We start from the raw sequence: 270,520 nt of genomic DNA on the forward strand, positions 1-270,520 counted from the left end.
ACCTCTCGTCCAAGGACATCTCCGAGGAGACTTCTGGGAGGAGAGAGGTTCATCCAGAGCACACTTATGGCCATCAGACCTCATCAGAACGGAGCAAAAGGGCAAAAAAGGAAACTACCCCACACCAGTGAGTCAGTCACCAGAGACCCCGACCCTTCCCCGTGACTCCCAGCGGCTCCCAGCCCCCACTCCTCTCACCCAATCTCTCCTCCAGGACCCCAGCACCTTCCCCCACTTTGGGGTCCCCCAGCCTCCACCCCCTCATCCAGTGCCCTCCTCCGGCCTAGCCCTTTCTTCTTCTCTCGCTCATGTCTGCCCCACTTCCCCAGGGTCCCTCATCCTCCTTCAGGATCCCCCAAGTTCCTGCCACCCTCATCCGGGTTCCCCCAGCCTCTACCCCGCTGCAAGCCCCTAAACCTAATGAATCACGCCCCAGCCGGAAGCGTGGTATGTTGGCCTCGCTGGGCTAAACTCTTCGACCCTTCAGCGGTGCAGAGGTTCCTGAGCTGGGGGCTGCCCGTCTCCTGTAGCCGATTCCTGTGGCGCCAGCCGGGCGAGTTTCCGGTCAGTGCTCTCCTGCTGGGGGCAGGCGCCGGGGGGCTCCTGGCCATAGGTGAGTACAGGGCAGACGTCAGGGATGGGGCCCATCTTTTTTTTTTTTTTTTTGCGGTACGCGGGCCTCTCACTGTCGTGGCCTCTCCCGTTGCGGAGCACAGGCTGCTGACGCGCAGGCTCAGCGGCCATGGCTCACGGGCCCAGCCGCTCCGCGGCATGTGGGATCTTCCCGGACCGGGGCACGAACCCGTGTCCCCTGCATCGGCAGGCGGACTCTCAACCACTGCACCACCAGGAAAGCCGTAGGGCCCCATCTTTTGACCTTTGGCTTCACCCTGTATCCTTAGGTCTCTTTCAGCTCCTGGTGAACCCTATGAACATCTATGAAGATCAGAAGATGGTGACATTGTACGGCTTGGTGGGTTAGTGCCGGGCTAGGGACAGGGACACAGCCCAGCTCTGGGTGCCCAGGGAGGAGTCTGCACTTGTTTCTTCTGTTCCCAAGTGTCCCTTGTAGCCTCAGCCTTGTTTTGGCCTTTGAGAGGAGGGAAGAGGCCCCCAGTCTACAGAAGAAGACACAGTCCTTGCCCACTAGAGTCTCCCCAATCTGAGGGACTCCCTATTACCCCCATGATATGGTCCAAACCCCACGACCATTCATAATCCCCATCTCTCCTGACCTCTCTGGTCTTGTTTCCTGCTGCTCCTGATAAATTCAATTCATTCACTCATTCATTCATTTAGCACTAACTGAGCACTTGCTAAGGATTCAGCAGTGGACAAGGTTGACAAACACCCGGCACTTTTAAAAAAAATTTTACACTCCTAGAGCTTATAATATATATAACACATATTACACACACATACATACATTGTAATGTATAGTGCATACTTGTATATATACATGTGCAGTGACAACTACAATATAAATCTAATGATTTCTTTTTTTTATAATGATTTCTTTTTTTTTCTAATTGACATATAGTTGCTGTACAATATTATGTTAGTTTCAGGTGTACTACACAGTGATTTGACATTTTCAGACATTATGAAATGATCACCATGATAAGTCTAGGAACCATCTGTCCTTGTGCAAAGTTACTACAATATTATTGGCCATGTTCTTTTTTTAATTGAAGTACAGTTAATTTACAATGTTATATTAGTTTCAGCTGTACAGCATATTGATTCAATATCTTTATAGGCTATACTCCATTTAAAGTTATTATAAAATATTGGCCATATTTTGGTCAATAGGATATTGGCCAAATTCTTTATGCTATATATTATACCCCTGTGACTTATTTATTATATAGCTGGAATTTTGTACCTCTTAATTCCCTTCAACTACTTCCCCCCTCCCCAACCCCACACCCGCACACCCAGCTCTTTCAGAGTTTACGTTCTCTTTCAAGTTTACATTCTAGTGGAGAGAGTTAGACAACACATGAACAAGAAATAAACAAGCGCATTTCTGATGGTGACAAGTGTTATGAAAAAAGTAAACCAGGGGGATGTGATAGAAAGGGATTGGGAACTAGCTTGAGTAGTCAGGGAAGGCTTCTCAGAGAAGGTGACATTTGATTGGAGACGTCGTATCAGGAGGTGTTGGGCCACAAGAACAGAAAACCCACCTAAAAGTGGTTTAACCATAGAGAGAGTTTATCATCTCATATAACAAGTTTCAAGGTAGAGTGGTTTTGGAGTTTGGATAATTCAGCAGCTCAGTAAACCCACCAAGACCCAGCTTCCTTTTGACTTTTTTCTCTGCCGTCTTTGGTCTGTACATCATTCCTCTTCGGGTCATGAAATGGCTGCAGCAAATCCAGGCATCACATCCTCATACAGGAGTGTCAAAAGAGCAGAACGTTCCTTCCTCATGTCTCTTATAAGAACAAAGAAAACTTCCCGTAACCCCCCAGCCAACTTCCCCCACACCTCTTTGGTCAGAGCGACAGCACGTGTCCCTTCCTAACACTGTCCCAGGCAAGGGGCTCGGACATGGCATCATCCCCGGTTCACTGAATGATCTACCTCTATGGGATACCAACAGGAAACTACTTTTTCCCTGACCAGTGTATTCCAACCTTTCTCCCACTGATGACCTCTCACACAGACCCTTAGCTTTCTGGTGATTTTAATCTAGAAGACCTAGTCCTGCTTCAGTAATTATGACTGTTTTTAGGGTTTAAGAGGTCCAATCCAGTCTACGTCAAGATTTCAATCTCACGTCCATTCTCAAACATCTTCCCTCCTTACCGCCCCCTTGCCCCGCAGCTCAGGCCTGATCCCTGGCGTGAGGTCCCGCGGTGGAGAAGGGGGCATGGCCTGCTCACTCACTGTTTTTCTCCACTTCCTTCCCTTTCTGGTTCTTCTGATGTCAGAAAGGGGATTAGAAGAATTAGAGGAAAAGGGACAAAAGTCTGAAGTCATCGATACTGTTTGAATTCCACCGCCTCTGTGCGGCGAGTGCTCACATCCTGGCTGTCTCGAGGGGCCCATTCATGGTCCCGCTGGAGGCTCTGTGTGGACCGCACAGTGCCCAGTTTCCTGCTGAGGGCAGTTCTCTTTGACTGACTTCGAATGAAGCTCCCTGTAGCTCCTACAGGCCACCTGCAGCCTCTTACCTTTAGATGCCTCCACCCAAGCAGGCAGAGGGTCCCCATCCCAGAGGGATGGCTTGAGGCCTGATGCCCTCCACACGTCTGCTTGTCCCAAAGGAAATGCACACATCCTTGCCCTGCCAAACTGGGAAAGCAGGGCCCCTTGCAGCTGCCCTCTCCCCTGTCACGATGAGAAGCGAGTACCACTCTCCATGTTCACGTTTCCCTGACACTCCCGGGAGGCCCTGCTTAGCACGTCCGTGAACTCTCCTCCCTCTCTGTGCTCCAGTGACAGCCCTGGGGTGGCCCTGCCAGGCTCTGCAGCTCAGCGGGCGTCCAGCTGGGAGGGATGAGCCGGGTTCCCCTTCTTGCAGCACCAGCTTCAGAAGGGTTCTCTTGGAGTCTGTCACTGGGCATGAGGAAGTGAACACCCATCCTCTCCTCAGACTCTCCTCCCATGTCTGCCTACTCTAACCACTTCTCTCTATGTCCAGAAAACTCAGATTTCTGGTCTTGCCTTTGTATAGACTGGTTGGGGTAGAGGGGTGAAAAACCAGTTTTGCTCTTTTGGTAAAGCCCAGACTGGGACCAGCAAGCTCCACGGGGCTCTCTTTCGAATGTAGAGCAACGCTTGGTCAACAGTCAATCATCCTCAGAATGTAGGACAACTATTTATCCACTGTCGTCCTCAGCTTGAGTCTTGGCCAAAAGGCTGGTGGAGCCGGCCAGGTGAAGACTCTAGGAGGACGAGTGCTCCTGGCAGGGGGAACAGCGAGGGCAAAGACCTGAGAGGAGGAATGAGCTTGGCAAGTTCTAGGAACAGCAGTAGGCCAGCGTGGGCGGACATGGTGGGCAAAGGGCTGAGGAGCATGAGATCACTTCAGAAGGTAGTCAGGGGCCAGATCACGAGAGTCGGTCGACCGTATTAGGAGAGTCTGGATTTGTTCCCAAGTGAGACGGAAAGTCACTGCATGGTTTCCAGCGGAAAAGGGACATGATCGGATTTCATTTTTACAAGATCCCTCTGGCTGCCTTGTGAAAATGGAAGTTTAGGTTAGCAAGAGAGGAGCTAGGGGACTAGTTAGTCCCAGTGAGAGACGCTGGGGACTCTATGAGGGCAGTGCAGATGGAGGGAAGAGTCAGGACTTGGGATTTGCTTTGGCGATCCTTGGGAGAACGCTCTATCCACACAGGAATCTTCTAGGTTCCCTGACCAGTTTATGCTGTTCCTTTGGCCTGGAATGCCTAACAACACTTACTCATCTTCCAGGCCCAGCTGACACATCACCTCCTTTGTCCAGCCTTCCCAGCCCCACCCGCCCCCGCAGAAATACCCGCTCCCTCCTTGGCTCCCACAGCTCTGTATAAGCACCTCCCTGTGCACTTAGCACTTGGTGTTGCAGTCATTTGTTTACCCGTCTGTCTCTCTCCCTGGATTACTAGCTTCAAGGAGCTCACTGTCTCCCTGCAGAGACCACAGGGAGACACATGTGAAACTGCTAAAACATACCAGGAGGTACACGATTAAGGGCTAAAATTAGGGACCGAGATGGTGAGTGCTGTAGGTGTCAGAGCACGGGGAATATTGAGGTGGCTGTGGCCTCTCTTCTCACTGCTTTGAGCACCAGTGCCTGTTTCCAGAATTTTTCTCTTGCTCTCTCTTCTCCCTCAGTACCTAGGGTTAGTGTGACTCCAGCCTGGAAAAGGGAAGTGTTGGCCCCCTTCCCTAACACAAACCCACACACTCATACACACACCAAGTCAATCACCAACCATGGCTTTTCAATCTCTAGCCATCTCTCCAAGCCCTTCCACAGGCTGCCACACAGTCGAACTCCGTAAATGGCTCTTCAATAAATGAATGAATGAGTGGTCTAGAAGGCCTATCAGAGTCAGTGTAAATGGGACAAGGGCAGTACAGTGATGGTTCTAGAAGGGAGTTGTGCGGGGTGGTGGGGGGGCGGTGTGTGCTCTGCTAAACCTGGTGGTTTAGCGTCCTGACTCTGCCTCACCACCTCCTGGGCTCTCCTGACAGGCTTGGGGGCCATAGGCTGGGGTACCTCCCCTCACATCCGCTGCGCCAGCCTCCTGCTAGTACCCAAGATGCTGGGCAAGGAGGGCCGGCTCTTTGTGCTGGGATATGCCTTGGCCGCCATCTATGAGGGTGAGTGTGTGCCCCTGGGTACCAGTTAGTGACACTTAAGCAGTGACCCTGGGTGGGCCATCCATTGAGAGCCAGGCCTGGAGAAGGAGAAAGAGTGGGGGTCTAATCCCAGCTGTTCCAACTTGCTGTGTGTCCCTGAGAGAGTTCCTCCACATCTCTGGGCCACCTTAGTTTACACAGAGAAAAACATCAGGGGTTGAATGAGATGACCTCTCACCAGCTTCTGAGCCCCATCAGTGTACAGTTCTAGAAGGTGGTCACTGCCCGCAGAGCAGGAGCTAGGGATGGGCTGAAGAAAGTTAATTGGCTCTAGAGGGAGATAATCTACCAGGGCATCTTCCCCCAGGACCAGTGGCCAACCTGCGGCACAACCTCAATGAGGTGATAGCATCGCTCGGCTGCACTGTGGAGCTACAGATCAACAACACCCGCTCGGCTTGGCGTGTCTCCACAGCCCCCCTGCGGGCAGTGTTCAAGGACCTGCTGGTCAGGACCCTACACAGGCAGGGCCTAGGGGTCCCTCTCCCCGCAGGGCCTAGATGACCTGAGCTGGGACCCTGGACTTACAGTTTCCCAATGGGGGCGGTACTGGCATTTTTGGCAGAACTGTTCCCAAACATTGCAGGATGTGCCCTGATCCCTGGACACTCAATGCCAGGAGAGCCCCTGCCCGCGGCCACTGGGACACACCACACACACACTTCCAAACACCTGAGTAGGTGGTACTCTGCGCAGATGAGCTAGAACGTCAGGAAACTGGGGGCCCTGGCCTTGAGGAGTTTGGAAACTTTGAGGATCAGGGGATGAGGGAATTGGGTACTGGAGATTAGAAGAATTGGAAAGTTGAGGAGTTGGGGAGAGAGGGGCTGAGGGGCTTGGGAGTCAGGGACGTTGAGATGGCACAATGGCCTGAGAGGTTAGTGATGAGGGGTGAAGTCCAAGGACCTGGGGAACCCCTCCTTGACTAACCAGGACTTGGGATGGGAGGCCTCAGGAGGAGCTGGGAGCCTGGGATGTAAGCAGAGCAGAGGCACCTGGGGAGGAGAGGGGGCTCCCAAGCACTACGAACAGTGGACTGTTTGAGGCGAGAGGCCATCTCTGGGCCTAGGCTCCCTATAGGCTTGAGGTAAGAGCCCAAAGCTTGGCTAACAGGGGAAGAACAGGCTGTCTGGCAGCAGAAGCTCTAAGCTCGCATGCCTGACCCCTTTCCTCCCTCCGACCCCAGAGCAGCAAAGAGTCATTGAAAGCCAAGACTCAGAACATCACCAACACCTTTGAGGAACTGGATGCCCAGGTGAGCAGTGAGAGTGGATATGCGCCCGAGGATGCCGAGGGCTCGGAGGAGACAGCCCCAGGCAGAGAGACCCTCCGCGCCTCAGCCTTCAGACACCGCCTCTCTACACAGAAGATGTATGAGCTGAAGACCAAGCTGCGTTGCTCCCGTGAGGGGGATCCCTGGGCAGGGGAGGGCGGGGAGGGCCGCCGGGCCAGGGCTTCGGGTCAGGGTGTGGGGACCTCAGACCCGCACTGCCCCTTCCCGCAGATGTGGTGAACAAGGCCATGATAAACTGCCGCCGCTGGTTTGACCAAAAGCACAGAGAGTGCCTTCAACGCATCTGGGTCCCACTGCTCAACCACCTGCTCTGCCTGCCCATGAAGTTCAAGTTCTTCTGTGGCATTGCCAAGGGTCAGCATAGTGGCAGGAGGGAGGGGAGCAGCAGGGCTAGGGATCTGAGTCCTTGGGGACCACTGGGTAGGTGCAGGGCAGGAAGGCATTCAGGAGGGGAGGCTTTCGGCTCTGAGGACGCAGCATCCTCAGGGTCCAGCCCTTCCAACTGACCAGCTTTGTGACTCAGGTGAGTTTACAGCAAGGCTCTCAGCTTCGTCTCTTCATTTGAAAGATGGGCGTAATGATAGTACTCATGCCATTAGGGGTTTTGAGGATTTAAGGGGATAATACATGTAAAGCAGGTAACAGAACTGGCCCACAGAGGAATGGCTCTATTAAGTATCGGCTGTCATAATTAGTTAGTGTTTGGTATGGTTATAGACAGGTGGAAAAAATGGGGGAAAGAATTCAAGGAGAGTAAACAGGGGAAAGACTCGGGGTGGTAGAAAGTCATGGGCGGGGACTTTCAGTGGTTAGGACTCTGCACGCCCACTGCCAAGGACCCAGGTTCAATCCCTGGCGGGAGAACTAAGATTCCACAAGTCACATAGTGCAGAAAAAAGAAAGAAAGAAAGTCATGGGCAGAGAGACAAAAAATCAGCATGAAGAGGATCACGGGAAGGGAGGACTGGAGGCCGGGCCCAGGGAGGCCCCTAACCTGGCCCCCCTGTCCACCAGTGATGGAAGTTTGGTGCCGTAGTCGCATCCCAGTAGAAGGCAACTTTGGGCAGACCTATGACTCCCTCAATCAGTCTATTCGCGGCCTGGAGGGGGAATTTTCAGCCACTATTAACCTCAAGGTAGGAGAGGGGCAGTGTGAGGGTGGGGGGCACAGGGAACAGGGCGTGAGGAAAAGAGCAAGGGAGCAGGCACAGGAGGGAGGTGGCTGGCTGTGAGGGAGGGGGAAGAGACGAGGAGTGGTGCTGGCACTGGGTTACAGGAGAGGGAGGGTGCCGAGCCTGCGGCGGGCACAGGGACCTGCCTCTGGATGGGTGGTCGGCCAGGTGTGAGGAGGTGTCAGCTCATACAGGTGAAAGACTGTGTCAAGGAGGGCAGCGAACAGAAGACAGCGGCAACTCCTAAAGGTCCTGGGAAGAGCTGGGGACAGGAGCGGGGCATCAGGGGAGAGAAGCCACAGAGAGGCTGGGAGGCTGGGTCTGGGCCTCTGAGTCAGCACCCGGGCCGTCCACCAGGAAGAGAAGCGGGCTGGGGTGCTGGGCCTCAACACGAGCTGGGAACACGTGAGCACCGAGGTGCGGGACTACGTGAGACGCCAGGAGGCCCGGCTCGAGTGGATCCTGGGGCTGCTGCACGTGCTGCTCTCCTGCACCTTCCTGTTCGTCCTCCACGCGTGAGTCCTGACCTCCACCCAGATGCCCCTTCCTCCGCTCCAGATTGGAGACCTGCCCTGAGGGAGGCCCTAAGAATGGAGCTGCAGGGCCCTCCTCCGACTCTGAATGTGAATGTTCTTGCGCCTTTAACTTTGCCTTTTTACAGAGCTGGGATCGCTGTTTACCCAAAGGTAAGAGAAATGTGGACATTTTGTCAGAAGAAACAGTTACCCATGTTCCCACCACCTTAAAAGGGCGACCGTCTTCATTCATCTACCTCCTTCCGGCCTTTATCCCAACGCTGACTTTTTTTTTTTTCCACTTTTAGCTTTGACTTTTGATTTTTTTTCTTGCCCTTCATATTCCCCTTGGCTCTGACTTTGTGCCATTTTTATCGTCCAACTCTGCTTTCATTTTCTCCCGCCCGCTGCGTTGGCTGCTACTTTCCCTCCATTTGGACCAAAGTCCTCAACCCCACCCAGCCTGGCATCCAACTGGGCTGCCCTGAGCCTCACTCAGCTTCCCTGCTGACCTCTGGACCCTTTATTTCCTGTCTCCACCCCCAAATGCCTGAGATGGGCAGGGGCTGGGCAAGGGCGGCCACAGGGGCACCTGCTCTCTCTGCCCCTGTTTGTGGGGCTTAGAGTGACAGCAGGTGAGTGGTTATGTGTGTGCCCAGGGCCCTGTGGGACGACGAAGATCAATGAGCCATATTCCTGCCTTCAAGAAGCTCAGGGTCTAGGGGAGGCAGGCGAGGCATCCACAAACCAGAGATGGTTCAAGGGCTGTACTATGGACTGGCTCTCGGGACTGGTATGGGAGCCAAGGAGGGGCCCCTGCAAGGGCCATAACTGGGCTTCAAAAGGCTGCAGATGGGGAGCTACGGTCAAGAAGAGGAAAGGTGTTCTCTTGGACCAGGAATCTGGCATTTGTGGGATGTGGAAGGCAGAGACTGGGGTTGAGGACTGGGCTGAAGTGGGCATGGCCAGAACAGTCTGGAAATCCCTGCAGGAGGGCCCTGAACTGCCCCACAGTTGCAAGGTTGCAGGGTGGACTGGGACAGCCTGGAGGCAGGGAGGCCAAACTGGGTCAGAGATTAGGGAGCCTGAGTGGAATGGGGCATGGCAGGAAGTTGGCCTGAGATGGAGGGAGGTAGGGGGAAGGTGCAGCAGGTCTCAGAGCCAGCTTGGGGAGGGAAGGAAGGAGGCACAGAGTCAAAAGCCACTTCCAGGTTTTCAACCTGGGTGAGGTCACTCACTGAAGGGGCTGAGCTGGCTGAGGGGCGGAGACCAGACTCAGGAGGCCCAGGCCCAACAGCGCTAGGTCTCTCCACAAGGGGGCGCCCACAGTCTTTCTTTGCATTTATAGTTACTTCTAAAGGCAAAGATGTGGATTTTTACCGGGTCCCAGAACCAACAGCATTGGAACTTATGTTTCACGGTTTACAGAGCTTATTTAATGTACTTATACCGTTTTAAACACATTTCCAACAATTAACATTTTTTCCTCAGGAAACTGAGTCATTATGTGGGACTTTGGGAGATACACAGAGGAGAGTTACATTTGCACGGGCACACACACGCACACACGGAAAACATCGCCACACGCAAGGGTGTGTCAGAGGAGAAGGGAAATGATGCTTGAGACGAGTTTTGCTTGAAGTGACCTCCGGGAGATGTTTTGAGGGCTCGGCCAAGAGGCAGGGACTTGAGAGGTGAACGTGGGAGTCAATGGATCAGGTGATTTCTTCAACCTCGAGGGGTTTCCTTGTCTCCGTGCCTTTGCTCCTGCTGTTTCTTCTGCTTGATATTTATCCTGGAAGTTCCATGCCTGGGAAACCTTCCCCTACCTCCCAGGCACACGCATGCACTTACACGACGCTCCCTCCCCTCCTCACCTCTGTTATGTCTCATCCGTGTGTATGTGCATGTCTTTCACTGGACCGTGGACTGCTGGAGGGCAGGGCAGAGCCTTCTAGGACGCAGGTGGTGCTCGGTGCATGCTGGGTGGCCAGCTGACTGTGTGTCAGGGAAGCCCATGGTTGGGGGTGGGTGAACCTGGAGGCGATGGAGACACCCTCGTCCACAGGTGCTTCTCCTATGTGGACAGCTATAACGGGGACATCCGCTTCGACAACATCTACATCAGCACCTACTTCTGTCAGATCGATGAACGCAGGAAGAAGCTGGTGAGTGGGCACAGCCCTACCCAAGGGTGCCCTGCTCTGTGCCCTGTGTGGCTTCACGCTCCAGGAGGGCAGAGGGGAAAGGGAGAGGGCGCTCAGTGCTCTCACCATGTGGACGTTTTTCCCAGGGCAAGCGGACTCTGCTGCCACTCCGCAGCGCTGAGAAGAAAACCGTCATCTTCCCCTGGGACCCCACTATCCAGGCCACAGAAATGAGAAATGTGGTGAGGATGGCACGAAGGGGAGGCCCCTGGATCCTACTAGAGGCGGGATCTGCAGGAGGGAGGGCAAAGGCGTCAGAGGGGACTCCATGCCAGGGCCAAAGGCGCTACCCAGCTCTGACCCTCCTGCTCCCTGGGCAGATGAAGGAGCTCATGGAGACACTGCCCGTGCTGCTGCTGCTACTACTGCTGTGTGGCCTGGACTGGGCTCTCTACTCCATCTTCGACACCATCCGCCACCACTCCTTTGTGCAGTACTCCTTCCGCAGTGAGCCCAGTCCCCACTCCAGGCTCCAGGCCCAAGAGACACCCCCTTGGAGAACTCCCACCCTTGTGCACACACCCCTCCCCAATTCTTCCAATTTCGTCACCTCCTTCTGCATCTCGGCCCCTCCCTGTCCTCCTTAGGGTCAAATATCAACCCTGCAACCTGACAGCTATCACTGGGGCCCTCTGTTTCCACCCCCCTTTATATCTACCAAAAGGAGGAATTAGTACTCAGTGAAGGGATGGAAAGTCCTGTGCAGTTGAGAAGTATTTGTATGCCTTGACCTCTCCCCTACATCCAGTCCCCAACCTGCCCCATCCCCTTAACTCCAACTCTTTCCTGACTCCCCGCCCCACACACACCACGTTCCCTATCCTGGCTTCAGGCAGTCATAAACTGGAGGTGAAAGTCGGGGGAGACTCCATGCTTGCCCGGCTTCTTCGGAATACCATCGGAGCCCTGAACACCTCCTCGGAGACGGTGGTGGAATCCAACAACATGCGTGAGTGATGCTGAAAGTTTGGATCAGAGGAATTGAGGGCTGGGAGGGCCAGGGTCTTTCCAAGACAAAGAGTTGGGGGACTGGGCTTTGGCTGTGGCAAGATGGGGGTTGGTGTGCTTGCATTGGAGAAATTAAACTAGGGAACATCAGGTCAGGCTTGAAGATTTGGAGGATGACAGACTTGGGTCAGAGGAGTCTGAGGGCTGGGGCTTTGGGGCCAGATGGTCCCAGCCCTCTGGAGCAGTGCTGTTTAACAGAACTTTCTGCCGTGATGGAAAATTTCTACATCTGTGCCAAGTTGAGCAAATAGCCTCATGGGCCTAGTGGCTATAGTCCGACAGCACAGCTCTGCAGGGTGAGGGGCAGGCAGGAGGAGAACAGGGTAATCAGAGATTTAACCCACACCCCACTGGCATGGGGAATTCAACCCAGAGCCGCGGCCGGTCCTGGCCAGATCCCTGACACGCCTGCCTCCTCTGCCAGCCTGCCTGCCCCAGCCCGTGCCCCTGAGTACCAGGGCCTATTTGAGGGCTGCACTACCAAGTGGCCTGCTAGTGTGTCTCTGCCTGCTCCAAGCTTTCAGCTACCGGCTCCGGAGGGTCATCGTAGCCTTCTACTTCCCCAAGGTGCGCCTCACCCTGCCCTCTCCACCCCTGCATACACAAACACACCAGCCTAAGCCCAGCTCCCCACAAGCCCCATCTTTGGGGAATGTCTTCCTCCTCTGTACTGTCTCCCTGGCCCCAGCGTGAGAAGAAGCGGATCCTTTTCCTCTACAACGATCTCCTGAGGAAGAGAGCAGCCTTCACCCAACTGAGGAGGGCCACCATCGTGAGACGGGCACGACAGCAGAGGGCTCCTGTAAGTCCAGGCCTGTGCCCCTGGCTGGGTCTGAGAACTGAGGGGGAGAGGCATCTCCCCTCAGTCCACCCAGCCCCCACCAAGGCCCCAGGCCTACTGATGCTCAGTGAGTTCTGATGGAATGCATGCCAAGGGCCCTGGTCATCCAGCTCCTGGAGGTCAAGGCTGTGTCCATCTCTGTGCCCCAGGATTCAGCCCAGCCTGAGATCCTAAGTGGACCATTGGGAAGCAGGCAGAAAAGGGGAATCAGATTTGATACCATCAGGTCAAAGGAGAGCAAGAGGGGTTCGTCAGAAACAAGGGACCCAAGACAAAGCCACAGGTTCTTCTGAGAGGGCTTCAGACCAGAACCTCAGTGCAGTCCCATCGGTGGGTGGGGTGGGAGATTGGTGGATGAGGGGAAGCAGGTGGGCTGGGGATCAGGGAGGCTTCATGAAGGGGCACGCAGTGTACAGAAAGAGCACACCGTGGGAAGAAGCAGGCTCCAGTCCACACTCCCTCATTAAGCTGTGTGACCTTGGCCATGGTCTTCACTGGACCTCAGTTTTTCCTCTGAAGAATGGGGAGTTTGGACAGATCTGTAAGGCCTGCTCACTAGAGATCAGTAATAGAGTGGTGGTCAGGTGTGGGGCTCTGGTGCCAGAGAGCCTAGGTTTGAATCCTGGCTCCTCCCCTTATTACTATGACAATTGTGTGATCTTGAACACACATAAATGTTGAGCCTTGGTTTTTCCCTTCTGTAAAATGGAGTTAACTACTCCATCTAGTTGTAGTAAGGATTAAATGAGTTTCACTGTCACGGTGCAGGCACATAGCAAATTCTGTACGCATGTTAGTTGTCACTGTGTGATCCTAGGCAAGTGATCACCTCTCCAAGCATCAGTTTTCTTGCCTGAAAAAGAGATGATAACAACAATATCTGCCTTACATGGTTATTGTTTGAATTGAGTTAATTTACTTACAGTTTCTTGGTACAGTGCCCAATACTATTTAAAAAACAAGTGGCAGTCACTCTTATTTAATCAGCCCTAACAAAGCTCATAAAAGTGAGAGACTGTGTTTGCTTAACTTTTTCCTCCAGTGCCTAGATCCCCCAACTCCCATGACACACAGTAGGGGCTGAATGAATGTCTGATGAAAAAATGAACATATTACAGGAGGAGGTGAGCTCCATGTCCTTCTATTCCACCATCTTGATCCAGCCTCCTAAGAAACTCACTGAAAATGAACGTACTATGATTCCATGACCAGATCATGGAGTTAACTGGATTTTGATGGGTAGATGGAAATGTGGAGAGCATTCATTCCAAGCTAAGGGAACAGAATGTGCAAAGACTCAGAGTCCAAAGGGAATGCCAAGTGCCAGAGCTAGTCTAAGGAGAAAGTGGCACAGGAGATGCAAATTTCAGGGAGGGGTAAGTTGGAGCAGAGGCTAGAAAGAGACCAGACTGTGGAAGGCTCAGAAGGCCAAGCCCAGGAGTTCTGCCTTTGTTTGGCAGGCAGTGGAGCCCCTGGAGTTTCTTTCTTTCTTTTTTATTTTTTAATATTCATTTATTTATTTGGCTGTGCCAAATAAATAAATGGCTCTTAGTTGAGGCACACAGGATCTTCGTTGCAGCATGCAGGATCTTTAGTTGCGGCATGTGGGATCTAATTCCCTGACCAGGGATTGAACCTGGGCCCCCTGCATTGGGAGCATGGAGTCTTAGCCACTGGACCACCAGGGAAGTCCCAACCCCTGGAGTTCCTTGTTTTTTTCTTTTTTTAAAATATTTATTTATTTATTTGGCTGCTGCTCTGGGTCTTAGTTGCGGCACGCGGAATCCCCATTGCTGCCTGCGGGATTTTCTTTGCGGCATGCGGGATATTTTAGTTGCAGCACGCAGGCTCTTAGTTGTGGCATGTGGGATCTAGTTCCCTGACCAGAGATCAAACCTGGGCCCCCTGCGTCAGAAGCGTGGAGTCTTAACCACTGGACCACCAGGGAAGTGCCCCCTGGAGTTTCTTGAGCAAAGAGCATCTGGTAAGGTGGCCTGAGAATTCCTGGCAATTGTGCGGAGAGAGGGTGGGAGAGTGAGAGAGCATAATGAGCCAGGCTTGTGATTTGGAATCAGGGTACCTGCGTCCAGGCAGGTTTGATTGTTCAGTCTGTGCCTTTGGGGAAGTCACTTAACATTTATGAGATTCATCTTTCTCATCTGTAAAGTGGGGGGAACACAACAGTGATAGTCTTATCTGTTCTACTCACTTCTCAGCCCCACGGTGAGAATCGAATAAGGCGATTTATGGTAACATGATGCTGGTAGTTGCTGTTACTGGCTGGGAGAGAATCGAGGCTTCATCCTCCCACTCTCCATCACGGAGTGAGGGAGGCTCTCTAGGACCCACTTGCATAGCACCCTCGCCCTCCAGGGGTCTTCTTTGCCCAATCTAGCTTCCTCCAACATGTGCGCATAGTCAGGCCTTGAGACTTCAGACAAGAAGCGCTAACAGGTTCTAAACCCCCCTTGCCTCCCAACAGCGCCGCCACCTGGCGGACATCCTGCACCGCCGCTGCCTGCCCCTCTTGCGCCCCTGGCTGCGCAGGCGATGCGTGGTGTGCCAGGCACCCGAGACGCCCGAGTCCTACGTGTGCCCTACGCCGGATTGCGAGGCAGTGTACTGCCGGTCGTGCTGGAACGACATGCGGCAGCGGTGCCCGGTCTGCACACCCCGCGAGGAGCTCTCCTCCTCCGCCTACAGCGACAGCAACGACGATGCTACCTACGCGGAGTGAAGAGGCGTCCTGCTGGCTCTCCCAACCGCTCCTTCCTGTTTAATAAAATGCTTTGTACACGCCTGCTGCCCGCGCTTCGCGGGGGTCCGGTACGGGAGGGTGAGCCGGGCAATAGGGAGAACTGGCCCGCCTGATCCGACAAAGCGGGGCGGCTGACTTGAGGCCAGAGGGCAGTGAAGCTGCTAGGAAGGCGTCGGGACCCAGGGCCGGGTGGAGGCGCGGCTCCCAAGGCGGTCGGACCGGGCCTCGGCTCCTATTTTGCACAGTAGCCGGGAAGCCGCTGTGCAGATCAGCGCTGGCGGTGCGGGAGTCGGAGTCATGGGCTAGGTCCACGCCTCTTTGGGACCCGGCGCGCTGTGGGGGCGGGGCCTTCCGAGGGCGGAGCCTGGCTCTGGGGGGTGGGAGGGGGCGGGGCGGGGCCTGGTGGCTGCGCCGAGCCGCTAGGTGAGCGAAGCAGACCCAGCAGCCGCGGCTCCTCGGCACTCCGCCCAGCACCTGCTGCCCTCGCCCGACCCCGGGCGCCGCTGCCATGCGGCTGGCGCTGCTCTGGGCCCTGGGGCTCCTGGGGGCGGGCAGCCCTCTGCCCTCCCGGCCGCTCCCAGATATAGGTGAGTACCCTGCCAGCAGTGGGCCGGGGGGCGGACTGGGAGGACGCGCAGGGAAGTCGGGAAGCACTGGGGTCCTGGGGTCGGCCGGAGACCCCAACCAGAGTGCAGCCCGCCCTGGTCGGCTGTCCTGGGCCGAGGGCCCAGAGACTGGGCGATGGAGTGGGAAGGGAAGGAGGAGGGATGCCGGCGCCCCCTACTCTGTCATCCTCTGCGCAGTCCCCGCGGACACTTTGAGGCTCCGGGACCAGGCACCGCAGGGCCTGGCCCAGCGCCCCCTCAGGATCGCGGTAGAGGGTCTCTGCTCCCCAGGACTGATGTCTTCGCTCCTCTGGGGCCTAGCTGACCGTTCCACCCGGTGCCAGGGCGCCGAGTAGGCACGTCTCCTAGGGTTTGGCGAAGAGGATACTTCCTGGCCCCCATCCCAGACCTGAGCGGCCAGGCACCCCTCACCCTGGTGCTGATGCCACCAGAAAGCTGGCTGAACGGGAGGGGGCCCGGGAGGAGCCAGGAGTGGGGAGAATTGGCCAGGAAAGAGGCTGGGACACCAACTCCTCCTTGGAACTTTCACTTCCCGCTGCTGTCTTGGGCTGGGGGCCGAGAGGGCAGGCGGGGGTGGAGTGTCCGGAGGAGAGAGGGCCATTGTGGGGATGGGGGGCGGACTCCGGGAGGAAGCGGAGGCTGTGGGGAGCGGGTGTGCCTAACTGGGCATGAGGGATATTTAGGGAGGGGGGTGTTTGCAATGTTCACCCAGAAATGGGCGTTCCCGGCATCTCTGATGTGAGGAAAGGGAGGGTGAGTGGGCACCGGGCCACAAGTCTTCGCCCAGTCCTGAGAGGGGGCGTTCCTGGGCGGAGGTGGTTGGGAGCGGGTAGGAACAGGCGGAGGGTCCCTGTGAGAACCTGGGATGGGCCTGAGGGGGACGGGGGGGCCACAGACTGGGCAAACTGAACTTCTTTCTTTGGGTACTTGTGGATGGGTTGGTGGGATGAAAGGGAAAAATTGGAGAGAAGCCCCCGCCCCCTCCCTCTAGTATTCTTTAAGTCCCAGCATGCAATGCAAGGGTCCTTCAAGCAGAGAAGGGCCTTGATGTGCTGGGAGCCAGGTGGGTCAGAGGGCACCAGCCACCCCCAGCCGTGGTGCTGATTCTCTCAGCACTCTCTTGGGGTGTCCTGGGAACCCTGCAGGTGGCACTGAGGAGAAGCAGGCAAGGCCAGAGAGGGCCCTGAATGGGTCTTCGGAGCCCCAGATCCTTCAGGACAACCTCACGCTCAGCCTAGCAGAGGTACTTCAGGTGAGCCTCTCTCTCCCCTCGAATAAAGAAATACACCCACACCACCCACCACCCTGAATAATCAGGTGTCTCCAGGCAAAAACTGGCTGAGGAGTGGGTGAATGGACCTCACTGTAGCATGGCCATCTCAGGTCTGGCTGCCTCTCCCTCCGCACCCCAGCACCTGGCTTCACTTATCTCGCTCTCCCCACTGCACACACATCTGTCTGCCTCAGCCCCACCCAACCCTTCCATCTCCACTGGGAAATTCTGAGGCCAAGCTTGCTTTCTTGGTCTCATGTTGTCAGCTTTTTCAGTGGGGAGACTTGGAGAGGGTCAGGGCCTCACCAAACACCCTCCCCTCCCAATTCTAAAGCTGAGTCAGAGGAAGGGCTGGGGCCTGCACTGGGTCCTCCATGATGCTTCCTCTCTGGGCAGGAAGCCGAGAAGGGGCGGCTCGGATACCTTCCTTGACCTCCCCACACAACCCCCCAGAACAATACCCCAGGCCAGGCAGGGCTTCCTGGCCCCTCCCTCAGGATCCCCCCACCAATGATCTAATCATTGGTACTCTCCTAAGGGCCTGAGGTTTTCTGGTTAGAGAAGATAGGAGTTTCAGACAGGGCCAGGGAGGTGACATGCCCTCTGGTGCCCACAGACCAGTCTGCCTGAGGCTTTGCGGATCAAATTGGAGTTGGATGGTGAGAGTCATATCCTGGAGCTGCTACAGAATAGGTAATAATGATAGTGGTAACATTAACAATAACATGGCTAACAACTTATATAGCATCCACGGTGTACCAGGTACTAAGAGCTTGAACTCATTAAATCCTCATAACAACTCTATAAGGTAGATACTATGATGTATTATTATCGGTCTCATATATGAAGAAGTCAAGGCACAGAGAGGTTAAATAACTCTCCCAAGGTCACACAGCTAGTGGGTGGTGAAAACTAGATTGGAACCCAGATAGCCTGACAGAGTTTGTGGCCCAACCACCATACTCTGCCGTCTCCAGGGGAAGCAGGAAGCTTGCAGGGATTGCCCAGCCCCCAGCCACCCCTCTACCACCTCCAGGTCTCAGGCTGTGACTGCACCACCCTGGGAGCACTGCCCTCCTTCTTCTTCATTCCACAGGGAGCTAGTCTCAGGCCGTCCAACCCTGGTGTGGTACCAGCCTGATGGCACCCGGGTGGTCAGTGAGGGACACACTCTGGTGAGTCAGGTCATCTTGTGCCCTGTTTCTGGCCCGAGGGAAGAAGGAAAGGGGCGACTGGAAGGTGCCGTTCCTGGAGAATGGGAGGACACTGCCTATCCTCACCCACAGGCTAGCCTCCTGGGCTCAAACCTTGGCCTGGCCTTCCAGTTGGCACTCATGTTTCTCTGCTATAGGAGAACTGCTGCTACCATGGAAAAGTGCAGGGCCACGCCGACTCCTGGGTCTCTGTCTGCACCTGCTCCGGGCTCAGGTACAAGGGGTCAATTCCACGAAGGTGGAGAGAGTGGGCGTAAACGAGGCATGGAGCTGAAAAGTTTTCTGACTTCCTGCATCTTTGCATAGGGGCTTGGTGATCCTGTCCCCAGAGAGAAGCTACTCCCTGGAGCTGGGGCCTGGGGACCTCCAGGGTCCCCCTGTTATCTCCCGGCTCCAAGACCTCCTCCTGGCAGGCCACACTTGTGCCCTGAGCTGGCCTGCATCTGTGCCCACTCAGGCTCCACCAGAGCACCCCCTGGGACAGCGTCACCTTCTCCGGGTGAGGATGAATGGCAGGAGGGCTGGGCTTCTGTTGTCCCCAGGGCTGGCCCCCGGGCCCTCAGAGCTATTTGTTCACAGTAACAACTGCTCCTGCTAATGGAGCAACTTCCCAGTACCAGGCACTTTGTGAACATTATCTCCTTTACTGATCCCAGCAACCCTGGGAGGTAGGTGCTATCTGTAGCTCTATTTTAGTGAGAAAAGTGGCTCAGAGAGGTTAAGTGACTTGGCCAAGGCCATTCAACTAATAAATGGTATATCCAGGGTTTGGATGCAGGTACTTGACTCAAACTCCTCATCTGTCTTATGATCCAAATGCAGAGAGCTCTCACTGGGATATAGCAAATACATAGTTACTGATCATAAAGCAATAAGAAGCCAATTTCCTAATTTATTCAATGGGGATAATAAAACTACTTACCTTATAGGATTACTGTGAAGATTAAATAAATCTATATACATACATGTATATATGTAAATGCTTAGAACTCTGCCTGGCATACGTTAAGTATTTGATGGTGTTGGCTGTTATTTTTTTTTAATTGGGAAAAAGCACTGAATTTGAAGCCAGAAGAGCAGGGCCCTACTCCCAGCTTCTAAACCTCTTCTTCGTCTATCTTGGGCAAGTCCCTGGCCTCTCAGGTTCTCTGTAAAATGGGCTCTTCACTCTCTTGTCTGACCACACAGAGTGGTCGTGGACACAGCCTGGTCAGCCCTACGCGGCTGCTGGTGGGGTGTGGTGGGTGTGCCTGATGCGCCTTCCCCTTGTCCACAGTGGAGGCGGGACGTGGTGACAGAGACCAAGATTGTTGAGCTGGTGATTGTGGTTGACCATTCCGAGGTGAGCCTGCTGACCCCTGCAAGTCCTCTCCCGACCTCTGCCTGCCCTGCTGCCTTTCACGGTCACCTCTCTTGACCCACAGGTCCAGAGGTACCGGGACTTCCAGAGCCTGCTGAACCGCACCCTGGAAGTGGCCCTCCTCCTGGACACAGTGAGTATGGGACCCAGCAGCATCCTTATGGCCCCCGACCATGGGAACCCCTCTCCTGAGCCCCACTTCTCTTTCAGTTCTTCAGGCCTCTGAATGTCCGGGTGGCGCTCGTGGGCCTGGAGGCCTGGACCCAGCGTGACCTGATAGAGATAAGCCAGGACCCAGGTCTCACACTAGACAGCTTCCTCCGCTGGCGCCGGACAGACCTGCTGCCTCGGTTGCCCCACGACAGTGCCCAGCTGGTGACGTAAGACCCACCAGGCTCAGCCAGCGGGGCCCAGCTCTGCTCCGGCCCTGCCCCGGCCTGGCAAATTTCACATCCCAGCTCCCTACCTGAGGCCCTGAAGCTCTGGCCACCTTGGCTTTGGGCCCTAACCTTCGCCCTCTCAATCCCGCAGTGCCACTTCATTCTCTGGGCCCATGGTGGGCATGGCCATTCAGAACTCCATCTGTTCTCCTGAATTCTCAGGAGGTGTGAACATGGTGAGCTAGTTCCACGTCTCCTCCCCATTCCCGTTCAGCTCCTCCCAAATGTGGTACCATGTATTCACTGAAACCCCCAGCAAAGTTACCAACCCCAAAGCTGAGGGTATAGAGGGCCGGGGTGCATGACGTGGCCTCTGCTGTCAGGATACCCTCCGCCTGTGGCCCGCCCATTCGTGTCTTCACCTATGAGCTCTTCCCATTTCTTGGGGGCGGAGGACGTAGCTGAGGCCCAAAGAACAAAGGTGCTCGCCCAGGGCCATATAGCTAGAGAGGGGTAACAGAGGTGAGCTAGAACCCGGGTTTCCTGCCACCCAGGCCTGGGCTCTTCTCCTACTTTAGAAGCACTTAAGGAGGGAGGCGGTGCTTGCTCAGTACCCAGGAGGTCAGATGAGGAGAGAAGAGGAGCAGTCAGGCTGGTGCTGGACCTGGGGTATCCCCTCCCCAATGACAGGACCACTCCACAAGCATCCTGGGAGTCGCCTCCTCAATAGCCCACGAGTTGGGCCACAGCCTAGGCCTGGGCCATGACTCACCTGGGAATAGCTGCCCCTGTCCAGGTCCAGCCCCAGCCAAGAGCTGCATCATGGAGGCCTCGACAGAGTGAGTAACTGCAGGATGGAGAGGGCAGGGGGCAGGGGGCAGGGAGCCGTCCGCAGCCCCAACCTTCCTTGCCGCCATCGCCAGCTTCCTGCCAGGCCTGAACTTCAGCAACTGCAGCCGACAGGCCCTGGAAAAAGCCCTCCTGGGTGGAATGGGCAGCTGCCTCTTTGAACGGCTCTCCGGTCTGCCCTCTATGGCCAGTGTCTGCGGAAATATGTTGGTGGAGCCCGGCGAGCAGTGTGACTGTGGCTTCCCAGATGTGAGCCCCTCACCCAGAGCCTTGCCCCACTCACTTCTGTGCCCTCACCCTGGCTCATGAGCCGTCTCCAAGCCTCAGGAACCCCTCTCCCCACCTCCCTGTCTGCGGGGACTGCACATAGATTGTTGGGCTCTGGTCTTCATTTGCTGTGTGCATCCTTTTGGGTTCAGGCTCTGGGAGGGGGTTAGGGCATGCTCTCAGGCCCAGCCTGCTCTGACACTCGGCCCCTCTGTGCCCTTGCCCATAGGACTGCACTGATCCTTGCTGTGATTACTTCACCTGCCAGCTGAGGCCAGGGGCACAGTGCGCGTCCGATGGACTCTGTTGTCAAAATTGCCAGGTGGGCACAGACTGGACTGGCTGCCCAGAGCCCACCTGCCAGGGGCCAGTGTGGAAAAGGTCATTCTGACTCCCAGGGCCTGGCTGGATTTGCCCAGCACCCACATTGATGCTTACCCACCCTCCACAGCTGCGCCCGGCCGGCTGGCAGTGCCGCTCTACCAGAGGTGACTGCGACTTGCCCGAGTTCTGCCCAGGAGACAGCTCCCAGTGCCCCCCTGATGTCAGCCTGGGGGACGGTGAGCCGTGTGCTGGTGGACAGGCTGTGTGCATGCAAGGACGCTGTACCTCCTATGCCCAGCAGTGCCAGGCTCTCTGGGGGCCTGGGGCCCAGCCCGCCGCGCCACTTTGCCTCCTTACTGCCAACACTCGGGGGGACGCCTTTGGGAGCTGTGGGCGCAGCCCTGATGGCAGCTATGTGTCCTGTGCCCCTAGGTAAGTGAGGGAACCTGGCTCCTCCTCTGGGTTTGTGGGAGTCTTGGCTCCGCCCCCACTGACCCTACACCTCCTCCCTAACCCCAGAGATGCCATTTGTGGGCAGCTCCAGTGCCAGGGAGGGAGGGCCCAGCCTCTGCTGGGCTCAGCCCGGGATCTTCACTGGGAGATGCTGGAAGCCAACGGGACCCAGCTGAACTGCAGCTGGGTACACCTGGACCTGGGCAACGACGTGGCCCAGCCCCTGATGACTCTGCCTGGCACAGCCTGTGGCCCCGGCCTGGTGAGCAGCCTAGGTGGGCAGCACCAGGTGGGGAGGGATATCTGGACTGCTGCAGGCAGCGCCCAGGCCTCACTAGCCACCGGTGAAGAAGGTGCAGGCTCCGGGGGGAGTTCAGATTCTCACTTCAGATGGAGCAGAGTCCCGTTACCCTCTGAGCCTTGGTTTCCCCATCTGTAAAAGCGGGGTGGGCTTCGTTTGTGTTGGCCTCCCAGTGCCAGTAAAGCTCCTGAGAAGGTGATCTTTGCTCTTCTCTCGCCATCGGGCAGGTGTGCATCGACCATCAATGCCAACCGGTGGAGATCCTGGGAACACAGGAATGTCGAAGCAAATGCCACGGGCATGGGGTGAGTTGGCATGGGGGGAGATGAAAGGGGAGCAGGGAGCCTCTGGGAAGGAAAAGAATGGTGGGCTTTGGAAACAGACACACCTGGGTTCTAATCCGTGCTCTACCACATCTTAACTGTTGGATCCAGGGCAGGTTGTTAACCTCTCTGAGCTCAGCTTCCTCCTCTAACTAACGGGCATAATAATAGTACCCACTTCCTGGGGGCACATGAGATGAGTATGGAAGCTTCTAGCACAGTGCCTGGCAGATAGAAGGCACTCACAATGTGAGTTCAATCTAATTTTCTCTGGCCCAGATAAAGAGTCTCTCTCTCCAGAACGCTGGCGCCCTCCACACTATCATTCTCAGCACGCCTTCCAGTTGCGGACATCTGAGATCTTGAAAAGCTGGGGACAGGGAAACACGGCCCCAGAGGGCACAGCTCCTCACTGTTCAACCTGTACCTCCTAGGTCTGCGACAGCAACAGACGCTGCCACTGTGAGGAGGGTTGGGCGCCCCCAGACTGCACCACCCACATCAGAGGTAGCATGAGGTGGGGGACAGGGGCAGCTGAGACGGCATCCTTCACTGCCCCTCTTTTTCTGACCCCTTCGCTGCTGATTCCCTGACTCTGTGTGACCCCTGACCCCTTCACCTTCTCTGATCACCTGACCTCCCTGCCCCCCCACCTCTTCCTGGGTGTAGAGTTCTTAGCCCTGCCCACCTTCAAACCTGCCTTCACCCACAGCAACCAGCTCCCTGACCACAGGGCTGCCCCTCAGCCTCCTGTTGTTGCTGGTCCTGGTGCTGCTTGGTGCCAGCTACTGGCACCGTGCCCGCCTGCGCCAGAGACTCTGCCAGCTTAAGGGACCCAGCTGCCAATACAGGTACCAGCCTCCCCACTACTAGCTTTCTCCACATCTCTGTTAAGGACAACAGCTCTGGAGCCCCACCCCCGCCCTTGGGCAGCCTCTGACACCTGATTCTGAACCCAAGCCCCCCAGACCACACCCCACACACATCTCCCTTCCCTACAGGTGCCCCGTAACCCTTCACCTCACATGTAGACCCAAGTGGGGAAGCTGGGGTGCTAGGATCATTTCTCTCCAGGAGCCCCAGTGCTGAAGTGGGGCCCTCCCTCAGGCTGATGAGCTTCCCCTTCCCACTTCTGATTTGGCCTACACTGTGCTCCACGGGGCCACAAAGGGTTAACCCCATTCAAAGGCTGCAAATGGGTGGAGAACAGGGTCTGAGGCTGGGCCCTCTCTCTCCTTGCCTTTCTCCATGTTCAGGGCAGCCCAGTCTGGTCCCCCCGAACGCCCAGGACGCCCGCAGAGGGCTCTGCTGATGCCAGGTGCCAAGGTAAGTCTGCATGCCAGAGGAGAGAGGGCCCAGTCCTGGCCAGGCATCCAGCTTGGGCCCTGGTGGGGGGCGGGTATTGAAGGCTCTAGACTCAGAGAAAGACTTGCATTGCCCAAGAGTCAGTCAGAGGAGTCAGGGCCAGCCCTCCCCTCCCGTCCCCTGGCTGCAGGCTGAGAAGCAGGGTCCAGCCTGGACTGGGGAGGGGCAGTCACCTAGAGGAGGGAGTGCTGTGCTCTTTGCGCTGGCCTAGCCAGTGGCTTTGAAAGGTGGGTCTACCTGTGCTCCCAGCAGTGATGTCCCCTGGAGGGCATGAGGGGGTGGTGCTCAGAGTGGCCTTCAGTGTGCCAGGACCTGATGAGGCCCTGGTCGCCATGTGTAGAAGGGCTGGTGAGTGCCCCTGCCCTGAGCCCTCTGGATCTGATGACAGAAGTGTGTGTGTGGAGGTGGTCTGCACGCCCACTCCACCACTTGTCACCCCCTCTGCATGAAACTGAATAACCGCATGCACAGCCCCACTGCCCCCGGGGCCCTGGCTGCCCATCCCTGAGCACTAACACCTCTCTGCCCACATCTGTCTCTCCGCTCCCTCTCCCCCCCCCCGCCCCCACTCTGCCTGTCCGCTCCTCCTGCTCTTTCAGCAGGCTAGTGTTCTTGGCTTCCCGGCCCCTCCCTCCAGGCCGCTGCCTCCTGACCCTGTGCCCAAGAGACTCCAGGTAAATCTGGGCCAGCCCCTACCCTGGCCCAGGGCAGGTGGGAGGCTTGGTGCCCAACTGCAGTTCTCCCCCCTGTTCCCTGCCAGTGGCGCTTTTCACTAGGGGACCAGGGTGCCCCTCAGCCTTCAGACACTCCCCAGAAGTAGCAAAGGGTGAGCCTCCTGCCTTGGTTTCTACCACCATCTGGTGGTCAGTGGTGGGACTGCAGTCTTCCAGGGACACCACAGGTGACCCACACCTTTCTCCCCTAAGGCATCTACTGGCATGCACTCAAGCCCCATTGCGCATGCCCCCGTTCTCTCCTGCCCCCTGGCTGACTTTGCATGTTGACCTGAACCCCTCGGGAGACCCACTGCATGCCCACTGCTCCTGGCTGTTCTCTCACAGTCACTGCCCCTCTCTCTGTTCAGGCTGAGCTGGCTGACCGACCCAATCCCCCCACCCGCCCTCTGCCCGCTGACCCGGTGGTGAGGTACCCGAAGGTAACAGTGGGGGGAGAGAAGGGCACAGCCTCTCCCCCCACCCAGGGCTGTGGTGCTGGTAGCCTTGGCAGTGGTGCTGGTAGTAAGATGCCCCCTGTGACTAAGGGCACATACCCCAGTGGCATCTTTAATGGTGACAGGTTTGTTTGCAGACAAGGTGTCCTCTGGTGCCGCCCCTCAAGCTGGTGTTCCCCAGCACCAGTGTGTGGGAGGTGGGCAACATGATACCCCCTCCCAAGCTGGCCTCCTGCCTTCTCTCTCTCAGTCTCAGGGGCCCACCAAGCCTCCACCCCCGAGAAAACCACTGCCTACTGACACTCCGGGTCAGCACCCTTCGGCTGACCTGCCTGGCCCTGGAGCTGGAATCCCGCCCCCAGTGGTACCCTCCAGGTAGGGGAGGAGGGGCGCTGAGGATGGGCTCGTGGGGCGAGTGGTCTGGGGGGACCTCTGACCTTTTTTCTCGGCCTCCCACACCCCAGGCCTGCGCCGCCGCCCCCAGCAGTGTCCTCGCTCTACCTCTGACCTCTCCTGAGGTTCCGCTGCCTCCAACCTGGACTTAGGACTTCAACAGGCAGACCCCTGGAGTCCCCTGCGGTGACCGAAGGAGCTGGGGCCTGGACACTATGGAACAGGAGTCTTAAAACACTGACACCGGGCACCTCCACTTGCTGTCGAGCAGCACCCTGGGGACCCGCCCACGCAGTGGCATCTTGGGGTTGGGGAGTGTCTGGGAGCTGGACGGAGCTGAGGGAGGTGCGCACAGCCTGTCTCTGCAGAACTGCAATAAAAGAGAGGTCTTGGGAGCGTGCCTCGAAGTTTGTCTGCTTAGGGAAGGAGCGTCTCCCCTGTCGCGATTCCAGATCTGGCCGCCAGGAGACGCTGCTCCTCAGATGAAGACAGGATAGGGAGGGCGAGAGCCCCAGGTTGGGTCAGAGGGTGTCCCTGGGATGCACGCGGCTTGTTTCTGCCCAGTCTGGGATGACCTTCTGCACAATCCAGTACCACAAAGGGCGCTGTACGCCCTCTGCCACCCCCAGTAGCCAAGTTCTCGCCCCCAACGCTGCGCGGCCCCTTGGCGGCGACCATCGACAAACCGGCCAAGCTGTTGGACTCGCTGTCCCCACCCTCTGACCAGCGGCTGGGAAAAACGGAACTGGCTGGCGTTCTCAGAGCCCCGGAGCCGGGGCGGGGCGCGGCGGCGGCTCCCACGATTCCAAGGCCGCGCACCTGCTTCTCCCCTCCCCCACCCCACCTAAGGGTTCGGGAACAGAAGTGCTTTGTATGGGCCGCAACCACCTCATTACTTCGTCTTTGAGACTATGGCCTTCGTTCGCCCAGAACGAAGGTATGGGGCGGAAAGGGACAGGGCCCAACCCCAAGGTGGACATCGAGCTCGCCATCTGAGGTTCTGTAAAGGGGGGTTGGGGTGAGGGGGTGGTCCCAGGAGGTGATTTGTCCCTTCCCCTCGCTATATCCCTAGATGTGCAAAGAAAAAGGAGCAATGGTGCCTAAGATGGCTGGACAAATTCGTGGATCCTCTCCCGTGCCTCACTTGCCTCTTTCTGGGCAAAAGGCGTGGGCCCATATTTAAATCTTCCAAAGATTTAATAAGGCTTTCTACCCTGTACCAATACAGACACGAAAGACACGACCTCCCTAAAACAACTCCTAGACAGTGGAATACGTCCCTCCTCGCCGCCCCCTTGAAACGCGGTCTAGCCTCAGCAAGACCTTGCCTAAGCTGGCGCGCCCGCTACAGCGCACAGAAGGTTAACAAGAGTTGGCTTTGAATGAAGAGGCGGAGACGCGCCCACATTGGTGGAAAGTTATCCAGGGGCGTGGCCTGTGAGTCTCAGCACCCCACCCCCCTCCCCGCAAGTCCCCCCCACCCCCCCGCACTTTGTACCTTTCTCGGCGCGACTGCGAAGCGGGACGGGCCGGGCCCGCCCGGGCCAGAGCAGACCAGACCCCGGGGGCGATGCGGCTGCAGCCCCTGCTGCGGACTGTCCTCTGGGCCGCGCTCCTCAGCTCCCCTCTGCGAGGGGGCTGTGGCCTCCGCCACGAGGTCTACTGGAACTCCAGTAACCCCAGGTAGCAGGGCTGAAACCTGCGGGCTCCGAGCCGGGCCTGCGCGCTCCCGGGCCGGGCGCGCGCCCGACACTCGCACTGTGCGCGGCGCCGCCTAGACCCGGCCGCGCGCCGGGGCTCCTTTGTTTGAGCCGGCGGGGGAGGAGGGAGGGGCGAGGCGTGCCCGGAGTCTCCCACCCCTGCCCGCACGCGCTGGGGGCCGAGAGGGGGACCCCAGCCCCGAAGGCAGTCGGTGGGGTCTCGGAGCCGGCAGCCTGCACCCGAGAGACCTCGGCCTGCACTCCGAGCCCCGCCCCTCTCGCTTCTCTCTTGGTGATCCCCAGCCTCCCAACGGCCCGAGCTGGGGCCGGCGGACTTGAGGCGGGGTGGGGGGGGGGGCTTTACTCTTGTGAAAAAAGGTTACTCCCCTGCTCTCTTGGCCTTCCCTTTGGTGCTACTCTTTCTCCTGATCTCATTCTGTAACTCTGCTTTCATCTCGTCATTATCAGTCCTATTTCTGTGCAGTCTCGGCCCTGCCCTTCTAGCTGAATCACCTTTAGGCAAGTCGTTTGACCTCCCTAACCTCAGTTATCTCATCTGTAAAATGGGCTAATAACGCCTAGTACCCTGGGAAGTCAGGCGGACTAACAGAGGTCATGTGTGTGAAAGAGGTGCAGGCTGCACAGATATAAACTATTATTTATTTCTCTCTCCTGAGCTGCCTGCCTTTGAACGTCGATATTTTTTCCTGTTTCCATCCTCCTCCCCAATTCTCCCTGCCTCCCTCTGCTTTCTCCATCTGTTTTTCTTTCTGATTTTCACTTAAGACAATCTGTGACGCCGTTTGTTCACTCACATTTATTAAGTGTGTACTCTGTGCCGGGATCTGTGCTAGGGTGCTGGGGGTTAGAGATAAGACCTAGGCTCCGCCCTCTGGGAGCCCAAAGAACCCCTGGGCCAGCAAGCTTCGGGACAGGTCATTACAATACCAATGCTGTGTGATAAGAGCTATTGTTGTCCCCCAGCTCTGAATTCCTCACTCTCTGTTCTAGACCAGTGCTTCTGCATCACTTGGAGGTTTTGTTAAAAATGCAGGTTGCTAGCCCCTAAGCCTGAGGTTTCTGGCTCATTCATTCAATCCACAAATATTTGTGGAGCGCTGTCCTTGTGCAAGACACTTTTCCAGGCACTGGGGATGCCGTGGAACAAAATGTACAAAGGCCCAGCTTGTGTCCCAGTAGGTCTGAGCTGAGCCCAGGAATCTGCATTTCTAATCAGAACTCCAGATGCAGGTGATCTTAAGACCACCCATAGAGAGACAGTTGGGGGCCTTTCATAAGTCAAGTTGGACTCTGTGTATGGTGGGGATGCGGGGGGGGGGGGGGGAGAGGGAGTGATTCATGCTCTGTTTGATGCTGGAGAGGGACAGCATGTCCCAGGTTTTCCCACCTGTACTGGCTCCCCCAGGCAGGTGGAAGGGAGTCCTGAGGAGGCCAAAGATTGGGGGATATGTGGAGGGGGCCCCCCTCTTCGTATGACACTTGATTGTTCTGGCCAAAACAAAAAAAAAAAGGGAGGTTCCCACCATCCACCCTCTCATTTTTTTTTTTTTTTTTTACTATGGCATTCTTTTCAGCATTGAATTGAGGTCTTAAAAGGCAAGCCTTCCTCTTTATGCACCTGTTAATGAGGATACTGTTCCCAGGCTCCATCTCTAGTCTGTGACTGCTCTGTGGGCCCAGATCTGTGTCCCTTGCCTCTGTGCCCCAGCTTCTTCACAGCAGCCATCCACCTAACATTTATCAAGCACAGGTGCTACACCAGGCCCTGTCTTGGGCACTAGGGCTAGATAGGTGGGTGGCAGCTCCCACCCAAAAGCTAGGCTGTGGTGAGTGGCCTTCTCACATTTGGGCCATGTGGTTGTAGGCACTGCAGTCCCTTAACCTCTCTGAACCTGTGAATCGGTTACCTCATCCTTTTCTTGCACTCTGTCTCTCAAGAGGTGTCAGTCTGGAGAACTCAGGCCTTCCTAAGCTGCTCCCTCCCCAGCAGGTGAGGGATTGGCTGGCGGGGACCATTGGGAAGGGGTATCTCTGACCCTCGTGCCGCAGGTGTGCCGTGCCATGAGCCCCTCCGCCCTCACCTACCTTATGCCTGCAGGCTGCTTCGAGGAGACGCCGTGGTGGAGCTGGGCCTCAAGGATTATCTAGACATCTTCTGCCCACACTATGAGGGTCCAGGGCCCCCTGAGGGCCCTGAGACATTTGCGTTATACATGGTGGACTGGCCAGGCTATGAGGCCTGCCGGGCCGAGGGGCCGGGTGCCTTCAAGCGCTGGGAGTGCTCCCTGCCTTTCGCTCCCTTTGGCCCTGTTCGATTCTCAGAGAAGATTCAGCGCTTCACGCCCTTCTCCCTTGGCTTCGAATTCTTGCCTGGAGAGACCTACTACTACATCTGTGAGTGAAGATGGGCACACTGGCTGCCTCCTGGGGAAGGTGGGGAGGGGAATGGGGCTACCTGCCATTGCTAGCAGTCAAGGCAGAGATCCTGAGGGGTGGGGGAATGAGAGGACTGGGAAGGAAGGCTAGGCCTAGGAGGGGGGAGTGGACAGGGGGCCTGAGTCCAGGACCGAGTAGGGGGACATCTAGAGTGAACCAATAGAGAGGAGGGGAAAGGAAGAGGAGCCAGGAAAGAGGACATGAGTAGGGTCACAGATGGGCCCCTAGATGGGGCCCCAAAATAAGGAAAAGCTTTCCAGGGAACTGGAGAGAAGAGAAGCTGGGAGGGTTTGAAACGCAGTCTGAGGCATGCAAACTAGCCTGTGCTAACTTCTTCCTCCCGATTTCCCACCACCCAGCAGTGCCAACTCCGGAGAGTCCTGGCCAGTGCTTGAGGCTCCAGGTGTCTGTCTGCTGCAAGGAGGACAGTGAGTGGGTTGGGGCAGGGGAGCAACCCTTCTGGCTAGTGTGGGGCCCTCAGGAATGAGGGGAGGAGTGGGAAGAATCTGGGAGCATCAAACTCTGAGGAACCTCTTCCCCCCCCCCATTTAGCCTGTGGGAGCCTCCCCTACACAAAGGGAATGGCATCTCCAGGGGCAAGGCTGTCCAAGCCTTAGCTGAACTGGTGGTCTCTAATGGCAACTGGGAGGAGACTTGGAAGTTGGGGCTTAGAGATGATGAGGTGATTATGGGAAGGGATTGGCCAGTTCGGGAGACCCCTTAGAAAGGGGTGGGAGTGAACAGGTAATGGGGAGAGCAGGAAGGAGGCTGCTGAAGCAGGAGGACCCATCAGTGCTACCCCCTCCCCCTCACAGAGCCTGAGTCAGCCCATCCTGTTGGGAGCCCTGGAGAGAGTGGCACGTCAGGGTGGCAAGGGGGGGCCACTCCCAGCCCCCTCTGTCTCTTGCTGCTGCTGCTGCTCCCAATTCTGCGTCTCCTGAGAGTCCTCTGAGGCAAGCGGACCCTTCCTGCCAGCCCCAGGAACCAGAGCCCTCCCAGGACTCCCCAGAGGAGGGCCCTTGCCCCCTACCTGAGCTGGGAGGGCCAAGCCAGACAGACAAGATGGAATAGTGATGGGGGAGGCCAGAGGGTCTGGGGTGACCCTTCCAGGTGCCGGCCTCCTCATCACAGGCTGAAGAGGAGCTGCAGGGGAGCTGCAGACAGCCCTGGGCACCCTGGAACAGAGGCAAGACAAACATAGGGTCTCTGTCAGCTGCTTTGATATTCTCATCCCATCCCCCAGGAAGACTGGGATTTGATGGGATCGGATCCTTGAGCCTGCTGGGGGCCAAGGCCGAAGACCTGGGGACAGGTGATTGCTGGACCAGGTCAAGCAGGAAGCCCAGGCTTGCCATCTGTGCCCAGTGCCCTGTGGGCCTCTTCCCTGGGGCAGCACCTTTCCTCCCCGGGGGGTCACCCACTTGTCTTCTGTGAAGACGGACTTGCCATGAGGTCGAATTTCATGCCAATTTGTATTTTTATAAGTGTCTGGACCAAGCCTTCAATAAACCACCCATCTTTTTGTTGCTTTCCCCAACCTACTGCCCTCTGGCTCCTTCCCTGACACGGCGGGGGCGGTGGGGGGGGGAGGGGGACGGGGACTCCCTGCAGCCTCTGCTCTCAGCTTGGCTTGGCCTGACCTCCCTGCCAGCTGTGCCCAGACCATCCATGCCAGGCCTCAGTAGGCACCCTCTGGGCAGTGTGGGGTGGATGCCAGCAGCAGCTGTGGAGCTTGGCACCCTCCACCACCTCCCTAGCTGGCTTCCTGTGCTGGGGAGGGGACAGGTGCTCCTGGTAGCCCACCCACTTGGGGCACTGCGGAAGCTGTGGCAGCACCAAGCAGGACCTTGGGGCAAAAGCAAGGAGTAGTAGAAAGACAGCACCTGGGTTTCAGAATGCCTGGGTCCCTGAGAGCTGGGCGTCCCTCCCCCGCCCCAAGGGCAGTCTGGGCGGTGCCTGGCCTAGAACTGGGAAGGTGGGGTCAGATCAAAGCCTCCTTCCCCAGCAGCCTCTTTGTTCTTCTCTTTTATAAGGAGGAGGAGGTGGGGCCGAGGAGGGAGGGCCCCCTTTGCTCTCAGCCTGTCTCTTCCACCTCAGGCAGGCAGAGGTGGCAAGGCTATGATCCACCCCAAGACTAACCGGGGTCCTCTTTCTGAACGGTGTCCTGGGTGCAGCCAGGGAAGGGGTGCCCCTTCCCCCGAAGCTATGCCCTACCCGCCCCGGTGCCCCACAGTCTGCACTGGCACCATGCCGGCCCGCCTGGCACCCAGCCAACGATCGATAGGTGGATGTTGTGCTGATTAGCTCGGCGGGGCTGCGGCGGCTAGAGGCGGCGTGTGAACATGCGCGGGGAGGGGAGGGGCGCCGCTGAGGGTGCTGGGGGTCCAGAGACTGACAGACCAGACCGAAGTGCTGGAGACTGCGAACCGCTGCCCCACCCCCTTGCACACCTGGGTCGGACCCCGGTCCCTCTGGGTCGGTTCCATTGCTCTGGCTGAGGCCTGGGATGGAGGACAGCGCCGCGGACGGAGCATACATGAGTGGACCCTCCCGCCCCCCATTCAAGGCCACTTTCATAAAATGCCATGTCTGTAGGTACGTGTGCCTGCGTGTCAGCGCCCTCACCCCAAAACAAGATCCTTAGCGGGGGCGAGGGGCTGGAGTGGAGAGGGTGAAGTCTGAGCTGAAGCATGAACTATGGACTCGGTCTTCTGGTCCTGAGTTCGAGTTCAGCCTCTACTGTCCTCCAGGAGGGTGTCTATATGTCGCCTTGGAAACCGACTGTACTGCTACCTCCGCCCCTCTCCAGTGAAAGCAGAGGCGGCGCAGGCCGGGGATGACTGGTTAGCCTGGCACTGAGGACCGTGCGGGTCACATCCTGCTCCCAGCGGCCCCAGACATGCTCTCTTCGCGGACCAAGCCGGGCCCGCTCGCTCCCGAGTCTGTGGCCGGCGCGCGGATCCGCCGCTCGTAACGCATGTCCGAAAGAGACCCGGGGCCCAGTCGGCTTTCCCCGGCACTCAGACACACGCCCTCACTCTCAGGCAGACGCGCGCACTTGACACAGACACACACCCTCGCCGGCCGCCTAAGCTCCCTGCAGGTGTTAAGGGTGGACACCTGGGCAGCCACGCACTTGGCCTCGGGGCCGGGGTGGGGGGTGGCGGTGAAAACTCAGGCCCGCCGGCCGCAGGCCTCAAGCCAGCCCCTCCCTACACTCACTTTCCTTACAGCCTGGGCCCTGTGCGGACAACTGTTTCAGTCCTGGGGCGCCTTTCCAGCGAGGGCGAAGTCCGCTCATGGGACCTAGACGGGCTGAAGGCTCTGGGCCCTACCCATCAGAAGTCCTTGAGGCGTGTTCCGGGGCGCGGTTCCAGGAGGCTGGGAGACCTGCAGGTTTTGGGGAGTCACTGATCTCCCCAAAGCTCAGCGGCGCTAGATGGCCAAGGGTGGGGCCCTCAATTTGCTGGGCCTGCCCTGGTCTTCTCGGAACGATGCAAAAACTCCCCTCATCTTTGCATCACGCTATCTTGCTGTCCCGAGAACCTGAGAGCCCGAGTCTCCGACCTGGATCCTGCTCCGCACTTTCTGGGGTTGCAAGTCTTTCCCTAGAGGCTAAATCCTGGAGTTTTGGTCTTTTTATGTGACCCCACCCTCTTTTCTTCTTCCCTTTCATTAATCCCTTCCTTCCTTTCCTTATTCATTCATACAGCAAATTGTGAGCTCCCAGCGCGTCCTTCTTTCACTCGGCCACACCAGCTGGGGTCGTCGGGGGATCCCCAGCGGTGACGCAGTTGGAGAAGGGCACTCTGGCTTCCAAATAACCAATAGAATCCCGGGGCCTGGGGCATGAGGTCATCAGTGGTGATGCCCATTGGTTCAGGCCTGGACGTGGAGGGGGTCCCCATAGCAACCGACGGTGCGTCCGAGCGTAACCTGGAGAGTGGTCTTTGCTTGTGCTTCAACGGCAGCTTGGGTGGTGCTTGGGATGGGGGCGGGGAGGCGAGGGTGGAGCCCTGTTTCCCAGGTCCTGCAGTCCTAGCCCAGCCAAGCTCTTATTTTTCTTGAGATCATCTTTCTCACTCAAAGTAATGGGCAGTGCCACTTAACCCAGGAAGGTTAGGAGGGGAGTATTGGCAACAGCGTTGGGGTCCTGGGTATGGAGCTGATGCCACCCGGAATGTTAATTATGAGCTCCTCGCTTTCATCTGCATATCGTCTGCATCTCATTTGCATTCTCTTCATTTAAGGTCAAATTGGGCAGACATCTCCACATCCCCAGCTCTGTTGCCTGTCTGTATCCCAAATCTATCCCTTAGTGGCTCTCTAATCTACCTCTCAGTTGTCCAATTCCTTACCCCACCTCTCCTCCCAGCCTCCGGTCTCTCCATGGGTGGGAAGGGGCACAGCCTAGCGAAAGGAGAAAGGATAAGAAGGCTGCCTCTCCCTCTGGATGTTTGGTGACAGATGGGGAGGGCTGGTCTGTACTGCCTAGAGACTAAATTGGCAAAGAAAATGGTGGGGGGAGGTGCCCCGGGCTGAGATGAGGGTCTCCAGGGCCAAATCACCCACATGCCCGACAGGGTACTGGAACTAGGGATGCCTGCTTCCAGCAAGGGGTAGGCCTGCCCACCTGTCTGGTGCCAGGGCAGCTTCCTTCCTCCAATTAAGCACTAATGAGGTGTCATTAACCCTTACCTTGCCTGCCAGCCCTCAGGTGGTACTCAAATTCATGGGCTCGCACCGAGCAAAGAAGGAGAAAGGAGGGACTTTGAGGAAGCTAAGAGGCAGTAGGGTCAGGGGACCAGCAGACAAGAAGGTGGGACCAGAGGCCTGAGTAGCCTGCACTGGTTATGCTCTGTGTGCTTCTGAGGGATTCTAGGCATGGGTGTCTCACTATCTGAATGCATTTATTCTTCTGTTCATCAATTCAACAATTATTTATTAAGCACCTCACCTACTCCTATTAACTAAATACCAGGCTGCATGCTAGATGCTGAGGATATACACTTGCATAAGACAGGATCTCTTCCCTTAAGGAATCTTCAGATTACTCTAGAAGACAAACTGGCCAGCAAATAATTACAATACCAAGTGCAAATGCAGTTATGGAACTGTGCAGAAAGTGCTATGGGAGCACAGGGAAGATGGACTGTCAGAGAAGACTTGGGTTTTGAAGGATAAAGTTTATGGCATGGAGGAGTGGTGTAGGACTAACCATGCTTGTGTGTTTGACTCAGTGTATGGGCCCATGTTTAGCTGTGTTTTCAGTACTGCTGGTGTCTGCCCTCCCAGAGCTGTATGTTTTGCATCTGTGTGTATGTGTGTGAGTGTGTATGTGTGTCTGGATTTTCTGTGTCTGGAATCCCTTCTCCCGAACACACATTGTGGTTTCATTACAGATCAGCGTTTGCTGTGACGCTCTGGTGCAGATTAGCCTGAACCTGCCCAGCCCAGGGGAGGGGAAGTGGAGAACTGATGTTGGTTCTTTGGGAAGAGGTGGACAGGCACCATTTTCACACCTCGGGGCCCAGACCCTTGACACCCCAAGTAGCAGCAGGCTAGCCAAGGGAGGCAAGGGCTGGGCTACGGCCTAGGGTGTGCCCAGGCCATGGTCCCCTCTGCCCCTGGCTCCTCACAGGAGACGTGGGGGTTACAGCCACCACTCCCCACCAAGATCTCAGGCCCCCTCCCCAGCCTGTTCCTCTTCTGTCTGTGGAGGAGCAGGCCGGCTCAGGCCTGCCTGCTGGCTCTCTCCCACTGGGACCGGATCCTTTCCAGGGGACACGAGAGGGCTGGGGAATGCTCGGGCCTAGTGGGAGGCCCCAGGTACTCCACCCTGGCCCTGTGCAGCTCTCTCCAGCCTGGATTCTCCCCACCCACTCTGGGGTGCCACTTCTCTGAGTTTTGCCCAGACATAGCCATCTTCGTCAGGGAAGCGCTCAACCAATAGGCAGAGGGTAGGGGCTAGAGCTCTGGCAGTGAAGACTGGCCTGGGGACAGGTGGGGTGAGGAGATTGTGATGCTACTCAGAGACTCTACCCCAATTCCTTCTGTCCCTTTGCAGCCACTTGCTAGAAAGCTAAATTTCGGTGGCAGGAAAGAGAAGAGACTGTGGATCTAAGGAGAGTTTTAGGGGTTAAGGAGAAGCTCTGGGGTCTGAGAAGAAGGTCAAGGACCCCTCCTTGCACACTGCCAAGGATGTGAGCTTCTTTTTGGCTGTAACTTCTCCTCCCCCTCATCCTATCTAATCTTTTCCTATCCCATCCCTACTCCCCAAGCCCAAGGTCACCTCTCCCAACTATGATAGCTATTAAGAGAAGTTTGGAGATGGGGAGGAACAAATGAAAAAGAGAATCTGAAGCTGGTTTAGGTGGGCAGACCTCAGGATAACAATGATGAGGAGGCCTCCATCAATCGAGCACCTTGTGGGTCCTAAGTTCTGTGCTAAGTGCTTCCCAGACATGGATCTTAATCCTCACAACAGCCAACTCTTCGAGGGTGTCATTATCCCCATTTTACAGATGAGGAAACAGTCTCAGAGAAGTGAGGTGACTAGCACAGCCAGTGAATGGTGGAAATGGAATTCGAACCGAAGCCCATCCTGTTAACTGCCAAGCCCAACTGCCTCCCTCTCAGCTTTTCTAGAAACACATTCAGAGGATCCACACGCACCTCCATTGTAACACCCCAGAGAAGCCTCTCCACTTCAGGCTTCTGAGCTTGCTGGCCTCATTTGAGGGATCAGGGCATGACTAGAATCAGAGGTTATGACACCTTAACCCCACCCACCAAGCCCTGCATTCTAATTTCCTGTGTCCTGGACCACACATCAGTGCACCATGTTCCCTGCTGTCAGTCATGTGTGTGGTTCCATGTCAACTCATGGACATCAGAGCACCATGTAGCCATGCTGACACACACATCACACTTGGCAGTCAGAAGATACGTACATTGCCCTCCTTGTTGGCACCCAGGGTCCCGTGTTAGGACCACGCCAACAGGCTGCCTGCACTGAGGCACACACATGGGCCCTGGGCAAGGTGCGGAACCTGTGAATATTTCATGTCTGGAACTGGCGGCTGCCTCTCCCGCTCACATGCGTGCCTGATCCTCCCTCTCACAGGCTCCTTGTTTATTTGTTTAATGAATTATTTATCCATGGCCCCCCCCTTCCGTCCTGGCCTCCCCCTCCCCCAGGCCCTAGTCTCCATGATTTATTGAACACAGCTCGGCTCTGTGGTTGCCACCCGATGTCCCGGGAGCTGCCTTGGGCCACACAGCCTGAGTACTCCCTCTGCCCTTGACCTGTTCAGCTCCCTGCTTCCTTGGCCCCAGGGGGAGGGGTGGGTGGGGTAAGGCACCACATTCAGAGAACTCCCAAGGGCCTGACTCAGTGCCCCTGGAGAGAACATGGCAGCCAGCAGCATACTGGCAAGCCTGAGGGTCAGAGGGAAATGTAGGCAGAGCCTGCAGGAGAGGAGAAAGAGGCCTGAGGCCCTAGAGAAAGAGGATCAGCCCCATGGAGAGAACCCCAGCTTCCACAGAGGCCCTCACTCTGCAGAGAGGTGTCAGGCAGGGCCCAGGCCTTAGAGTGTTTCAAGCTATAGATTGTAACTGATTAAGGGTGATACAATCAAGGAATCAATTTTCTGGGTCTTAACGAGCTTTGTACTTTATTTAATAAATTTTTAAGAATAGAACAGAACAAAAATATGAGTGCATCTTCTGTAATACGGGTAAGTATTGCTTCATGAAACATTATTTCAGTTATATGTGAATGTGTGTGCGTCTGTGTGTGTGTGTGTGTGTGTGTGTGTGTGTACTGTATTGCAAATGCAAAATATACATCTTATTGTGAGTCACAGTCAGGAAAGATTTGAGTCACTATTATAAACTGAGGCCCTAGGCCCCATTGATGGAAGCCTGGGTCCTTCCATGACCCAGATGCCACAGAAAGAGGCTTAGGCCTCAGATCCGGTTCCAGGCCTGTAGACAGTGGCCCAGATCTTTCTTACACACAGAGACCCAAACCCTAGAGAAGTCCAGACCCCATGAATAGAGGCCTATTGACAGGCCTAAGCATTACAGCTGGAAGCACATATCCTATACTCAGAACTGCCACATACAGGTGTGCGGTTTGTGCCTGCCACAAAGGAGCCACCCAAGAAGTAGTACAGGCGATCAGCCCAAGCTCCCTCACTAAGACAGAGAGACACATAGGGCCACCTCCCACAGAAGGAAGCGGCACCTTTGTTTTTGCACAAAGGCACCGCTTGCCAAGAGATGAACCCTAAGGACTGGATCTGCATAGAGGGGTGGTTTTTCTAATTCACCCAAAAGCCCAAATCAGCCAGCACCTAATTTAGATAAGGGCCCAGATAGACAGAGCACCATATCCCACAGACAGAGGCCTAGGCTCTATAGAGAGTGTCTCAGAACTTAAAAACCAGAGGCTTAGACCCCATAGAGAGAGCTGCTTAAATCCTGGAGAGAGAGCTCCAAACTGTAGAGAAAAGAACTCAGTTATTATTGAGCAGGGGTTGAGGGAGAGCACACTAGATTCTAAAGAGGAGTATCTGAGCCCTACAGAAAAGGGCCTAAATCGTTAAGTGGGACCCAGATTCTATAAACAGGGCTTCTAAAATGGAATTTAAAGTCCTAGGCCAAACCAGCAGGCTCCCACTCCCCATGAATACGGGCAGCCTCTCTGCCAACTGTGGGCCCAACAGAGAGAAGCCTCCCTTTGCAGAGCAGGGATGTGGGTAGGCAGGGAGGAGGCTGGGATTTGTGGCACCTGGAGTAGGCAGGTCAGCCTCATTTGGGTGAAACAAATCTCCCTGGGGATGAGGAGTCTGGGGGGACGGAGAGCTGTTTGCAATGTCCCCCATTCCCCCCCCAAGGGGCCTAATTTATTTTCTGGCTTCTGAGAAGAGAGAGGAGATCTCCTGGGGTGAAGAGGAGCCCAGAGAGGACAGAGCCTGCTCTTGCCTGGCAGCAGCTAGGCACAGGGCTTTTTCTCGTTGGCACTGCCCCTCCCCCAAACCCAGCATCTGAGGCCAAATTGTGGTCAGGATCCCTTTCCCGCCAACGATAAGCAGATAAAGAGGGCCTGTATGTCCTCTCTCCTGCAGTAAGAAGAAAAGGGCATCATGCCTGTCACCCTGGGCACAGGTGGTTGGATTGGTTTCTGAGAGTCTGGTCTGAGACCTGGTCCTCCTGATCACGCTTAATCTGAGCCTCTCCAAAAAAGGGGATGAGGGGTGGATACCCCCTAGGTCCGGATTCTAGACCCTTTCCCTCAACTTCTACTTCATAGGAAAAGAGAGAAGAGGAGAGGGCAGAGCTGAGTGTGTGTCAGAGTGTGTGCATGGTCTTGTGTGTGAGTCACTGTGTGTGTGTCTGGGTGTGTGCTCCTAAATCTATGTGTACCTAATCCCTGTGTTTCTACAGATCTCTAGTTGTCTGATAGTACCTTTACTTGTGTGTGTCTCCGAAGGGTTATCTGTGTGTGTGTGTGTATGTCTGTATCAAACGCCTGTGTTTCTATGTTTTCTGCCTCTGGGTGTCTGTGCCTTTTCTCCTGAATGTGTGAGTGTAATGTCTGTGTCTGGGTGCCACTGTGAGGACGGTGACTATGGTGAGAGCTGGAAGACAAGGTGCTCTGCCTGCTGCCCTCTTGTTAGCATCTGTAAGAGTAGGAGTGAGAATGCCTGGGGACACCACTGGCTGCGCTGGGAGGGGGCTCTGGTTGGGTGTGAGTCAAGAATCCTTTGTAGGTGTCCTAGGGAAGCCTGTTTTGCTCTAGCTGACTCTCCTTGGTCCCTCCTCTGCCTTGGGCCCTGGACTGCCGAAGGCCCTTCCAGCACCCAGTATTGGCATTCTTGGGGGCTGAGCTACTCTACCCTACCTCCAAGAAAAATAAGCCGCCTGCTCAGCTGGGGGCTTCAGGTCAACAGCTGTCAGGTCCTAGGTGGCAGCTGAGGGCTTCTCAGCCACCCTCTAGAACCCACTTGACTCCTCATGCACATGGGAAGAGGGGCATAAAGGGAGCAGAGGACCAGACTGTTCAGAAAGGAGGGGGGCCTAGTTCTACTTATTAAGGGGTCCTGGACCCCCAGCTTCTTTTCAAGTCTCCTTCGCCCCATCCCAGAAATGAATGTTCACAGGAGATAAAGATCCCTGTCTCGGCCTCCCTAATTCTTCTCCTGGGAACTCCAGATTGGGGAGCTGAAGGCCCAGGGCCGGCGGTAGCAAATTAAACCTAAGAGTGAGAGGCGAGTAGCGCCCCGGTTGTTCCCGAGGGGGCAGCACGGTCCTCACCTCCCACGCGCCGCGCGCGCTCCGGGCCCGAGCGGGGCGGGGCCTGGCGGGAGCGCGCCGGGGGCGGGGCTTCAGGGGCGCACCCGGGAGGGCGGAGGGAAGGGCTGGGGGCGTGGCCTAAGGCTCTGGGGCCGGCGGCGGCGGCAGCAGGGAGCTGGGAAGCAAGAAGCCGGGAGCGCGGGGCTCAGCCGGGGGGCGGCGGCGGCGGCGGCTCCGGGGATGGCGGCGGCTCCACTGCTGCTGCTGCTGCTGCTTGTGCCCGTGCCGCTGCTGCCGCTGCTGGCCCAAGGGCCCGGGGGGGCGCTGGGAAACCGGCATGCGGTGTACTGGAACAGCTCCAACCAGCAGTGAGTCGGGGGCCCAGGGAGCCCATGCGTCCCGCGTCAGTGAGAGGGGGAGGCCTGGGAAGTCCTGGGGGAACCAGGGGTGGGAGTCCTGGGAGACCATAGCTGGGGGCTAGGAGGCGAGGGAGAGGGGGAAACACTCTGTGGGCATCTATGACACTCGGGGGGTGTCTGAAAGAGGCTGTTAAGGTATAGTAACCAGGGCTTGGGCCGTGCTGAGGAGGCAGCTCGGGGACACCCCACCCTACCTTGGCTTCTCTCCACACCCGCCTCTGGAATAGCTTACCCCCACCGACAGTCCCCCCATCTTCCTCTCCTTCGGCCGGGCTGGGGTTTGGGAGTACCAGTGTGCTGGGGATAGGCCGCCGCACTTGGGGGACCCAGGGATGACCTGTTTTCAGCCGTGAGGGTTTCAAGGGGTTCTATGACTCCTGCTTTTAAAAGTGGAGTCCAGAGCTGAGGCAAGGAGTCCGACCAAGCACCTCCTCAGAACGAAGGCGAATGGGTTACCCTGGTTGTATGGATAAGCCCGGTTGGGGTGACCTGGGGCTGGGCCGCCAAGTTGGGGGGCTCTGGAGGTGCTGCTTGGATAGGATGGGAACGTGGGGTACCGGCAAAAGGGAGGGAGGCAAGGAGACGGCGTGTCACACACGCACACACACGCCCGGGCTGCGGACGGCGTGTGGCTCCCAGAGTGAGCGGGCGTGCGCGGCTGTCAGTGTGCGTGTGTGTCTGAGTGTGTGATTTGTGTGTCTGCGTCGGCGATTGTCTGGGGGTGGGAGCGGGCGACGGGTCGGGGAGGGGGCTGCGGTCGCTGTCCGCGTGGCCGGCCGCTTCTGAGCTAGGGTGGCTGGCCGCGGTCTGGGCGGGTGTCAGGGCGGCCGTGTGGTTTCCCGGGGTGTGTGAAGAGGCGGCTGGGTGCCGGCTGCGGGGCCAGGTCCTCATTCTGCTCAGTCCTTGCTGCCCTTGTCTTCTCCTCCCCGCCGAGCCGCCGTGTGTATCACCCCGGCCGCCTCCGTGTGTGTCTGTGTGTGTGTGTGGAGGGGGGGAATCCCTGGGGACACGGGGGTCACTGTCACACCTACCCAGGCGGCGGCGGTGGCACTGTTTCTGGCTCCCCACTCCAGGGGGCGACTCGGGAGCAAATGGCGAGGCCCACAGGAGGGGACTGAGAAGGCCGGGCGGCCGCGACCCCCAACCTCCCTGGGGAGGGAGTGCCGCTCGCCGCTCCGCTCTTTGTTGTTTGGGGCTCTGCGCCTCCCCCTCTCTCCCTCCTCGCGCCCGGAGTGTCAGACTGGGGGTGGGGATGAGCCAGCGACGCCCCCCTCTCGCTTCCCATGGAAACCTCGGGGGTGGGGATACGGCCCCTCCCCCCCGGACCGGGACTCGGAGAAATCCGAGGGGCACTGGGGGCTGACTCCCCTGCTCAGTCTAGCTCGTCTCCCTCCCCCAGACTCACACGTCCGCCCCCCGCCCCGCTAGAGTCTGGCGGGGGGCGGGGAGCAGAGAGCGCGCAGGTGAGGGGCCCCGGGTTCCCTACGACCGTCAGGGCACCCCCATATTCTTAGGAGAAGCCAGAGCCAGGGGGATGAGGGAATGGCGGGGGGGGGAGGGATGTTGTCGATCAGGTTCCCCTCCCCTCATACACCTGGGCGCAGGTGAAAGCCCTGGGAGGGGGTGGGGAGCCCAGGTTCCGAGAGCCTCCTTTCTGTCTTCCCCGCTCCCCCACAGGTCTGGACCGGCAGAGATGGGAGGGGGCGCGCACCGGGCCGGGAGGCCGCCGCCGCCCCCGCCTCGCTTCCTCCGCCTTTGTTGCCGCTGTGCCCGGGCTCCCCGGCTCCCTCACTGCGGCAGCCGCGGCCCCATAAATCGTGAGAGCGACGTGCTCCGGAGCCGGGAGTGGAGAGGGCCAGGGAGCTGGGGGCGGGGCCGGGCCGAGCCACAGGCTCCCGCGCCCCCTCCCCCAGGTCACGTGAGCTGGGCTCCTGGCTCCCACCCCCAGTCACTTGCCGAGGGTCTCTGCCCCTTGGGATCATGTGGGAGCGTCTTGCGACCCCGCCTCCTGGGGGTCACGTGGGAGTGTACTGGTGGAAATTGTGCGCTGGTCTCTGACAGACCTGGGGGCAGTGCCCTGCACAGCGACCGTGATCTCGCTTCCTATCTCCCACTCGGCCCCTCCGTTTGGTCCTCTGGAATAGGCGAGATCTATTCCCAGCCTGGCCCAGAAACTAGGGATTGGGCGAACTATACAGGAGGAAAGCGTGAGAGTGTGAGGTCGAGGGGTCCCCTGAGCCCGGAATCGAATGGGGGGTCGGGACTGGCCAATGGCCAAATATATGCGCCCAGGACCGTGTTCCATTTCTTTGCAGAAGTGTGCAAAGGTGCTGGTCTTCACCCCTATCTCAAGAAGTGTACGGAACATCTTTCTCTAGCTGTCTCCCTACCTGTCTCTTTATCTCTGAAATGTTTCTGTTGCTTATCTCTCTTTCATTCATATATTTATTGAACAAATATTTATTGAGGCTATACTACCTCCCTGTTGGTCTTTGTCTCTCTTTCTTTTCTCTCTGTCACCGAGTCTCTGCCCTGAACCCCTTCCCCGTCCCTGATATTCTGCTTTGCGTCTCTCCGTCTCCGTCTTTGCTGTCTGTGGGCCTCTCTGGAGCGGCCTCTACGTCTCTCCCTTTCTCCAAGCCTCTCTCCTGTCTCATTCTCTTCCCTCTCTCTCTCGGTTTCTGGATCCCTCTCTTTCGCTGTGTCTCACTCCCTTTCCCCTCTCAGTGAATCCGGTTTCTGTTCATCCCCCTCTCGGTGTGCGTCTCCCCCTCCCCCTCTCTCCATTTCTACGTGTCTCGCTTTCGGCGGGTTTCTCGCGCTTCTCCGCCGCTGCAGATCAATAAACCTTCGCCGCCGCCGCCGCCGCCGCCGCCGCCGCCGCTGTCGCAGGGAGGAGGGGCGGGGATATGGGGCGCGCTGATTTTCTCCCATCCGACGCCGTCCGGAGAAGCCCAGGGCCCAGTCCCGGGCTGGCAAGACCCAGTGCGGTGGGGCGCCGAGGCCCGGGGCGCCGGAGGGGTGAGGGGGTGTCAGCGTGCACGCGCCGCCCCGCGAGCGTTCTCGCCAGTCACCCACCCAAGCCCGGGTGCGCGGACCCCACGCCGCACACACGTGGTCAGGCCTAGTCTGCTGGGGTGAGCGGCGCGCAGCCTCGGGGGCGCGCGCTAGAGAGAAGGAGAACCGGGGTCCGGTGTCTTTATCCCTCCTCCACTTCCTTAGCTCTGCATCCTGGCGTCTGGGGTGGGGGCAGGGATTTAACAAGTTCAGCTCTCTGGGGATCATTTCCCTACTCCCTGGTCCGTTAGACACCCTGTTTACCTGCCCCTAATTGCCGCAGGGGGAGAGGTTTGCTCCTTCCCCGCTCCCCCGCCGCCCACCCCACCAGGCTCGAGCAGGTAGGCCACTGAAGGCGTGAAAGTGAGGGGTGGGAATGCGCACCGGGGGCGGTGAGAGCCGGGAGAAATGAAATAACAGGGTGAGGTGGGGTGTGTTGACACGCCTTTCTGGAGGAGAAATGGGAGGCTAGGAGGGGATGAAGTGAGGAAGAATAGAGAACTGTTTGAAGGGGCAGGCACGACCCAGGACCCAGCCCCCAGCCCCCAGCCTATCCTCTTCTCCCGTGGGGCGGGGGGTGGGGTGTGGCTCTAGGTTAGAGAGGTGCGGCCCTGGAGGGGGGGTGAGCTGTGGCGCTAAGCCGGGGCCTAGCGGCACCTCCCTCTTCAGTGCCAAGGCTGGGAGGATGACAGATTCAATTAAAGCGCCCAAGCCGAGCAGACACCTCAGGTCTCCCGGGAGGTGTGGCTGGGGATCCTGGCACCCAGCCCTTTGCCCCCTGTCCACCAGCTACCAACTGGGCACAGGCATTCCACAAGCAGTTCTTTCTCCCACATGCCCAGCTTGGGGAGGGAGGTGCATTTCAGGGGCTGTTCCACTCAGCCCAGGGATGGGAAAGAGGTGGCTCCTCTTCAGTTGTGGTCGCCCAGCAACCTTTGTATAAGGCTACTCCCCTCTGCGTTAAGGAAACTGAGGTACCTGTAGGGATAGCTCTGGCTTTGGCTTCCTCTCTGCTAGAGCAGGGTGTGTTGTGGAGGAACTGGGCAGTGCCCTAGGGAGGCGCTACTTCAGAGGAGGGCTGGAAACCCGGGCGAAGCTAATGGACAGAGGCCCCAGTGTGCCTGTGCAGCTGCTCCAGGCCTGGCACTGGTGGCCCCATCCTCAAAGCCTGTGGAGAAAACAGTAGACTTTGGGCTTGGGGATAGAGAGGCAAACCTGGGGTGGTGGCTGGGAGCTAGGCCTGGTCTAACCCGTTTTCCTGCTCCCAGTGCCCCAGGCAGAGACTCCTGCCCACCTGAGTGCCAGGGCCAAGGAGGGGCCAGAGTGACCCATCACTCCCATGGGGACCGAGTGGGGCTGGTGGCATTCCTGATGATTCAGGGAGGCCGTGCCCATTCTTACTGGGGTGCTCAAGCACCAGCTCTTACCTATCTGCCTTACTGCTAGGCTTGGAAGGGAGTATCTGGGGAGGGGGTGGCACGGGCAAGGCCAAGGAAGTACGGTGAGGTGAGGAGGGACTCTCAAGGCCCCATGCCATCCAAAGGCCTCCAAGCTCGCTTCCCTAATGGATCTAATTACTGTTTGTGGAACTGGAAGGTGCCTGGTGACATGGGGAGTGAGTCTCTCCCCTCAGGGAGTTCCAGGGACCAGGGACCCCAGTGGTTGGATGTTTTGCCAAGTACCCCATGCCTTCCTGTGTCCACCACACTCCCCTCTCACTGCCAAGATGTGTGCATTCTTATGCTAAGGAAATTAGGGGAAACTCCTGCCTACTTCTCTGAGTTTCTTTCTCCATTCAGATGTTTCTCCCATCCCCACACCACTCAGTACCACCATGGAGAACAGTAATACCAACATTTTGATGGTAACTAGCAAGGCAGGTGGGGATTACAAGGGACCCAGCATCTGCTTCTCTGCCCATAGAAGGATCAGGGAAGTAAGAGGCACAGCCATCTTGTCTGGGCACTATGCCCACTACTCTTCCCAGCATCGTCATCACCTGGGGCGTTGGCGTCCAGGTTGAGGAGGGAGGTGTATAGAGACAGAAGTTTTGGCTGGTTAGCGTGACACCACACGGAGCCTTGGTGTTGAGTCCCTTAGCTCCCTGATCTATTGTGTCACGTTATTGGGGACCTCATTGTCCGTGGCCTCAGGGTGGAGGTCAGTGGGACTCAAGGTACAGAGGCCAGTCATACCGTAGAGAGAGCATGTGCCAGTGTGTGTGTGTATGGGAAGAGCAGGAAGAGAGCTTGCGATTGCTGGGGTCAACCAATACTGGCATGCCAGTCCAGCACACATATCACCTACTTTTTCTATGTGTATGCCGCCTGTGAGTGGGCGGTGAACATATTTGTGTGTGTGCCATAGAACTTGTGCGTGTATATGCATGAAGCCTCCATACATGCGTCTGAGAGGGCAGGTCCTGTCCGACTCGCCTTTGGGGCCGACTGGCAGCAGCAGGAAAGCATGCTGGGAGAGGCGATGGAGAGTGCGCATCCCTCGAAGGGATCCCTCCCACTTTCACACTTCCATTCCTTCTATCCTTCCTCCCTACTAGTGAATTATGGGGGATGGACAGAGGAAATCCGGGCCTGGGTCTGGGAGTTGCTGGGGCCTGCGCCGTTTCTGTGGTAACCAAAGCATACGTTCCCTTCTTCCCTCCACCCTTCTCCCCCTCCTCTTTTCCTTCGGAGGCCGGCAGGGCTTCCCTGTGCCTTTGCTACCCTCTGGTGGCCACCATGAGAAGGGCAGAACAAGGAGTGGGCCTGGAAGGATAGTTGGGGGACTGGCGGCACTAGGGCCCTGGGGACAGAGACAGGGACTGAGAAGGGAGGAAGCTCAGAAGAAAAACCGGGAGGCTCCGAGGACCCTGGGGAAGGTCTGCGGAGCGGTGAGGTGGAAAGTGGGTTGGCTTTGGGTTTGTTCTCTCTGACCCGCTTCCTCTCCCCACAGCCTGCGGCGAGAGGGCTACACAGTGCAGGTGAATGTGAACGATTATCTGGATATTTACTGCCCGCACTACAACAGCTCAGGGGTGGGCCCGGGGGCGGGGCCAGGGCCCGGAGGCGGGGCGGAGCAGTACGTGCTGTATATGGTGAGCCGGGCAGGCTACCGCACCTGCAACGCCAGCCAAGGCTTCAAGCGCTGGGAGTGCAACCGACCGCACGCTCCCCACAGCCCCATCAAGTTCTCGGAGAAGTTCCAGCGCTACAGCGCCTTCTCTCTGGGCTACGAGTTCCACGCGGGCCACGAGTACTACTACATCTGTAAGTGACGGCCAGGCGGCGGACCAGGGCGGGACCTAAGAGTGCCAGGGGGTGGAGTCCCGAGGGGCCGGCGGCGGGCCAACGCTGCAAGGCACTAGGTCTCCGTCGCTAGGAGTGATACCTCGGGATGAGGCGTGGGGGCTGGGGACCTCAGGGTTCCAGCTCAGAGTGTTGAGGCTAAGAAAGAGGTTAGTGGCATTCCGAACTTTGGGTCGCAGAGTCACTGTTTCTGTGAGGGCCATTTCTGGGCCGGGACCTCAGGGGTCATTGTTTCTTGAGGGATGGGACCCAAAGGGTTTCTAGGGCTGACGGCGGAGCCACCACGACCAATGCGCAAAGGGTGGAGGAGGTACTGAAGGACACTGCCCAAGAGGAGCAGTTTGGAGTGGGTGAAAAGGAGAGTTTCTGAGCGAGGAGGGCACGGGGTGTAAATCTGGAGAAAGCCACTCAGGCCCAATCTCCTTCCCAGCCACGCCCACCCACAATCTGCACTGGAAGTGTCTGAGGATGAAGGTGTTCGTCTGCTGCGCCTCCAGTGAGTATAATAGGCTCCCAGCCGCGACCCCATTCTCGGCTCCCCTGCTTTGGGGCTCCCCTGGCTTCCTGGGGGTGGGGGCGGAGGGCACAGGCGAGGGGGACTCGGTCCTCAGCTGTAACAGGGGGAGGGGATCCTGGCCCTGACTATCCCCTCCTCTCTCCCCCCCCCTGCACCCCCCCCCGCAGCATCGCACTCCGGGGAGAAGCCGGTCCCCACTCTCCCCCAGTTCACCATGGGCCCCAATGTGAAGATCAACGTGCTGGGTGAGTGCGCAGCGCCCTCTGGTGGCCACTGCTGGAACCGCAGCCCCCTCCCCGGTGCCTGCTCATCTTGCATGTCTTTCCTGGGGCCACCGATCTTTACCACCCCCGTGGGTGGCCACGTCCCCCGCTCCACTGCTGCTGCCGCTGCCGCGTGCCCCGCCCCAGCACTCAGCACAGCTCTCACCAGTCTGTCTATTCATTTATCCACAGAAGACTTTGAGGGAGAGAACCCCCAGGTGCCCAAGCTTGAGAAGAGCATCAGCGGGACCAGCCCCAAGCGGGAACACCTGCCCCTGGCGGTGGGCATCGCCTTCTTCCTTATGACACTCTTGGCCTCCTAGCTCTGCCCCCTCCCTTGGCGGGGAGAGATGGAGTGGGACTGGGACAGAGCAGGGAGCCTTTGGCCTCTCCAAGGGAAGCCTAGCCTTGGGGCCTAGACCCCTCCTCTGATGGCTGGAAGTGGGGTCTGCACCATACATCTGTGCCCACCCTTTCTGCCCCCTCCCCACCAAGTAGGGCGCTGTAGTGGACCAGGCACAGGGACAACCAAGGGTTCCAAGTGGCCTTGTGGCTCTGGTAATGTTTGGTACCAAACCCGGGGGGCCATAAGGGGCAGTGTTCAGGACTCCCTGCCCCCTGGTACCTTTCTCTGACCCCTGGTGCCCTCCCCCTTGTCCCCCCCGAGAGAGAGACAAATGTGCCCCAGAGAGAGCAAATCGAAGTGTGGGAGACACCCCCAATCCCTCTCTTCCAGGGGCAGAACATGGGGAGGGGACTGGATGGGCAAAGGGGTGGTGCCGCCTGCTGCCCCCTTCCCCTGTTTACAGCAATAAGCACGTCCTCCTCCCCCTACTCCCACTCCCAGGACTGTGGTTTGGATTGAATCCAAGTTTACAAGTAGACACCCCTGGGGGGGCCGTCAGTGGACAAGGGTGACAAGGGGTGGGCATTGGGGTGCCAGGCAGGCATGTACAGACTCTATATCTCTATATATAATGTACAGATGGACAGAATCCCTCCCCCTCCTTAACCCCCTGACCTTCCTTGACATCCCCTTCCAGCTTCAGACTCCTTCCCCACCAGGCTAGGCCCCCCACTGGGGGACCACCTGGCCCCTCTTTTGTCTTCTGTGAAGACAGGACCTATGCAACGCACAGACACTTTTGGAGACCGTGAGACAACAACGCCCCCTCCCCTCCAGCCCTGAGCAGGGACCCAGCTCCCAGGACCTTGCCCTGCCCATCCTCTGTGGTCCCCACCCATTCTCCTGGGCCTTTTTCAAGTGCTTTGGCTGTGACTTTCATACTCTGCTCTTAGTCTAAAAAAATAAACTGGAGATGAAAATAACTGAGTGTGTGTAATTTCCAGGGGCCATCACTCTTCTGTACACTGGTTAAATAAACCCCACAGGTCACAGGGCCTGGGGAGGGGACAGGACTCTAGGGCCAAAGGGTCAACTGAACACCTTGTTCTGTGGCTCATCTCCCCTAAGGAGGCAGCTCTGAGTGGAGGGAGCAACAAGGGCTTCCGAGCAGGGCATGGCAACCTCTCTGAGCCTCAATCAGAAAATTTAGGTTATAATACACCTCTCACAGGGTTGGTGTAGAGATTAAATGGCAGAGGGAGTATAAGGCTGAATCAGTGATGGTTTTCTCCTTTTCTTCCCATTCCATTCTGTAACCAGAAGTTCTTGACTGGGGTCTATGGATTTCAGGGGGGTGTGAACCTAGATAGGAAAAAATTATATCTTTATTTTCACTCGCCTGTAACTGAAATTTAACATTCTCCTATGTACTTGGGCAATAAGCCACAGTAGTGGGCTTCCCTGGTGGCTCAGTGGTTAAGAATTCACCTGCCAATGCAGGGGACACAGGTTTGAGCCCTGGTCAGGGAAGATCCCACATGCCGCGGAGCAACTAAGCCCGTGTGCCACAACTACTGAGCCTGTGCTCTACAGCCCCTGAGCCACAACTACTGAGCCCACGTGCCACAACTACTGAAGCCTACGCTCCTAGAGCCCCTGCTCTTCAACAAGAGAAGCTACTGCAACGAGAAGCCTGCGCACCGCAACAAAGAGTAGCCCCCGCTCACCGCAACTAGAGAAAGCCCGCGCGCAGCAACGAAGACCCAACACAGCCAAAACTAAATAAATAAATAAAAATTTTAAAAAACAATGTGAAGGTAAAACAAAGAAGCTTTAAAAAAAAAAATAGCCACAGTAGTTTTAAGGGCGCCTGTGACTTTGTAACAGACACAGATGTGTTCAGACTGCGTTATAGTTTTTGAAGATATCTCAAAATATCATTTATCTCATCACTACTTTGAAATAACCGTGGTTGTTAGATCTTGTTTTTAATGTGTTAATAAAGAAGCATATATATTACTATACCAAAAAATGTAAATGTTTTGATAACTGTGTTTCAATATAATTGGTTTCCTTTATAATCCTTTGTAATTTTATTTCTTTCATTTAAAACATTATGGCCAAAAGGCTGAGAGTTTGTGGGTGCTGTAGCCGCACATAACAACAGCACCCTACATCCATCAGGAGAGTGAGGGGACAGAAGGAAGAAGACGGGACAGTGGCTGAAGCCGTCAAAGGTCACAGCCCCACCTAAGCCCAGTGAGGTCAGGGTTGTACAGGTGGGCACTTCAGGAGGGCGGTGAGGGGTTGCTGATAGGGGCCAAGATCTATCCAGGCTTCCCTTGCCCAGCCAAGCTCCCTGGCCCAGGGAGGGGGTGCCTTTTTCCTCATTGCCAAGCAGTGACTCCAGCCCAACCAGGGCACTGTGTGGGCAGGCTGGGTCCTGGGTGAGGGCCCCTCCTGTGTGCCCTGTGGCTCTTGCCAGCTGTACTGTGAGTCTCTGAGCAGCAGGGACTGTGTCTTCTCCCCCTCTGTACTCATAAAACATGGGAAACGGAATTTCGACCGGACCGTGGAGAGTGGGTAGGTTTCCCACTGGCAGAGCTGGGAGGAGTGGGGGTGGGAGGGCAGGTGGGGAAAGGATCAGGGGCAGCCAGTGCACTAGTCCGAGGCTCCCTACGTGGAGACAGGACTTGAAAAGGTAGGCTCATCGATCTAGTCATTCATGGATTCAATCGACATTTATTGAGCGCCTGCTGAGTGCCAGGCCCTAACCTGGGTGCTGGGGATACAAAGAAGACAGTCTCTAGCCTCAGATGAGCTCATAATTTCGCATGTGTTGATATGTGATGAGGAATCAGTGACACACACACATATGGCAATGTAACCAGGTGTAACATGGGTAAATGCCAGGAAGCTATAGGAACATGGGGGGAAAAAATCACACTCTAGCCTGGGGACGTAGGAGGAGGAGGTACACATAGCTGGGGCCCTACTAGGCAGTCTTGAGGGCCTTGAAGGCTGAGGAGTGTGGGCTTGTCCCACAAAGGAGTCCAGGAGCTCCTACGTGGGGTAGGAGCTGGCCGGCTGGGATGGGGAGGATCTAGTGGGTTCAAAAATCCAAGAATGGGGGCTTCCCTGGTGGCGCAGTGGTTGAGAATCCGCCTGTTGATGCAGGGGACACAGGTTCGTGTCCCGGTCCGGGAAGATCCCACATGCCGCGGAGCGGCTGGGCCCATGAGCCATGGCCGGTGAGCCTGCGCATCCGGAGCCTGCGCTTCTCAACGGGAGAGGCCACAACAGTGAGAGGCCCGCGTACCAAAAAAAAAAAAAATCCAAGAATGAGAAGGCTGCAAGAAGGCCAGGCATTTGGGAGCAGGAGCTAGAGCAAGCCAGCTTCCGTTCACTGAGCACCTACTACGTGCCAGGCACTGTGCCCAGTGCTTTACATGCACTGTGTGCATCACGCCCTTGGAAGCCTTACTACCCCAATAGCACAGATAGGAAAACTTGAGGGCCTAAGAGGCTATGTCCCTCAAGGCTGACATTCAAAATGGGTCTGTCTGTCGCTGTATTCTGACCATTGGACCCTGCACCACCACCTGGAACCCTTTCCCACAAATTCTGATTGCCTCCTGTCATCCCCTCCATCAGAGTCATTCAGAGGTTTTGGAGAAAGACATCAAAGGACTTCAGCTCTGGATTGGGGGAGCCAGTCCAAACCCCGCATTTTACATATGTGAAAACCGAGGCTCAGAGAGAGCAAGTGACCTGCCCACAGTCACTTAGATGTCCATGGCAGAGCCAGGACTGGAACTCAGGTTTTCTGAGCCCCCAGTTTTTCCTATCATATTGTGATGCCCCAGAAGGGAAGATCTGCACCTTCCCAGGAATTGGAGACTGGTCTTTGAAACCCCTTAATCCCCCACAAGCAGGGATTAAGGAGGAAGCACGACTCACTTCAAAGATCGCTTTTCATTTCCCCTAAGGCTGGGGCTTCAGGAAGTTCTGGGGTGCTGCTGGGATCCCCCGCAGGCAAGGCTTTAGTTCCCAGAGCACGTAAGATGGAGTGGGGTGAGGGCTCAGCATTTAGATGCACAGATGACATGACCCTGAGCCCGCCTGGCACAGGGCCTCTGCCTTGGGGCACCAAGATCTGCATAGACCAGGGTGTCCTGGCCAAGGCAGAGGTGAGATGATGCCAGTGGTGGGCCTGAGGGCAAGGGCTGGAGGTGTGAATGAGGGCAGGGGTGGCAGGAAGGAAGGAAGGGGGCCTACGATCCAGACTCAATACCTGTTGATGGAGAGGATAAAGCAGGGGAGGAGTGCACAGAACCAAATAGAACAGTTTGGGATATGGGACTGAGCACGATGCTGGGGGGAGGGGGAAAGAGAGCACCAGGACCACAGCAGGGCATGGGAAAGCCAGGCTAAGCCACCTTCTTCCTGCTGCCACATCCCAGCACCTGAGATGCCCCTAGAATCTGCTGATGGCTGCCAGATGGTGCCCCAGGACCTGACATTCTGCTAGTGTCCTGTCCCCACCCCAAAGGACAGGGCCCTGAGGCCAGGGAAGTTCAATTCAGTGAGCTGTGCCAGCTCCAGACTGGCAAATCCAGCTCCAGATGGCAGCGTGCCCACGCTGAGCAGGGTCCTCTTCCTCCTTGTTCTCTTGTCCTGGCCGCCTCCACAAGGGCCTCAAGAGGGTTCATAGCAACACACGCTGGAATTCCCAGAGGGTCCTCCGAGGGACATCCCAGGACACAGCCAGACAGAGACTCTCACACAGCCCCTTCCTTCCTGCCCTCCCCAGGGTGAAAAACTGCAGCCACAACAAACAACTCAGAACAGATTTTGGCTGGTGGAGTGACGTTCAGAGCCAGCCGCGTCCTCCCCTTCTGGACACGAGGTCAGCAGGGCCGTTTGTAATCCAGGCTGGGTTCAAAACCTTGTGCCCTGGGTTGGGGGCCTGCAAGGGTGGGTGCTGGCCCTTGAGGGGAGCAGGGGGCTGCGCTGGAGGATGCTTTAGGCTCAGCCTGTTCTGAAGCCTGGGGCAGAGTGGAGACATCCCAGTGCATCCTCCATCTCAGGACTTCTCTGACCCCTTCCCCCCTTCTCTCCCTCCCTTCAGTTCTAGATGCTATGGGGCTGAGAGTGGACTTGGGCCAAGTCCACACCTGTCCAGCTTAGAGCTACTCAGCCCCAAAGCCTTACGCAGTCTCCCTTGCCATCCTTGTTCTGCCTTATCGGCAAACCCAGGAGCCTGGGCTGAGCCGGGGGGACATGGGTCATGGGTTGGATGTGGTGGTGACATGGGCTGGGATGGGACAGAGATTGAAATGGAGGGACATGAGCTAGGACCAGGAGACATGGACTTGGATGGGGGGACACAGGTGTGGATGAAGGACATGAGCTAGGTGGAGGGGGGGGGCGAGGGCTAGCATGGGGGACAGAGGTGGGAAGTGGTGGGGACACATAGGCTGGGTAGCTCAGCCCCGGGATGACACACTGGCAAGTGTGGTGCTGACACAGGGAACGGCCCAGATGTGCTGGGGCCAGGCCAGACAGGATACTTTGGGCCCAGAGCAGGAAGAGCAGCTGCAAGCAGAACCCAGCGATGCTAGCCTGAGATCTGAGCCAGGGAGGCCTGGCCTCTGGCTTAAACAGAGGTTGGGGGGAGCGGGGACAGATACAGCTCCTCCTCCAGAGGGTCAGCGTCACACGCTGGGCTTTCACCACAGCACCTGGCCGGGGTTAATTACAGGGCTGTCGCCAAGCCTGGCTATAAGTGGATGAACCGGCCTGGGGACCTGCGAGAGCTCAGCTCAAGTGGCTTTGCGTCCCCCCCAACCTGCCACTGAGAGGCTGGTGTTGGCCAGGGGACGCTTCGGCTTCACGTTCGCGCTCATGCACAATTTTGCACACTTCAGTTCACACCCTGGCATATAACCTCACAACCTTGCAACCCCATGCTTTCAATCAAATTCCCTGCTCTGAGATGGGGTGGGGGGGAGGAATGACAACCCTGAAGGGGCCTCAGAAAGGAAGGCAGGGGCTTTGTTGACACAGCTGAAGTGGAAGGGTCCTCCCTGGGCCAAGGGAGCAGCTCAGGCAGCCCGGGCCCGCCAGCAACCCCTGCCCCTGCAGCCGCCCCGTGGGCAGGCCCCTGACACACACCGCTTCGCCACTTCCACACACATTCCGGCGTGCACGCTCAACACACTTCAAAGCCACACTCCCACCCTTCACGGGCACCAGGCACGCACAGGAAGGTCACACTAACACACTCAACAAACGAGAGCCTACACACAGGTGGAGGGGCTCACAGGCACCCAAGCCACACTTGCACCCGGGGTCACACAGGGTGACACGCTTGAGGACTGGCATCCGACAGATGACAGTTGCCAACACAGACCACGCTGACGGCCCCAACTAAACAAACAGTGTTTCCTGCCCGGAAGGGCAGCAGCCAAACCGGCTGGACAAAGTCTGGAGTCCGGGAAAATCTAGGGGAGGGAGAGGGTGGGGTGTGGGAGAGAGCAGGGCCACATTCACGCCCTCTGGAACCTACAGGTTCCTAGGACCCCAAGGATATGCCCAGACACACTCACAGACACAGGGCGAGGCAGGGGCTTCTCACCCACGTCCATACGTACACAGAGACATGAGTCCACACCGGCATTAGACACAGATGCCCACCGCAATTCCTCCCAGGGGCCCTGAACAACCCTCCCACTCCTGTCATATGCTGATCAATAAGGAGACAACAATGAAAGGGACCCCTCTTTGCACACCACGGACACGCCTTCACACACACGCACCAGACCCTGAGCCTGCGATAGGGACCTGGGGAGAGACCAACAGAGCCTGCCCTGCTCTTCGTGGGCCGTGTCCCCACACCTACCACCCTGGGCACCAGCACTGCCCACTCTGGGCACAGACCCCCCTAGACCCAGCCCTGGGCCTGGAGGGTGATCCTGGCACCCCTCTGTGTCCTGAGGCCTGTCACCTGGGGGCTCTTCTAGGCCTGCCAGCACCTGGTCTGACCCCTAGAAAGGGCTCACAACGCGCCTTGGGAGCATTCTTCACTCCTCGAGGGCTAAGCACGCCCCAGGCCCTGTGCTAAGCCCTGGGCGTACGACCCAGAGGGAAAGGGCCACTTGGCTGGGCCTGTGGGCAGGGCCACCAGGGACGGCTTTTGGAGAGATGAGAGGCTTGAGGGACGGGTGGTGGATTGCCAGCTAGCGTGTGGGAGTTGGCTGGTGCACTAGGAGGGAAGACAGGCCCGGCAGAGGGGGCGGCTGACCAAAAGGGCAGAGGCTGTTATGTTTATGTTTCATAGCATAAGCAGTCACAAAAACATTCACACTCGCAGCAGAGCACACCCTTTTCACACAGTGCACCTTCATGCACACACACACACACACACACACACACACACACACCTCGGGCACAAGTCTGCGGTCCCATTCCCTCCCGGACTACCCTGTCGGCGCCGCTCCCACAGTCTCTGTGTGCATGGCGCCCCCTAGAGGTTCTCTCGCACATCTGCGCCCGGGCTGAGGGGCCGCCTATCGTGCGTGGGTGTTCGCCGTGACACCCGCAGCGAAGGAGCCTCTTCTGGGACAGGTGGCTGGGCAGCTGGGAGCATCGGAGCAGACCGTGAGCCTCCCGGCGCTGGGGACAGTGGGGAAGCTAGGGAGACTGTGGCCGCTAGGGGCCTCAGAAGCGGCAGGTTCTCTTGTAGCCAAGAGCACGTAAGCAGAAGCCCGAGTTAAAAATAGGCTGGATTTCCTGCCAGAAGGTGGCAGAAGAGGAAGCGCTTTTCTGACAGTACTTATTCTGTCCGAAACACCTGGAGGCTCTGTGGGACATCCCCCCCTGTGCCCCCTCCCACCCCTGTGGTCTGAGGAACCCAACCCAAAAGCTCAGTTTTTAGAGCGGGCAGCCAACATGCCCCTGTGGATGCTTGTGACCGTGACTCCATTTTTTGTCTCCTTTATTATCTTATTAAGCTATACTTTTAAACGTGTGTGTGTGTGTGTTTCCATAAGATTACAGAATGTATCTTTAATTTATCATAGACTATCTTCTTCAAGTAATATTATACCACTTAGAGTGTAAGCACCTTACTTGGTCTATTTCCCACCTCCTAGCCTCTGTGCTACTGTTGTCCTGCATTTTATTTCTACATATCCCATAAATCCCACACACATGACTGTTTTTGTTTTAATCCCTCCACTATCATTTAAAGAGAATTTTAAACTAAGAAAATAGTCTCTATATTTACCCATATATTTACCATTTCTGGTGCTCTTCATTCCTTTGTGTAGATGGAGATTTCCATCTGGTATCATTTTTCTTCTGCTTGAAATTTTTTCTTATAGTGCAGGTCTGCTGGTAATGAATTCCTTCAGCTTTTGAATGTCTGAAGCATCTCTATTTCATCTTCAGTTTAGAAAGACATCTCCACTGCATTCTAGGTTGACAGCTTTATCATTTAGTACTTTAAAGACGTTGCTCCGCTGTCTTCAGGCTTGCGTTGTTTCTGACGAGAAGTCTGCTTCTCTTTTTCCTCTTTACTTAACCTGTTTTTTGCACTGGCTGCTCTTAAGATTTCCTGTTCATCACTGATGTTCAGCAGTGATTAAGGCAGATTATGATGTGCTTTCATATTTCTTGTGGGTTTGTTGAGCTTCTTGGATATATGCGTTTATAGTTTTTATCAAAAACACAAAGTCTTGGGCTTCCCTGGTGGCGCAGTGGTTGACAGTCCGCCTGTCGATGCAGGGGACGCGGGTTCGTGCCCTGGTCCAGGAGGATCCCACATGCCGCGGAGCAGCTAGGCCCGTGAGGCCATGGCTGCTGAGCCTGCGCGTCCGGAGCCTGTGCTCTGCAACGGGAGAGGCCACAGCAGTGAGAGGCCCGTGTACTGCAAAACAAACAAACAAAAAAACAAAAAAAACACAAAGTCTTTTGGCCATTATTTCTTCACATATTTTTCTGTCACCCCTCTCCCCACCTTTCTGGTTCTCCAAACAGGTATATATGCTGCTTGATAGTATTCCAGAGCTCACTGATTACTGCTTCTACTACTACTACATCCTCCTCCTCTCCTTCTTTTTCTTCTTCTGTTTTTTCCTCTCTGTGTTTCATTTTAGCTTTCTATTGCTAAGTCTTCAAGTTCACCCAGCTGTTTTCTGCAGTGTCCAATCTGCTTTTAATCCCATCCAGTATATTTTTCATCCCAGGCACTGTAATTTTCAATTCTAGAAGGTCAATTGCTGTCTTACCTTACATCTTTCACATCTATCCTTATCATGTTCCTGTGTTTCTTTATCTTCCCGAACATATGGAATATATTCATAATAGCTATTTAAAATCCTTCGTCTACTAATTCTATCACCTGTGTCATTTCTGGATCTGTTTCGATTGGTTGATTTTTCTCATTTTGGGTCGTATTTTCCTGCTTTTTTTCGTGTGTGGTAGTTATCGGTTGGATGCCAGACCCTGTGAATTTTATGTTGTTTGGTGCTGGCCTTTTTTTTTTAAAATTGCTTTGAATATTTTTGAGCCTTGTTCAGAGACACAGTTAAGTTACTTGGAAATAGATTGATCTTTTAAAACTTGCTTTTAAGTGCCATTTGGCAAGACCGAAACAGCCTTTCATTTAGGGCTAATTTGGTCTGGCCACTGAGACAATACTCTTCTGAGGAGGCTACTTGAGGCCCATGTATCAGCCAGGAACAGGGAAAGTTTAATATAAAGAATTATTGGAACTTCCCTGGTGGTCCAGTGGATAAGAATCCACCTTTCAATGCAGGGGACACTGGTTCGATCCCTGGTTGGGTAGCTAGGATCCCACATGCTGCAGGGCAACTAAGTCTGCGCACCACAGCTACTGAGCCCACATGCTCTGGAGCTCGCACCACAACTAGAGAGAAGCCTGCGCGTGGCAACGAAGAGCCCGTGTGCTGCGATGAAAGATCCCGCGTGCCGCAACTAAGACCTGACACAGCCAAAAATAAATAAATAAATTTTTGTTTTGGTTTGGTTTGGTTTGGTTTTTTTTGCAGTACATGAGCCTCTCACTGCTGCGGCCTCTCCTGCCGCGGAGCACAAGCTCCGGACGCGCAGGCCCAGCGGCCACGGCTCACGGGCCCAGCCGCTCTGTAGCACGTGGGACACTCCCGGACCGGGGCACGAACCCACGTCCCCCGCATCGGCAGGCGGACTCCCAACCACTGCGCCACCAGGGAAGCCCAATAAATTTTTTTTTTTAAAAAAAGAATTATTAACCGTAACAAGAGATTGGTCCGTAAGAGATAAACAGAACTCTAAAGGCATATAGGAATAGCAGATATTCAGCCACTACTTCTAGGGCTGAGAAGGACAAGCCCTCCCCCAGCTGCATCTGAGAAGCTGTGTATGCTACAGAAACCTGTGGAGAGAGCACACCAGAATCCGGAAGGAAAACTTCTTCCTCCTGCAATGTCTCTGCAGCATCCTCCTTTAACAAAGCCTAAAATCATGCCCATAATGTTTAGTGGTGATCATTTTGTACTGTATAGAAATATAAACTCACTGTATTATGTACCAGGAATTAACTTAGTGTTGTAGGTCAATATACTTCAAAAACAAACAAACAAACTCGTAGAAAAAGAGATCAGATTTGTGGTTACCAGAGGTGGGGGTGAGGGGAGGGGGAATTGGATGAAGGCAGTCAAAAGTTACAAACTTCCAGTTATAAGATAAATAAGTCCTAGGGATGTAATGTACAACATGATTAATCTAACTAACACTGCTGTGTGTTATATGTGAAAGTTGTTAAGAGAGTAAATCCTAAGAGTTCTCATCACAAGGAAAAATATTTGTTCTTTTTCTTTTAGTTTGTATCTGTATGAGATGATCGATGTTCACTAAACTTACTGGGGCAATCATTTCATAATGTACGTAAGTCAAATCATTATGCTGTACACCTTAAACTTATACAGTGCTGTATGTCAATTATATCTCAATAAAACAGGAAGAAAAAATAATTTTAAAATAACAAAAATATTTAAAGAGCTCATCTCCATTTTCACAGAGCAGGCAATGAGGAATCAATTTTTTTAAATTTTATTTATTTATTTTTGGCTGTGTTGGGTCTTCATTACTGTGCACGGGCTTTCTCTAGTTGCAGCGAGCAGAGGCTACTCTTCGTGGTGGTGCACGGGCTTCTCATTGAGGTGGTTTCTCTTGTTGCGGAGCATGGGCTGTAGGCGTGCAGGCTTCAGTAGTTGTGGCACACGGGCTCAGTAGTTGTGGCTCGCGGGCTCTAGAGCACAGGCTCAACAGTTGTGGCGCACGGGCTTAGTTGCTCTGCAGCATGTGTGATCTTCCCGGACCAGGGCTCGAACCCATGTCCGCTGCATCGGCAGGCGGATTCTTAATCACAGCGCCATCAAGGAAGCCGCTGAGGAATCAATTTAGAGCTGAGAGGCAATAAATTAATAACCGGCACAGAGTGATAACTGTTAGGAGGTCTTTCTACTTTGGTTGGTGAGACTATAACTGAGCAGGACCCTCTGGGGCCTTCCCAGGACAGACCCCCACCATGTCCTCCACCTGCCTCTTGTTTGTAGAAAAACTTCAGACTCCTAGGCCTTCTCCGAGTTCCAAAGAATAAATTTAATCAGAGAAGTGAGGAAATGTAGAAACAAAGGAAAACAGTCAAGTAAGACAAAATAATAATAGTTTAACCATTAAATAAAATCAAGGACTTTTAGTTCCTCCTCAAGGGCTACAGACAATACTCTGAGCCATACCCTTTCAGCTGTTTTGTAGATAATGAAACGCCCACAGGTGGAAGAAGTTAATTGTATGCTGCCCCAGACTGGTTGGAACCAGAAGGTTGATGATGTTGACTCTGGATTACCTCACCACCAACCAATCAGAAGAATGTCCACCAGCTGATCACATATCCTACAACCCCCCCTCCCTCACCCTGTCTTTGAAAACCTTTCTCTGAATGCCACCCAGGAGTTCAGGTCTTTTAAGAACTTGCTGCCTGGACTCCTTGCTTGGCACCCTGCAATAAAAACTCCACCCTCCTTCACCACAACTTGGTGTCAATAGATTGGCTTTACTTCGACCAGGCAAGCAGACCCAAGTTTGGTTTGGTAACAGGAACACAAAGTATTCCTGGAGTTGTCTAAGCTCTGAGGAATGCCTCCTTTCCTATGGTTCTTCCCCTACATGTGTACACTGCTCAGCACACAACTGAACACCTGGAGGGGACGCTCTGCAGATCTCCAGAATTCTCTCTCCATGCAGCTCTCTCCTCTTCAGTGCCCTGACCTGTGAACTGCCCACCTCGGCCTCCCCAGACCCCCAGCTCCCTCTCCTCAACTCCGGGAGATCACCAGGCTCAGCCTGGGTGACCCTCTCTACATCACTGCCTGGAAATTCTCTTCAGGCAGTAATCTTGGGAAATCTTAGAGCTCACTTTGTTTTTTTCCTCCCTCTCAGGGATCACTGTTCTGTTCTGCCTGTTGTCCAATGTCTGAATATCATTGTTTCATAGAGTCTGTCCATTTGTTTAGTTGTTTAATGCAGGAGGGTAGAGGATGGTCCCTATTACTCCATCATGGACGGAATTAGAAGTTGGCCTACGATTGGAAGAGACTTTCCTGCAAACATGACTTTGTTTGCTTTTTAAAAAGCCCTTGGGACTTCCATGGTGGTGCAGTGGTTAAGAATCCGCCTGCCAATGCAGGGGACACGGATTTGAGCCCTGGTCTGGGAAGATCCCACGTGCCGCGAAGCTACTGAGCCTGCATGCCACAACTACTGAGACTGCGTGCCACAACTACTGAAGCCTGTGTGTCTAGAGCCCATACTCTGCAACGAGGGAAGATACCGCAATGAGAAACCCGCGCACCACAACAAAGAGTAGCCCCCACTTGACGCAACTAGAGGAAGCCCATGCGCAGCAATGAAGACCCAATGCAGCCAAAAATAAATAATTAATTAATTTTTTAAAAAAAGACCTGTTGGGTCTTCTTCAGTCTTTTAACCCCTTCTGGCTGCAATAACTAGCATAAACACTCCATTATCCATATCACATTCCATTATATCCCTCTATTGAAAAGGGGAAGGCTTTATATTGTAATGTATATGCCACCCCCTTTTAATTGTATATAATTAATTTTGTTTTATCACAGGAATGCATTACATAGTTTAGAAAGTCAAATAGGACTAAATAACTTCGATGAAAAACAATAACCCCTGCCACACCCTTCCCCAACTCCCAATCCCCATTCCCAGAGGCAACCACACTCAAACTTTCTAGTTGCTTCTTTTGATATTTACCTTCATATTTCTAAACAATCTGATTTAGCTGGTACTGCAGTTGTTATTTCTTTCTTTCTTATTTTTTTTATTTTAGACTTTATCTATGACTTCCTCTTATGGAAGGTATTTAGTTCTCTATGTTCTGCCCCTCAATGCACAAACACACACACTTTGCTTCTACCTTCCCAATATAGTCAAATCCAAATTTTTGGTAAATTCAATATTTAGCATGTAGATAGTTATGAAACTGTAATAATTATTCAGAATTGAGCCTTGTAATATACTATGATCCATTCTAGAATTTTCTTCAAAAACTTATTTTCTTTGTAGTTAATAATTATCTGGAAAGACCAACAACCCAATAGAGAAATGGCCAAAGAACATGAATATTTCACAGAAAAGAAAGGCAAATGGCTCTTAAATGTTTAAAGAGGGCTTCCGTGGTGGTGCAGTGGTTGAGAGTCCGCCTGCCGATGCAGGGGACACGGGTTCGTGCCCCGGTCCGGGAAGATGCCACATGCCGCAGAGCGGCTGGGCCCGTGAGCCATGGCCGCTGAGCCTGCGCGTCTGGAGCCTGTGCTCCGCGACGGGAGAGGCCGCGACAGTGAGAGGCCCCCGTACCGGGAAAAAAAAAAAAAAAAAAAAAAAACTATATTGAGGTAGCATTTCTCATTTATCAGCTTGGCAAAAATCCAAAACTTTATAACACAGTCTGTTGATGAGGCTTCAGGGAACAGGCGTTTTCATATATTGCCAGTGGGAAGGCAAAACAGTGTAACTCACATGGAGCGGGATTTGGAGATATCAAGCAAAATTACAAATGCATTTACACTTTCACCCAGGAGTCTCACTTCAGGAAATTGGTCCTGCAGCTATATCTGCAGACATTTGAAACAAAGTATGTATACAGTTACTCACGGTGGCATTCATTTACAACAGTAAAGTATTGGGGAAAAAAGTGTCTTTCTATAGAGAACTGGTCTAATAAATTACTGTACATCCACACAGTGGAGCACTAAGCCACTTGATAAAAGAATGAGGAAACTCTCCGTGGAAAGATCTCCAGGATATAATGGAAAACGAAAACAGCAAAGTGTAGAACAATGTATATAGAATATTTAAAAAAATAAGATAGTATATTCATATTTACTCATACCTTATGGAAAAAACCCTGGAACATGACAATGTGAATATAATTAACACTACTGAACTGTACACTTAAAAATGATTATGATGTGGGACTTCCCTGGAGGTCCAGTGGTTAAGACTCTGCGCTTCCGTGCAGGGGGTATGGGTTCGATCCCTGGTTGGGGAACTAGGATCCCACATGCGGTGCAGTGTGGCCAAAAAAAAAAGATGATGGTGGTAAATTTTGTTATGTCTTTTTTACCACAACTTAAAAAAAAAAAAAATCATTGGAAGTGTCCATAAGAAACTAACATAATATGGTTGCCTATTTGGGAGGAGACAGGGTACGTGGAGTCAGTTATTTTGATTTTTATATCATTTTGATTTTTCAACCATGTGAATGTATTACCAATTCAAAAATGAATTTAAAATGAAAATATTTCCTGGACTATTTTATTTATTTGTTTTCTTTTCCTGATTACTAATTTATCCCCAAACTCTCTGATCGATCCTTCCTCTCAATGTGGTCAAACTCATCAATAGCTTGGCAGTGCCCTTTTTCTTGGAGACAGTCTTCCAGGAGTCATTCACTCCTTTGCTCTAATCTGGGTTGGTTGGTCTTTAGTTCTCTAGCACAGCTGCCACCTTGGAGCTCCTCTTCATCAACAGTCTGGGAATTCCCTTCCCCTTTATCCTGTGTTAGAGCCCTGTTTCCTGGATCCCATGTCCCATCCTCTCTGTGTTTACTTCTCCTTTGTGGACATATTTCCAAGAACTTCCTGAGAAACATTTGCTTTCTTTTGTGTGTTTGAGTGACTTGTAATGCTCTTTATCCTAACCCCATCCTTCATTGCTAGTTTGGTTGGGGTAGAATCATAGGTTGGAAAGCGTTTTCCCTCAGGACATCAAGGCCTCCTAGTTTCTAGCGTTGCTACTGAGAAGTCTAAGACTAAACCCATTCCTGATCCTTTGTGTGAATGCAAATCTTTATCACTCTCATTCTAAAATTTTGGTTCTTAGAAAGTTTCTAGTATCATTTCTTTTCTTTTTTTTTTTTTTTAATCTTATTTTATTTTTGGCTGCACTGGGTCTTCATTGCTGCACACGAGGCTTTCTCTAGTTGCAGTGAGAGGGGACTACTCTTCCTTGCCATGCCCGGGTGGCTTCTCTAGTTGCGGAGCACAGACTCTAGGTGCACAATCTTCAGTAGTTGTCGCTCGCGGGTTCCAGAGTGCAGACTCAGTAGTTGTGGCACTCAGGCTCAGTAGTTGTGGCACATGGGGTTAGTTGCTCTGCGGTATGTGGGATCTTCCCAGACCAGGGCTCAAACCCATGTCCCCTGCATTGGCAGGCGGATTCTCAACAACTGCGCCACCAGGGAAGCCCTCTAGTATTATTTATTTGATAATTTCCTCCCATCTCCTTTCTCGTATTAGTTGGATGTTCAGTCTCCTGGGTTGTTTTTCTAATTTTTATATTTCCTCCCCTATTCCCCAACACTTTGTTTTCTTCTGCTTTCTTAGAGATTTCCTCAGCTAAACTATTCATTCCTTTGGTTAATTGTTTTTACTAACGTATGTCTAATTTCTGATTAATTAAATGTCTAATTGCTTTTTTTTGTTTTTTTTGTCTAATTGCTTTTTAACATAATCTTTTTATTTCATGAATCCTCTTACCTCTCTAAAAATATCAGTTACCATTTTTTTAAAAGATTTCTTCTACTCCCTGCATTATTCCTATTTTCTTTGTGATTTCTTTTTCTCTGTGTGCTTTATCTCTGTCTTTTTCCCATTGGAGCCTTCCTCAAATGCCTGCGGAGGGCTTCCCTGGTGGCGCAGCAGTTGAGAGTCCGCCTGCCGATGCAGGGGACGCAGGTTCGTGCCCCGGTCTGGGAGGATCCCACATGCCGCGGAGCAGCTGGGCCTGTGAGCCATGGCCGCTGAGCCTGTGCGTCCGGAGCCTGTGCTCCACAACAGTGAGAGGCCCGCGTACCGCGAAAAAAAAAAAAAAAAATGCCTGCTGACCCTTGGCTATCCATTCATACTTCAGCATGAGGCACAGAAAAAGCTGTTGGGTAGCTATATGTACAAGCTGGGTTTGTGACTGTACTCCGATAGCATACTAGCTCTTCAAGGCAAAGATCTACCTCAGTTTTCTTTACAGATAGAGCCCAAGCACCTAGAATATTGTCTGGCACATAGTAGATGCTCAACAAATATTTGTGGAAGGAAGGAAGGGAGGAAGAAACAGAGGGAAAATTGGAAGGAGTGAAGGTTGGAAGAAGGGAAGGAAAAAAAGGATATCTAGAGGCTTTCTCATCTTTTCTAAAGGTTAACCTTTCCTTTGGGACCATTCTCTGGCACTTTTTCTAGAAAAGAGTCCTCTCATCTTGTTTCTGGGAGTGCAGCCCTAGCTTTCAGGAAGCAGGTAGGGAAGGGGGCAGGAATTTCATCATTCAGCACACAGACTATTTTTATCCATATACTCCTTTTACCTATTTTTGCCTGGTGTTCCTGAGGCTAGATTATTTTTTCAAATCCTGCTATCTTCCCGGCATTATTCTCTACATTATTCTCTGCCCCATGAAGCTTAAAATCTACTGGGAAGAAACAGAAAATAAACAGAAAATAATATATACATATTTAATAAATACATAATATCTATTTTAAATATAAATATATATATATGTATGAATATAAATGTCAGGTAATGACAAGTGCTATGAGGAAAAGTAAAGCAAAATAAGAAGGTGAAGAGGGGACAGTTTGGCAACGAGGATGGGATGGTTGGGACTTCCAGCTTGCTCCAGAGACTGAAGCTGAGACCTCAGGACCACTGATGAAGCTGGCAAGGCTTCAGATGGAGTGGGAATAGCAATCATGCATGTTCACCTTGTATTCGTCCAGTGGAGTCTTCTCTTTACCAGTGATAATAAGCATGGTGACCTGGGATGCCATAGTTTGAAGATAAGAGAATCGCAAGATAAAGGAAGTTCCAAATCTTCACTTGGAGGAGAGCCACCTGCCAATCAGATGTCTGTTTTGGACTTTATATGAGTAAGAAATAAACATCTTTTGTAATATGTCAAAAAAAAAGAAGATGACGAGGAACACGAGTGCATGGGTGTGACCTTCCTCGTGCAAGTTCTTGCGAGCTGGAGTCATCAGAAAAGACCTCTCAATGCAGGCGACATGTGACTGACTAAGTGTGTATCTTGGGGGAAAGTTTTCCAGCCTGACATTCAAAGTGCAAATTCTCTGAGGCTAAAGCAAGCTGGGGAGGTCAAAGAGCACCAAGAAGGCCGGTGTGGCTGGACAGTGGTAAGTAAGGAGAAAAATGGTTTGAGATAAGGTGGGGGAGGGAGCCTGGGGCCAGATAATGAAGGGCTTGGTAGATCACAGGGAGCACCTGAATTCCATTGTGTGACTGGGAGCCACTGGAGGGTTTGGCCAGGGGAGCCCAGGAGAAAACTTAACGCTTACAAGGATCTCTTGGTTATCTTGTAAAGCATAGGATTATAGGGGTGAGAGTGGACGCTGGGAGACCGGAGCGAAGGCTGCTGTCTAGATCCAGGTGAGGGGAGGTGATGGTGGCTCGGCCCAAGTGGTCGAGGTGGAGGTGGTAAGCCGGGGTCAGCTTCAGGATGTACCGGAAGGCAGACCTGACAAGATGTGATGAGGACTGGATGACGGTTGAGAGATAGGACGGTCAAGGATGACTCCCATTTTGCTCTGTTTTGGTTTGGTTTTTCTTGGCAATTAGGTGGTACCATTTGCTGAGGTGGGAGTCACTAGGGGGAGGAATGGGTTTGGGGGTGGAAATCAAGAGTGCATTTTGGCCATCCCCAGAGTGTGGGATGCCAATTAGACTTCCTGGTGGAGATGTCACATAAGCAGTAGATCTGTGAGTGTAAAGTTTAGGGTGAGGGATGGGTTAGATATAAATGTGTGAGTCGGGATTCCCTGGCGATCCAGTGGTTAGGACTCTGCGCTTTCACTGCCGGGGGCCCGGGGGTTCAATCCCTGGTCTGGGAACTAAGATCTCACAAGGCACAGTGCACGTGTGAGCCGGGAGCCTGATGAGATTTCTTAGGGAGTTCATTCACTCAGGGCACTGGGGAGGTTTCCTATGGGGTAGGGTTTACAGGGGGTGTAATTGCTTCACTTCTGGGGATCCAGGAAAGACCTGGGGACCTAACTGCCCCAGACCCCCCTTTCCTAACCCCATCTCCGTTTCCAGCCCTGGGCCAGATCCTTCCTTGAGAGATGCCCTACTCTTCCAAAATCCTTTGGCAAGAGTCCATTCTGCAGGCACCCACCTTAGAGCTTCTTCCTTTCTCAAAAAATCAGTTCCCACTCCCCGACCTGCTGCCCACCTTCCGAAATGTGTTAAACCTCTCATCTTTGGAGGAGCTATATTATTATTATATAACGATTCACAGTCATTCTAGTGTGGTTTTAAGAAATAGACATGTGTGATGAACCCCTCCTGTTTCCCCAAGTCTCTTAAAGGGTAGAATTTGCGCATCAGCACGGAAAAAGCTGAGGATCCAAAGTCAGACAGACCTGAGTTCAGGTCCCAGCTCCACGATTTTCAGGCTTGCAAGCCTGGAAAGGCTTTTAAACCCCTCCATCCCCACTCTGGGATGCAGATGATACCTACTCCTCGGTTATCATTAGGAGAGGCTAGTTCCTTCGCTCTCCCCACCCCCTTATAAAACCAACTCCTCAGAATTCATATAAACTAGAATGGGAATAAACATAGAAAAAGGGGTAATGAGAAAAAAGAGGCAGCCCGCCTATGGGGTGAAGATCCGCCCCCTAGCTCAGGTATATTCACAGCTATAACCATTCATGCTCATCAGTCACTTCCTTCTATCCTGGGAACGAAATGTGCTTGGCCGTGATGCATTTGTCTAACTTCGAAGCACAAGCAAGGAAGTAACATTAATATGGTAATTGAGGTCCAAACCACAGAAGGAGCTGCATTTCCATTTGGTGATCATAAACCTATCTACCGCTCACCCACACTCCCAGATCCTCTGCACCTGGGAGAAGAAAACCCATGGAGATTGGGTATCGGAAATGGCTGCTTAGTTATGCTTAACACCTTTTCCAAAAAGGACCATAGCTTCCTACAGTTGCTTCTCAAGCTTAAACCAAAAAACTCCCAGAGGAGTATGGATGTCCTCGGTCCTGGCCAGCCCCAGCTCTCTACCACATGCCACGTATACACTGTGCATCTCACACATGCTCTATCACAGGCGGTGTCAGAGAGGACTTTGCTCAGGAATGAGTTTCACAGTACTGCAAGGAACAATGCTAGAGTTACACACTAAAGCAAACAGCACTTTAGAAATTTCTAGAAGTTTAGAAACTTCCTTGTTCTTGTGTGAAAACCCATGTCTTTGCCATAATGTTTTTTTTTTTAAATTTTTATTTATGTATTTTTGGCTGTGTTGGGTCTTCGTTTCTGTGCGAGGGCTTTCTCTAGTTGCGGCGAGCGGTGGGCCACTCTTCATCGCGGTGCGCGGGCCTCTCACTGTCGCAGCCTCTCCCGTTGCGGAGCACAGGCTCCAGACGCGCAGACTCAGTAGTTGTGGCGCACGGGCCCAGTTGCTCCGCGGCACGTGGGATCTTCCCAGACCAGGGCTCGAACCCGTGTCCCCTGCATTGGCAGGTGGATTCTTAACCACTGCGCCACCAGGGAAGCCCGGCCATAATGTTTTTAGGACTCAGGAAACAGGTCGTAACCCCTCCGTCCCCGCATCAATTCTGATAGTGGTGCTTCTCCTTTGGAGCAGCACTCTCCGTAACAATAAACGTGGGCAGCTGCCACTGTGGGCCGGGCACTGACAGAGACCTAGGAAGCAGAAGTGTGGGGTTTGGGTTCAGTCCTGCACACTTGGGCCTGAAGGATGATACCACTGTGTACCCGCTGGGCTGTATTGATGTTCCTCGGGCCTCTGAGGACACTAATTCCAGCCATGTAGGGTTAGTGTGAGGGCTAACATGGCAGGTTGTGTAACCCTACATGCCTGGTGCACCATAGATGCGCAACAAGTGATCATTATTATTAGTGATAAGTAAAAGTGGTACTGTTTCCTGGATGTCAAGGAAGTGTCCAAGTCATGAAGGGTTACAAGAGTTCAGAGGGTGGAGCTTACTAAATTGACCCAGGAGGCTTCACAAAGGAAAATGCACCTTGACACACAGTTGTCAGATAAACTACAGAACGCCCAGTTGAATTGGAATTCCAGGTAAGCAACGAATACTTTTTTAGCATACATATGTTCCAAATATTCCATAGGACATACTTATACTAAAATATTCTTCATTGCTTATGTGGACAGAAATTCTGATTAAATTGGGCATGCCCCATTTTTATCTGCTAGATCTGGTAAGCCTAATCTGGAAGAAAGGGTAGCACAGACAGGCTGGGAGAAGAGGATGGGGGACCCCCACAAGCTAAGTGGAGGAACTACCACACATATGCGCTTACATCTGTCAGGCGCTGTGTTGGGCAATTTACAAGAGTATCCCAAACCCTTGTAAGGTATTTATTATTCCTTACATTCTGCAGATGAGGGAACTGAGACTCAAGACCACTTAAATCCCCACCCCACCCCCCACCCCCAGCTGCCTGGCTCCTAAGCCCCTGTCTCTTCCCAGGCACCACATCTTCCCCGGGGGCAGCCAGGAAGCAAAGGAAAAAAAGCGTGAATACCCACCTTCATGAGAGAGCCCAGCCCCGGCATCTGTTCCAGTTCTGTTCCAAGACAGCCTCACTACTGAACACCAAGGAGCCTTCATCTTTTGCTTTTTGTAATTTTTTTTTTTTTGAGAGCTGAATACAACAGCTAGACTTATAGATTGCCACTCCCTTTAACATTTCTATTTAATCAGGCTACATTTGGGGTGCCTTTCCATTATTCACACTAATCAAGTGTTTTTTCCATACCCAGTTTTGAGCTCCCCGTTATCCATCTCAGAAACCACTACAGGGAATGGTGCCCAGTTGCCAGAGTGTCACCATCCCTCATCACTCAGATGCCAGGAAATTTCATAATAAAGACAAACTTACCACAGGCCATCTTGCCCTCCCACAAAAGCTGTCCCCAAACAAAGGGTTTCCTAACAAGATAAACATTATGTATCAGAACTACAATAACATAATACCACATTTTCTTCAAATTAGATTTTGAATTCCACCAATTCCAAATCAGCGCACTCAACACTCTAAATGAGGCAAACTTCAAAGAGTAGGAAATAAAAATATCTTAAAGTGTGATGGCTTTTACCAAATTAGGTCTGTGCCAATGCAGAGCCTTTATTTTCTGCAAAGTAACCCTCTTTAAAAAAACAAAAACAGAAACACAGTTTAATTCAGCAAACATTGACTGAGAGCCCACTCTGGGCACAGAGCTGCAGGGAAGACGTTGAGAGCCAAGTCGGTTCTGGTCCTCAAAGGATGTGTGACGGGAGCGGACACTTATTCAGCTAAATTTCAGAAAGGAAGGAACAAAGTAAACATTGTAAAAGACAAAATGTCATGGGGGCCCAGAAGAGGGAGTGATTAATTCGCACTGTGGGGAGGTGGTACTGAGCCAGCTGGGAAGGATGACTAGGGTTTTGACAGCTGGTGAAGGCATCCAGGCAGAGGGAACAGCTCAAGCAAAGGTAGAAGGCCGTGATGTGCGGGAGTACTAATCATCATCATCTAATTGATCAAAATGTGTATTGCGACATTCTAATTATTATATGTTGCCAAATATTATCCCACCTACTTTCTTTAGAAGTAAAAATCACATACCTGCATGATTACCCCTATAGGCCTTTAACTAATGATGTATAAGTATGGTGGTTTTTAAAAAGATGCTAATTTCCCAGACTAAACCACCTTCCCAGGTCCCACGGCCCTTTACACGCATTCCAACACGAGGAACACACACCCTGACCAACAACAGACTCCTTTCTTGCCCCTGATTCTCGTAGGCTCCTTGGCCATCACTACTTGTAGACTCCCTCATTAACACATACTCCAGGCCACACATGCACACATATTACCAAGTCCCCGTACGCAGTGCTAGACAGGAAACACATTTGGAGGACTTTAAACAATTTTAAAATGTGCCTTCAAATTTTACAACTTGCTGTACTTGCCCGAGGGAGGAACCAAGCCCCTTGTATAAATATCACCCCAAACAGGCCTGCTCTACCTCCCACCCAGCTCAGGGATCTTGGCTTTTCTGTGTGAGGCTCAGGGTGGGTTTGGGGGTTTTGTTTATTTTGATTTTGGGTTTTTTTTTTTCATTTCCTCTGTGTCTACTGTGGTCACCGGCTTTTTCAGTCATGTTTATTTTATAGGCATTCCCGGTAGCCAGTGGGAGAGAAGGAACAGTCCTTGCTCCTCAGAGCAGCAGCCACACAAGCAGCCCAGGACAAAACCATTTATCAGGCTCCAGGTGGACCTATGAGGAAACTTCTCAAGGACGTAGTTTCCTGCCATGAATTGGACAGTTCCTAGAGCGAGCCTGGCTGTGGGCAAAGGAAAGGACCTCATAGCAGGGACTGGGGCACCCAGAGGATGCTGGCCGAGACGGGCCCCTCTCAGTGCCCCAGCCCCTGGCCCAGCGCCTTTACCCACAGGGGACCCTCAGGAAGCCACCCCAGCTGCTTCATCCACTGTCCCTGTCACTGGTTCACAAACTGGGGTCTCCAGTTAACCTTTGCTGGTGTTTGTTAGCTATCTTTTTTTTGTATCGCCTTTAGAGAAGTATAGTTTGCACACAATAATATTCACACATTTTAAGTGTATAGGTTGATGATGATTTTCTCGACAAAGGTATTCACCCCTGTAATTACCACCCCTGTCAAGATAAAGAACATTGCCATCTCCCAAGAGAGTTCCTTCACGCCCCCTTCCAGCCAGTACCCCCGTCCCCACCCCCACCCCCTATCCCAGGCAACCACTGAGCTGCTTTCTGTCCCTGGAGATTAGAGCTACTGGTCCTAAAATCAATGAAACTCTTCTGGCGGGGCATTGTCGCTGGCTGGTACCCTGCCCTTCTCCACTCCTACAGAGGACCCAGGTGCTTCAAATGACATATGGGGATTTTTTTCTTTTCTTTTTCTTTTTTGGAAGAAGAAAGAGGAGAGAGTTCTGCTGAAACAGGAGTCTGGGAAGAGATGGGGACTAAGCAGTGGGGGAGGTCTTGGGTCTGTCCTTAGCCGGGTAGAAGGGTGGGGGCAGAAGGCGGATAACTGGCTTTGATAAGGGCCTTGGGGCCTCAGGGCTGATTTGGGCCTTTGGTGACTGAGCACAGCCCAGAGATGGAGAGACGGCCCACTCCCAGCCTGCCTTGCCAGGGGCCCGGCTCTGAATCTGCCGCTGTGTCCTCGGCCCCTCACCATTATCCTTGTCTGTCCTTGCCTGGGCAAGGCGGGTCTCTTTGCCCAAGCTTTCTGCTGGGGACTCAGCTGGGCTGCTGTGGCAGGAGGGGCTGAGGCAGGTCGCTCAACGGAGCCTTGTGTGTGCACTGGGGTTGGCAATCACCAGGCAGCCAGGAGAGAACACCTCACAGGAGTGCCCTTGCCGGAGGGGCTGTGGAAGCTCCCCAAAGGCTCCGTGGCAAAGCTGTCATCCTCAGAGAGGACTAGAGGTCCCAGTACAGTACAGCAAGGTGGCGAATACGCACACCCATCCTCAGCCCAGCCCCGGGGGGGAAGCCTGTCAGGCCTCATAGAGAGAAGCAGCTGCAAATGAAAACTGAAGAGCTGACTCACCAAAGCACATGGAGACACCAGTGGCCTTTCTCAGGGACCTTTCTCCCCTCCTCCGACCGAGGTCACACAGGAGAGGAGAGGGAGATGCCTGCTGCCCCAGAAGCAGAAAAACACTGCACCCCACAGAACAGCTGCAGCGCTCAGCGCGCACAGACACAATGATGAACCCACTTGAAACACCCTGTGGGGACCATCAGCAATATTCGAGGGGGACTTGGCAGGTGGCTGGAGGTCCTATGTCAGCAGGTGGGAGCCAGAGCCAGTTGTACTGGAATTCATTACTGTTACTGTGAGCCCTCTGCAATAAAAATCATAAGAATTACCATCATAATAGCTAATCCTGAGGTCTTTCCATGAGCCAGACACTAGCCAGCTTTTCTAAGTACTTTACATACATTATCTCATTTAATCCTCTCTGTGATCCTTTGGGTGGGCCCTGTTATTATCATCTTCATTGCATAAATGAGAAAACTGAGGCCCGGATAGGATTTGCCCAGCGTCACATCCTAATAGGCGATAGAGTTGGGATTTGAATCTCTGAAGTCTGTCTCCAAAGCCCAAGCTCTTAGCCTGGGTGAGGCCTGGGAACGGGTTCTCTAGTGACTTCCTTCCAGTACCTCTCAGCCCTCCTCCCACCATCATCTCCCTACCTGCCTCGTCTCAGAAACAGCTGTTCCTCCTTTCACCAAGATGGACTCCTACCCTCCAGCCTGAAGCCCATCTCGACACGTCCTTCCCGGGGCCTGCTTCCTCAGTTTCCCCTCTGTATCTCCAGACTCTTTCCAGTAGTTTTCTCCTCTTTACCTATAACTGGGCCCAGATTTCTCCATCCAAAAGAATCCTTCCCTCCATTCTGCAAACTTCTCAAGCTACCAAGCTCCCTTAGTTGACATCTGCTTGTTTGCTCGCCCAGCTTCCATTTCCCCTTCTGGGGACAGAAGCCCAGTTTTCCTGGGGGACCCCCCTCATCCTCAGTCCACCTCCCAGGTCCAGTAGTGAGCCACTGTCCTGAGCCTGGCTAGTGCCAGCACAGCAGCCCCAGGCCACAAGGACTGGTTTGGGAATGGGCGTGTGGCCCAAGGAAGGACGCTGCGAGTTCTCCTTGGGCTCTTGCTGAAACAGTAAAGATGCTCTCCCTCTGCTGGGATGACTAAAGCAATGGGATGCTTCCCTGCAGCCTGCATTTTACCCCCCTGAGAAATATACCTGGGCCCCCTCACTCTTTCATGGTTCCTACCTGGCTCCCTGCAGGCACTGTTTGCAAACCAGCTCTCCACTCTCTCATGTCAGTTCCAGCACCTCAAACCCTAATTCTCTGCTTCATCTCCACACTTCTAACTCAAAGCACTGTCCTCAGGCCCAGTGGCCAAGAAGAAACTTCTTCTCAACCCATTCTCCAGGCTTTTTCTTTTTTCTTAAATAAATTTATTTATTTTATTTATTTATTTTTGGCTGCATTGGGTCTTTGTTGCTGTGCACAGGCTTTCTCTAGTTGCAGCGAGCAGGGGCTACTCTTTATTGTGGTGCACAGGCTTCTCATTGTGGTGGCTTCTCCTGTTGCGCAGCACGGGCTCTAGGTGTGCGGGCTTCAGTAGCCGTGGCACATGGACTCAGTAGCTGTGGCGCATGGGCTTAGTTGCTCCGCAGCATGTGGGATCTTCCCGGAGCAGGGCTCGAACCCATGTCCCCTGCATTGGCAGGCAGATTCTCAACCACTGTGCCACCAGGGAAGCCCTCTCCAGGCTTTTTCAAGTTTTTATTTATTTATTTATTTATTTTTGGCTGTGTTGGGTCTTCGTTGCTGCGCACGGGCTTTCTCTATTTGTGGAGAGTGGGGGCTACTCTTCTTTGTGGTGCACGGGCTTTTCATTGCAGTGGCTTCTCCTGTTGCAGAGCAGGGGCTCTAGGCACGTGGGCTTCAGTAGTTGTGGCACACAGGCTCAGTAGTTGTGGCTCACAGGCTCTAGAGCGCAGGCTCAGTAGTTGTGGCACACGGGCTTAGCTGCTCCATGGCATGTGGGATCCTCCCAGACCAGGGCTTGAATCCATGTCCCCTGCATTGGCGGGCGGATTCTCACCACCAGGGAAGCCCTGGTGCGCTTCCAGGGAAGCCCTCTCCAGGCTTTTTCAAGCACTTTTAAACTTAACCTGCTGAAACAGAATTCCGTCCTTCCTCCAAAACATACATCTGCAACTGACCCTTCTGGTCTCCCAGGCTTTAGACCTTGGTATCATCACCAACTCCCTCTGTACCCATCCAGGTCCTGGCTTGCCAGTGACAGAAACTGACTCCAGGTCACTTAAAGCAGAAAAATAATTTATTGGAAGGAATTCCAGTAGTTCACACAACAGATGGAAAGGCTGGGAACCAAGGCACATGGGGCAGCCAAGACTACAGCCAGGATCACAGGAAGAGTCTAGGGAGAAATGAATTCTAAGTCCTCACATCTCTGAGTCCTTCCTTTGTAGTAAGAGCCCTGGGTGGAAGCACCTGACTGACTGAGCTCTAGCAGAAAGGCCTGGGAGAGCAAGGCTTTTATCTGGAGGCTTTCATGGCCCTGCCTCCCACCTGGGTTCCAGATGCTGAACTCACAGCTCCATCTTTCCCCCACATCCAAATAGCTGCATCCTGTAGAGATCATTTCCAGAATGGTCTTGCATCACTCTGCACCCCCAGCGGCCTGCACTAGTTGCCCCTTTCTAGGAACAGCTGGATAGGACGGTGCAGTGGTTAAATCAGGACCCTCGAGCCAGATTGCCTTGTTTCAGATTTCAGCTTCACCGCTTTACCAGCTGTGTGACCTCGGGGAAGTTAAGAACTTCTCTGTGCTTTCACTTTGCTCATCTGTAAATTGCGGATGATAATACTACCTATCTCTTATGGTGATTGTGAGCAGTGAGTGCTTAATGTACACAAAGTGCTTCAGCTAAGCCTGGAATGGAGAACATGTTCTATAAACGTGAGCTGATGATATTATTCCCAGGGCAACCTGCCCATTATCCACTCTCAAGTCTCCAAACCTCCCCCTCTCTCTCTGCCTTCCCTCAGCCTAGGGTTCCCCAATGAAATACAACCCCCTCGGCTTGTCTCTGAGGCCATTCTGGGTTGGCCAGCTCCAGCTCAATCTGGAATGTCCTCAGCCCATGTAAAAGCAGTTTCCCTGTAAGCCACATCTTCAAAGAGCCTCCTCCAGGATGTCTATCCCGACACCTTCCCACACAGGGACTTCTGCCCATGTGAGGCACTTTTTCTTCCGAGTCACAAAGCACTGGGAGCCCATCTCCCCGAGGTATTTACCACATTCCGCCTGCATTCCAGCTCTTTGTACACTCCTGCCCCTCCTCTCTGCGTGGTTCCAGCCCCTTCCGTGTGCCCAGCTCCAAGTTGTGTCGCCCTTTCATGCTGTGTGCCCTTCCCCCCCCCCTTACTTCATCAATTCCTACTCCTCTTTAAGACCCAGCTCGGGATCTCCAGGACCCAGCAGTGCCTGGCCCACAGTTAGTGGATGGAGAGTGTGATGGAGGGTACTAGATGGAGCCTGGGGGGCAATAAGGAACGTGGAGGGAGTAGATCCTCTCCCCATCTCCTTCCCCTCGCCCCTGCAGTCAGGGGAGAAAGGCCTGCACCTTCCCTCTGGGCATGGAATGCCCTTACCCACCATCCCTACCTGGGGAACCCTCAGAAGGATTTCCGCCATTCATCTCTGCCCCCACTGCACCTCAGAGCTCTTGGCTGCCTTGTCCCTGGGGCATTTATCAAGTACTACCTGGAGGAACAAATATTTGTGTTCCTAAGGCTCCTCCTCCATCACCTTCCCTGTATCCCGAAGACTCCCCTTCCTCATTCCCAGTGTCAGCACATTTACCCCCAGTCAGTCCAGGAGGTCAGGCCCAGGTAAAGAGAAATATACACCAGTCCTTACTGACAGTCTTCTCCCCCAGGCTTAGCACCAGGCCCCTCACAGCAGCTATTTCCTTTGATCCATATAATAATTCCAGGAAGAAAGTAGCCTTGCCCCCATCTTACAGATGAAAACAGTGGAGGCTCTGAGACGAAAAATGCCTTTCCCAAGTTTCCATATCTGGGACTCAGACCCAGCTCTCACAGCACCACTCTCTCTCCTGCTCACAGGTTGCCTTATCTGGCCTTCCCTGCAGTGCCTAATGAACAAACTGACCTCAAAAAATATTTGGTGAAGTGGAAAGTAAGCCATTATCCGGACATCTACTGCCTGCAGGGATGGGCCAGGGCAGGCTTCAGCGCTGGAAGACTGCATCTCACAAGCCTGACCCACAAACCCCCTCAGGTCCCTCCCGTCCCACCTCCCCAGACCCTCTCCTCCCTCTCCCTCAAGGGCTCTGGTGAGGGAAGGAACTGCCCCCTCTCCACCCCCTTCCTTTCCCTTCTCCATACACACTCCCCCATTTGCCCACAGCAAATTCAGCACTTTGGGCCCAGGTCTTTCCTTTATACCCAGGAGAGTTGGGCAGTGAGGTGTGGAAAGAATAAGGTGCTGTGGACCCAAGCCCCACCGAGGCTGAGGCTAACCGTCTGAGTCCTGAATACCACCATGTCTAATCAGTGAGGGCATAATTCCTGCTTTTGCCCCCCTCAAAATGTGTAGGAGTCTATAAAGATGAAATAGTACGTGATAAAATACACAGCTGAAAACACTGGAAGAGTGTAAAATGTTACACAAATGTAAGGGATTCCGAGCTGGCCGTAACATGGGCATTAAACTGTAACCTCTCAAAGATATTGACCATAAAAAATTCCAGAGCCATGGGGAAAAGAACTGTGAATTGTGCTTGCTTCTGAGATTTAACTTCTTTGGGTGATTTTTTTTCTTTCTTCATTTGTGCTTCTCCAAGTTTTCTGCATTGATCATGTATTCCTTCTGTAATTAGGGAAAAAAAGTTATGTAAAAGTAATGTCTCTGAAATAAAAGTGTCTAAATTCCTGCTTTTACACTATGTTATAGTGAAAGATTAGGGGGAGGGGAGGGGGAGGGGGACAGGGAAGTGGAAAAGAGGTTTATCAGCTGCATTGAGAGTAAATGTCTTCCCGCCCACCCTCGCGCAGCTGTTCTACCCTGGAGGACCAGAGGACCAAGGCTGGGTAGCTGGGAAGGAAGGATTTCTCCCCAGTCAAAATCACAGGGAAACGATTCCTGGCTCCCATCCCCAACTGCCTCCCTCAGACACCTCCACCTGGAAATCCCACTGATTCTTCAAATGCAACATGTCTGCACAGGCACCGTTCAGTGCTTACCCTGCTCCCAGTCTAACAAGACTCCTGTTTCTTTGGGGAACAGAGCAGATCCCATTTGAGGGAGGAGGGTCCCAGGCCCAGCCCCAGCCCTCCAGAACTGTCCCTTCTCCTGCACAAATGCTGCTGTAGCCATGGACACTGAACCAGTTCTCTCCGGAGAGTAAGTTGTCTAGGAAGCTGCTAGGAAAGATTTTCCTACCAGATAGAAAGAGACCCTTAGGAGGAGAAACCCTCTTGCTCCCACCCCTTCTTCCTGTGGCTCCTGCAGCTTGAATGTAGCTCTTGTACAATCAGCCATCTTGTAACCAGAGTCATGAGGACAGCAGAGCAGAGAGGCGGACAGCACTGGGCCTTTGACGACACTGTCGAGCTGCTGTCCCACATCAGAGGGCTTTGTGTTGGGGGAAACATAAAACCTCTTGCTTAAACCACTAGTAGTTGGGTATTCTGTTATTTGCAGCCAAAATCACTCCTAATTGATACAATGTTCAAAACTGTCCTCTTTGTTTACCCTTCCTGGGTCTGTTCCTCGCCTCCATTTCCTCTATGCAAATGGCACCTCTGCCCACCAAGCCTTCCCAGACTCCTCCCAGTCTCCTGCCCATGGCTCAGCTCTCCCCCAACTCTGTCAAATCTGCCCTCTGCTCTCCCCCCTCTGCTGCTCCTCAGCTTCAGGCCCGTCTCACTCCCACCAGAACTCCTGCAGCTCAGGCCTAACCAGCCCCCCTACCTCTGAGCTCCCTCTTCTACCCACATTGTTGCCCACAGTGATTTTTCTAAAATACAAATCTGATTATGTTTCCTACTTAAGCATCTATGGGCTACAGAATAATGTTCAAAATCCTGAGCATGGCAGTCAAGGCCCTTGGCAACATGGCCCCCAAACCTCCTTCTGCTTTCATCTCTTGCCACTCCCCCAGACCCATTCTGTAATTTTAGCTACACCAGAGTATTCGCTGCACACACCCTAACCCCTCTACTTGTGTTTTTTTCCCCTCATCCCTGAATATGAATGCCTACTTATCCTCCAAAACCCATTTCAAATATCTCCTCCTGAGTCAGCTATGTTGGCAGACTCAAAAGCAGGCAGAGGAAAAAACATATATATCCCCTCCTTTGTGAAGCATTCCTGACCCCAAATAAACCCTCCTTCCTCTGTGAGCCCACAGCCTGTTGTTCCACTTACCACTATTATAATTCTTATTTTATATTCTCAGTACATATTTGCAAGCAGATTAGATTCCTTTAGGACAAGGGTATATTTCAGAGCCCCCAGCACCTCCCAGTACAGTATTTGATATAAGTGATTAAGTTTTGGTGGCATCATTAACCAACACCTTCTGGTGTTTTCTGTGCAGAAACCACGGTCCCATCCTTTTTTTTTTTTTTAATAAATTTATTTATTTTTATTTTTGGCTGAGTTGGGTCTTCGTTGCTGTGCGCGGGCTTTCTCTGGTTGCAGCGAGCGGGGGCTACTCTTCCTTGCGGTGCGCGGGCTTTTCATTACGGTGGCTTCTCTTGTTGCAGAGGGCTTCTCACTGCGGTGGCTTCTCTTGTTGCGGAGCCCATGCTCCGCAACAAGAGAAGCCACCGCAGTGAGAAGCCCTTGCACCGCAGAGAAGAGTAGCCCCCGCTCGTCGCAACTAGAGAAAGCCCGTGCGCAGCAATGAAGACCCAACACAGCCAAAAATAAATAAATTAAAAATATATATAGAGAGAAATATCTCATAAACAATCACAACAAATAAACTTTAAAAATATTTTTTAATATTGTTTACAAAGAGTTTATACATGAAAATATCTTCTGTCGTAAAGTTAAAGGGGAAAAAAGAATTACAAGATAGAAATGAGTCATATTTAACACAATATCTAAAAGCAAGCAAACAAAACCTTACAAACAAAAAGCTGCCAGGGAAGGGTTGAAGATGTTCACAGTAGCTGGTGGTTCCCCTTTATTCTCCTGTTCTCTTGTTCAACTTGTGAAAAATATACACACATTACTAATAAAATGGGAAACATACACTTCATTTTTCATAATGACATAGGGAGAGGAGCAGAGACTGCTTCAAGCTCTGTATCACCTCCTCTGCGCCCTGCCTCATCCCACTGCCCAGTGATGCCCTTAGAGGCTGTGCCAGGTTGGCTGTGTCCCAGAGCCTTGTGGTTCTGGCCTTCCCCACCCCAAACCACAGGGCGCTCAGCAAGGCAGTAGCAACCAAGTAGCTCTGCACGGTCCAGACTGGGAATGGTACCTCCAGGCCAACAGTGCCCCACAGGTGGACAGCACCTACCTCCAGAGGCTGGGTCTCCCCCACGGCCCTCAGAGGGTTAATCCTGTCCTCGAGGAATTTCCAGAAAGGACTCACGAGGGGAATTTCCCAGACAGGCAGGCAGACAGACAGACACCTCAGACGGCTCCCGCCACTGAGCACAGATGTTTGCCTGAGGGTGGCGATGCTGAGAGCCAACACAGGCGCACAACTTTGTGGTGGGAGGTAGCCCAAAGTAAGAACCAAGACAAGACCCGCCCGGGCAGGCTGGGGGCTGGGATGGGGGAAGGCACGGGGCTGAGCTGGTTTGCAGGTCGAGTCTCCGAGCCAAAGTCCCTTCTGCGGTCTCGGTCTGGGTCTCTCACTACCTGCAGCTCTCCTCCTGGTCCACCAGGAGTCGCAGCGGCTGTCGGAGTGTCCAGGCAGCGCGAGGGAGGTTGTGGGTCTGCAATCTCGGCTTTTCCTCGTAGCAAGTCTATTGTATAAATGGTGGCTTCTCTATTTCCCCTACTGGTCTGAGGGCTAATCAAGGGCAGGGATTTTATCCTAGACGCACCCTTACCTTAGGTGCTCATCACAACAGCTGGGGTCTAGAGGTGTCCCATTAGTTCGGACGAAAGACCCCCATACGCACAAATACTAGGATAGGAGAAGAGTGATTGAGCTCCAAGCCTTCAGAGAGAATGCTGGGGACAGTGCCAAGCTGGGGAAAGAGGGCTTCGCGTCCCGTTCGTGCCCAGAATTTCCCCCCACCTCTTCTCCACCCGGCTTGCTCCAGCCCTACACGCAGGCAGGGCGGGAACGGACATGGCCCCGCCGGGCTGGGCCGAGCGAGCCCGAACCTGCCCGGCCCGAGCGGCGCAGCCCAGGGGACCCCACAGTTTCCCGCCCAGAAATCCCGGCGGTCAGAGAAACGGGGGAACGTGCCCCAAACTGTCTCCTCCAGGGGGCAATCCTGGGCCAGCCTCTCTGAAGAACTACCATCACCCCTTCCTTCTCTAACCCTTCCGGTTTCTTTTCAGAGCAGTACGTACCGCAGAAGTAACACTGAACAGTGATTTCACTCACTCAACAAAGATTTCTTGACCACCTACTACGCGTGCTGGGTGCTGTGCCAGGCGCTGGCAATACAGCAGTGAACCAGCAAAACTCCCTGCCCTCGTGGGACTTCGATTCTATGGGACACGAGCAGAGGGATGGGGTAATCTCGCCTGGGACACGTGGGTGGCCGACACCCAGGTGCCCTCCCAGGTGAGCAAAACGGGCGTGAGGCGCCGCCCTGGGGCTCGTTCGGCGGGTAGACTTCGGCCCCGGCGGGAGGGGCGGGCTGCACCTCGCGTAAACGCGGGGCCGGGCACGTCGCCTGGGGGCAGGTGCGCGTGAGGGGGTGGTGGTAGGGGCCGTGCGCAACGCCTGGCTGCGACCCGGCCGCCAGGTTACCGAGCCAAGCCCCTAGTTCGCGCGGGGTAAATATTTATCCTACGCGCGGCGGAATCCGGCTGAGTAGGGCCTCTAGCAACTTGCGTCCCCCACGGGGTAGGGCCGGCCCAGGCCCTCCGCCGTCCCAGGCTCCTCCCCGGCGGGGCCAGCGCCGGACTAGCAGCTGCGTCCCGGCCCCGCGTAATTACAGGGGCTGTGGCCAGGCCTGGCCGTAAAAGAGGAGGATGAAACAGCCTGGGAACCGGGGAAGCTGGGTTCGAGCCTCAAGGGGGCCCCGGGTCTGCGGCTTCCCGCGTTGCTCAGCCGCTTGGAACGGCTGGCCAGGGGTGTGTACAGACTCGCAAAATCAACTCCGGACGGGCATGCAAACAGCCACACAATTACACACATGAATCACCAAACGCACGCAGTCATACAGCATTAGGACTTCCAGCTCCAGACACACACACACACACACACATGAATCACCAAACGCACGCAGTCATACAGCATTAGGACTTCCAGCTCCAGATACACACACACACACACACACACACACACACACACACGAACCTGATCAAACACTTGCCCGCCCTCTCCGCCCCAAGATCTGGGAGGCAGACACTCACCCGCCAACCCCTGCCCCAGACGGTGCAGATCCTGGCGGGGAGAGGAGCCCCGAGAGGCGAATTCCAGCGGGTTTGTTTACACTGCTCGGGGTGCGGGGTGGCGAGCTGGATACTGGGGCCTGACTGACTGGGAGACCCAGCCCAAACTGGGCCAGACCCAGTCGCCTAGTCTGGGACGCTGCACAAAAACCCCCTCCCCGCCTTCAGCCCCCAGCCCCCAGCCCCCAGACGTTGCTCTCCTGTGCATGTTTCCCCTCCTCTTCACACGCTGTTCACAAACATTAGCATACGTACGTCAAAGTTTCACACGCTTCCCCACACGCGGCTGTGATACTACTCACAAATGCTTTCACACTTGCGCGCCATCACACGTATTTACATATGCCAGATGCACATGTGTGGTTACAGTTTGTCACCCTTCAGGCCCAGATTCTCACAGTCCATATTCAAAGCCTGTTCGCACGGTACACACGTGTTAGCACACACTCACACACAGGTCATTAGTGCCCTTTGGAGCCTTAGAAACAAGAGCGAACCCCCTCGCGGGCCCAGAATCCCGAGTCTTCCTCCCTCTCACAGGCACTGACGGACAGAGGCACCCTAAGCCCCAGCCGCACACGTTACACACTTGATCACACACAGGGTTGCACTTTATTCCCGGCATCTAGGCGATGACACAACCTCCCAAACAAAGACAACATTGACAAACCCAACAAAAACAAACAGCAGCGTGTGTGGGGAGGGGCAGCCGAGCGCAGAGTCCAGGAAGGGGGTGGGTAGGAGGAGAGTGTGGAAACGCGGGCGCCCGAGCCTGGGTGTGCAAGACTCGGGAAAGGTGCGGGACCTATCAACAACCTCGCACCCTTCAAGATCGGCGCACGGCGCCCGCCAGCCGGGTCCCGCACCCGCTGGTTAGCAGACCCGCACGTGGAGTTCGTTCCCTTCTCCCGCACGAGACTGGGCGGGGGACACAGACCCACCAGCCAGCACAGGCCCACAAAGCTGCACGCGGATCCACGAGTGAGCAAACACACAGCGCTGAGCAGATTTGTCGGCGCGCGCTTTGCTCCCCTCTCCTCCCCTCCCCCCTGCCCTCCCCTCCTCCACCTCCCCAGCCCCCAGGCCCAGGGCAGCCGCGCGCCGGGCGGGGCGGGGGCGGGGCGGGGTGTCGGGCGGCGCCGGCCCAAAAGGCGGAGTCGCGGCGCGGAGAGCCCAGAGCTGTGAGCACTGTGCCGAGCGCGCCGCGGAGAAAGGCTGCGGAAACCCAGACCCGGAGGAGACCCTCGTCCCCGCCCGGCCTGGCCCGGCCCCGCGCTATGGAGTTCCTCTGGGCCCCTCTCTTGGGTCTGTGCTGCAGTCTGGCCGCTGCTGACCGCCACACCGTCTTCTGGAACAGTTCAAACCCCAAGTAAGCCCCGAGTCTCCGGCCGACAGCCTGGGCGCCCGGTTGGCACTGCTCCCCCCTCCAGGTTAACTGTCCCGGCTAGCCCCTAACCTGAGTCTCGGGGAGGTGACCGGAGGCGGGAGGGATCCCACAGACTTTCTTCTCCCCCATAGCTGGGAGTACCCCACCCCAGGGCAGGACGCTGCCCGCATCGGCTTGCACAGGCGCTGCCACTGCCCCTCTTTTCCTTCCTTCTGGCACCCCTGTTACTCCGAAGTGAGGGACCCGCGTTGAACAGTTCCTGCCTTTAGCAGGGGCCACTCTGTCTGACCGCCAGGGCTCTTGTTCTAGGCCCTTCCACTGAGAAAGCCTCTGTGCCTCTCCTTGTGTGTTACTTGGGCATCTGCCCACACTGACAGGTCTTGACGTCCGGAGTAAGCAGAATGCTTACTGTAATCCTGGAAGGACCCTTCCGGAGGGACCTGAGCTGCCAGCATTAAGTGTTCATTCTGTATTTAAGGTCACCCTGGAAAGCCCTCCCCCCTCAAGAGTCTTTAGAGGTGGCATGAATGAGGCATATGCTGTGTGTGGGTAGGCTTGAGGGTATCTGAGAGTCAGGTAGTAAAACTGAAGAGAAGGGGAGAGAGAGGTCGTGGGAAAGGTTCCAGAGGACAGGAAGGGGTTAAAAGGGTTACAAAGGGCTCTGGGCAGGAAGGAGTTAATTTCTCCGGGGCAGGTTTAGGGCTGTGAGGCAAATGGTATGGGGAGGGAGAAGCTCCATCGGACCCTTTGTTCTTTGTTCTTGAGTTTTCTGAAGTTATGGGAACAATATTTGCAGGAAAACGGGAGAGGGGGGTAAGGTGGAGTCAGGAGAGGAGGGCTGGACACCTTGGGGTCGGGGGTGAAAAACACTTCACTCAGCCCAGCCACCGGCAGCCCTAGCAGACCTACCCCCCACTCCCCTTGAGAAATAGATTGTGCCAGTTTCCTCTTGACCCTGTGGCAGCATTGCCTGGTAGGGGGTCTGTCGTCTGTGGCGTGTTGGGCAGGGAGGAGACAGCCAGCTGCCAACCCCAGAGGGCAATGCCCTCTTGCCCATTGGCCGCCTGACGGGGCAGTGCAGTCAGCCCTCCCCCACCTCACTCCTTGCTCTCTGTTCTTTGCTTCTTTGACCCAATCTTGTCCTAGAGGGAGAGAGCAAAGTCCCTGTTTATGCCCGTGCCAGGTGTTGGCTGAAGGAGGAGGAGGGGACAGGAAGCCAGGAGTAGGGAGGGGGGGACCCTGGCCTTTTCCGTTCCCAAGCTCCCAGGTTTCCTCTCTTTCAGGAAGGAGCCTCTTCCTTGCCCCCCCTTCCCCGCCTTCCCTGACGCCGCTGCCCCCCTTTCCCAGATGGAGAGCAAGAGTCAAAGGAGTGCTAAGTGGAGCAGATTGCACCCCCAGGAGGGGGGTGATGGGCACACCCACCAAGCACAGCTTCTGCCCTGTCCATCTGGACACACACACACACACACACACACACACACACACACACACACACACTCTACCATACCCAGGACTAAAGAGAAAGCCAGCCCAGAGTGGAGGCCACAAGCAGCTAAGCCAGGCCCAGCTTGAGGGCAAAGACGAGGTGGTAATGAGCTGGGTGGGTATGAGGCTGGCATGGGTGACTCAGGGCAGTGGGCATCAGCCCTGGGATCTCCAGGCCCCAGTCAGGGGGCAGCATGGGAAGAAGGGCAGTGCCACTGTGAGCTGCACCCTGGCCTCCTTGGTGCTAGAGGGGCAGGTACCCCACCCATTCAGACCTGTCAGCTCCTTTTGCCTGGAGGACAGTGCCCAGAGCAAGTGGGCACTGGGCCATCCTGGGGTCCTGGGGGCTGTCCACATTTGACAAGGGAAATTTTCACAGGTTCTCATGAATGCTGGGGTGGGTGGCAGAGGTAGATGAAGAATGAGTCAGTGCCCGTCATGGGAATGGAGGAAAGACGCCAGACCCAGAGCTGAAATACCTGTTCTGAAATGGCTTCTATGTTTATCTCTCCAGAGAGGAATTTTAAAAGCCTCTCTCTGCGCCTCCTCCCTCCCTCCCTCTCTCTCTCTCCCTCTCTCTCTCTCTCTCTCTCTCTCTCTCTCTCTCTCTCTTTTCCCCAGGGTGGGGGAGGGGCCTTGGTAAGCCTAGCTGGAGCACTGGCATGCTCCTGCAGAGCCAGGCCTCTTAAGGGTCATGCTGACTGGGCAGTGGGTGCCCACCTCAGAGGCCTCTTGCCCTAACCCCTGCCCCTCTCCCCACCACCCATGCCCCTGGCTTTGGTTTGAAGCAAGTTGGCAGCCAACTCTGCTGAGTCTCTAGCTGGCAGTGGTTGGTGGAATTCAGAGAAGCTGACCGGCTTGGAGAGGGAGGTGGGGAGGCACTTTTTCCCCTACTAGGACCCCACCTAGACTGGAGCCAGGTGTCTAGAGCTGCGGGGGAGGGGTCGGTGGGCAGTCCGGCTGGAGCCTTTGGAGCCTGGGGGGAATGGGCTGGGGGAGGGGAGCTGTCTCCATCTTGGGAAGAGGGAGGGGAGAGGCCTTCTCAGATCTGAGAACTCCAGCATTTCTGGAGCTCATTTCACAAGAGGTGAAAGTACGGCTTTTGGAGATAAAGGGACAGAGAGGTTTTGGGGTGCTTTGAGAGAAGTGGACAAGGAGAGCTGAGCATAGATTTGAGTAGCTAGAAGGGGAGATTTGAGGGCACTGGATGAATTGATTAAAGCAATTTAACTCAAAAGGACTGGACATTGTCTGTGGGCATGGATGTCCTGGGTGTTGGGGGAAAAGTGAAGTTGAACAATGTGAGATATACTCAGTGGGTCAAGGGGAAAAATGAGAGGAGTAAGAGAAGTGAAGACAGATTGTTGGACGCCGAGTACTAGCACGGGAAAGAGAAAGGGTTATGTGGATCTTGATTATAGAATGGGCCAGTAGGTTCTCAGATTGAGGCCTAATAGCAGTTAAAGGAGCAAGTGGTAGAATAGAGTTGGGGAAATATTTATAGGTAGAAGAGTGAGCAGAGGAAATATTTAGAAGCCTATCCTTAGGTAAATATCAGGGAGGTTATGGGAAGTGTCTTGATACCTGAAAGATACTAAGTGGGTGCTATTTAGAGGATTAGTGGCAGACGATGGAATGTTTGGAGATGGTGGAAAGATATTTAAGAGATCAAGAACAGGGCTTCCCTGGTGGCGCAGTGGTTGAGAGTCCGCCTGCCGATGCAGGGGACACGGGTTCGTGCCCTGGTCCGGGAAGATCCCACATGCCGCGGAGCGGCTGGGCCCGTGAGCCATGGCCGCTGAGCCTGCGCGTCCGGAGCCTGTGCTCCGCAGTGGGAGAGGCCACAACAGTGAGAGGCCCGCGTACCGCAAAAAAAAAAAACAAACCCAAAAAACAAAGAGATCAAGATCAGTAAATTAAATACTGGAAGTTGAGAGTTTTAAAAAATCTTTGGTGGGGGCGGTGGTCCAGTATGAAATGTGAGGGGTCATGTAAACATTTGGAAGCTCAAGGCTCTGGCCTGGCTTCTGAGTGACCACCAGCTTTCTCTACCTCTGCGCATGCCCAGGTTTCGGAATGAGGACTACACAGTACACGTGCAGTTAAATGACTACCTGGACATCATCTGTCCTCATTATGAGGATGAGTCTGTGGCAGACGCTGCCATGGAGCGGTACACACTGTACCTGGTGGAGCGCGAGCAGTACCAACTGTGCCAACCCCAGTCCAAGGACCAGGTCCGCTGGCAGTGCAACCAGCCCAGTGCCAGGCATGGCCCAGAGAAGCTGTCTGAGAAGTTCCAGCGCTTCACACCCTTTACCCTGGGCAAGGAGTTCAAAGAGGGACACAGCTACTACTACATCTGTGAGTGCCCGGGAGGCATGCACACAGGTGCATACACTGGGGGACACACCTGGCATGATGTACATGCTTCAGTACATGCTTAGTGGGAAGGCAAGCAGCACACGGCCCCTTCCAATCCTGAAGTCTGTTTTCGTTCATTCCCATTACAAATGTGGAGTGAGCTTCTACTGTGTCCTGGGCACTCTGCTTGGCACTATAGGCGCAGAGATAAATAAAACATTACAGAGTCCCTGTCCTCCAGGAACCTGGAAAGGGACATACATAGATTAACAGACCATTAGAACAGGGTGATATGGTAGATATGAGCTCAGGGGCCCTGCGGAAATGACTTGAGTACCTGCTAGTCTGGGGTGGGGGGCGCACCTCAGAGAAGGCTTCCTGGGGAAGATGACCCAAGAGTTCAGGACAGACAGAGGAGCTGGCCAAACAGGGGGACGTGTGCAAAGAGAGCATGACATCTTCAGTTCAGACTGACTGGAACAGGAGGGACACTTGGAAGTGGGGAGATAGGAACTTGGAGAAGTAGACAGGGTAGAGCATGGGGGCCTAAGAAGTGCTAAGGAGTTTGGACTTTACCCTGAGGGCAGTGGAGAGCCACTGGTGGATTTTACAAGTTGTGAGATCAGCTTTGTACAGAATGAATCCAGGCCTCACCCTGTCAGTGGGGCTTAGGCAGGGCGAGGACAAAGTGGCCGGGTAAGGGGAACATATTGTGCAAGTTGCCCCCAACTTCAGGTTGGGGGGAGTGGAGGATGGGCTGTAGGGAGGGGACAGTGTCTATGTTCTTTTTACCACCACCTCCAAAGTCAGGGGTTATTCCCAAGAATGGGAGCTTGCACTGAACTTGGGGCAGAAAGTGGGCAAAAACTAAGGAAGGTGAGAATCAAAGATTAGAGGGAAGAGAGGGATTAAAATGAGTAGGGACTGAGAAAGCAGGGTCAGAGGTATTTACGCTTATATTTTCTTCCAAAAAAGTTTCCTTCCTTATCACTCTCTGGATTTATTTTGTAGCCAAACCCATCCACTACCAGGAAGACCAGTGCTTGAGGTTGAAGGTGAACGTCAATGGCAAAATCAGTGAGTGTCACAGCCTTGTGGGCCTCCTTGCTCCATCTCTATTCTGGGCCTGGTCTAGTGATCTGGGATGGTTGGGAAGTCCCACTGCCCAGCCCACCCAGCATTCCCACCCCTCTGCCTCCTTGGTGTACCAAGCACCTGACCTAAGACCATCCTTATCCTTCAGCTCACAGTCCTCAGGCCCATGCCAATGCACAGGAGAAGAGGCTTCCAGCAGGTAGGTGGCTGGAGCAAATTGGGCCTGGGGCACAAAAGGGGGTCTGCTTGAAGAGGTTGGGTACAGGAGGTGGCTCTTTTGCCAGTCAGGGGCAGGGGAAACCTCGCTGGGCTGAGGGCCAGTGCCAATAGGGGGGCCGCTCACCTTGGGGGCCTCTGCCCTCTTACCTTGCAGACGACCCAGAGGTGCAGGTTCTACATAGCATTGGTCACAGTGCCGCCCCCCGCCTCTTCCCACTCGCCTGGGCTGTGCTGCTCCTGCCATTCCTGCTGCTGCAAACCCTATGAAGGTGTATGCTGCATGCGCTGTAAGAACTGGAACCGGGCTGAGGGGGCAGCGCGGGCCTCCCTCACCTGCCTGGGGCCCCTCCCAAAGCCCTAGTCCTGGGAACCACTCCTACCACGTGCACAAGCTGCCACCCAGCAGCGTCAAAACGGGTCAGTATTAAAGCTTTCAACCCAAAGGAGGTCAGCAAGCCTGACGGTGCCATCCTCGCCTCCACCTCAGAGGGATGGACAAAGAAGTGGACAGTCCTTTCCCCTTCATTCCTGCCCTTAAGCCAAAGAAACGGGCTGTGCGGACATGGCCTCTTAAGAAGGGCACTGTGGGAGCCGAGCTGAAGGGGGCTTGGGCTTACATGGATGGACACTGAGCTTGGCAAAGATGTCCCTCCCAGAGAGAGCCAGGATGGCTCTGAAGGAAAAGCAAGTTTCCTGCTTGGGAGCCAGGGACAGGAGAGGCAACATGCTTGGGCTGACCCAGCATCTCCCCCGAGACTGTTCTCTGTGGAGGTGCCACGGAGAGGACTGTAGCCAGGCACTACATCCTCTCCCACCCTGGGGCATCACTCCACAGAGCTGTGCCAGCAGGGGGGCTGTGCCAACCTGTTCTTAGAGTGTAGCTGTAAGGGCAGTGCCCATGTGCACAGAGTCTGTGCCTAGACTGACTGTAGCCTGAAGGGCAGGGCCCACGAGTACAGAATCTGTATATGAACTAGATGTGTGTCTGCTGATTTCTACAACTGGAGTTTTTTTATACAATGTTCTTTGTCTCAAAATAAAGCAATGTGTTTGTTTTTTTGGACGTGCTTTTCTGCCCTTCCATCCTAATTTATGACCATTGAGTCCCTGCTGCTGCTAGGCTCAGTGCTATGTCAGTAGCAATTGGGTTTGAGTTTTTTCCCCTCTCTCTGAAAAGGATACATGCCCCTCACCAGCCCACAAGGGTGGGGTGTTTCCTCCTCTGAGGGTTGTCCAGGATAGGAGTGCTCCCCACAGCAGTCTCTCCCCACAGCAGTGGGGTCCTAGGCTGCACCCCACTCTGGAAGTTCCTCCTGTCCAACCTCCGCCCCACTCGCACCCTCTCAGCGCTGGGCTTTGGCGTACTGTTCTGGTACTCAGGCTCTTGGGTGAGTCAGGGCAGCCGCTCGGAACGCCTGCCAGCTGAGGCATGCGGCTCGCCCCACAGCCCCACCAGCAGAGATGTGTGGGAGGCTGGGAGGGAAAGTTCCCGGCAGCAAGTTGGTTGGACTAGGGGGGTCGGTGATATACGTTTGTCCAGTGGATTGGCCAAGTCACAGAAAGCCGGCAGTGTGGCTGAAGGGGGAGGGCATCACACAAAGACTTGGTGATTCCTGGCAGTCCCTGTTACTTAGGGAAGAGACCGGAAAGAGGCTTCAGCAAAGAGCGAAAAATCTCCCAATCCCTGGGCAACTGAAGTTCTGAGCTGCGGCCCTCCGTGAAAGCGTGTTGAAGTCCGGGTAGCAAGCTTTTGAGTTCTACCACGTAGGCTAGCGGCCTGTGGGAAAGTGAGTTGAGGCTGGGGGTCTGGGTGATCCAAGGAGTAAGCAGAGAGTGTGGAGCGGCTGATGCCGAGGATAAATCCGTGGAGCCTTAGGAAGGAGACCGGCCAGAAAACCGAGAGCAACGGGAAGACAGGAAACCCTGCGAGCCGACAGCGGGCCGGTGGGGTCGAAACAGGCCCTCGCAGGGTCGGGACAGGCCCTCGCAGGGGCGGGGCCTGAGCTCCGGCTTGAAGTTCTAGGGGTGGGCCGGGTTCCGGTTCAGTTTCCGGGGGGATGGCCGAGCGCGCAGGGGCGGAGCCGGGGGCGCAAGGGGGCGGGGCTCCGGCGTCGCGGGCTCCGGTTCCTGCTAGCTGGCCGCAGGCGCCGAGCTCGGGATCCGACTCGGGGAGGGATGGAGGCGGGCGGATTGGCCGACTCGCTTCTTTCCGGAGCTTGCGTGCTCTTCACCCTCGGCATGTTCTCCACCGGCCTGTGAGAGCGCGGACGGGCTGGGCTGGGGCAGGACCAGGAAGTCAGGAAAGGAGAGAGAGGGGACAGAGACGTGGCCGCAGCCCCAGGCTGCATCTGGAACCTAGGGTCAAAGTGGAATCGGGTCGAGAGGGCCGGGGTACAAGGGCAAGGCTGGTCACTTTACCTGAGGGAGAAGGCCAGGGTGCTGAGGGTAGGGCCGGGGGTCTGCAGTTGTCCAGAAAGGATGACAGGCATCGGGGATTTCGACGCCCCAGCAGCCTGGTCCTCCCTTTCCACCTCTCCCTCCTGCCTTCGGGTCCCCGTTACAGCTCGGACCTCAAGCACATGCGGATGACCCGGAGTGTGGACAGTGTCCAGTTCCTGCCCTTTCTTACCACGGACGTCAAGTGAGAGGGGCGATGCCTGCGGCGGGAAAGGCTGTCTGAGGGAGGTTGGGGAGGGGTGAGGAGGAATGTGGACGAGGCCCCTCGGGTCCCCCGCTCACACTCAACCCCGCGAGCCAATGTCCCTCCCCTCCACCCTGCAGCAACCTGAGCTGGCTGAGTTATGGGGCCCTGAAGGGAAACTGGACGCTAATCGTCGTCAACGCCGTGGGTGCTGTGCTTCAGACCCTGTATATCTTGGTGTATCTGCACTACTGCCATCGGAAGGTAGAGCCCCTTCCTCTGCTGCATGCCCTGCCCTGCCTTGCTGGCAGGGCAAACACTGTTTCCTAGAAGACTATAACACGCTGGCACTGCCAACTTTTCCTGGAAGACCCTTCCAGCCTTGCAGTCCTCCTTCCGCCATGAAGCCAGCCTGCTGAGACTCACATATTGTCCCCCATTCTGGCAAAGCTAGTAGCTCTGCCTAGCCTAATGGTGCCTTGCTGCCCAACAACCTGAGTGGAAAGGGATTTTGTCTCCATAGTTCCTTCAAAGTCAGTGCCAGTGGCTGAGAGTGAGATGATCCGCTCTGCTTCCCCATTCACACAAGCATTAAGCTCCTACTCTGTGTAGCAAGCTCACCAAAAAAGGATACCTTTCCCTCTCCTAGAAACCTCCAGGGTTGTGCGTGGATCAGACATGTGCTCAAGCCACTGGTGGGAAAGAGGATGTAACAAGTGCAATACTGGAATCTTGGGAAAAGGTTGGCTCCTCAACTGGAGCTTGGGAGAGGGCAGGATGAATTAATTCCAGCAGCAGAGTCAGAGAGGGCTCCTGGTACATCCAGAAGTAAGGCTACTCTCTCCTCTGCAGCATGCTGTGCTCCTTCAGACTGCAACCCTGCTGGGGGTCCTTGTCCTGGGTTTTGGCTACTTTTGGCTCCTGGTGCCCGACACTGAGACCCGGCTTCAGCAGCTGGGCCTCTTCTGCAGTGTCTTCACCATCAGTATGTACCTCTCACCACTAGCTGACTTGGTGAGTGGGGGTGTCCAGGGAGGAAAGGAAGATAAGTCTCCCATAGCCAGAGACTGTAGCTTATACTCCAGAGGAAGGAAAGACCCAAATCCTGGAAGGAGACGGGGCAGTAGAGTTGGGTGAGTGGGGGGCAGGAGGGAAAGGTTGGGTAACAGAAGATCAGGGAGGACGTTTTACTTTTTTTCTGAGGAAATTCTTAGGCAAGGTGGGAGATTTACTATGTGCCTTGCTAGGAGTGTCCTTCATCCTTTCCCACAGGCCAAGGTCATTCGTACTAAATCGACCCAACGTCTCTCCTTTTCACTCACCATTGCCACCCTCCTCACCTCTGCCTCCTGGACGTTCTATGGGTTTCGACTAAAAGATCCCTACATTGTGGTAAGCAGAACAGGGGCGGGGTGACAGGTGTACGAGGTGGAAAATCAGCTCCTCTCCTCATAGCAGCCCTTGTGATTTCAGGTGCCCAACCTTCCAGGAATCCTCACCAGCTTCATTCGCTTCTGGCTTTTCTGGAAATACCCCCAGGAGCAAGACAGGAACTATCAACTTCTACAAACCTGAGGGAGTTCACCTGACCACTGGGCACCTTAATGCCAACATACTACCAAAGAAACCTTGTTTCAGCTCTTCCTGCTGGTTACCTCCACTGGTGAAGTGCGTTGTGGTAAAGGAAAAGAACTGCTTTGAGAATCCAGGGACTAAAGAAAGGGCTTTACTTAGAAGACTGGATGGAACCTGGGAGATGAATCACTTTTTTTTTTTTTCAAGATTTTATTTTTTAATTTGGGAGGTCGGGGGAAATCTTTAGAATGTGCCTTAAAATAAACTGTTCCCTACCCCTTGCCCATCAAGGCTCATTCTCTGTTCAGGGATAGTCAACCTGCCTGGTTTGGTGAAGGGTAGACGGGAACTGTCTGATCCACAGTTACTCTTGGGCTGGTAGGGTTGGCTCAGAAAAGGTATCTGAAAGAACCAAGAAGTTGTAAAAACGTAGGAAGGCCTTAGAAAGAACAGAGCTTGGATGTTATGAAGAAGAATAGGCTTCAAGAAGTCCTTCCTAACAGGGCTAAAAAGACCAGGAAAGTGAAATGACTTTTCCATACTGAGAGATCTTGAGAAGGGCGTCTTTGCCTCCTTCGGAGCAAATAGGAGGAAGTACCAGCAGAATGCAAAGATAAAGGCTGAGAGAGCCTCAGGAAGGTGGCTCTTCTACCTCTCACTTATCAACAGCTGGTACACAGAATCCCCAATTCCCATCATCCACACTCCATACTCAAACCAAAGTTAGAAAATAAACTTGCGCTTTAATGGGGGAGGGGAGAGCAGGCTGTCCGTGCGGGAATGAGGTTAGGGTGTCAGAAGCGCATCCCCCTGCGGGCCAAGTCGTCTCGGGCCTCCTGGATCTGGCTCTGCAGCTCGCGGGCGGCGTCCTCGCAGTCGTGAAAAGTGGCCACGCGATAGCCCACAGTACCCAGTGCATAGCAACCGGCGGACACCAGCAAGTAGGCGGGCAGTGACCACAGGACCTCCCGGCAAGACAATGGCAGCTCCAGGCCCAGGGCTCCCGTGGTCAAAGCAGCCCAGGTGGAGCCCAGGACCGCCAGCCCCCACAGCCACTGCGCTAATTTCGTCATGGTCACTGCGGGAAGAGGAAGCAAAGCTCGAGGTCCCTGACACCCCGCTACCCGCTCTTCATTTGAGACCCATTCCCTGTCCTTCTACCTCACCCCCACCTCCGTACCACCTAACCTCAGGGCCGCTCCTCTGTCGCTCCCGCCCTCCGCCCTCCACCCTCAACCCTCAGCCCTCCTCCTACACTTACCTCTCAGCCCAGCGTCTTCCCTGAGCCGCACGGCTCCGACGTCAGCGTCCGGAATCCTCCACGGCTCGTGCTCCGCCGCCGCGCGGCCTTCTGGGAGTTGTAGTCCTCGAGCGGCGTCTGGCAGGTTCGTGGCCGCGGACTTGACCTAGGCTGTGCTTAGCCGGCTCCGCTCCTGCAGCCGCGACCTGGGCCCACAGGGCTTTCGGTGCTGCTTCCCTCCCTCGAGACCCCGCTCCAAGCTGGCGTGGGGCTTGTAGACAGCCTGAGGACACCCTTAAGCCTTGCGACTAGATGGGAATGTAATATCGTTCCTCTTAAACTCACTTCTCCTGCACAAAAATTCCACTCATTCATTCATTCATTTATTCACTTATTTATTCTTTTATTCATTCACTCAGTGGAACGTTTCTTGAGCGTCACGACAGACTTTGGAGAAATAGAGATGTCAAGACACGGACCCTTCTGGGGTGGAAGGAGAAAAGCAGGAGTCAGGAAAGCAGATGCATTGAGAACTAACAGGTGCCCTGAGATAGGTGTTAGAACAGAGGTTGTCATATTTTAAAAGAGAAACTCAGAGAAGCAACCAGTAAGACTTGGAGCCAGAAGAAGAAGTGCTTCAAGAGGGTGTCTTTAAGGGAAAAAAACTGTGGGGACAGAGGAATCACCTGATGTGTTTAAGGTATTAAGAGAAGGTGTATACGTCTTTCAGAATTTGGGGGATGAATTCATGATAGGTATATAGAAAACCGAGTGAAAGAAAAGGTCAGGCAATTATTAACTTCAGGGAAAACAAAGAGTTACAAAGGAAGGAGAATTATAAAAGCCTGTCTGATAAAGACCACTAAGAACATAACTGTAGTTGGATAGTTAGGTTTATTCACTTGCTGCTGCAAGAGAGAGCACACACCAGAGGAACTGTGGAGCCGCTCATCAAACAAAGGAAAAAGCCAGGTCATTACAGGATATGGGAGGTGGTTGAGTTCAGGTGATATTTAAATGAAGCAGTATTTTGACAGGTTCAAGGTAAGCACAGATGTAAGTGAAGGAGTTAACAACAGCCTGGACTGAGAAGTGAACTGAGAATCCACTTGGAAACTACAAAGTTAACTAATTTTAGATAATTATATAATAGATAACTACATAATTAAGATAATTGTACAATGTTATGTCCAAAACCCCAGTAACTGAAGCTTTGCACCTAGGTTGGAAATCGAGGCTGCTTCTCTGTATCAAAGTAATCAACATGCATTAAACCTCCAGCAACAGTGGGATGTTCCATTCTCACTGCTTGATTTCAAACAGAAAATTTGTGACTGTATGATTTTAGAGAACAAAGTTTCTCAGCCCCATATCCCTGATGTTAATTAATAAAACCAGTTTTTACAGATCCACAGAGTCTTAGCACAAACACTACATAACTCAGCTGTGTAGAATATTTTCACAGCCATAATAATGTAAACACTAAGTGTTGACTTAACTAAAATTTGGAATATATTTGAATTGAGAGGGTGGGGGAGGGGAGTATATGGGGAGAGTCAGGATTAGAGAGAACTATATCCTCATTTTCCATGGCAGGCAGTCAATTGATTATATCTAAAATAGAAAAAAAAATAATAATATGAACATGTTATTTAGAAATATTGGGAATTCCTAGTGGTCCAGTGGTCAGGACTCAGCACTTTCACTGCTGTGGCCCAGGTTCAATCCCTGGTCGGAGAACTAAGATCCCAGAAGCCATGCAGCACTGCCCAAAAAACAAACAAACAAAAAATATATAGAGGTAAGTACCCAAAAAAGCAGCCAAGAAACTTGAGAGTGGTTTATGGAGGAGTGTATGTGTAGGGAGGGGGTAGGAGAATGGAGCAGGGGACTGTTATTTTTCATTGAATGCCTTATAGAACTAGTTGGCCTTTTTTTAAAATATATAATTGGCCTTTTAAACTATGCAAATTCCTTTGTTAAAGTAAAAATTAAGGCAAAATTAAAATATTTTTAGAAACCTGCTATATGAGCTTCAAAGGCCCACCTCCACTCCCTTCCCCAAAATCCTACTAGTAACCCACTCAAGACCTCACTAGCCACAGCGACTTTCAACACAGTTCAGGGGCCAGGCATCAGCCTTGCAGATCCAGAAATTCTATCTTATTCACCCACAATAGATGTGGCCCTGAAAGATTGCCACTCCCCAGAAAATTTTGGGGGGAAAGATAATGAGAAGGGGCTTGCCCTGCAACACATAAAGAGAAAATAAATTATAGTGTCATAATAATCAGCAGAAGATTAAACATTCATTGAGGGGCTATTATGTGTCATGCCTTTTGTGACACTGCATGTTTGATTTTCACAACAGGCTGCAGTAGGTACTTTTATATCCCCATGTGTGAATGAGGAAACCAAAGCGGAGAGAAGGTAAAAGGTAAGTAACTTGCCCGAAGTCATGCAGGGTAGTAAGTAGCAGACCGTCCCATCTGACTCAAAGCTATATGCTTAGTAATTTCACCTTTCTGGGTTACTGGTATAGGAATGGGCAGATAGGGATCGTCATAGCAGCTGACATTCATTGATTGATTACTCTGTGCCAGGCACTGTAATGAGTACTTTATGGCATAATCTCATTCAATCTTTACAGCCACCATATGAAGTAGGTACTATTATTATCTCCATTTCACAAATGAAGAAACAGGTATGCCCCAGATAGTCAGACTAGACTGCAGAGCCTGCAAACTTTGCCACTAAGGTATAGCATCTCCCTACCTAGATCAATGGAACAGAATAAAAAGTGAAAAAATAGATCGAACATACACCATTCCCGCATATAATAGAAATGGCATCTCCAGTGAGGAAAGATGGATTATTTGAAAAACATTTGCAACAAGCTTACCATTTGGAAAAGTAAATTAAGTTATATTTCAACCTCACGTCTTATACTAAAATAAATTCGCAGTGCATTAAACAAAACTTCATGTGAAAAGTGAAACCCTAAATATGCCACAAGAAAATGTGGGTACATATTTCCCTAATGTTCAGCTCAAGCATCACATCCTCCAAGCAGCCTTCCTGGGCCTTGACCCTGTCTTGCAGGGTTGGACACCATCTTCCTCCTCTGAGCTCCCACAGCCTCTCTTTTCTAGATGGCACTTGCCATGTTGAGCTGTAGGTGTTTTGTTTCCTTGCTTGGGCCACCCAGGACCATTGTAGCTCCAGGACCAAGCATAGCGTGGGAAACCCAGAGGGCTTCTATAAATGTAAGAAGAGGGGCAGAAGGAAGGACAGGTTAGCGTTTGATGGTCTCCAGGGAAACTGACCCAGCTGTCCTGGTCCCAGGAAATATAACTACTCCAGAGACTCCCATCTACTGGACACAGGGTCTTTGGCTTTGGATAGCATTGGATGAAAGCCAGCAGATTCTTATGGTCCAATTCCTTTCTCTTCAATCTTTTTACAGACCGTTACCCTTCTGCAGCTACAGCAGGCCACAAGTACACGTGATCATAGCAGGGGATGAAAGGCAGTACAGCTTGGGGGTTAAAAGTTTGGGCTTTTAGAGCCCCAGATGTCCTGAGGTTGGGTCCTGCCTCTTTCCTTTACTTAGCTATGTGACCTTGGGCAAGTAACTTAACCTCTCTGAGCTTCAGTTTTCTCACATTTGTTGGAGTTTTCTCCTTTGGCAAGCTTTTTTTTTTTTGGCTGTGTTGGGTGCGCAGGCTTTGTTGTTGTGCGCAGGCTGTGCGCAGGCTTTTTCTAGTTGCATCGAGTGGGGGCTATTCTTCTCTGCGGTGCATGGGCTTCTCATTGAGGTGCCTTCTCTTGTGGAGCACCGGCTCTAGGCATGCAGTGGCTCGTGGACTTAGTTGCTCCACGGCATGTGGGATCTTCCTGGACCAGGACTTGAACCTGTGTCCCCTGCATTGGCGGGTGGATTCTTAACCACTGTGCACCACCAGGGAAGCCCCACCTTTGGCAAGCTTTGGTTTCAGTGAGAGACAAATTCCAAATCTGGAGCCCTCTATTTATTTATTTATTTAACTTATTTATTGGCCTCACCTCGCAGCTTGCAGGATCTTAGTTCCCTGACCAGGGGTTGAGCCCAGGCCCTCGGCAGTGAGAGCACAGAGTCCTAACCACTAGACAACCAGGAAATTCCCGTGGAGCCCTTATTCTAAAGTGCACTAAAGATGGGAGAATATGCAAAATTACATACAACACACAGTAAGGGATTGACTGTCTCAGGAAAGGCATGAGCCTCTATCAAATAGGCCCTAAAGCCCAAGGTGATACTGGAAAGATGAGTAAGAGAATTCAGATGGTGATTGAGGGCGGAGCTTGCAAAGCCAAGGGAAAACCTGAACAAAGGCAGGGAGGCTTGAGAGTTCATTGTGAGTGACCCTCTGTGTCTGTCTCTGGCACGAAGACTGCTTCATGGAGGAGTGGCAGGAGGTGAGGCTGGAAAGGCCAGCCAGGGTCAGGCTACCTAAGAAAGACCCCTTAAAAGTATTTGTGTTAATACTGTATGCTAACAATATATGTGGAACCTAGAAAAATGGTACAGATGAGCCAGTTTGCAGGGCATAAATAGAGACACAGATGTAGAGAACAAACGTATGGACATCGAGAGGGGAAAGTGGTGGTGGTGGGGTGGTGGTGGGATGAATTGGGAGATTGGGATTGACATATATACACTAATATGTATAAAATAGATAACTAATAAGAATCTGCTGTATAAAAAATAAATAAAATAAAATTCAAGAAAAAAGATTACCTAATAAAATAAAAATAAAATAAAGGACAAAATTACAAAATAAATGGTAAGAAATTTGGGAAAATAAATTTGCAACAATAAAAAAAATACTGTATGCTAACACATATATATGGAATCTACAAAAAAAAAAAATGGTTCTAAAGAACCTAGGGGCAGGACAGGAATAAAGATGCAGACGTAGAGAATGGACTTGAGGACACAGGGAGGGGGAAGGGTAAGCTGGGACGAAGTGAGAGAGTGGCATGGACATACATACACTACCAAATGTAAAATAGCTAGCTAGTGGGAAGCAACCACATAGCACAGGGGGATCAGCTCCGTGCTTTGTGACCACGTAGAGGGGTGGGAGGGAGGCTCAAGAGGGAGGGGATATGGGGATATATGTATACATATAGGTGACTCACTTTGTTATAAGGCAGAAACTAACACACCATTGTAAAGCAATTATGCTCCAATAAAGATGTTTAAAAACAAAGTATTCGTGTTGGGTTTGGTCCCTCAGGTCAGCATCTTCCCCCCTTAGAGAAGTGGGAGGTCCCCATGTGTGCCTGTGTGTGTCCTGTCAGGCAGCAGGTGCCATGGTGATTATTGGGTCCTTGAGGAAGGTTCCAGGTGATTAGATTGTGTTAATTCTATCAGCATCCTCAGGGCACCCACAGCTCCGTTGGGGTGACAGGACAGACAGACATGTAATCCACAAAAACACATACAGACAAAATCACAGCCGGGCTTTCAGGGGAAATAGTGCATCAGAGATTGTGCTGCTGTTTGGAGAAGGGTCTGGGTGAATCAGGTGAACTAGAGGAGACCAAGATGGGAAAAGACAATAGCCTGAGGCAGGAGGGATCCAGAAACAGGGCTGGTGGCTGACAGAAACATTCGGCTGATTCTGAGGATTCAGCAGTTTGGAGTTGATGCAGGCTGGAAGTTGAGTTTTAGCAAAGAGCTCAAAGTGTGACAATGGTGTATGGCTAGTGGGGTTCTTGGTTCTTTTAACAAACATGTATTTAGCACCTATGTCAAGCAGTATTCTAATGACCAAAAGAGACAAAATATCTGCTTTCAATGAAGCTTGCAATGAAAACACACTGCTTCAATGAAATGGTAGGAGACAGACAGGAAACAAACAAATATTTAATGTATCAAGTAGTGAGAAGTACTGTGAAGAAAAATATAGCTAGGTGAGGGGCTAAAGGGTGACAGTGTACCATGTGATATAGCATGGTCAGAAGGGTGTCTCTGAGACATTTGCATGGAAACTTGAATGAGGTGAAGGACACAGAAGTGTAGATAACTGCTGGATGGCTGTTCCAGGCAGTGGGAACAGCATGTGCAAAGGCCATGAGGTGGCACAGGGGACACATGGAAGCCAGGAGTGGGATGGAGGAGCATGGGGAAGAGTGTGAGGAGATGAGGTCAGGGGTGGCAGGGATCAGATGCTGTGTTGTAACCATGTTGGTTAAGCATCAAGGCAAATACCAATGCATCTGGATTTCAACTCCAGCCTTGCCTTCCCTTATAATCTTTTTCTTTTTCTTTCTTGCTTTATTTATTTTTGGCTGCGTTGGGTCTTCGTTGCTACATGTGGGCTTTCTCTAGTTGCGGCGAGCAGGGGCTACTCTTTGTTGTGGTGCGCAGGTTTCTCATTGTGGGGGCTTCTCTTGTTGCAGAGCACAGGCTCCAGGCACACGGGCTTCAGTAGTTGTGTCAAGCAGGCTCAGTAGTTGTGGCTCGCGGGCTCTAGAGTGCAGGCTCAGTAGTTGTAGCACACGGGCTTAGCTACTCCGCGGCATGTGGGATCTTCCCGGACCAGGGATCCAACCCGTGTCCCCTGCATTGGCAGGCGGATTCTTAACCACTGCACCACCAGGGCAGTCCTCCCTTATAATCTTGAGCAGGTTGTTTTAACCTCTCTTGCATTTTACCCCATTTCATTTCACTGAAACAGATGTATTAGTCAGGGTTCTCCAGAGAACCAGAACCAATAGGAGATATATCCCTGAAATTTAAGGTCTTGTCTCATGAAGTTGTAGAGGCTGGCAAACCCAATATCTGCAGGGTCTCACTCTGTCTTGACTTCCTCCTGACTGGGGCTGGGAACAGTGGGCAGAGGGCCAGGTCCCAGCCCACATGAGCATAGACCAGTGAGAGAACCCAGCAGGCCAGAGCCAACGTTGCTGTTCAAGTCCACAGGCTATCTGCCACTGAATTCCCTCCTTCTCTGGGGAGGTCAGTCTTTTGTTCTATGTAGTTTTTCAGTGGATTGGATGAGGCCCACCCACATTATGGAGGGCAATCTGCTTTACTCCTATTTTAAATGTAAATCTCATTCAAAAACCCTCTCACAGAAACATCCAGAGTGGGAATTTCTTGGTGGTCCGGTGGTTAGGACTCCACACTTCCACTGGAGAGAGCACGGGTTCGATCCCTGGTCGGGGAACCAAGATCTTGCGTGCCACATGGTGCGGCCAAAAAATGAAAAAAAAGAAACATCCAGAGTAATGTTTGACCCAATATCCGGGCAATGTGGCCCAGCCAAGATGACACATAAAATTAACCACACAGGGCTTCCCTGGTGGCGCAGTGGTTGAGAGTCCGCCTGCCGATGCAGGGGACGCGGGTTCGTGCTCCGGTCCGGGAAGATCCCACATGCCGCGGAGCGGCTGGGCCCGTGAGCCATGGCCGCGCATCTGGAGCCTGTGCTCCGCAACGGGAGAGGCCACAACAGTGAGAGGCCCGCGTACCGCCAAAAAAAAAAAAATTAACCACACAGAGTAAGAATATCAATCTCATAAGGATGATGTAAGTGTTGAAACTGAGAATATCTGTAAAGCACTAAGTTGGCTGGCAAGGTAGGTCATGGTTGTTATCACGTGGGAGAAGATGACATTTGTCAAATGCCTAATAGGTTAAGCACTATGCTAGGCTCTTCCACGTTGATATTTAATTCCAATCCTCTTTGCCACAATTTGAGGCAAGTATTATTATCCTCATTTTACAGATGATGAATTTAAGGTGCAGAGAGATCACTCAGCTTGCCCAAGGACCCTCACCTGGTAAGTGTCAGAGCCAAAACTAGAACTCAGGTCTGTCTGATTTCAAGACCTGGGCTCTTTCCTACTGCCCCACATATGTCTAGAACCTGAAGCTGTCTGAGTCAGAAAAAGGCCCGGGTCACAGAGGCTGGAAATGGGGGCTGGAGGCCGAGAACAGGAAGGGGAGGGATCTCCCTGGAGGGTTAGTCTAGGCCTTCACACACCAGTATACATGCACCTCAGTCCCAGAAATTCCCTTGAAGCAGCCCTCACAGCAACTCTTGGCCCAGAATGCGGGTGTGTGGGAGGTTTTTCTGTGGGGTCCTGACCTGTGCAGAAGGGAATCCCACTTTTCAGTCCCTTCTGTTAGTGTCTCAGCCTAAAAGAAGGGGAAACATGTCCAACTTATTTGAGGTGAGTGGAATTCTCAGAGAAGGTCTCCTCAAAGACCATAAGTGCCATATGGCTCAGGTCTCATTGTCACACAGGGCCTCAAATGTAGGCTTCTGAAGTTATCTCCAAGTGTGGTTTCATTCAGTCACACTGTCACTCTCCCACAGAACAGAAAGAAGGGATTTACAGTACAAATGATTTAACTTTTACTGTGGAATTTTCAAATATATACAAAAGTAGAAAGAATCCTACAATGACTCTGATATGCCCATTATCATAGAACTTTACATGATAAAGTAGGGGCTGCAGTTCCCTGTGAAGGGAAACATTTCTAAAAATCCTGTGATGTCCTTGCGACTAGCATGATTATATTGTATCATCATTTTGTCTTAAAAAGTGTTAATTTGTCAAGTGTACACATTTCAAACATGTCTCAGTTTTTCTTCATTTTGAAGTGCATCTGGAACCTCAGTAGACAGAAGGAACCCGGACTTCTCTCCACTTTTCAGAGGATCTGTCTCCCAGGGGAGTGGTTGCTGAGAACTGTGGGCCCAGGTAGGAGAGTTGGAAGGAAGGAGGCCCACCCCGAGCCCCCAGGGATGCGGAGGCTGGGGTGGGAATAGCTGGCTCTTCAAGGCCCAGGGGAAGCAGGGGTGGGGGTGAGGGCAGCTCTAAAGCCTGCTTCCTGCCCCAGGGCAGGCAGTTCACACTTTGCCCTCCACCCCAGGTAATGCAGTACCTAATTCTAGGGCCAGCTAGGGGGCTTCTCTCTCTGCCAGGGCGGGAGCTCAACCAGATAGCATTTATAGTGCAGTCTCTGGTGGCCAGCTTGCTCTCAGCCCTGAGGGGGTCGGGAGGTGGGATTTGGGAGCATGATCTTGACCTTGACCCCGGAGGAACTTCCAGCCTGCTGGGAGGGAGGAAAAGGAATGTAGTTGAGGTGAAGCAATTAAGTGCCACCAACTGTGCACGCACAGGGGTTCTGCCTATTGTCTGCTTAGGAGGTGGCTCTGTGAGTAACCCTACTTCAAGGAGGCGTGTGCGCACGGCAGGCCAGTCCAGAGGTCCCTGAGGGCAGGGCCTCCAGCTTCCCATTCGTTCATGGTTCCCATAGCGCTCAGCGCTGGCTCAAGCTCACAATGAACTTCAACACTTGCTTTTGACTGAAACTTTCCCCTTTGTATCTGTCTCTGTGTCTCTCAGCATCTCTGTCTCTACCAATCTCTGGCTTCTCTTGTTTCCCAACATCCTTCCCGAGCCCCTGGGGAGCAGAGCTGGGGGGCCGGGCAGTGGGAACGGGACAGCGTCCTGTTCTCACCAAGGACAATAAGGTCCGGAAAGGGCTGGAGCCAAGGCCTGGCGTAGACTCCCCCTCCCTGTCTGCCCTGCCCCCCCCCCTTCTGGCATGCCCTAAATGCCAGGCATCCCCTCAAGTCAGTGCCAGCCCGAGAGGAGTCCAGCCTCTGCCCGGGCAGGGGAGCCCCCTCATCTCACCTTCCCACCACCGTCTTTTTAGGTGGCATCACCTTCTGCCCCAAGAAGCGCACCTCTGGGTCAGGAGCCCTCTCCCGCCAGCACCCCCCACTAGTATCCAAGGCTCCCTCCCGCTGTATTATTTACTCCTGTTTCCGGAGCAGGCAGCGGGCGCTGGCGGGTGTCAGGGCCACGTGTGAGGGAGCAGGAGGAAACACCTGGCTTCCCTCTGGCCTCCAGGGGCGGACCGCCCATCTCTCCCCTAGGCCTCCAGCCTCCGGGGTGGTGCAGAGACCCAGGCATCCCGGGGCCAAGAGGTTACACCTTTGCCCTTCTCACCTTCGGGTCTCCAGAAGCCATGATGGCTTCACGCCCCCTTACTTTTTTTTTTTTTTTTTTTGCGGTACGCTGGCCTCTCACTGCCGTGGCCTCTCCCGCCGCGGAGTACAGGCTCCGGATGCGCAGGCTCAGCGGCCATGGCTCACGGGCCCAGCCACTCCGGGGCATGTGGGATCCTCCCGGACCGGGGCACAAACCTGTGTCCCCTGCATAGGCAGGCGGACTCCCAAAGACTATGCCACCAGGGAACCCCCCCCCCTTAATTAATGATGGTGTTTGGTGTCTGGGATACCCTTCCCAGGGTTAATTGCTAGGTCAGGTGGAGGCAGCCGGCAGCTAGGCACCCCAGGGATAGGCTGGGTGGAGAGCTGAGGTTCAGCACCAACCTGCCTGGTAAAGGCACCCATTCCCTGAGCAGGGGGTCATTATTCCTGGCCACATACTGTCCCTGATGCCTACGTAGTGGGTGGCAGCAGGTGCCCAGATCCCTTGACATTGTCCTGGCACCTGCTCAGGCTCTCCCCTGTCCTCCCCTAACCTGGCCCCACACAAGCTCTTATCATGGAAGGCATGGTGCCCTGAGGTGGCCAGATCCCCCAGCTGTGTCTATGCTCACCTGGGCTGGGGCCTGGCCCTCTGCCCACTGCTCCCACTCCAGGTCAGGAGAAAGTCTAGGTTTGACAAAGCGAGACCTAGAACTAACCCAGCCTCCCCGGAGGTCCAGGACCCATTTTGGAGAACCTTTCCTCTCCCCAAGGGTCCCACATACGGTAACCCCCCAACCATCACCAGGTAAGTTGGAGCCTAGAGCTACCATTCCCCCTCAGGAAGGCTCTGGTCTCCACTGAACTCTCTTTGCCTCCATTCCCAGACTGGAAGAGCAAGAAGACTTGATTCAGGCTTCAGCCCTTCCGAATGGGCCAGTCTTTCGGGTCCTCCAAGAGCTGGTTTCCACCGGAGAGACTCAGCAAGAACCCTGAGACCCAGCAGCAACCCTCCCAGCCCTCAGGGCCAACAGGCAGGTGAGTGGTGCGAGTCTCCTGGAGGAAGATGTGAGCTCGTGGCGCCCTCTGCAGGCAATGTGGGTAAACTGCATAGCTCTCCCTCAGCCTAGGCATACAGAAGAAAGGGTCCGGGAGGGAGTCCGGCTACAAATGGGGGTTTCGGGGCGGGGGCCTCTAATTCTTGACCAGAACTCCTTTGACTCATTTCTTCATCTTCACTGGGTCTCATTCCCAAACTCAGCCACATCCCATGTACAGGATTTTCTGTTCTAGGAGGACAGGTTCTTTCATTCAACCAACCCACCAGTCCTCACTGCCCATTATCAGGCACTGTGGAGAATACAAAGCTGACCAAGGCACGGTAAGCACCCTAAAGCCCACACCACCCAGCAAGAGGGACGGTGCCTAGGTGCCCCAAAGGACATACACTCTGGACAGAGAGGCACTCCTCATGGCAGAGCATGGACAGAGCAGGACCTGAGAAGTCACATCCCTCACTTCCATTAAGGTTGGCTCCAAGGTTGGTGGCCTTGTTCCTATCGTTTTATGTATTCAACACTTTGCTAAAACTTAGGAAGTTTCTTAATTCCTTGGCTATGAGACAGAGGAGAAAAAATGAAGGCACAGACCAAAGAGGATAGGGACAGTGATCAACCTGGGAGTCCTTCTAAACACGGGCAGACATCCATGCTGAAGAACAGATGGGTCCAGGAGGGCAACATCAGTAGGGAATTCCCACCTGCAGACCTGGAGCAGAAGGGACAGGGGGCTCACTTGCTCAGGGTGGGGAGCTAGAGTAACGAAGCCCTCACAGGTTAAATGGAACTCCATGGGGAGGGGCAGGGGTGAGGGGCCTTTCCCTCCCTTACTCCTCTGTTCCAAGATCTATTCCAGTTCCGAGGGGCAGGCATTCCTGCACTGCAGTCTTTACCCCTTTTCCCAAAGGGCAAGACTGCCGCTCATTCACGCACTTTTCTTCCGTGAGACTCTCACACAAGTATATGCCACTCCAGTGCCTGGCAAAGTGCCTGGCACTGATGGCACTCAATAAATATTTGGTAAAAATGAACCTTGGAGGAAGGAAACCCCACCATCCTCAAGGTCTGAAAACAGCAAGTACCCATCTGCCCCAACATTCTGCACACCCATGCAGCGATGGGCAGGAGAGGCCCACAGCATATCACAGCTTACAGAGCTACAAAGAATCAACTTTATTAAACATTTAGGGTCAGTTTCTCTTTTTGCCCTTGCCCGTCACCTTGGCTGGTGTGAGGACTGGAGCTGTTGCCTGGTACAGAGTGGAAGAGATCTTGTTGATGTAGTACAGACCAACCATGGAGAAGATGAAGCTACAGGGTGAAGGAGAAAGGTCATGGTATCAGTGGGCATGCTGCCAGCCTGGTGCCTCCTAGAGCAGACAGATACCAGCATGAGGGAAAGAATCCAGGGTCAGGTTTAGGAAAATGGGGAAGGGGACAGAGGGAGAACAGAGTGGGAGGGACGTATGGGGAAGTCTGGAACCATCACAGGAGGATCGGGTGCCAAAGGACAGGATGCTACACCCCTTACTCAGCTGTCAGGCACTTACCAGGTGGTGACACAGACTCGGTGGATGAGGCCAGATGCAAAGAGAGCCAACAGGAGGCAGAGGAGAACTGGGGAAGCAAGAGGGGACAAGGAGGGTGGTCAGAATGGAAACACCAGGCATTCATATGTGGAGTCTAGAAGAAATCTGGGGCCCTCTGAATCCTGGGGGAACTGCTTGGAGGGGAAGGGCATGACAACAGCAGGAGGACCTCAGATGGCCTTATTGATGCCCAGGACACGGAGGTAGGAGATGCATGCTCATTACCAGCTCTGCCCCAAATATCACTTAACTTCTCTATCCTGGATTCCCTCCAATAAAAAGGAAAAGGAAAGGCGACAGCAGAATCTGAAGGGCAAGGCTTGCTCCCATTTGAGGAAGAGAGTCAAGGCCTTCGCAACAGAAGCCAGACAATGGGGATCAATTCATTAACCTGGCTGGCGAGTTATGGAAGTCGAGGGCCTCAGTTCCTGGACATAAGTTGGAGAGCAGAGTGTCTGGGTACACACACCCATGGGGACAGAAAAGGGTCTCAAGACATCTAGAGTAGGACTAGAGAGAAGGTGGGAGGGCAGATAGCAAGGGCAATCCCACCTGCCCAGCTGCGCGGAGGGCAGGGCAGCTGAAGAGGGCCTAATAGCTTGCCCCACTACAAAGGTTTCTTTCAGAAGCAAATGAAGACAATACACTTAGAAATAAAATCTAACAAAGAGAAGTTCTGAAGCTGCTGTACGAAAGGACCTCCGGAAGCCTAGGTGGAAAGAGCAAAACATAAGGGGGACAAAGAAACGAGGGCCACAGTGACAGGTCTTTGTTCTACCAGGTGAAGGCTTCACAAGAGGTGGCGTCTGCTGTCCATCTGGGGCACGTGGCATCCCTTAGGTGATCTGGCCTGGACGCCTAATTGGCTTTCTGAACGTAATTCTCCATAAATAACTGAATCATCAATTCTTGATTAGAACCGTTTCAAAAGGAAAACAATGACAGTGACTCTAATTTGGTCAGGATTCCTGCTGACACAGAAAGCTGGTGTATCTAACACTTAGGCTCTTCACAATCATCTCAAACAGAATTCACTAATATTGGGTCAATTTCACCTCGGAACCCCTCAACTGATTTGGCCCTTCTTCTTCTTTTTCTGGTGGAAACAAAGAACATCCCTTCTTGGATGTATTCATTACAGGCCCAAACCTGCCTGTTCCCCTCAAACCTTCCCTGGGAACTGGCCAGGAAGTAACCTGAGTTTCTTGCTTTCAGAGGCCCTCTCTTCTAGCTCCAGTTCCGCGAGCTAGATAAAGTGCTGCTTCCAAAACCATCATCTGTCTCCAGACAGTCTTAATACACATATTTTTTCCTCCTAAAAAACCTTTACTGATTAAGCACCTGGAAATTCAGTACCGTGTTGGGGGAGGTTACTGGAGAGAGTTCAAATACTCAACCCCCAATTTTCACTTACTCTCGGGGAAGATCTTTGCTTGGAATCCTTTGCCAAAGACAAGATTCTCCAGATTATTGAAGGCCTGGGTTGAGGGAGTTAAGGAGTAGGACGTGCAATGGGGGCAGAGATGTTTGGCTAATGGGAAGGGTACAAGCCTGAGTGGCCCACCACCCTTCCTACCCTCAAACACCGCTGCCCGCTCCCCCGCAAAACGGATACAGTGAGAGAGAAGACGAAAAGGCCGGAACCAAGCAGGCCGCCCTGGATGGTGAGCCACTCGGTGGAGGCCAGCTGGCGGCTGTACATCTGCATCCCGGCGAAGAGCAGCAGGGACAGGAGGGAGGAGAGCGCCAGCGAGGTGCCTGTACCCACCACTGGAGTGGAGAAGACACGCAGAGTCAGGCCCAGCCCTCCCTCCAGGAGCCGCAGGCAGATTCGGCAGGTCCGGGAACTCGAGGGCCCAACCACCTGCAAGCACTCCCGGGACTGCAGCCACCCTCCCCAACTCCCCACACCCCGTGGCAACCCCCAAGAATTCCTCAGTCCCGGACGCCCCGAACCCTCCGGCCCCGTGGGAAATGCCCGTCGTCTGGAACCCAGGACACGTCAGTTCTGCGGGGAGAGGACCGCGAAAGCTGACCCGCCCAAATCCGACCCCCTACTAGTCCGCCCGGTGGGGGACCCCGCTGGTCCTGTTACCCATCATGCCCTGCCCCCGGGTCCAATCCGCGCCTCTGTACAAGAGGACAGCCGAACCGGGCACGGTTGGCTGTGCGCATGCGTCAGCCCCCGACGTGGACTTGCTTCTCCCCCACGTCTTCCTCTTTCTCCCTCTCGGCGCCTGAATGCAGCGCCCTCTTCCTGAAGGGAGGAAATATTGCGTCCAAGAGCGTCCTTGGCCACCACCCTCGTCCCCCGCCCTTCCCCGCACCCAGAGCATCTGCTGCCTCTCAGTGCAAGCTGCACTTAACTCTTCAAGTCACTGTGCCCATGGACTATAGCCTCTAGCCCACTTCTGTCTTCTTTGTCAATTATGTCAGCTTTAGTGCCTGTTCCTCAAGACCACCTGCCCCATGATCATTGCCTTGATATCTCCCCTGGACTCTTGCCCAAACCAAAATCTAGTCCTTGCATGCTGGAGCCCATCTTTCTCTGAAACTATCCTTCTGCTTTATGTGAGTAAGATTAGAAGCCAATGAAGAATTCGAACATAAGAAATGGCTCCCCCTCAAATACGATTCCATGTTACCCAGCCAACCCCACCCCACCCACCCCCCCGACCCGACAGCCTTCTGAGAACCACGTGGGAAAAACTATTTCCCACCTCCTACCTCGACCAGCGCCGCTCGAGGCTGGTCCCTGGAGCATGCGCAGTGACATCTCACCCCACCCCTCCCCACATCCCCACCGGGCTCCTGCATTAAGCTCGGGGTTCGCAGCCGCAGCCGGGATCGGGCACACGGGGGCGGGCGGGCATGGTAGGGCCATGGCTGAGGGTGAGGATATGCAGGCCTTCACTTCCATCATGGATGCACTGGTCCGCATCAGTGTGAGTTAAGGTGGGGTCGAGGGGAAGGGGAGGGGGAGTATAGGGGTCCCGGGCAAGCCGGGACCTCGAACAGGTGGGGGTCCCGCAAGATGCTGGGATGTAGACAGGGGGCGGGTGATGGCAGGAAGGACTGGGAGGGTCGGGATGCAGGTATGAGAGGGTAATCCCGGGGGCAGCCGGGAGGTGAATGCCGTGAAGGCGTCCATCTGCTGGGGTGTGAGGAACATGTAGCTACCCGGACGCAGCGGGTGGCTTGGGGTAGCCTCCAGCCGTGCACCGGGGCTGGGGCTGCAGGGCAACGAGGCTATGCTATGAGGAGGGGGCGTGAGTGAGCTTGGATATATTCCAAGAAAACTGAGGACAGGTGGGGGGGCGAGGAAAGGGCCCCCCCACGGTGCAGTTCCCAATTTGAGCCCCTCCGCAAGACCCCACCCCACTGCACCCCCACTCAGGGCTGCCTCTGAGCCTTCGGTTGTCATGGCAACCCGGGCCCGGCTCTCCCAGGGGCGGTGCCAGCTTTGCTCCCCCCAACCACTTCCTTCCCCCTCCCTCCGTGTCCCTCCCTCCTTTGTGTCAGCTGCGCCCCTGACCGGGATGGCTGCGAAGAGAGGGACCAAGGTGAGGTGTGGGGGTGGGGCATAGCTTGAGGACCCCCGCCACCAAAAAAGGGAGGGGTACTTCCGGTGGGGAGGGGGCAAGTAGGCGGGGCGCTCCTTTCCCCCTTGCTTGGGGAGGGGGTTGCGGCAGGCCGGGTTACGCCGGGGAAGGGAGCTGGAGGGCCGGATGGTGGGGGGCAAAAGGGAATGGGTTAGGAGGAGCCGGATGGGTTAGTGATGGGGAATGGAGCCGAGGGCGGCTGCAGGCTGGAGCCGCGGCAGGAGGACAGACTGGGTGAGCAGGAGGATGGAGAGAGCCTGGCTTTAGGGAGGAGTCACGCGGGGGAGGGGGGGCAGGGGAGTGCCAGAGAAGCGGGCGGGGGTCCGCACCGAGCTGCTGAATGGGCTGTATCCTTGAGAGATGTGCCTGGGGCCGGCGGCCCGGATATGGGCGGATAGGGGCAAACGCCAGGTGAGAGGGGCTGCAGGTCCGGCTGGGACTGGGACAGTGAAGGAGGTGGGGCTTGAGGCTGGGGTGACCTGAGCTCCAACCATCCCTCCTCCTCAGGTCTGTAGCTCTGCAGGAGTGAAACAGAAGCAAGAGACAGGGAGCTGAGAAGGCCTGTGAACCAGGCCAAAGCTTGTGCTGGGGAAAATCCATAGCTTGTCTGGTCCCTTGTACTTGTCTTGTCCATTCCTGAGACCCTTTAGGTCTTTAAGGGGCAGTTGAGGGACTGTTGAGATATGCCCAGGTGTCCAAGCTCTGATCCAACCTCCTGGTCCCTCCACAGACGAGCATGAAGAACATGGAGAAGGAACTGCTGTGCCCAGTGTGTCAAGAGATGTACAAGCAGCCACTGGTGCTGCCCTGTACCCACAATGTATGCCAGGCCTGTGCCCGGGAGGTGCTGGGCCAGCAGGGCTACGTAGGCCATGGTGGGGACCCCAGCTCTGAGCCCACCTCTCCTGCCTCCACCCCTTCTACCCGAAGTCCCCGCCTCTCCCGCAGAACTCTCCCCAAGCCAGACCGCTTGGACCGACTGCTTAAGTCAGGTGGGGCTGGCACCTGTGGGGTGGGGGGTGGGGATGCTGGGATGTCCATCAGGAAGATGGAAGGGGTCCATCACTGGCCAAGGGCATTTGTCTGTTTTTCAGGGGGTGGAGATACTGCCCATCCAGGCTCTAACGAGAGCTGCGCTCTGGCACAATAGAAATTAATTTTTTAATTGAAAAGACTTCCCCCACTCTGAGCCAGCTATAATTTTCACCTCCCTACTTCCCGGCCCATCCACAGGCTTTGGGACATACCCCGGGCGGAAGCGAGGTGCTCTGCACCCTCAGGTGATCATGTTTCCGTGCCCAGCCTGCCAGGGCGATGTGGAGCTGGGGGAGCGGGGCTTGGCAGGGCTGTTCCGGAACCTGACCCTGGAGCGTGTGGTGGAGCGGTACCGCCAGAGTGTGAGTGTGGGTGGCGCCATCCTGTGCCAGCTGTGCAAGCCCCCGCCACTAGAGGCCACCAAGGGCTGCACTGAGTGCCGCGCCACCTTCTGCAACGAATGCTTCAAGCTCTTCCACCCCTGGGGCACCCAGAAGGCCCAACATGAGCCCACCCTGCCCACCCTCTCCTTCCGCCCCAAGGTGAGCCAGCCCTTGCGGGGCCTGGGAAGGGAGGGGCATGGTGGTGCTTGGTGGGAGGGCGTGCCCAGCACTGTGGGCTTCCAAAAGGAGACGGCCAGGGAGTTGCCATTGCCGAGCTCCTTTTTCTGTAACAAAAGGGCACTGGACAAATCTTTGAACGTCTTTGAGCCTCCATCTCATCTGCTGAATGAGGATTATAATATCTGCCCTGCAATATCTGTGCTTGCAGGGTTGTTGAAAGGATCACTGAGATAATGTTTGTGAAGGTTACTTATACACTAAAACGGTCTGTTATGCATTCATTCATTGAACAAATATTTACCAGGCACCTGTGTGCCTGGTGCTATTCTAGGCGTTGGGGCTACAGCAGTAAACAAGATGGCCAAGGCTAATTATTAAGCACAAGGCTAAGATTACCATCATTCTTGTTATTACCACACATTTCCGTGAGGTAAATGAAGGGAGAAGCAAGGCTAATGCCTGGAGCTTGCAGGAAAGGCTCTCCTTGATGCCAGGGTGTACCACCAGGTGGCACCATGGAGCACCACCAGCTGAACTCCTCTCCACCCACATTGGGCCAGCAGAGGGAGGGCACCAAACTGCTCTGTGGTAGGTCAGCACCCTTACACACACCACTGGCTGACTGTCTCATTGCTCTTTCTGCCCCTAGGGCCTGATGTGCCCAGATCACAAAGAAGAGGTGACCCACTACTGCAAGACCTGCCAACGACTGGTATGCCAACTTTGCCGTGTGCGACGCACCCACAGCGGCCACAAGATCACACCTGTGCTCAGTGCCTACCAGGCCCTCAAGGTGAGGACCCCGCCTCACTCTGCCCCAGTGCTGACCCACACTCACACCCTCTCACACCTCCTCTGAACTGCTGGCTTCTTTGGAGCCGGGTGTGATGCCCACCTCTTTCTTCCCCCTCAGGACAAGCTGACAAAGAGCCTGACATACATCCTGGGAAACCAGGACACAGTACAGACCCAGATCTGTGAGCTGGAGGAGACCGTGAGGCACACTGAGGTGAGGGAGGGCGTGGAGGTGGGCCCTGGGCCCTGCCTGGGGGTGGGAGCAGGAAGGGGGTGTGGATGCGCACAGCCCGATCACCTGGTTGCAAGCTCAGGAAGCCCATGTAGGGTCCGTGGATATGTCGAGGTTCTGGTTAAACCAGGTCATCAGGAACAACAGTGCCCCAGGCCAGGTGGTACCCAAGGCTACAGTGGAGACAGGGTGTCTATCACCCAGGAGAGGGAGAGCAAGCCCCAGGGATGGAGCTCAGATGCCCTCAGGCTCAGCTGCCTGCTGAGGATGCTGCACAGCCCTGGACCAGGGAGGGTGAGGCGATGGCTCTGATACCTTTTGCCAGATTGTTTGAATCAGCTGATATGGGGATGGGCGATAAGGATGGCACAGATGCTGGAAGATGTTAGTACAGTACAGATGGACGTTCGCGTAGTCATGGCCTCTTATCTGAGGGAGTCCTTAAGGGATCAGGATTGATTATGGTGTGGGCATCCCGCAAGGTTAGCACAAATGGTCAGGCGTTGAGCCCATCTGGGTGTACAGGAGCCTTTGGAGCCATGAACCTGGCCCTATTAGAATGGGTAGGTAGGATTTCCCCAGATCCTTTGTGATCCTAGCCATGGCATGGTGCCCCAGGAGTCTAGTGCAGGTGCTGCCTTCAAGAAGAAGATAGTAAGTGTTGCTCTCTGGGCAGGTGAGTGGTCAGCAGGCCAAGGAGGAGGTGTCCCAGCTGGTGCGGGGGCTGGGGGCTGTGCTGGAGGAGAGGCGGGCATCGCTGCTTCAGGCCATTGAGGAGTGCCAGCAGGAGCGGCTGGCCCGTCTCAGCGCCCAGATCCAGGAGCACCGGAGCCTGCTGGATGGCTCAGGTCTGGTGGGCTACGCTCAGGAGGTGCTTAAGGAAACAGACCAGCCTTGCTTTGTGCAAGCAGCTAAACAGCTGCACAACAGGTACTCAGGGGCACGGCCTCCTGCGGGGTAGGGGCAGTCGTGGGTGTAGTCCATGCATAAGGCAATGTCGAGAGCACTGCCTGATGGAGAGCTGGGTCCTGAGGATTTTCACCAGGCCACACTGATAGCAGTTTGCCCGAATGGACAGGGAAGAAGGCCCCAGCAGATACCAAGGCTCTAGGGGCAGGCGAGGCAGAATCAAGGGGAGAGGTGGCTGCCCAGATGGCAGTGCCTGACCCTGGCCTGCCCCCGTCCCAGGATTGCCCGAGCTACGGAGGCCCTCCAGATGTTCCGGCCAGCTGCCAGCTCCTCCTTCCGCCATTGCCAGCTGGACGTGGGGCGTGAGATGAAGCTGCTGACAGAGCTTAACTTCCTGCGAGGTGAGGAGATGGCCAGGCCCCGTGCCCAGTTAGAGCCTTCCTCCCTTCCTCCCCAGCAGCGGGCCCGGGGGGCAACGCCCGCTGGGGAACTCCCCAGCCTCCTGCCTGGCCTGGCCAGCCGCCCTGCCCACCTAGCCCACCCCACCTAAGCACACCGTCCCACCGCGCTCAGCGCCGCTTCTCCCTCTCTTTGTTTGTAGGCTGTGGCCACCGCGGACTCTGCTCCGGAGCACCCCAGGCAAGTCAGCGGCCCTGCCCCAGGGGTCCTGCCCCCCACCAGGCCCCCTGCCCTGCCCTGCCACTCCCACACAGCCCGGCTACCCACTCATGGCTTCCTTCTCTTTCCTGCCCTGACCAGACCCCATCCCCGCCTTCCTCTCCCCTGACCAGTGCCCTCTGTCTCTCTTACGCCTTCCTTTCTTAATCCTTGCCTTTCTGACCTTTTGTCCTTGTGACCTTTGCCCTCTAGACTTTCCTTCTCTTCCCCCCGACCTTGTCCCCTGCCATCAAGCTTTTGCTTGCCCTCTGTTGTCCCCTATTTTCTGTCTTGCTGACTCTTGCCTCTATCTCCCTCCCACTCGGTTCCCTCCTTCCTGTTCAGTGCCCTCTTGCCTGGGCTTCAGTGGCCGTTGCCTGCCTTTCCCCGGGGCTCCTCTTTATTCATAGAATTAAAAGGGTCGTAGAAAGAAGGGACACCATGTGATCTCATACCCTCAATTGACAGAGGAGGAAACTGAGGCCCAGAAAGGGGACGTGACTGGCATAAGGCCAGAGCAAAGGAGTGGCAGGCCGGGACTGGCCTCAGGCCTCCTGTCTCTCCTTCTCCCGTGGGCTCTGCCCTGCCCATCCCTGCCCAGGGCCCAGACAGGTGTCTCCTCCAGATCCCTCTCACTCACACTCACCCCCCCGGCTCCCGCTGCTTTCCCTTTTCCTGCTCGCCCTCCATGCCAGGCCCGCGGCCAGGCCCTGACTGACCCCCCTGTCTCTTCCAACAGTGCCCGAGGCTCCGGTCATTGACACCCAGCGCACCTTTGCCTACGACCAGATCTTCCTGTGCTGGCGGCTGCCCCCCCACTCACCACCTGCCTGGCACTACACCATTGAGTTCCGGCGCACGGATGTGCCGGCCCAGCCGGGCCCCACCCGCTGGCAGCGGCGGGAAGAGGTGAGGGGCACCAGCGCCCTGCTTGAGAACCCTGACACAGGCTCTGTGTACGTGCTGCGTGTCCGTGGCTGCAACAAGGCCGGCTACGGCGAGTACAGTGAAGATGTGCACCTGCACACGCCCCCAGCGCCCGGTGAGTGGGCACAGGGTACACTTGGGACCCAGGCACTGACAGCTGGTGCTGGGTGGGCCCCGGGGAGATGGCATAACCCAGTGCATCACTCTCACTAGCTCTGAAGCGAGACTGCCTGAGTTCAAATCCCAGCTCTGCCTCTCTTTACGCAAGTTATTCACCCTCCCTGAACTTCAAGTTCCTCTTCCGTAGGGATAGTAACAATACTTATCTCATAAGGTTGTTGTGAGAATTAAGTGAGATGATAACGTGTAAGGGCTTAGCTGAGTTTTTGGCTCATGGTAAGGGCTCAATAAATGTTGGTAATGTGACTCTCCAGAAAATAGTGGGGACTCCGGGGTGTAGGCATAATAGAGAAACATCGCCACCCAAGTAGGGGGCAGAAGAGTTAGGGGTTAAGTGTAAGAGCCAGGTAAGAGCACCAGAGCGCGGGCTGGAAAGTGCAGGTGGATGGTGGTGGGATGTCACCAGGTGGAATGGACAGCAGTGGGGACCCTCCATGGCGCAGCCATGGGAAAGGGGTGGGAGGCAGCATAGCGAGTCAGCTGGGTCTGGGAGACTGATTTCTGTGCCCACTGATCATCACTAAAACTCTTCCTGTGGTCCCATGCCCACTTGGGATGGGATGCCCCTTCTTTTTTCCTATGCTCCCCATTCCAGTTCTCCAGGCCCTGTTCCCCAGAGCCCCCTGCCCATCCCTTGGCAACTCGTTCCATGTTCTGAAATCTCCCAGTGTCTCGTGCTAACACCTCAAGGTCCCCCCAGTGCCAGTGTTTGTCCCTGAAGTCCTTCCTTCTGTCTCAACCCTCCCCAACTCCAGTCCTGCACTTCTTCCTCGACGGCCGCTGGGGCACAAGCCGAGAGCGGCTGGCCATCAGCAAGGACCAGCGAGCGGTGCGGAGTGTTCCAGGGCTGCCCCTGCTGCTGGCTGCTGAGCGGCTACTGACGGGCTGCCACCTGAGCGTGGATGTGGTCCTGGGCGATGTGGCTGTGACCCAGGGCCGCAGCTACTGGGCCTGCGCCGTAGACCCAGCCTCCTACTTGGTGAAGGTGGGCGTCGGGCTGGAGAGCAAGCTTCAGGAAAGCTTCCAGGGTGCCCCCGATGTGATCAGCCCCAGGTCAGGCCTCTCTGGAAGGGATGGGGGTTTGGGGACCTGGGTGGGGGAGCTGGGGACGGGCCGGGGGTGTGCAAGGGGAGGACACACTTGCTGGGATGGAGCTGGGTGGAGATTAGGAGGAAGTAATAAGAGCCAGGCTGTGGGGGTGGCTGTGGTCTGGAGAAATGTGGGCTCAGTGAAAGAGCTTTGTGGACTGATATTCAGAGTGGCTGGGGAAAGGGACAATAGTAAAGGGAGCCATCTCCACTTCCCTCCACCTGTCACTCAGGCTAAAACACCATCTCTCCAAGTCTCCGTGTCCTTTCTCCCTAACACCCCATTTCCAACATCCTTTCTCCACAAAGCCTTTTCCCTCCAGTACCTCCTTCACCCACATCTTTTCTCAACATCCTAAAATTCTTCCCTTCAACTTTCCATCTCCGTATCGTCTCATCCACAACATCCTGTTTAACACCCACCCACACATACTTTTCTCCCTGACCCCTTCCTCCCCAGCACTCTATCCCCCAGTACCCCATTTCTTTAAAATGCCTTCTTTTCGACACCAATTCCCTCTTAACCCTATGGTCCCCAAAACCCTGCATTCCTCTAACATCCTTCATCTAAGGCACTGATCCGCCCTCATCTCTCTCCCAACATCCACCTTCCCAGCTTCCTTTCTCTGCTCTCCCCCTCTCCCCAGTACCTTAGTCACTAACCCTTCATCCTTCCAAGATTCTCTAACCCTCAAAATGCTCTCTCAGCATGATATCCCAGCACCATTTCCTCACCACCTTCCTGTGTTGGAAGCTCTGCATTTCTTCAATGTGCTTTAGCAATACCCTGTCTTTCTTCTCCTCCCCCCACCTCTCTGGCCAATGTGCTTTCCTTTCAACACCCCTTTCCTACCAAACCAAACCCCCAGCCCTATATTCTAACCCCTGTCTCTTCAACATGTTTTCTTCTCAATGCCCAGAATCAATCCTTTTTTTTCTATTTATTTTTTCATTTTTTTCATTTTTGGCTGCGTTGGGTCTTCACTGCTGCGTGGGCTTTCTCTAGTTGCGTCGAGCTGGGGGCTACTCTTCGTTGCGGTGCGCGGGCCTTCTCACTGCGGTGGCTTCTGTTGTTGCGGAGCACGGGATCTAGGCGGCGCGGGCTTCAGTAGTTGTGGCGCACGGGCTTAGTTGCTCCGCGGCATGTGGGATCCTCCCGGACCAGGGCTCAAACCCGTGTCCCCTGCATTGGCAGGCAGATCCTTAACCACTGTGCCACCAAGGAAGCACCCCAGATGAATCCTTTGAACCACTTGCTCCCCAACATTCCATCCTTCCAACATCTCAGCCCTCTGGTACCCCCTCCCCCACACACTTACTCCACCCCCCAACGTCCTCCTACCCAACGCCCACCCCTGCAGGTACGACCCGGACAGTGGGCATGACAGCGGTGCCGAGGATGCCACAGTGGAGGCGTCGCCACCCTTCGCTTTCCTAACCATTGGCATGGGCAAGATCCTGCTGGGGGCTGGGGCCAGCTCAAATGCAGGGCTGACAGGGAGGGATGGCCCGGCGGCCAGCTGCACAGTGCCCCTGCCGCCCCGCCTGGGCATCTGCCTGGACTACGAGCGGGGTCGGGTTTCCTTCCTGGATGCTGTGTCCTTCCGAGGGCTCCTGGAGTGCCCCCTGGACTGCTCGGGACCTGTGTGCCCTGCCTTTTGTTTTATTGGGGGTGGTGCAGTACAGCTACAGGAGCCCGTGGGCACTAAGCCCGAGAGGAAGGTCACCATTGGGGGCTTTGCCAAGCTGGACTGACCCTTCCGGGCCTCTCCTGGGCCCTGGCCTTCCAAGCCTCCTGAAACTGGGTTATTCCTCCCGAAGCTTCTCCCTCAAACTCTTCCTGCCATGTGGTCCTGTCCCTTCCCCTATGTCTGTGTCTTCCCAGGGCCTTCTCTTGACCAAGGGACTCTTCTCTGCTCGCCTCTCTGGATGTCCCCCATTCTCTCCACTGCCTGTTAATCCAGGCTCCCACTCCCATGTCTGCCCCGTGACCTGCCCTTGGCATCTTACCCGAGTCATGGAGACAGCCCCTTCCCCATCCCTGCCCTGTGCTCCTCCCCAGGCTGATTGGGAGGGAAGGCACCTGGAACACTGGGCATGCTCCCCAGCTCTGCCCTCTGCCCTGCCAAGCTCCCTGACTCATCCATGCTGAACTACAGCTTTGGGGCGTGCAGGCTTTTTGGCTGGACACTGCCCAGGCACTCCCTGGTGAGGGGAAAGGGACCCTATCATCCTGCTTTATTTATTTGGGTCCCTGTACCCCCAGCCGCATGCCTCTTAACTCCCTCTTGCATGCTTTACCTGTCCTGCACCCACGCCAACGTGCCAAGTCTCCCTTGGGGAGCCAGCTGAGGTTGAGTGTCCCCATTGGGTTGGGCCTGGCAAGGCCTCTGGTGCCCGCTGTTGCCTCCCCCTGCGGTGAGCACTGCTAGGCCTATGTCAAGCAACAGCTGTTATTTTCATGGTTTATAAACAATAAACTGTGATGCCAGGCCTTCCTGTGATGTCTTTGCCTTCCCTGAGCCCATTCCTCTTAGTTTCTGTGTTGGACGTGGCAGGCGGGGCGGGGCGTGGCGGGGGGGAATCGAGGGTTCCCTGCTATAACTCAGAGCAGGGGTGCACGGTGGATCTGGCGCATGAGGGAAGGAGGTCCCCAAGCCCGTCGCTTCCCCGCCTTCTGCCACACCTGTACCCAGCCCAGGCCCGAGCCAATCGTGGCCGCCAGGGGGCGCCTCGCTCCGGGGGCTGTTTGCGTCAGCCCCGTGACGGGGCGTCCGGGCGGCGGCGCCAGGCTCTGTGGGAATGCGATTGAGGGGGCGGGCCCCGTGCCTGGGCCCAAAGGGATCAGGGAACCAGAACGACTTCCCCATTCCCGGGGTGCTGGGTAGCCAACCCCAGAGCCAGAGACGGGCGGGGCGGCCAGGGAGGGGCCCGGGTCCGGTGCCAGTCCCCGGATATTACATGGAGCTTTATCGTGGCCCTGTTGACTCTGCAGCTGTTATCGCCGCCCGAGGACTTACTTCACACCCGGACAGCTAAGAATAGAGCCGCCTGGGGGCACCGCGCCCAGGGGAGAGGAAGGCGCGGGAGTGAAAACCGGGCCCGAGGAAAAGGGAGAGCCAGGGGCGGGCGTGCGGGCGGAGCCGGGTCACGCTGGCCGATGGAGCCGCTGAGTTTCGTTTCCTCCTTCCTCTTGCGCCGCCAGCCATGCAGGAGAGGTGACAGGTGACTCGAGTTCTTCCACCAAGCACTCCTGCGCCCCGCTGTCACCTACTTCTCAAGTGAACCCCGCTCCCTCTGGCCTTCTTTCCTCCCTCTCCTTTCCCAAGGTCTCTTCCAGACCCCCTCACAGACATTTTGACAGCCCCTCTATCAACAGGTCACGGAAGACAGATCAAAAGTTGGCGTGGCGGTTGGGCTTCCCTGGTGGTGCAGTGGTTAAGAGTCCGCCTGCCGATGCAGGGGACACGGGTTCGTGCCCCGGTCCGGGAAGATCCCAAATGCCGCGGAGCGGCTGGACCCGTGAGCCATGGCCGCTGAGCCTGCGCGTCCAGAGCCTGTGCTTCACAACGGGAGAGGCCACAACAGTGAGAGGCCCAAGTACCGCAAAAAAAAAAAAAAAAAAAGTTGGCGGTCAGCGCAGAGGAGGCCCGAGTTTTATTCAGCCATGTTCAGGTTCCCACTCCCATCTCTGAGCTGTCTGGGCCAGTCCTCCTGGGAGCCACTGCCTCAGGCTTGTCCCCAGGGGCTCGGATGGGCTTCGCCAGGGCTAAGATAGGTGAGGGAGACTGTGGGCAGCCCGCCTGAACGCCCAGCTCACCAGCCCAGAACAGAGTTGGGGGCAAGGCGGGGGCTGCAGCAGTGAAGAAACCCAGGGAGGCAGTTGGCGCTGGCTGGATGCTCAGCAGGCAACGTGCCCCTACAAGTTGGCGGAAGTGGCTGCCAGGTTCGCATAAGAGAGAGTGCTGCCACCGTTGCCTGCAGAAACCTAGGTAGGGGGAGAAGGGATCCAGGGTGAGGGGCAGAAGCTTTCCTGGGAGAAGCTTCCTCCCCAAGGCCCCTGGATGGCACCCCGTGGCTGGGGTGAATGGTCCAGGCGCCTGACTAGCTCTCAAAGGGTTAATTTGGAGAGAGCACCTGCAGGTCACCACCGGCAGCCAGGTGACTGTAAACAGGGCCACTCCTCCTCGAGCTCCCCTTCCCTCCCTCCCCTTGGCTCTCATCAGCTCCCCCTGCTTTCCCCTCCTGCCCCCTTTTCCCTCCATTCTCTGCTCCTCCAGCCCAAGGAGGTGTGTGTGTGTCTGTAAAACTGGAAGAAGGAAGTCCCCAGGGGGAGGAAAAATGGGGTCAAGAAAAGGAAACTCCTCTCCCCTCCCCCACTTGGAGTGGCTTTCCAGCCCCAGGTGGCCAAGTAATTATTTACTAGGTCCTGGAGAGAAAGGAAGAAAGAGGGAGGAGGGGTCTGTGCTTCTCCGGAGATTCCCAAGAACCTCCCCCTCACCCGGCACCCAGGCTCACCTGGCTTGGTGAGACTTCTTCCCCAATTCAGAGACCCCTCCTCCCCACTAGCCTGTCTCAATCTACCCTCCATTCTTAGGAGACAAGCTGGGGCACAGGTGCTCCTTCCATGAAGGGCTCCCCTGGGCGCAGTGCCCCACTCATTTCGCCTCTGGGCATCCCAGTGAACAGCCCTGGCACCAGTTCAGCGGAGCAGTGAATGCTCTTCTGGGAGTGCTGGTAGTGGGGCCACCCCCTACTGAGGTCCCCCTTCTTCCATGGGCTCTTCCCAAGGCCTTTCCCCCAGAACTCACCTGACCTCCACAACCCCAGCCTTGTCAGGCCCTCACTGCCTACTGTCACTCTCACCTCTTCTAAGTTCTTTGGGCTTCCCAGCACTCTTTCAGAATCCCTGCCAGCCAAAGCCTCTGCCTCCCTCCGCCATCCTCACCTCCTCAAAGGGGCTCCGTTTGGTACTGCCAGGGGGCACATAGCGCCCATGGGTGTGGTAGGTGGGGTACTCGCTCATAGGATGGTAGGCATCTTGGATTGGAAAGAGGTCCAGCTGCCCATCGTTCTTTTGTCTGCACTGACACACAACCTGGGGAGATAGGAGGTAATGGGGGGCATGGGGGTTCCTTCTAGGAGAGGAACTGTGGTCAGGGCTGGGGACTGAGCACTTACCAGGGCAATGAGATAAATGATGGCCAGGGCAACCAGAACACAGACCAGTACCAGAAGGGCAATGCCCCAGCCAGGCACCCCAGACCCAGACTGGGCAGAGGAAGGAAATGATGCATCACACACTAAAAGGAAAAGCAAAGGTCAGAGCAGTCTCTCAAAGGAGGTGACCCTCCCCTTATGAGTGCCAAGAGGAAAAGCAGGAATCTAGATGCTGGAGAGAGAGAGGGTCCCGGGCAGTGTGGTGCTGGCTGGCAGCTGGGGAGGTGATCTCACCACTAACTCCACTGATGGTCAGGTTACATTTGACTGCTGCTGCTGCAAGCTGACCAAACTGTCTCTCCACGTCGTGGGCAGTGGTCCCCTCTCGGAAGACCAAGGTTAATTTTACCACCACAGATCCTGGCCTGGTCAGAGAGAAACAGGCAACTCAACTGTGGGTCCCAGCTTCTGGGTCAGCACACCCCCCACCCCCCACAACCACAAGCGCACCAGCCCCTCCCCACAGTCAAGACAACATCCACCCATCCCACATAGAGTCCACACCCAGAACTGTACCTGAACTCGATATCTGAGAGGCCCAGAAAATCCTCTTGTTTATAAGTCTGCACAAACTGGGGTGAGAGGAAAAGGACTAAGTTTTGATGCAAGGTCTTCAAAGAGTTCTGAAGGCTGCTTCGGGGGAGCACAGTGGAGGAAAGGCAGCTACTCACCAATACAGAAATGATTCTCTGCAGCTTCTGGTAGTAGCTGGTGCTGGGATTTTCCAGGGAAGAGTTAAACTGGAGGTTCGTAATGCGAAAAGACAGGAAGAACAGGGAGACCCTAACAGGCAACTGCTGAGAAGTCTTATTACTGGAGGAGGTGGGAGGTACTATGCTCTGGTTAGTGCTGCTGGCGGTTGTCCTGGTAATGTGGCTGGCAGAAACGGTGGGAGTATAAGAGCTGGGAACTGAGGATGGAGTGCCCTTGCTGGCTTGGGTCATGGTAATCTTGGAAGAGGTGCCCTCATGTGCTGTAATGACAACTGAACTTGAGGCAGGGCTGGTGGTCAGAGGTGAGGCGCCACTGGTGGCCCGGGGTGAGGTACCACTGGGGATCGGAGGGGCAGTTGAGCCTGAGGCAGGGCTGGTGGGGGCAGTCGAGCCTGAGGCAGGGCTGGTGGTCGGAGGTGAGGCGCCACTGGTGGCCCGGGGTGAGGTACCACTGGGGATCGGAGGGGCAGCAGAGGTTGAGGCAGGGCTGGTGGGGGCAGCCGAGCCTGAGGCAGGGCTGGTGGTCGGAGGTGAGTCGCCACTGGTGGCCCGGGGTGAGGTACCACTGGGGATCGGAGGGGCAGCAGAGGTTGAGGCAGGGCTGGTGGGGGCAGCAGTTGAGCCTGAGGCAGAGCTTTGGTCACTCGAAGCCCATGGACTTGTGCTTTTGGTCGTATCAGAGACTGTAAGAAAGATTGTTAGTGTAGGGTTGGTGGCAGCTGTCAGAAGTTGAGGTTACAGAGTTGGGTTGGGGGACAAATCAGCACAAGGAGAAAATACATTCTCTGGCATCTGAAGACGTAATGCCAGGAGGATTTGGGGAGTGGCCCCTAGGTCGGCCCTCCTCCTCCCTGCTGGCAGCCTCCCTCCTTCTTCCCATACCTGTCTGCTCCTGGCTTGTCGGGTTTCTCCACTCCTAAGATTTACCTCTCCTGACTCCACCCCCACCCCCTCCAGCCTTCTTCTCAGGACGTTCGCCTGCCCCTGGCACCCACTCTCCTGGGGGGCTGTCTCTTCTCAGCCTGTCCTTGGCCTCACTCCTTTATTCTTTATTCCGGCACAGACTGGGCCACCCCTGTCTGCAACTTCTGCCTCTTGGATGCCATCTCCCAGGAAGCAAAACCCACAGAAAGGCTGGGAAGACCCCCTCCCCACCTTGCGCCCCTCACCTGTAAGGAATAGCAGCAGCAGGAAGAAGAAAGGGGCCTGGATGTCCGGTGTCATGGTGGTGGCCAAGTGGTGGGGAGGGGGCAGAACAGACTCAGGCAGGCAGTGCGCGTGTGGTGGAGCAGGCACAGGCGCCTGCTGCTTTATACCGGTCCCCCCCCCATGCCCGCCCTAGGCTCAGCCAGAGCAGGTGACAGGTGACAAAGCTCCGCCTCCTCCCCCTTTCCCTACCTCCTACCTCTTCCTCTTCCTCTTCCTCCCCAACCATTCCTGGCCCCTCAAATAGGGTAAGTGGGCTCCAATCACTCAACCCTCTGACAACCTGTTTGTTTTCCAACTGGCCTCCCCCTTTCACCAACCACTCCCTGGCTCCAGAAGGCGGTGGAGGGAGTCTGGAACCTGACCTGGGTCCCCATGGTCCTATTTTAGCCTCAGGACAACAGACAAGGTGAGAAAAGTAACAGAGAAAGTGGGCTAGGTCAAAGTCCTGCACGGCAAGGCCGGGAAGCTCATCCTCAGGTCCCCCGCACCATTGCCCCATTCTCCCTGGGTCCCTTGGAGTCCCACTCTGGGGGCTGAGAAGGAAGGGGAAGGCTCCATAATCTGTAAACTAGGTGCTAGTTTTGGACCCCCTCCCCCCCCACTACTTCCCGGAATAGCCCCACTCTTCTAACCGCTTCCTGTCCGTTCCACACACGGTTCTACCCTGAAACCCACAGTCCCGGCCCCTGCCGGCCTTTCCAGCAGCCTGAGTTCCTTCTTTGACTTTCTCCCGAGAAGGGGGCGGGGGAAGAAATTTCCACTTAAAGAAATATGAAATCTGGGTTCGGCCGAACCCTAGGGTCTTTGCTTTCCCAGTCCTCCACCTTGTAGCGGCGGTTTGCTGGCTGGGCTCTCCTGCCCTCTAGCGGTCACCGGGAGCCTCACCGGGCCTGCCCGAGCGGGCTGAGGGGCTGCCTCGTCCGGGGAGAGGAGGTTGGGTGGCGCTGACTAAGTGGGGGCAGAGAGAGGCTGGGGAGGGCAGGCCCGGGCCGGAAGAAGCAGTGGCTTGCACAAGAAGGGGAGGAACACGCTGTACCATCGACGGAGGGGCTGGGAGCTTTAGCAGGGGACTCAGGCGCGTGGGGGCGGTGTCTGGAGGAAATGGCGCTAAGTGGGTGGGATCCAGAGTTAACACGGAAGGGGCACCGAGGTATTTGGCGAGGGCAGCGGAATGTGGGAGGGAGAATGGGACAGATTAGTTACGTATTTATGAGGCAGAGAATAGGTGGGGCGACAGAATGGTATTTAGGGGCACGGAACTATCCTTTGCGGAGCATAGTGGTATTTGGGGCCGGTGGGCACAAGGTGATGGGGGTGGTGCAAAACCGTTTGTGAGCGCGCATGATTTGGGAAGACCAAGTGATATTCTGAAGGGCAGAAACATGTGGGACCAAGGAGTACTTGGGGCCACAACGGCGCACATGGAGCTTATCGAGTCCCATCCGGAGGTCCTGGGTTGCGGTCTAGACCGACAGAAGCAATTACGTCCCCATTAGGAAACAATTCTTAGCCCCAAAGAAAACAGATTGAGAAATTAATTTTAAGAACACTTCGGTGCGGCGGGATTGCAGGGAAGCCGGGAAAGAGGAGAGGGACCACAGATCCCAGACGCGCGCGACTCCGCCGGCTTGGCGCGGCACTGTGCGGCAGCCAGACCCGGGGGCGGGCTCGGGGCCGGAGGGCGTTTACGTCATCGCGCCCGAGCGCGGGCCGGAGGCGGGGAAGCACCCCTACCCGCCGGCTAGAGAAAGGGCGAGTATCTAGGTGGGCGGCCCCAAAACTTCAACCCCTGGCGTTGCCAAGCAATAGCCATTCAGTTCGGTTGCTGGGACACGCGTCACCATGGCGACGGCTCCGCGCCGCGCAGCCTGAGTATTTAAAGAGCAAGCGCGCGCAACGCCCCGGCGTCTGAAAGCGGCCTTCCGGGATATCGCGGTCTCCCCTTCTCCCCTTCTCCCCCCACCCTTACCACCCCCTTCACCCTCTTCCGGGCGCCAAGTCTCTCTGGCCTCCAAGGTGAACCTAACTCCCCAGCGCGTCCCGGGTTCTCGGGCTGGTCCGGCTTCAGGCGGTGGAGAGCGGGATTCCGGGCCCCGGGCGGGCGGGAGGGACGGGACGCGGTGCAGTGTTGTTCTTTCCCCCGCCAATATTGCACTCGTCCCGGCCTCCGGCCCCCTCGGCCCCCCGGCCTCCCCCTCACCCCGAGCGGGGCAGCCCCAGCCCTCCTGGCTCTCGAACCCGGCTGCTCTTAGACTGGAGTGTCGCCGCTGCCACCGTGAGTAAGTGGGGCTGGGAGGACTTTAGCCATCCTCCGACCACCACCCCATCCTTCACCTAACCTCCGTCCTTCACCTAACCCCCGTCCAGCACCTTCCTCACCGTGCCCCAAACTCAGACAAACTTCCTCTAGATCTCTAACTTCCATTCTACTAGTCCTCTCCCCGCCTCAGGTTTTTTCCTGCTCCCCACACTATCCCGGCAAAATCCCTAAAATAAGTAATTGCACTGGCTTAGAAAACAATTGGAACTTTATGGCAACGTGCTGTTGTCTTTCCTGGCGTTAATGCCTGAGAAATACCCCTCAAAAACTTCTCATGTCCTGAACAGTGGGGTCACCACACCTCTGGGGCTGAACTGATGGGTGCCAGAGGAGGTTCTGTGTTTGGCTGAGGGGCTGTAAATTAGACCCCAGGGTCTCCAGGATGGACCCCAAGGCCTGAGGGTCTAAAATCAGGATTCTGAAGCCGGTGGCCACCTCTTCACACTCTTTCCTGGAGCAGCTGCCTCCGGAATGGCTCAAAGTCCTCGGGCACTGTGTCTGAGAAAGGAGATATGATTAAGGTCAGAAGAAGTGACTCCCATGAGGGCAGGAGAGGTCAGGCTGATCTCCGTCTGGAGCCTCACCATTGCATCGATACTGGAGATTGGACCAAATGATGTTTTCTTGGGAGAAGCAGAATACACCAAGACGCCCCCCTCGCATGGATGTGTCAATGATCACCCCAGAATCGGCCACTAGCTGGGAACCCTCATAAAGCTTCACCCTGTCCAGGATAGGGGTGTCCATTGGTGCTAGGGTGCCAGTGGACACTGTGCCACCATGACCTGGCCCTGTTCATCCCCAACCCCCCTTGGGCTCACCAGGCCTGAGAGAAGGGAGGTGGGGAAAAGGGAGGAAGGAAAGGGGAGGGAAGGGGGGTGCTTTTCTCAGGCCTGGGGCCCCTGGCTCTTTGTCCAGCCCCCTTTGCATCTCAAAGCACCAGCCGCATTCCAAGCGAGGATTGGGTTGCCATGACGATGAGTACAATGGGCTGGGGGGTGAAGTCACCAGCTTCCCAGGCTCTAGTCCACCCCCCCATCCCCTGTCCTGGTGCCCCGCAGCCCCAGGCACCTTAAAGGGGAACCAACCCAAGTCCCTGCACTCTGGGCTCTTGGCCATTGCCCCTCCCTTCCCTGCCATCCCCACCAAATAGGAAATGCAAAGTTGTGGACAGAGTGCTGAACTGAGAAGCCTCAGCCTCGCTACTAAGAGGTGTGGAGTCTGGGTTTCCGTAAGCTCTTCTGTAAATGATGATCCCTTCCAGGTCAGACACTTTGATGAGGCAGGTTCTGGGCTGTCCCAGTGATGGGGCTGGATGTGATGTGCCTCTCCACAGACTGGCCTGGGGTTTGGAGGCTCCCAGACGCACCCTCATTTTACAGAGGGGAAAATGGGGCACAGAAAAAGAAGGACTTGCCCAACATTGCTTATAGGTCCTCGGCAGCACCAGCACCAGAGCCCAAGCTGCCTGGTGTTAGGAAGAAAGCAGGGCCAGGACAGCAAGTCTGTGGTGAGAGGGGAGGTAGAGAGAAGCGGTCCCAGTCCGGGCCCAATGGCATCAAGGCACTGAGTAGAGGGGAGGTCACTGGGGAGTCCCAGCTAGAGGTGAAGGGAAGGCTGGGCCTGGGGTCCCTTGGGAGGGCTCAGCCCCTCCCCTCACCGAATGTAGCCAACTTGAGGCCGGTGCAGCAGCTGCCAGCGGTAGGAAGTCTTGTCACGCCAGCCTACATTTCGTGGGTCAGTCCACAGCAGCCGTACCTGATCAGGGGTGTGACCTGTATGCCACAGGGCATTCCTGAGGTGCTCGCCTGGGCCAGACACTGATGTCACTGCCTAGGGGGCATCGGCAAACACAGTGGGTCAACCCCAGGACCCGACCGAGGGAAGACAGCAGGTTGGTAAGTGCAGGTGGAAAAGGGAGTCAGGAGAATATTCTGGAGCCCCAGGGAGCCAACCTCCAGGCCAGATGTCTGGGTAAGAGGGTTCCCCCTACTCAGGCAGTGGGGGAGGCCCCAGGGTTGGTGGGGGAGCCTTTGGGAAAGGGCCCTGGATTGGGGAATCTGGGCAGTTGCGGGACCTTGAGCTGTAGCCCGGGCTGGGCAACAGCCCGGAAAGGTGTGGCCTGCCAGTAGGTCTGCTCCGTTTGCTTCCACATGACCACGTAGAAGCGGCCGCTGTCCTGATAGCTGAAGAGAAAGCCTGCGTAGTCATCATCAGTCACTGTGTTCACATGGAAGGTGCCTTCAAAGTCCACACCATTGAAAGCTGTATATCCTGGGGGCAGGTGGGTGGATGGGATCAGAGTCAGGGGCAGCAAAGCTACTGATGCCCATTGTGGGGTGGGGATGGGAAGGGACGCCTGCTAAACGTGTGGCTCCATCCTCTGCCTGTAGGACCCCTCCATTGGGAAGTCATTGAAATTGTTGAATTGGGTGTCCCTTACATACCAACTGCCAGGCCGGGGTCACTGTTCATGGTCTGAACGATTTCCATGCCCTGGTGGTATGCAGTAAAGACAAAAGCCCTGGTCCAGGTGTGCTGCCCTCCTTAGGCCCTGCTCGCTAGTCTGGCCTGACAGCACCCGCCCAGCCCACTGCCCTAGTACCTGGTTGAGCACGACCCAGTTTGGGTCAATCTGAGCATCACCCTCAGGATCCAGGACGACGGTCTGATAGGCCCGAAAATCCGTGAGGGTTACCTCTGCACTTTCAGGGCACACGTCCAGGGGGTCAACCACTGCATCATTGTCAAAATCATCCTCACACACATCACCAACGCCATTGCCTGGGCAGGATGAAGCCAGGTCCTCAGGAAGGCCCTGGCCACTGCCAGTAGCCAACACTTCCACCTCTCGGGCCTTGAGATGTTGACCTCTCTCCACCACCCTGCCTTCCCTCACTCCCCAGCAAGGCCTGCCACTTCTCCCTGAGCAAAGCCCATGCCAGCCCAATCCTCTGAGGACTCCAGCCTTACCATCTGAGTCCTTCTGATTGGGATTAGGTACCAGGCGACAGTTATCAGGACCAGGAGGCATGTAATCTGGGACACCATCATTGTCATCGTCCCCATCACACTCATCTCCAAGTCCATCATTGTCTGAGTCCAGCTGGGAGCTGTTGGGCAGCTGTGGGCAATTGTCCTTAGTGTCCTGATGTCCATCGCCATCACTGTCCAGAAAAAGGCACCTAATAAAGGCTTTTAAAGGTACCACATCCTTCCCCACTCTTCTGCTTAGGAGTCTCTCTGGGGTTTACCCTGCATTCAGCCAGACCCCTTGCAGTCAGCCAGATGAGGTGAAGGTCCAGCAGTAAGAATGGAAGGTAGACTATGGGAATGACCTGCTACTCGATAGTAGTGGAGAGTTAAAGTTAGATCCTAGAGGGAATTGAGAACATACTAGAGGAAAGTAAAGTATCCCCTAACTTGCCATCTCTTGGCCAAAACCCTACCTGTCTTCATTGGTGTCACAGACATCCCCCACCAGGTCGCTGTCTGCATCTGTCTGAGAGAGAGGGACCCGTTCTCACCATCTCCTCTTGATAACTCTAAAGAGGGTGACCTGACCACTTCCCATCCAAAGGGCTGGGCTTCATCCACCAGTCACCCCACCCCTTCCCTGCCCTCTCCATTCCCCTGTACCTGGGTGGGATTGCTCATTTCAGGGCAGCTGTCGCAAGCATCTCCCACCCCGTCCTCATCCCTGTCTGTCTGTAGGGGGTTGGGGACTTTAGGGCAATTGTCCAATCCATTGGGGATGCCTAGAAGATATGCAGGTAACACAAGGTTATCACTAGAACGAATCACTCTGTCTTCTAGGTTGGTGAAAGCCCTGAGCTCTATCTCCCATCCAGAGGACAGCTGGTCAGGAAATCTGCCTGTAGCTTGTCTTATCCTCTTGCTCACTCCCTGCCTAACCCCACACCCTCCCTCACGTTCCCACTGACATCTGCCACAGGTAATCTCTCACCCAGGCTGACTTCCCCCAAGCATTGCCCTTCCCGAATTCTCAGCCTCCCTGCTTCATTCCCACCATATCCAAATTCTTAGAGGTTTCCCAGCACGCGCCACCCCCCCCAGCCCCAGGCCTGCACCATCCCCATCCACGTCGTTGTCACAGGCATCCCCTTCCCCATTGCCATCTGTGTCTTTCTGGTCATTGTTGGGAACGTTGGGGCAGTTGTCACAGGCATCACCAAATGAATCTGTATCTGAGTTTTGCTGGTCCTTGTTGGGAAACAGCCGGCAGTTGTCCTGAGGTGGGAGGGAAAGAGTCAGGCCTCCCTTGAACCACTGGCCACCTCGCATCTTCCTCATCCCTGTACCCTTGTCTACAATCACCACTCCTGTGACGACCCACCTGCTTGGCTCCGTCCCACCCACCCAACTTCCCTGTAGTCCACCTCATCGTGGGCACCAGGTTTATGGCTCCCTAACGTGGAGTATTAGGGCCCCTCCTCAGGAGCTGCCAGTGGCCAATGGAGGACAGGGTTATGGGACAAGGCAACAGCGTCACAGAGAAGCTGGAAAGGTCAGGACATCTGGGAGCCACCTCAACATTCTTGATCCCGTCCCCGTCAGCATCATCATCACACTGGTCCCCCACACCGTCGTTATCAGCATCCTCCTGCCCAGAGTTGGGTGTCAGAAGGCAGTTGTCCTAAAGGTCAAGGGGAGGAAATGGATGGATGAGTTCTGTCCTATCCCAGCCTGGGGTGCCCTATCCTGCTCACTTGCCCGCCTGCCCCCAGCACCTGCTTGCAGTGTTTGTTGTTGTCCATGCAGGGCAGCGCCTGGTCCGGGTAGCCATCAATGTCTGTGTCAGGTCCACACACATTCCCGTTCCCAGCCCAGCCCACGTTACACTGGGGCAACACAAAGGGTGGGAGTTAGTGGTCTGGGCTGGCTCCCCACACCCCACCCTCTTCAGGCTCTATTTTCACCAACCAGTTTCTGGGCCTGGGCCCACCTCCCTTTCCCATGCAAGCCCCCATACCAGTCCCTAAACATGGTCACACACACACCCCTTTTCTTCCAAGCCCCAGGCCTAGCTCACCGAGCAGGACACTGCACCATTGCGTTCAAAGAGACAGTGCGCGTGGACATGGCAGGGGCTGTGGGTCGGGCTGTGGCAGGTCCGGGCTGGGAAGCAGCCCTGGCTCTGGTTGCCCAAGAAGCCCAAGCGACAGGGACCACACTTGAAAGAACCCTAAGAGTAGGGAGGCAGTGTCTCAGGAAGGAGGGTCAGCCCACCACAACCAGCAACATCCCCATCCCCTGAGGGGTGTAGGAGGGACCCTCACAGCTAATAGGACAGGTCCATTACTTATCTCCTTTAGGTTCTCCTCACAACTTTTTAAGGAGGGTAATAGCCCCATTTCTCAAGCGAGGATGCTGAGGCTCAGAAAAGGTAAATAACTTGCTAAAGGCCATGGCTAGTAAGAGGCAGAATCAGAATTCCAAACCGGGTCCGTGTTGAACACCTACCACATGTAATGTCCTAGGGAAGGAGGAGGGGAAGCAGGAAATCTGAAGAGGGGGTTGCACATTCCCACCACCCAGACACTCAGGTGTTCAGCTCACCACAGTATTGGTGCAGATGGAGTTTGGGTCGCAGCCACCATTGTTACCATCATTGCATTCATCAATATCGTTGCAGACCTGAAGGGGCAGACTTTGGGTAGAACCAGACCTACGGTGGGTCTCCTCAGATACAGGAGAGAGCACTGGTGTGGCTTTATCTTTGAACATGGACATGAAGCCCAGACCGAAAACCAATGCGAAGCTGGCAGATGAGCCAGGAGCCTCATCCCATTTATCACAAGGGCTCCGCATCCAACCCAGAAGCCCCCCGCCCCTGCAAAGCCAAGATCTTTTGTCCACGGACTCTACCCAACCTGACCTGTTTGCTAGCCCGGGCGTAGTCGATGCCCACACCAGACACCCGTGTGCCTTTGTAGCCTCGGGGACAGGCTTCACAGTGGAAGCCAGGCATGGTGTTGACGCAGCTGGAGCCCGGGAAACAAGGGTCCGCGTGAGCACACTGGGGACCAGACGAGAAGAGGTCAGGCCCCTGCCTGTGATCCCAGGACCACTGTTCCTGGTCTCCCTGTTTGCAGGCCTCCCCTCCCCAACCTCATCTATGCTCTGATCCCACCCCCAGCCTCCTGTGGGTTCCCTCCTAGCCAGCCCTCTCAAAATGCCCCTGCCATTCTCCCAGCTCCTTCCCTGCGTGGCCCTGCAGTCTTCATCCCAGACTTGTCTCCCTCCCTTCTCATAGGTATTTTCTGGTCTCCAGCCTCTCCTAAACCCAGGGTTCCTCTGCTTCTGACCAACATTCACCCCACCTTCTTGGGCCTCTCCTAACTCCCTCACCCCAGCTTTCTGTGCCCTTCCAGAAAGGGTCCTCACCCACCTCATTGATGTCTGTGCAGTGGGTGCCGTTGCCCTGTAGGCCAGGGGGGCAGGGCCCACAGCGGTAGCCGGGGTACTCATACACTTCCATGCAGTCCACGCCTCGGAAGCAGGGGTTGGGGCTGCAGTGGGAACGCTGTTCATGGAAGCCTGGGTGGGGGGTGGGCACAGTCAGAGTCACCTAGAAGTCACCATTTAATTCACCAGAAGTGGAGGCCAAAGCCCTGGGGTGGGGAGCACACTGATGCCACCTGGAGCCCTCCCCTACTCTCCTACTCACCGCACACCTGACACTCCATGATGGTGTTTCGGATCAGGGACATTTCTTTCACCTGGTAGAAGGATGGGGCGGAGTCAGCTCTTGGCATCTGCCACCCCACCCCAGAATCAGCGCCACCCTTCACCGGCCCACTAAACCTGGTCTCGGATGTCATCCCGCAGCTCTACCAGGATCTGGTTGAAGAGGGTGAGTTGGGTGACCAGCGCCTTGGTCTGCTCCCCTGTCAGGGTCCAGGGTGCAGAGAGGCTCAGAACTGGGGCACCAGCCCCGGGCCCTCTCTGGGTAATAAGCCAGGTGCTGCCACTGCTGCCCACCCATCTTTAAACCCCACCCCATTCCTGGCGGAAAAGGACTTAGTTTCAGGCAGCTGCTCCTCCCCCGCATCCTCATGCCCCTTCACCTCAGCGAGGCCTACTCACCTAGGATGGAGTGCAGTGCGTTGGCCACTAGAGAGGACAAGAAAACACAGAGGGTGGACATGTGAGGAGGGGCCTGGCTGGTAAGGAGGAGGGAGGGAACAGGAACAAAGGGCTGGAGTCTTGGAATAAAGATGTGGTGTCGAATGGTAGGAGGGCAGTGGTGATGTGCAAGCAGCACCTGCCCCCTCCACTGGATGAGGGTCCCTCTAAGGGAGCCGCCTCACAGATAGTCGAAACCCAAATCCTCCTGTTCCTAGGCATGGTAGTGGCAGAAGGGATCCAAGTGAGAGGTGACCCGAAGCAGGGCCAGGGCCCCAGTACATTCCATTTCCTCCCTCCCAAGCTTCCACCACAAGAGCTCTTTGAAATATCTGGGAGAAGTGGACATTTTATTTAGGTAAGAGCCTCTGAGCATCCCTGTTAGAGAGACCAGGCAGATGGGCAGTGCTTAGGGAAATGGCTGGTAGGTGACAGATGCCAGTGGGAGCTAAAAAAGACTCAAGACCCTTAGCTCGGTCAACCAAGAAAGACCAAGCAGCTAACTTCCTCACCCCCACGCAGAGTTCTTCAGAGTTATATTCTTTTTTTGGATCATTTTATTTTTCTGGCCACCCTGGTAGGTGGGATGACCTTAAAGGAGATTTTTTTTGACCCACACCTCCTGCTGGGATGGTATTATTTGGAGATCATAGAGTCGGAGGTGAAGGAGATTTGGGGTCACAGAGTCAGAATCCCCAGGAATAGGTGAGCCGAAAGAACTGCTGTTAAGGGGGAGGGAGGTCAAGAGGATGGGAGGGATCTGGGGTCCAGGATGTCAGCTAACAGAAGTCTGTGTTACCTGCACTGTGGATAGACTCATCCCCCTGGAACGGACACTCACTCAGGGCTCCGACCCGGGCCATGGACCCGCCCAGAATCATTTTCATAGATTCCACGAAGCCCTGGGGGGACAGAAACAGAGTAGGGTGGGAGGACCTACCAATTCTTCCTCCCACCGGTGCAAACTGTTTCACAGACACTCAGGGGGTCCTCCTTTCCTGCTCACCTGCATCCTCAAATAAGCCTTCTGTCCCGTCCTAATCTCCAGCCCACTGACTTCCGCTGGAGGAATGGGGGCCAGGGCCGGAAGGCCAGCATGCTGGTCACCCAGTTTGCAGTCCACATAGAGATGCAGGGCAGGGCTGGGTCTGGACGGACCTCGGAGTCGCAGGAGAGCCGTGTGTGTGCGCCCGTCAGCCAAGCCTGCTTGCTGTAGGTTCACTGCATGGACTTTGCCATCTTCCCGCTGGTACCGCACCAGCACTGCCCAGAAGGGGAGGTCAGTATGCGCACCGTCCCCCATCCCATCTCCCAGCTGAGAGACGGGATGGATCAATTCTTCTGAATACCACATCTCTAGGACTATCATTCCTTATCCAGCTATGTATCTCTCAACACCTTGTACATAATAGGTACACGAAAAATGTTTTCCAAATTGATTCAAAGACTAGGACTTTCTTAGTCTTCAGTGTCATCAGATCACTCTCTCCCGTTAGGGTGGCAGCTGGTTCTGTACCCACTGAACCGTCCCAGTGATCTGAGACAGTTCAGATCCCTGGGACACAGGGATCTGAACTGTCTCCCCTCCCCCCAGGCATTCCCACATACAACTCCCATTCCTACAGATGCCTCACCCTATTGTTTGGGTGCCTGGCCTCCTGAGGCACCTCCTAAGCACCAGGTGCCCCTGGTGCCTGGACACAGCCTGATGGGTCCACGGTCCCCACTGGAGCCCAAGGAGAATTAAGAGGGATCTGAGAGTGGGGCTGAGGAAGAGTGCTCAAAGGGGTCACCACGGCAGGAAAGGAGATGCCCACCAGTCACCTTTGTTGATCTTGCCCACAACAGAGGCCTCCAGCCATCGTGTGTTGTCTTGGCGAGAGTAGAGGCCGAAGAGGACACCACCCTGCTTGGGGGGCAGGCGGAAGGTGGACAAGAGATAGATGTCCCCAGCAGTGAGCAGGGCTGTCCGTATCTTCTCCACCACAGCTACCATCTGCCGGGACTCGCCCACAGTCAGCAGGTCAATCACTGGTCACGCAGGGATGATCAAGGTCAGAGCCCTGTCAAATGCTAAGGCCTGCTCTCTCCTCTGAGCCTTCGGGGGTGGGGCATCCTTCATCACCACCCGACAGTGTTAGTCACCTCCTGGAAATTCAGCCCTTGTCGCCATCAGAGGACAAGGCATTGTGCCTTCCTTACTGCCACTCTGGGAACCAGCAGGCCTGAGGCTCACTTGGAAATACAGAAACAGCACCCCGCAAACTTGAGATGCTCCCACCAGGTGGCGCAAAGGAGTCACTGTGTTGATCCCAGGCAGGAGTAGCACCTGGTGCCCACAGCACAGAAATAGGAAGGCAGTTTCTCTTTACACGGCTGGGTTTGGCTCATTCCACACCCTAGTGCCCCTCCTCCCATCCTGGGGGTTCAGCATGCTCGCTCTGGATGAGAACAGCTGCTCCCTGAAGGCTCCGACCCTCCTACTGTCTGGCTCTCTCCTACAGGAACGTACGACCCAGCTCCTCTGCCTCCTGCGTCCTGGCCAATCTGTGGTTTCCCTTCCAGCCAGCAAAGAATCTGTGCCTGTGTCATCTGCTCCAGCTACCTCTCCCACAGCCACAGGCCCATCCTACCACCAGACCTCCAGGAGGGCCCAGACCTCTCGGTCCCCACCCCCCCATCCCGTTCTTAGGTAGCCAGGAGCCCAGGGGTGAAAGAAGCCACCTTTGAGCTGCTCTCCCAAACCCTGGGGTGCCTGGGGTTGCTCAGACACCAACCCAGCCAGGCAGCCCTAGCTAGCATCCAGCTCCTGAGTCCTCTGCCCTGGCCAGCTCCCACTCATCCACCACCTTCTGGTGTCAACTCCTCCCCAAAGGGCCATAATTTCATCAACTCTTCTCTCTGATTCAGTGTCAGGACTCTCCCCTCTCCTTTTGCCCACATGCTCCCTGCTATTAGGCTGGGGGCAAAAGGGGAGGAGGCAGAGAGGGGGCTAAGAAGATTGGTACAGGCTTACCCTGCAGGTCCTGACTGGCAGATGTGAAAGTGCAAAGGAGGAGAAGAGCCAGGGCCCCCCGAAGTTCCTGCGTCTCCATGCCGCTCAGCCGGCTCACTACCCCTGGCAGGCAGGCGGCTGGGAGGGGAAAAGGCTAGGCGGAGAGCAGGAGCGGGGGGGCGGAGGGACTGGAAGGGGGAGTTGAAGGGGGGGCCGGCAGGCGGTGAGGGGGGGGGGCTGAAACAAAGAGCTGCCAATCACCCTGGAGGCATACCCAGCTCCGGGAACCAGGGGCACTGGGGAAGAGTCCTGGAGGCCTCCTTGCCTCCTGCCTCTTCCTAATGGTGCTCTCCCCCAGGTGCCTCCCTCTCTCCCGGCATCTCGCTGTTGGGGGCTGCTACCGAATGCTACTGTTTTCTGGTAGCCACAGTTGGGGAAGGCAGGAACCCTTGGCGGGGCAGTGCCAGACAGTGGGCATTATTCCACAGCTGGCATGAGAGAATTCCAAGGGAGTGGCCGAAACTAGCTCGCTGTAGTGCCCAGGGGATGGCCGCATGGCATGAAGTTTGCTGCTCGGATAGAGCAAGTGCTCTTTATTGGGGGAGCGGGGGCATGACTTGTGCTTGCGCCTCCGTTTTTCCCTCATTCCTAGGAAAACTTCGAGTCTGGAAGCGTCCGCTGGGAACTGGAGGCAGAGTCTAAAACAGTGGTCAGTGAGGTTGAAGAAATCAGGAAAGAGGAAAGGGACACCAAGGACAGGAGTAGACCAAAGGACAGGCCAGGAGCCGGGGGCCAGACTGGGAACACTGGGGGTACCGGCGGACAGGCCGTGACCCGGATGAAGCAGAGGGGCGCCTCTGTTCCCGTTACCAAGGCAACAGCCCGCGAGCCCCACCTCCCCTTCCCCCACTCAGGCCCAGCCCGGCCTCGCTCCGGCCGCCGCCACCGCCCCTGTTTTGTTTCCATGGCAACAGGAGGCGCGGGGCCGGTTCCAAACATAACGCGCTGTGGAAAACATGCAGCTCGGGGGACCCCCCCCCCCACCCCCGCAGCCCCCGCTCGGGGCCGAGCCCTGCGGGGCCCCCAGAGCAGCCCAGACCTCGTGCAGATTTGCGAGGGCCCCCAGAGCCCGTCCAGGAGCACAAAACCCCCCTCTCCTAGGCCCGCCGCGCCTTCGGGGGTTCAGGGCTCCCCTCGGCCGAGGTACCCTGACTCTCCAAGGCGCGCCGCGCTGAGAGCCCTTCCCCCCTTCGCGAGCCACCTCTGGATCAGGCGGCGTCCGCCCTCCCCCGAAGCCCTCGGCCCCGCCCCACGCCGTCAGGCAGCCTCTCTGGCCGGGATAAGCCGCGCCCTCCTGAGGGCCTCCCCCGGCTCTCCACTGCGATCCGCCTGAGGGGCTGGGGGCGGATCCGCACAGTGGAGGGCGGAAGCGCAGGGGGAGGTGCTTCCGGGACAGAGGGCGGGCAAGATGGCGGCGCCCATGGAGCTGTTCTGCTGGTCAGGGGGCTGGGGCCTGCCCTCAGTGGACCTGGACAGCCTGGCCGTGCTGGTGAGGAGCGGCGCCGGCGCCCTCTGCTGCGCCCTGGAGGACTGGGGAGGGGGCCCGGACTAGCCGGTCATTCGAATTTTGCCAGGGCGCCTCAGCACGCGTGCAATGGGGGAAACTGAGGCCATCAAAGAGCGTGACTGGCCGGTATAGACTCAGTGTCCTGTGTCGTAGCAGCCTAGGTTTTGTTTAGCGATGGAAAGAGGCCTGATCAGGGGTTCAGAAGATGAGTTTTAGTTCTTGAACATCCATTTACTGGCTCTGTGACCTTGGGACGATCCCTTCTTTCTGGGCGCTGTTTCTTCATCCAGAGGTTTACTAAGGCTGGACGATCTCAGGGTTCTCCGGCTCGGCATTGCTGCTTTCTCCTCAGCCTCCCTTTCCTCCTCCTCAATCAACAGCATTTACTGAGTTTATTCTTTATTTAACCAAAGGGCCCACAGCCAGGCTCTGTAGAAAATGCTTTGGAGCCAGGCAGACTAGTTCACTTCACACATTCACTCACTCATTTAATAAGCATGTATTAGGCCTCTTCCAAATACTAAACATTGGCATGCAAAGATGAATAGCATTTGGTCCCTCCCCTGAAGTTGTTCACAGAAAGATAGACGTGTCAGCAAATAAGTGTAATAAAACGTTCAGGTGCTAAGTTATAAGTAGGAACAGGCCATAGAGACTGCCCAGGAAGGAACGGTTAGTGCTTCCAAATGAGGCTAGGTGTTCACCAGGTAGATGGCAGGAGAGGAGAGAGAGGGAAGGATTTTCCTGGCTGACTTGTAATCATGGACATGTCCATAATCTCTGTGAGCCTTGTGTTGCCCATTGTAAAATGGGAACAGTAATGTCTACCTCTTTTTTTGTGAGGCAATTCCTAAGCATAGGGCATAGCACAAAAGGTATTCAATAAATGTTATTTCTTTTCTTGATTCCCCTGTGGGGGCCATGTCCCTGGCCTCTCTGCCTTCTGCTTCCTTCCCTGCAGACCTATGCCAGATTTACTGGTGCCCCACTCAAGGTGCACAAGATCACCAACCCCTGGCGGAGCCCTTCAGGTACCCAGTGTCCCTGGGGGGTGAGGAAGGGAGTGTACAAGGGGAAGAGCAGGAGACAGACAGGGATGTGGTGCAGTTATGTATGGATAGGCAGCTCTCTGGTGGACATACTTCTTTCTCAACGTCAGGAACTCTGCCTGCCCTTCAGACCAGTCATGGAGAGGTCATCTCAGTACCACACAAGATCATCACCCACCTTCGAAAAGAGGTAGGTGGCTTGGGTAGGGGGGCTGCCAGTGAGAGACATTCAGTCAATTCAGTGCAACACACATTTATTGAGTACCAAATATATGCCAAACCAGACACAGGGGACCGAGCTTCAAGGAACATATAGTCTGGTTGAGGAGACACAGACATGTTGCTGTGATGTAGTAAGTAGTAGGGTAGAGATTCAGCTAGGCCACTGTCAAGGCATCTGGAGGCACAATGACTTCTGCCTGCTGGGTGAGGAGGGAGAGATGAACAGGCTGATGACACATGGAAGGGAAAGGAGAGTAGGAGAGAACAGTTGGCTCAGATGAGGTCCTCAAAGATGAGACCAGAAAAAAAAAGATGGCACCAGACAGGGATTGCTAAGGGCCATTGCCCTTTTTTCAGGGACCAGGTTGGGCTTTATAATATGGGGCTCAGGATGGACGAGGCTCAGAGCCAGGGTGGGGAAGTTGAGAGAGCATTACGAGAGGATTGGGGAGGCCTAGGCTGTGCTTTTCACTGTCATTGGCTGTGTGACCTTGAGCAAATTGCTTAACCTCTCAGAGCCGTAAGCTTCTTATTTGTAAAACTATGGGGCTTAGCCAGGATGCTTTCCAAGGGCTCTTCTAGTTTCATGGTCTAGTTCCAAAAGTGAACATATTGTCAGAAATGGGGCCCTTATTCATTTCTACTTTCCCAAAGGTGGAGGAACCAGGGAATTAATGGAGGCTTGAGAGGGGATCCAGGTAAAAGCCAGAGTTCCTGGCGGGACTGGGCTATTGTTGCCTTATGTATGAACACAGCTTTCCCAGTTTCCAAAGAGTTTTCTCCTAACACAGCCACACTGAGAGAAAGATTATTATCCCTATTCCATGAGGGAGAATGAGGCTCAGAGAGATTTAAGGATCACACTCAAGAGGTTATTTGGGGACAGCGTTTACTCAGGATGTGGAGGAGGGTGCTGAGGAGCAGATACTGGAGCCTACAAGGTGTGGCAGGCTGAGACCTGGGGGTATGGTTGGAATGTGTGTGGTGGTGGCGCCTGGGCCATGGAATGACATAGAAGAAACACCCAAGAGCTGGGCACTGGGGCCCTAGACGTGGGTTCACTGGGTCTTGGGAGCATGAGGATGGCGTCCCCTAGTACCCGAGGCACTGACTGAGGCCCAACCTGCATCTGAGCTCCGCTCTGCTAGTTTTGTGGTGTCTGGATCGGAGAAGTTACTGTTAGAAAGTTGCCGTCAGCAGGCATCCTGCCAGCTTTCTGTGGAAACTCTGGGAGCTGCTCCTGGTTTGTGGCTGGGCCTTCCTTCCAACTCCCAATGGGCGCGGGACCTTGACGGCCAGCAGGCTCCAAGGTCCAGGCTTCCCGCCAACAGCAACAGGCTACTGACTGGGCCCAGGCAAGGGGGCCTCAGCGAGCAAAGCCCCACACTCTACCTCTGCTACACTCAGAGGTCAGTGTGGGTGGTGCCAGACAGGATGCCTCCCTCCTTGAGGAAGTGTCCCTGGAGTCCTCCAGCATCCACCTCACAGTGGATGTTTCCTCCACAGAAGTACAATGCTGATTATGATCTGTCAGCCCGGCAAGGAGCAGACACCTTGGCCTTTATGTCTCTGCTGGAGGAGAAGCTGCTCCCGGTGCTGGTGAGTGTGCCCAGACCTCCCAGCATGGGTGGTCAGTGGCGGAGGGGGTCGGGCATACACACAGACACCCCCCCACACCCCCCCACAGGCTTGGAGCAGCGTGGGGACCAGAAGCCCACCCTGGGTCAGGCAGGTGCACTGGCTCAGACCTGCTTCTTCCTTCCTATACACCCAATCCAGATACATACTTTCTGGGTAGACGCCAAGAACTATGTGGAAGTAACCCGGAAGTGGTACGCAGAGGCTATGCCCTTTCCCCTCAACTTCTTCCTGCCTGGCCGCATGCAGCGGCAGTACGTGGAGCGGCTGCAGCTGCTGTGTGGGGAGCACAGGCCAGAGGAGGAGGAAGAGCTGGAGAAGGAGGTACCTCTGGGACAGGGGGCTGTTGTATGAGAGGAGCCCCCAGGGCGATGGCCAGGAGTGGGAGTGCCTGGCAGGGGAGGTGGCACTGTTCCCGCAGCCGCAAGCTGACCTGGTGTCCCCCTATAGCTGTACCAGGAAGCTCGGGAATGCCTGACCCTTCTCTCCCAGCGCCTGGGCTCTCAGAAATTCTTCTTTGGAGATGCGTGAGTCTGACTCCCGGGGAATCATAGGTGGCTTGGAAGAAGGTACAGGTTCAGACAGCCACAGAGGCTAGGGTGGGCTCAGGCTCTGGAAAAGAGGTCCTCAGGACAGACATTGGATCTGGTGACAGTGGGGCTGTGTGTGGGCCCGGAGCCGCCTCAGTGGTACAGGAGGGTGGGAGGGCCGCCAGGCCCAGGAGGGGCCTGCTGGCTGTGGGGCACTCAATGTGCCCTTTATGCAGCCCTGGGATAGAGTCCCATTCAAGGCAGGCTGGCGCCACCTGGGGCGCCTTCCCCACACCAGGACCAGAACTGTGTGTCCTCTCCTCCCCTGCTGCCCAGAGCCTACCTTTCCAGGGCCGACTCTTCCTCCGACTCCATCTGTCCCCCTTCTCCATCCCACCCTTTCTCTCTGCTGCAGCCCCGCCTCCCTGGATGCATTTGTCTTCAGCTACTTGGCCCTGCTGCAGCAGGCGAAGCTGCCCAGTGGGAAACTGCAGGCCCACCTGCGGGGGCTGCACAACCTCTGTGCCTACTGCACCCATATCCTCAGCCTCTACTTCCCCTGGGAGGGAGGTAAGGGGCAGATGGGTGGGGGGTGGGCACTAGCTCTGCGGAGAGTGGGCAGCGATCCAGAAACCAGCCCCCCGACCCACCTTCCTTCCTTGCCCCTCAGCTGAGGTGCCACCTCCACGCCAGACACCAGCAAACCCAGAGACTGAGGAGGAGCCATATCGGCGCCGGAACCAGATCCTATCCGTGTTGGCGGGGCTGGCAGCCATGGCGGGTTATGCCTTGCTCAGTGGCATTGTCTCCATCCAGCGGGCACCACCTGCCCGGGCCCCACGCACACGGGCCCTGGGCATGGCTGAGGAGGTTGAAGAGGAATGATTTATCCTCACGCTCCCAGGACTGATTTTTCTACTGTCATGCATTCCAGAGGCTCCTGTGTTTCCCCATTGTTGGTATGGCTGGAAATGGGGTCCCACCCCCAGAATAAAACTGCTCACACTGGCTGGGATCAGACATTCTCTCCTTTAAGAGGCTGCCATTTTTCCTCGCTGGACCAAGGGGGCCATCTGGGTGCTTGAGTCTACCCACTGGTGCTTGGCTTCTTTCACTGCCTGTGCCCTGGTGCTGACATCTGCATGGACCTGGTTCTGCATCTCCAAGAAAGACAAGCACTTCCCAGTTTTGGGTTCAGCTTTCCTAGTCTCTTCCTTTCCTTAATCTCTCTTGCCATCCACCCCCCACCCCTGTGTTTGTACAGACAGTGAGCTCACCCTGGGCCTGGGCCCAGTTTCCACAGGCAACCAGCACACAGCACACGCTCACACAAGCATGGGGGTGGAGGACCACTGGGGCCTCCCGGTCCTTTCCCCAGGGGCCTCCAGCCCCTGGCACCAACTAGAGGGGAGAGTGAGTCACCCAAACCACTGCCTCTGGGCTTACGTCACTTAAGCTCCCCCCCAGTCCTGCTGTACCCTCTGTAGCCACAGACAGCATGTGAGCTGACTATCCCTTCGATGTCCATGCTGAGCCTTGGCACCTGCTTGGGTATCTGTCCCATCACTGGCGACGCCACAGGTAGGTGTGAATGGAGTAGCCAGGTGAGATAGCTTCCACGAAGCCCACGGCAGGATCCTTGATGGTAAGAGGCACATCCTTAGAGGAGCTGGGGGAGATAGGGAGGAGAAGCTGAGAGTGTGATCCTGCCAACCAAGCCCACCGTCTTGTCCTCAGCCCAGTTCCCAGGCCCCACTGCTCTCACCGGTTTAGCACGACCACAACTGCAGAGCCATCGGGATGTATCAGTGCCACTGTGTCCAAGTCATTCTTCTCACTGGCAACCAGCCCCACTCTCCGAGATCCCTCAGGAATGAACTTGCTGAAGTGGGAACAGGCATCGTCAGGGACCCCAGCCCAGCTCCCCTGGCCCTGAGGGCAGCTCCCATCAGTCTCTCACTTAAGAAGTCATCTTCCCTACCACCTACCCCCTCCCTCTAGAACCCTTCCAAAGCTCTGCCCTAACTCTCCAGGCCTCAAGCTGTGCGGCTGGGCGTGCCCTGCCCTCCCGCCTCCCAGTCCCAGCATCAGCATCGGGCATTCAGGGATTGTCTGTGTCTCGAATGCCAGCTAGTCACTGCCTGCCTAGATGGTGCAAGGGGGACATGCGTGCTGCTCCCAAAGTTCCCACCCTCAGCACCTTCCTGCTTCCTCACTGGGGCGGGGGGAGGGGGGAGAGGGGGCGGGGATACAATCCCAGTGCAGGAGATGCCAGGACTGGTGTGGAGTGGGGGTGCCTGCCCTCCACTCACCTGAAGTGGCCAAGGTGGTAGAACATGGGCTGTTTGTAAAATGTGTCCTTGGCGATGTCCACAATGATGGGGCTGTCGACAAAGTTGCGCACCCAATTGGGTCCCCCCTGAGGGTTTAGGGCGAGGTTCCAGTCAGTCCAGCCGACCACATGGTAGAGGAGGTTCTAGGGTAGGAACGGGGCAGAGACAAAGGCCCCCAGTGAATACAGTTAAGTGTCACATGAGGGAGACGGGCTATGGTGCCTCAGCCTTTGTGAGGGGAGTAATATCTAAGGAGCGAGGGTTTGTGAGGACAGAGGCATCGCCAGAGAAGCTGAGGAATCTGAGGCAGATGTAACCGCTCAAGCATTTGGAACGAGGGTGATGGTGTGCAGATCTGTGAAGGGAAGGCAACAGAGGGGATCATGATATCCCAAAATTTGCTCCAAAGAGTAAGCCAGCTGGGGAAAAGCTGGAGAGGAGCCTTTGGTGAGACTAGCAAGGGGTCTGAGGTGGTCTGCTTTGCGGAAAGGGAGACAGGTGGTTCACCGTGATGATGCTGTGGCTGTACTGCATCCCTCGATCCCAGGAGCCCAGCCGCACGCTCTGCTCCCAGAACTTGGAGCCCACACAGGCCTCTGAGGCAAAGAGCATGGTGTCGGGGAACAGGCGATGTGTCTCCCCCAGGGTGGCTTTTGCTGGAGCCAGAAAGTCCAGGTACCAATGTACAGCAATGCCATGAACATACTTAGCTGCTTCTGGGTCTGCCAGCACCTGTACAGGGAAAGGGAAGGACTACTGGGGAAAGAGAGCCACTGAGGCTGGGTCCTGCACAAAGGGTTCTGGAAGAGGCACTAGGACCTGAGAAGTGGGCAGTGGGATGAACACAACTTAGAGGGGGTTAAAGTGACAACCGTGGAGATTCATGGGGCCCTGGAGATGCAGAGGGGGATCACCACCACCACCAGCACCCCAGGGGTGCCACCTGGGCACCTGGTCCCAGCCAGGGTGCTCTAGGAATCAAGAGTTGGGGCGGGGAAGGCACTCTGTTCGGGAGCCAGCCATTCGGATGCTGGGCTTGGGGGTCACTAGGGCACCCATGGAGCTCCTGGTCCTTACCACCTGGGCCCAGTGGGGCAGCAGCAGGCGTTGGTCATCTAACATGAGCAGTCGGACGTTACGGTGTGTACTGTTGGCCAGGGTGGGGCCCAGGTCACGGGCGATGAAGTCTCGCTGGTGTTCAGGGGTGAAGCCCAGGCACTGGAAGGGGTACCCGCTAAATAGCCCTGCAGAAGGCTCGTTCTCAGCTGTCACTGCCCAGAACTGTAACTTGTGCTCAGCATAGGCATCCAGGAACCTGGCGAGGGAAAGGGTGTGAGTGATCATGGCCAAGACAGGGAACCAAGACCCTGGGGAATAGGAGGCCTGACTGGGTAGGGGGAAACTGAGGGGCCTGAGTCTGAAAGACCCAGAAGGTAGAAAGGGGAGCTGAGGAGATCTGGAGGCGGAACCAGATCAAGGGTTGGGACATAGACCAGGGTGTCCAAGATGGGAGGCTGGTCCGGACCCCACGGCCCTGCTGTTCCCTTACTTGACAAAGTATCTGGCCCAGGTCTGGTGGTAGAGATCCCCTGGATGACCCTTGAGTGTCCCCTTCCCATTCACTGCCCCATTGGTCTTGAGCCAAGTGGGTGATGTCCAGGGACTGGCAAAGAGTGAGACAGGGCGCTGGGCCAACTCCAGGGCTCGGTGAATCAGGGGTATCTAGAAACAAAGGTGGTGAGGAGAGAGACATCCAGAGTTGGAACATAAACAGACTGGCCCACCCAGTGTATCAGGCCTAGCTATCAGCCTCCTCCCTCCCACCCCAGGACAGAACACAGAGAGCAGAGGGCACGTTCTATGTCTCTCTGCAGACTGCTCTAGCCCGAGGCCTCTCAACCACCAGGCATCAATGCCACCGGGGCCTGAGGCAGCCAGAGTGGCCACCTTGAGCTTGACATCTTCCTCTGGGAGGCTGAAGTTGAGCAACTGGAAGTCATCAGGGGTGTCAGCATAGGTGTAGGTGCGGATGGAGAAGTCACAGCTGGCCATGGGGACCCGCATGATGTTGTATTCGATTCCTGCAGAAAAAGAAGACCAAGATATGTGTGTCTGAGTCAGTAGGAGAATGTGGGGCATTGTCTACCACTTGCCAGTCCTAAATTACGTCTGAGTTGAGGGCTAAGGGGAACTTGGGCTCTGGGTGAAGCACAGACCTACTGAGCCTGAGAGGCCCCAGGCACTCAGCAGAAGATGGGTAGGACAATCTTTTTTTTCACTGGGCATTAAGAGAGACCCATATGTCAGGGATGGGTGGATGTCAGGGTCAAAGGAAAGGTCAAAGTGTCAATTGCACTATGTCATCTTGTCCCCTCCTCCTTACCTTCTTTAGAGAAGTACGATTTGAGTAGTAAATCCCGTGCAGGAGGTGACAGGGCAAGGATGTTGAGAGCAGCAGCATCTGTCACGGCCCCTCCAAAACCCTTCACTTTCTGGAACTTCTGATCTGGCTGCAGGGTCAACAGCAGCCCTGAGGACATCCGCAGGGAATAAAGGGTGTCAGTGCACAGGGGAGAAACTCCATGGTGATTGCCGGCATGATTTAGCTCCAGGAGGACCCCAGCCTGGGTGAGGGGGGTAGTGGTTACCTGTGCCTGTGCGGTTGGCCTGGATGGTCCCCAGACTCAGCTCCATTCGGCGCCCACTGCGTGTGCTCTCAAAGCGGCTGAAGGTGCCAGGGTCAGGCAGGGCCAGGGGGTCAAGAGAGTCACAGTACGTAGCATTGCAGACACAGACCACTGAGCTGTAGCCAAAGCTTTTAGGGCTGCAGGGGCGGGCACCTGGGAGGGAGAGAGCACAAGAGAGGCAAGGGCTGAAGGAGGAAGATGGGGAGAAGGGACACACTAGTTGGAAGGGAAGACTGAATACTGATTTCAAAGATTCTCTTGATGTACCCCACAGTTGGTCTCAGTCACTCAAAAGGGTTTAGTGAGCATCTAATGAAGGCCACCACCGTATGTCAGAGACTACCAAAGGACCATAAGGCAGAAGGGGGCCTCGGGGCTCCCTCCCTCCTCCTTGACTCTCACCTGATGCCCACGACACGGCCTGAAGTAGAAGCAATCCCATGAGGCTGGGAGCCATGATGCCTACTCTGTCCTGGGGCTTGGGACACTCCTGAAAACAGGATGAGGAGAGGCTAGAGGGCAAGCCCCTCTCCACCTCTCATCTACTCTCCCAGGCAGGGCTCGGCTGCCTGTGGGCACCCAGCCTAGTCTCCCACCTTTAATAGAATGGAACAAAGCCCACAGACACCTGGGTCCAGACACCCTCCAAGCCCTCTGCTAATAATAGCTCTCTGCCCACCCCGACCAGGACCCTCCTCCACCCCTCGTCCTAACCATTTCTACCTCAACCTCACCTTCCCTCCATCTGTCCCTCCATCAAAGGGCCGTGATGGCCTGGTTTCGAGGAGAGTGTGTCGTTCACTGAATTCCAGAGCCTGGAGGGCCAGGATTCCAGAAAGAGCGACAAGACCAATTTGGGAGCCCTGGCCCACTCACCTCTCTGGAAGGACCTGAAAACACCATCACCAGATGAGAAGACTGCAGGGTTCCCAAACCTCGGAGGGATAGAGTATCAGCTAAATAAAAACAGGGGTGCAGGAGCCTGAGGTAGCTCTACGTACCAGGTGAGCCCTGCGAGTTAATTCCGGCAAAATGGAGTGGATGTGTCACGTGATAACTATGGGAGCGTCACATGACACGAGAAGTGAGGCAATCGCAGCCATACTTGTAAAGGGCAACTGACTTCTTCTGGGCTGTTGGTGATTATACACCCTATGAAATTCTGGAAGGCATGTATGGATGACAACTTTAGGAAGAATCTAAAAGAAAGATCTGAATGAAGGACTGGGTAGAGGCTCCCGAATCCCAAAGGATGGGAACCACAGCAGGCACACTGCTTTCTTGAGAAAAAATTTTAGTCATGCTAATAAAGGTGATACTAATAAAAGAGGTTCACTGTGCAAAATACTGAGACCAAAATACTGAGAGATGATTAAGAAGTCTTTGCCCTGTCGAGGTTCAGAAGGCTCATAAGAGTCAGACTCTTACAGGGATGGTAACAGATAAAGACAACATTGGTAACAGGTGTGCACAGAGAGGCCCTTCATGCTGGGGTTATCCTGGAAGGTTTCATGGAGGAGAAGAGGTGAGGTTTAGGGAATATTAACCAGAGAAGTGCAGGGACGATGGGCCCTGGGCAGAGGGACAGTGCTTCTCCAGTCCTCACTTGTTTCATCATCAGATGCAGATGAGAAGGAAATCACAGGACAGGGGGGTTGTGTAAAGTAGTTCAGAAACTGGAAAGTGTGGTACGAAGCTGCATCCTCAGTGGATGTGACAAGGGGGTTGTCCATGGTGTTGTCTCATGGGCCACATCATATTGATTCAGTGGGAATGACACAGAATTATGACCTGACTGACTACAGCTCTCTGAGCCTACTTCGTCACCTGTAAAATGGAGGGAATACCACCACCTCACCAGGCCACTACTGAAATCAGGGAGATAAGCACAGTGCCTGGTACAGAGTAGACACTTGGGAACCACTTGTTTGCTGTGCCTTTTTGTTTTTTTAAATTATCTCAGTGAAGTCTTTCCAGACACACTCCAGGCAAAATTGACCATTTCTTCTTCTAGGTTCCTGTAGCCTTATAGGAGCTATAGTCTCACTGAGACTATACTGAATATAGACTATACTGAATACAGTCTCAGTGAGACGAGCTTGGTTTGAATCCTGGCTCTACCACTTACTGGCTGTTTGACCTTCAATAAATTACTTAATCACTCTAAGCCTCTGTTTCCCATCTATAAAAGGGGAGAGATAACTCCTATCTCACAAAATTGTTGTGAGGTGGAAGTATGATAATGTGTGTCTAGCACACTGCTTGGCACCAAATACTGCAACAAGTTAGGGCTGTGTTTATGGAAGGAGCTTGGAGCTCCCCAAAGGAATGGCTTACTCGTTCTAAGTAGAAGACCTGGCACAGGGTGGGTAGGTGCCAGCTTGTTGCATTGAATTGAACCATCATCACTATGTCAAATCGGCCCCATCTAGACTTCCTGTTTTTCCAGGAAATGCTGCACAGGGCTTGTTCTTGGGAAGAGGGCAGGTGATCTTACTTCCCTCTAGTTCACTCACTCCACAAATATTTATGGATATTAAGTACATACTACATTTGCCCCTACCTCCTCTGTTGGCTTTGTTTATTTTTTAACATCTTTATTGGAGTATAATTGCTTTACAATGGTGTGTTAGTTTCTGAGTTTCTGCTGTATAACAAAGAGTATCAGCTATACATATACACATATCCCCATATCCCCTCCCCCTTGCGTCTCCCTCCCACCCTTCCTATCCCACCCCTCTAGGTGGTCACAAAGCACAGACCTGATCTCCCTGTGCTATGTGCTCTGTTGGCCTTAGAGCCCCACCCCCCTCCCTGTTTCCCTCTGCAGGCACAGAGTTTGTGAGTGTCCTGTTTCTTCTCTCACAATGTGGTTTGCCCTTGAGGCTTTTATATTTTATTTTCTAAATAAAGTTGGTTATTATAAGGGCTAATAATATTTATTGAGTACTTATTCTGTGCTACTTTATGCTCATAGTCTCATTTTATTCTAATGTGGCAGATACTATTATTTTCCCCATTTTAGAGATGAGGAACCTAAGACTCTGAAAGGTCATGAAGTTGCCCTAAGTCGCTTGACTACTCAGCTGTGGAACCTGGATTTGTAATGAGGCGGGGTGGGCACATGGCCCCTCAGCTTGCGGCTGTTAGCCCGAGACCCTGAGCACCACGGTTAAAGGTCCCGCTCCACCAACAGTCAGCCTGGCAGTGGTCCTCTCAGCAGAGAGTGGGTTAGGCCGAGGCAGATCTCGGCCTTCTCGCCGGGACCCTCCAGGCCCTCCAGCCGCGGGGCCAGCGGGTGAGCTGGGGTGCCCCGGGGACAAGCTGAGGGCTGTGTCCCGCAGAGCTACAAGCCCTCACCACAGCCACCCACTGGCCAGGTCCAGGCCTCAAAGCAGCAGCAAACCTCTGCCCCATCCCCCCCTGTGCAGCCTAATGGCAGTGGTGGTCTCCATGGGTCCCAGGCCATGGAGGCCTCAGCAACTGCAGTATATGGACACTGCCATTAAGGTAACAGCTTCAGGGACTTCCCTGGTAGCATCATGGTTAAGAATCCGCCTGCCAATGCAGGGGACAGGGGTTCGATCCCCGCTCTGGGAAGATCCCACATGCCACGGAGCAACTAAGCCCGTGCACCACAACTACTGAGCCTACGCTCTAGAGCCCGCGAGCCACAACTACTGAGCCTGCGTGCTGCAACTACTGAAGCCCGCACGCCTAGAGCCCGTGCTCCACAACAAGAGAAGCCACTGCAATGAGAAGCCCGTGCACCGCAACGAAGAGCCCCGCTCTCCGCAGTTACAGAAAGCCTGCGTGCAGCAACGAAGACCCAATGCAGCCAAAAATTTAAATTAATTAATTAATTAAAATAAATTTTTAAAAAAAGGTAACAGCTTCAACCAGCTTCAGTTTCTCCCTTCACATTTCTAAGATTGGTACAGCTTAGATCAGTTGTCTCCCGCTAGGAGGTGGCCAGAGGTCAGGGTTAAGCTGCAAGGACACTGCACATCATTATTTGAGGTCCACCTCTGTGGCTGGGGCTATTCTCAAAGAAGGGCAATCGTTGTGAGCTGGGAATTCACCTGACTGGTATTTGCTACAACATGTATTCCTATCAATCCTATACAAATCATTCTCTCCAGTGTAAATGAAAAGCCTGAGGGCCGGCTGGGTCCCTGGGCGCCTGGCTCCCTCAGTGATGATGGCTGGGCAGGGTCTGGGGACCTGGCCCTGAGGGTGCCGCCAGCTGAGATCTGCCTCTTCAGCAGGGCCTGGGCACTGGCAGTAAGACCCATACTGGGTGCTGCACCAACGCTCCCGGCAGGGTAACTGGCCCTCACAAGGACCCCCTCCTTTAGCCAGGACCTGGACCTCAGAGAGTAAAGGTTGAGCCTTTGGGACCTTGCCCTTTCTCGTCAGAATAGAGAATAACATTTGTTTTGGTGGAGGTTTACAGGAATGCTGTGACCTGACCGTGACCTGACCTCAAGAACAAAGGATCTGACACCAAAGAAGTCTGCAACAACTAACCACAGCCCTCCCTCACCTTTCCTATAAATGAGCTTTGCTGAAAGCTTTCTTTCCGGGAGTTCAGGTTTTTAAGGCATAAGCCACCCGTCTCCTTGCACGGCCCTGCAATAAATCTTTCTCTCTCCAAATTCCGACGTTGTGGTATTGTTTGGCCTCACTATGCGTTGGGCACACGGACTTGCATCCGATAAGATTTGTATCCAGGGTCCTATGACACAAATGACACATTTGATGAGAGCCTCCAGTGTGCCAAATGCTACATTAGCTGCCGGTTATTTTCAAAAGCTGCTGTGCTGGTCTGCAGCGTTTGTTTTGTATTGTTTTAAAATCGTCCCATGTTTTCTACACGTGTTTTACCTGCTCAAAATGAAGCCCGGGCTTCCCTGGTGGCGCAGTGGTTGAGAGTCCGCCTGCCGATGCAGGGGACGCGGGTTCGTGACCCGGTCCGGGAGGATCCCACATGCCGCGGAGCAGCTGGGCCCGTGAGCCATGACCGCTGAGCCTGCGCATCCGGAGCCTGTGCTCCGCAATGGGAGAGGCCAAAACGGTGAGAGGCCCGCGTTCCGCAAAAAAAAAAAAAATGAAGCCCAAGTTGGCTTCTGAAGTGCTGGCTACGTGGCAACATTTCTGGATCTGTGTTCTTCAAAGGCATTGGTCGGGGATAACTTGTCAATAATGAAACAGAATCCAGGGCTCCCAGGTTGGGCAAGATGGATTGATTTTCAGCTGGGGAGAGGCAGGTCTGCCTCTCTTCCCAAGCTTCACTCTCCCTGTCCTGGGAGATCTCAGCCCAACAGCCTGAGCACCCCTTTTCATAAAAAGTATTTCCTCACATACTCTCTACTATCCTGAAATGAACCTATAGATAATATGACTTACCTACACACATAATTTAAGAGAATCAATATAGTTGCCTTAATTGGCATATAAAGGAAAGATAATGGGACTATTTTTTATAGCAAAATATGTTTTCAATAAGTAAATGCTTAGGCATGATTACCTACAAGACATTATAAAATAGTCAGATATGTACTAACCTAAATGGAATAAATTAGGATTTAACAGAAGCAAAAACAGCCCATGAATTAATAATTTCAATATGTAAGTTTCATCATATGTCATTTTTACAATACGTAATTATTATTGTGCTGCAAAAACATAAAATATATGATAAATCAAAATGCTTAAAAGTCAATCTTTATGAATAAGATTCAGTGCATTCCACATGTCTTCACAAATTCACTATTTGATTCTAGGCCTTAGCAATTCAGTAAGGAAAAGGACAGTCTTTTCAACAAACGGCGCTGAGATGACTGGATATCATGCAAAAAGACAAATGTAGGGACTTTCCTGGTGGCGCAGTGGTTAAGAATTGCCTGCCAATGCAGGGGATACAGGTTCGAGCCCTGGTCCGGGAAGATCCCACATGCCGCGGAGCAACTAAGCCCGTGTGCCACAACTACTGAGCCTGCACTCTAGAGCCCACAAGCCACAACTACTGAGCCCACATGCCACAACTACTGAAGCCTGTGCGCCTAGAGCCCGTGCTCTGCAACAAGAGAAAACCCCACTCACCGCAACTAGAGAAAGCCTGTGCGCAGCAATGAAGACCCAAAGCAGCCAAAAATTAAAAATATATATATATAAATAAATAAATTTATTTTTTTTAAAAAGATAAACTTAGACCCTTACCTCACTCCATAATCAAAAATCAAAGCAAAATGGATCACAGACTTAAATGTAAGAGCTAAAATGCTTAATTTTCTGGAAGAAGGAAGGCTAGGAGTAAATCTTTGTGACCTTGGATTAGCCAGTGGTTTCTTTTTCTTTTGTTTTAGGCAACAACAAACACTTGTTTTCTCACATAGTTTCTGTGGGTAAGGAATTCAGGAGTGGCTCATCTGGATGGTTCAGACTTGAGGCTTCTCAAAAGACTGTAGCCAAGATGTTGGTCAGGGCTGCTATCATCTGTAGTAGGCTTGACTGGGCTGAGGCTCTGCTTCCAAGTTAAGCCACTAACATAGGTGGTGAACTGGGGCTGGCTGTTGGCAGAAGGCCTCAGTTCCCTACCATGTGGAATAATTCATAGGGCTGCTTGAGTGTCCTCACAACATGGCAGCTGGATTCCTCTCCAGTGAGTGATCTAAGAGATTGTAAGGCGGAAGCCACAAGGTCCTAGCCTCAGGAGTCACACATTATCATTTTCACAATACCCTATTGGTTACACAGGTCTTCTATACAGATGTGTGGGGGGCAGAGGGGCTAAATAAAGGTGTAAACACCAGGAGGTGGGGATCATTTGGGGGCCATCTAGGAGGCAATCTGCCATAGTCCGTCCCCTGGCTTCCCATAAGTCATGTCCCTCCCACATGTAAATACTATTACTTCCTCCCAAGGTTCCCAGAAGTCTCATCTTCTTATAGCTTAAGTCCAGAATCTCTTTAGACAATGGTTTCTTATTTATGATTCCAAAACACAAATGACAGAAGAAAAAAAAGATAAATTGGACTTCATCAAAATGAAAAGTGTAAAAAAAAAAAAAAAAGAAAAGTGTTCGTGTTTCAAAGGATGTCATCAAGAAAGTGAAAAGACATCCCACAAAATGGGATAAAATACTTTCAAATCATATCTCTGATAGAGGCCTAGTATCCAAAATATATAAAGGACTCTTATAACTCAGTAATTAGAAGATAACCCAATTAAAAAATGGGCAAAGGACTTGAATAGATATTTCTCCAAAGATAATATAAAAATGGGCACCAAGTGCATGAAAAGATGCTTGACAACATTAGTCATTAAGGAAACGCAAATCAAAACCACTATGATGGGCTTCCCTGGTGGTGCAGTGGTTGGGAGTCTGCCTCCCGATGCAGGGGACGCGGGTTCGTGACCCGGTCCGGGAGGATCCCACATGCCGCGGAGCGGCTGGTCCCGTGAGCCACGGCCGCTGAGCCTGCGCGTCCGGAGCCTGTGCTCCGCAACGGGAGAGGCCACAGCAGTGAGAGGCCCGCATACCGCAAAAAAACCCAACACTATGAGATACCACCTCATAGGCACTAGGATGGCTATGATCAAAAAGACAGACAATAACAAGTGTTAGCAAGGATGTGCAGAAATTAGAACGCTCATATGTTACCGTGGGAATGTAAAGTGGTGCAGCCACTTTGGAAAACAGTTTGGCAGTTTCTCAAAATGTTAAACATAGAGTTACGATGTGACCCAGCAACTCCATTTCTAGGTATCTCCTTAAAAGAAATGAAAACATTTGTCCACCCGAAGACTCGCACATGAATATTTACAGCAGCGTTATTTATGGAAAGAAACTAAATGTCCATCAGCTGGTGAATAAATACACAAATAGTGGTATTTCATTAAATGGAATACTATTCAGCAATAAAAAGGAACAAAATGCTGATACATGCTACGATATGAATGTACCTCAGAAACATCATGTTAAGTGAAAGAAGCCAGACAAAAAGACCACACATTGTGTGATTCCATTTATATGAAATTCCAGAGTAAGCAAATCTGTAGAGACAGAAAATAGATTAGTGCTTGTCTGGGGCTGGAGTGGGAATGGAGATTAACTGTTGCAAAACTCTGTAAATTTACTCAAAATCATTGAACTGTACACTTAAAAGGAGAAACTTTTATAGTATGTAAATTACACCTCAATGAAGCTAGTAAAAAAACTTTACTTTTATTACATATTTGCAGTTGGTTCATTGCTTTTGCAGGTACGCTACTGCATTGAAACTCTTTTAAACGAAGTATATTGCATAGCTGGAAGTGCTCTAATACACTGAGTAGACAGATGCAATAATGTCAAGACAATGTATTTTATTTAAGCTTCCTTCTCCATAATGATCTCCTCCTAAATTATTGGGCTGTTCCAAAAAACAAAAAAACACCTTGTAAAACTTTTCTGCATTATTAATGAAGTCCTGCTGATTTATATTTGATTTTATATTTGCATACATTGTTGTTGTTGTTTTAATAAATTTATTTATTTATTTGCCTGCATTGGGTCTTTGTTGCTGTGCATGGGCTCTCTCTAGTTGCGGTGAGTGGGGTTTTCTCTTGTTGCAGAGCACGGGCTCTAGGCGTGCGGGCTTCAGTAGTTGTGGCACGTGGGCTCAGCAGCTGTGGTTCGCAGGCTCTAGAGCGCAGGCTCAGTAGTTGTGGCACACGGGCTTAGTTGCTCTGTGGCATGTGGGATCTTCCCGGACCAGGGCACGAACCTGTGTCCCCTGCATTGGCAGGCGGATTTTTAACCACTGAGCCCCCAGGGAAGCCCTTTGCATATATTGTTGAGCAGAACATCCCAAAGTCAAGTAGAATGAGAGACAATTCTTCTTTGTGCAGGACTGTCCTCCATGTTATAGATGGTCTACCTTTCCTGTCCTTCCACTAAATCCTCAAAGTGCCTCCTAATCCTGGTCTCCACTAAAGAGACGTTTCCAAAATGCCCGCTAGGGGGTGACTGAGAACCACTGCCCTTAGGGGAGTCACCTCAAACGCCCAGGTTGCAGTAGCCACTAGGGACGTACTAGGTGGGCACAAATGCGTTCCTCGGTCCCCTTTGCACAGCACTTTTATTTTATTTTGTATTTTTTTTGGCCGTGCCGCAAGTCATGTGGGATCTTAGTTCCCCGACCAGGGATCGAACCTGTGTCCCTGCAGTGGAAGTGCGGAGCCTTAACCACTGCTCGCCAGGGAAGTCCCTGCACAGCACTTTTTTTTTTTTTTTTGCGGTACGCGGGCCTCTCACTGCTGTGGCCTGTCCTGTTGCGGAGCTCAGGCTCCGGACGCGCAGGCTCAGCGACCATGGCTCACGGGCCCAGCCGCTCCGCGGCATGTGGGATCCTCCCAGACCGGGGAATGAACCCGTGTCCCCTGCATCGGCAGGCAGACTCTCAACCACTGCGCCACCAGGGAAGCCCTTGCACAGCACTTTTAAAAGACTTAGCTAAACACCAAGGGAGAACAACTGGGAAATAAATATAAGCGAAAAGCAGAAATACAAAAATAGTTTGGCTGACCCAGCACAAGAGTTCTGATCCCACTTCAGCCAGCCCTGTGACAAGCTGTAGGCTTGGCTCAGATAGCAAACTCCAGCCCTGGAGCCTGGCAAGTACCATGTCACGGGCTCCTTGCTCTTTGGGTCTCAGATCAACTCCCCAAGGAGGGTGCCTCCTTCCCAGTCCCACTGTCACCTCCATGGTCAAGTCAAAGAGAGACACTCTTATGCCATGCATAGCAGAGTAGGTGCTCAAAAAATACTCAAGAGATGAATGAATGGATAAACCTTACCAGTCAACCTGGAACCTGTCCTTTCAGCTCTGGTTTCTGATCTGAAGATACACCACTCCTCCTGATTACTGACATCAAATGACTTGTTTCTCGGGCAATTGATTTATTGATTACGGCAATAAAGTTAGTTTGATTAACCAACTCTTTTAAAAAAATATTTATTTATTTGGCTGTGCTGGGTCTTAGTTGCAGCACGTGGAATCTTCGTTGCGGCATGCGGAAACTTAGTTGCAGGATATGGGATCTAGTTCCCTGACCAGGAATTGAACCTGGGCCCTCTGCATTGGGAGCACGGAGCCTTAGCCACTGGACCACCAGGGAAGTCCCTGATTAACCAACTCTTAAACAATAACCATAGCATACTTGTAAAGCTCAGTGCAAATGGAAAGTATTTTTACCTCACATGCTCCCATATAATTTTTCTCAAGATACCAACAGCTAATCTTTCATGAGTGCTTATTACATGCATTAGCCTGACAACCCCATGTTACAGACGAGAAAACTGACTTAGGTCAAGTGAGTGGCAGAGTCAAGCCTAAATTCAGGTCTGTCCTACCCTGAAGCCCAAGCAGCTCTTAGCCATCATGTCATACAGCCTCCCAGATATTTCAGTTGCATATTTTTAGTCTTCTGTAAGTTTATAAATGGTCACAGGGCAAATCTCATGGTTAATATTTCTCTGAAACTTTAAAACTCTTCACTTAGAGACAAGCACAGAATCGGGGCTCAAGTTTACTGAATGAATGAATGGGTTAAGGTACCAACTGCACCTTCTTGCTGTTTAAGGTCCTGCTTGTCAGTGTTTCAGAGACTGTCCTTGGTGTGGTTTGAAGCAAAGGAGTGGTGAACTTCAGGAAGAATGAAGTTAACTCTGAACAAGACTATTACAGTGAGAGTGAGACCTAACTAAGACGATTTGGTGGAGGCAACAGGAAGTATGATTCAAATACTGAACAACTGTGAGCCTGCTCGCACATTCCTTATTGTTCTGAGCTTCCCATGCAGGGTTGTAATGAGGCTCATTGAAGATAACAGTATCTGAGAAGGGACTTCCCCGGTGGTGCAGTGGTTAAGAATCCACCTACCAATGCAGGGGACAGGGGTTCGAGCTCTGGTCCGGGAAGATCCCACATGCTGTGGAGTAACTAAGTCCATGAGCCACAACTACTGAGCCTGCGCGCTAGAGCCCGCGAGCCACAACTACTAAGCCCACACGCCTAGAGCCTGTGCTCTGTAACAAGAGAAGCCACTGCAATGACAAGGCCCTGTACCACAAGGAAGAGTAGCCCCCACTCACCACAACTAGAGAAAGCCTGCACGCAGCAACAAAGACCCAACGCAGCCACACACACAAAAAAAATCTGAGATGTTCCTTGTGAACTGTAAAATTCCATATAGATGGCTGGAATTATTACTGTTACTGTTATCCAGGCTTCGTTTCTTCCCTCCAGGTACAGTAGAAGGAGTCTTCTGTGCGAGGCCTCTACCTCCACCCTTGCTCCCTCCAGCCGCCACCATTTCTCTCCTGTTCCCCTCAAGAAGAGGCAATAAGGAAGGGTGTTTCAGCATGAACACCCGAGTGATTATACAGGATTGAAATCCTTGCTTCATTTCTCACTAGAACTGAGATATTGGGAAGTTTCTTGACTTCTCAGAGCTTCAGTTTTCTCATCTCCAAAACTCTTGCCTCATGGGTTGTTATGATGATTTCATGCAACAATGCATGTAATATTACATGTAATATGTAATTACATGTAATTATGTAATATTAATATTATCCAAACCTCTGGAATGAGTTGCTACACCTCTCTCCACTTCCTACACTCCACGGGCTGATACTGGGCCCTCCTGGCTCCAAAACTGCTCTTGCCAAGGTCACTAATGATCCCTCTGTTGCTAAGTCCAATGAATAGTGCTCAGCCTTTTTTTTTTTTAATATAAATTTATTTATTTATTTATTTCGGTCTGCGTTGGGTCTTTGTTGCTGCGTGCAGTCTTCCTCTAGTTGCGTCGAGTGGGGGCTACTCTTCGTTGCGGTGCATGGGCTTTTCATTGCGGTGGCTTCTCTTATTGCGGAGCATAGGCTCTAGGCACAGGGGCTTCAGTAGTTGTGGCTCGCAGGCTCAGTAGTTGTGGCGCACAGGCTCAGTAGTTGTGGCACTCTGTGGCATGTGTGATCTTCCCGGACCAGGGCTCAAACCCGCATCCCCTGCATTGGCAGGTGGATTCCTAACCACTGCGCCACCAGGAAAGTCCCTGCTCAGCCCTTATTCGACTGGACTTTTTACCTCCTAGAAGCACTCTCTTTTGTTTTCATGACTCCACACTGTGCTGCTTTGGATGTCCTCCCACTTCTTTGGCTGTTCCTTCTCTTTTGCAGGCTTCGCGTCCTCTTTCTGTCTGTTCCTTAGGGTTTTGTCCTAGGCCTTCTCTTCTCATACGTCATGCTCTCTCCACAGAGATAATCCATGGCTTTGACTAACCTTCTAGTTGTTTTCTGGTTCCACAATCTCCACTTCCAATCCCAATCCTTCTCCTGGGATGGACTCTGTGATGTGACTCTGCCCTCCAGACCTTTCCTCTGGGTGTCTCACAGACACTTCAGCAGGACCATCATGAGAGCATCATCTCCTCCAGCCAAACCCACTCTTCCTCCTGTGTTTTTTTTCCCCATGAATAGAACCTCTTCCTCACAGAACCTGGGGCTCATCCTTGACTCTGTCCTTTCCCTGTACCCTTCTCCCTGTCTATTCTCTTCTAAGCTACTGAAACATCTCTTGCTTGGCCTCCTACACTCTACTTTTCTCCTCCAATCCATTCACCAAGAACTGGATGGTCTAACTAAAATACAAATTCTGAAGCTACCACTCTCCCTCCTAAAATCCTTCAACAGCTCCACACTGCCTTTTAAGAGGGCTACCGGGACCTGGCATCTTTGTTCCAGTCTCATTTCTCACCTCTCCACTTGGACCATATGCTCCAATCACATTTCGTCTAATAGGCCACATTCCATCTTGCCTCTCTGCTCTATGCTATTTTCTTCTCCTCTCTTGAAAAAAAATGAATAACTATTCTTTTTCATCATTAACTTCTCAGCCTTAATGTCCCTACCATCAGTACCATTTTCCTGACACCCCTGAATGAGCTGGGCACCCCTGCTATGTGCTCCCCAAGACACATATTTGACAAATCATAATTGGGCATCTACTATGTGCCAGGCACTGTTCTAGACCCTGGAGATACAGTAATGAATAAGATTATAAAGTCCCTGGCCCTATGGAGCTTATGTTCTAGTGGTGGTGGAAGACAAAAAACAGGTACATTCAGGTGGCCGTGAGAACTATGAAACAAAATAAAGGGGAAGGGGAATTTCCCTGGCGGTCCATTGGTTAAGACTTAGCCTTCCAGGGATTTCCCTGGTGGCTCAGTGGCTAAGAATCCGCCTGCCAATGCAGGGGACATGGGTCTGAGCCGTGGTCTGGGAAGATCCCACATGCCGTGGAGCAACTAAGTCCATGCACCACAGCTACTGAGCCTGTGCTCTAGAGCCCACAAGCCACAACTACTGAGCCCACATGCCACAACTACTAAGCCCACGTGCCTAGAGCCTGTGCTCCGCAACAAGAGAAGCCTGCGCACCGCAACAAAGACCCAACGCAGCCAAAAATAAAAAAAAATTAAAAATAAAAAAAAAGACTTAGCCTTCCAATGAAGGGGGTGCCGGTTCAATCCCTGGTGCGGGAGCTAAGATTCCCACATGTCTTGAGGCCAAAAAGCCAAAACATAAAACGGAAGCAACATTGTAACAAATCCAGTAAAGACTTTAAAAATGGTCCACATCAAAACAAAAAAATCTTAAAAAAAAAAGGGGAGTAAGGAAGCTGGACAGAAGGAGTGAGTGGGACAGTGATAAGCAGTGAGTTTGGAGTAAAAGGTTGGGGGTCAAGTTCTTCTGCAGGGCCTTGGTGGCCACAGTGAGGAGTCTGAATTTTGCTCCAAAATGGAAATTCACTGGACATTTTGGGGCAGGGAAGTGACAACATCAGATTTATATTTTTAAAAGATCACATTGGCTGCTGTGTAGGAATCAGACTGTAAGGGGCACGACGGAGACCAGCCTCCAATTACAGCCTGCCACAGACTGGCCCCCTTGTTCTACATCCTTTCTGCCTCAGAATCCTCCCAAAGGCTCTTTCGTATGCATCACTCTTCACCTCCATTTAGCCTAGGTAGTGCCTATTCATCTTTCTTTCAGAACTCAGCTCATATGTCATTTTCTCCAAGAAATTCTCTCCTTTCACACACACTCCTCCTGTGTGTGAGGAGCCCTTACATCTCCTTTGTAGCTCTTATTACATTTGCAATTAATTGTACAAATGGTTTAATGTCAGTTATAGCACCCAGTAGCCTGCTAACTCCTTTGTCTGCTGATCTGTCCGTGAGAAAGCCCAGTAGGGCGGGGATCAGTCTGTATCCCCAGCACGTAGCACAGCACCCGGTGCTCGTCCCGTGCTCATTGAACATCCGTCGGATGATTGAAGAATGGATAAATTACATAGACTTTCTTTCCACTCCACCCCTCAAAAAAGCAAGTGGGTAGAAGAGGATTTGAAGATTTCCCCCTCTTCTTCATTAGTAAAATACAACCATCCCTACAATTAATAATAACAATGATGATAAAAAGGTGAAGTGCAGACGCAGGGAAAGGAGAGTTAAGATGCCAAAAGTGCAAAATCCATTACGCCTACCGTCGGCGAAGCGAAACAGCAGCCCCAAACGGAGGCGAAGGGAAATCCCAGAGCAGCCTGCAAAGCGGGGTGGGCGGGGCGGTAGAAGGGGGCTCAGCAGAGCTAGGCTGCACTGCACCACGCGCAGCCGCGAGCCCCGCGGGGCCGGTGGGGCGGGGCCGGGGCCTAGCTCAAGAAGGGAGACCCCCGAATCGTCAGGAGGCGGGACGCAGGCCCTTTCCTCACGTCCTATTGGTTGTGCTGGGGACGGACTGTTTTCGCTGACCAGCCGTAGCCCTAATAGGGCGCAAGCGTATCTGGGGGTCTATTCGGAAAGAGGGCGCGGGAAGGGAGAAGCGCGCATGCGCCTCGTTTTACACTCACCAGCACACTCTAAGGGTTGGGGGAGATTGAAGATGGATTCTTGAACTTCCTCCGTTGGGAGCCTCAGGATAGGGAACATTCAGTGCCCAGAAACTGCCCCGTTGGGAACCCAATCTCCAATCCCTGCTACCTCATTTTGTCGTTCTGGCTGCGCCCTAACTCTCCCTCCCTGAAGCTGGGTTGTTATGATGGTGAATTATTCAAGAAGCCTTGCAGCCAGACGCCATCTATGGGCAGTGCCTCTCCCTACCCGCTTCCTCTCCTGTAGGGCCCCACGGCTATCCCCAAAGTCATAGAGTCTCCAAGCTGTTTACAAGGCCCCACTCTGCCTTTTAATAACTTAATGAGTTTGTTGAGGACCTACTAAGTGTTAGATCCAGTGCAATGAGCAAGCCCCTGCTCTCAGGAGCTTGCATTCTGTGGGACGACACAGAAAACAAAAACAAGGTAATTTTGGTTAGTGACGGGTGTTCAAAACAAGGCGGTATGATAGAATGGGGAGTGCTCAACAAAAACGTGAGAATGGAACTAAGACCCGAATTAGGTGAAAGCAACAGATATAGGGCATCGAGTTTCGTGTTGGTGAAGAGCTAGCTCGTGCAAAGGCCCTTGTGCAACGCAGTCTGGCTGAAGCAGAGTGGACCAGGTTGTACCTGACCATAGTTTCATAAGGAGTTTGGAGATTATTCTAAATACAGTGGAAAGCCAGTACGTTTAGGCAGAACTTTAATATGACACGATTTCTTATCACTTTGCTGAGTGGAGAATGGATTGTAGGAAGAATGGAAATAGATCAAGAGGTTGGGAGAGAGGGTGATGACTAGGGCTAGGTAGCTGGTGAGACATGGATGAATTCAGGGTAGGATCAGATGTGTTAGATGAGGGGAAAGAAGAAATGAGGGTGATTCCCAAGCTTATGGAAGGTGCAGCTAGGTGAGTGATGGTGCCACTTATTGAGATGGGGGGTGTTGGAAGAGGAACAGGTGCTGGGGTGGGAATCAAGAGTTCCATTGTGGCCATCTTGAGTCTGAGAGGCCCATTAAATATCCAAGCAAAGATGTCAAATTGGAGGTTGGAGCTCACGGAGAGGTAAAGGAGAGAGTTATCCATGAACACATAGATGGCCTTTAAAGCCATGGATCTTGACAGGGCCACTTACAGACTGGAGGTAGACAAAAGGGGGCCAAGGGAAGCGCCCTGGAGCCCTCCAGTGTTAAGCGGTTGGGCAGAGGTGTGAACTCTGACAAGATACCAAGACAGTAAAGTAGAAGGAAAATTAGGAGAGTATGATGTTTTCAGAGACAAGAAAGGGAAAAATTCAAGAGGAAAGATGCTGATTATCTGGGTTAAATGCTTCTTAGAGTTCAAGTGAAACGCAGGCAGAGAATTGGCCAGTGGGTCTAACTTTTTTGCTTAATGAAAAATTTGTCAAGAGCAGTGCCTGGGGGCTTCCCTGGTGGTGCAGTGGATAAGAATCTGCCTGCCAACGCAGGGGACACAGGTTCGATCCCTGGTCCAGGAAGATCCCACATGCTGCGAAGCAACTTAGCCCGTGCGCCACAATTACTGAGCCTGCGCTCTAGAGCCTGCGAGCCACAACTATTGAAGCCCGCGTGCTTAGAGCCCGTTCTCTGCAATAAGAGAAGCCACTGCAATGAGAAGCCTGGGCAAAGAGTAGCCCCCGCTCGCTGCAACTAGAGAAAGCCCATGTGCAGCAGCGAAGACCCAACGTAGCCAAAAATAAATAATTAAAATTAAAAAGAAAAAGAGCAGTGCCTGGGGAGAGGTAGGGGAAGGAGCCTGATGGAAATGGGCGAGGAGAGAATGCATGTTCAAGAGTGGAAGGAAGGAAGAGAAAAAACGTTTGGCAATGAAAAGGGGCAGAGATATTGTGTGGTAGCTGGAAATAGATATCAGCGTCTTGAGAGTTTTCATAACTATGAGAGATGCTAGAATAAATTTCAATGGTGACAAAGAATGAACCAGAAGAGAAGGGAAAATTGAAATTTATTGAAGCCTTACTTAGTGTGTTAAGAGCTTTACAAACTTTCGTCCTCACAATGTTTTATGGATCAGGCAATTGAGGTTAAATAACTTGCCCAAGATCATGCTGCAGCTAAAGGTGGCAGAGCTGAGAGGCCACCCAGATTTTTCTGACCCTTCATGCCTCATCACCCCATTGCACAGGCATACAGCCCCTTGTGCTTGAACAACCGGGACATGCCTTTGCCCTGGCCACAGGGCCCATGGTGAATCAGAGAGAGTTACTCTCATGCTGGAGGAACAGGACTTTATTTTCCTCCTCCAACGCTCTAAGCAGGGGCATCTCTCCGCACAGCCTGAACACCCATGCAGCGCAGGACAGAAGGTCTCCCCAGGCTGGAGGGGCAGAGGCAAGCAGCAGGAGCCCCTAGAGGTAGGAGGGAAAGGGATACTTCTGGGGGTGTTCAGCAGGTTTCTTTTTGTGTCAGCCAGTGCAAGGGGGTGCTGGAGGCTGCTGGTCCCAACCAGCTGGTGCCTGTGGCCCCAGCATTCATCTGGATCTGTTCAGTGTGGGAAGATGCCCAGGTCAGAGCCCAGTCTCCTGGCTGCCCCCATTGAGGCTGAGGCTGTGGGGGCGGGTGCCGCGCTCCAGCCTGCGGCCAGACAGGAGGCGTCTCAGGGAGGAGCCGGAGCTGAGGTCGCCGCAGCTGCGAAGGTGGAGGCTCTCTCGGCCTGGCCGGCCCCATGGGCTCCGGGGCACCTAGATGGGGCCACAGGAAAGAGCATCAGTGTGGTCCCACCTGAAACACCAGGCTTTCCTGGGTGTCTTCCCTGGATCCCCTCACTCTACCTGCTTATGTCCATGGGCTCCATTCCCATTGGGGTCTGGGGCCTTCCTAGACATCTGGAGGAAACGAGTGACCAAGCCGCGGCCTGGCCAGCTGCCCTTCAGGTCCCCCAGGGAGTGGGCAGGTGCAGGGCCTGAGGGCAGGGGGACCTTCTGGAAGGTGGGCACAGGGTGCCGTTTCTCGGCTGAGCGGGCACGTAGCAACTTGGGGGAAGGGCAACGGGCTAGACGGAAGAGGCAGGCTTCAGAGCAGAGCCCTGGAGAGACAGAGAGAGGGAGAGGGAGAGTGGGTGGAATGGGAGGTGCAGAAAAGGCCAGGCATTACTCCCCTACCCACTGCCCCCTGGGCACCAACCATATGCCTCACCTGTATCTGCAGAGGAAATGGAAGCAGCTTCTTCCTCAAGCACTTTGGTATAAAGGTCCCTGAATTCAGCTGAGAGGGAAGAGAGAGACAGGGACTGAGTGGGAGTGCTCAGTAGATGCGCCCTCCAATCTCACGCCCTCCTGAGAACTCAAGCCCAGCTTCCACACCCCATTCCCAACCAGGGGGGCATCATCTCTGCTCAGGTCCACCAGCAACTAGATGGTACGATCCACCAAATCAGGGACTAAGGCACTATCGTGCCCTGCTGCAGCCTCTCCAGTACCTGGCACATAATGGTAATGACAAACACTTTCTGTGCCAGGGCTAAGCACTTGACCTGCATCTCGCCTCGGTAACTCCACAGTACCTATGGTGAGGTACTGTTATTATACCTGTTTTACAGGTGAAAAACTGAAGCTTGGAGAGGGTAGGTAACTAGCCCAAGCTGGGAACTGTGAGACTGCGTTCCAAATACCAAATCCTCTTCTTTTAGCCACTAAGCTATTGATGTATTTCTAGGAGGTGACATAAGAAGTGTCTACCGCAGGAGTGAATTCACCCGTTCTTCCTCCCCAGGGACCTCAACAGTGTCCCAAATCCTGGTGGGTATCACTGGCCCTCTAACTCCCAGTGCCTGCCCTCTCCTGAACCTTGTGGCGGCTCACCGGTGTCGCTGGAGGTGGTGATGCCCGGGTCACTGTGGGACCGTGGCAGCAGCAGCGGTGGTCGGGGAGCCGGCTGAGGAGGCCGGTGCCCCGGTGGGGTGAGGGAACCTGAGCTATCGCTGAAGCGGCGAGCCGGGGCTCGGGGGGGAGGGGCTGCAGCTGGCCGGCTGCCTCCCCGGGGGACCCGCCGCCTCAGCTCCGGGAAGCAGGGTCCCACCCAAGGCGGCCAGCCCTCCAGCCGGTGGCAGCTTCGGGCAGCTGTGGGGGCACCCAGCGGGGGTGGGGCCTCGGGGGCAGAGCAGGAATAGGAGCGGGCAGCTCTCGGGGGCCGCCGGGGCAGGGGGCTGTCCTCAAAGGGGCCCCGCAGGCCGCAGTCCAGGCTGAGGCAGTAGCCGGCGCGGCTGCGCTGAATAGAGCGGAAGAGCACGTAGTCAACGGAGCGCACGGAGCCCTGCAGCTCCAGCAGGCACGAGTCCTCCGACGGGCTGGAGCCCCCGGGGAGGTCACCGATGGCTGACAGCACCAGAGACCCGCTGTCCATGGACACTGTGGGTGGTAGGGGCTGCCGGGTAGCACCAGCCTGGCCGGGCCCAGGCGGTTTCTCTTTTCTCAGGCCCAGCCTCTTGCGGGCCATCCTGCCTCCAGTTTTATCTCAGAGGAGACAACTAAGCCCAGGTTTGCAAGAAGCCCCAGCCCTCATTTGTCCCTCAACCACCAACTTGGTCTCATCTCTCCCCCTCTGCCCCCCACACCCAGCTCTGCTATCCCAGGCATCCCAGACCTTGTCCACCCTCCCCACTTTCTGCTCACCATCTACAATGGAGGCCACTCGCTCACAGATGCAGGAGCCATCATGAAGCTGAGGATCAAACAGAGTGGCCTGCAGAAGACACAAGGGTCAAGGGTCAAGCCCTACACACTGATTAGGCCATGCCACAGGCTGGACAGAGCTCTGGAGACCTAGATTCCAGTCCAGCTTTGTCACTTTGTTCAAGTCACTTATGTGGGCCTCAGTTTCCACATCTGTAAAATGGAAATCATAGTTCTTACCCCACTCACCTCTCCAAGCTCTCAGGCAGATCAAAGATGACAGCGAATGTGCTAGTGCTATAAAGATCATGAGAACTAGTATTATCTTTATCCAGTGACAGCTGCTCACCCAGCTTTTCAGGCTCTATTTCTGACTCCCCAGCCCACACCAAACCCTGCTCTCACCTGGCTGTCTCCTCGTAGCCCCATGACGGCCTCATAAGAAGGGGGGCAATCAGTAGGATACAGGGGCACCGGGCTGTCCATGGAGCCATTGTAGGTGATGCTGGCAGGATGAGGGAGAGGGTCAAAGCCTGGGAAAGAACTCCTATTCCAAAAAGATCCCTCCCCACCAATCCCCGGCCTCAGCCCCAGTCGCCTTCCTTAGTTTCCCCACAGATTCCACCTGGCCTCACCTCTGTGCATCTGTTTCTGAGCTGCAGGTGTACTCTGGGGGATAGTAGGGCGGCGGGGGCACAGGCGGTACAAATTCCTCCAAGTCCAGCATGGTGTGTAGGAGAGGGGCTGGGGGCGAGGATGTACAGCCCAGAGGCCCCAGAGGGCCTGAGACTGAGTGCTCAGGGGCCAACTGCTGGGGAGCAAGCAAGTCAGCAAACTTGGTTTCTGGGAATACAGCTCCTTGGCTCCCAAACTCCTCTCTCATCTACATTTTCTGGCCCCACCCCCTCCAAGAAGCTCAGTTCTGGCCCCTTTGCCAAACCAGTTCCTCCTCTAACCCTGTCCCAGCCGAGGACCTTCAGCTCTTGCCCTGCCCATCTAGAAAGTCCTCCTCTACATGGACCTTTCTGCACCCAGAATCACTATCTGTTCTCTGTCCCCACCAGAACATCAACCCATTATCCCCACCCCCATCTAAGACCTTCCTGACTCCGCCCAACTTTTAGTCCCACTCTTCAATGCCCCCAGACTGGCATCACATACTTCTCTTACTCCCTGTCATTTCCCTCCTCACCCTCCTTTGGACCCCCTAAATATCCCTGCAACAGACATGCCTAACAGGTGACCCTGCACAGCCCCTGGTGCTCAAAAGCCAGCACTGTAACCATCACCCCTCAAGCCCAATCCCAGCACACATACCCTGCCCGCATCCTACCTTCTCAGCCTTGACCCCGGCTCCCCACTCACCGTGTGCACAAGGTCCAGGGAGAAGATTTGGATGCAGCAAACAATAGCAGAGAGAGTACAGATTATGGCAGCACAAACCGTGAGCCCACAGACGCTAAAGAGCAAGTTCTGGGGAAGGCAAGAGAGAGAGAGGGATGTGAGAGGAGCCTAGGGTGGAGTAAATCCCACATACTCGGGGCCTGTGAGGACTCCAGGAGGAGGCAGAAGGGTGAGAACCAGGAAGATGGCGGGAGAGGAAGGAATGGCGGAGGTGGGGGGGCGGGTGCATGCTCACCTTGAGGGCCCCTCGGGCTTCATCACAGGTGGAGTTAGGGGCAACTTTCAGTTCCTGCCCTGACTCTGGACAGGGCCGCAGCAGAGGAACAGGAGGGCAGCACACACAGACCTTTCCGTCCTGAGTGGGAGTGGAGAGGGTGAGGCAGCCTGAATCAGGACAAGCCCAGGTTGTCCTGCGCACCTCCCCCAACCAGCACTCTCAGGCTCTCTATCCTCAAATCTCACCAAGATGCATTCTTGGAAGTCTCGGGCCAGCTGAGCGTTTTTACAGGAGAGAACAGAGCCAGCCATGCTGAGCATGACACAGAGCACCGAAAGCAAGGAGAAGAAGGAAATCTGGGGGAAACAGGGCACAGACTCAGGGCTGGGACCCCAAGAGTACCCTCTACCGCAGATGGAGCCACCCTCCCTCACAGACATTTGTGCCTGGACAGCGTGAATGGGAGAGTCAATTCCCTTTTCGAGGGCATAAATAGGCATCCCCTCAGGTGCTAGGCACCTGCCTCCCCGTGGGCATCAGACCCTGGCACCTACCACTAGAGTGAACGGCCGCTTCCAAGACACAATGCCAACCACCCCGGAAAACGCCAGCTGGGGATAGAGTGGGCACAGGCTCAGCCTGACAGGGGAGGCACCTGAGTGAGCCCCTCACCACAGGGTGCACCCAGCTCTGTAAGGAGGAGGAGGACCAGGAGAGGGAGGAGAGGCCAGGATTTGGACTGGCAGCTGGTGTGGAGGGGTGGGGCCCGAGGAGCCTCCCCCACCCAACAACTGTGCACCCAACTCACCGAGAATCCAGCCCAAGACGGGCAGGATCTCTTGACGCTCTCGGTGGTGGTGACAGATGAGGCCACCATGCTGAAGGTGACCACCAGGATGCCCAGGAGCACCTGAGCCAGCCCCAGCGTGAGCAGAGCCTGCAGCCAGGGTCGGTGGAGGCGGAGGTGGGTAAGGCCCCGGGTGCTGGGCCGGCTAGTCAGCGAGCGGCTGGAATCACTAGGCGAGGGCATCATGCCTGCCGCCCGGTTGCCTGAGCCTCGCTCGGCCCCCCCTGACGCTTGGGAGCATCTCAGAGGCGCCCGAGGCCCCGTCCTTCCTCCTCTCCACCCCCCTCGCTCTAGACCCCACCCCCTGGCTGGGTCCCCTGGGGCATGGCCCAGGGACTCCAGCTGAGGAGGGGGTCAAGGGAGGGGCGTCACGGAGGGGCCCCGGAGCGCTCCCTCCCCACCACGGGCACTGGACGGGCACCGTGCCCGGGACGGCGATGAGGACGCGGGGGCACCGGCTCATCGCATCTCCCTAGAGAAGAGAGGCGCCGAGAAGGGCCGGTCCGGGAGTGAAGAGAGGGCGGCGGTCCGGAACCCAGGGAAGGGTGGGAAGGGTGAAGGCGAGAAGGATGGGAAAGAAATCTAGAGAAGAGGGGAGAGGCGGCGTGACTCTAGAGGCGCGGTCGGTGTGCCCTCAGTGTCCAGTGGGATCCGAGGCTGCCTGGTGGGGAGAGGCTGCGGCGGCCCCGCCGCCTCCTGGGTCGCCAGCCCCGCTCCCCTCCCCACCACACCCCTGCTCCCCCAGCTCAGCTGCAGCAGGTCCGGGACTGGAGGCGGGGGATGGGGATGGGGATGGGATGGTGCGGGAGGAGGGGCATGGTGCGAGGGCCAGCGCGGCGCACCCCGGGAGTTGTAGTCCCCACCAGAGACCCTGTGGGAGGGGGAGAGGGAAGGAGGGAGGGAGGGAGAGGGAGAAGGGGAGAGGGAGGGAGGGAGCAGGAGGCAGGGTTGCAGGGCGAGCTGGCCGCCAGAGCTAACAACGCTTTCGGCTCCCACTTGAGCTCCACCCAGCCTCTCAGGCCCCTCGGCCTGCTGTGTTCCCAGGAGAAGTTGCAGCTTCTTCCCTGTCATTAATGGAGAAGGGTAGGGAGCTAGGCTTCCTGGCAGCTCCGCGATTCCACCCCAACCGTGGACTTCCCTCCCTCTTTCTGCGCCTGCCATCGGGCGCTGCTGTCCCATCCCCGAGAGCTCTCCATCTACACTAAGGCCAGGTCAGACCTTCCCTCTGGAGTCCACATTCTGCTTCCATTCTAGTCTCCTCCACTTTCTCTTCCATAAGGCCTAGCTCCCATTAAAATTCCGGAAACGGCATGATTTGTGTTCCAGTTCCACTTTCTTTTTATTTAAATAACCGAAGCAACAGCCTTGGCACAGCAGAAGGAATCTGGGTTGGGGTGTGTAGAGGTGGCAGCAGTGTGGCCTGATTGGGGGAAGGGGAGTGGGAGGGAAGCAGTGACTGGGTCACACTGGGCTCCCCACACCCTTAAGTCAGGTTCAGCAGTCATGGCTGTGGGACTGGGGGCACTATAGTGAAGACATCAGGTAGTGACGTCTCATCAAGTCCCAGAGACCTCAGGGATGGGGGCTAGGTCACCTCCCCTAAGTGGCAGGGCCAGGGCATCCCAGTTAGGGGTCACGGTGCCCGGAAGGCATTTTCGGCAGCCCCAGCGGCTGCATTGGCGGCTGCGGTTCGCACCGCAGGGTTGGAGAAGACACCAGCTGCAAATTCTTGCTGGGCTTTCTGAAAGCTGGCACCTGTGCGGCGGTACAAGGAGTGGATCTGCAAGTAGAGGCACAGACTTTACAGCACGTTCTGGCCAGTGTTACCCCACTCCAATCTAACGCCATCACCACCACTCACCAGCCTGCAGCTCTAGCTTTTCCCTCGTGGCTCCCTACCAACCCACACCCACACATAGCCCACAACACCCGCCTCCCAGGTCCATTAGCTGAGAACCCATTCATCAGCCTGGCCCTCCTCAGTTGCTCCTGAATGTTCCACCCATGCCCCTAGGGACACATGATCTCACTCTCCTGGCCCCATCTACAGCCCCTCACCCGCTTTAGCATCACAATTCCCAGCACGGCAATGCCAGTGAAGAACAGGGCAACCAGCAGCATGAGCACAGCTACAGCTGTGTTGGCCTTCAGCACCACCAGAGCAGAGATCCAGCCACTGTAAGGAGGGGAAAGTATGTGGAAGTGAAGAGGGGCTGCTCACAGCTGGGTCTCTGTCCCCCCAGCTTCTCTGCTGGTTATGTCTTCCCACCAGAGGCCGTTTTCCTGTCAGTCTGGCAGCTTGCCATGCACTGCAATCCCAAACTACACCTACTCTCTTCACAGTTTAATCCCAGCTTCTGAACGATCAGCTCCCAGCTCTCCAAGATCTTCCAGACATCCTCACTCCAAACAGACCTTTCTGTTGAGGATTCTTCCTCTTCTCCAACCATGGTTACACATGTCTCCTCCAGGAAGCCTCTTCAGATTGACCACAGCCATCTTTCCCTTAATCTATGTCTGTTGAGAGTTGTGTCTGGGCTCTCTATCATGGAGGACATCTTGTCTCTCTGGTTAAATTAGCACCTCCCAAGGATAAAAACCATTTCCTTTTTCTGAACAACTCCTATGCCAGTACCCAAGGCTGACTTGGTCTACAGGAGTGGGAGGAAGGGGTGAACGTAGATGGCAGCCTCACAGACCTGAACCCCCAACCTGGGATGCCAATAGCCTGGAGGACAAACAGAACATCCTGGACGAAGAAAATGAAGAAGAAAACGAAGAAATTGAATGAACTGTCACTCCTGCAAAGAGAAAGAAAGGGAAGTGTAGGCAAAGAATTAGGGTTGGAGAAGCAGAATGGGACCCATCCAAGTCCCCTCCCTTTCCACCATCCCCACTCCCCCTTCTTACCGGAAAGCCTTATACATGGGGCGGTACCAACAGATGAAGGAGCAGGGGGTGAAAAGGAGGATCCAGAGGATAGAGAGCCCAAAGCCTGAGCCATTGCTGGTCTCCACACAGAAGCTGGCCAGGCAGGCAAGAAAATTCAGGAGAAGAGCCAGAGTGCTGCCTAAGGGTTAGAGGAACAGGATGATGGGTCAGTGAAAGCTCCTTTCCCTAGAAGGCCACCCCACAGCCCTCACCAAATGTGGCAGACTAAGGAGAGGAAGGCGGCTTCTGCCTTCACAGGATCCTCAGCAGGGGAGACCGAACTAGCAAATCTCAATCATGTGTGATCCCCTTGGCAAAGACATTTAAAGGATTCAGAATACATTTATGCATAAGGACAGGGGGAAGGGGGAGAGGGCAAGAACATACATTTGCTAGAAGGCTGGAGAATAAGTTCTAAATACTATAAAAGGAGTAATCCAGGAAGATTCCTGGAGAAATGAGCCTTAAACTCAAATGCTGAGGATAGGTGAAGTGTCTAGTTCTGGGTGAGTGGGCTCCAGGAAAAGAAAGATGTACAAGTTACTACCCGTACTTTTCCTTCAAAAAGGCTTCTCACTACTCACACATCCAGAGGTAGTACATGGTGGATACTGTCTTCTGAAATTCTTGGGGGATCTCCATGGAGATATCCTGGAAAAAGCAGGGCTGAACTGGGCAAAAAGAAGGTAGAGGGGGCCAATTGTTCTGTCGAGCTGTAAGGCACAAAAAGAGCAGGAGGATCTCACAAGTGAGACAGAAACCAACAAATCACTCCCCCTTCCTTTCACCTCCGGGTCCTCTCTTCTGTTTCCAATTTGAGGGTTCAAAGAAACAAGGGCAAGTAGCAAAAGTTATATTAATACTAAGTGTTTATTATGACTTACAACTTCTAAGAACTGTGCCCAGTATTTTGTATAGATGACTTTGTTTAACCCTCATAAAAATCCTGTCAAACAGGTACAAACATTATTCTCATTTTACAAGTGAGGAAACTGAGGCACTCAAGATTAAATAACTTGCCTAAGAGCTCACCCTTAATAAGACATAGCACCCAAATTCAAACTCAGCAGTCTGGCTCCAGTGCCCATGCTCTGAGGTCCTTTTTTGAGACTTCGAACCTGTCAGATGCCCTCCCCAACCCTATCAAGGATCCACTTACTAGCTGTGCCCCCGAGGGCAGCATGCTGGAGTTCTCGCTCCCTCCGGTCCAACTCCTCTGCCTTCCGGTTGAGCTCCTCCTGCTTCTTTAGCAGCTCAGCTGTGGCTGCTGCAGCTGAAGCCTGACCAGTATGAGCAGAGGGCAATGTGAGTCCTGAACCCCAGGGCTGGCCCCTTTCCTCAACCCCTACCCATACACCCCCTTTACCTGGGTGCTGTAGGAGCCATAGTTCTTGGGTTCTGTGGGGCTGAGCTTTCTTGAAGACTGCAAAGGGGGAGCTGAGGGTGGAGCTATCGGAACAGGGGCAGGAGGCTCATAGCTTGGTGGTGGCTGTTGAGTTTGGAAAAAACCTTAGGGATTATCTAGTCCTTCATAACACAGGAATCTAGAGTCTACTTGAATACCTTTAGACCTAGAACTCATTACCTAAGGTGGCAGCCCCTCCCCCTGTTGTTAGAAAGCTAGTTCTTGTGTTTGTATCAGAGAACTCTTTTACAACCTGCAGCAGCCCTCATAACCCCTCACATCGAGTTCCTTACCCAGGACTCAAAGCACTAATCTACCGTATCAACCTCCTTACACTTTTAAAAACTCTTACCTTTTTCTACTGCAGTGAGACAAACAGGTCTAGTCTTCTTCAACCCTTGTTTTCTAACTGTATACCTAAACATAGTGTGTTTTCTCCGCAACTCCAACCGGCCCCATCCCTTTTCTTCTTCAAAAAAGGCTCCCCAGACAGGGTCTTCATCAGGCCCTGCCAGACTCTAGGTCCTCCCAAGACTGACATTTAGAGCTCAAACCGATGGATCCTTGGCCTTAGTGTCTTTAGAAGGATTAGGCATCCCATGGCAGACTGGCCTCTCTCAGGGAGCTAAGATCACGGTGTTTCTTCCTTTGCGTGCAAAAACGTCCCCTATACCCCAACAAAGTGGGCCTGTTAGCATACCCTACCCTTCCTCGCCCAGCCGTGCTCCCGGAATCTCACCTCCCGGGTTTCAAAAGGGTTGTAGACGTCAAGCGTGGCATGGTGCGTGCTGGGTCGGTGCTGGATCACAGCTGGGTCCTGTGGGCAAAGATCTGGGGCTCAGCTGCCACCTGGTACCTCTGGGGTAACTCACAGGGGCCTCTTCTCAATTGCTGTGGCTCCAAGGACTGCAGCTTGGGGGCCACGCTGTTGTCCCCATATTTGCCCCCAATCCTTCACGCCACACTGCTAGTACCAGCTCCTTAAGGGGCAGGGCCCGCCCCCCCAGGATGCTCACTGGTTTGGAGTAGTCACTCCCACGTGGCGGCCCTTCCTCGGATCAAATGTCACGAACGGGAATACAAGTTAGCCCGACCCTCTAGACTCGAGAAATCACCCCAGCTGCCCCAAAGAGGCCGGCGCAAGTCACCTGAAAGGGGTTGTCAAGCTCGCCGGGCTCGGCGAAGGGGTTTCCACCGTCTCTGCTTTGAGCCATGTTTGCAACTTCGGCTTGGGCCGCCCCCTGCCCTCCACGCCCCTGCCGCGGCAGTGGCGGCGGCAGTGGCTCTCAGAGCTCCCTCCGCTCCTCTCGGTCCGCCCCGCTTCTCTGTGCACGGATTGGCTTTACACACCGGAAGGGTCACAAGGATCCCCGCAGCAGCAGGAGGGCTGCGCCTGCGTCTCGGTCAAAGGCAAAGAAGGAAGTGCTCCACGTGACACCTCTAACTAAGTCTCGGTCGCCAAGTACCGCCCCTTCCCCACGTGACTTCCCTCTATTAACGAACTACACCTCCCAGCAGGCCTCGCGTCAGAATCCCGGTCCCTCCTAGTCTTCCAGAGACATACGACCGGGGTCTTCCGACCGGTGGTGGTAGTCTCCCAGGAACCCAGTTGAGCAAATTTTTTTATCTGTATTTCTGGCTCTATCCTGGGGCCCAGCCTAAGAGCTACAGTAATCGAACCTCCTTCCCAAACCGTATCATTCCAGATAACCCTTCTCACCGTCAAGAAATGTTACCCACCCATCATTCTCCTCCCGAGACAAACTGGACAGGTAAACTGGTAACCTGACTACAGTTAACTTTAGAGGATAAGATGGGGCTCCCTTCGTTGCCAATCTTCTCATCCCTCCACCCCAGCAGCCCCAAACCTCAAATTCCAGGGATGGGGGTCAGATGAAGCACGTCATTTTATTTCACAAAGACTGTACAAAATTCCTTATAAAACATGGGATAGATGCCATCTGGTTACCTCATTCTGCCCCCATCCAACTCATCTGTGAAGGGGCAAGTGAGGGTGGGAAGAGTGTGAGATGGAATAGCATTATGTACAAGGCAGGGGTTGAAGTGATAGGTCCAAGTTCTTTCATATTTACACTATTTCACATATTCACAGGTACATAGGGAGCCAGTAGGAAGAAGTGGGCTCCGGCTCTGTTCTCTTGTATAAAAAAGCACCAGTGTCCTGGACTGGACACCCACTGCTGTTAGAGTGGCAGAGGGGCCCAGGGCCTGATCGTCACCGACTGATATCCCGACTGGAGTCCCACAACTTGGCGTTAGGTGGCTCAGCCCGAAGGCGGGCGAAGAAAGGGTGTTGAAGGGCTTCGCCCAAGGTCAGCCGCTTAGCAGGTTCATACTCTAGCATGCTTTCAATCAGATCGAAGAGCTGGTGGTGTTCCTCTGCCTCTGAGGTCAGATACCGCTGGTGGTGGAGGGCAGGAAAAAGGTGAAGCACGATGCCTTACAAACCCTGCGTTCTTCAAGGCCCTAGATTTCAATCCTGAAGGACCACAGCTCTGCTTGCTACCATTATGAATGACCACACCGTGACCATTTCTGATGTCACAGCTCACCCTACCTTCCCACTAGCACAATTATTCCTTCATACTCTTTGAAAGTTCTACTTGTATATCCTTGTCAACTTCATGAATCTTCTTTAGCTCGTCAATAAAATGTAACCTCTTCAAAGGTAGTTTATTCTTTTTTGCCTGACCTAAAGAATCCAGGACATTGCTTTCATCTCTGGTTGGCTCAAGAAAAACATGGCTGTCTAACCTCATTCCCTCCATAAAACCACTCCCTCTTATCTCTCTTCTATCAACATAAGATGTCTTCTTTCAGTTTTCCTCCCCTTCTTTCCTAACCCTCTGCTTGTGAAATGCATTCCAGGGGCAAAACACCTTAAGAAGGAAGTGACCTCTGGGTGGTGGGCACAATTTATTCCCAGCCCGGCTCACCCGAAGTGGTTTGCAGTTTTCTCGAACGTAGCGCCCAGCTGATGTGTTCTCATCCCAATCCAGGCGACCCCGATAAAAATATTTCTGCTTCCTAGAGGGGAAGGGGGAAGTTGAGGAATCAGGAGGTTCCTCTTGTTGTGGGATGATTCCCTTATTCCCTCATCTCAAGAGTAGCTGAGGGGAGGGCAGGTGTCAAAGAAAAAAGAAAATGATGTGATAGAGACCAATTTTGTGGAGAGAAAAGGAAAAGGGTTAAGTCCCTCCCACTCGAGGTTCACCTTGTCTTTCGGATCATCCTGGAAGGGATAGGACCCAAGATCCTTTCCATCATGGCTAGATGTTCTCTGTTGTCATGGGTCTGGGAAACAAAGACAGAACTGAGCATGGGACCGAGAGGCGATGCTGAGGTCTAGCCGCCAAGAAGATAAGCAATGTGGAGTGAGCAGGCAGCTCCTCAGCAGACAAGGAAATTAGGTAGAATACCTAGTGGTCATATAAAACACCCCACCACTTACTTGGAAGAGGGTGAAGCCAACATAGTATTCGAAGATGATGCAGCCTATACTCCACACATCACAAGGCTGAGACCAGCCCAACTCTGGGTAGGAATGGGAAGGAAAAGGTACTATGAGGCTCAGGGGGCCCTATCCTCACCACCACACCCCCTCACATACTTGGACAACCTTGTCCTTCCCCCCTTACCGAGAATGACCTCCGGTGCTCGGTAATGGCGGGTGGAGACAATGGTACTATGGTGTTCATGGTCAAAGGTGGCACTGCCAAAGTCTACCACCCGCACAGCTGTGCTCTTCACACTGCGCTCATCTCGCTTCTAGGAGCAAAGCAGGAAGAACGTGAACCTCTGCACCGAGACTGAGAATGAACAGACCGAGCTTCTACCACTATTCTCTAAAGTACTTCTGAGCCTTAAAAAAACAACTTTGACCTCCTGCCTGCTCCCACACATGCCTTCTGCTTTACAGCCGCCCCCACAGCCAGCAGACTACTTTAGGAGTGGGGGAGGAAGAAGATTTAGGAATAACTGGAATAGCATGCAAATCTCTATGCATCTGAAGAGTATACCCAAGTGACTAGTGTACAGTTATTTCTCAAAATATACAGCAGGTAGCAAAGTGAGGAATAGCTTCCTTAGCTGAGATCTCCATGATCTCCAGTTAGTCAGTGGAGATGAGCTTTCCTTACAGAAAGAAAAGGAAGCCCAAACCAAGAACCTTGAAAGCATTTTCACTCTACTGGGAAGTTAACTGAGGTTCTTTTTCCAAATTCTCTTCCAATTTAAGTCTTGTATCTCTCCCCTTCCATCTATTCTGGTACTACAGTTTTACTCAGTCAGAGCCAGAGCAGAAAATGTGGGAGAAAGAAGTAAAAGGGAGGACAGAAAGGGCTAAGAGAAAGGCAAAGTGGCATGGCCACCTGTGCCCACTCGCCAAGGGGTGGACCCTGTCCATCTTACCTTCTCTAGGTTGTAGGTGAGTTCGTAGTCTGAATTCACAAACAGAATATTTTCAGGCTTGAGGTCCGTATGTGTCAGCTTGTTATCATGGAGGACTGCAGGGGAGAAGGCCAGGTCAGGGTTGGTCCAGGTGGCCAGAGCTAACTGGTACCAGCTGACCCCAGGCTTGGTCACCTAGCTCAAAGCTGGTGAGAAGGCAGGTCCAGAAGCACTAAGCTGCTTTCTGCTCTACATCCAAATGAAATGCCTAGTCTAAGAAGCCCTGTACTTATTTAATTTTTGAATTTTATTTATTTTTTATACAGCAGGTTCTTATTAGTTATCTGTTTTATACACATTAGTGTATATATGTCAATCCTAATCTCCCAATTCATCTCACCACCACCCCTGCCACTTTCCCCCCTTGGTGTCCATACGTTTGTTCTCTATATCTGTGTCTCCATTTCTGCCCTGCAAACTGGTTCACCTGTACCATTTTCTAGATTCCACATATATGCATTAATATACAATATTTGTTTTTCTCCTTCTGACTTACTTCACTCTGTATGACAGTTTCTAGGTCCAACCACATCAGAAGCCCTACACTTATTAACATCAGATATACATGTACTTCTCAACCAATGTATAAAGATGGCTTGCTACGGGTTGGTTTTTTTTTTTTTTTTGCCACACCAAGTGACATGCGGGATCTTAGTTCCCCAACCAGGGATCGAACCCGCACCCCCTGCAGTGGAAGAATGGAGTCTTAACCACTGGACTGCCACGGAAGTCCCTATGGGTTGCATTTTTGCACTGACTTTAACATGTGTCTATCTGACTCCTGTGAATTCAACTCTGTGAAACTGTACTGTTATGAAGACTCAAGAGGAAGTATGTACTAGTCCCTACCTGGCCCCTTGGGTGCACTACTCCCTGCTCCCGCCTGGTTTGCTGGGAACAGAGAGCATTCTCAGCTCAGACAAATGTAAACCTCTACCTCAAGGAATCTTTTTGTCTCTTTGAGCTTGCTGCCTGACTTCAACTTTCCCAAGGAAGGGGAATAAAGGAAAAAAGAGGTAATTAGGTGCTTTGACTTCAAACACTTTCTCTTCCAGCTCCTGCTAGGTTGAATGTGGAGTAAGAGTAATCAGTGATGGTAAGGACATCAGTGAAGGAGTTAAGTCAGAAGAGAAAGATGTCAACATGATAGTGAATAAAAGAACTGCAGATAATTGAGTTGACTGTTTAGGGGCTTCAGCAGTGCACAACTGAGACAGAAGAGGTCCAATGGAGGGAGGGGCTGCCCCAGAGTCCACCTCGGCCCGCCCCACTCACACTTGACGGCCTGGCACAGCTGGAAGGCCATGTGGCGCACTTGGTGGATGGGGTAGGGCAGGTAGTTGTTGTCTTTGAGGAAATCGAAGGTGCTAAGGCCCAGAAGCTCAAAGGAGATACACATGTGGCCATGGTAGTCAAACCAGTCAAACATCTGGACACAGAGGCTGGGAAGAGAGATGGGGGAAGGGGGATGTCTGATGAGCTCCCATCTGCCCACCACCCCTCCAACAAAGAGGGACTGCATAGCTGTTGATTCCACATACTTGTATAAAAACATGCCAGCTATTACCACCAAGAAAATTCAGTTCAGCTACGCAATGGCCTTTCTTGCAGACCCAAGGAGAGAAGTACTACCTGCGAAACTTCAAACCATTTTCCTGCAACGTTTTAAATAGTTAAAAAAAGTTCTACTTGCTGAGGAGCTGCCAAGCGCCAGGCTTCAGTGTGGACCGTAAATTGTCAAACTGCCACTTCTGCATTCTGACCCCAACTCCCGCTCCTGAAATTCACTCACCATCAGCCATCATTGGGCCCATGTTTATACCTACTTATGTCTTTGCTTAATACTCTTATTCTACATTTGGATTATGGAATGTGTGTGATCAGAAAAATTACACATAAATGTCTGTGGCTTCATTAGCATAGTTCTAGGTATTAAAAGCACAACTAATTTTTTGATGAAAATGTTCTCAGTCTCAGGGCCACTTCCAGGGCATATCCCTACTGAGGCCATCTTGGGTCGGAGCCAAACTTCAGAGCAATCTAACTGCCCTGAAAACAACGGGAAAGGATTAGAGAATGTCACAGACCCTCCCTTCCTGCCCTAATGTTCTACTACTCTAAGATGATGAACAAAAGATGGATGGATGAGAAGGTCTACAACTCCCCTGCCTGTCTAGTCCAGGTCGGGAAGGTTTTCCTGTGTAGGGGTGGAGCCTCTCAGACTCCCCACATACTCCTTCACTCACTTACTTCTTGTTGTCAGGGTCCTTCTCATTGATTTTCTCCAGCACATTGATTTCAAGTCGAGCTGCTTCCTTGTACTTTTCCACATTTTTAATGATCTTCAGGGCAACTCGAGCTCCACCCCTATAGGATGGCAGGAGAGGCTTTTGCTGGAATCTCAAGAACATCTCAGACTGAACAGGGCTGCCTGGGGATTAAGATATCCTACCTATGGTTCATTAGCAAAAAAGCCCCAGATAACCCTCGCTATCTCTTTATGGCTACCAGGTGTGGAGTACAGAGGGGAGCTGACAGTTACCTGCGATGGTCAACACATTGTACAACTCGGCCGAAGGTCCCCTCTCCCAAGGTGCTTACAATTTCATCTGAAATGAAAAAGAGCAGGGTCGGGGAGAGGGAGGGAGAGAAGGTGGGGAATGAGCTGAGTTCGAAGAAAAAAGGGTACAGCAACCTGGGGTGAGGAGATGAAGGAAGGGGGAACAGATACAGATGGTCACAGGGGAAGAAAACCCCTGCATGATTCCCACCACCTTTAACCCAGGGGCCATGAGAGCTGGGAGTGGACAGCAGAGGTCAATTCTCAACAGCAACTCAAACCACCCAGATAAACAACACCACTGAGAAAAGGCAAAAGAGGCTGTGACTTGGGTTGGCTTGGGACGTTAGGATGGCTATGGGACCATTACAGGCTATAGGATTGTTACGATTTGGCTTGTACATCGCTCTTGTAGCCAGTCCCCGACGTGGTAGATGAGGTGGCCCTCAGCGTCGTCCTCTACACTCTTGGCTCTCCGGCTGCTGTGCTGCTGTCGGGGGGCGGGGGGGGTCGGAGCAAGCCAGGTGTCGGAGCGGGGGCCGGAGGGAGGCGGGGTGGGTGGTGGAGGGGTCACCGGTCACAGGCGCCCAGCCAGGGGGGACAGACGATGATGGGGGACAGTGGAAGGGAACACGTCAGATGCAGTAAGGCGGATCGGGGTGAGAAGAGAGAGCGGCGCATAATCCCAAGTCCCCAAACCCATAATGGGAACGGGGAGAGGCACGGGCAGAGCAGAGAAGTGGTGTCGTTGCCAATGTCACCCACAACCCCATGCTCTACACGATGCCCTTCCAGGCGGACACAGGTCTCCCCTTGCCCCCACCCAAGCCCACCTGCTGACGGGGCCATGGAGTCCATGGGGGAGAAAGGCAGTTCACAAGCAAGGTCCCCATTAGAAAGTGGAGGCCTTGTGGGGTGGAGGAGCTGCTCCCAACACAATAAGCCCAGCATGCCAGGGAGGGCACTGGGGTTCACAAATGCTCTGTGCCCATCAATCTCCAAAGCAGATTCCAGGGCCCTCCAAGAGTCGGAGAGCTTCCAAGAGAGTAGACAGACTCAGTGCCCACCTTAGTGTTCATGCCCCAAATGCTCAGATGAGAACAAGGATACTTCTCACTTACCAGGGTCCCAGAGGGCTGAAGAAGAGTGGGGAGAGGAAGGGCCTGGGCTGACACTCACCGAAGATGAGCGGCTGAATGTCCGGCTGCGCCGCCTCCGCCGTCTGTGCTTCCTACGGCTGCTGCGCTGGCTGCGGTAACTGCTGTTCTCCCGATGATATTCGTAGGAATGCCGGTAGTCTGTGTCATAGTAGGCTTCTCCCCGATCCCGGCTGTAGTCGTTGCGCCTGTAGCTGCCACAGTATCGCCGGTCATACGCCCTCCGGTCGGATGAACGATCATCATAGCTGCTGTTGGACAACAAACACCCATTAAGTGCATCTGTTCAGGCCACATTCCTTGTCATACCATGTAACAAGGTCCTCCCTCACCGAGGACAAGGAGTATCGCTAGAAAAGTTGCTCTCACACACTCAAGTCTCTCTGTGAGGACCGAGGCCCAGGGCAGTGAAGTAACTAAGCACAGAGGAGGATGCCCACACCTGCAAATCACCAAAACCTCTGAAAACACCGGCAGAACAACTCCCTCTGAGGGCCTCCTCTTCCCCTCCAGTGATGTAATGGAATAAAGAACCATTTCTTTTTTGAGCTATTCCTGACTGATATCCAGCTTTGCTCCAAACTATCCCTAACCCATCCCTCCCACTGAACATGCTGCTAAGTTATTAAAACCATGGAGACCTAACTTTGTCTTGTCTATTAGCTCATTAGTTATCTCTAGCCCCTAGTCCTTTGCACTTGCTTTTCCTTTGTCTGGGACACTTCTCTCGTCTTTCAGACAAGCTTAGATGTCACATTTCCTTGAACTACACATCCTGCCGACCAAACCTGTTGGATGCTTCCTCAGCCCCTTACTATATACTTCCTCTGTGATAAGACTCTTAACACCACAGTGTAAATAGGTTATTTTGTTATCCGTTTTGAGCATCACCTTCCAACAGCTACTTAGCTTGAAACCAATAAATCTTTGTTGAAAAAACGAGTAAGTGAGTGGGCCAAGTGTGAGTTTCTCTTCCTGAAGGCTCACCTCCGGGAACGGACATGGTAGCTGTCTTCTCGTCGGCGCCGCCGTGTCCGGTCACTGCTGCTTGACCAGGAGCGGCTTCTTCGTCTCTTATGCTTTCGGCTCCGATAGTGTTCGTGGTAACTCCCCCGGCTGCCTCTCTCTGAAGAGTGGTACCTTCGAGGATGAGGCATCTGGAAGGGAAGGAAAAGTAGCAATAGTGGGGCGAGCTCTGAGTTTTCAGAAGTCCCCTCCAAGGACTGGCTGCTCCTGAGATGCTAAGCTGCTTTCTGCTCTTCAATTTCTACTTTTTTTTTTTAACCATTCACAACTTCCTCAGTCTTCCTCTGTGCTTACAATTCCTCCTTAATGGAGTATATATATTCACCTACTAACTCTAGCTAAAAACTTTAGGACTCTTCCGCCCCACTCAGCTCATTGTTCTATTCTGATTTTCCTCAAACATGCCTTCATGAAGACATTCAGGTCTGGGCCACAGCTCATTACAGTTGAGAATGTGTAACTGAAAAAGACTGCAACAGTTCATCATTGGCTGGTATCTAGGATAGATCTGTGCCATGCTAAGTTCCTCATAACTCAACAAAATAATGCTGTACTACAGACTATTATCACAAATGTTTTACAATCATTAAAAGTGTATCTTATCTCCCCAAATAGGCCATCCATGTCCTGAAGGCAGGAATCCAGTTTCCCAGGTTTCTACATATAGTTGTATAAACCAAATATAAGCAAGTTACAGGGATCTGGGTCTGGCCCCTTGAACTATCTTAATCATTTCTCACATCACTGGCCAAATCCCCCTTGAGTGGTTTTAAATACATGTGGCTCCAAGCTGCAGTCAGCTTCCCATCCAGCCCCTCCCCTTTTGTGCTTACTAAGTACAGAATAACTGGTTTTTAATTAATATCAGCACCAGTTGGCTAAAAGCTGGCCACCTTCTGGTTATTGGAATTGGAATGGCATGGTGCACAAATCCTTTTTTTTCCTTCAAGGAAAGAATCAGAGGGTCATCACTGTCACAATCCAGGAAGATGAGAAGAGGAGGGCAGAAAGCAATTAAATAGGCCCGGGGACAGAAGTCTTGTTAGGTGGGGTAGGATTAGGTGTGGAAAAGGCATGACTCCAATATCTGGCTCCTATTCTGAGCTACTTCTCAAATTGAGGAGGGTGGCATTTGATTCATTCCTGGCCTAACAGGGCTTGTAGGAAACCAAGAAGATGCAAGCACAAGACTCTCCCAGGTAATCCAATCTTGCTTAGCACAGCCCCACAAATGTCATCTCACCATATACATACTGCCACCAAAGTCCCTCACTGGCTGTCCTTCTCCACATTCCCCCAAGGATCTCCAGCCTGCAACCTTTCTCAACTTGTGCATCTTTTTTTTCTCTTTCTCACTCAGAAAATCCAGAAATAACTCCTAGGTTAAAACTCTTTCCATATCCTCCAAGTGACACGGTGGTGTCTTTCCCCTCTCCGGCTTTGGTCCAACTTTGATATTCTGCTCTTTCTCATCTCTGGAACCACTCCTATCCGTACTTCATCACTCCTTCTCCTACTTTGATCCCTCCCAACTTCCCCACCTGTCTTCCAGAATACATCTAGGGCAGGTCGACCTTCCATCTCATCTTCCTACTCCTCACCTCTGCCACTTTCCAGTTCTCAGCCCTCCCCCTCTCCTAATTTCGCCCAGACCCCTTGCCCCCAATCCAATCTTCTTCCCGCCCGCCCTGCGGTCGCCATCTTTCCGCGCGGCCCCGCGGCCCGCCAGCCCGCGCGCTCACCGTTCTGGCGGCGAGGCCCGTGCGCTTGTCCCACAGGAAGTCCGTGATGGCGGCGGCACTGAGGCCGGAGTCCCGGCACCCCCGCGGCGACGAAGTGCGGCTCCACCCCCCTAACCCGAGACCCTGGGACCTCCCGCCTAGTTCCCGGCCTCCGCTCCAGTCCCGCCCGCCCCGGCTCCGTCCCCGCCCCCAGGATCCGCTTGGCGCCGCTCGCACCGCCCCCGCCCGGGGCCCGATCCCAGCTCGGTCTCCGGCTCTGGCCTCTCCGATCCGCCGCCGCCACCGCGAGCGAGCACGTACGCACGCACGCACGTCCTGCGTCGCTTCCCAGCTACCCCTGGGCTCCGCCCCCAGGACCGCGCACGCCAGCGCGTCCTCGCGTAGCTCGCGGCAGTCAGCCCGTGAGAGCGGAGGAGGTGCTAGGGCGGAAGTTCGTGGGGGCGGGGAGAGAGTTGTCGGGGATTACCAGGCCCGCGCCCCCCCTCAGCCCCTCGTGTCCTTCCGTATCCTTCCTCGATCTTTTACCTATTCAATGAGACTTCTGTGGTTTGTTTTGTTAGGTTTGGAGGTTGAAAAGAAGGGGTTGTTGTTTACGGAATGTCGCCGCTCCGCAAACCTTTTGAGACTTGGTGGTGAGGTGTGATTCTCAAGCATAGCCTGTGAAAGTTCATTTCTTAAAACAGTTCGGCAACCTAACCACGGCAAAGAATGGCTCCCACCTTTCCTCCTGAGCAAAAGCTACGCACGTTTCGGGGTGGGTGGGGGATCGGGGTATGGCCTTGGAGGAAAGGTTTGAGAAATGGAGGGGTGGAGAATCAGGTGCCAAAGAAAGGGAAATTTTTTGAGAACTTTATGTTACGTACTTACACATGATATATGAGAAGTGTAAATTTACTGAATTAAAAAAAAGAGGAAAGTGAAGGAGACCTTGAGGCAAACTGGGCAGAGTTAGAGACGCTACAAAAGGAATTGAGAAATAATAAGGGAAATGAAAAAAATAACCTGAGGATAACTATATTCAAGTAAAATATCTGAGGGAAGCCAGGATGGTGGATAATCAGATGGAGCTTACATCAGTTGGCCAGAAATGGTTTAGGAAGTTCCTAAAATAGTAGAGGAAGAATAATTAAGGGGTGAAGAGGGCAGTGTAGTTCACTTGCTCTTCCATGAACACTTCCCTTATTCATTCAACAAGCATTTACTAAGTGTTCACTATGTGTCCAGCATTGTGGCAGGCGTAAGGCTTTTGTTCTTCACAGCTTCACAGTCTAACGCAGGGGTCCCCAACCCTCGGGGCCATGGACCTGTCCTGTCAGTGGCCTGTTAGAAACCAGGCCACACGGCAGGAGGTGAGCGGCAGGCGGGGAGCAAGCAAAGCTTCATCTGCCACTCCCCATCGCTCCCCGTCGCTCTACTGCCTAAACCATCCCCCCATCGCTCGCATTACCACCTGAACCATCCCCCACCCCACCCCCCATCCGTGGAAAAATTGTCTTTTAAGAAACCAGTTCCTGGTGCCATAAAGGTTGGGGACCGATGGTCTAATGGAAGAGAAAGACCTGTAAACAAATATTGGCAGCTGTGTGACACGAGCTGTTATAAACAGCGGTGCCCTGGTCACTAAGAAAGCTGTAGACTAGACCCTAGCTTGGGAAAGTAGAGTTATAAATTTGTTTCTATTTAGGTTTCCTAGAGGAGAAGACATCTGAACCAACTGTTGGAAAGTGAATTGGAGGAGAAGGATAGCAGGCAGAGAATATATTTGCAAAGGTCTGGAGACAAAGCAGAACAAAACATTTAAACAGAATTGGACTCCTGGCTTTCAACAGAGGGACTATCACAATAAAGGTTGTTGAAACTAGGTCCAAATTTTGCAGGGCCTTGTATGTCATTCTAAGGAATTTAACTGTAATCCTATAGAAGATGGGGAAGTTTGAAGGACATTAAGCAAGTGATATAGCTACATTTGGATTTAGGAAGGTAACTCTGACAGACTGTGGAAAAATAATTGGCCTGAGAGAGTTCAGAGACCCGTTTAGAGGCGTCTGAAATAATCTAGGTGTAAAAATTCTGAGGGCTTTAAATAAGGCAGTGACAATAAGAAGTGGAGATGAGGGGAAGAATTTGAGATATTTAAGAACTTTCAGGGAATTCCCTGGTGATCCAGTGGTTAGGACTCTACACTTTCACTGCCGAGGGCCCAGGTTTCAATTCAATCCCTGGTCGGGGACCTAAGATCCCGCAAGCCGCGCAGCACAGCCAAAAAAACCCCCAAAATAGCCCTTTACATCACATAGCACTGTAATTTACCTGTCTCATCTGCGGGCATAGAGGAGCACTGGCTTTATGGATAGGACTTTGTGTTCATCCTTGTATCCTCAGCGTCCACTCAGTAACTGGCAGAATTGCTTTTGGTGAGGGCTGGCAGATGAGTTCGGAAATGAAATACGAGGGGGAGCAGTATGAAGGAGGTCAGAAGAAAGGAGTATGCCTAGGAGAGTGCTGAGAGGAAAAAAAGTGAAACGCAGGAAGTCCATAAGCGAGAGTGGGTAAGAAGAATCTTAAAAGCTATTCCCCATCTCTTCCACTGGTTCCCAATTCTTCGCCCTCCCGAGCCTCACGAGCTACAACCAGCATCCGGTTTACCCGCCACTCGCAGGCGGCTCCGCCTCCCTGGCACTCAGGGGATAAAAGCCCTTCAACTCTAGACCATTTCCTCTCCGTGGCACTGGCTTCGTTTCCCCTCCTTCTCTTCCTGTACTTGCAGGACCGCCCCCATTGGCTAAGCCACGCCCGCCTGGGGGGGGTCCCTCGGGTTACAGGTTACATTGGTCCCGCCCCCTCCCGGGATGGCTCTCGGTCCGCCCCGCCTCCGCCCGCCCTGCCCAGCCTTCGCTCGGCTTTCGCCAGGGGGCGCATCGCAACCCGCCCGCCGCCCGCGGGAGAGTCTGTCGCACACACCCCCTCCTCTCCGCGCGCCGGCGGTTCCTAGCCGACTACGCCTCCGCTCCGAGTCAGCCGGGCTGCGCCCGCTCCGACTCCGGGAGGGGTCGGGGGTCCCGAATGGCCGCGGCAGGGTCTAGGAGGCCAAACGTGTAAGCTAACGGGCGTCATGGAGGCGGAGCAGAGGCCGACGACTAGGGCCAGCGATGGGGCGACCCCTGGGCTGGAGAGGGCGCCTCCTGCTGCCCCGGCGTCTACAACCACGGCCTCGGATCCGATCCCTGGGTCCAGGCCCGGGACCGGGCCTGAGCCCAAGAGGAGGCAGCTCGGGACGCTGCTCCAGCCCACGGTCAACAAGTTCTCCCTTCGCGTGTTCGGCAGCCACAAAGCAGTGGAAATCGAGCAGGAGCGGGTCAAGTCAGCGGGGGCCTGGATCATCCACCCCTACAGCGACTTCCGGTACTGGGGGTCCGGCAGGGAGGGCGGGGGACACAGATCCCACCCTCACGGGCCGCGACAGGGGGGCCGGGCCTGCCCCACCCTCCACGGACACTTCATTTCCGGCCCAGGGGTCCCCTGTTGGGCCGACAGAGTCACTTCCCCCAACCTAGCCCGAGAATTCTTGGGTGAAGGATCACCAGCCGGAGGTCCTTGGTGACTTTTCATGCTGGGGGCGCCGGAAGGGACAAGCGGACAACAGAGACCTGGATTTCCCATTTCAGGAACCCGGTACCCTACCTGCACCACAGGGAATACTGGAATTAGGGACTGCTCTCTCCTCCTGTCCTGCTTGCTGGGGATCTGGGGAATTTTGTCATGTTCCGAGGCTCTGGGTCAGCCTGAGGGAGAAACCAAGCCCCGCTATTTCCCACTGTCCCCATTCCCACCCCCAGCACCCGCCTAGTTCAGCAGGGCGGGCGACCAGAAAAAATAGGGACGCTGCGGAAGGGGAGGAGGGAGTGTCCAGACAGTAGTTCTGATCGCTGTCCCTGGTGCTGAAGGCGGTATTCGGCAGGGTAGGGCCTGGACGCAGAGCGATGTGAGACAGCAACACAGGGTCAAGGCCACCCCCCATATGACCACCGCCCAGGTGACTACCAGACCGAAGGAACGAAGAGTGGGGGTGGGGCCATTCCATAGTCCCCATCAGGCTGTACCTCTACATCAAGGTCGCTAGGGGAGGAGAGCAACCCTGTCCTTGGGGGAAATGAAGGACAGCTTCTGGATGTGGCAAGGATGCATGCAAAGCACCTAACCTGGGGAGCTAAATGAGCAGAAAGGATGAGGTGTGAATCAGGGGCCTGGAAACACAATTGGAGACGTAGACATCATCTTAATCCACAGACATACACACTCCCTAAATGTTCCTCTTTCTCTCATTTTTCCTTTCATTCCCCTCCTTTTTACTGCCTCATTCTCACCCTACCAGTGCACCATTTCTAGTCTCCTGTGGCTCTCCCTCCCCTCCCCCATTTCACCCTCAGATGTATCCCCAGAAGCCATGTATCCCCCTTATTATTGTGCTTCTTTTCTGTCCTCTCTCCTGCATCACACGCCAGGCTTGTGACTGCCTGTGAGTCAGGCTGTGAAGATGCTCTATGGCTAGGCAAACCCTCTTTCCCTCTCCTCTCCCAGCTTACAGTACAGGATTTCTCCAGTGGCCAGGAAAGAGAAGAAGAGGGGATCCAGGATTTGTTGTTGATTGAAATCACACAGTCTGAAGGGCTTCCTGGAGGCCTGGACTTGGGGACCACCAAACTTCTTTCTGGGGCTGAAAGGGTTGATTTTTGCAGTCAGAGTCAGAAGGGACTGGGTCCTGGGTTGATACTGCATCTAGGTGTGTCCTGGAATTGAAACCACCATAGCTACTTGGGACCCTGAGATTGTCCAATGAACTTCTTTGAATGAAGGCTTCACCTCACTCCCTCCTGACCTCTTCTTTTCACAGCTTCCACCACAGCAGTATGGCTCTCCCCTGCCCATACCCTTGCCTGGGCTCAGCCAGAGTCCCACTGGGCACAGGGAGGTTAGGGGAGGAAAGGAGTGCAGAGCTTCAAGCCTTGCTGTCTCAGGATCTGCTATAGAGCTTCTCTGTATGTGCAGCAGCACTGTCTGAGGTGCTGTGGAGGAGGGAGGGGCATACCTGAAAAGATAGTTCAGTTGGGAGGCAGGACAGATCATCCCCACCCTGGGACACAGATGAGCAGATCCCAGCAGAGAAACAGAAACTATGGGCCCAACTGTGTTGGGGAGGAGAGATGGGGTGGGGAAAGTTGGGGAGGGCTAGGGAAGGCATGAAGTCCTAGACTAGGAATGGACAGAGAGCTAGAGATGGGAAAAGCAGCAACCTCTTCAGAAATCTGGGGATAAAGAGTGGGTGAGTCATAATCCAAATAGTGCTTGTACAGCACAGTCACATCCGTTGTCTCAGTGCATATTTTTTCAACAACCCTATGAGATCAGCACAGGGTATTTACCTTTTGTTAACTTAAAAAATATTTAATAATAAGAATATTTAATAATAGTGACATAGATCATATACATATAGTAAGGATATTACGTATATATTACTATATAAAGAATATATATATGCACATTAGGGATATATTTACTAGGGATATATACATAGTAGAGATATATATAGTGAATATATAAGGTAGATATATATAGTATAGTACATAGCAGGATATATATATATACATACACACACACACACACACACACACATATGAAAGAATAATTGTAAAGCAAACTCACATGTAACAACTATCTAGGTCAAGAGAGACTACATTGCTGATACCCCAGAAGGCTCCCTGCTGCTCTCACATTCCTTTCCCAAACCCACTATTCTAACTTTTGGTACTCATTTTCTTACTTTTCTTTATAGTTTTACCACTTTTCTGTGAATCCCTAAATGACGCAGTTTAGTTTGGCCTATTTTTGAATTTTGTATGTGTGGAATCATACAGTGTGTATCCTTTTGTTTCTCAACATTTAATTTGTGAGATTCCTTCGTACTGCGGAATGTAACTGCAGTTAGGTGATTTTACAGTTGTATAATATTCCAGGGTATGAGTGTATCATAGTGTATTTATCTATTTATCTATTGTGTTTATCTCATTTGTCTACATTTTTCTACTGATGGACATTTGGATTATTTCCAGATTTAATGCTGTTATCCCTGTATATATCTCCTGGAGCACATTTTTCCCTTGAATGTGTGTATACCTAGGAATAGAATTGCTGGGTTGCAGGGGATGCAAATGTTTAACTTTACTAGATAATTCCAAACTATTTTTCCAAATGGTGGTCCCAATTTACACTCCCACTAGCTGTGAATGGTCATTCTGTTGTTCTGTATCCTTGCCCACTTTTGTCTGAGAGACTATCTACCCTTAGTCTGGTGGCTGACCATCATTGTGAAATATCACTGTGGTCTTACTTCCCATCCCATCCCTACCTTAGGTTTTACTGGGACCTGATCATGCTCCTGCTGATGGTGGGGAACCTCATTGTGCTACCTGTGGGCATCACCTTCTTCAAGGAGGAGAACTCCCCACCTTGGATCGTCTTCAACGTCCTCTCTGACACTTTCTTCCTGATGGATCTGGTGCTCAACTTCCGCACAGGCATTGTGGTAGAGGAGGGTGCTGAGATCCTGCTGGCACCGCGGGCCATCCGCACACGCTACCTGCGCACCTGGTTCCTGGTTGATCTTATCTCCTCTATTCCTGTGGATTACATTTTCCTGGTGGTGGAGCTGGAGCCCCGACTGGACACCGAGGTCTACAAAACAGCTCGGGCCCTGCGCATCGTGCGTTTCACCAAGATCCTCAGCCTGCTGCGGCTGCTCCGCCTTTCCCGCCTCATCCGCTACATACACCAGTGGGAGGAGGTGGGGTGGGGAGGTGGGCAGGGGGCTTGCAGACTACTCCAGACAGCGATATGGGTGGGGCTCCTGGCGACTTTATGGGGTGGGGCAGATGGGTGGGGCTTCCAAGGGAGGGCTGTCTCCAAAGTTGATAGAGGAGAAGCAGGGACAGAATGAGTGTTCAGGGGATGGGTCCTCAAGGTGAGAAGGTGGTGGTGCAGGAGGGTGGAGCACAACTGCCGGACAAAGACTTGAGGGTTAGTTGGACTCTGGGAGGAAGGTGTAGGAGAGGAGTTAAGAATTGCAGAGTGTGGGAGAGGCTTGAGTTTCAGCTTCAGGACAGCAGCAGATTTTAGTGTTCAGAGTGTGGGCTCTGCAATCTCATTGCTTGTGGTCAGATCCCAGTTTTACTGTTTACTGTATGAGACTTGGTTTCCCCTTCTATAAAATGAAAATGTTAAATATACTTACATATGATAAGGTTGTAAGGATTAAAGAAGTTAATACCTGTAAAGCACCTAGAACAGTGCCTGGCACATAGTAAGTTCTCAGTAAACTACCTATTATTATTTTTATTATTGGAGGGGAAGAGGACTTCTGGCATTAATCGTTATATATGCCCTGGGGACATTACACTGTGAAATGCCCTCTCTCCTCTTTCCCAGGCTACACTTGGGCAACTTGTGCAGCAGACCTTTTTGAGTCTCTGCTGTGACACTTGCTGTGTGACTTGGGGCACATGATTGGCATCGATTTTCCTTTTTATAAGATGAGAGTAGTAATACAACCTCCTTTGTATTAGCTATATACGCTGTAAAGCTCTATACGAGTGAATAATAGCCACAGTTTTAACATTCATGAGGGCCGGGGCTAGAGAGAAATTCAAAGAGAGTATTTGCAAGGCCAGGAATGGAGAAGTACTGGCAGAGAGGGCTTCCTGTCCACAGCAGCCCCTCCTCGGACTCCTCAGATCTTTCACATGACCTATGACCTGGCCAGTGCTGTGGTTCGCATCTTCAACCTCATCGGAATGATGCTGCTGCTATGTCACTGGGATGGCTGTCTGCAGTTCCTGGTCCCCATGCTGCAGGACTTCCCTCCCGACTGCTGGGTCTCCATCAACCATATGGTGGTGAGAACTCCCCACAGTTCAGCCCCTCCTGGGCCTTCCAAGGGCTCTTCTCCCTGAGCAGGAGGGATGAACAAAGGGGGCAGGAGGTGGGAGATGATGGAGAGATGGCCAAAAGAGAAGACAGGAGAGAGGAGGTGGGGAGGTGAGAGGAGAGTGAGAGGAAAGAGGCCCGGAAGAAGTGTCTGTGTGTTGGAGGGAGCAGGCAGGGAAGGAAACCTAGCCAGAAACTGCAGCCCCCATGCTGTAAAAGAGGCCCCTTCTGTCTCAGGCCCCCCAGAACCAAACCTAAGTTCCTCCCCTGGCAGGCAGGTCTAAAGTAGAAGGGGGCAGACAGAAGAACTGAAAGAGAAGAGGGGGCAGGAGGAGAATGAGGCTCTGAGGGGTCTGTGCCCAGCTCTGCAATACGCTCTGCCCCCCAGAACTACTCGTGGGGCCGCCAGTATTCCCACGCCCTGTTCAAGGCCATGAGCCACATGCTCTGCATTGGCTACGGGCAGCAGGCACCTGTGGGCATGCCCGACGTCTGGCTCACCATGCTCAGCATGATCGTGGGTGCCACGTGCTACGCCATGTTCATCGGCCACGCCACTGCCCTCATCCAGTCCCTGGACTCTTCTCGGCGTCAGTACCAGGAGAAGGTCAGCAGGGGCAGGAGAAGGCAGGGGAGGGGTGCTGGAGGCTGGGTAGCTCAACTTGGAGCCCATTCTGACGCATGCCCTTGTTGGATCTCTGTGTCCTGCCTTGCCCCATGTCCATTTGTGCCATGTGTGTACCTTTTCCTTGTTTGGACCAATGCACCTGTCCTTGGACCCGCCCCCCCGCCCATGTCTGGCTTTTCTTGTGATTGTGCTCTGTGTCCTCCCTGTATCCACCATTATCTATATACCCTTCTGCCTCCATGTTTCAACCCTCTGGGTTTGGCCCACGTCTGTGACCTTCCTTCACACACCGCTCCCCACACACTGTTCTGGCTCCACATCTGTCTCTGTGTTTTCTTGCCTGCTGGCCATCGGCTGGCTCTCCAGTACAAGCAGGTGGAGCAGTATATGTCCTTCCACAAGCTGCCAGCTGACACACGGCAGCGCATCCATGAGTACTATGAGCACCGCTACCAGGGCAAGATGTTTGACGAGGAAAGCATCCTAGGAGAGCTGAGCGAACCACTTCGGGAGGTGGGACTGGGCGGGGCCCTGGAGGGAGGCTCTTCAAGGACCTGGGCTTCTGGGATGCCATCTGGGGTGGGGGCTATTGGTCAGCAGGTGCACCTACAGGGAGTGGGGCCTACAGAGGGCCCCATGGGAGGTCAGGCCTTTGGAGGACTTTTAGGGGCCAGGGTCTTTCTTGAAGCTCTTATAGGGGTGAAATATACTGGGGAGGGCTGCAGGGGTCTCTCTTTGTGGGGGATGGTCCTGTGAAGGCTCATGGGAGAGCTCTGAAGGCAGGAGCTTAGAGATGGTCCCAGGCCCACTGAAGCATACCCGTCCTTTGGCAGATCATGGCCCCAGGGGTGGGGCTTCTGGAGACAGATGAGCTCGATGGGGGCACCTCGGGGCAGGGGGCACAGCCTGCCTGACAGGCCCCTCCCCTGCCCAGGAGATCATTAACTTCACCTGCCGGGGCCTCGTGGCCCACATGCCACTGTTCGCCCACGCCGACCCCAGCTTCGTCACGGCCGTGCTCACCAAGCTACGCTTTGAGGTCTTCCAGCCGGGGGACCTCGTGGTGCGTGAGGGCTCCGTGGGCAGGAAGATGTACTTCATCCAGCATGGGCTGCTCAGTGTGCTGGCACGTGGCGCCCGGGACACCCGCCTCACTGATGGATCATACTTTGGGGGTCAGCAGGCCTCAGGGAGGGTTGGGGGGTCTGGAGCAGAGGGCAACTGCTCCCCTGGATCAGGGTCTTCACCTGGCTATGCTGCAGGATCAGAGAGTTGCAGCTCCTCCCCAGGCCTATTCAATCAGAATCTCTGGGTCTGGGGTCTGGAGTTCTGTATTTTTAAAAGCTTCTTAAGAGATTCCAATGTATAGCCAGGTTGAAAATTACTGGGCCAGTGGGCCTTTTAGAATCCTTAAGCAGTGAAATCCAAGGATCTCATGAGATTTCCATGAGAGAAAGATAGGAATAAAGCAGTGCTTTCCCAGGGGCTTGACCTCTGTGGCTCCCTTGTGGGATGCCTTGGTGGTATGAATCAGGGGCCCAGCCTGTGGCAGTGGGGGCAGTTCTGCCAGCTGCTACCCAAAGTGATTTGAGGCTCATATATTCTCGCAGTCCCCAAATCACCCACCACCTTCCAACCTCCCCATTGTGTTACCCTTTGCCCTTTGGCACTGCTTTTCTCCTTCTGGGTTGCCCTTGGTGTTCCTTCAAAGGGGTGGGAGGGGAGGGCACACAGAGGGCACTGCCCCAGGCCTACCTCTTGGGCTAAAGCAGTGGAGGTGGGTTGGGAATTAAAGTGGAGTGGAGTAACTAGGAGTCTGGGGGCCAGCAAGAGCTGCCTGGTTATCATCTTTAATTTGGACAGAATGAGAAGGACAGTAATTATGCAGGTCTGGAGAGCGACCATGCTTGGAGCATTTAGGGACCCTGGGTGGGTGGGTAATCGTCAGTTTCTCCCATCTGGGGAGGAGCCTGAGGAATCTGGGTCAGCTGCTGCAGGCCCAGTGAGAGGGAGTTCTGTGGACAGTGATTTTGAAGGCTTCCTCCCAACTTCACCAGAAATCTGTCTGCTGACTCGGGGCCGACGCACAGCCAGTGTGCGTGCTGACACCTACTGCCGCCTCTACTCGCTCAGCGTGGACCATTTCAACGCCGTGCTCGAGGAGTTCCCCATGATGCGCCGGGCCTTCGAGACAGTGGCCATGGATCGGCTGCGCCGCATTGGTGAGGCCTTTCCACCCTGTCTGCTCTGGGTCCAGGCTGTGCCCTCACCCCTTGTCCATAGCAAGGAGTCCCCAGCGGTCCAGGGCCCAGGCTCCAGCGCCTCAGCATCACACCCCAGCCCAACCTAGTCCCAGCAAATGCCCCAATAGGGCTTTCAACACTGGCTCACTGTCCTTACCATTCAGCATCTCCTACCCTTGGAGATATCACCCCAAGTTCTCATGCCTTGAATCCTCCTTCCCTGAGTACCAGTCCCTGACCCTCACCATCTGTGATACATACTCATCCCCTGACCCTCTTCCTCCAACCCCCATCTCCCAATCTCCATCCCCCAACTCCATCTCCATCCTCTTGACCCCTATCCCCTACCTTCACCCCACCACCACCCCTTGACTCCATCTTGTTACCCTCATACTTTTCATATCCAACCTTCATCTTGGATTCCTTTCCTATCCTTAACTCCTTCCCCCGGGACAATTTCTAGGCAAGAAGAATTCCATACTGCAGCGGAAGCGCTCTGAGCCAAGTCCAGGCAGCAGTGGGGGCATCATGGAGCAGCACTTGGTGCAACACGACAGGGATATGGCTCGGGGTGTTCGGGGCCTGGCCCCAGGCACAGGAGCTCGGCTCAGCGGAAAGCCGGTGCTGTGGGAGCCACTAGTGCACGCACCCCTGCAAGCAGCCGCCGTGACCTCCAATGTGGCCATTGCCCTGACGCACCAGCGGGGCCCTCTCCCCCTCTCCCCTGACTCTCCAGTCACCCTCCTTGCTCGCTCTGCTCGAAGATCAGCAGGAGCAGGCTCCCCAGCCTCCCCACTTGTCCCTGTCCGAGCCGGCCCTCTGCTGGCCCGGGGACCCTGGGCATCCACTTCCCGCCTGCCGGCCCCACCTGCCCGAACCCTCCATGCCAGCCTATCCCGGGCTGGGCGCTCCCAGGTGTCACTGCTGGGGCCTCCCCCAGGAGGAGGTGGACGGCGACTAGGACCTCGGGGCCGCCCACTCTCAGCCTCCCAGCCCTCTCTGCCTCAGCGGGCAGCAGGTGATGGCTCTCCTGGGTGTAAGGGCTCAGGAGGTGAACGCCTGCCCCCCTCAGGGCTCCTGGCTAAGCCTCCAGGGACAGCCCAGCCCCCCAGGCCATCAGTGCCTGAGCCAGCCACTCCCCGGGGCCCCCAACTCTCTTCCAACATGTGAAACCTTTGGGTAAGCTCTTGGGTGCCGTAGCATGTGCCAGAGGGCAGACGCCTCTTGGGGACACCAAGGGGACCTGAAACACTGCTCTATGGGAGTATCTCCCCTTAGTACCAAGAAGATGGTCTCTGTTCTCAGCTCAGGCGCCTTGCAACCTGACATCCTCCTAATCCATTCACCCATTCATCAAAGATACTTAGCGCCTACCATGTTCAAGGCACTGTACCAGACGCTGTATGTCTCCACTGCCAAGTAGAAGTGACTCCAAGCCCTCTGATGAGGGTATTCCCCTAGCCATGGTCCTGCCAGGTGCGGGCCTGGGCCCATGATCCCATCTTACTAAGCACAAGTACTTGCCATCACCATCACTGCCAAGTAACTAGATGTCTCTGTTTTCCTGCCCATGACCTTGCAGGTTCTGCCTGGCATGGTTATCTTCCTGTCTGCTAGCATAGCTGGGCACTGCCAATTACCTGTCCCCCCACTGCTGTCAACAAATGTCTTGGGTCCCTGGTGTGGGCATCCAGCTTTACTGCCATGCGTGGACCCTCCCTGTCTATACCCCCTGAGTGGGAACACACATCTCCTGACAAGTTCCTTGCACTCTCTGTCTCTGTGATAGAACTGCCTTTTTGTAAACTGGGAGCCACCTCCTCCCTATGCCCCTGTCCCAGTGACGACCCCCTTGAAGCTAAGGGATTGTTGACACCCCCTTTATTTAGTGTGCCAGCGTAGATTCCCCCCAGGTTGGGGGCAAGTGAATCCTTAGATGGAATTTTTTCTTTCCTTACTCCCTTCCTTATTTATTCAATCATTTAATAATTGTATTTATTCACTCATTTGCTAATTTTATTTATTATCAATTCATTTTATTTATCCATCTCTCCCATCCCCTCCTGGTAGGGAGACAGGAATGGGCAGAGCCCCTCCATGCCAGCTCTTGTGGTCCTTGCCCAACTCCCATCAGTGGCAATACTTGAGCCCTCTCCCTAACTAGGTAGGAGCAGGAAGGCCACCTGAGAGGGAGAGGCGGACTGTTCTTATTTTTAGGTTTTTTTTCCTTTCTACTGAGTTTGCTGCTGGTGCAGGAGTAAGGGGAGGGCCCGAGGTAACCAAGCCTGGGGAAGGGCAGGCTAGCCAGTACCTCTGCCTTCTCAGGGACAAGAGAAGCCCCCTATCCCACCCCTCTGTCCCCACACCTACTCTACAGCATCAGAGAATGAGGGGCCAGGACCCTAAATCTCCTTTTCTCCTGGGTGGGCAGTTCTGGGGTTCTGGGTGTGTGGGAGAGGTTTTATATTGCTTCCAAACACCTGGGTTTAAAAAGAAAATAGAGACACTTGTTTTGGCTCCTGGCTTGTGTGTGGGAACAAAGTGGGCATTCTGGGGTACAGGAGGAGGTAGCAGGATACCTGACCCAGCAAGGCATGAGGTGGGTATGAGAGCAGCCAGGGAGCGGCCTGCAAGCCTAGAGGTGGTAGAGACAGTGACGGGATGAGCCTGCCTGGCTCTCGGGGCTCCCCGCCTTCCATCTACCCTAGCTTCCCCAAAAGGGTGGTGCTTTGATATCACTGACAGTGACAATGAAGAAAGAGGTGGCACTCTCCTCGGGGGATGCCCAGATTATCATGAGGGCCACATAAGAGAACATAAAACTGCATGGATGTGAAATATTTTTTAAATAGAGATTTTGTGGAGACTGTGGACATGATTGTCCTGTTCCACTCACCTCTGCCCCCAGGTATGGGAAGACTAGGGGAATAGAATTAATCAGTTAAACTGGATTAAAGGCTCAGAGTATTTTAGGGACCAGTTAAGAGTATCAGATGCAGGGAATGTACCATTGGTGCTGTTGGATGGCCAGGGCTTAATTGGATACAGACTTTCAAGGCCTGTGCGAAATGGAGAGGGGGAGGGGGCACCCTGGATGGCAGATGTGGCCTAGGGAAGGGAGGATTGGGAGTAGAGAAGACTTAGAGGTGGGGCAGTAGGAGGGAGCAGAAAGGAGGGACGGGTCCAGAGCTGGCTCGGTCAGAGGAGGAGGGGCACCTCAGGTTACGCTCAGCACCCGCATAATGTTGGTATAGCCGGAGCCCGGTCGCCAGCCTGTCACCACAATCACCAGGTCCCCAAAACGGAGGAAGCCACGGAGCTTTCCTGGGAGGAGGAAGGGGAGAAGATGCTAATTAGCCATTGAGGAACCCAGGCCAGCCCTGTAATGAGAACGAGCTACCATCCTTCGCCTCTTCAAGCCCACTAGGTAGGTAGTGAGGGGCCTGAGGCAAACTGTACAGTGTGTCCCACAGGTGGCACCGCAGGAATGTGACCACTGTAGTATATCAGAGCTGCACATATGCCCGTGGGGTGGCATGTTGCTAAGTAGCAAGGCTGTCTGCCTGTATTGCTATGATGATAGGAAGAGGTGGGGTATGAGCATAGCCAATTGTCAATTAGATTTTAGTTGCAGCTGCAGGGGACTGGGTTCCCCTTTCTCTTTTCACCTCTTGCTCCTTGGGTCAGGCCTGGCTCTAGCCATCTGGTGCAGGCAGCAGCTGAGCCGACTTCTTAAGGATGGCCCTGACCCCTGACCTCTCTCCCTCTGCCCTCCTCCCTCAGCACGTTCCCCCCACCCCTGGAAGCCCAAATATCTCAGTCTTAGTGAATCTCACAGAGAAAATCTGGGACCAGAGGAGAGAGGCAAGGCCCTTTTGGGTGGGTGTGGGGCGTAGGACTCATGATACAAATCCAGGGGTGGATGGGGAAGGAGTTTAGGTGGCTCACCACTTTCAATGCCAAATTGGACTCGGCGATCCACATCGTCTGCCCAGATGGCCTCTGGAGGTTCACGGTAGAGCACAGGGAAGACTCCCCGGCACAGGTGGGCCTGGCGGGCAGCCTGGGCAGAGCGGGTGACAGCAATGACTGCTGCCCGAGGTCGGTACCGAGACAGAAGCTGGGCTGAGCTGAAGGAGGCAGACAAAGTCAGCCCAGAAGAGTGAAAGAGTGTTGGGTTCTGGTTCCAGGTGCCAGCAATAAGCTGTGTGACCCTAGGTAAGTCATCATATTTTTCTGGGCCTTAGTTTTCTCACCTGTAAAGTGGGTATAAGAATACCCGCCTTTCTTACCACACAAGGAGGATATGAGATGATTTTAAAAAATATCAAATGAGATAAGGAGAAACTGCTTTGAAAAACAGAAAACCCTTCTGGGAATGCACCTTTATATAGTACTTAACTTACAAATGTCTCTTGTTAATCCTCACAATCCCATGAACAAATGGAGGAGGCTTACAGAGCCTGGGTGACTTACCCAAGGTATCACAGGCAAAGACTTGAACTCAGACCTTCTGGGCCCTTCTGCAACACCCCAGCCTTGTAAGGCTTTGTGGGCTGAATGCAGAGGACCTGCCTCTGAGCCCTAGGAGCCTAAACGGCCTGCAAGCCAACGCATCCAGTGATGCCACCTTACCCTTCCAAACCCCTGGGGTTCGCAGGTACAATTCCTGGTGTGCGTCAAGATCTGCCTCTCTAGGCCTCCAGCTCCCATAGCTGCCTCTCCTCTGATGATGAGACAAAACCCAAGCCTGGGGCCCATCCCAGCCTGCCCTTGGCCCAAAGCCCTGTCTTGGCGTTCCCAGTGTCCCCCTCACCGGCCAGTTGTGGTCAGCACGATGATGGCAGCAGCACAGCACTTGAAGGCAGCCTCCACAGCGCCAATAGCGGTGACCTCGGTGGGATCCCGGCTCAGTGGTGCCGCCCGGCGCAGCTCCTCAAAGAGCTGCCGGTGGTACACGGCAGCCTCTGCCTCCCGGGCAATCTGTGGGCACCAGGGGGTAAGGCTGGGCAAGGCTATTGGGACCTGGAAGGGATGTGGTTTTCCAGCCCGTTTGCCTTGCATTCTGAGCTCCTACCGCATGCTGCATCTTTACAGCCTCCACAGGAAAGTTGCCTTTGGCAGTCTCCCCCGACAGCATGATGCAGTCTGCCCCATCCAGCACGGCGTTGGCCACATCACTCGTCTCTGCCCGGGTTGGCCGGGGCTTAGTGATCATGCTTTCCAGCATCTGGGGGACATCTGGATGTCAGAGCTGTAGTTGTCATACTCTGACTGGGGACCCTGCCCTGAAGTACTTCTCGGACTCCCACACTCTCTGAGGGCCCCTAAAGCCAGTGTCACACTCACAGACTATGTGATCCTGGCTATTCTGTTTCCTCATCTGAAAATGGGGGTCCCAGTATCTCTTCCTAGCTTCGTTGTTTGAGGGTCAAACACTGGACAGCAAAACGTGCTAGAGACCTAAGGTGTGGGTATTCACCTTCAGGTGTCCCCAGACCCACAGAGGGCCCTGCCCCCAGGGCTCATTCCAGACCTGTGTAGCACAGACAACGGGCTTTCCCGCCAAGTTGCAACGGCCAATCATCATCTTCTGAGCCAGGAAAACCTTCTCGGCTGGGATCTCAATGCCCAGGTCACCCCGTGCCACCATAATGCCGTCGCTCACCTCCAGGATTTCATCAAACCTGGGCGGTTGGGGGAGTCAGGGCTGGGGAAGAGCCAGGAGATGCCAGGGAGAGGCAGGCAGGAGAAGGGGAGGGGCGATGGGGATGGGTAGGGCCTGATGGGAACAAAGACCAAGGCTCACTTCTTCACGCCTTCGTGGTTCTCGATTTTGCTAATGATCTTGATGCCCTGTCCTTCCGGCCCCAGAGCAGCCCGGACGGCAGCAACGTCGCTGGCTCTCCGCACAAAGGAGGCAAAGACGATGTCCACGCCATGCTCCACCCCGAAGCGCAGGTCCTGGACATCTTGCTCGGACAGTCCGGGCAGGTCCACCTGGGCCCCCGGCAAGTTCACGCCCTTCCGGCTGCCCAGGACACCGCCGTTTTCCACGTGGGTCTCCAGCCCCTCTGGACCTACAGGCATGGAAAGAGTCAGCTAAGGTCAGGGGTGAGGCCGGGGGCTTAGTCAGGGCAGCGGGAACACGAGGATTGGACCCCCAAGAGAGCGGAACCATGTCGTATTCATCTCTTGGTCCTCGGCCTGGGCTCCGCACCGAATAGGCACAGGGCGGACTTCTGTGGAAGAAACTACTAACCCGCCAGTCCAGCCCCAACCCAGGGTGAGCCCAGGAGTCTGGATGCCGAGGGCTCGCAGGACGGGTGGCCAGGGGAAGGTGTAGTGGGTGTGAAGGGCGAGTGCGGGAGCCAAAAGGAAGAGAGTGCGCGCATTGCGTAGGGCCAGGGCGGGAGGCGCGTCCACACCGATTTTCGTGACCTCTAGGGAGATGAGCCCGTCGTCAATGTAGATGCGGCCCCCCACCGGCACGACGTGGACAATATTGGCGTAGTCCACCCACACGGTGTTCGCGTCCCCCCGCGTCCGGAACGCAGGGTCCACAGTCACTAGCACCTGGGAGCCCTTCACTAGCTCCACTTCCGACTCAGGGCCCTAGGGGCGAGGCCAGAGGAGGACTGAGTTCTGCCTGCCTCGGTGGGGGCCGGCCCCTCCCCATGCTCCGCCCTACGGGCAACTGCCTCCGCAGCGCACGGCCCCCTTCCCGGTCCCCAAGACAGGGCTGGTCGCAGGTCGCCTCTCACCCCCTGCAGGATCCCAGTGCGTATCTCCGGTCCCTTGGTGTCCAGAGCGATGGCCACGGGTCGGTAGCTGAGCGGGGAAGTCGCAATGCTCTCCACCGCCTCCCGGACGTTGGCGATGGATTCAGCATGGTACTGGGGATGGGAACAGAGGGAGGATTTCAGGGGAAGGTGGCCGGGACCCTGGGGCATCCTCTAGCCCCGCCCGCCTCCCCGCGGCCCCGCCCTGAACCTCATGGGAGCCGTGGGAGAAGTTGAGTCTCGCAATGTTCATCCCGGCCCTGATCATCTCCTTGAGGCGCTCCACGGAGCGAGATGCCGGCCCTGGAACCAGAGATCCCACTCAGACAACTTTCTCCCCAAACCTGAGAGACAGGTGAACCCATCACCACCCTCAGAGCTGCCCCAGGCCACAGAAGTACTGTTACCTGACCTTTGTTCCCTGACGCCACCCCTGCTCGCAGGTCAGAAACTCCCTTCCCCTCTCCAGCTAACACAAGCCTCCTTACACTGTGAGGCCCTAGAAAGGTGGGCTCAGCCAGGCCTGAGGTAACTGTGTTGGCAGTGATGTTAAGTGTTGCAGTGTGGGGGTAACCCCAGTGTAGAAGGGGGTGGGTGCCAGGTGAGGGTATTTGGGGTACCAGGCTTTAGAGCTGAGAGGCCTCATATTGGACTGAGGAGAGTCGAGTCCTATCCCATCCCTGCTCTGCTGATAGGACGGCTGTGTAACTGAGACCCAGTTGACCAACCTCTCCAGTCCCTCCCTAAAGCCAGTTCTTCCACTTGTGCACTGGGTCTCCTTCTCACCTGCTCAAAAACGGATTCAGCCATTCCCCAGTCCTCTGTGTCATCAGTTTTCCTTTTTTGTTAGGTCATTCCCATCAACATGTAAACTTGCTGTTATTTTTCATCCCAAAAAAAACCTCCTAACCCCAGTTCCCCCTCTAGCTACAGCCCTATTCCTTTGCTCACCTTCGCAGCAAAATTCACCGCAAGAGTTATCTCTGTACTTGCTGCCTCCAATTCCCCTCCCCCTATTCTCCTTGTACCCACTGTCCACTGCATCTGTTCTTGTCAAGGTCACCAAAAACCTCTGTGTTGCCGCTAAATCTAATGGTCAGTTCTCAGTCCTCATCTTAGCTGGTCCATCAGCAGCATTTGACACACATCCTTGATGTCCCTTCTTCTCTTGGCCTCCAGGACACCACCCTCTCTTGGTTTACTCCTACCTCACTGGCTGCTCCTTCTCAGCCTCTCTTGCTCTTTACCCCCCTTAACATTAGATGCTCCTTTTACCTTCACTTCCTTGGTGGTCTCAACTAGTCTCATGGCTTTAAATACCATCAATATGCCGACAGCTCCCAAATTTATGTCTCCAGTTCAGACCCCTTTCCCAAACCCAGAGTTGTGTATCTGATTGCCTACTCTGTACCACACTTGCATGTCTAATATGCTTCTCAAACTGAACTGATCTTCTCCCCCCTAAACCTTTCCACCACAGCCTTTCCTGCTCAGTTGATAATGCAGTCTTCTAGTCCCTCACGTCAAAAACCTGGGAGTAATCTTTGACTCCTTTCTCACCCTCACCCCCACCCCATATCCAATCCATCATATTCTGTTGGCTCTACCTTCAAAATACATTCAGAATCTGATCACTTCTCACGAGCTCCTCTGCCACCACCTGTTCTAAACCAGAAATACTGTAGCAGCAGCTTCTGCCCTCGCCCCCACCCCCAATCTATTTTCAAATATTGCAGCCAGGGTGGTTCTGTTAAGACATAAGTAAGGGCATGTCATTCCCCTGCTCAAAACTCTGCAGTAGTTTCCCATCATACTTGGAGGAAAACTCAACTTAGTTTCTGAAAATGGCCTGAAAAGCCCTACATGACCTTCCCTTTCCCCCAACCTCTTCATTTCTGTTACTCTTCCCCTTGACGGTTTCCAGCCTCCTTGACTTAGGACCTTGGCGTTGACTCTTCCCTTTGCCTAGAAATCTCTTCCCCCAGACATCTGCATGGCTCATTTTCTCATCTCCCTCAAGTCTTTGCTCAGGTCTAATTTTCTCAACAATGGCTACCCTGACTCTCTATTAGGACTGCAACCTCCCTCCTGCCCTTGCATCCTGATGCCCCTTACCATCCTTGATTCTTCTTTTCTTTTTTCTTGTTTTCCATAGTACTTATCAGTTTCTAACATACTAAAGAATTCCCTTATTTTTAAAAATAATTTATTATGTTTATTAATTATTGTCCCACCCAGCTAGATTGTCAGCTCCCCAAGGGTAGGGATCTTTGTCTGTTTATTTCGTTTCACTGATCTACTCCCAGGACCCAGAAGCTTGTCTACCAAGCGCTCAACAAATATTTGTTGAACGAATGACCTCAGTCAAACAGGGAGAAGTCTCAAAGGACACAAAAGATGAGGAAGCACCTTGAGAAACACCCAAGAGGCCCTGGGATGCTGCAGGAGCAGATAGAGGGCGCTTACCAATGGTGGCAATGATGCTGGTACTACGAGCGGCCACAGGCTCGGAGTCGATGTCCAGCAAGCAGAGGTGTTCCAGGAAGGTGTCTGCCATGGCAGCTGGCAGCTGCTGCTGCTGGAAGAAGGAAGTGCCCAGCTCCTGGGTCAGCTGGGCCACGCTAGCCCGCCGCAGGTACCCCGCTGGTCCTGCAGTAGAAGGGGGGCTACATGGGCACCTGCTTCTCCTCCCCATCCTTTCATCTCAGCACAGTCTCTATTCCTGCCCTCAGTTCTCCAGTTTTTGTTGAATCTTCTTATGAGCTGGGCATTATGCATACATTATCTTGTTTAGTCTCAAGGGTGCTAGGAAGCAGGTACTGTTAAATGCTCTGTAATTATCCCCATTTTATAGGTAAGGAAACAGAGGCCGAGAAAGGTTAAATAAATTGCCCAAGGTCGTACAGTTCTAACTAACAGAGATGGGATTCGCATCCAGGTCTGACTAACTCCAGGCTCAAGTTCTTGATCACCCAGCTATTTGATCTCTCACAACCCCCAACTTCTTGCCCTTTAGCTGCTGACTTCTCTCAGCCTCAGCAACCCCTTGATATCTAGTTCACAGTGGCCCCTCATTTCCAGGCCGAGAATCACCCAGTTCCCTCTCCTAAGGTCCCTGTATTCTTCCTTACAACGCTGGGCAAGTGGCTGGCCTCCCACCCCCTCCTCTGAGTTTCCTCAGCCCCTTCAGTGCTACTCCAGGTCCTGAGGTCCCAGTAGCTTGACCCAGTCCAGCCCAGAGGAAGAGGAGCCCCACTGCCAGCCGCACCCTCCATGCCACTGCACGCCTGTCTATCTCTGGGGGTCTGATCCACGCTGTCAGGCTGTCAGAGGCTTGAGGCCCAGCTGGGCTGGGAATCAGTTCTGCATTCTGGTTAAAGTGTCACCAGTGTCTCCCTTGTCACTGGAAGCCCTGTGCACCAGGGGCCAGAGTCCAGGAACCACGAGAATACCCCGTGGCTCCCATGCTGCGAGAAGCTGGGAGAAGAAGCCCAGACCAGGGTCCATAAATTAACACCGGGGAGACTCCGATGAACACAGATCCTCCCCAAATACCTCGTAGCCAGCAGCAGATATGGATCGTTTGTACATCCCCACCCCACTCCTGATTTCTACCCTCGTTTTCCCCTTCTCTTCAATGGCATCTGCGGCCCCTTCTTACCTCCTGGAGCCCCAATCAGGATGGACTTTGCTAAATCCCTTTGGGACTTAGAGATCCATGACCAAAGCCACATGGGTCGCATGTTGTCCTGCACTGACATGCTTCCAAAATGTGGAGGTGGGGCTGCCCGGACTGTGGAGAGAGAGGGGGACAGGATAACAAAACTGCTGGTCTTATCAAAGGGCACCAGAGAAAAGAAAAGGGGCACACCCAATAGGCCACCCCTGTCCCCACACAGAGTCCCTCCCCCAGACCTGCTGGCTGTCTGCCCCCGTATTCTGGCATCCCCCCTCTCTCATCCATTTTTCCTGATAAATTTTCAATCCATTCACACTGTCCGGTCATCAACCTGAAGAGAGATTTTTTTTTTTTTTTTTTGCCAGTGATATGGTCCCTTTTTTTGTACTTTACTGAAGTCAGTCCGAGATGAATCTAGGAAGCAGGGGATCTAGGGTAGGGACTGGAGGCTGAAGAAAGGGGATGGGGAGCATTTTGATCATGTAGTGGGATTCTCTGGAAGGGCTCTGATAGCATCACTGTCATTATCACGTTGGCTACCATTTGCTCATTGACCATCTGCAATATTTATTGAGCACCTGCTCTGTGCCAGCTCCTGAAGATACAGTGGTGAGTAAAACAGACAGAGCTTGTACCCTTCTATGGAATTTATAGTTTGGTGGGGAGACAGACTATAAACAAGTGTCAAACAAATAAATATATAACTACATGCTTTGTAAGTTCTATGAAGGAATGAATCAGGGTGCTGGGACAAAGAAGCCAATGAGGAGAAGCGGGGGGATGTATTTTTTTAGAACTATGTATTTATTTGCCTGTGCAGGGTCTTAGTTGGCGCACGCAGGATCTTTGTTGCAGGGTGAGGGACCTTTGTTGCGGCATGCGGGATCTAGTTCCCTGACCAGGGATCAAACCCGGGCCCCCTGCATTGGGAGCACATAGTCTTAACCACTGGACCACCGGCGAAGTCCCGACAGGGGGATGTATTCTATTTTATTTATTTATTTTTGGCTGCATTGGGTCTTCGTTGCTGTGTGTGGGCTTTCTCTAGTTGCAGTGAGCGGGGGCTACTCTTCGTTGCGGTACGTGGGCTTCTCATTGCTGTGGCTTCTCTTTGTTGCAGAGCACAGGCTCTAGGCGCGCAGGCTTCAGTAGCTGTGGCTCGCGGGTCCTAGAGTGCAGGCTCAGTAGTTGTGGGCCATGGGCTTAGTTGCTCCGCGGCATGTGGGATCTTCCTGGACCAGGGCTCGAACCCGTGTACCCTGCATTGGCAGGCGGATTCTTAACCACTGTGCCACCAGGGAAGTCCCGGGGGATGTATTTTAGATGAGGTGGTTGGGGAAGGCCTCTTTGAAGTGATCGTATTTAAGCTGAGATTTGAAGGAGGAGAAGGAACCAGTGGGGACAATTTGGAGCAAAGAGTTTTCTGAGGGGTTGGAAATAATATATGCCAAGGCTCCAAGGAAGGAAAAAGCCTGGTGCTAAAAAGAGGGCAAGCTGCAGTGAAGCCGTGAGCCTGGGGTAGAGGGGTGTGGTCCCTGGTGAAACTGGGGACCGAAGCAGGGCCTTGGAGGGCAGTGGGCTCACCCAGGGAAGTTACACCCAAGTGATGCTTTGGAGCCCTTTAGCTGGGTGGGGGAGACCAGACAGTAGGTGTAGCGAGACCAGTGAGGGCTTTTAGTAGTAATCTAGGTGGGAGGGCTAGCATAGTGGCAGTAGAAATGGAGAGAGGGAGACAGATTTGAGATGTATTTTGGAGAAAAGCAGACAGGATGGAATGATGGAGAGATGTGGAGAGAGGGAGCAGGAGGCTTTCATCCCTAAAGGATGGCACTGCGGTGTCTGGCTTGAGCAGTTGCGCAGATAGTCGTGCCGCTCACTAAGACTAGGGAAGAAAGAGGTTGGCAGGGGAAAACATTCCAAGTTTCTGTTTTAGACAGGTTTAAATTTGACATGTCAGTTCATCATTAGAATCAACACGCAGACAGTTGGATATGTTCACTGAGCACTCAGCATACGCTGGAACAGCATTCAAGGCCTCATATACATCCTCTCCTTTTATCATCGTGACGATCTAGAAGGAAGGTTGGACTCATAGCCTGTTTCTTTTTTTTTTTTAATTAAAAAATTTTTTTTGGCCACGCTGCGCAGCTTGTGGGATCTTAGTTCCCCGGCCAGGGCTTGAACCCCGGGCCCTCGGCAGTGAGAGCGCAGAGTCCTAACCACTGGACTGCCAGGGAAGTCCCCTAATAGCCTGTTTTACAGATGAGGGAACAGAAGCTAGCAGGGTGCATTGAGCATCTTCTGTTGCCACTCCAGATCCTTTCTCTACCCTTTCCACTCTGCTCTGTGGCCAGGAGGCTGAAGGCCTTGCCCCATGGCTTCTGTAGGGCTTGGCTGTGGAGCGTGGCACTAATAGGAGATGAGATGGAGGAGAGTAAGGCTGGGCGTTTACCTGCCCCTCCCCTCTGTGAGGTTGCTGTAGGGCCTGCCGGGGGGCCCTCTCTCTCCGGATTCTAGGAAACATGCTCCTTCCAGCTCCTGGGCCCCTGAGGGTGGTAACTAAGCCACTGCTACTAGCTCTGGGGTAATGCACTATCCCTTGTGTGGTTTACCAACACCCTGCCCATACCTTTGCACATAATCCTCTTATGAAACACTCCTCAAATTATCTAATTTGAGAAAGACTTTGGTCTGATACACTTGTCTGGAGCTAAAGATCTTGGCAGTGGTGGAGCTGGGATTCAGGCCCAGACAGTGTGGTTCTAGAGTCTGAGTTGTAACCACTGAGCTCCATTCCTTCCCTCTCAGGACTGTTTCAGTGGAAGAAAAGGGGAGAAGCCTCAAACCCTGGTTGGAAAAGAAAGAAAATAGTAGGAAGGACTTCCCGAGGGGGAAGGAGCTTGGGGTCTTAGGCTCTATGTATAGAAGACAGAACAAATAAAGATGGACAAAAGTTGTTACCAGAGTGAACATAATAGACTTCAGGGGCTGGAGACTCAGGCTTTGTGCTTGGGGGTTGGAGAGGGACATTTAAGTTTGGCCTGACAATTTAGAACTGACTCCAGGACCAGTTGAAAGAACAAAATTCCGAGAGATCCAAGTCCCAAGCAGCCAGTAGGAGGCGGGGCTGGTGCCCCAAAGCAGCCCCTGGCCTCTCCAGCCGAGGGACAGCGGCTTCAACCTAAAATCAGGCTGCAGAGGAAAAACAGTCTGGCTGACCCTGGGCCCACAAGTAACCACGTGAGAGATGGCCTGCACTCTGTCACAGGGTCAGGCAGCCCTGAGCAGGAGGTCTGTGGGTGAGAAATCTGGGAGAAGGACTCTAGGCCCCCAGGATCCAAACAGAACGGGCATACTCAGCTCTGTCAGATTCGACCCCTCCCCATCCCCGCAAACACACGCACCCTGACACCTTCAGACATAAGCATGTGACATCAGACACACACACAAGCATGGATGGTGCCCCTACCATGTGCCGTGACTGGGGAGGGGCAGGAATGCTAGCAGCAAGGTTTAATAAAGTGTGTCAGGCAGGGTGATGGGGTTGTACACAGAACACAGCACCAGGAGAGACTGAGCCATGCTGGTGAGGGAGGTCAGGGTGGCTTCACGGAGGTGATACCAGAGCTGTACAGGGTCAAGGACAGAGACTGACCAATGCCGGGACACATGCACACGCGCGTATGCGCACACATACACCCGCATTCCACCGATGCACACCCCACCCAACCCTAACACACATGGAGTCTACACTCACACCATCAGCACACACTCATACAACAGACTCACACAGTTAGACACAGACACACAGGAACCTCACACACTTTTCCTTACAGAGACACACACTCACACACATCCACTTATGCCACTTGAGCTCTCACACACGCACACAAAATCCAGGCTTTGTCCCCAGCCTAAGGTGGCTTTATTCTGCAAACCAGAGAACACCCGCCCTCCTCATCCGGGAAAAGGCTGCCGGCAGGCCTGCGAGGGGCGCCCGAGAGCCGCCAGCTGGCACAAAGGCGAGGGCGGGGACGCTAGGCCGAGGAGGCCCCGGGCCCGCGCCCGCGCCCCCGCCCCCGCCCCCAACCGTGAGCCAGGGTGAGGCGGAGAGACGCTCTGAGCGTCGGTTTCGTCATCTGCAAACCGAGATAATAAACCTTCCGGAGCGCTCAGCGCGATAATGTACGTGGTACGTGGACGTGTTGTGAGCACGGCCTGAACAGAGAGCTCGGAATTATTGCTCTTGTTCTCCTGAAAATATGGTGACTTCTCTCCCACTGCAGTCATCAGAATATCGGGGGTGGGGCCCTGCCTTTGTATTTCCAAAAGTGCCATAGAATTTGTCCAAAATGTACTTACATTTATTTGAATAGATATTTTCACAATCTACAAAATTCAGAGGTACAATGTATAGGTCAAGAGTTTCTTCCTTCCCAACTTCATTCCCCTGCCCAGCCACTCAGTTCCCCCCTACACGTTACCAGATTTATGAATTTTCTATGTATTCTCCAAGAAATAGATAATGCAGGTACAAACAATATATAATTGTTCCCTTTTTTATTCACGTGGCAGCATGGTACCATCCATACTATTCTGAACTTTTCTTTTTCTCCCGCTTAAAGGAGATCTTGAACGCCTTGCATCTGAAGAGAGGCCTCAATTTTGCTCACAACTTTTGTAATAAGCTTCCTGAAGTCCATCCATGGAACCCCTCGTTTGCATGGGAGGATACTAGCCAGAGAAGAGCTGGAGGCAGAGGCCAGTCTAGGCCCATATCTCCTTTCTCTTTTGAAAAAAACTGTGGTAAAATATACATTAGATAAAATTTACCATTTTAGCCATTTTTAGGTGTACAATTCAGTGGCCTTAAGTACATTCACAATGATGGGTAACCACTACTGTTTATTCCCAAAACTTTTTCATCCACTCAAACAAACACTATACCAATTAAACAGTAACTCCCCATTCTTCCCTCTCCCCTGTTCCTGGCAACATCTATTCTACTTTCTGTCTCTGTGAATTTGACTACTCTAGGTACCTCATGTAAGTGGAATCATACAGTATTTTTTCTTTTGTGCCTGACTTATTTTACTTAGCACAGTGCCTTCAAGGTTCATCCATGTGGTTTCATGTGTCAGAATTTCCTTCGTTTTCAAGGCTGAATAATATTCCATCATCTATATATGCCGCACAGTGTTTATCCATTCCTCTGTTGATGGACACTTGGGTTGTTGCTGCCTTTTGACTCTTGTGAGTAATGCTGCTATGAATATGGGTGTATGGGCCCAGGTCTTTGCCTCCTCCTGGAGCTTTTTGTGAAGGCCTGTCCCATTTGGCCCAGCTCCCATGTTGCATGTGGGGCAGGGCAGAGGGCTCCACTCTGGGGAAAGGAGGGGTGAGTGGAAGAGCCATGCACTGAGGTTTGGGGAGGAGGAGGTAGAGGGTGAGAACAGAACACGCTGCTTAACACCCACTAATGTGCCCCATCACACTCGGAGTAAAAGCCAAAGTCGTTACAAGACCCTGCTACCTCTCAGTCCTCCTCCTCTTGTCCCTTTAATCAGGTCATACTGACCTCCTTGCTGTTTCTCAAACGAGGAAGGTCCACTCCTGCCTCAGAGAGGGCCGCTGCATTTGCAGGTCCCCCTCTATCTGAAGAGAACGCCCTTCCCCTAAGTAAGGAAGCAATACCTTGCCTATTACTTCTTTCTGATTTCTTTTCCTGTATCACCTTACCAGTGAGGCCTTCTCTGATCACTCCGTTTAACATTGCAATCTTCCCTTCCCTGCTTTGCTCTCCTTCCCGGCTAGACTTTTATACATTTCACTTGTAAAAAGTGTTCCCACCTCACCTAGAGAGTCAGTTTCAGGTGGACAGGGACTTTGTCTGTTTTGTCCACTGCTACACTTTTAGTGCCAAGTAGGTGCTCAATAACTGTGAGTGATGAATGAGGGGGCCCAGCTCTCAGTGGGACTCAGCAGGGCCCAGCCCACCCCAGCCTCTCTCCTGGGCTGCAGACCCTCATATCCAACAGGCCCCCTCTCACCACTGTGGTGGGACCACATCCCACCGGTCAGCCCCCCTGCACCCCACACCTTCTACTACAGCCAAGTCAACTTCTTTTCTATTCCTTACCCACACCCCATCCTGCACCGCTTCCTCAACTCTCTCTCTGCATCTTAGTGAAACTGGGAGACTCTCACCGGCCACATCTAACATCAGCCAACAAAACCTGTCAATTCCAAACATTTTCCAAATGCACCCTCTCTCCGTCCTCACTGCCAGGGACGGCGGGCTGCCTCCGCTCATCTAGTGGCCAGACTTTTCCTGCCTGGGGTCTCCATCGCTGGTAGGTCCCCACCAGTGCAGCCAGAGTTGTCTGTCTAAAAATCAGTCTGATCAGCCTGCTCTGTTCAAGGACATTACTGACTCATCAGGGCATGTAAAAACCCTTTACTGTCTGGACCCAGATCACTTCTAGCCACATCGCCTCCCTTTCTCCACGCCTCAGCCCACTCCAGAATCCTTACACTCTCTCTCTCTCTCTCTCAGTGTCTTGCCTTTGCACACACAGTTCCCTACACCTTGCCTATTTTCTCTGCTAAACAAAATTCCTATTCAACCACCTAGATTTCACCTCCTCTCTGTCATCACTAGATGGACTTTCTTGTCTCCTTCTTCCATTCAGCTAAATTTCAAACGCACATCAAGAGCTCCTAAAACCATTAGGTTTGGCGCCACTAAAAGTGGGGTCACCAGGCCTGTGTGTCTCCTGAGAGAATGCAACAGGAGTGAGTACATGCCTCAGAAGAATTCTGATTCTAACGAAGCCTCCAACCTAACTACTAGTTTACAGGGAAGTAGAGGAAAGAGTTAAAACAAAGACTTGAGGATGCAATCAGCCAAATCCAGAATATAGGCAATTCTTCCAACAAATGACCCAGTTTCCTCAACAATTAAATAGCGTGAAAAAGGGGGGAAGGAAGAAGTGTTTATTGAAAAATGATGTAAGACACATACCAACCAAATGCAATGTGTAGACCTGATTTGAATTCTGATTTGAACAAACCAATTGCAAAAGATGTTTTTGAGACAATCCAGGAAATCTGAACATGGAACATGGACTGAACAGGAAATCTGAACATTGGGCCTTAGGTAACATTAAAGAATTACCATTAATTTTGTTTGTTGTGTTAAAAAATTCATTATGTATTAGAGATACATCTTGAAGTGTTTATGGGTATAATAATATTGATTTTGGGGGTTCGATTTAAAATATTCCAGCAAAGAAAAGTGTAGTGGTTGGTACAGGAGAAGAAAAGGGAAGTAGTTGAATAAAATCAGATGGACAAAATGTTGGCAATTGTGAAATCTGGGTGACAATTGCATGGAGGCCTATTAGAATATTTCTCTACTTTTTGGTGTATGTTATAAAAAACATCAAAATTAATTCCATACAAATTTATTGTTGGGGCAGACCCTGTGCTATGCTCTGAGACACAACGACAAAGATGTGTCCCTGTCCTGGAGAAGTTCCAAGCAGTGGAGAAGACAGACAAGAATTCAGGTGCTGACTGTATTTAGTCATCAGAGTTATGGTTGGGGTAAGCTCTGGGGCCACAAAAAGACAGAGAGGGATACCTAACCCATTGAGGGAAAGTCTCCTGGAGGACTCAGGTTGGCTTTTGTAACAAGAGACCACAAACTAGGGGACTTCCCTGGTGGCGCAGTGGTTAAGCCTCTGTGCTTCCAATGCAGGGGGCCCAGGTTCAATCCTTGTTCAGGGGACTGGATCCCACATGCATGCAGCAACTGAGTTTGAATGCCACAACTAAAGGAGCCCATGTGCCTCAACTAAGGAGCTGCCGAGCTGCAACCCGGTGAAACTAAGTAAATAAATAAAAACAAAACAAAACAGAGACCACAAACTACAATAGCTAAACTGGACACTGCCCTAATGGTCTGGGATGCAGCTGAAAGCTGGAGCATTTGCTCTCAACCACGTGAGGAAGAGGACCTGCCACAAACCTGTGAGATACATATTATCTCCATTTGAAGGAGGAGAAAAATGACATTCACAGAGGTTAGGTAATTAATTCCAAATCATACAACCAACAAGGACTGAAAGCAGGGTTTGAACCCAGGGCTGGTTGACTGCAAAGCTGTGTTCTTTCTGTTAGTACTTGAGGCTTCCTGGTGACTGGGGGAGGGGTGGCACTGACACCTTCTCTCTTCCCAGCGTCCTAGTGTGTTTAGGAGACCTTGGTCTTTGCCCTGCTGAGTGTTTCCCAGTGGGGGTTAGGCTGGGACTAGGAGACCCCAGGGGCTTTTGTCCTAGCCACCTAGCCAGACTGAAATCGCACTGTCCCTGACTTCCCCTGAGTTCTGTTAGGAAGGTCACTTCTGGGAAGTCCCAGACTGGAACGGGGAAATGAGAGGCTTTAGTTCTGGGAGACATAGCCTCCCCCTCTATCAATCTTCTCTCCTTCAACCCCAGGTCTCATCCCCAATTTCCTGAACTTGGGGTTTGCAATGAGAGTGGATCAATAATTCCTTGGATTGGGACTTCCCTGGTGGCGCAGTGGTTAAGAATCCGCCTGCCAATGCAGGGAACACGGGTTCGAGCCCTGGTCCGGGAAGATCCCACATGCCGTGGAGCAACTAAGGCCGTGTGCCATAACTACTGAGCCTGCGCTCTAGATCCCGCGAGCCACAGCTACTGAGCCCACGTGCTGCAATTACTGAAGCCTGCACGCCTAGAGCTCGTGCTCTGCAACGAGAGAAGCCACCGCAATGAGAAGCCTGCGCACCACAACGAACAGTAGCCCCTGATCACCGCAACTAGAGAAAGCCCACGCGCAGCAACGAAGACCCAATGCAGCCAAAAAAAAAATTCCTTGGATTTGAACGGACTTGAATACTTATAAAGACCTTTTCCTTAGTTTCCACTCTTGCTTCTCAACTCTGCTCTGTGAGCTAATTAGATAGGGGGCACACATTTATCCTGTGATCCATTAAAAACACACAGGTCACCTAAATCACGCTGGTATGCTCAATTTGCAATTTGGAGCCCACTCAGAGAGGTCACGTGGCTTGTTGAAGTTCATCCAGCTGGTCATGGTGGAGTCAATACTTGCACCCAGGCAGCACTTTGGCAGGCCCAGGGAGTTTCATGTTAGCTGGGCAACAACAAGGTAGGCTGGAGCCTGAATTGGCTTCCCTTCCTGGCCTGTTTCAATTGCTCTTCTCTCTCGGGGTGAGCTAGCTGGCAGCTGATACCTGACTCCCATCAGACCACAGAAGCAAACCAGGTGGGTATTAAATGGGCCTTTCTCCAGGAGCTCTCACTCCTCCTTTGGCCCATTGCCTAGCAGGCCGTGCCCCTTCTCGAAGTGTCTTTGCCCCAGCCTCCACAGGGCCCAGTGAGCCTCCTCCTTCTTCCTGGAAGCATCCCTTCCTTTCTGGATTGCTCTGGGCTTTCTGGTGCTCCTCTGCCTGTCTCTTATCTGTATACTTTGTTAATTGTCCTCCCTCCCCACCCCACAAGGCACGAGCTGAGCAGGAGAGCGGTGACCCAGGGCCTTGACGGGTAGGTGGTGAGGGAAGGAAGACATGGCTCTGGGAAGGATCCACAGGTGCCTCGGAGGCGTCTCTGTAGAGGTGTGCAGACTTAAAGGCAGACGAAACAGATTCTGGGTGTGGCTCTGCCATTCTTGAGCTGGAAAGCTTTGACCAAGGTCCTCACACCAAAGGGGAAATCTTACAGGTGAGAATTCAATGAGATAAAATATATGTGAAAGTGCAGATTTCAAATGCCAGTGACTTACTAGCTATGCCATAAATAGGGTGTTTGTAGAAAGAATAAAAAAAAGGAAGAATGCTTTGCATGTCTCAAATAACCAGGCTGCCCACTGGGGGCTGTCTCACCCTAGGTCTCTACTTTCTGGGGTATTTTTTTAGGTTTTTGTTTGTTTTTGGTTTTTTGGCCACGCTGTGAGGCATGTGGGATCTTAGTCCCCAATCAGAGATTGAACCTGCGCCCCCTGCAGTGGAAGCGGGGAGTCTTAACCACTGGACTGCCGGGTAAGTCCCTGTTTTATTTTGTTTTGTTTTGGGTCTCCACTTAAAAAAAAATAATTTATTATTTATTTTTGGCTGTGTTGGGTCTTTATTGCTGTGCGCAGGCTTTCTTTAGTTGCATCAAGAGGGGACTACTCTTCGTTGTGGTGCATGGGCTTCTCACTGCGGTGGCTTCTCTTGTTGCAGAGCACAGGCTCAGTAGTTGTGGCGCACGGGCTTAGTTGCTCCGCGGCATGTGGGATCTTCCCGGAGCAGGGGTCCAACCCGTGTCCCCTGCACTGGCAGGCAGATTCTTTTTTTGTTGTTTGTTTTTGCGGTACGCGGGCCTCTCACTGTTGTGGCCTCTCCCGTTGCGGAGCACAGGCTCCGGACGCGCAGGCTCAGGGGCCATGGCTCACGGGCCCAGCCGCTCTGCGGCATGTGGGATCCTCCCAGACCAGGGCACGAACCCGCATCCCCTGCATCGGCAGGCGGACTCTCAACTACTGCGCCACCAGGGAGGTCCACATTCTTTTTTTTTAAACCCCACATTTGTTTATTTATTTATTTTTTGGCTGTGTTGGGTCTTCGTTTCTGTGCGAGAGCTTTCTCTAGTTGCAGCAAGCGGGGGCCACTCTTCATCGCGGTGCGCGGGCCTCTCACTATTGCGGCCTCTCTTGCTGCGGAGCACAGGCTCCAGACGTGCAGGCTCAGTAGTTGTGACTCACGGGCCCAGTTGCTCCACGGCATGTGGGATCTTCCCACACCAGGGCTCGAACCCGTGTCCCCTGCATTAGCAGGCAGATTCTCAACCACTGTGCCACCAGGGAAGCCCCAGTCCACATTCTTTTGAAAATATTCTTTTCCATTATGGTTCATCATAGGATACTGAATTTAGTTCTCTGTGCTATATTTAAGACCTTGTTGTTTATGCATTCTATATATAATTGTTTACATCTGCTAACCCCCACTCTTCTTCCCAACCCCCTCCCCCTTGGCATTGGTCTCCACTTTCTATCCATCCTCTCTGGGGGTGGGGCGGGGGGGGCGGGTCCCTTCTAGGAGCTCCACCTGCTACAAAGTACAGCTCTGGGGAATTTTCCCTTAATGGCCTTATTTCACGGTGGAGTTGCAACAATCATATGGGTGTGCCTGGCCAGCTGCGTGGGGCTGAGAGGGGAAGGGTGGGATGATTTGGGGGTGGGGGGCATCGTGGTATAGGATGGGGAAACTGGAGTGAGACTTTCATTTTTTTCAGGCTTGTGTCTTTCCTTGAGGAGTTTCCTAGCACCCAAGGTTCTATTGACCTGATCTCTAATTTCCTTTGAGGTTCCTATTTTTGCCTTATGAACTCCTGTCCAAAGGTGGAGGCGGACCATCCTAGCAACCCAGCCTTGCCAAATATTAACAATGTCACACCCTCCTCACCCGGGTTGTAATTTACCATGTAATGATGTTTTCCTGGACCTCTCTCTAGTTCTACTCTAGGTAGGTGTAATAATTTTTTTATTGTCGTAAAATATACTTAACATAAAAATGACCATTTTAGGGCTTCCCGGTGGCGCAGTGGTTGAGAGTCCGCCTGCTGATGCAGGGGACACGGGTTCGTGCCCCAGTCCGGGAAGATCCCACATGCCGTGGAGTGGCTGGGCCCGTGAGCCATGGCCGCTGAGCCTGCGCGTCCGGAGCCTGTGCTTCGCAACGGGAGAGGCCACAACACTGAGAGGCCCGCGTACCGCAAAAAAAAAAAAAAAAAAAAAAAAAAAAGACTATTTAAACCATTTTTTTAGTGTACAGCTAAGTGGCGTTAAGTGTATTCACACTGTTGTGCAACCATCACCACTACCCATTTCTAGAACTTTTAAAATCTTCTCAGAATGAAACGCTATACCCGTTAAACAATAGTTTCCTATCCTTCCCTCTCCCCAGTTCCTGACAACCACTATTCTACTCTCTGTCTCTGCTCTAGGTACCTCATGTAAGTGGAATCATAGAGTATTTTTTCATTTGTATCTGGTGTATTTCACTTAACACAGTGCCTTTAAGATTCATCCATGTGGTATCATGTGTCAGAATTTCCTTCCTTTTTAAGGCTGAATCATATTTCATTTTATGTATATACCACATGTTGTTTATCCATTCATCTGTTGATGGACACTTGGATTGTTTCCACCTTTTGGCTGTTGTGAATAATGCTGCAATGAACATTGCTGTACAAGTTTGTTTGCCTCTCTGTTTTCTCTTGGGTATATATCTAGGAGGGGAATTGCTGGGTCATATAATAATTCTATGTTTAACATTTTGAGGAACCGTCAAATTGCTTTCCCCAGCGACTGCACCATTTTACATTCTCACTAGCAATGTATGGGGATTCCAACTTCTCTGTATCCTCATCAGTGTTTGTTATTTTCAGGTTTTTTATTTTTTTGTTTTTACGATAGCCATATTACTAAGTGTAAAGTGGTATCTCATTATGGTTTTGATTTGCATTTCCCTAATGACTAATGGTATTGAGAATCTTTTCATGTGCTTATTGGCCATTTGTGTATTTTTTTTGGAGAAGTGTCTACTCAAGTCCTTTGTCCATTTTCTAATTGGGTTGTTTGTATTTTTGTTGTGGAGTTCTTTATATATGCTGGATATTAAACTCTTATCAGATGTATGAGTTGCAAATATTTTCTCCCATTCTGTAGGGTTTTTTTTCACTCCTATGATAGTGTTCTTTGATATACAAAAGATCTTAATTTTGATGAAGTCCAATTTATTTGTTGTTGTTGCTTATGCTTTGGTGTCACATCTAAGAATCTATTGCCAAATCCAAGGTATGAAGGCTTACCCTTATGTTTTCTTCTAAGCCTTTCATAGTTTTAGCTTTTATATTTACCCATGATGGGTGGGTAAGCAGTGTTTTGTGTGTGTGTGTGTGTGTGTGTGTGTGTGTGTGTGTGTGTGTGTGTAAGCGTAAAGTTTCTAGTTTCTGCTGAGTCTTATCTTTCTTGAGCACTTAAAGCACTTTATATACTTTATATCACAGTGTTATCCTCATGTAACACGTGAGGGGAGATAGTCTCAAGGAAGTCAACTGAGGCTCAGATAAGTTAAATGATTTGCCTCAGTTAGACAACCTGTTAAGTGACCAAGCTGGTCCGGCTGGGTTTTTAGTAATGTGCCACTCAACTGCACAGGAAGATAATGAAAATTTAAGTGCGTAGTAAAGGTGACAGCTCGGAGCTGGGGTGCAGGGAATTCCCAAACTGTTACGCTTTCACCTCGGCTGCATCCATCCTCACCCCACCCTCCGCCCACTCCAGCTCCTCCTAGCTTCCGGCCCTGAGCGCAGCCCTTCCATTGGCTGTTGGTTACAGGGCCTCATGCTCATACGAGGGGAAGCAGCCAATCAGTGTGGCTCGTCTCCGCCCAGCCAGCCAGCACTAGATCGCGTGGTCCTTGTCCCTCCTATGGCATGTCGGGAACTGTAGTCTAATGAGGCATTTCTACCTAGAGTGAAAGGAGATCGAGAACTACTAGTCCCAAGGAGCTGAGCGCCGAGCAGTCCGGCTTTTAGGAGTACCCAGCCAACAATCTGGAGCAGCAACTGGCGTCCAGGAACAGGTGAGAGAGGCCGAGGGCTGGCAGGGGTTAGAAACTCGGCCTTACCTCTGTAGCGATACTTTAAGGCACAGGAGGTCCAGTCTGTTGTGTTAGAGTTCCCCCGTTTTGGGGGTTGGTGGACCGACTGACACGGTGGATGTGCAGAAACTCCTGAACTCTGCCATGTGCTTTCCTGAAACCCCACAGGATAACTGCACCCTGCTTTGCTCTTCTGCTGCGAACCCTCCCCACCCACCCAGTGTTGCTCCGAGGCTGTCTGCGCAGTCCCAGTTCTGTGAGGCTCAGGACGCCCAGTCCCAGAGCCCCAGGCTACATGTCCATAGCACCCAGGGGTTCCGCCTTCACTTCTCTTCTTGAGGCATCTCAGAGCCTGCGCTCCCCTCTCCCCGCCTACCAGGGGAGACCTGTGTTCTAGATGTGGCGCTGACACTCCCCAGGTATTTTCCTATCTCCTAGAGCCTCAGTTTGACCTCCATAAAATAGGGTGATTTAAGGGTCCTCCCAGCCCCCAGTCCTGAGGTGCTTTACTCTGGACTCTTTTATCATGTGCTCCAGAACTTGGGGGAAGAAGTCAAGAGTGTAGCAATTCCAGAGGCTCCCTGGAAGAGGCGTTGACGGTTTCTCAACCGGATAAAGTTAGGTGGCATTAAGTTCTAGCCGTCTTATTTTAAGTGTGATCAGTTGAGTCTTGGTCACGCAGCCATACTTTTTGTTCCCTGCGTTTCTTTCTGTAAACGCCCTCAAGCTCAGCCCAGAAGAGAGTGGGGCATTCTGGGTATGGAGGTGAAAGTTTGGAGGGTGACCCGGGGAGCTGACAACGTGCATCTGCCTTTGGTGCTTGCTCCTGCAGGGAGTGCTTGATGCCCCCTCCCTAGGCCACCCCCCATGCTGCCCCTGTCCCGCTGGCTGAGATCTGTGGGGTTCTTCTTGCTGCCAGCCCCCTGCTGGGTGCCCCGGGAGAGGTGGCTGGGTTCCCTACGGCAGCCCTCCCTGGTGCATGGGTGCCCAGTCCTGGGGGCCTGGCACAGTGCCCGCTGCTGGTGCCAAGCATGGACAGAGGAGCCTCGGTGAGTTTGGCGGGGTGAGGGGCCTTGGGGAGGGGAGCAGCTGATTAGGTTTCTGACTTGTCCTCCCTCTTGTCAGAGCATTTTACTCCTCCCTCAGAATGAATGGAGACCAGAAATTGGATGTTTATGCCCAAGAAAGGCAGGATTTCATCCAGCACTTCTCCCAGATTGTCAAGGTGCTGACTGAGGAGGACATTGGACACCCAGAGACAGGAGATGCTATTACCCGACTCAAGGAGGTGAGGGGTTTACGACTTGAGAGAGTGAACCTTTGCACTCTCTGTGCATGTGTGGGATCCAGCTCTGGCTTTTGACAGGTATGGGAGCAGGCTTTTATCTGAGTGACTCTGGGGCCACTCTGGAGGGGCTGGGGCCTGGGCAGATATATTTAGTCAGCCGATCAATCCTGCCTTGTGGTTCTGCTGAGCCAGCCAGACTGCTTTGTATGGGGGTGGAGGGCCTTGAACCTGGTAAGTCTTTAGTTTTGTTGAGAAAGGGAATTAGGTGTCCAGAAATCATTAAGGTGCTACCTTGTCAGGGACCTGGGAGGAAGCAGTCTGAAGTGGGCCTGAGTGAAGCTAGTGTATCATCAGAAACCCCTGCTCTAGAACAGGAGCTATTGGTGGGATACTTAAGTTGCCTAATTCTTTTTTTCTTTTGGAGTATCTAGTAATTCTTTTTGTAAATGCTGTCTCATTTGTCTGAGGGGAACTAAGGAAAAGGATGTCTGTCTACACTGGGATGGAGATTAAAAGGGAAGTCTTCCCAGTGAATTAGATCTGGTTGACAGCAGGGCAGCAGAAGGCACAATGAGAAGCCCCAGCAGGAGGGGATGCCATTGGAGGAGTGGGGGGTGGGTTCCCCAACCTCGGTCCCCTCCAAGTTGTCCTCTGGCCAACTCTGTGGGTAGGGGGCTTGCCTTTAATAAAGTGAAAGAGGCTTTTCATTTGCAGATAGGTTGAACTGTGGGTTGGAGGAGGTGGCTGAGAAAGGAGGAATGGGCTGTGAAGGGGAAGTTAGGAGAATTGGGGACGGGGTGAAGGAGAGACGTGAGCACGCCAGCCATTCCCATAGTGAAGCCACTAGGTGGTGTTTCTGGGGGCTCTGAGGAGCTCCAGTTCTTTATGTCTCAGCACAGAAAGAATTCAGCAAGAGGCAAAGTGATAGAAAAGAAGTGATTTATTAGAATAGAACGCTTGTGAGGCTTACCAGCCAGTGGGTGAGAGGGTGCCACACCCCAAGAACTCTGTGGGCTACAGTTTTATAATCAAAGGAAAAGTGGGGAGGAGGACAAAACCACCTTCCTCCTCATTCTTGAGTAGATGTCATGCTTTCATCATCACCTCCTCCTCCGGGTTGGGCAGGGGAGTTTTCTTGTCCCTACGTGTTTAAGCCAGGACTGGCGTGTCGCTATGGAACAATTATTTCAGGTCTTAGTACAATGAGCGTCTTTCACACTGAAATGTCGCCTTTCCATAAATTGTTTTTTGTGTGTGCAGAGAGCATGTTCTAGGGGTCATTAACTTACTGAACTCACTGGGCAGGATGTGGGTCTCATGCCACCATTATTTTATTGTTTTGGGGCATATCTTATGCTCTGTTGCATGGTTTTGTTGCTAAGCAGGCCTGCTTGGTTTTGTGGTTAAGCGAACCTGCTTTCTTCAGTGATCATTAACTTACAGGGGTCTCCCATACTTTTTTTCTTTACTTACAGTCCCCTAGTGGGATTAACTATTTAATCACCTACGTTGTCCTTTTACTCTGTCCCTATCAGTAGCACGTACAGAGTTTTCGCCCAGTTCAAGCCCTGTCCTGGGGGTTTGGGAGCAGATTTTAATCTCCCGTATGGAGCCTTTAAGTGTACTGAAGAAGGCAATGCAGAGAGAGCCTGGGGACTGGAGAACTTCTAGCTGTGCTCCAGGATTTGGGAAGAAGCCAAGAGAATAGCAATTCCAGAGGCTGCCTGAAGGAGGGGTTGGGGTTGAGGAGGATAAGGTTAGGTCTCATGGTTGGAAGTGGGAAAGGGCAAGGAGAACTCTCAGAATAGCTGCTCTGTAGACCCTGATGCCTTGTCGCTCTGCCCTTGCCCCTAGGTCCTGGAGTACAATGCCATCGGAGGCAAGTACCATCGGGGTTTGACAGTGCTGGTAGCATTCCGGGAGCTGGTGGAGCCCAGGAAGCAGGATGCTGAAAGTCTCCGGCGGGCCCTGACCGTGGGCTGGTGTGTGGAACTGGTAAGAGGGAGGGGGAGGGGCAGGAGAAGACGAGGTTTACTAGAGTGGGGGTACCCTGGGTAGGATGGGGTGGGGCAAGGAGGGATGGGCCTGAGACTTGGTTTCTTGGTTGTTTTTGTTTCTGTGCCTCTAGTGTGCTGCAGCCAGACTTAGTGAATTACTCCAAGGGTTAACAAATGTGGGGAAACTCTTTTGCCAGTGGGTACACATTTCACCTGTAGACCTGCTGTGGGCCAGGGCCTCGGAACTGGCCACAAAGTTGTCAACTCTTTCCTCTGAGCAGAGGACAGCCGCAGAAGTAAGGTAGTTCTTCTAGAACGTTATTCTGTGGCAAAGATTGAAAACTGGAAGCCCATTGGTAGTTTTCGAAAATATTTTAAAATTAAGTTCCCTAAATCTAACAAAGAAGAGATTTCACATAAAACACCAGATTTCTAGCATTACTTGGAAAATTGCTAGATCTGGGTCCAGAGTCCCATGTAGCAACAGTTGGCTGAAGTTGAATTGAGGCCACTTTCCCAAGACAGGACATGTGTGGGTCTGTCTTTATCTTGCTCCAATCCCCACATCTTCCTGTCTCCAAGCTCACTTGGCCCTTGAAGGTGTATGGTTTGCTGGCCTGGCCTAAAGTCTTCATTAGCGACAGGGGGACCAGGTTCTGGGGGCGGCGGTGCCAGGCCCTGAGGAGGGGGCCAGTGAGCCCAGGAGGGAAGACGCTCAGGGCTTGGCGAATGACGGGTGATTCTGGCCTGCGGAGAGGAGCAGCTGGCCCGAGGGAGGACGTGACGAGCTGAGTCGGCCACACCGCATTCTCTGTATGAGCAGGTCAAGTGGAGCTGTCTGTCCTGCAGGTGTTGGAAATTCCAATCTGGAGCCTGTAAGAGAGATGGGGCTGGAGAATAGGGATTTGCCTCCAAGGAGGTAGAAGGACGATGGCCTCACTGTGGACGGGGCCCCTGGTGAAGGGCCCCTGGTGCCCTTCTAGGGATCTGGAGGAGCCGAGGAGCCCATAAACACAGAGGGCGGGCAAGGAGGGAAGGGCAGGAGGAGAGGGGCAGAGCTGTGGGGCGGAGGGAGGCGAGAGTACGAAGGGCCAACAGCTCACCTGGTAGAATCGGTTGCTGTTAACCTCAGCTGCACTGGGTGCATCTGGGGGTGTTTTTTTCTTTTGGCCGTGCCATGCGGCTTGCGTGATCTTAGTTCCTGACCACGGATTGACCCCTGGGCCCTGGCAGTGAAAGCCCTGAGTCCTAACCACTGGATGACCAGGAAACTCCCATGTTTTCTTTTTTTAAAAAATTAATTAATGAATTAATTTTTGGCCGCTTTGGGTCTTCTTTGCTGCGCGCGGGCTTTCTCTAGTTGCAGCGAGCGGGGGCTGCTCTTCGTTGTGGTGCGGGGGCTTCTCATTGCGGTGGCTTCTCTTGTTGCAGAGCACGGGCTCTAGGCGCACGGGCTTCAGTAGTTGTGGCACGTGGGCTCATGGGCTCACGTAGTTGTGGCTCACAGGCTCTAGAGCACAGGCTCAGTAGTTGTGGCGCACGGGCTTAGTTCCTCCGCAGCATGTGGGATCTTCCTGGACCAGGGCTCGAACCTGCGTGCCCTGCATTGGCAGGCGGATTCTTAACCACTGCGCCACCAGGGAAGTCCCCCCCACCCTGCCCCGTGTTTTCTTAAACGCAGCTGTACTTCTGTCACTTCCCCAAGATTCCATTTGAGCTGTCCACTATTGTTTTGGATGATTTTTGTTATAATTTCTGCTTCTATCTTCCTTTCACTTCTGCCTCATCTCCTTCAATCTCTTATTTTTCTATTTCAGCATTTACTTCCTAAAAATGAGGACATTTGCCTATGTAACCACAATACTGTTATCACATCTTTGTCTGGGCTGCTACAACAAAATACCACAGGCTGGGTAACTTATAAACAACAGAAGTTTATATCTCACAGCTCTGAAGGCTGGGAGGTCCAAGATCAAGGCACCAGCATGGTCGGCTGAGGGCTTTCTTCCTGGTTCATAGCCAGCATCTCCTTGCTATGTCCTCAGGTGGAAGGGGCAAGGGAGCTCTGTAGGGTCTCTTTCATAACGGCACTAATCCCTTTCACGAGGCTTCCATTCTCATAACCTAAGCACCTCCCAAAGGGTCCACCTTCTAATACCATCATCTTTGAAGGTTAGGGTTTCAACATACGAATTTTGGTGGGGGGCACATCCAGATCATAGCAACATCCAAGATATTTAACATTGGTACTAAAATATTATCTAATGTATATTCCATATTTAAATACTTGTAAATCCCCCCCAATTGTCCACTATAGGTTTTTTTTTTTTTTAAACATCCAGGATCCAAGCAGGAGTAATGTATCGCATTTGGTAGTTTTTCTCCAGTCTTTAGAATACTTCCTCTATCACAGTTGACTTTTTAAAGTCCAGGCCAGTTATTTGGTAGAGTATCTCACAATCCAGTCTGATTAATATCATGAGGAAATAATCAGGGTAAACATTTTGGTAAGGATGCTACATAGGTAATGTGGTATATTTCCCGTTACTTCCCACTATAGTACATACCTGGGAAGATGACTAAAAAAACGCAACCCAGTACTGTGGTACCATCCCTATAGATTTAAAGTTCTCCTAACAAATAGAAAGTGCAGTTGGGGGGCAGAGAAGATTGAGGGAGGCCACAGAATGAACGCCCTTTGGAGACAATCTTGGTTGAGTGGTGCTGGTTGAAACCAGATGGCCCTTGTAATCACTCAGGGGAGGCAGTGGACCTGTGGCTTCAGGGGAACAATGTCACTCCAAATAAACACATCATAAATAAAACGTGTGCCCCCGGTGTGGAAAACCCAGGTCCCACCCCAGGGCGAAGTCAGAGGTCAAGGTGCACAGGGACCTCGCCTGAAACAAGAGCAGCGATTGCCATAACCCTTTCTCTGCCCACACGTGAGCTGGTGGGTGGTGTTGGGCACTTCCTCTGAGCGATGCAGATCCACTAGAGCACATACAGGGATCAGGGTGGGGTGAAGATTTCAAAACTATATCTTCGGGGAATTCCTGGTGGTTCAGTGGTTAGGACTCGGCGCTTTCACTGCTGAGGGCCCAGGTTCAGTCCCTGGTCAGGGAACTAAGATCCCTCAAGCCGTGTGGTGCAGCCACAAAAAACCCAGAAAAAACAAAAACCATGTCTTCAGAAGCTGTTTGAAGGAGCCGGAATGTGTAGCCTGACTGCAAGAAGTATCCTGGGGGACGTTACAGTGCTTCATTCTCTCATTTATTTCTTAGACAAACATTTATGACACACCCACTCTGGGACCATGCTGTGCTGGGCTCTGGGAGTGCCAGGGGGACAAACACATTGCCCTGCCTCCAAGGAGTTCACAGTCCTGTGGGGAACCAGCACGTTTGGGTACCTTCAAGTAGGCTGGCACTCAGAAGAGGAAGCCCTTTGATGATGTTTAAGACCCATGGGTGAAAGTTACCGGAAGTCAGACTTGAGTTCCATCCTATTAGACCTGCGCTCCCTAACGAGCTCCCTGAGGTGGGGTTTTGTTCCTGGTCACTGGAGTAGGTAAGCAGAGTGCCCGGGGAGGACACAGGAACAGCCTTTTTTGTTCCACAAGTCATGTAAAGTCAAATTGCATGAAGAAATCTTACTTGAAGCATTCACTGAAGTTTTTCGCAAGAGAGTCCAGTATATGAAGATGTTTCATCATCTCCCTGATAACCAGGGATTGTCTAGGGCTGCTTGTCTGGAGATGTCAGAGATCTGTTGTGTCTCTTACTTTGAAAACAAGGGAGTTTTTGTCCCTTTTTATAGGTGGGAAGCCTGAGCCAGAGAAGTCATGTAACTTTCCAAAGTCCCACAGCACAGACGAAAAGTCCTTGGTGGACTTCCCTGGTGGTTCAGTGGTTAAGACTCCGCGCTCCCAGTGCAGGGGCACGGGTTCAGTCCCTGGTTGGCAAACTAAGATACCACATGCCACATAGTGTGGCAAAAAAAAAATAAAAAAAAAAGTCCTCGGCCTCCTCATCCTGACCTTCCTTACCAGCTCAGTGATTCTCAAAAGCAGCAGCTCTGTTGCTGGCAGAAGGAACAGTAATAAGGAGCCCTGGGGCTCTTATTCCACTTTTCGTTCTAGCTCCAAGCCTTCTTCGTGGTGTCAGACGACATCATGGATTCATCCCTCACCCGACGGGGCCAGATCTGCTGGTATCAGAAGGTAAAGTGGGCGGGAAGGTAGCGGTGGGCATGGGAACAGGCCACGGGGAGATGGTCACGTGGAGCCTGTGGAGGTGTTCAGAGTTACAGGTTCTTGGTATGAGTCTAGGCCAAAGACTGATTGCTTGTTTTTCTGTGTCTTTGACAGCCAGGCATAGGTTTGGATGCAATCAATGACGCTTTCCTTCTGGAAGCATGTGTCTACCGCCTGCTGAAGTTCTACTGCCGGGAGCAGCCCTATTATATGAACCTGATTGAGCTCTTCCTGCAGGTGTGCTGCAGACCAGGGCTCAGTGCCCAGAGGCTGCCCACAGTAGCCTTGGCCTCTGTAGGACATTCTCGTCTAGCTTGTTTCGGGACACAGGAGATACCTCGGTTTGCCTGGATGGGGAAGTAATTGAGGAAGGGAATTGGGGAGGGTGGTGGTGGCGAGAGGGGCTTCTGTGTCTCTGTGACTGAGGAGTGGTAAGGGACGGTGTGTGTGACTGGATTGGCCTTGAGTCTTGGGCCCCTCTCTCCCTCCTGCTGTCTTTCTGACTGCCCAGGTGTCAACTGGTATGGGATGTAGGGCCCAAGATTTCAGGGTTCTCCAGCCCTGGAGAAAGCCCAGGTCATGGGCCATTTTCCTCTTCCTTAGAGTTCTTATCAGACTGAGATCGGACAGACCCTGGACCTCATCACGGCCCCCCAGGGCAATGTAGATCTTGGCAGATTCACTGAAAAGAGGTGAGGGACAATGGGAACCATATCTGGACAGTGAGGGAGGGCTGGGGCGGGGGCGTTATCCTTCTGAGGAGTTTATCTTCTCCCCGTGCTCAGGTACAAATCTATTGTCAAGTACAAGACAGCTTTCTACTCCTTTTACCTTCCTGTAGCTGCTGCTATGTATATGGTGAGTGAGCCTCCCCACCCTCGCTGCCTTGCCCACGTGGGCCATTGGATAGGAGGCCACAGGGCAGACAACTTTGGACAGTCTGGTGCCCCCACTGAATGGCTGTGTGATCCTGAGCAAGTTACTTAATCTCTCTGAGTCTGTTTCCTCAGCTGTAAGATGAGGATAAAAATCCCCACCCATGGAACTATTGTGAAAATTAACTGAGTGGTTAATATGAATGTGGATGGCCCATCAAGGGGGAACAATAAATCCTCCATCTGAGTACGGATAGGAGTGGGGAGGATATAATTCAGGCTGAGAGGGAGGAGACTGGATTTGGAGGTGGTCAGTGGGATTAACTGTCTGTGCTGACCTTCTCCAAGTTTCCTTTTTATCCTGAAAGAATTTGGAAATGGCGAAAAGATTAGGAAGAAGGATCAGTGACTCAGGGACTGAGCCTTATGAGAGAAGAGATAGTCTGAGGGCCTCCAGAATGGACTCACCTCTGCCATGACTCACAGGAAGACCCAGCTAAAATAAGTGGGATGGGGGCTGGGCCATCAGTCAGGATTTCCTAGATCAGGGAAGCCAGGGATGTCTGAAAGGAGAGGACAGAAGATTTGGGGGCTGCACTGGGGCAAGACCTCGTGGAATGAAGCGGCCACAGGAAGATGAAGGCATCTCTGGTGTATGGCTTGTTAATCCCCTTTTCACTGTAGGCGGGCATTGATGGGGAGAAGGAGCATGCCAATGCCAAGAAGATCCTGCTGGAGATGGGAGAGTTCTTTCAGATTCAGGTAGGAAGGCATGAGGCACTGGCAGAGAAAAGGCTCCAACTTTCCTCTTTCCCTGCCTTGGAGCCTCTTCATTCCTCCTTTTCTGCACCTGCCCCCACCCAGGATGATTACCTTGATCTGTTTGGGGATCCCAGTGTGACGGGCAAGATCGGCACTGACATCCAGGACAACAAGTGCAGCTGGCTGGTGGTTCAGTGTCTGCAACGGGCCTCTCCGGAACAGCGCCAGATCCTGCAGGTGCCTGAGAGAGGGCTGTGGATCCCTGAGCTGCTGAAAAAGGGGATAGAGCAGTGGTTCTTCAGTGAGGGTGATTTTGACCCCCCAGAGGACGTTTGGCAGTGTCAGGAGACATTTTTTTTTGTCATAACTTGGTGTGTGTGCATGTGCCACAGGTATCTCTAGTAGGTAGAGGCCAGAGATGCTGCCCAACATCTTACAATGCATACAGTAGCTTTCCACACAAAGTATTATCCAGCCCAAAATTTCAAATGTGCCAAGGGTTGGGAAACCCTGGACTAGAGGAAACTGAGGCCTGAGCCACTATCTGAGCATTTGGGATGGGGAGGGGGAGGGGGAGGTTCAAGATCTTAGATACTAAGAGACACTTGAAACTGGAGGCAGGGATGGAGTGAATGGCATTGGAGATGTTCTGGAATATCTGGATGGGGGAAGGAGAGGGGACCTGGAGGTGCTGGGGGGAGATTAATAAGCCCATTTTCCTGCCTCCAATCCTTCAGGAGAACTATGGGCAGAAGGAGGCCGAGAAGGTGGCCCGGGTAAAGGCGCTATACGAGGAGATGAATCTTCGGGCTGTGTTCACGCAGTACGAGGAACACAGTTACAGCCACATTATGGGTCTCATTGAGCAGTATGCTGCGCCCCTGCCCCCAGCCATCTTCTTGGGGCTAGCAAACAAGATCTACAAGCGGAAAAAGTGACTTAGAGACTGTGAAGGTGGAGGGGGAGGCTCTCAATAAATCGTTGTCTAACCTGTGGTTCTTCTGTTCCTGCTTGTGCCAGCCAGGGGCGCAGCTCTGTCTAGAATGGGCAGGGTGGGGGGCAGTTGCATGGAAGCGAGGACCTCGGGCCTTGGCTTCAGGACCCTCTTGGGACTGAAAGCTTAGGCTGCATCAAAAGCCATTGAGCCGGGCCTGGGTGGGTGACACAGGCGAGACGTCAAGCGCTGGGGGCTGGGTCTGAGCCACGCCACGCCCATGCGTGAAGGGGCGCGGCTGCGCAGCGCTGGCGCCGGTTGTCCCAGCTCCCCTCCCCTCCAGTCTGTGCAGGCCGGGCGGGGACCCGAGCTGCGAAGGAGCAGACGCTGGAGCGGTTGCAGGAGGACCCTGGTGAGGATGGCTCGTCCTGTGGGTGTGGATGGACGGGTTGGGGCACGCGGGGTGGGGCAAGAGAGGTTAGCGGTAAAAAATGAATAGAGAAGGGGTGGGCTGGTAGCTGGATGATAGAGACAAATGGGGAGAGAATGGATAGACGCGCTGGTTTTCGGAGCAGGGTGAACGTGCACCGTGGCTGGAGGCCGGAGCTCGGGGTCTGTGCCGGCTGGCCCAACTGCCAGGCGGAGTTGACATGATGACGGCTGCTCCGTCCTTTCCCCCACGCCCGCCCCTTTCCTGCATCAACCAGCCAGACGAGCCTCCCCACCACCCAATTTCAGAGCATCTGGGCGGGGCGTCCCTTGACCCCTTCCCCTGGGAGTGAGGGGCAGGCTGGGGAGCAGAGCCAGATTGCAGCAGAGAGGACCCGGAGTCCATTCTGGGCCCCATTCTTTTCCAAGCCCCTGCACCTCCAAGGAGATCGAGAGCGCAGCCGCATTCTCTGACCCTCCCCGCCCCATTCCTGGGGGGTTACATTCGACTCCACCTGCAAACACTGCAGCGGAAACTAATGGCCAGTCGATGTCTATTTGCATCTCATTTAAATATTGTCCAAGGCGCCTTTCCAGGCCTGCCCCAGCCGTCAGTCACCTCCGTGTCCTTCCCGCGGCCCGCTCCCTCACTGGCTGGGTTTCACCATCCCTGTCTTCTAGGGCTGCATCTGCGGTTGCCAGGTAGGTGGATGTGAGAGGCCTGCTCCTCCTCATTCTCTAGAGGCCATCCCGTCGCCGCTGGCACCATGCTGTCCCCTCAGAGGGCTTTACTCTGCAACCTCAACCACATCCACCTCCAGCATGTCTCTCTGGGCCTGCACTTGTCCCGCCGTCCGGAGCTTCGGGAGGGGCCCTTGAGCACATCCCCTCCCCCAGGTGACACTGGGGGCAAGGAGAGCCGGGGCCCCTGCAGCGGGACCTTGGTGGACGCCAATTCCAACAGCCCAGCCGTTCCCTGCCGATGTTGCCAGGAGCATGGGCCAGGCCTAGAAAACCGGCAGGACCCAGCACAGGACGAAGAGGGGGCTGCCTCTCCCTCAGACCCGGGTTGCTCCTCCTCTCTCAGCTCCTGCTCAGATCTTAGCCCTGATGAGTCCCCCATCTCGGTCTACTCCAGGGACCTCCCTGGCAATGAGGATGTCCACCCTCAGCCCAGCATCATTCCTCTGGAGCAAGGCTCCCCACTGGCTTCTGCAGGTCCAGGCGCCTGCTCCCCAGACAGCTTTTGTTGCTCTCCTGATTCCTGCTCTGAAGCTTCCTCTCCACCTGGCTCTGGCCTGGACTCCAACTGCAATGCCCTGACCACCTGCCAGGACCTGCCTTCCCCAGGACTAGAGGAAGAGGATGAGGCTGAGGAGCAGGACCTCCCTACCTCTGACCTCCTAGAGGCTGATGATGGGAAAATCGATGCTGGGAAAACCGAACCCAGTTGGAAAATCAACCCCATTTGGAAAATTGACAAGGAGAAAACTGAAGCTGGCTGGAAAATCACTGAGAACAATAACTCTGATTGGAAAGTCAATGGGAATATTAACTCTAGCTGGAAAACTGAACCTGGAAAATTCGACTCCGGTTGGAAGACCAATACAGGAATAACTGATACGGGCTCCAAAACAGATGCAGGGAAAACTGATGGGGAATGGAGAAGTGACGTCAGCAAGGAGCCGGTGCCCCACCGGACAATCACGTCCTTCCACGAGCTGGCCCAGAAGCGCAAGCGGGGCCCAGGGCTGCCCCTCGTGCCGCAGGCCAAGAAAGACCGCAGTGACTGGCTCATCGTCTTCTCGCCAGACACCGAGCTGCCCCCCACGGGGTCGCTCGGTGGCTCCCCGGCGCCTCCCCGGGAAGTCACCACCTTCAAGGAACTCAGGTCCCGAAGCCGGGCCCCGCCCCCGCCAGTCCCGCCCCGAGACCCCCCAGCTGGCTGGTCCTTGGTCCCGCCCCGGCCCCCACCTCCACCCGTCCCTCCACGGAGGAAGAAGAACCGACCTGGGCTGCAGCCCATAGCAGAGGGGCAGCCCGAAGAGGGCAGGGCGGGGAGCCCAGCTGCTGGTGAGGAGGCCCCAGCCGCAAAGGAGCCGGAGGAACCAGGCCCGCAGGCCGGCGTTGAGGGTAAGAGGCCACAGGAGGTAGCGAGAGGAGGGCTGGGCTTTGGCCTCGCCCACACCTCCAAAGCTTCCAACCCGACCCCCTGTCTCCCCTCCATTCTGTGTCACCCATCCTTCCCGTCCCCTTCTACCACGGAGCGCTCCGGGAAAGGGAAACTGGGTGGGTCCTTGGGTTACGGGACTAACTCTTTGCTCCCTCTTTCTCCCGCCCCTCCTTGCCTGGCTGCCCATCCCGCTGGCCTCCTTCCCCTCCGCACCTGCCCCGCCAATCCTGCCTGCAGCCAGTCCCCTCCCGCTCCCTCGGCCTCTGGTTTTCCGGTTCTCGGCTGACGGGCGCCCCCTGTTGGAGGGTGGGGGCGCGGCCGCAGCTGGGTCTCTGCTCCTGGCGCCTCTGGCCGGCTGGCCCGGCGCTGGGCTGCGGCTACTGGGGGCGCCGAGTCCCCCAGAGGAGCAGCTACTGCCTGTCCGCCTGTCCCCGGTGGGGGCCAATTCGCCTCCGGCCAGGGGGGACCTGCCTTGCCTGGCCAGCCCTGAGCTGGCACTGCTGCTGTCCCCGCTCTTTCCCAGAAGTAGCACCTTCCCCGCCGCGGCTTCCCCACTCCGCCAGGTACCCGCCCCCCCGCTGCCACGGCCACCTCGTCCGCCGAAGGCCCCTCGCTGGACCAGGAGCCCACCGCCTCCTCCCAGGCTACGTAAGAAGGACCCGGGCCAGCCCCGCGGGCCACGCCTCAGGCGGGGCTGCCCCGCCCACTCCAAAGCCCCACCCATCCTCGCCCAGACCTATTCTGGGTCCTGCCCTTCAACCTGGGCGGATTCTAAGTTCATTGGTACTGGGGAGTCTGGCCCTGCTGGCTCCCTGTACTGGGCAAAGGTTGCTGCTTTTTCCGCTTCGTGGCCCGGCCACTCTCCCTCGAGGCCCGGGCATAGTGGATAGGGGCTTAGCAGGCTTTCATGCGTTTAAGGGAGTCCCAGCAAGTCCATTGGTAAGGACCTTGGGTCACACCCTCTGTGGAATTCTCTGGCCAGTGCAGTTCGAGCCTGATCCCCACCTTGCTCGGGAAGGGTAGAGGGTGAAGTTCGCTGAGCTCATTGGCTGAGGGGGTTCTGGTCACTCCTTCTCCATGGGGCCAGCCCCACGTGGGCTGCAGCGGGCACCCTCCTCCGAGATGCTGGCGCAGGACCCCGGTTTCCCCTTTCCGGCGCCTTCCAGCCTCCCAATCCTTGGGTCTCCTCTCCCCCTGTCTCTCCTCCCTTTCCCGTCTGTCTGTCTTTCCATTGGTCCAGGCTCCCCACGTGCTCCTTGGGTCCCTGCAGACCTGACAAGGGCCCCAGGCGGCGGGCACAAGGCTGCCCCTCCCTTCCCTCGCCCTGTCATCTCCCGCCTTACAGGCCTCTGCCTGGCAGGCGGGAGGTGAGCGCGGCTGCCCCACGTCGGGACTTCCGGGATCGAGGAGCTGGGCCGTGAGGAAGGGAAATAGGAACCGGGAAGTGGGGAGCAGGATGGCAGTGCTGAGATATGTGCAGGATTTCACTCTGGGAGCCCGGGTCGAGCTGCCGTATGCTCCACCCAGCCCTGTGCTCCCTTTCCCAAGACTTCAAGGGCAGGGATGCTGCAGACCCGCGGGAGATGACCCGTGTGGAAGCCTGGAGTCCTTGGGGTAACCCCCGGTGTCACTGCGTTCTTCTTCCCTTACCCCAGTCCGTAGTTCCTGGTCGTTTACCGGCGTCCCCGGGGACCAGCGACTGTGGATGGCAGAAGCCCAGAGTGGGACTGGCCAGCTGCAGGAGCAGAAAAAAGGTAGGACACCCTGACTTCCGACCCTTGGTTTGGGAATCAACTTCCCCTCGCTTAGGCCCTCCTCTCTCAGGGTCAAATTGTGTAAACCGGGCTCTCCAAGTCCCTTGGGGTTTGCCTAGGGAGAGACAGGGGGCTTTGACGCTTCTTCCCTTCCCTGGCCCCCATCCAGGTCTCCTGATAGCTGTCAGCGCTTCAGTGGATAAAATCATCTCGCACTTTGGGGCCGCCCGGAACTTAGTGCAGAAGGTGAAGGTGCCTGTGGGAAGGGCGTTGGGGTTGAGGAGGTGAATGTAGCTCTGAGGTGCAGGAGCAATCGGCGGGGAGAAGGCTGGAGGTATCTCTGGACCCATGCCCATTGCACTGCCTCCAGGCCCAGTTGGGGGATAGCCGTCTGAGCCCAGATGTGGGGCACCTCGTGCTGACCACCCTTTGTCCGGCCCTCCATGCCCTGGTGGCCGACGGGCTGAAGCCTTTCCGGAAAGACCTCATCACTGGGCAGCGCCGGAGCAGCCCCTGGAGCGTGGTGGAGGCGTCTGTGAAGCCAGGTGAAGGGGGAGGAGTGTGGGGCTGGGCGGGCGGGGGCAGGGACTGGGGCAGGGACTGGGCCTGGCTGACTGCGCCCTGTGTCCTCAGGCTCCAGCGCCCGTTCCCTCGGAACCCTGTATGGCCAGGTCAGCCGTCTGGCCCTGCTAAGAAGCAGCCGTAGCCGCTTCCATGCCTTCATCCTGGGCCTCCTCAAGTGAGTGGCCTTCTTTCTGGCATCCTTCCCATGGCCTGGAGATGGCAGGAGTGTCATGGGTGGGACACATGGTGGGTGCCCCATGTCCCCAGAGAAGGCCTTCCCTCTTCCAGTCTCATCTCCCATCCTCCACCCACAGGGGGCTGGAGTCCTCCACCTCCTTGAACTTCTGTTCCCTCCTCTCTCCCCCAGCACTAAGCAGTTGGAGCTGTGGTTTTCCAGTCTCCAGGAAGATGCAGGTCAGAGGCTCAGATGGGAGAGGATGGGGGTGCTAGGCTGGGGCCGGTGGGGGAAGGGATCTCTTCTGTTGGTTCCCCCTGGTGCCAGATCTTACTACTCTCTTGCTTAAAACTCTTTCAAGGAGTCTTATTGTCCATAGGAGGAACGACCCAAATCCTCACCGTAACCTCCAAAGTCTTGGTTATCTGGCCTCTGCCTTCTTCTGCTCGCTGCCTTCAGGTCTGGGGCTTTCCCTGGTCCTGTGACAGTCTTCCTTTCCTGTTCTTCCTGCCCCAGGGCCCTATTTTTACTATCCCTCCACCTAGAATAGGGCTTCCTGCCCCTCCTGCCTCCTCATTAACTTTCATTCATCCTTTGGGTCCTTCTTCAGCGAGGCTCTACCCCCAACCTCAAACTAGGCTAACTCGCCCCCATTCCGCACCCCGCTCGCCCATTTTGCTCCCATGGCCCTCAAGTCCTCCTTTTCGTTATAGATTTGTCACCACACGTTCTACGTGTGTCTCCCTCTCTAGGCCGTGGTTCCACACAGGCGGGGATGTGGCAGCTCTGCACCCCTCCGTGTCCCCCTCTCTCTGCCCCAGTGCCCAGCATAGTAAGAGGCCTGGGAGGATGTTCGCCGATTGGTGGGCTGATGCTCTGGACTAGGCCCAGAGCAGGGGCTGATGTTAGCCTGCTCTTTCCCAGGCCTGCTGTCCCTTCTGTACCTGCCCACCGGCTTCTTCTCCCTGGCCCAGGGCGGCTGCCCCTCCTTGTCCACGGAGCTGCTGCTCCTGCTGCAGCCGTTGTCGGTGCTCACCTTCCACCTGGACCTGCTTTTTGAGCACCACCACCACCTGCCCCTGGGCCTGCCTCAGGCCCCTGACCCCCCAGGCTCGCCTCCAGCCCTGCAGCAGACTGTGCAAGCCATGCTGCACTGGGGGGGTCGGCTGGCCCAGAGCCTCCGGGGGGCTTCTGGGGAGACCCCTCCAGGCCCTTCGGCCCCCTCAAGCCCTCCTACCCCAGGCAGCTGGTGGGAGCAGCTGACCCAGGCTTCCCGGGTCTACGCCTCTGGAGGCACCGAGGGCTTCCCTCTTCCCCGATGGGGATCGAGGCATCACAGGACTGCAACTGAGGTCGCACAGGAGAGGTCCCTGCCCGCAGAGGAAGCTGCACCAGGCAGAGGCGTATGGCTGGGGAGACTGTTTGGAGTGCCTGGGGGCCTCACAGAAACTGAGAGTGGAGCCCCAAAGTCCAGGTAATGGGGTTCCTGGTCCTCTCCATGACTTCTGATCTCCTCTCAGAGCCCTCAGTCACCCCAATTTGTTTTTTTTTTTTTTTGGCCGTGCCACACAGGTTGTGGGATCTTAGTTCTTGGACCAGGGATTGAGAACCTGGGCCCCAGCAGTGAAAGCGCTGAGTCGTAACCACTGGACCAGGGAATTCCCTCAGTCACCCCAATTTGAAACTCAGTAGGGATCCTTTAGGTCAGAGGTTAACAGTCTGGCTTTTCTACAGCCCTGAAGTAAAAATGGTTATATTCTTAAGTCGTTAAGTTTTAACAGTTATGTAAATACCTGCGTAATATTGTCCATTTTGCCTCTTGGCCCTCAAAGCCAAGAATACTTTCTGGCCCTTTAGAAAAAAAGAAAAAGTTCGCCAACTCCTGCTCTAGGTTTTGACCATTGGTAGCTCTTTAATGGCTTCAGGTACTCTCTAGTGACCCTCTGGATCTAAGCCTGCTGGTTCCATAGGTCCCTTTGTAGTTTTTGGTGTTGTAGACGTTCGTTGTCACCTCCCTAGTCACCCTAAAGGTAACTGTCCCACAACTGCCACTCTGCCGTCAGCAGTGACCAATCCTGACCTCTTTTGAACCACAGTTGCGTCCCTCAGCCTCTTCCTCCCTCCAAAGTCCTGGGTACTTGGGTTCTTTTTATGGAGGTGGGTTGACCTCTGTGACCCTGCATCCTTTCCTCCAGGAGACCATCCAGCTGGCTGCCCCCGACAGTGAGCGTGTTGGCTCTGGTGAAGCGGGGGGCACCTCCCGAGACTCCCTCTTCTCCTAAGGAACTTGAGGTCTCGGCACCCAGCACAGCGCAGACCCACAGGTAAGGAGGGTCGGGGAGAAAGTGGTGTGCGTGTTATACCTATGTGTTTTTCTGTCTTCACAGAGTGGATGGGAGGCGGTGTAAACGGCCTTGGGCTGTAAAGTCAGTGCTTGGTTTGCGTTGCATCTTTGCTATTTATTATTGGTGTGACACTAATTTCTCTGAACCTTAGTTTCTTTCTCTGTAAAAAGAGGATAATTTATACTTTTGTTATGGTTGTCATGAAGACTAAACGTGCTTTTATTCAATATAAAAGCATTTGGCACACAGAAGGTGCCCAGTTAGTGGTAACTTTTATTATGTTATGTGTATACGAATGCACACGTGTGTCCACTGGGGCACTGTTCTTCTCTTTAGTGGGGTCTTCTAATTTGGTATGAGGGGCTGCGTTGACTTTAGGGTCTGGCTTCGGTTCTCTCAATCCATGGAATTAGGCTTCTTGATTTTCCATTCGATTACTTTTCAGGTACTTACTATGTGCTTAGCATTATGCTGGGGGAGGGAATGCAAAGGAAAACCTGTTGGAGTCCCTGCCCACAAGGAGCTTGTATTCCAGTGGGGATACCAGTGAATAAACGAGCATTTACAATTCTGTGTGGGAAAGACTCTAGGAAAGGAAGACTGAGTCCTTTGGAGCCATAGAGACAGGGCTTCTTCCCCAGGTCTGGGGACTCAGAGAAGGCCTAGTGATGGTGTGGGTGTGCATCTGAAGGAACAGGATGCAAAGGTGGAGAAGCCCAGGTGTGGTAAGTGAGGAACTATGAGTACATGATTAGTTGTGGCTGGAGTGGAGGATGCTGGCAGTGGTGTTAGGGAGGTTGATGGCTTCAGTAGGCCAGCTAAGAAATCTGGACATCACTCCAAGGCAGTGGGAGCCATTGAAGGGTCTGAAGTCTGGTGACAACAGGCTTGCTAGTTTTAAGTTTTAGACTTAAACAGCTCTGACTGCTGTTTGGAGAATGGAGCTGGACAGGGTTGTCAAGGTTCAGGCACACCAGTTAGATCATATACCAATGGTCCAGAGAAAGAGTAGAGAGGCCTAAATGAGGACAATGGCAGTGGGGTTGAAGAGACAGATAGATAAAGTGGTGGGAGATACAAACATCAAACAGGTTTTGGTGATCGACTGGATATAAAGACTGAGACAGCCTGGTTTTTGCCAGGAGCAACTGGGTGGAAGGTGATGCCATTTACCACTATAGGGGACACAAGGGGACTGGTTTGGAGGGTTAAGATGAGTCATTTTGTTTGCATATGTTGAATTTGAAGCACCAGAGAAGTGCAAATTGCATCAAATAAGCAGCTAAAGAGTGGGTTTGGAGCTCAGGAGAGGGCTGGGGGCCCAAATAGAATCAACATGTGGTCCCCATGTCTCTTCCAGAGCCCAACTGATGTTTACTGAGCTGAACCAACAGGGACATACCATACAGTGGGAAGGTGAGGCTGGGGACAGCTGGGCACCCCTGCCTCACTTCATCCCAGCATCTCCCTCTGGCTCCTTATAGGGCAGTCCGAGCTCTCTGTGACCACAATGCTGCAGGACCTGACCAGCTGAGCTTCCGGCATGGGGAAGTGCTGCATGTCATCGCGACTGTGGATGAGGACTGGCTCCGCTGTGGGAAGGATGGAGTGGAGGGGCTGGTGCCTGTGGGGTACACCTCTCTTGTTCTCTAGGCCTAGGACCTTTTCCTTTCCTGCACCTCTCTCCCTCCTGTCACCTGGGAATGGAATGGCCTGTGAGCTCTCCCCCATGTAAACTGATCATCCCCGAAGTACTTTCCCTGTCTACAAAATGACACTTTCCTCCCACGTCCATTTCTGCTAACATGTAAAATAAACTTTCCTCCTTCCCTCCCATCCCATCTATAAGGTGAAATCTGCTCTTCTTCCAGATGTATAAAAAGGCATTTCCCTCCATGCAATCTCTTTCCTCTTTCCAACCCGCAGTAGGGAATAGCTCCCTATCTGCAAAATGCAAATCTCGCCCCCCTCTATCTTTTTCATCTGTAAGTAGACTGTGGCAGTGCAGTGTATGCCTCAGTTTCCAAGACTAGAAGGGCCTCTAGGCTTCTTCCTGTGTATGGGAACTTTACCCACTTCACCCATCCCATGTTGCCTGTATTTATGATATACTCATGCTGTACTAGGTGCTGAAGTCTGGACACCCCTGGCGGGTGGGCCTGTGGTGTCGGTCTGCCTTCTTCTTCCTTTGTCCCAATAAAGAGTGGGAGTTGAACGTGTCTGTCACTGTCGGTTTCAGGACATAGGCTAGGGGGGAGGGGAGGGAGGCCATATTATGGGGCGCCCAAGGGAGATGCTTCCTTCCTAGCCCAGGTCTAGTTCTTTCTGTTCCCTTAGGAATGATGAAGTAGTCCCCAATTGGTGCCTGACTTGCAGGAAGTGCCTCTCTAGCCTGAGACTTGATATCTTTGCTTGGTGAGACTGATATGGTAGGAGCCTGAGGAGATATGGGAGATGGGAAGACTTAGTCCATGAAATTGTACTTATCAGACTATCTGAGGTGATGGGAAGGATTAAAAGGTTTTAAGAAGGGACACATTTTTTTCTATTTAATATCACCATTCTGTGGTGCTATAATTTTAGGAAGCATAATAACTTAACATCTATTACTTTGTTAGGAGTTAATGAGTTTCAGGCCTTTGAAATGAGAATAGCTAAATGCTCTCGAGCTTGGAGGATGGGGCTGGAAATCACTATAAATGATTGCCTGGAGGAGAATCACTAAAAGGTTAGAAGAATGGAAAGCTATAATTATAACCAGGCAACAGGAAAGTTAGGGAGAAGCTGAGAACTATGAGGTGAAACAGAGGAAAGAAATTTTAAGTTTTCCTTCATCTTTGGGAACTTGGTTTAGAGCACAATGGGCTGGTGTTAGGAGAAAGGACTTGAGGAAATAAAAATCTTAGATCTGAAGCTTTGGAAATACTCAGGGGCAGGGTTGGTTAGAATCAGATGTCTCATACTTTTGCCATTTTCTAAGATTTAATGCTCCCCATTCCTGGCCAATTTATGTTATTCATCTGCTCCTTGCTTTAATTTTGCTTTTTGTGTTTGGCAGCCCTCTCAGTTTTGGACCTTAGTTTGCGTTTCAGGTGTTTTCTAGGGTGATGTTTTTCAAACTGGATTCTGAGAGCCTCTGGGAATTCATAGTTATATTCTTAAGAGCGGGAGTACTCAAGTTTATGATGCGTCTTCAATTGCAAATTACTCCTGCAAAAAGAAGTTCTGTTTTTATAAAGTTTTAATTTATAAAAGAGTAGATATAAAAGATGACTTTGGGACCAATATTTCTTAAAGTGAGATCTACAGAGTAATCTTTGTGGGGGGGCATGATTCTAAAGTTTTAGAAATCCTTTACTGATATAGAGCTTTAATTTCCTGTGATTCAACCTGCCCTCTCCTTTTCCTGACTCCTATCCCTATGTGCCTGGTTTTATAGTGGGTAATCCTCAAAAGTGGGAGGAGTCATAGAACAATACTGTCAGAGCATCAGTGAGATATGGTGATATTGGCAGTTGGAGCCTAATGGTTCTCAGGTAACAGAACAGGGGACCTCCTTGCAGGACATCTTGAGATAGGACAAACATTGATATGAAATTAGTTTTGTACTATTATCATTACATATTATCTAGAATAGAACAGCTGTAAGTAGGTATTAAAGGGATATTAAAGGTTAAAAAAATTAAAGATTAAAAAAACTACTAATGTATTGTTTTTGCAGCCATGAATAGACTGTTGTGTGATAGTGGGACGAACCCCAAGTTCTTGTAGGAGTGGAGATTGAGCTCTTGCAGTCAACTGTCTTGATGCTTCCGAGCAACTATAGTCTAGCTGACTCAAACCCTAAATGTCTGACTCCTGTCTGGGGCAAGATTTTGTTAGGTCTTTCGGTTGTTGGCAGGAATGGATTTATCTTCCTTAGTAGGATCATGCTTTGGCTATTTCTGACACTTTCCTATTTGCAGATGAACATAAAGATTTTGGAGTTCTGGCTCCAACACTAGTTACTAGGTGATCTTTGGCAAGTTATACTTAACCTTCCAGAGCTTCAGTTTTTGCTTCTACAAAAATGGGTATAGTAACTACAGAGGGCTATTATGAGGATTAACTAGCTACAAGATCTTGGGTGAGTTACTTAACCTCTCTGTTGCTTCAGTTTCCTCATCTATAAAATTTGGTTTTGGTACCAACCAAAAAGGCTGTTGTGAAGACTAAATAAATGAATACGTGTAAATTGCTTACAGTGGAAATGGTCTAACACAGTGGCCTAGAAAATGTAGCATAAACTTATGATGTCTATGTGTTACAAGGGGTAGAGGTGTAGAAGATTATTATGTTGATTGGCTAGGCTGGTCCCAGACCAAAAAGATTGTAATATTGAGGAAATGGCTTTATCTGATAGTCAACAGCGGTTAGCGTGCCCACGTGGGGCCCAGGATGCTGATGATGTGGTTTTAAACAGATCTCTTTGGAAACACGATGGAGAAGATCCTGAAAGACAACTGGAGGATAGGAAAGAGGAAAAAAATAGCAAGCTCATCACTCTGTAGTTAGGAAAAGTTTTTTCCATTTAATACTAGACTTTCAAGGATTGAGATGCAAGCTTTTTATGCAATTACATCCAATGTTAAAATTGGTAATACATAATTTACAAAGATTAACATCAAAACAATCATCTATTTAGATATGCTTTTGTAAAAAGGAAATATATTAGCAGCATTTATATTTTCCGCAATCACACAGCCTACAGACATGCAGACTAACTCTGTATCTATTTGCAGTGATGTAGTGCTTTGCCCCGCATTTCAAACACCAAAACCCGCCTGGCAGCTAGGGGGTTCTTTTTATTCGTTATTATAAAACAACCGAAAAATAAAAAAAGGCATTAATTTCTACACCAGTAAGAAAAAACAAGTTTTTGCACTTACCTAACATTTGATTGTCTAAAAAACATTTCAGTTTTTAGTCTTTCAACAAAAGAAAGATAAAATGACAGAGCGTAGTGTCTTTTGCTTCTGTTCTCGCATTTTACAAAGTTTTTTTTTCTTTTTTCGTCTTTTTTAAAATTTTAGTGTTTAACACTATTAAAGGAAATATTGAATTTTAATCTCTTTCTTGTCATTTTCCTGCTTTGACTAAAAGGAGACCCCCAAAGTGCCCCTATTCCCACCTCCCTCCCACCCGGCTCCCTGCAATGAAAACCAAAAGAAACCACTCAAACGGGCTTGGACATGCGATTTTCCCAGCTCCACACGTGAGTATCTTATACCCAGGTCTCTTAGTAATGTACAGTGCTTCTCTACAGTAAGAAAATACTCCAAACTATTTTCTTAATTCTCTTTTTTCTTTAATAAAATATTTATTCTGCTTTTTCTCTGCTCAAGGGGATCTTTGGCATCCCCTGTCTCTTTTGTTTTTTTTGTTTTTTCCTCAAGATTGACACAGAAAGGAGAAAAAGAAAGATTCAATGGAATGGAAGGTGGTCAATGTTTCTACCTAAACAAGTCAGAGCGTCGTCATCATAAGAGGAAATGTACAATTAGGAGAGCATTGGTCCAATATTAGAAAAAAGTAATGGGAAAATGTTTAACTATTGTATTGCTTACTAATCACGCAGCAGATATATATATATATATATACATACATATATATATACACACACAACTTGGCACATTTAAAAACCATCTTTTCTCTTATAAGAACACCTAAAACGTATATGCATATGTCTGTCTGAAAAGACAACAAAGCAAAGCTTTTTAAATTTTATTTTTAAAGAGACAGTATTATCTGGTAACTTCTGGTCAAGAGAATGGGAAGGAAGGTGACACCCTGGATATCCCTCCTGAAGATGAAGTCATCAGGAAGGTGGAGGAAAGATGGAACTAGGGGTGGGGAGAATACACTGTCTCTTTAAGAGATGGACATTGAAAACTGTACAAGTAAAACAAGAAGTAGTGTTTTCAATTGATAATCTACACTCACAACAAATACTCTGATAGGTGAATACTGCTCAACAGTTTATGTAGTGACTTTTGTTGGGGGGTGGTTAGAGTTCATTTTTATGTAGGTTTTAAAATGATTTTTCTTTGAAATGAATCTCCATTCGCACAGCACAGCAGACACACAAGAACCATAGCGCATAAACAGCACGTGTGCTGGCGGGGGCCTGGGCTTCTCATTAGAAAAAAATATGTTCGGCAGGTTATGAAGGTTAAAACAAAAATAGTTACAATAAGTACTGTGCCCTTCTGACCCCATGGGGGCCTTCCCTATTCCATGATTCCATTTGGGGGAGTAGAGGTAGGGAGGGGGCAGCAGTTACAAGTGCTTTGAGTTGTCAACTCACATTTTACTTTGACCTGGTTGGGCAAAAGAGGAGAGAGAAACTCTTCCTAGTCAGGGATTTGGAACAAGGCCCAGCTACTGTTTCTGTTTTACGTCTCGGGTAGCTCTTGGAGCCTATAGAGAACAGACAGGGTAGGGGTGGGGATCCTGGCCCTATCCCTTTGGAGTTTGAGTTATACCTGGGTATAGGAAGCAGCTTCTTAGCAATGCCTACAGGATCAGAGGATGACACAGAAAAACCCAAGCTGTGGGGAGGGTCAAGTGCTGTAAAGTACCAAAAGATTCTGGTCATCCCCAATGTGCTCTGCCCTCCACCCTACATTATTAACCCTCAGGGTGAAGCAATGGAGAGGAAAACAAGTTAAACTGAACTGTTTAGACAGATCCCCTTCCTCTTCCTCTCCACTAGCTCCAAGGTTTACTAAGTACCTAATGTCAATGACATGGCCCCATTCCCCTTGCTGGACGGACCCTTCCCACCCCTGTCTACACTCAGAGAACAGGAGGCAGGACTGTTAGCTCCACTGGATCCCAGATGCTTGAGGTTCTCATTCTTTGAGGTTCACTTCCGAAAGCTGTTTTCTGGGATAAACAAAGTACGCCTTCGAAGTTTCCTGCCTGATCCTTCCTCCAGCAAGTAGGTCACATCGATGGCTGAAAACAGAACCAAGGAGGCTCATCAAATACTACCCTCCCAACTCCTTATTCCAGATTTGAGCTCTCAGGAGATCACAGGAATTCAATGGTTCCATTTCTGACCTATAAGCAATTTAGGCCTTCTCCAGCCCCAAATGAAATAAGCTGTTCTCCAGGGAGGAGATCCTCTCACCTCCCAGTTTCATTCCCAAGATATAACTAAACACGGGTCCATGAAAGAACTGTATCATTTTTTTGGCCATGCTGTGCAGCATGTGGGATTTTAGTTCCCCGACCAGGGATCGAACCCATGCCCCCTGCAGTGGAAGCGCTGAGCCCTAACCACTGGACTGCCAGGGAATTCCCAATAACTGTTCCTTTTTTTAAAAGTTTATTTATTTTGGCTGTGCCGGGTCTTAGTTGCGGCATCCACGTGGGATCTAGTTCCCTGACCAGGGACTGAACCGACGCCCCCTGTATTAGGAGCATGGAGGCTTACCCACTGGACCACCAGGGAAGTCCCAGAACTGTACCATTTTTAAAGAATATTTTCCAATCTAAGCAAGCAATTAGAAGTTGCTCTTTTTCATTCCCTCTCTGCTGATTTCCCATTTATCTTAAACCCTAGAGATGAGCCTGTTTCTCCTTACCATTTTTCCCAGGGATTTTTTCAAGGAGATTGAGCAAGATCTGGTTGAGTCGTTCCCGTTGACTATGCCGTCGTTCCTCAGGGGTACAAGCTACTTGGGGTTCTTGCCTACTTTCCTCTGTTTTTTTTTCACCCTCACTGACTTCAGCAGTGGCCCCCTCCCGTTCTGGCTCCTCCAGGCTGGGCATCTCATTGGCTGCTTGCTCCTGACTGGCCAGAACCTCTTCAATCAAGGGCAGAGCATCATCCTCTTGGCCCAGGTCTTTTAGGGGTGGCTTTGAGCGCTCAGACTTCCAGGATGATCTGCCAGAAAGATATGTGAATTTAGAGAGGAAGGCTAAGGAGGGCACTTGGGGATGGAAGGGGAATGACGGGAAAAGATCTCGAGATGGCTTGAGATCCTGCAGTCTAGCTGTTAGAGCCTTGGCTCAAGAGGTAAGAAACTTGGCTATGGTCTTCACTTTATTATTTTTTGAAAAAAACCACTACCTTTCTCTGAAATTTCATTTCTATTTACAAAATTCAATTTTTCTTCTTTCCTTCAGGAATCCACAAAATAGACCAGAGCTGGTAAAACGCATAGCTAGTTCTGATTGCTTCATGAGTACACAGAAGTATGGCATAACCTTGTGATACCAATAGTCCAACTAAAATGAGCATTTAAATCGAGTTTTTACTTTTCCTAAATTTCTTCTCACACCTATTATTTGGTATTTTCTTTTTCTAATATTGAAATATAGTTGATTTCCTATGGTAAGCTATTGATGTAGGTAAAGTGATTGTTATGCTACCATTCAACAGAAAAGGAAATTGAAGAAAAGCCTTCGGTACTTTCTCTAAGAATACACCTCTGTGTACAAAATAGCACAAATAAAAACTACGAGCCCAAACTGCTCAGTTAAAACCATGCACTTCTAGCTACTTCTGTTCCTTGACAGAAGTCCTAAGAGCTGATACACCTTGGGGTAATAGGGAAAGCTTGCAGAAACCTAAAAAAGATTTGTCCAAATCTGTCTGGAGTTCTGTTCCAAATCCTTCCCCTTCTCTATCTCTAATCTTACAAATCTCCTTCCCTGCCCCAACTAAGGCTCCATAACGAGACCACACCTGCTGAAGTCTAGTTCTTCTATATTACTGTTGGCACTATATTGGGCTACTGTGTCAGAGACTCCTCAATCTCAGGTGTGGGGCTGAGTGGGTAGGTGGTCATTCTCTTGCTCCATTCAAGTTATTGGTTAATCCCTTAGGCTCCTTACATCCCCCATGGGACTCACCGCCCTCCGTTCCTCTTGTAGTTGTCTGGGACATAATGAGGCTGCAGAGAAGAAATGGAAGTGGTAAGTGTACTGCTGAAGCTGGCAAAGCTGACACAGATGATCTGGGGCAAACTCAGGATAAGGGAGGTGGGGAGGTGGGGAGGTGGGGAGGTGGGGAGGTAAGGAGATAAAGAAAGAAAATAACTGGGCTATTGGGCTAAAACCTTTATTAAGTTGGGTGACTGTGTTAAGGTCAGAAGTTTAGTCCTAATAATCTGTAGGCCACAGTGGTTTTTAGCATTTTGTAAGCCTAGAATGATAGTAGAAGGGATAGGCTCAAAATTCTTTTTGTCCCATCCCAGCTTTTAAGAAGTTAAGGTTGGGGTTTCAAAGCTGATCAGTGAGCTGCTGACTAAGCAAGCAAAGTCAAAGAATTTTAGATGAGAGGCAGCGCTTGTTGGTGGGCAGAAAGAATATAAAATAAATATGATTTAGGGAAATCCAAAAATAATACTAGGAAAAATAGGAACATAAAGGTTTGCTTTCTGGTTAGTCTATTTCTAAGCATTCCAGGATGACAGCTCTGAATTCCGACAGGTCCACTGAAAAAAGACTCATGGATGAGGAATTTAGTCCAGGGTTTCATTATAGCAAATACATGGATAACCAAAACCTTTATGAAATGATGACAAATGGCACAATATAACTGAAGGAATATGTTCACAATTTGAAAGAAAAAATAACACATAGGAAAAGGGCTGAAAATGAAAATGTTAACAGTAGTTATTTTCTGTGTAGTAAGATAATAAACAATTTTTTCTTCTTAATGCTTCTGTACTTTTCAAATTTTATATAATGATAATGTCTTATATTTTAAATCCGGATATAAAAAAGAAAAAGCACTGAATTATTTTCACCAAAGGTTTCTCAATGTTACTGATATTCTTTTTGTTTCTCAATATTATGGGTGTGAAAAACATAACGAAAAACTATGCTATGGGGCTCAAGGGCAAAGACTGTAAACAGGTGAGAGAGAAAAAAGAGGGAAACCTAACTGAAGTATAACAACAATTCCCTGAGGCACAGCCCATGCCAGGAAATGCAGAATAAATGCATTTTTGCTGCTCAAACATACCAAATAGAGAGGGAGTTTTCCAGTTTGGGATGGAAACAGGATGAAGAAGCAGAGAGCCACTTGAAAATGCTCACTCTGTGAATTCCATGCATGAACTAGATTGTCCTGACACGTACAGTGAAGAGAGCAAGGGGACTTACTGAAAAATCTCTTTTAGGAGTGAGCTTCTTGGGGAAGTGATCAAAGGCATAGGGTTTGGTGCAGACGGGATAGCGGTTCCGGTGGATCTTGTAAAACAGGTGTGCTGACTTGTCAAGCCGATAATCACAGATGTACACATCTTGCTCCTTCACTCCTTTGGGTCTCCCTATGAGTCCAAACACTGTTAAAGAACCCTCCCTACTTCCCCTTCCTACTTCCCCTTCCCTCACCCTGAGCTGCCCCTCACATACCATTGGGAGAGCAGTGAGACCCCTAAGAGGGAAACATGGTAGCTGTTTTGAGAGGGGGAACAACTAAGCATTTGGTGATTTCAGAAGAAAGGAGACATTAGTGTCAAAAAAAGGGGAAAGGGAATCTAAGAGTTGAAGGGCATTCTATAGGATGGAAAGAAACCAGAAATGTAGACTGAGTGCTGCAGGAATTTTTGAGAGAACATTTACAAGGAAAAACAGAGCACATTTTGGGGAAGTTATCAGAAAAGAATAACTGTATAAATGAGGGAAGCACATTTGGTAATGAACACTTTATAAAGTGCGGGACTGAGGAGTCATCATGGGGCTTCAAGCAGTTAGTTTTTGCATGGAATATATATTCTCCTGGACTATTTTGCTGTGATACTAAGAGAAAGAGCTAGGCAACTGAACTTACTTATAATGATATCTAACATATACTGAGTTTTACTGTGAGCCGTAAACTGCGCTTAGTGCTTTTATAGATTATTTCATTTAATCCTTACAAAACTCTCTAAAATAGATACTAATCCCTATTTTCAGTAGGATAAGTAACTTTCCCAAGGGCACACGGGTAAAAAGTGGTAGAGCTGGAATTTGAAATTAGATTGTCTGATTCCATTGTTAACCACAAACCTTATGAAACTATTGTGTTTTTTTTGTTTGTTTGTTTAATGTAGAGTTGATGATGGCCGTAAGGATTTTGGAATGGGGGCGTGAAGTAACTTATCTTCCCACAAGTACTAATAGAGTGCTAATTACATACTATGAAAAAAAATGAATTAACAAAAAGAGAATTAACATTTATTAAGTAACAAGCACTAGGTAAAAGAAAGAAAGAATATTATATAGCTCTCTGAAGCGTCATAGCTAACCTTGGATAACCTTTTATCAGAGAGAGACTACACGAACAGAGTGGGCAATTGTAGATCAATGAATAGCAGATAAGAGGTCATTTTTTTAAGTAGTCCACATCACTTACCTTTACAATATGTATACAGATCCAATACACAGCAGGTCCCCACTACAGCCTCCAAGGGAATGATCTCATAAAGTGGCACCCGAAATAGTTCATTGTGATAGAACCGACGGGATGGAGAGTGGTGGGTTTCATGGGGACGAAAATAATGGTGACCAAAGGCAAACCGTTCCTCTCTAAAAAAAGAAAAAAAGAAATGGGAGAGGTTTAGTTAAGTAGCATGATCCTAGTGAATATTCAGCTCTGTGCTGGTAGGGTACAGCTGAAAGCATAGAGATAGGACCTCAAAACATACTTTTCATTCTTCCAAAGCTTCTCAATGCGGAATATGTCAAGTTTATCTCGGTTAATGTGAGACAATAGTCGATAGGATTGACGGACTGGGTGGCCATCAGGGGTGCGCCGACTATCCCTCATCAGATATACACAGTCACCTAGGAAGGCACAGGAGAAGGTTAAGACACAGAGGCACAGAACATAGGAGAAGGTTAAAATGATTCCTGCATAAATTCTGTTAGGTATCCCTTAGTCTGACCCAAGGTCTACACAGAAAGAACTTTAAAATCTAAAACAATAAAATCTTAAACAATAAATACATAACTACACCAGCAGTCTAATGGTGATGACAATCAATTCTAGACTATGAGAATGACATGAGGGAAGTCCTCCACCTCTTGTAATCCTATATGTCTTTCCCAGTCTTAAAATTAGCTTTATAACACCCTGGTCTCTCCAATTTAGTTTTATTGGGTGGAGGTAAATGTATGTAAGTCTAAGGACTTGAAGATATAAAAAAGGTATACTCTATTGCTGCCAAACGTCATATGGTGACAATCACTATTATGCAGACAGCAGATACCCCCTACTGTTCAGAATGGTCAGCTTTGGCAAGGAAGGTCAGCTTCTGTGTACACACCTTGGCGAAGCAGCAAGTCATCTCGGAGCAAACAGATGAAGTAGACACAGCCAGGCTGGGCATAGTGGGGCCGAGGGATCATGGGTACCTCCTGGTAAGAGCAGAAAGCCGATGGATAAGGGCTGGGACTATTGTATCCAGCCTCTCTATTCAAGAGAAAAAGAACTAAAACCGAGAATTCCCAACCAATTAAGACTTACTGTTTAGTCATTTCAATACAGCACAGATATTAAAAAAAGATGACAGCAACTAGAGTTGTTAAACTTGAAAAAGTGAATGTAGAGGACAAACCTGACAGGCTAAGTATCCCAAACTGTACTCTATGAAGCACTAATTGTGTGGTTGCTTTGTGCCATCTAAAGGGCATCTGAAAATGTGTGAAGGGGGACTTAGTCACAGTGACTGGAGGAGGCTACTAGCATTTAGTGCCCAAGGGCTAAGAAAGCAAACATTCTGCAATGTATCCCTCACAACACTGAAGAACTGTCCACTCAAAATGACAACAGCACCACTGTTAAGAAATACTGCTTGGGCTTCCCTGGTGGCGCAGTGGTTGAGAATCTGCCTGCTAATGCAGGGGACATGGGACATGGGTTTGAGCCCTGGTCTGGGAGGATCCCACATGCCACGGAGCAATTAGGCCCGTGAGCCACAACTACTGAGCCTGCGCATCTGGAGCCTGTGCTCTGCAACAAGAGAGGCCGCGATAGTGAGAGGCCTGCGCACTGCGATGAAGACTGGCCCCCACTTGCCACAACTAGACAAAGCCCTCGCACAGAAACGAAGACCCAACACAGCAAAAATAAATAAATAAGTTAATAAACTCTTACCCCCAACATCTTCTTAAAAAAAAAAAGAATCTGCCTGCCAATGCAGGGGACACAGGTTCGAGCCTTGGTTCGGGAAGATCCCACATGCTGCGAAGCAACTAAGCCCGTGTGTCATAACTACTGAGCCTGCACTGTAGAACCTGCGAGCCCAACTACTGAAGCCTGTGCGCCTACAGCCCATGCTCCACAACAAGAGAAGCCACTGCAATGAGAAGCCCGTGCAACGCAAGGAATAGAAGCTCCCGCTCGCCGCAACTAGAGAAAGCCTGCGCGCAGCAACGAAGACCCAACGCAGCCAAAAATAAATAAATAATTAGGGAAAAAAAAAGAAATACTGCCTAAATACCTCCTTTTATAGAAGATCACACATATAAATATGGCAGAGCCAAGACAAAAACCCATTTAATAACTTGAGCAAGATACCCGACCTACCAGCTCTCCTAAAAAATGGGCCTAAGACTAACCTTTGTTGACTTCGAGTCCAGTGCTCTTTTCACTTAAACACTGCTTAACATAGGTGATATTTAGAGTACACAAGTTCTAAACTTTATAAGTTACTTCTGTCATGGATAGTAGTGTTTATAAAAACCATGGTTTTATATAGTACCATTCCTTCTGTAGATTTCTAAGTATTCTCCCATTGGTCTCAATCAAAAGGGAAAGGGAAGGGCAGAATTATTACCCTCAATGTAAAGTGGAAGAAACTGAGGCCTAGAGAGGCTGAATAACTTATCAAAGGAAATTCAGTGCATTAGGAGCAGGGCAGATAAAATACCATGTGCCACATCTCCTACTTTTAGATTAGAGTGTTATCAGAGGGCAACTTACTCTGTCCACAGGCCTCGGGTCACACTGCTCACAAAGGTAGTGCTCCACATCTGAGTTCACTCCCATGCAGTCACAGTGCTGCCACACCTGTAGAAAAAAAAAGCGTGTGTGTATGTAGGGGGTCAGATTTACTGAGAGAAGTCCTGGGGGCTAAGAATAAAAAAATGTGCGGGAGTTCCCTGGCGGTCCAGTGGTTAGGATTCGGCGCTTTCACTGCCGGGGCCTGGGTTCAATCCCTGGTCAGGGAACTAAGATTCCGCAAGCTGTGGCAAAAAAAAAAAAAAAAAAAAAAAAGGCGGTAGGACAGGGTAAAGTAAAACAGGAACTAAGGATGTTAAGGAAGTAAGTGAGAAATTAGAGATAATGGTAAAGTAGGGGGAAAAAAGAATGAGGACTAATCTGAACATAAGTATACAGATTGGTTCATAATACACAGATCTGGGCAAACAAAATAAGGAGATGGATAGGGAACAGGAGGATGAATGAATACAGTACCAAGCTATTACTTACAAAGTAATATGTTATCAACAATATAGCCACTGTGAAAGGATTTATAGTTATGTTTTGACTTATCCTTATCTAATTATATCCTCCCAACAATCCTATGTGTTACTCTTAACTCCACTTTCCATAAGGTAATGAGTGCAGATGAATCAAATGGGGATACTAGGGCTAAAATCCAGGCCTTGACTCCTTCATCAGCAGCTCCATATATTGCATTCCATCCGTATTAATGCTATATAGAGTGTAGTACCTCTAATGTTTTTCAGGGAAAGCACTATCCTAAATATTATCATTCTTCTTCTTTTTTTCTGGTACGCGGGCCTCTCACTGTTGTGGCCTCTCCCGTTGCGGAGCACAGGCTCCAGACGTGCAGGCTCAGCGGCCATGGCTCACGGGCCCAGCCGCTCCGAGGCATGTGGGATCTTCCCAGTCTGGGGCACGAACCCGTGTCCCCTGCATCGGCAGGCGGCCTCTCAACCACTGCACCACCAGGGAAGCCCCTATCATTCTTCTTGATCCAGATTACATTAGGAATGTGCAGTGGAAAATGGGCAGAAAGAACAGGAGGTAGAAAAAAGAAGGATAAAATGAAAGGGGGAGATATCAAAAAGGAGAAGGACAATACGGTGAACAGTAAGGGATAACAGAAACCAAGGCAAAGTTAAAGTTTATAAAAAGCCCATCAAGCCACGCCAAAAGAGGCAGGGGCTGCTGCTTTGAATGTAGTCACGATGCTCATCAGGACTAGGCTTCTGCTTCACCTCCTGACCCTCACCATGCACTTGTCACACTGGATCATGAGGCCTTCGTCCTTGTAGAGGCCACAGATACAGCGGATAACATCATCATCCTTCTCATGACCGTTCTCCTTCTCAGAGACTGAGGTCTCACTGCTGTCTGCCTCACTTGCTGTCTCTCCCACAATCTCATCAATCTGGGCTGATGCCTCGTGCCGGGCATTGTAATAGGCCTTTCTTAGGCGGCAAACATCTCTTCCAACCGGCGATTTACGTCCATAATACTTCTGAAGAAAGCAGAAGAAAGAAATCATGTTTGTCTTCTCAATGTGGCTTAAAAATATACCTGAACAGGTAGCAGGATTTTCTTTACCCTCCCATTTGGTTAACATATTTTTAATACCAACAAATATAGGTCCCAGACAGTTGAAAACAACTTAAACTGAACTAAAATGAGTTAAAATTAGAATCTGCATGGTATTTTTTCCATTTGCTCTGTTGCTCTGTTATTCGACTCCTATCATAGACCTTATTATCCATTAGGATCAAAAACACAGTGGTCATGGAACATGATTAAGTACTGCAAGCATTAACGTGGAGAATCTCTCCATTTACCTTTGTCTTATAGATACTACGGACAAAGCTACAAGTTTAAATACATTTGAAAGCTGGGTTTCAGGAGAAAGCATGTTAAAATTCAAAATTGCTATAATTTTTCTTGCACTTGTCTGTTTTTCTCTCATTTCTTGTCTTCAGTCTTAATTCCTCCTTCATCTAGTAGTCTCTTGTCCTTCAAACACCTCTCTAAGGTATTTCAAAATCACTGAATGATATCTTCTCTTCTATACATCATACCCATCCTCTCCTTTAAATCAGTTCAAGACCACCTTCTCTCCAATGAGCTTCACCTATTCTGCAACCTATTAGTGTAATACCCCTCAATTCCATCCTTAAGATATATTTATTTGCCTATCCATATTTCTGTGTATTTCACATATACTTATTGTCTCTAGTAAAGAGACTACAGATATGACTTAAATGTAGTAAAATGTCTGTATTACATAAACATAAAATTTCAGCACTAAATTAGGTTTTTACAGAAATTGTTTTGGGAGTATGATTTAACCTTCAATTCTTGTCATATCACTGCCTTCATTTATTATATTTCCAATATTTAGTAAACTATAACCGTTATCCTAAGGGTACTTGATAAAAATTGTTGTCTTTCTTAATCAGAAATATGTAGGTTGCTAGGAGAAGAGTGTAAGAATCTTAAACTTCTAGAATAGATCTCTTCAGAACAAACTTCTTAATCTGTGTTTGAAGTCAGTGAAAAGTACCTCAGCATTCCGAAACACCTTGAGCATGTCAGCATCAAAAGCCTCCACTGTTTTATAATAACCAATGAGGATCTGCTTCTCTATGGTGGAAAGATCTAGGGGATCAGAGATCTTCTCATAATAATCAGCATTCCTGGAACATAAAGCCAGGGTGTCAATCTGGTACACTTAGGACTTTTCTAAAACTCAAATGATTCCCACATATGTAAACTTACTTTTTCTTTGGGGGTAGGTTCAAAAGTGGTGCTGCCAGTGACTGTCGGGAAGAATCTGCAAGAGAATGCAAGGTTTAGTAGAAGGTCTGACTATAAGAAACAAGGGAGGCAAGTATTAACTCCTAACTCAAAAAGTAGAATCACTAAAATTTAAAGTTAGGAAAAAAAAATCTAAGTTTTCTTTTTGAGGCCAGTGAAAAATGCAAGGACTTTTCAGAAATGTGGGCAAAGGCAGAGATCAGAAGATGCTTTCAGGATTACCTGGAATATGAAAGATACAGTGTATATACTTGAAATATAAAATAAAACAGTGTTAGTTGGGTAATGAAAACTTTCTAAGAAGAATGAGAGATGGGAACTTACTGAAGTAGCTAGGGTGCTTAGGGCAAATTCCTACTCAACAAAATTTATTACATCAAAGATCATCTCATCCAAAAAATGTTTTCTAGTTCTCATTAATTGCCCATAGTTAATATTACTCTGTTGGTTTGGATTCAATTAAATTCAAGATAATGAATAATTCAGTACTCTAAATATTTTCTGGAATCCATCTTCTTGTAACAGTTGCTCTGTATTATGAAAATAGAATTCATGGGGTGGGGCTGCTTCTCATTTGCTATCTTACTTTATAACAACTCACTACACAGAGAGAAAAAAGCCTATTGTTTCATGCCCAGAATGCAGTGACATATAGATACATCTACTGCAGTTTCACAGTAGATCCGATGGGGCTGGTTGAGAATACAGAGTGTGATCTTTAGGGAATGTAAAGGGAGTAGGTGCCACAAAACTTTACATATTAGGACAGGCTGGTCTCCCCTTTCTTCTTTCCATGCTTAGGTTAACAAAATGGCAAAAAACCACTAAAACATGATGATAAATAGTAGAGAAAGAAAACCAAATTCCTCAGAATTTAGGGAAAGGAAGGAAGCAAAAGCTGATGGCTGATTATAACAACAACAAAAAAGACTCACAGATATGGAGAACAAATTAGTGGTTACCAGTAGGGAGAGGGAACTGGGGAGGGGCAAGATAGGGGTGGCAGATTAAGAGGTATAAACTATTATGTATAAAATAAGCAACAAGGATATACTACTGTACAACACAAGGATATAGTCAATATTCTGTAATAACTATAAAAATTGTGATGACAAAAATTTATAACTTAAAAATTGCGATGACAAAAATTTATAACTTAAAAATTGCGAATCACTATACTGTATACCTGTAAAATATAATATTGCAAATTAACTATACCTCAATTATAAAAAAAATAAAATAGACAAAAAAGCTGATGGCAAAAGCTGCAATTCTTTGTTAAAATCTCTCATTTTAAATATCTACAAATTTCCTGGTCACAAAAACTCACGTACATTACCAAACTACCTATCTAAAATTAAAAATTCTCTCCTTCTCCACCCTCACCCCCAATACAAATCCAAGAGATGTGTCTTAGAAGAGGAAAGGAGTGGGGTAAATATGTTTGCATGAAAATGCTTTGAAAGTAATTTTTTTGCAACTTCATATCCTTTTCCTTAATGTAGAAGTTAGGGCCTGTGAACCTTCCAAAACATATGCAAAATTATGTACGTAATATTTTTCTGGGGTAAGAGTCCACAACTTTATTCTCAAAGATATCTGTCAATCAAAAAAGGTTAAGAACCACTGATGTCATACATTCATAATACTTTTTCCTTAAATTGCTAATTCATTGCCTCATTCAGGAAAATTATATCCAAGACAAAGATCTACTTCTTTCTATCCTACACCTAAAAAATGTGATTTCTAAATATAGTACTTAACTATGATAAAATTCCAATAAATACAAAAGATTAACCTAAAGATCCAGGGATTTAGAGACAACAATCCCTGAAGACTGTAATCAGTCCTATAATTCTATACTCTGACAAAGGAAGAACTAAGTAAACCACCTAAATTCCTAGCCCTAAACTGTCATGCGTTCTTGGTCTTGGATATCTCAGGTGAGGTAAGTGATATAATTTTTTAAAAAGCTAAGAAGGAATTTGGGGTAAATATGGTCACCTTTATAAGAGATTATGCCATCACAGATCTCTTTGAAGATCTGGGCTAGGCGGGCTGCCCGAGCTACTTCAATGTTTTCTTCTGCTGCTGCCAACCGCCTTGTTCGAACAGATCGAGCAGTCTGCAGGGCGGAGAACTGGGTCATGAAGACGTCTGGAAGGATAAAGTGAAAATTAGTTTCAGGAAAAGAGCTCTTTCTCTTCTGTGATGGATTCCTGTGATTTTCACAATTTTCCTTGAAGTGACTAAGTAGATTAGTGGTTATGGAGTTGTTTCTCTCCTCCTTAAAGAAAAATCAGAAAACACTGCAGTTTACCAAAGACAAATCCTGCAATTTAAAGGGACTTACTAATGGCCAAATGGTATAGAGTAGTTGCAAGTCTGGGTTTCAAAATGAGTCTGTCTGTTTTTGAATTCTGGTCTCACTGCTTACTAGCTGTCTGATTTTGGGAAAGTTACTTAAACTTTGTGTCTCAGCTTCTCAACGGTAAAATGGGAAGAGTGGTAGTACAGGCATACCTTGGAGATATTGCAGGTTTGGTTCCAGAACACTGCAATACTGCGAATATTGCAAGAAAGGGAGTCACACGGAGCTCTTGGTTTCCCAGCACATGTGAAAGATATATTTACACTATACTGTAGTCTACTAAGTGTGCAATAACATATGTCTAAAAAAACAATGTACATACCTTAATTAAAAAATACTTTATTGCCAAAAAGTGCTAACCGTCATCTGAGTCTTCAGCGAGTTGTAATCTTTTTGCTGATAGAGGGCCTTGCCTCGACGTTGATGGCTGCTGACTGATCAGGGTGGTGGTTGCTGAAGGCTGGGGTGGGCTGAGGCAGTTTCTCAAGACAAGGCAGCAGTGCAGTTTGCTGCATCTTTGACTCTTCCTTTCATGAATGATTTCTCTGCAGCATGCAGTACTCTTTTTCTCTCATGCAATGCTCTTTGACAGCATTTTACCCACAGAACTTCTTTCAAAATTGGAGTCAATCCTCTCAAACTCTGTCACTGCCTTAGCAACTAAGTTTATGTAATATTCTAAATCTTTTGTTGCCATTTCAACAAAATCTTCACAGTGTCTTCACCAGGAGTAGATTCCATCTCAAGAAGCCACTTTCTTTGCTCATCCATACGAAGCAACTCCTCATCCGTGAAAATTTTACCACGAGAGTGCAGGAGTTCAGTCTCACCTTCAGGCTCCCATTTCTAGTTCTCTTGCTATTTCCACCACATCTGCAGTTACTTCCTACACTGAAGTCTTGAACCCCTCAAAGTCACCCATGAGGGCTGGAAACGACTTCCAAACTCCTGTTAATGTTGATATTTTGACCTCCTCCCGTGAACCACAAATGTTCTTAATGGCATCTAGAATCTTTTCCAGAAGGTTTTCAATTTCCTTTGCCCAGATCCATCAGAGGAATCATTATCTGTGGCAGCTGTAGCCTTATGAAATGTATTTCTTAAATAATAAGACTTGAATGTGGAAATTACTCCTTGATCCATGGGCTGCAGAGTGGATGTTATGCTAGCAGGCATGAAAACAACATTAATCTCGTTGTACATCTCCATCAGAGCTCTTGGATGACCAGGTGCATTGTCAATGAACAGTAATGTTTTGAAAGGAATCTTTTTTCCTGAGCAGTAGGTCTCAACAGTGGGCTTTGTCAACAGATGTGCTGTCGTCCAGGCTTTGTTGTTCCATTTGAAAGAGCAGAGGCAGAGTAGATTTAGCATAATTCGAAAGGACCCTAGGATTTTTGGAATGGTAAATGAGCACTGGCTTCAACTTAAAGTCACTGGCTGCATTAGCCTCTAACAAGAGAGAGTCAGCCTGTCCTTTGAACCTTTGAGCCAGGCACTGACTCTCTCTACATATGAAGTCCTAGATAGCATCTACATTGAAAATCTGTTGTTTAGTGTAGCCACCTTCATTAATGATCTTAGCTAGATCTTCTGGATAACTTGCTGTAGCTTGTACATCAGCACTCGCTGCTTCGCCTTGTACTTCGATGTTAAACCTCATGAAGCAACCTCTGCTAGCTTCAAATTTTTCTTCTGCAACTTCTTCACATCTCTCAGCCTTCATAGAACTGAAGAGAGTTAGGGCCTTGCTCTGGATTAGACTTTGGCTTATGGGAATGTTGTGGCTGGTTTGACCTTCTATCCAGACCACTCAGACTTTCTCCATGTCAGCAATAGGGCTGTTTTACTTTCTTATCATTTGTGTGTTCACTGGAGTAGCACTCTTAATTTCCTTCAAGAACTTTTCCTTTTCATTCTCAGCTTGGCTAACTGTTTGGTGCAAGAGGTCTAGCTTTCGGCCTGTCTTGGCTTAAGGTGTTGCCTTCCTCACTAAGCTTAATCATTTCTAGCTTTTGATTTAAAGTGAGAGATGTGCGACTCTTCCTTTCACTTCAACTCTTAGAGGCCACTGTAGGGTTATTAGTTGGCCTAATTTCAATATTGCTGTGTCTCAAGGGATAGGGTGGCCTGAGGAAAGGGAGAGAGATGGGGTGTTGGGTGGGGGGGTGGGAGACGGGGGGGGGGCAGGAAATGGCTGGCTGGTAGAGCAGTCAGAGCACACACATTTATTAAGTTCACCGCCTTATATGGGCATGGTTTGAGGCTCCCCAAAACAATTACAAGAGTAACATCAACGATCACTGATCACAGATCACCATAACAAATATAATAATAAAGAAAAAAAGTAGAAGCCGGGAATTCCCTGGTGGAACACAGAGGACCCACTACCTATCTCATGTCTAGTAACTTTCAGGGTGTAGGTGATGTTTGGGAGGCTGGTGGAAGGGGGCTTCTTCCTGTTCCTTAGAGTCAAGGAAGTTGAAGAGCTGGGATGGATAGGTTATTGCTGACTGATACTTGTATGTTTGGATCTTAACTTTTTTGGTCCAGACTAAACAGAATCTTTGAATAGACCATTTGAAAATAAGTAAAATAATCACTTTTGAGGCAACCTTATGGAATTAACAAGAATGCTTCTCAGTCCTTACCAGACTTAATGTTCCCGTCATCTCGGCAGATGCCATTCCAACGGGTATATAATGATGCTGAATGAATATTATCACTGGTGTGCTTTACTTCCTCCTGTTTCTGCCGAATCTTCTCCCAGTTTCGGACCAAGAACACATGATGCTTTAATACGAAGTTTCTGTAAGGAAGGAGCTCCTTTATTTATCAATTCAATAAACATTTATTAATGTTTACTCTATGTAAGCCACTGTTATGACGACATAAATGAACACTTATCAGTGAAATCAGCTATTATAAAGAGAATTACATATGGAGAAACATTATTCAGTTTTGAATCTTGATTTATTTCACATAACACAAAACATTTCTCTGTAATATTTATAAATATCTGACAAATACCACCTAAAAGCTGCAATAATTTTGGCAACTAAAGCGGGGTGACTTGAAGGCAGAGCTTTATGGAGTATTTTTACAAATTCTAAAGGAAGTTGCCAAGATGAAGTATAGGCTTAGGATCAGCTATAACAAGGAGAACTGGAGTGGCAGATAAAGGCATAGATATTTAAGATGGATATGCACTGGGCAAACCATGTTAGGTACAGTGCCACCACATAGATCTCTAAAGTTAAATGAGTTATATGTAACTTGATTAACCCTACACAATTTTGATGATTCCATAATTTGATTTTCACCCTAGCACACATATAAACAGATGTGACCTTGAATAAGTCTCAAACTATGTGCCTCAGTAAATGGAGATTAGACTAATTTTATAGTTCCTGTCTTTGGCTGCACATTGAGATCACTTGGGGAGCTTTATAAACTACTGATACCTGGGTTCCACCTCTGAAAATTCTGATGCGAGTGTTTTGGAGTGTGGCCTGGGCATCAGGAGTTTTTTGTTTGTTTGTTTTATTGCGGTACGCGGGCCTCTCACTGTTGTGGCCTCTCCCGTTGCGGAGCACAGGCTCCAGATGCGCAGGCTCAGCGGCCATGGCTCACGGGCCCAGCCGTTCCGCGGCATGTGGGATCTTCCCGGACCGGGGCACGAACCCATGTCCCCTGCATCGGCAGGCAGATTCTCAACCACTGAGCCACCAGGGAAGCCCCATCAGGAGTTTTAAAAAGCTCCCTAAGCCACTATGGAGCCGAAGTAGAGAACCACTGGACTTCTCTGTTTTACTGAAGTTTAAAATTTCTATGATTCAAAGTGAAATAGAATGAAAGGGGCTAAAATTTAGGAAAGTTGTAAATAAGGATGAACTTTCTAAGATATTGGAGTGTATAGTTAGGGAAGATGTAGGAAATGTCCCAACACAATTTGAAAAATAGGACATACATATTTACTTCTCTTCTGACATGGACAAATATTATCTCAATGTAGGGAAAAGCAAAGATGACCATTAAAGATCCTTTTTATTGCTCTGTTAATTTATCAACAAAAAAGGGATTCTTAACCTTTTCTGTGGCATTCATTCCTTTGGCAGTTTGGTGAAGCCCATGTAACCCTCCTCTGAACAATGTTAATTAAAAGTGTTTAAAATTTTAAGTAACTTCAGGGACTTCCCTGGTGGTGCAGTGGTTAAGAATCCGCCTGCCAATGCAGGGGACACGGGGTTGAGCCCTGGTCTGGGAAGATCCCACATGCTGTGGAGCAACTAAGCCTGTGTGCCACAACTACTGAGCCTGTGCTCTAGAGCCCGGGAGCCACAACTACTGAGCCTGTGTGCCACAACTACTGAAGCCCATGCGCCTAGAGCCCATGCACTGCAACAAAGAGTAGCCCCCACTCGCTGCAACCAGAGAAAGCCTGCATGCAGCAACAAAGACCCAACACAACCAAAAATAAATAAATAAATATATAAATAAATACACGAATGTTAAGTAACTTTTAGTATACAGGATTAAAAGGAAACTGAATAAACTGAAATGCAGTTTTCAGAATATTAAACAAAAACCCTGAAATTGTGATATAGAGATGAATCTTAATTTTTAACACATGAAAAGATCTAGTGCTGGGTTTAACAACCATAGTAATTTTAAGATGGAAGTGAATGTAAATGATATTTTGAGATATCTGTAATACCTATAACATGATATGAAAATGTAAATATTGGTGACAAACTCATGGAAACTGCAACTACTATACACACACACATATACACATCTTTTTCTTTTGCTTAGTCACATTTGAAGGAAATGCTAAATTTCAGTTAGAAATTAGGGAAAAAATACTTTTTCCCCCCACCCAAGTTCACCCCTGAATCCTTGTTTAAAGCCTTCCTGCGCAAAATGTCTCAACTATACAGATGTTTAATAATTTTTAAATTGTCAAGCAAGTCACATAACTTAAAGAGTTTAGGTAAGCAAATCTCCTTTTTACCTCTCCCGATTGGACATTGGCTTCATTTGTAATTGGGGGGTCAATCTTGTTGGAGTGTTGATGTTTTCACTGGGTTCCTCAGAGAGGTGGCCTCTCTAAAAAACAGATGGACCAGATTGCAGGAAAAACAAGATAAATCATAAATCACCTCAAAGAATATTAAAACAACTCTAAAGATGGCACCCTTTGGTATTTCCCTTATTTCAATAATTGCCTCTAAGCAGCTACTTGGGGAAAACCATGAGATTATTATTCACCCTTTTCTTCAGCTTGTGCTTAGACTTCCTCTTCTCTTTTGACCGTCCAGACTTTTTATGTGTGGTCACTGGCTGGCTACTTTTGTTGCTGGTGAGTCCATTCATGCGTTGACTCTTGCCTCCAATGATTCCTCGACATTTTTCAAAGCCGCACTTACACAGTTGCTTTGAAGGGAAAGAGAATAATGCTTTTAGCCTGCAGTCTCATTTAAAAGTTCAAATAGAATGCCTGAGCATCTGGACACCCAACAATAAGTTTGAGTCAAGAAATTTTCATATAGAGGAACATAACTGGTTGAGAATAAAATAAATGGGTTTCTACTGTAGTAGAAAGGAAAGATTAAATTTTGGGAAAACTTCACCAGAAAAAATTAAGAACTGACTGGAGACAAAAGATGATTGAGCAGTCTCTTCCACACAGTTCTGAAAGAATAACTGTGACCTATGTATCCTAGATAAGTGGAGTAAAGAGTGAAAAACTGTCTTCTCCAATGTATTTCTCAGTGGCTACAAATCAGTAACATTCACTGAAGGCCCATGTTATACAGAGTACTGTGACAAAGGTCATAACTCCTTTGAATTTATCATTCTTACCTGTTTTTCAACATTGAAAGAATGAAAGTTGTAATCATAAGTGAGTTCAGTACCAGCTGGCATATCTTTAAGAGCATATAGTCCAATCCGGTATACTCCATTAACAGACCTGCAGAGAAAGGAATGAGTTAAAGGCAGAGATTCATGATACCATGCCCAAACCCCAGAAAAGTTGGTATACTGATTTCAAATTTGTCTTTGTTTCTGTGTCCAATTACTCAAGTCTCCTGGCCAATCACTCCATCTTTAATCTCTCTTTTCTTCTATCTAGCCTATACAATACTGACAGACTAACAGTCCTAAATCAGTTTTCTGGAAAACATGTTTTATGTTGTCAAAGGTCTTAACTTTTCCTGCTTGGTATTCAAAGTCCTTCTAACACATGGCTTTAGTCTACTTACTAAACAAATTAAAATTATTTTCTATGGGCTACCTATAAAAATCTTCTAGTTCCTACTAATCTCCATCTTTCTAACCTATACATGAGGGTCTCTTTTGTTCTATTTTACCTGTTATTAATGAGCGTTCATGTACTGTTTGTTCTAGATGCTTTATATATAATAACATATTATATATATAAAATATATATAATATATATAATATATATTATATACTATATAATATATATTATATATATAACATATAATATATATGTTATTATATATAATAACATATAATTACAGCTAACATTGAGTGCTTTTTTTAAATATTCTTTTCCATTATAGTTTATTACAGGATATTGAATATAGTCTCCTGTGCTACACAGTAGGACCTTGTTGTTTATCTATTTTATATATAGCAGTTTTTATCTGCTAATCCCCAAATCCTAATTTATCCCTCCCCCACCCCCTTTTCTCTTTGGAAACCATAAGTTTTTCTATCTCTGTGAGTCTGTTTCTGTTTTGTAAATAAGTTCATTTGTACATTTTAGATTCCACATATAAGTGATATCATATGGTATTTGTCTTTCTCTTTCTGACTTACTTCACTTAGTATGATAATCTCTAGGACCATCCATGTTGCTGCAAATGGCATTATTTCATTCTTTTTTATGTCTGAGTAGTGTATATATATACACCACATATTCTTTATCCATTCATCTCTTGATGGACACTTAGGTGGCTTCCATGTCTTGGCTACTATAAATAATGCTGTTATGAACATTATGGTGCATGCATCTTTGAATTAGTGTTTTTTTCCAGATATACGCCCAGGAGTGGGATTGCCAGATCACACCTAGTTTTTTAAGGAACCTCCATACCGTTTTCCACAGTGGCTGCATCAATTTACATTCCTACCAACAGTGTAAGAGGGTTCCCCTTTCGCCACACCCTGTCCGGCATTTGTTATTGGTAGACTTTTTAATGATGGCCATTCTGACCGGTGTGAGGTGATACCTTGTTGTAGTTTTGATTTGCATTTCTCGAATAATTAGCAATATTGAGCATCTTTTCATCTGCCTATTGGCCATCTGTATGTCTTCTTTGGAGAAATGTCTATTTAGGTCTTCTGCCCATTTTTTGATTGGGTTGTTTGTTTTTTTGTTACTGAGTTGTATGAGCTGTGTATATATTTTGGAAACGAAGCCCTTGTTGGTTGCATCATTTGCAAATATTTTCTCCCAACCTGTAGTTCGTCTTTTCATTTTGTTTATTGCTTCCTTTGCTGTGCAAAAGCTTATAAGTCTGATTAGGTCCCATTTGTTTATTTTTGCTTTTATTTCTATTGCCTTGAGAGACTGACCTAAGAAAACATTGCTGCAATTTATGCAGAGGATGTTTTGCCCACATTCTCTTTGAGGAGTTTTACAGTGTCATGTCTTATATTTGTCTTTCAGAGTGCTTGTTATATTAGTTATAACTTACTTAGTCCTCCTAACAACTATATTTAAAAAGGTAGTATTATAACCCCCATTTTCTAAATGAAGAAGCTGATGAACAGTGAATGTAAGAAATTTGCCCAAAGTCACACAGCTAACAACTGGGGGAATCAAGTTTCAAATTAAGGCAGGCTGGCTTCAAAGTCTTAACCACTGTGCCACAATCATAACAGGTTATCTCCTTAATTCTCAGAACAACCTTATGAGATAGGTATTATAATCCCTATTTATACATGAGGTATTTGTGTATTACAGAGTTTGTTCACAGTCACATAGCAATTAAGTTGCATTAAAAATCAGGGGATTAAGGACTTCCCTGGTGGCGCAGTGGTTGAGAATCTGCCTGCCAATTCGGGGACACGGGTTCAAGCCCTGGTCCAGGAAGACCTCACATGCTGCGGAGCAACTAAGCCTGTGCGCCGCAACTACTGAGCCTCTGCTCTAGAGCCCGTGAGCCACAACTACTGAAGCCCACGCACCTAGAGCCTGTGCTCCGCCATAAGAGAAGCCACTGCAATGAGAAGCCTGCACACCTCAACGAAGAGTAGCCCCCACTCACCGCAACTAGAGAAAGCCTGCGCGCAGCAACAAAGACCCAACACAGCCAAAAAAAAAAAAAAAAAGGAAAAGATATATATACCCCTATGTTCATAGCAGCACTATTAACAATGGCCAAGACATGGAAACAACCTAAATGTCCACTGACAAGATGAATGGATAAAGAAGATGTGGTATATATATGCAATGGAACACTACTCAGCCATAAAAAAGAATGAAATAATGCTATTTGCAGCAACGTGGATACAACTAGAGATTATCATACTAAGTGAAGTAAGTCAGAAAGACAAATACCATATGATATCACTTATACATGGAATTTAAAATATGACACAAATGAACCTATCTAAGAAACAGAGTCAGAGACACAGAGAATAGACTGATGGTTGCCAAGGGGTAAAGGAGTGGAAGAGGGCTAGATTGGGAGTTTGGGATTAGGAGATGCAAACTGGTATATATAGAATGGATAAACAATGAGGTCCTACTGTACAGCACAGGGAACTATATTCAATACCCTGTCATAAACCATAACAAAAGAATATGAAAAAGAATGTATATATATGTATAACTGAGTCACTTTGCTGTACAGCAGTGTACAGGTAATTCAACTATCCTTCAATAAAAAATCAATAAAAAAATATTCTTCCATTTTTCCATCTAGAAAGGTGATTGTTTCAATGGTGATATTCAGGTCTAAGATTCATCTTAGATTAATTTGTGTGTGTGGACTGATGTAGGAGCCTACTGACTCAGCACCACTTATTAAAAAACCATCCTTTCCTCATTAAAAAAAAAATTTATTTATTTATTTGGCTGTGTTGGGTCTTAGTTGCAGCAGGTGGGATCTTCGTTGTGGCATGTGGGAACTTTCATTGCAGCACGCGGGCTTCTCTCTAGTTGTGGCACATGGGCTCCAGAGTGTGCGGGCTCAGTAGTTGTGGCACACTGGCTCAGTAATTGCAGCATGTGGGCTCTCTAGTTGTGGCGCATAGGCTCCCGAGTGCACGGGCTCGGCAGCTGTGGTACGTGGGCTTAGGTGCCCTTGCAGCATGCGGGATCTTAGTTCCCCGACCAGGGATTGAACCCATGTCCCCTGCATTGGAAGGCGGGTTCTTAACACTGAACCACCAGGGAAGTCCCCATCCTTTCCTCATTGATCCACAGTGAAACCTTAGTCATAAAATCAGGTGACAGTACATTTATGGGTCTTTGCCCAGACTCTCTATTCTATTCCATTTGTCTATTAATCTAGCCCAAGCAAATACGTACTGTTTTAATTAGCGTATCTTTACAGTAAGTCTTGAAATCGGTAGTTTAAGTCCTTAAATTTTGTTCTTCAGGATTATCTTACCTTTTTTAGGTCTTTTGCAATTACATATATGTTTCAGAATCAGCCAGTCAATTTCCATAAAAATTGGATTTTGATTGGATTTGAATTTTTAGATCAAGTTGGTAAGATCTGACATCTCAAAAATATTGAGATTTCTAACCCATCAATATGGCATATTTCTCCATTAATTGTCCTTTTCCCCAATAATGTTTGGTGGTTTTCAGTATAGAGGTCTACAAACTTTCATTAAATCTATTCCTAGGTGACTAATGTTTCATGAAGTGAAACAGAGGTGGTGATAGTGGACACCGTTATAGAAAGTTGTTCATATTATTCTATTTTCTTTAACTATGTTAAAACACATGTAACAAAGTTTATAATCTTAACCATTTAAAACTGTACAGTTTAATGGTATTAAGAACATCCACATTGGACTTCCCCAGTGGGCCAGTGGTCAAGATTCTGCGCTTCCATTGCAGGGGGTGTGCGTTCAATGCCAGGTCGGGAAACTAAGATCCCACATGCCACGTGTGGTATGGCCAAAAAAAAAAAAAAAAAGAGAGAACATCTACATTGTTGTGTAGTTATCACCACCATACAATCCCATAACTCTTTTCATCTTGTAAAACTGAAACTCTATACCTATTAAACAATAACTCCCAACCCCTCTTCCCTTCAGCCCCGTACAACCACCATTCTACTGTCTCTATGATTTTGACTACTCGTAAGTATCTCATATAAGTGGAATCATACAGTAGTATGTTTCATTTTGTGCCTGGATTATTTCACTTAGCATAATGTCCTCAAGGTTCATCCATGTTGTAGCACACTGCAAAACTTCCTTTTAAAGGGTGAATAATAATTCCATTGTATGTAAAAACCACATTTTCCTTATTCCTTCATCTATTACGGTCACCTGGGTTGCCTCCATATTTTAGCTACCATGAATAATGTTAATAAAATATGGGGGTGCAGAGACTACCCTGGTAGTCCAGTGGGTAAGACTCTGCACTCCCAATGCAGGGGGCGCAGGTTCAATCACTGGTCAGGGAACTAGATCCCACATGCATGCTGCAACTAAGATCCCGCATGCTGCAACTAAATATGCCACAACGAAGATCCCACATGCTGCAACTAAGACCCGGTGTAGCCTAAATAAATGAATGAATGAATAAATAAATAAATATTTCTTTTTAAAAAAGGAGTTCCCTGGTGGTCCAGTGGTTGAGAATCTGCCTTCCAATGCAGGGGATGCAGGTTTGATCCCTGGTCAGCAGCCTAAATAAACAAACAAACAAACAAATAAATAAATAAATATTTTTTTAAAAAAAGGAGTTCCCTGGTGGTCCAGTGGTTGAGAATCTGCCTTCCAATGCAGGGGACGCAGGTATGATCCCTGGTCAGGGAACTAAGATCCCCACATGTCACAGGGCAACTAAGCCCATGCGCCACAGTGAAGAGCCTGCGTGCTGCAACTACAGAGCCACACACTCTGGAGCCCGCGTGCCGCAACGAGAGAGAAGCTTGTGCGCCACAATGAAGAGCCCGCGTGCCGCAACAAAAGATCCCATGTGCTGCAACTAAGACTGACGCAGCCAAAAATAAATAAAAATTAAAATATGGGGATGCAAATATCTCTTTGAGAACCTACGTTCAATTCTTTTGGGTATATACTCAGAAGCTGAATTGCTGGATCATAGGGTAATTTTATTTTTAACTTTTTGAGGAACCTCCTTACCCTTTTCCACTGTGGCTATACCATTTTTAGATTCTCAAGAGAGCACAAGGGTTCCTCTTTCTCCACATCTTCGTCAGCACTTATTGTTTTCTGTTATTTTCACAGTAGCCATTCTGAGGGTGTGAAGTGGTATCTCATAGTTTTGATTTGCATTTCCTTAATGATTAGTGATGTTGAGCATCTTTTTATTTGCTTATTGGCCATTTGTACAATCTTTGGAGAAATGTATATTCAAGCCCTTTGGCCATTCTGAATTGGGCTGTCTTTTTGTTGTTGAGTTTCAGGGTTCTCTATATATTCTGGATATTAATACCTTATAAGATAAATGACTTGCAAATATTTTCTCCCATTCTGTGGGTTGCCTTTTTACTCTGGGAATAGTGTCTTCTTTTTTTAAAAAATAAATTTATTTATTTATTTATTTATGGCTGTGTTGGGTCTTCGTTGTTGCGTGTGGGCTTTTCTCTAGTTGGGGTGAGCGGGAGCTACTCTTCATTGTGGTGCGTGGGCTTCTCATTGCGGTGGCTTCTCTTGTTGCAGAGCATGGGCTCTAGGCACACGGGCTTCAGTAGTTGTGGCACACGGGCTCAGTAGTTGTGGCTTGTGGGCTCCAGAGCTCAGGCTCAGTAGTTGTGGCGCACGGGCTTAGCTGCTCTGTGGCATGTGGGATCTTCCCGGACCAGGGTTCGAACCTCTGTCTCCTGCACTGGCAGGCGGATTCTTAACCACTGCGCCGCCAGGGAAGCCCGGAATAGTGTCTTTTAAAATTTTTTATGAAGTACACTTTGTCTATTTTTTCTTTGGTTACCTGTGCCTTTGGTGTCATATCCAAGAAATTATTGCCAAGTCCACTGCTGTGAAACTTTTGTTCTATGTTTTCTTCTTCAACTTTTATTGGTTTAGGTCTTACATTTAGGTCCTTGACTGGTTTGAATTAATTTTTGTATATGGTGTTTGGTAAGGGACCAACTTCATACTTTTGCATGTGGATATTCAGTTTTCCTAGCACCATTTGCTGAAAAGACTATATCCCTTTTCCACTGAATGGTGTTGGCACAGTTGTAAAAAAAATCATTTGACCAAATATGTGAAGGTTTATTTCAAGGTTCTCTACTCTATTTCATGGGTCTATGTGCCTGTCTTTATGCCTACACCATACTGCTTTGATTACTATAACTTTGTAGTAAGTTTTGAAATAAAAAAGTGTGAGTCCTCCAGTTTTGTTCTTTTTTAGGATTGTTTTGGTTATTTGGGGGGGGTCCCTTGAGATTCTATATGAATTATAAGATGGGTTTTCTATTTCTGAAAAAAAAAGAGAAGTCTTTGGGATTTTGATAGGGATTGCATTGAATCTGTAGGTCACTTTGGGCAATACTGACATTTTAGCAATATTAAATCTTCTAATGAACATGGGATGTGTTACCATTCATTTATATCTTTAATTTCTTTTAGCAATGTTTTATAGCTTTCATTGTACAATTCTTTCACCTCATTGATTAAGTTAATTTCTAAGTACTTCATTCTTTTTCATGATACTGCAAATGGAAATGGTTTTGTAATTTCCTTTTCAGATTTCCCACTGTATATAGAAACGCAACTGCAAGAGACCGTACAATATACAAATAGAGAAAATTTTATTCTTCTTTTCCAATTTGGATGCCTTTTATATTCTCTTTCTTGTCTAATTTTTCTGGCTAGAATTTCCAATATTACTTTGAATAGAAGTGAAGAAAGTGGGCATCCTTGTCTTGTTCCTGATCATAGAGGAAAAGCTTTCAGTCTTTCACCATTGAGTATCATGTTTGCTGTGGGTTTTCATATATGGCTTTTATTATGTTCACGTAGTCCTTCTATTCCTATTTTGAGTACTTAAAAAAAAATTATTTATTTCATTTATATTTATTTTTGGCTGTGTTGGGTCTTTGTTGCTGTGCGTGGGCTTTCTCTAGTTGCAGTGAATGGGGGTTACTCTTCATTGAGGCGTGTGGGCTTCTCATTGCGGTGGCTTCTCTTGGTGTGAAGCACGAGCTCTAGGCACGTGGGCTTCGGTAGTTGTGGCACGTGGGCTCTAGAGCGCAGGCTCAGTAGTTGTGGCACACGCACTTAGTTGCTCTGTGGCATGTGCAATCTTCCTGGACCAGGGCTCGATCCTGTGTCCCCTGAACTGGCAGGTGGATTCTTAACCACTGTGCCACCAGGGAAGCCCTTGTTGAGTACATTTATCATAAAAGGGTGTTAAACTTTGTCAAATGCTTTTTCTGCATCAACTGAGATGATCATGTGATTTCTTTTCCCCTTCATTTTATTGATGTAGTGTATCACACTGATCAATTTTCATATGCTGAACCATCTTTGCCTTTCAGGATTAAATCCCACCTGGTCATTGTGCATAATCCTTTTAATATGCTGTTGAATTCTGTTTGCTAGTATTTTGTAGAGGACTTTTGCATGAATGTTCATAAGAGGTATTGGTATCTAGTTTTCTTGTAGGGTCTTCACCAAGCTTTGGTATCAGGGTTATGCTGGCTTCATACAGTGAGTAAGGAGGTGTTTCCTTCTCTTCAATTTTTTGGAAAAGTTTGAGATGGGTTGGTATTAATTTGGTAGAATTCACCAGTAAAACCATCAAGTCAAGGGCTTTTCTTTGTTGGGAGATTTCTGATTACTGATTCAATATCCTTACTAGTTACACGTCTATTCAGATTTTTTATTTCTTCATGATTTAGTCTTAGTAGGTTTTGTGTTTCTAGAAATTTGTCCATTCCAACAAGATTATCCAATTTTTTGGTGTACATCTGTTCACAGTACTCTCATAATCTTTTTCATTTCTGCAGAATTGGTAGTAATGTCCCCACTTTCATTTCATTTGTCTTTTAAACATTTATTTATTTATTTGGCTGCTCTGTGTCTTAGTTGCAGCACGTGGGATCTTTCAGTTGCAGCATGTGGGATCCAGTTCCCTGACCAGGGATAGAACCCAGGCCCTCTGCACTGGGAGCACGGAGTCTTACCCATGGCACCACCAGGGAAGTCCCTCATCTCATTTCTGAGTTTAGTAATTTGGGTGCCTTTTTCTTTGTCCATCTAGTTTAAAAAAAAATTATTTTCTTTCTTATTTATTTTTTTTGTTGAGTTGGGTCTTAGTTGCAGCACACATGGTCTTCGTTGTGGCACATAGGAGCTTAGTTCCCCAACCTGCAACTTCTGGATTGGAAGGTGGATTCTTTTCTTTTTTAATTAATTTATTTTTTGCTGCGTTGGGTCTTCATTGCTGTGCGTGGGCTTTCTCTAGTTGCGGCGAACGGCGGCTACTCTTTGTTGCAGTGCACGGGCTTCAGTAGTTGTGGCTTGCGGGCTCTCGAGCACAGGCTCAGTAGTTGTGGTGCATGGGCTTAGCTGCTCCATGGCATGTGGGATCTTACCAGACCAGGGCTCAAACCCATGTCCCCTGCATTGGCAGGCGGATTCTTAACCACTGCACCACCAGGGAAGTCCCAAGGTTTGTTGACTATGCTTATCTTTTTGAAGAACCAACTTTTGGTTTCATTGATTTTCTCTCTTGTTTTTCTATTCTCTATTTCATTTATCTCTGCTCTATATTATTTCCTTCCTTTTGTTAACTTCAGGTGTAGTTTGTTCTTTTTCTAGGTCATTAAGTTGTAAAGTTAGGTTGCTGATTTGAGCTCTTTCTTGATTTTTAATGTAAGCATTTATACCTATAAACTTCCTACTTAGCACTGTTCCTGCTGCATTCTATAAGTTTTGGTATGTTGTGTTATCATTTTCATTCATATCTAAGTATTTTCTAATTTCCTTTGTGATTTCTTTTCTGACCAACTGGTTTTGTAAAATTTCCAATTTCCTTTATGTTACTGATTTCCAACTTCATCCATTGTGGACAGAAAAGATACTTTCTATGATATCTGGCTTTTAAAATCTATTGAGACTTAATTTGTGCCTAACATATAGTCTGCCCTGGAAAATGTCCCACGTGCACTTGAGAAGAATATAAATGCTGTTGTTGTTGGGTGGAGTAGTCTGTAATATCTTTTAGATCTAGTTGGT

At 52.0% G+C, this 270,520-nt stretch overlaps 21 protein-coding genes and 1 long non-coding RNA gene across 86 annotated transcripts in view; 11 read left to right on the plus strand and 11 right to left on the minus strand.

Annotated features, from left to right (window-relative positions):
- The first annotated feature begins 5,210 nt into the window (after positions 1-5,210).
- DCST1 (DC-STAMP domain containing 1) lies at positions 5,211-13,075 on the plus strand. Its single transcript, XM_027094901.1, is given in 15 exon segments — positions 5,211-5,322; positions 5,669-5,808; positions 6,548-6,764; positions 6,866-7,009; positions 7,670-7,791; positions 8,185-8,342; positions 10,411-10,510; positions 10,636-10,731; positions 10,870-10,996; positions 11,382-11,498; positions 11,982-12,124; positions 12,246-12,369; positions 12,708-12,716; positions 12,904-12,965; positions 12,967-13,075. Coding segments are annotated over 15 exon segments (1,665 nt in total). The 5' UTR covers positions 5,211-5,261; the 3' UTR covers positions 13,012-13,075.
- A 2,463-nt stretch (positions 13,076-15,538) lies between these two features.
- Positions 15,539-25,855, plus strand: ADAM15 (ADAM metallopeptidase domain 15). Of its 21 annotated transcripts, none has more exons than XM_027094873.1 (23): positions 15,539-15,743; positions 16,928-17,034; positions 17,672-17,748; positions 18,092-18,230; positions 18,407-18,483; positions 18,576-18,768; positions 19,546-19,611; positions 19,694-19,762; positions 19,840-20,009; positions 20,161-20,245; positions 20,700-20,848; positions 20,933-21,107; positions 21,355-21,447; positions 21,577-21,881; positions 21,969-22,164; positions 22,431-22,508; positions 22,961-23,033; positions 23,239-23,377; positions 23,783-23,852; positions 24,491-24,565; positions 24,976-25,187; positions 25,313-25,437; positions 25,527-25,855. In XM_027094873.1, the coding sequence occupies exons 1-23, from the start codon at positions 15,665-15,667 to the stop codon at positions 25,577-25,579; spliced, it is 2,805 nt and encodes a 934-aa protein (XP_026950674.1). In that variant the 5' UTR covers positions 15,539-15,664; the 3' UTR covers positions 25,580-25,855. The 21 variants fall into 21 exon arrangements, 14 of the variants coding, with proteins under 14 accessions (XP_026950674.1, XP_026950675.1, XP_026950676.1 ...); XM_027094874.1 differs by having other exon boundaries at positions 24,494-24,565; XM_027094875.1 differs by having other exon boundaries at positions 15,543-15,743; positions 18,152-18,230.
- Positions 25,856-26,944: 1,089 nt separating this feature from the next.
- On the plus strand, positions 26,945-31,149 carry EFNA4 (ephrin A4). Of its 4 annotated transcripts, none has more exons than XM_027094891.1 (4): positions 26,945-27,138; positions 29,275-29,570; positions 29,972-30,040; positions 30,428-31,149. In XM_027094891.1, exons 1-4 carry the CDS (start codon positions 27,026-27,028, stop codon positions 30,562-30,564), a joined length of 615 nt encoding a protein of 204 aa, XP_026950692.1. In that variant the 5' UTR covers positions 26,945-27,025; the 3' UTR covers positions 30,565-31,149. The 4 variants fall into 4 exon arrangements, with proteins under 4 accessions (XP_026950692.1, XP_026950690.1, XP_026950691.1 ...); XM_027094889.1 differs by having other exon boundaries at positions 30,856-31,149; XM_027094890.1 differs by having other exon boundaries at positions 29,975-30,040; positions 30,856-31,149.
- An 8,941-nt stretch (positions 31,150-40,090) lies between these two features.
- On the plus strand, positions 40,091-70,060 carry EFNA3 (ephrin A3). Of its 4 annotated transcripts, XR_003430390.1 has the most exons (7): positions 40,118-40,282; positions 46,343-46,656; positions 47,126-47,191; positions 47,380-47,457; positions 49,949-50,085; positions 52,635-52,730; positions 68,956-70,060. XR_003430390.1 is itself a non-coding variant. In XM_027094887.1 (5 exons), the coding sequence occupies exons 1-5, from the start codon at positions 40,155-40,157 to the stop codon at positions 47,796-47,798; spliced, it is 717 nt and encodes a 238-aa protein (XP_026950688.1). In that variant the 5' UTR covers positions 40,091-40,154; the 3' UTR covers positions 47,799-48,801. The 4 variants fall into 4 exon arrangements, 2 of the variants coding, with proteins under 2 accessions (XP_026950688.1, XP_026950689.1); XR_003430391.1 differs by lacking the exon at positions 52,635-52,730; XM_027094887.1 differs by lacking the exons at positions 49,949-50,085; positions 52,635-52,730; positions 68,956-70,060 and adding an exon at positions 47,668-48,801 and having other exon boundaries at positions 40,091-40,282.
- Positions 70,061-79,086: 9,026 nt separating this feature from the next.
- LOC113613858 (uncharacterized) lies at positions 79,087-80,719 on the minus strand. The gene is made up of 2 exons (XR_003430393.1): positions 80,646-80,719; positions 79,087-80,133 (listed from the first exon to the last, which is right to left on the minus strand). It is a non-coding gene; the product is annotated as an uncharacterized LOC113613858 (long non-coding RNA).
- A 26-nt stretch (positions 80,720-80,745) lies between these two features.
- EFNA1 (ephrin A1) lies at positions 80,746-89,311 on the plus strand. 3 transcript variants are annotated; one of them, XM_027094897.1, is made up of 5 exons: positions 80,746-80,862; positions 82,530-83,067; positions 86,639-86,934; positions 87,946-88,011; positions 88,178-88,515. In XM_027094897.1, the coding sequence occupies exons 2-5, from the start codon at positions 82,976-82,978 to the stop codon at positions 88,357-88,359; spliced, it is 636 nt and encodes a 211-aa protein (XP_026950698.1). In that variant the 5' UTR covers positions 80,746-80,862; positions 82,530-82,975; the 3' UTR covers positions 88,360-88,515. The 3 variants fall into 3 exon arrangements, with proteins under 3 accessions (XP_026950698.1, XP_026950700.1, XP_026950699.1); XM_027094898.1 differs by lacking the exon at positions 80,746-80,862 and having other exon boundaries at positions 82,832-83,067; positions 88,178-88,228; positions 88,403-89,311; XM_027094899.1 differs by lacking the exon at positions 80,746-80,862 and having other exon boundaries at positions 81,582-83,067; positions 86,613-86,934.
- Positions 89,312-89,430: 119 nt separating this feature from the next.
- SLC50A1 (solute carrier family 50 member 1) lies at positions 89,431-92,748 on the plus strand. 4 transcript variants are annotated; one of them, XM_027094894.1, is made up of 6 exons: positions 89,431-90,035; positions 90,812-90,889; positions 91,030-91,153; positions 91,742-91,903; positions 92,162-92,281; positions 92,363-92,748. In XM_027094894.1, the coding sequence occupies exons 2-6, from the start codon at positions 90,828-90,830 to the stop codon at positions 92,462-92,464; spliced, it is 570 nt and encodes a 189-aa protein (XP_026950695.1). In that variant the 5' UTR covers positions 89,431-90,035; positions 90,812-90,827; the 3' UTR covers positions 92,465-92,748. The 4 variants fall into 4 exon arrangements, with proteins under 4 accessions (XP_026950695.1, XP_026950696.1, XP_026950697.1 ...); XM_027094895.1 differs by lacking the exon at positions 89,431-90,035 and adding an exon at positions 90,042-90,273; XM_027094893.1 differs by lacking the exon at positions 89,431-90,035 and adding an exon at positions 90,359-90,503.
- A 439-nt stretch (positions 92,749-93,187) lies between these two features.
- Positions 93,188-93,799, minus strand: DPM3 (dolichyl-phosphate mannosyltransferase subunit 3, regulatory). Its single transcript, XM_027094900.1, has 2 exons — positions 93,726-93,799; positions 93,188-93,542 (listed from the first exon to the last, which is right to left on the minus strand). The coding sequence occupies exon 2, from the start codon at positions 93,535-93,537 to the stop codon at positions 93,259-93,261; it is 279 nt and encodes a 92-aa protein (XP_026950701.1). The 5' UTR covers positions 93,538-93,542; positions 93,726-93,799; the 3' UTR covers positions 93,188-93,258.
- Positions 93,800-105,915: 12,116 nt separating this feature from the next.
- KRTCAP2 (keratinocyte associated protein 2) lies at positions 105,916-108,545 on the minus strand. Its single transcript, XM_027095198.1, is given in 6 exon segments — positions 105,916-106,077; positions 106,317-106,383; positions 107,770-107,833; positions 107,971-108,125; positions 108,451-108,494; positions 108,496-108,545. Coding segments are annotated over 6 exon segments (486 nt in total). The 5' UTR covers positions 108,531-108,545; the 3' UTR covers positions 105,916-105,956.
- A 523-nt stretch (positions 108,546-109,068) lies between these two features.
- On the plus strand, positions 109,069-118,837 carry TRIM46 (tripartite motif containing 46). The gene is made up of 10 exons (XM_027095305.1): positions 109,069-109,300; positions 110,688-110,949; positions 111,191-111,534; positions 112,205-112,348; positions 112,469-112,564; positions 113,259-113,512; positions 113,771-113,892; positions 114,888-115,190; positions 116,011-116,308; positions 117,705-118,837. Exons 1-10 carry the CDS (start codon positions 109,118-109,120, stop codon positions 118,096-118,098), a joined length of 2,400 nt encoding a protein of 799 aa, XP_026951106.1. The 5' UTR covers positions 109,069-109,117; the 3' UTR covers positions 118,099-118,837.
- Positions 118,838-119,982: 1,145 nt separating this feature from the next.
- Positions 119,983-125,619, minus strand: MUC1 (mucin 1, cell surface associated). Its single transcript, XM_027095370.1, has 7 exons — positions 123,446-125,619; positions 122,235-122,959; positions 122,080-122,135; positions 121,798-121,928; positions 121,525-121,646; positions 121,292-121,441; positions 119,983-120,331 (listed from the first exon to the last, which is right to left on the minus strand). The coding sequence occupies exons 1-7, from the start codon at positions 123,498-123,500 to the stop codon at positions 120,263-120,265; spliced, it is 1,308 nt and encodes a 435-aa protein (XP_026951171.1). The 5' UTR covers positions 123,501-125,619; the 3' UTR covers positions 119,983-120,262.
- A 376-nt stretch (positions 125,620-125,995) lies between these two features.
- On the minus strand, positions 125,996-137,132 carry THBS3 (thrombospondin 3). Of its 6 annotated transcripts, none has more exons than XM_027095348.1 (23): positions 135,971-137,132; positions 134,779-134,985; positions 133,961-134,217; positions 133,754-133,856; positions 132,916-132,942; positions 132,634-132,716; positions 132,497-132,548; positions 132,218-132,366; positions 131,705-131,845; positions 131,386-131,463; positions 130,859-131,011; positions 130,557-130,667; positions 130,355-130,462; positions 129,897-130,056; positions 129,445-129,563; positions 129,255-129,307; positions 128,779-128,972; positions 128,411-128,589; positions 128,253-128,301; positions 127,883-128,079; positions 127,466-127,638; positions 126,390-126,529; positions 125,996-126,303 (listed from the first exon to the last, which is right to left on the minus strand). In XM_027095348.1, exons 1-23 carry the CDS (start codon positions 136,047-136,049, stop codon positions 126,245-126,247), a joined length of 2,871 nt encoding a protein of 956 aa, XP_026951149.1. In that variant the 5' UTR covers positions 136,050-137,132; the 3' UTR covers positions 125,996-126,244. The 6 variants fall into 6 exon arrangements, with proteins under 6 accessions (XP_026951149.1, XP_026951150.1, XP_026951153.1 ...); XM_027095349.1 differs by having other exon boundaries at positions 134,779-135,283; XM_027095352.1 differs by lacking the exon at positions 126,390-126,529 and having other exon boundaries at positions 135,971-136,049.
- Positions 136,903-141,973, plus strand: MTX1 (metaxin 1). Of its 2 annotated transcripts, XM_027095367.1 has the most exons (8): positions 136,903-137,498; positions 138,478-138,547; positions 138,676-138,755; positions 140,294-140,386; positions 140,567-140,749; positions 140,876-140,952; positions 141,371-141,525; positions 141,626-141,973. In XM_027095367.1, exons 1-8 carry the CDS (start codon positions 137,418-137,420, stop codon positions 141,838-141,840), a joined length of 954 nt encoding a protein of 317 aa, XP_026951168.1. In that variant the 5' UTR covers positions 136,903-137,417; the 3' UTR covers positions 141,841-141,973. The 2 variants fall into 2 exon arrangements, with proteins under 2 accessions (XP_026951168.1, XP_026951169.1); XM_027095368.1 differs by lacking the exon at positions 136,903-137,498 and having other exon boundaries at positions 137,510-138,547; positions 138,638-138,755; positions 141,626-141,963.
- On the minus strand, positions 138,803-160,708 carry GBA1 (glucosylceramidase beta 1). Of its 14 annotated transcripts, none has more exons than XR_003430442.1 (13): positions 146,852-146,931; positions 146,378-146,465; positions 145,937-146,128; positions 145,672-145,818; positions 145,236-145,369; positions 144,838-145,010; positions 144,366-144,603; positions 143,796-144,020; positions 143,268-143,431; positions 142,721-142,837; positions 142,499-142,624; positions 141,606-141,817; positions 138,803-138,984 (listed from the first exon to the last, which is right to left on the minus strand). XR_003430442.1 is itself a non-coding variant. In XM_027095362.1 (12 exons), the coding sequence occupies exons 1-11, from the start codon at positions 146,876-146,878 to the stop codon at positions 142,519-142,521; spliced, it is 1,611 nt and encodes a 536-aa protein (XP_026951163.1). In that variant the 5' UTR covers positions 146,879-146,998; the 3' UTR covers positions 138,803-138,987; positions 142,499-142,518. The 14 variants fall into 14 exon arrangements, 11 of the variants coding, with proteins under 11 accessions (XP_026951163.1, XP_026951157.1, XP_026951156.1 ...); XR_003430441.1 differs by having other exon boundaries at positions 138,803-138,987; XR_003430440.1 differs by having other exon boundaries at positions 138,803-139,014.
- Positions 160,709-162,907: 2,199 nt separating this feature from the next.
- Positions 162,908-169,282, minus strand: ENTREP3 (endosomal transmembrane epsin interactor 3). 2 transcript variants are annotated; one of them, XM_027095424.1, is made up of 12 exons: positions 168,031-169,282; positions 167,777-167,833; positions 167,468-167,578; positions 167,241-167,360; positions 166,967-167,074; positions 166,237-166,409; positions 166,007-166,106; positions 165,602-165,671; positions 164,792-165,337; positions 164,127-164,195; positions 163,763-164,016; positions 162,908-163,672 (listed from the first exon to the last, which is right to left on the minus strand). In XM_027095424.1, exons 1-12 carry the CDS (start codon positions 168,253-168,255, stop codon positions 163,499-163,501), a joined length of 2,007 nt encoding a protein of 668 aa, XP_026951225.1. In that variant the 5' UTR covers positions 168,256-169,282; the 3' UTR covers positions 162,908-163,498. The 2 variants fall into 2 exon arrangements, with proteins under 2 accessions (XP_026951225.1, XP_026951224.1); XM_027095423.1 differs by having other exon boundaries at positions 162,920-163,672; positions 166,237-166,412.
- Positions 169,283-169,383: 101 nt separating this feature from the next.
- SCAMP3 (secretory carrier membrane protein 3) lies at positions 169,384-174,165 on the minus strand. The gene is made up of 9 exons (XM_027095433.1): positions 173,554-174,165; positions 173,145-173,222; positions 172,367-172,489; positions 172,160-172,280; positions 171,585-171,713; positions 170,980-171,139; positions 170,769-170,870; positions 170,128-170,245; positions 169,384-169,849 (listed from the first exon to the last, which is right to left on the minus strand). The coding sequence occupies exons 1-9, from the start codon at positions 173,617-173,619 to the stop codon at positions 169,703-169,705; spliced, it is 1,044 nt and encodes a 347-aa protein (XP_026951234.1). The 5' UTR covers positions 173,620-174,165; the 3' UTR covers positions 169,384-169,702.
- Positions 174,166-174,288: 123 nt separating this feature from the next.
- On the minus strand, positions 174,289-183,684 carry CLK2 (CDC like kinase 2). 7 transcript variants are annotated; one of them, XM_027095430.1, is made up of 13 exons: positions 183,361-183,684; positions 181,580-181,749; positions 180,615-180,843; positions 179,838-179,922; positions 179,418-179,484; positions 179,126-179,242; positions 178,151-178,317; positions 176,837-176,931; positions 176,065-176,194; positions 175,878-175,960; positions 175,641-175,720; positions 175,363-175,453; positions 174,289-174,827 (listed from the first exon to the last, which is right to left on the minus strand). In XM_027095430.1, exons 2-13 carry the CDS (start codon positions 181,747-181,749, stop codon positions 174,642-174,644), a joined length of 1,500 nt encoding a protein of 499 aa, XP_026951231.1. In that variant the 5' UTR covers positions 183,361-183,684; the 3' UTR covers positions 174,289-174,641. The 7 variants fall into 7 exon arrangements, with proteins under 7 accessions (XP_026951231.1, XP_026951230.1, XP_026951233.1 ...); XM_027095429.1 differs by having other exon boundaries at positions 179,838-179,925; XM_027095431.1 differs by having other exon boundaries at positions 174,295-174,827; positions 180,615-180,840.
- A 2,787-nt stretch (positions 183,685-186,471) lies between these two features.
- Positions 186,472-197,412, plus strand: HCN3 (hyperpolarization activated cyclic nucleotide gated potassium channel 3). The gene is made up of 8 exons (XM_027095422.1): positions 186,472-186,762; positions 189,769-190,198; positions 191,145-191,306; positions 191,726-191,944; positions 192,332-192,478; positions 192,900-193,140; positions 194,023-194,187; positions 194,672-197,412. The coding sequence occupies exons 1-8, from the start codon at positions 186,473-186,475 to the stop codon at positions 195,376-195,378; spliced, it is 2,361 nt and encodes a 786-aa protein (XP_026951223.1). The 5' UTR covers position 186,472; the 3' UTR covers positions 195,379-197,412.
- On the minus strand, positions 196,228-203,622 carry PKLR (pyruvate kinase L/R). Its single transcript, XM_027095434.1, has 11 exons — positions 203,457-203,622; positions 201,202-201,293; positions 200,973-201,104; positions 200,637-200,823; positions 200,018-200,288; positions 199,745-199,895; positions 199,286-199,438; positions 199,025-199,191; positions 198,157-198,338; positions 197,425-197,532; positions 196,228-196,391 (listed from the first exon to the last, which is right to left on the minus strand). The coding sequence occupies exons 1-10, from the start codon at positions 203,545-203,547 to the stop codon at positions 197,426-197,428; spliced, it is 1,533 nt and encodes a 510-aa protein (XP_026951235.1). The 5' UTR covers positions 203,548-203,622; the 3' UTR covers positions 196,228-196,391; position 197,425.
- A 14,620-nt stretch (positions 203,623-218,242) lies between these two features.
- Positions 218,243-228,534, plus strand: FDPS (farnesyl diphosphate synthase). 2 transcript variants are annotated; one of them, XM_027095172.1, is made up of 10 exons: positions 218,243-218,344; positions 219,488-219,650; positions 221,505-221,645; positions 225,789-225,869; positions 226,017-226,139; positions 226,506-226,594; positions 226,688-226,760; positions 227,462-227,539; positions 227,642-227,776; positions 228,277-228,534. In XM_027095172.1, the coding sequence occupies exons 2-10, from the start codon at positions 219,510-219,512 to the stop codon at positions 228,475-228,477; spliced, it is 1,062 nt and encodes a 353-aa protein (XP_026950973.1). In that variant the 5' UTR covers positions 218,243-218,344; positions 219,488-219,509; the 3' UTR covers positions 228,478-228,534. The 2 variants fall into 2 exon arrangements, with proteins under 2 accessions (XP_026950973.1, XP_026950972.1); XM_027095171.1 differs by lacking the exon at positions 218,243-218,344 and adding an exon at positions 218,366-219,411.
- Positions 228,535-228,557: 23 nt separating this feature from the next.
- RUSC1 (RUN and SH3 domain containing 1) lies at positions 228,558-238,132 on the plus strand. 4 transcript variants are annotated; one of them, XM_027095166.1, is made up of 11 exons: positions 228,558-228,885; positions 229,584-231,035; positions 231,313-231,723; positions 232,731-232,829; positions 232,999-233,081; positions 233,200-233,374; positions 233,463-233,568; positions 233,761-233,807; positions 234,493-235,042; positions 235,764-235,892; positions 237,398-238,132. In XM_027095166.1, the coding sequence occupies exons 2-11, from the start codon at positions 229,670-229,672 to the stop codon at positions 237,564-237,566; spliced, it is 3,135 nt and encodes a 1,044-aa protein (XP_026950967.1). In that variant the 5' UTR covers positions 228,558-228,885; positions 229,584-229,669; the 3' UTR covers positions 237,567-238,132. The 4 variants fall into 4 exon arrangements, with proteins under 4 accessions (XP_026950967.1, XP_026950968.1, XP_026950969.1 ...); XM_027095167.1 differs by having other exon boundaries at positions 228,562-228,885; positions 232,999-233,075; XM_027095168.1 differs by lacking the exons at positions 228,558-228,885; positions 229,584-231,035; positions 231,313-231,723 and adding an exon at positions 231,765-232,014.
- A 2,326-nt stretch (positions 238,133-240,458) lies between these two features.
- Positions 240,459-270,520, minus strand: part of ASH1L (ASH1 like histone lysine methyltransferase) — a 213,130-nt gene continuing 183,068 nt past the window's right edge. For 3 of the 4 annotated variants that reach the window (XM_027095164.1, XM_027095162.1, XM_027095163.1), the window contains 16 exons: positions 260,951-261,059; positions 260,357-260,521; positions 260,100-260,194; positions 257,737-257,894; positions 254,719-254,871; positions 252,676-252,730; positions 252,461-252,593; positions 251,159-251,407; positions 249,880-249,966; positions 248,222-248,312; positions 247,601-247,739; positions 247,309-247,481; positions 246,075-246,241; positions 244,818-244,858; positions 243,545-243,846; positions 240,459-242,912 (listed from right to left, as the gene is read on the minus strand). In XM_027095164.1, coding sequence (XP_026950965.1) covers positions 242,821-242,912; positions 243,545-243,846; positions 244,818-244,858; positions 246,075-246,241; positions 247,309-247,481; positions 247,601-247,739; positions 248,222-248,312; positions 249,880-249,966; positions 251,159-251,407; positions 252,461-252,593; positions 252,676-252,730; positions 254,719-254,871; positions 257,737-257,894; positions 260,100-260,194; positions 260,357-260,521; positions 260,951-261,059 — 2,209 coding nt within the window. In that variant the 3' untranslated portion in view covers positions 240,459-242,820. Of the gene's footprint in view, positions 242,913-243,544; positions 243,847-244,817; positions 244,859-246,074; positions 246,242-247,308; positions 247,482-247,600; positions 247,740-248,221; positions 248,313-249,879; positions 249,967-251,158; positions 251,408-252,460; positions 252,594-252,675; positions 252,731-254,718; positions 254,872-257,736; positions 257,895-260,099; positions 260,195-260,356; positions 260,522-260,950; positions 261,060-270,520 lie in introns of those variants that run through there. The other variant, XM_027095165.1, reaches the window with a different exon arrangement.

This window comes from Aethalodelphis obliquidens, unplaced genomic scaffold (genome assembly GCF_003676395.1).
Source record: "Aethalodelphis obliquidens isolate GAN/ISIS:26980383/991018 unplaced genomic scaffold, ASM367639v1 scaffold90, whole genome shotgun sequence".
NCBI classification, from domain to species: Eukaryota; Metazoa; Chordata; class Mammalia; order Artiodactyla; family Delphinidae; genus Aethalodelphis; species Aethalodelphis obliquidens.

What these genes read in the sequence shown, in the direction of transcription:
- ADAM15 (XM_027094873.1), top strand. Translation starts at nt 15,665, where the DNA reads ATGCGGCTGGCGCTGCTCTGGGCCCTGGGGCTCCTGGGGGCGGGCAGC. An exon ending in TGCACCTGCTCCGGGCTCAG is followed by an intron (nt 18,484 to 18,575) that starts GTACAAGGGGTC and finishes ATCTTTGCATAG; the next exon opens with GGGCTTGGTGATCCTGTCCC. An exon ending in TATGTGTCCTGTGCCCCTAG is followed by an intron (nt 21,882 to 21,968) that starts GTAAGTGAGGGA and finishes CCCTAACCCCAG; the next exon opens with AGATGCCATTTGTGGGCAGC.
- EFNA4 (XM_027094889.1), top strand. Translation starts at nt 27,026, where the DNA reads ATGCGGCTGCAGCCCCTGCTGCGGACTGTCCTCTGGGCCGCGCTCCTC. An exon ending in AGAGACCTACTACTACATCT is followed by an intron (nt 29,571 to 29,971) that starts GTGAGTGAAGAT and finishes CCCACCACCCAG; the next exon opens with CAGTGCCAACTCCGGAGAGT. An exon ending in TGTCTGCTGCAAGGAGGACA is followed by an intron (nt 30,041 to 30,855) that starts GTGAGTGGGTTG and finishes CCCATCCCCCAG; the next exon opens with GAAGACTGGGATTTGATGGG.
- EFNA3 (XM_027094887.1), top strand. Translation starts at nt 40,155, where the DNA reads ATGGCGGCGGCTCCACTGCTGCTGCTGCTGCTGCTTGTGCCCGTGCCG. An exon ending in TGGAACAGCTCCAACCAGCA is followed by an intron (nt 40,283 to 46,342) that starts GTGAGTCGGGGG and finishes CTCTCCCCACAG; the next exon opens with CCTGCGGCGAGAGGGCTACA. An exon ending in GTTCGTCTGCTGCGCCTCCA is followed by an intron (nt 47,192 to 47,379) that starts GTGAGTATAATA and finishes CCCCCCCCGCAG; the next exon opens with CATCGCACTCCGGGGAGAAG.
- EFNA1 (XM_027094897.1), top strand. Translation starts at nt 82,976, where the DNA reads ATGGAGTTCCTCTGGGCCCCTCTCTTGGGTCTGTGCTGCAGTCTGGCC. An exon ending in ACACAGCTACTACTACATCT is followed by an intron (nt 86,935 to 87,945) that starts GTGAGTGCCCGG and finishes TTTATTTTGTAG; the next exon opens with CCAAACCCATCCACTACCAG. An exon ending in GAACGTCAATGGCAAAATCA is followed by an intron (nt 88,012 to 88,177) that starts GTGAGTGTCACA and finishes CTTATCCTTCAG; the next exon opens with CTCACAGTCCTCAGGCCCAT.
- SLC50A1 (XM_027094893.1), top strand. Translation starts at nt 90,424, where the DNA reads ATGGAGGCGGGCGGATTGGCCGACTCGCTTCTTTCCGGAGCTTGCGTG. An exon ending in TTTCTTACCACGGACGTCAA is followed by an intron (nt 90,890 to 91,029) that starts GTGAGAGGGGCG and finishes TCCACCCTGCAG; the next exon opens with CAACCTGAGCTGGCTGAGTT. An exon ending in TAAAAGATCCCTACATTGTG is followed by an intron (nt 92,282 to 92,362) that starts GTAAGCAGAACA and finishes TTGTGATTTCAG; the next exon opens with GTGCCCAACCTTCCAGGAAT.
- DPM3 (XM_027094900.1), bottom strand. Translation starts at nt 93,537, where the DNA reads ATGACGAAATTAGCGCAGTGGCTGTGGGGGCTGGCGGTCCTGGGCTCC.
- TRIM46 (XM_027095305.1), top strand. Translation starts at nt 109,118, where the DNA reads ATGCGCAGTGACATCTCACCCCACCCCTCCCCACATCCCCACCGGGCT. An exon ending in CCCTCTCCTTCCGCCCCAAG is followed by an intron (nt 111,535 to 112,204) that starts GTGAGCCAGCCC and finishes TTCTGCCCCTAG; the next exon opens with GGCCTGATGTGCCCAGATCA. An exon ending in CCCGATGTGATCAGCCCCAG is followed by an intron (nt 116,309 to 117,704) that starts GTCAGGCCTCTC and finishes CCACCCCTGCAG; the next exon opens with GTACGACCCGGACAGTGGGC.
- MUC1 (XM_027095370.1), bottom strand. Translation starts at nt 123,500, where the DNA reads ATGACACCGGACATCCAGGCCCCTTTCTTCTTCCTGCTGCTGCTATTC. An exon ending in CTCTCAGATATCGAGTTCAG is followed by an intron (nt 121,929 to 122,079) that starts GTACAGTTCTGG and finishes CTCTCTGACCAG; the next exon opens with GCCAGGATCTGTGGTGGTAA. An exon ending in AACGGAGCCCCTTTGAGGAG is followed by an intron (nt 120,332 to 121,291) that starts GTGAGGATGGCG and finishes CCCCCTACCTAG; the next exon opens with GTTTCTGCAGGCAACGGTGG.
- THBS3 (XM_027095348.1), bottom strand. Translation starts at nt 136,049, where the DNA reads ATGGAGACGCAGGAACTTCGGGGGGCCCTGGCTCTTCTCCTCCTTTGC. An exon ending in TGCCAGTCAGGACCTGCAGG is followed by an intron (nt 134,986 to 135,970) that starts GTAAGCCTGTAC and finishes CTGCGTGACCAG; the next exon opens with TGATTGACCTGCTGACTGTG. An exon ending in TCTCCAGTATCGATGCAATG is followed by an intron (nt 126,304 to 126,389) that starts GTGAGGCTCCAG and finishes CTCCTTTCTCAG; the next exon opens with ACACAGTGCCCGAGGACTTT.
- MTX1 (XM_027095367.1), top strand. Translation starts at nt 137,418, where the DNA reads ATGGCGGCGCCCATGGAGCTGTTCTGCTGGTCAGGGGGCTGGGGCCTG. An exon ending in CCCCTGGCGGAGCCCTTCAG is followed by an intron (nt 138,548 to 138,675) that starts GTACCCAGTGTC and finishes TCTCAACGTCAG; the next exon opens with GAACTCTGCCTGCCCTTCAG. An exon ending in CTACTTCCCCTGGGAGGGAG is followed by an intron (nt 141,526 to 141,625) that starts GTAAGGGGCAGA and finishes CTTGCCCCTCAG; the next exon opens with CTGAGGTGCCACCTCCACGC.
- GBA1 (XM_027095362.1), bottom strand. Translation starts at nt 146,878, where the DNA reads ATGGTGTTTTCAGGTCCTTCCAGAGAG. An exon ending in GGCCAACCGCACAGGCACAG is followed by an intron (nt 145,819 to 145,936) that starts GTAACCACTACC and finishes GGATGTCCTCAG; the next exon opens with GGCTGCTGTTGACCCTGCAG. An exon ending in TGCCCCACTGGGCCCAGGTG is followed by an intron (nt 144,021 to 144,365) that starts GTAAGGACCAGG and finishes TTCCCTGTACAG; the next exon opens with GTGCTGGCAGACCCAGAAGC.
- ENTREP3 (XM_027095423.1), bottom strand. Translation starts at nt 168,255, where the DNA reads ATGATGCCCTCGCCTAGTGATTCCAGCCGCTCGCTGACTAGCCGGCCC. An exon ending in CCCTGGACCTTGTGCACACG is followed by an intron (nt 166,413 to 166,966) that starts GTGAGTGGGGAG and finishes CTTGCTCCCCAG; the next exon opens with CAGTTGGCCCCTGAGCACTC. An exon ending in TCAGAAACAGATGCACAGAG is followed by an intron (nt 166,107 to 166,236) that starts GTGAGGCCAGGT and finishes TCATCCTGCCAG; the next exon opens with CATCACCTACAATGGCTCCA.
- SCAMP3 (XM_027095433.1), bottom strand. Translation starts at nt 173,619, where the DNA reads ATGGCTCAAAGCAGAGACGGTGGAAACCCCTTCGCCGAGCCCGGCGAG. An exon ending in CATGTACTACCTCTGGATGT is followed by an intron (nt 171,140 to 171,584) that starts GTGAGTAGTGAG and finishes TCTAACCCTTAG; the next exon opens with GCAGCACTCTGGCTCTTCTC. An exon ending in ATCCCAGGTTGGGGGTTCAG is followed by an intron (nt 170,246 to 170,768) that starts GTCTGTGAGGCT and finishes CCCTCCTTACAG; the next exon opens with TGGCTGGATCTCTGCTCTGG.
- CLK2 (XM_027095425.1), bottom strand. Translation starts at nt 181,749, where the DNA reads ATGCCTCATCCTCGAAGGTACCACTCTTCAGAGAGAGGCAGCCGGGGG. An exon ending in AGGATGATCCGAAAGACAAG is followed by an intron (nt 175,454 to 175,640) that starts GTGAACCTCGAG and finishes CTTCCCCTCTAG; the next exon opens with GAAGCAGAAATATTTTTATC. An exon ending in AAAACTGCAAACCACTTCGG is followed by an intron (nt 174,828 to 175,362) that starts GTGAGCCGGGCT and finishes CTCCACCACCAG; the next exon opens with CGGTATCTGACCTCAGAGGC.
- HCN3 (XM_027095422.1), top strand. Translation starts at nt 186,473, where the DNA reads ATGGAGGCGGAGCAGAGGCCGACGACTAGGGCCAGCGATGGGGCGACC. An exon ending in CACCCCTACAGCGACTTCCG is followed by an intron (nt 186,763 to 189,768) that starts GTACTGGGGGTC and finishes TCCCTACCTTAG; the next exon opens with GTTTTACTGGGACCTGATCA. An exon ending in TGAGCGAACCACTTCGGGAG is followed by an intron (nt 192,479 to 192,899) that starts GTGGGACTGGGC and finishes TCCCCTGCCCAG; the next exon opens with GAGATCATTAACTTCACCTG.
- PKLR (XM_027095434.1), bottom strand. Translation starts at nt 203,547, where the DNA reads ATGGCAGACACCTTCCTGGAACACCTCTGCTTGCTGGACATCGACTCC. An exon ending in GCACTGGGATCCTGCAGGGG is followed by an intron (nt 200,824 to 200,972) that starts GTGAGAGGCGAC and finishes CCTCGCCCCTAG; the next exon opens with GGCCCTGAGTCGGAAGTGGA. An exon ending in CTGTAAAGATGCAGCATGCG is followed by an intron (nt 199,192 to 199,285) that starts GTAGGAGCTCAG and finishes TGGTGCCCACAG; the next exon opens with ATTGCCCGGGAGGCAGAGGC.
- FDPS (XM_027095171.1), top strand. Translation starts at nt 219,230, where the DNA reads ATGCTGCCCCTGTCCCGCTGGCTGAGATCTGTGGGGTTCTTCTTGCTG. An exon ending in GCATGGACAGAGGAGCCTCG is followed by an intron (nt 219,412 to 219,487) that starts GTGAGTTTGGCG and finishes CCCTCTTGTCAG; the next exon opens with AGCATTTTACTCCTCCCTCA. An exon ending in GGCAGATTCACTGAAAAGAG is followed by an intron (nt 226,595 to 226,687) that starts GTGAGGGACAAT and finishes CCCCGTGCTCAG; the next exon opens with GTACAAATCTATTGTCAAGT.
- RUSC1 (XM_027095166.1), top strand. Translation starts at nt 229,670, where the DNA reads ATGCTGTCCCCTCAGAGGGCTTTACTCTGCAACCTCAACCACATCCAC. An exon ending in GGAGGCGTCTGTGAAGCCAG is followed by an intron (nt 233,375 to 233,462) that starts GTGAAGGGGGAG and finishes CTGTGTCCTCAG; the next exon opens with GCTCCAGCGCCCGTTCCCTC. An exon ending in CAGTCTCCAGGAAGATGCAG is followed by an intron (nt 233,808 to 234,492) that starts GTCAGAGGCTCA and finishes GCTCTTTCCCAG; the next exon opens with GCCTGCTGTCCCTTCTGTAC.